Source organism: Equus przewalskii, chromosome 3 (genome assembly GCF_037783145.1).
Source record: "Equus przewalskii isolate Varuska chromosome 3, EquPr2, whole genome shotgun sequence".
Lineage (NCBI taxonomy): Eukaryota > Metazoa > Chordata > Mammalia > Perissodactyla > Equidae > Equus > Equus przewalskii.
This window is the reverse complement of record NC_091833.1, coordinates 118,193,035-118,422,541: the sequence shown is the minus strand read 5'-3', so window position 1 is coordinate 118,422,541 and position 229,507 is coordinate 118,193,035. Positions and strand designations below refer to the sequence as shown.

Sequence of the window (229,507 nt, the reverse complement as noted above, 5' to 3'; positions counted from 1 at the left end):
CCTGGTCCTGCTCTTGGGACGGGCTCCACCGTGACCCCCCACCTTCTGCAGCAGGTGGTGCCCCTGGAGGTGACCCAGCCTGGCCGGGCTTCTTGAAAGCCCCCAGCAGGGGCCTAGACAGGGAGACAAGCTTGGGCCTGGGAAGACCCAGTGAGTCTGCCCAAGGAGGATGGTGGATGGCTCCTTCCTCCTAGTGCCCGCTCAGTAACCCCGGGATGACCCTGAGTGAGCTGAGGCTGGCAAGGTCAAGGTGGGACCTGGCCCAGCCTTGGACAGGGCACCCCAGCCAATGATGCCCCTGGGGTCTGTGCCTGCCGCCAGGCACTAGGGCACCCGTGGCAGACATGACATCATCCTGCAGCCTCGTGCCCGCTGAGAATAGCAACAGTGGAGGCGCTCGCTAGGCCCACTGAGGCAGTGTGGGTAATCTCTCACCCAGGCTCACCCCTTCCCCAACCACCAATGGCCCCCAGCTCTGCTCCTGGTGGGGGAAGCAGAGCCATGCTCATGGGGGCCAGGGACTCCCTGGGCTGGACCCTCCAGCTGATCCTGGGGGTACTCTGGCTTCCTGATGCTTCCCCATGACCCCCACACTGCTAATGCCAGCAGCTGCCTCCCAGCCCGAGGCCCACCTGGCACAGCAGGCCCACAGGTCATGCTCTCTGACACATGGGATGGAACAGGCCAAGCCCACCTTGGACTTTCACCATCACCTTGGCAACTCAGAAAATCACACACACTCCAGGTACCAGCTCCCAGGATTCTGGGAGACACAGACTTCCACTCTCCACCCTCCATATACCCTATTCACCCACCCACCCACCCTCCATAGACTCCTCCAGCCACCCCTCCCCTGCTTGTCCGAGCCCCTATCTGCCCACCGGCCATCCCTGTCTCTTTACCCTGCAGCGTGCACTCAGCCATCTGTACACCATGGCCATCTGCAGACCTATGGACTCACCAGGCACCTGTGTCCACTTCTCTGGCCACCATCCCATCATTCTGCATCCTCCCATCCCGCCACTGGACCAGTCACCCATCGACGATTCCCCTGTTCCATCCGTCCATCCAACTAACATTTACTGGCTGTGCTCTCACCCTGGCCAGGGGAGACGGCCAAAGAATAAAGGGGTGGAGTGCCCACCAGCTCTGACGAATGTAAGGAGGTGTGATGTGACGGGGGGGCAGGGGGTGCCTTCATCCGAGGGACTGCAGGTGAGAGAGTAGGGGGCAGGCAGAAGGCATGAGGGGGAAGTGATGAGAAAGCCTCAGGACAGACCTGTGAGCGCCTGCTGTATACGGGGAGACTCAGAGCCTGAGGAAGAAACTGAGGGCCTGCCTTGGGACAGCTGGGTCTCGGGGTGAGGGAAGGGGACAGTGTTTCTCTCTGTCGAGAGGCCCTAGGGCAAGCCTGAGAGGGACCCCACAGCCTAGGTCTGCCTCCATCCCATGGGCTAAGGGGCTGCACGGAGGGGCCCCGCAGGAATGGGGGAGGGGCGGCACAGACACACACACCCTTGGCACTGCAGCCTGGGGTTCTGGGAAGGCCCAGACGGGACAGGCCTGAGCAGGTGTGGTGGAGGCAGGCGCAGGCTGACCTCCTTGAGCACATGCAAACCTCCGGCTCAGCCTGCTCCGCCCACCTCAACGGACACTGGACAACGGCTGACATCTTCATCCGAACCCTCAACTCCTCCCCTGTGGCTGACCCATCGGCCTCAGGCCCTTGTCCAGCTCTGCCATCACTGCCTGGCTGGAATCTGGCCACAGGGAGTGACAGGGTGGTCCCCACCAGCCCCGAGCTGGAGCTCACCCAGAGAGCTGCCTCTCATGCCTGGCAGCGAAGGTGAGATTCACTGTGAAGGTGCCCCCACAACACGGACATTGGTTCAGGAAAGCCCCCTCCCCTCAGGTGTCAGCCCCTGCTGATCTGGGTCCTTCCACGTCCTGGCACCAGGCTAGTGGGCTAGGAGAGGCCCAGTTGGCCAGCACGGTCTGCCGTCCCCTGGGTGCGCCCACCCTCTGGGCCAGCCATGTGCCCTCCTCAACTGGGGGTCTGCAGGCAGTGGGAGGGGACCACAGCACCCGAGGGTTATGACAGACCCTCTCATTGCCACCAGGCTGGCGAGGGTCTCAGTGGCCCCCGCGAGGTCTGGAGGTGTCTTGTCATTGCCACATGCCCTGGACCAACCTGGTACCTGGCCTGTAGGTAGAGTGTTGACCCTTTCCACACCTGAGAACACAGAGACCGGGCCACACCCGCTCTCAGCCCAGGGAGGGTCAATGGCTCCCCCGATAGCCACAGTCAATGCTGCCCTGGGTGAGGAGTGAGTCGAGGTGAAGGAAAGGCCCCCAGAAGTGGTGACCCTGAGTAGGGCGCTGGAGAATGAGTGGTGAGGACAGTAGGTCTGGCTGGGGAGAGCTAGGAGCCCCGACTGGAGTGGGGTGGACACCGGGGGTCCTCCCTATGTGCACCCGGGCTGGAGCTGTCGGTTCCTGTGACTGCAGGAGTACACGGGTGGCTGCTAAGCAGATATGTGGTGGAGTCTGAGACAGAGGCAGGGTGAAGAGCATCACTTCCTGGCCTTCCTATAGCCCAGGACCCAGGCCCAGCTGAGACAGAGCTGGGAAAAAAGGTTTACACCAAGGACAACCAAGAATGCCAGACCTTTGCCTGCTCTGGGACTTGGCCACGGCCCCTAGGAGAGTCAAGTGGGCTGGGAACTGGGGTTCTGGCAAGATCCTGGGGTCCAGCCGAATCCTACCCCGTTTCCCTCCCCTCAGTGAGCAAGAGGGAGCAGGCAAGAAGGCCCTTCCCTTACTCACCCTCTCTGGGCATCAGGTTCATGCCCCACTGCCCCCCAGGCCACAGAGCAGCTGCCTGGGGAGAAGAGGGCTCTGGGACCTTGAGATGGGCTCCTCTCAGCTGCTGGCCCTCCAGGGGATTCTGCAGGGGCTGCCAGACCTGCAGAGCCCACCAGCCTTTGCACCCCTGGGGAGGGCCAGTCCAGGTCCCCCCTCAAAGTTCTTGGTACCCAACCCCCCCCCACCATGCCTCAGCTGGGCTTGGCCCGGAGGTCCTGCCGCAGCCAGGGCCCTCCCTGCCCCCTTCCCTAGGAAGAGATAAGTGTGGCTGAGGCTGAGATAAACTTTGATGCCCCAGGCCCTGATTAATGGCAAATCCCAGGAAGTTCCCGCCCCATCCTGAAACCCCATCTGCAGCCTGGCTCAGCCAGACAGTGATCCCACCCATCCGGGGCAGGCCTGGCCCCAGAGGCCACCACCGCTGGCACACCCCAGCTGCCTCTCCCTGAGGCCTGGCCCTCCCTGCCCAGAGCGCTGCCTCAGGCCCACTCTAGGAATAAGAGGACTGAGGGTGAGGAGCTGACCCCCACCTCCCCCATGGGCCTTCCTCACTCTTTTGCTCTAACACAGGTGAAAGGCCCCCTGTGACACTCTCTCTTTGGAGGCCAAAGGGTGAAGCCAGGTTGTCCCCTTGGGGTTGAGCCACGGCCCCATAAATGCCCAGTGGAGCCAGCGGAGTCCATGGGGAGGGATCACTGAGGAGGTGTGTGTTTCTCATGGCTTCTTGTGTCCCCAGACACCCCCGTCCCAGCACTGGTGACCCCCTATGGTCCCCACCAGGATGGACTGTTCCTTCCAAGTGCTGGGGGTGCTGTCAGGGAAGGCCCATGTGGACCTGCCAGTGGGGACATGGGACAGGCAGAGACCAGTCCACCTAGGAGGAGGCCTCTGGGGGACCGGGGGGACATTGGGAACAGCAGGAAAGGCAGCTGGGGGCACAGGGTCCTCCTCACTTCCTTCCCTTGAGTGAGGTGGCCCACCTCCCACCCTGGCCTGGGGCCCCATGGCAGCACCCCAGCTCAGACAGGCGCTCAGGATCGGGTCCCTGAGGTGTATGGGGACAGTGCAGCTCTGGCACGGGGGTCTTCAAATGGTCCTCTAGCCTGTAGAAGACGTGGGTACACTGAGGCAAAGGGGCCTTGGCTATGGTCACCTGGAGGTCAGCAGCAGAACTGGGAGCATGTCATGGGCACCTAGGCAGTAGAGGCCACATGGCAGGGTGGGGTGGGCCAAGGCAGACACCCCTGAACCTGGTGGGGGGCCTCGTGCCTGGCCAGAGGGCAGGAGGCTGGTTGAACTATGGTGGCCACCGGGTGTGGGCAGGAGTGCGCCTCACTTGGCTGGGGGGCATGCGTGGCGCCGTTGGGCAGATGACTTAATCACAGGCGGGCTTTGTCCCCTGGCGCCCACCCCCCTGCCCGGATCCTCCGCCAGGCCAGCCGCACACCCCCACCCCCACCCAGCTCCTAGCAACCTGCAGCCGAGCGTGGGCAAATTCGAGCAGGGCTGGGGGCTCTCCGCCACAGGGCCTGGGAACTGCACAGGGGTGGCCGTGGGGTGCGGCTGGGCGGATCCGCCCCAGGCTGGGCTTGGGGGACGGCTGCCTGGCCTGGCCCGTGCCAGCCCCCGAGGAGGGCATCCTGGGAGTGGCTCTCAGGCTGGCATCCTGGCAGAGGAGGCGCCAGGGCCAGGGGTGGGGGCCGGGGGCTTTGTGTGCTTCGGGGCCCCTCTCTTCCTGGGCCCCCACCCAGCTGATCCTGTCAGAGCCTTAGAAAGTGGAACAAAGGCCCTGGAGGCCCTGAGGGGGCCAGGACGCAGGCAGGAGATGGGGTTTTAATGACCCAACTACAGCGGTGGGAGAGGAGGCAGCTCGTTAACCCTGTCGGGCCCTCGCTCTGAGGCCGCCCCTCTGCCAGCAGGCCCCCATCACTGACCCCATGAGACTGGGAACAAAGTGAAAATCTCATCTCCAAAGAGTCAGGCCTGGGAGCCTGGGTCCCTGATGCCCCAACCCAGGCAACCTGTGCCCCAGTCCCCTGCCCGAGGCGCTGGGTGAGACAGAGCCCTGGACGGCAGCCGGACACAAGGCGGGAACGCCCCGTCCATCCGTCATCACTTCCCCTCCACACTTGCGACTTTCCTGCTTCCTGACCTCTGACAAGGAACTGAACTCCGGCCAGGGTGTTACCTGCGGCGTGGGAGCCTGCCCTCCTCCTGACCGGAGCCCCTGCCAGGCGCAGCCCTGCCACCCCTCCCCGGTTCTCACACGGAACCTCTCCTCACACAGGCGGAGGGAAACTCGCAGCCCTGTGGGCCACAGAGCTGGCGGGCGGGATGGCCGAGACACCAGCTCCCCGCTCATTCCACACCATTCAGGGGCCTCCCTGCCCCTCCTGCCTCAGTTTCTCCACCTGTAAGATGGGCACGTGGGCAGGTAGGAGGCTAGGTATGGGGCGCTGTCTCTGAGGCTCCTTAGAGACTGATGGGGGTGTCTCCCCAGGACCCAGGGTTAGGGGTTCTGAGTAGAAAGAACACCGTGGGCACCCCGACAGCCCTGACTGTTGCCCCCCCCCCATTTGATTCTTTCTGCTCCCAGCCCCCTGAGGTTCTCAGCAGCACTGCTACCCCCCCACTCCCCACCCATCCCCTGCCTAGAGGGGCAGAGCTGGGCCTGGGCCTGTCACCAGCTGTGTCCTTGAATTTGTCGTGTGAACTTGGACTTGCCATGTGACCTTGACAAGGCCTGGGTGCCCAGAGTCTTACTTTTCTGGAGGAGAGGTGTCCAGGGACCTAGGGCAAAAGTGGGGCAGCAGACAGAAGTTTCCAGTCCAAGCCACACTGGACAATCCACAGAGAGCACCAAAGAGGGGAGCCAGGAGAAAGCAGCCCCTCCCAGGAGGTGGGCAGGCCAGGACTGGGGAGGGGGGGGGCAGGGGGCAGCGGCAGAGGGAGGAGGTGCCATCGAAGCACTGAGTTCCCAGCACTGCTCACAGCAGCCCCCTGCGGTGGGGACCAGATCAGGAAACAACGGAGGCCCAGACAGGGGGCCAGGCGCCAGGTCCCTGTGGACAAGAATCTGCTTCCTGGGCCTGAGCCCCCCACCCCCTGGGAGTGGACCCCTCTATCCCTCCCTGGGCCAGCACCCCGCATAGGACTGGGGTGAGGACATGGGGCTGCAATCACAGACTTCAGGAAATGGAGAGTGACGCAATTCCTGCTCCGCTGTTGGGCCGACTTCTCACGGTGGCTCAGGGTGGGGAGCCCAGCCCAACGCAGCCAGGGCACCGGGCAGAGGTCAGGGTTTCGCTGCAGGGCCTCTTCTGCTCTCGGGACCTCAGCCCCGGCAGACAGCCAGGCACTCAGCGGAGGAGAGTGGCCCACCCACATCTCCCCCGGACTCCTCCACCAAACAGACCATGGGGACCAGGTGGACACAGGAGACCAGTGAGGGGTGCCTGCCATGGCCCAGAAGAGTATAGACAAGGCTGGTCTGAGGGGAGGCCAAGGTCCAGTGGGATGCCCTAGTGGTTAGAGAGTGGGCAGGCTCAAAGAGGATGCTGGGGTCAGGCCTGAGAGCTGGGTCAGGTGTGGAGCTGCCAGTAGCTGAGCTGCGTGGGGTTAGGGGTTAGGAGCAGGGCATGACCCTGCCAAGCTCAGGATGCGCAATCAAGATGCCCATTAGCTGGGTCCAAGTGCAGGCACTGACTAGAGGGCACATCCGTCTGTGTCCACGTGTGTGCATGTGTGTGCATCTCTCTGTGTGTTCCTCTGTGCAGGTGACATGCGTGCATGCCCATGGGCCCATGTGTGCCGACCTGGAGTTGGGCCTGGGCCCCGAAAGGCCACCAGGGTGGGTTTGTGTGGCGGGTGCTGAGGTCGAGGCACTCATCATGCATCCGTGAGTCACACGTATTCCTTTCCGGGAGCACCTGAGTTCTGCCCACCACAGCTGCCCCCTCTTCAAGGCCCTGAGCTTCAGCCCGTCTCCAGGGTCTCCCAGGCCCTCTCGTAGGAGGCCGAGCCCTGGTTTGGGCACCCCCACACCTTCCTCCTTGGGGTGGGGATCCTGGATGGGCAGCGGCCCTGCCCGCCCTGGCCACTCCATGAGCACACCACGAATGAAGCCATTCCCTGGCCTTAGGCAAGCAGGCCCTGGACCCAAGAGCCTGCACACAGGACGACGCTGCCGGGACGTGATTGAATCCAGTCTCCTCCGGGCAACCGTCTTCCTGGGAGGGAACTTACGGCCGGCTGACCAGGACAGAAAAACGGAAACTCCCCCCACAGTGGTCCAGGTCTGCTCACCTGTGGAACGGGCGGCCGAGGGGGCATCGCTGTCCGGGAGGGGATAGTGGCCCGCCGGGTTAGGGGCGGTGGCCACACGCTGCCAAGGCACAAACAGCCCAGCTTGTTTTCACCCACGGGGTTCCACAGGGTTTCCAAACGTCTTAATAAGGAACGTGGCCTGGGCGGGAGTGTGGCGGCCGGGCCGTGAATGGCGCCTGTGAGCGCGGAAGAAAGGCTGTCCTCGGCGGCCGCTGGGGGGGCTGGGGATAAATGGCCCCAGTCATGCCGCCGGGCTGGCCCAGCGCGAGTGTGCTAAGTTGAAGCTATAAATTACCGGCCGCGGCCAGCGCCACCGCAGCGCGGGTGGGGCGGCGGGGAGGGGGCGCGGGGGCTCCGTAAATCGGCTCTTTCACCACTGGAGGCCGCGCACGAAAGAAAAACTTTGTTTTATTAAAGCAACATCAGGGTTGTGGCCGCCGGGCCGGGAGGCGCCGACAGGAGGACTGGGCACCGGGCAGGCGGGGGGTTCCCGCCACACCCCGGGGCCTCAGAGAAAGGCCCCTTCAGGAGGGACCAGCTCCAGCCAGTGGGGCTGAGGACTTGCTCTGCACCCAGCCCAGCAGACTCCTGCTGCATGCTCTCCCAGCGGCCTCGCTCTTGCTCCTCCAGACCCAAGAAATTGCCCAGGGTCCCTATGAGTCCCCTGAGCTAGCCTGTGCCCAGCCAGAGGGGTCTACTCAGAGCAGGGTTCCTGGGTGAGCCACTTCCATCCCCAAGAGCCACGTCTTCCCTTCAGCGTCTGGGCTGGGCCAAGGGCAGCCTGGGGGCCAGAGAAGGAGGGAGCAGGGGAGACCAGGCCCTGTGCTCAGGCCCCGCTCAACAGAGCAGCTCTCGGCTGTGAGGGCCACAATGAGGCCAGCCCTTGGGCACAGCCCCCCAGCCAAGGCTTCTGCCCACTCCTGCCTGCTCCATCTCCGGGTCAGGGAGGCCAGGGAGTTGCCTAGGGAAATAGTTAGACACTTTAAGTGGAAATGAATGGAAACTAGGGGTCTTCTCTCCATTCCTCCAGTGGCCACGAGGGCTCTGGAGTCCTATAGACCCTGGCCTGTGGAGTGGGTGGAGACCCAGGAGGCAGTGAGCGTGGGCTTCTCCTGCCACACATCACCCCCCCGAAGGAGGCCCCTGACGGCCCACAGCCCTGCCCCCTCAGCTTGCCTTTGCAGCGGCTCCCCCTGAGTGAGGTCCTCTGTCCCCCCAGCCTCTTCCAGAGCCTCCTCCAGAGCACCCCCAGCCCCACAAGCCACAGTAGGGGCTGCAGCCTGAGGCCCACCCTCCCTCCCTCCTGCCTGCACCTCTGCCGGGGGACAGGGCTGAGTTGCTTCTCCTGAACCCGGTCCCCTGGCAGGATGGGTGCCTGCTAGTGGGGTCTCAGGCACCGAGTCAGGCAAGCAAGGGCTTGTTTGTAGCAGAGGGTCATCTTGGCTCTCTGTCAAAGTTGCAGCCAGCTGTGGCCTGTGCCGTCTGGACTTTCAGACCCCTCAGCTGGGAACGGGGTCTGGCGGTCAGGGTTGGGGTTCACTCTGGGCCTCTCTGTGAGCTGAAGTCCACCTCCCTCCAGAGCCCTTCTACCTGCATCTCCCCACCAGGCTGCAGGGGCGTCCTCCTACTTCAGCCAGATGTCCACACTGTGCCCTAGCCCTGGACTGGGGCTGTCCCCTTCCAGGTCATATCTGGCTTCCCTGGCCCTTCCAGTCCCACAGCCAGGGCCCTCCTGTCCCCTGGCCCATACACTCAGGTGAGTGGAGGTTCCCAAGACCACAAAGAGCTGGACTGAGTCAGAGCCTGGTGGAAGGAGGGGCTGCCGGGACCAAAACAGATTGCTCAGGCAGCTCCTCCTCCCCAGGGTCCCCAGGCCAGGCAAAGCTCTAGGGACAACCTGGAGTCCCAAAGCCCAGGCCCACCTGCCTGGCCCGGTTCATGAGGCCACCTCCTCCGCTATCACCCCTCACACTCAGTCCAGGGAAGCCCGCCTTACTTGACCAGACCAGAGTGGGCACCGTGGCTCATACTGACCACAGCCCACCTCTGGGCCTTGACTCCCTACCCTCTCTCCTGGGAGAAGGTGGAGGAGAGGTGCCGTGCAGGCAAACCCCACGGTGGGCCTGGGTGTGGTCCCCACTCTGCAGCCCCGCTCAGTTGGGGCCTGGGCCAGCACGCAGCAGCCCTGGGCCTGTCTGAGCACGTGTGGTGTTCCCCGCTCACCAGAGCCTCCATTTATGCCCTGTGAGGATTCGGAAACCCAGACTCCCAGCTGAAGAAATGGGCTTCCCAGGGGTCACACAGCCATTTGCAGATGTCAGCCCCATGGGGCACCAATGACTCACATCTTCCCTCCAAGCTGAGGTGGGGATCCCATGAACGAGACTGACTGGAGCAAGGCCTGCCTCCCAGTGGGGACATTTAGATAGTGACGTGAGTAGGGGGGAGCTGGGCAGTAAGGGGGTCAGGGAGGGGGCCTCAAGGAGGGTACTCTTGGGTTCAGACCTGAATGATAAGAAGGAGCCAGGCCTGAGTGGCCCTGAGTTTCAGGGCACCTGGTGGCCCAGTGGCTGTAGCAGAAGGAGCCAGAGGGTGGGGGATGGGGGGATAGCAGCTGGGGCCGCAGAGCACGGGTGCGCCAGCCTCGTGGCCACTACAGGGACTTTGACTTAGACTCAGAGGTCACAGGAGCCACTGCGGATGAGAGTGGCACATGGATGGAGGGGGCAGGGTGGCAGGCGGAGCAGCTCAGGCCCTGCGGAGAGGCTGGGGGCTGAGCAGTCGTGGGGAGAGGTGGAATTCCAGGCCCTGGTCTGCGGGCCCTGGGCCCGCTCTTACCCTTCTGTCCCCTGACTCTGCCTGGGGTTCTTCCCTGATGTGGTGGGCAGAACCCAGGCCAGGCTAGGGTGCTAGGTCCTACGAGGGTGCCAGAAGGAATGGCCTGGGAGGCGGCCCTGCCCCCAGGGATCATCCAGCCCTGGCCCACCACCCAGGAGATGAAAAGCCTTGGCCCTGTCCTCTGCGGGCCCCACGGTGCCCTGTGAAGGCTGTGGGAATGCCCGCAGGGGAGGCTGGTGCTGGGCACTGGGAGGGGCTGCTGGTGCTGTGGCTGTGGCCCAAAGGGCCTCCTGGCTGAGCCCTGGCCACCCTTCGGAGGCCACACTGTCATGGCCTTGCCCAATCTGAGACTCTGGTGGGCACTGGGGAGCAGGACATACCATCCTCTTTGACCCAGCCACAAAGAGCAAGCCCTGTGAACAGTGCCTCAGTCTCCCTACCTGGACTGCTGATAGACACAGAGGTTCTGGGAATGTAGGGGGTGGGAGGGGGAGTAAGCCTACTCCCCAACCCCCCCTGAAAGCGCTGCCTTATTGATCACAGTGTCGCCTTATTGATCACAGTGTCGCCTTATTGATCCAGGAGAAGGCCAGCCTGGGAGGACCCTCTCTAACCTCCACTCTCAGGTCCACAGTCCAAGGACACATCCTGGGGCCATCACCACTGAGCAGTCAGCACAGAAGTCCAGCCAGAACTGGGGCACAGAGCCTGGTCCCTGCCCTCTTCAGGCCAGGCATCCCGACTGGGGAGAGAATGCCCTGCCCTGGGAGGGTGGGCAGCCTCCACCATCCCTCTGCTCTGGCTGGGGACCCCTGACGGTCTGACTGCGGCTGCCACCAGGGTTGGGGGACAGGCTCCCAAGGACCTGCGGGCAGTGGCAGGCGTTGTTGCTCCCCAGGGCTGGGCTGGGGCTGGAATGTTTGCATTCACTGTTTGCCCGCGGGGGTGCCCTCCCCAGCCTAGGGGCCCAGGCCCAGCTGAGTCTACAGCTCGAGTCAGCTGGGGAGGAGGAGGGACCCTCTGGCTCCGATGGGGAATTCCAGGGCCGGCTTTGACACAAAAGGGGCCTTCCTGCTTCAGGCCTGTCCCCTGAACTGGGAGACCCCAGCCCAAAGAGTCGCTCAGCCCGCTCCTCCCCCGCCGGGCCCTCCCGTCCCGGGGCTTCCCAGCCCGGCTCGGAGATTATGCAAATCCCCGGCGGCTCCTTAATTAAATCCCTAACGAGGCGCTGGGGCCGGGCCAGGGGTGGCGCTGAAAGCCGGGGTCACGCTCCGGAGGGGCCGGCCCGTCTGCGCCAGGAGGGCCCCGCGCGCCCCACCGGGCCTGGGAACCGCGCGGCCAGAGGGGCGGGCCGGCCCACGGCCCTGCAGTGCCCCCGCCCCCGCCCTGCCGGGCCTCAGTCTCCCCGCCGGACGCGACGCGCACCCCCGCTCCCGCGCCGAGATCGGGGTCCGGGCGGGAGGCCGCCGGGGCGGGGCGGGGCGGTCGGGGGCAGCGGCCCCCGCGCCCCGCGCGCCCCTTTCAGACGCCTGTTGTTGGGCCAACAGCCCGGGCCGCGGCCGCTGAAAGGCCGGGATTAGCGAACATTAGCGGCCCTTTGAGCGGCGCCCGGGGCGCCCCTTCCGCCGGCCCGCCCCGCCCAGGCCGGACCGCGGGCAGGAGGGGCGCCCGGGGAGCAGTGGGGGGACTGGACCGCGGGCGGGAGGGGGGCGCACCCGGAGTGGGGGCTGGACCGCAGGCGGGAGGGGAGGCCCGGGGTGGTGGGGGGGCGGACCGCAGGGTGGAGGGGGGCGCGACTGGGGTGGGGCCAGACCGTGGGCAGGAGGGGGCGCCTGGGGAGGAGGGGGGCAGACCAGGGGCGGGAAGGGGCGCCCGGCAGGGGGACAGGGGTGAGCAGGAATTCCCCTAGTCAGTGTCAGGCATCGGGTCGGAGTTTTGCCCTCGTTGGAGCCAGGCGGCGGCTGAGGCGGGAGGCCAGTGGGCCACAGCACGGTGGACCTGGATGCTCACCCTGCTTACCCGACCCAGAGTTGGGCAGGCTTGGAGAGGCCCACACCCCCTTATCCTCCACGGCTTCCTGGGGGTGACCTGGGGAGCGCCCCAGCCACCTTCTACTAGTCCAAGGTGGTCTCCAAATAGGAGGAGAGAGTGCTGCCCACTAGGCCAGGGTGGCCTGGCACAGAGTCTCTCAGTGGCCACCCAGCCCCATGGAACTGCTGCAGGGCAGTTCCCGCACTCACCTCTGGCCCTTGCTTCCAACCTTCTGCTGCCAACCCAAGCACTGCCTCCTCAGCAGCCTGCCTGGATTCTCCCTAGCTGAGCTCCAGGCCCCAGCTCCCCAAAACCCGCTCCCCTCCTGGAACTCCTGGCCCCGAGATCACATGAGTGGGTTAGCATCCCTCCCCTGGTGCCCAGCTGGGATCTCACCCTTTTCTCTCAAAATAATTCTTGGGCCCTGGGGCCAGTGACTCCCAAGGGCACCAGAGAGGACGCTGCAGAACAAAGAGGACGCTGTCCCCAGATGGAACTCAGGCATGGCACAGTTGCTGAGTGCTGCCTGCCTGCTGCACCCTGTCCCAAACACCTGACACAGATTAAATGACGAGGTGGTATTACCATTACCCCACTTTATAGATGGGGAAACTGAGATGGCGGGAAGCAGCCAAAGGTCACAGTGCCAGTGGGTGTGGAGTGAGGACTTGACCTTCAACTTTCACACCCACAGTCTCCGTTCTCACTCTCATCCAGCCACCTGCCTGTTTAGGGCAGCTATTGGTCCAGGAGCACTCAACATCTGCCTACATTACTGGGTCCTGGGGTGGGGGGGGGGGTGTCTCAGCCTGGACCATGCAGCACTGACCTGCCATCCCAGGGTGTGGTCTGGACTGGGCCTTTCCGCTCTGAGCTCTGTTCCTGCTCATTGCTGGAAGCCGGTTCAAACCCCACCTGCTGCCTGGGACCCGCATACAGGGACCCACGTGTATGTGCATGCACACACATGCACACGCATGCACACGCACCACAGCAAGCGCCCCCGCCCCAGGAAGAGTAAACATCTCCACCAGAGGAAGCAGCAGGCCCGTCTCCCAAGAGAAAAAATGTGGCTAAACCAGACCCAGGCGGCCTGTGGGCCCCACTCTTGCTACCACCCTGGAGTCACGATGGTCTCTCAAGTCTGGTGGTAAAACATTGACAGCTCCCCACTCCAGGGGCCTGGCACCCACATGGGCAGGTATTGTGGGGGAGCATGGGGCTGGGCGGGCCTGTAGGACCAGGCAGGTGGGCACCAATGTGGCAAGGCAGGTGTTGGTATTCGAGCATGTGCATGCAGCTGGGCCACTGTGCATCCCCCGCCCCCTGGCCCCTGTCTAGATGAGTGAGCCTTGGGACCTGTGGGGCCCCCGGGGCTGCCCCATCTAGCCCTGGGATCTTGCCTGACAGAAATCCAGGCTGCCCTGCCTATGGGCCCATAGCTTTGCTGCTTGTGCCTCCTTGTGCCCCTGCCCCCGAGGCCCTAGATGGCTCAAGACCAGCTGCAGGCAGGCGTGGGACCTGTGGGGCTTGAGAGGGCACCCCTACCTGTGGGAGGGCCAAGACAGGGTCTCCCTGGGTCCTGGGCCCCACTGGGATGACACAAGTCCCAGAGTCTCGCCTTGCTGGCTGCAGGAGATTTTGACCGACTGTGACCCTTTCGCCTCTGGAAAGGCAGGAGAGAGGCGGGCCCAGGCCCCCCAGGGGCCCCCACCCCCCTGGCCAGGACAAGGACAGGCCTGGCCAGATCCTATGACTCTGGAGAAACCACACGGAGCCTGGGGTTTGCAGCGAGAAACCCGATCAAGTAATGACAGGGTTGGTGTGGGGGTGACCAGCTGACGGAGCCGCCCCATCACGGGCCTATCAGCAACAGCAGACCCCCATACCCTCCGCTTCCCACTGACAGCAGACACCAGAGGCCAGGTTCCATGGCCTCCTGCACCGTCCCCCTCTGCCTTTGCCTTCATTGGGCCCCCCAGCATCTTACTCAGCCTAGCCACCTACCTCCTGGCCAGCCCCTACCAGGGCCTTCTGGAGCTTCTGGGACTGCTCTTCTGGAATCATCCCCAGGAGGGGTGTCAGAACGAGGGGAAGCTGTGCCCCCTGCATTGTTACCTGCATCCCTCCTTGTGCCAGGCTGGCCCCTCTGTCCCAGGCCTGAGTTGCCTCCAGGCCCCAAGGCTCTGAGGTGAGGGCCTGGAACAGTGAGGAACTCAGGCGAAGTCAAGAGGAACAAAGGATCCCAAGTGTCCTGCAACCACTCACCCACTGGGAGCCCAACCCGCAGACGGACTTGTGTACAGGGACCACACATGTCCCCATAGGGGCTCAGCCTGGGCCTCCCAGAGCCCCATTGGGCTGCCTCTCTGTTAGGGTCTGGTGCCCAGCTGCATGGCCAGGCCTTTGGACAGCTCCTGGGAGGCCCAAGGCAGAGGCAGGCCTGCGGAGGTCCCTGGAGGGTCCTGGACTGGCTGGCCACAGCCACACCCGCACTCAGAAGCCAGAATCCACTCATGAGCCTTACTTTACCCACCACCTTGAAACACCTTATGACAGGCCATGTCAGCCCAACTTTCAGGGGAAACTGAGGCAGGCTCCAGTGTGCAGCAACTGCCCTGGTCACCCTGGCGGGGAGGGTGAGGGTTGGCTGGGATGGGCAGTTGTGGCCTCCCAGGACTTGTGGGCGCGGGGCAGGCACTGCAGGTCCAGCCGGGGCGAGCGCCAGAGCCTCCGTCGGCTGCTGCGGCCCGGGCGGGCAGCTTTAATTACCGCTCGCTGGGCCCATTGAGCTGTGCTAATCTGGGGCCGCCGCCGCGGGCGGCGCAGGCGGGTGCCCCCTCCCCCTGCGCCCGGGCACGGGGTCCCCGGGTTCTCACGTCCCGCCGGCCCCAATTAAAGCGAGCTCGACAGGGCTGCTGCGGCGCTAATGAGCTCCGCGGGCTGCGGGCTCCACGCCAGGGGGGCAGGGCGGGGTGGAGGCGGAGTTGGCATGGGTGGGGTGACTTGGGACCATTCCTGAGGAGAGGCCCAAGGGACTCCCCTATCTGTGCCCACCTGCCGAGCGGAGCTCTGTGACCCCCCAGGAAGAAGTACCTGACCGTGGGAAACCTGCAGCTCCCGCCCCAGTGCAAAGCGCCCCCTTAGCCTGCAGGAAACGCTCTCAGAAGTCAGGAGGCCCACAGACAGAGCAGGGTCTGGGGTCCGGAAGGACAGGACGAGTGACCTGCCAGGGTCAGTCCTGCAGAGCTGGGCTTCCTCAAGTGGACAGCCGCCCTGAAGGCAACTGTGGGCCATGAGAGGTGCACATCCTGGCATTGGTCTGGGGCGGCACCTTGTGGGGCTTAGACCCAGGGGTGCCCCTTCCCACTTAGAGGAGTAGCCCGGGCCCAGGGGGATGGTGGTGAGGAATAAGGGATCCAAGGCCATGGCATTCTAGGCTCTTCAGCTCTGGGACCCAGCAGGGGGAGTGGCAGGACCAAAGGAATTTGCTAGAAACTTCTGAGGCTGTCCTGGGGTGCCCAGCTCAGACTGGGTATGGGACTGCAGGTCGGGAGCCCTCCTCCTCACCCCCAGCCCACCAGATGGGGGCTCTCAGTGCCAGGGCCTCGAAGGGCCTTCAGGTCTGCCTTGCAGTACAGCCCCCACTCCTATCCTCGTCCCCTCCAGTTCTGGACCCTGCCTGCGAGGCCCCAGCCTTTGAAGGGGGGTGAACAGGGGTCTTGGCAGGCAGAGGCCCCATCTTAGCCCACAGAGGCCCAGAGAGGAGTGGCAGGCAGTGTATGGGGGGTGGGCTGGGAGCACAGGCCTTGGTCCAGCTATGTGTATCGGGACCCTGACTCTGCCAACCCAACCACTTAGGGGGCCCCAGGGCCCAGAGCCTGATCAGCAAGTCCTAGCAAGGACTCTAGCCTGTCCTCCCCTCCCCCCATGCACACAGACACACAGCACATGCATATGTGGATGGGGCTCAGTGAATATTTGTCATGTCATGGAGGAGGTCAGTCATGGAGGAGGCTGAGTTTGTGCAGAGGGATCTGGAGGCCGTGCAATGACCTGGTTTACTGGGGGAGCCAGAGCCAGGCAGAGAGCCCAGGATGGGCTAGGGCACCAGGGGATTGGCCAAAGCCAGCTCCAAGCCACACAGAGATGTGGGCACCCAGACACACACATGCCCAAAGACCCAGCAACGGTGGGGGATCCAGGGACAAACCAGTAGGAAACCAAAGGTGTGGGAGGGAGGGTGTCACAGCCACTAAAAGATGCCTATGGTCCCCTGCTTGCAGCACCGGGCCAGGAGTCACCAGAGCCAGACTAGGAGCCGGGTCTGGGCTGGGCCCCGATCCTGTGCCCACCCAGGTGCCATGCTGTCACTGGGCCCGCCAACCTCAGCCTCTCTCCACCTCCTCCTCCGCCTCTTGGGCCACTTCATTGACAAGGGGTTTGGGGCCTGTCAGGTGTAGGGGTGGTTTGTGCTCTGGAGAGAAGGGGACCCCCGTTGGACCCCCAAGTTTGCTCCGCCCTCACCCCATACCCCTCCAGGCAGCCTCCCCTCCCTGCAGTTCCCTCAGGGCACTGGGTTTTGTGCTCTGGGGGCAGGGAGGTGCATGGGAGCCACTCACGAGCCAGGAACAGTTTGAGCCCTGAGAGAAGCTGATGGGAAAGGGGGCAGGCATCTCTCTTCCAACTGCCCCTCCCTTGGGCCCTGGCCCACCATGCCCACCTCCCTGCCCAGCCAGAGCCCGATGCCAGCCCTTGTTCCCTGGACAGCCGGTGAGCGCTGGAGGTGCTATCTGTGACAGCAGCAGAATGGGCCCGTCGCACCCAGGACAGGTGTCGGCGCCTGGGAAGGGGCCAACTGGAAACCCAACCCCACCCGCCACCCCCAACCCCCGCCGCAAACCTGGCAGGCTGTCCCCCAAGAGTAGAGATTAGCAGGACCCTGGTCCCGGCCCCTCCCAGGTCGATCTGCCCTAGATATAGGCAGGGGCTGGACCCAGGGGGACCCGGAGCCACTTCCAGAGTGAGGGAGGTGGGGAAGGGGAGGTGGGGGAGGGGAGGGGCTCTCGGGTCTTGGTCTCCCTCCTGCACAGTGGGGCCCACTCTCATCCCTGAGTTGACAGGGGCCCAATCTCAGATGGCAGCTCCCTTCCTGCTCAGATGGCAGCAAGATCTGGGTCAGGACGGGGGCCGGGAACAGCAGTGAACACCGGTGTGGGCTTACAGTTCTCACACCCGCCTCCCTCGGGCACCCCGGGCCCCCACTGTCCCCAGGGTTAACACGACGGGCCAGCTTACACACTGTCTGCCGAGCCTTTGCCCAGCTGTGGCCTCCTGCCGGAGCCCTCCAGTGTCTCGTAGCACCCCCGCTGCCCCCCCAGGCCCCTTCACTGGCCACGTGCTTCCTCATTCCTCAGACCCCGGCCCAGCTGTGGCCTGCCGTGGGAAGCCCCATTTGATCCCCCCAACTCCAAGCCCTGTTCTTCTTGGCCCAGCCTCACGACCCTGTGATGGGAGCTCCCAGGGAGGGTGGCTCCACCCCGGGGTTCCGTGTCTGGGGGTGTGCTGGGGGTGTGCGTCCCACCTGGAGCACTGTCTGCTCTGATCCCCATCCCCAGGCACAGCCCTCCCTGGGCCACGGGGTTGAGGCCCTCTGCTCGCCCTCTAGAACGGCTCTCAGCTCACCCTGAGTCCGAAGCCCTCCCGCGGCTGTCGGGTCCAGCCACCTTGCTGGTCACCTGGGTGGTGCTTCAGTGTCTTCCCTGCTTTCCTGTCTCCATGCTCCTCGCCCACCCACCTGGCTGTTTCCCTGCACCCTGCAGCTGTTGATGACCCACTTCTTCTGCCAAAGCCCTCTCTGGGGCTGTGTCCCAGCCACCACCCTGGACCCTGGTCCAGGCTGGGCCCCTCCCCACAGGTCTTGGCCCCAGCTGGGCCTTCTGCTTGGGGCACCTCTCCCTTGCCTCCTCTTCACCCCCGATTCTCAGGGATTCGTCCGGGAGCCCCAGCTGTCCACTCACCTGCTGCCCTTCATTCCCCCGACCCAGACCACACACGTAGTGGGGTCTTTAGGACACCCCCCCCCCCCAGGCTGACCAAAGGCCTCTCCTGGGCTTGGCCACCTCTCCCAGACCTGCCCCTTGGACCGAGAGCAGCCCCACGGCCGTTGAGCCCAGGCTGCTGGTCCCAGTGGCTATTGTTGACATTTCTAGGCCCCGGGGGCACTTGGACCCCAGAAAGAGGGGTAGTACAGGACCCACCTGAGCCCATAGTCAAGCTGCAGCATCCCCAAGAACCCCATCCCATCTGGGCTCTGTCCCTGGACACTAGCCTGAGGGTATCAAGGCCACACAGCGTTGGCTTTATGAAGGCACCTCCTGGACCAAGTCGGGGTGGGCGGCCGGCGGTGTTGAGGTGGGACTGTGGGCGCTGTGGAGGGTAGTGGTCATGGCAGGATGGGGCTGCCTGAGACCCTATGCAGGTCACCCAAGGGATAGTGCCTACCTTCCCCTCGTGTCCCCTACAGCCTGGGGTCTGAGACAGGGTCTTCTTGCTGTGCCCTGGTGGGCAGTCCAGGGCTGGGGCAGAGGCAGGGCTGATGATTCCAGGGCACACAGCCGCTGCACATCCAAAGTCAGATTAAAGCAGGTGTCCTCCAAGAGGGAGCACTGCTAGACCCTCAGGTCCAGGGGACACTGGTGCACAAGGGGTCGAGGTGGGTCTGCAGAGCCCCACGGCTCACCCCTTCGAGGTCCTTGGGTGATCTATCACCCTCAGCATCGGGGGAGGGGGTCCCTGGAGGGAGCTGACCTTTGCGACTTAACTGGGAGCTCCTAGCACCAGCAGGTCAGCCCGAGGGGGCCTGCGAGGCGGCCCTGTCCACAGAGAAAGGCCAGCTGGGATGCTAGGGTCCCTGAGCCTACCCGCTGGCCCTGGGCAGTGGGGCTCTTGCTATCCTCAGACCTCCCCTTCCATGGCTTCCTGCCCGGCCTGCCTGCCCTGGCTCCCGAGAACACAGTCGCGGTGGCTGAGGCCGCAGCTGGGAGTCCAGCCACCCTGAACCAGCCTGGCACAGCCAACCTGACATGGACAAGATTGACAAGTGGATGCTGGACAGACAGCCCAGGCCAGCTGCGGCTGCCCTCACACTCCACCAGGCCAGCCGGCTGACGCTGATGCCTCCTGACTCCCGGCCTCTCCGGCCCGTGAATGGGCGGTGTTTGTGTCTGGGGCGGGCGCCGGCGGGAGCAGCGCCCGGGATGAGGCGGCCAGTGCTGGGTCAGCGTTGCTGCCACCCAGGGCAGGCAGGGAGCCTCTCCCTCCCCTTCCTCACCCCCTTGGGCCAAGGGCCCAGGCCATTCCCAGGAGGACACATGCCACCCGCCTCAGCTCCTCAATTATGCTTCTTTGCCTGCTTCCCGCTCCAGCCATAGACGCCTCCACCAGGAAGCCCTCTGGGAAGAAGACGGCCTCTGCGTCCCAGCTCTGTCCAGTGGCCTCCAAGGTCCCCACCCAGCATCAGCCCTGAGCATGAGCAGGCATCGTGTGGGGGGTGAGTCCTGACCGCGAGGGACTTCGTTCCGTGGGGTGGCTGGGGAGGCCAGGAGTGAGGGGTCAGCCGGCCTAAACCTGGATCCCTCACCTTCTCCTAAACATGCCCCCACCTCTCTCACATCCACAGGTAAGCCGTTGGCAAGGCCACTTGGCTCTACCTTCAAGACATACCAGAGCCTAACGCGTCCCGCCGCCTGGTCCCCTCCCGCTGGGACCTGCGCCCACCTCCTCACCGGCCCCTCCTCTGCACACAACCTCTGGAAAACCTTAATCAGGTCATATCCCCGCCTTGGCCAGGCCCCCCGGGCTGCCGTCTCACTCCAATAAAACTCTTTATAGTAACCCATGGGCCGGCCTCCTCCCTCTTCCTCAATCTGCACCAGCCTCGGTCTCTCACTGTTCCTCAGACTTGCCAGCAGGCCCCAGCCTCAGGGTCCTTGCAGAGGCTGTTCCCTGGGCCTGAAGCGCTGTTCCTTGCACATCAGGATCAAGCTATCTAGTGGTCAGGGACCAGACTTTGGGCCATTTACTCAATGTCTCCTCTCCCCACCCTCAGCTCAGCTGCTACAAAGATGGAGTTGGTGCGCCTGGCTGGCCATGATGAGCGCAGTGGCCGTGGACGCTAGGATTTTGCTCTTCATTCTTCCCCCATGGGGCTTGTGGGGCTGGGGATTGGGGTCTGTGTCCCCTGCTCATGGGCGTCTATTGCTCCCAGAGGGCTCATGACGGCCTGGGGTGAGAATGCCTGGTGTCTCCCGCGGCGGGCTCCGTGCTGGCCGTGCGCCCCACCTCCGGCCTGGACCACTGCCCCCCCCCCCCACAAACACACACACTACACTTTCCTCAAACACAACTCCATTTCCATTTGTGCCACTGATTGTCTGCGCGGACAAAGGCCCCTTTCAGGGACGTCAGAGGTTCAGCAAATAAATAAATGAATGAAGTCTCGTTGGAGGAAGAGGTGGTGGGAAGGGGCTGTGGGGGCAGCCGGCGTCCTGTCAGCTGGCCCAGCCCTCGGAGGGCGCCCAGGCTGGGGACAAAGAGGACGGCCAGAGGTACCGGGGGACATGCCCACCCAGCACGGGGGTCTTGAGCTGTGTCTGGGAAGGTTTGCAGGTATCAGCCCTAGGAGTCAGGGGTGTCCCACACAGAGGGCTCCCCCAAAGACTCGGGGCTAGCCTGGCCTGGAGTCTGGTGTGTCCTGTGTCACAGCTTGGGTGCTCTTGGAAGGACAGGATTGGAGGCCCGAGGCCAAGGTGATGGGGGGTAGACTTGCATGTGGTCCCCTGTGTGTCCCAGCAAGCCAGCTGACATCCTTGACCTTCCTGGGGTCCCAGCTAGGACCCGGAGACAGCCCTGAGCCCAGAGGAGTGACCCTCCTGGCAGAGCTGAGCTCTGTGGTAGGCAGGCAGGATTTGGGGACCCCGACGTGCCACCTTCCAGGGCGGGAGGCCAGTGCTCTGCCTGATCTTGGGACCCCCGCTCTGCGAATCCAGAACTCGGGGGACACGTGACTGGGCACCAAGACGCTGGCCTGTAGGGGACTGTGGGCTACATTCATTCCCGCTCTGCTCAGAGGTCAGCCCTGCCCCCACCCCTGCCTCCTCTGCCACCACCACCAGACTCGAGGGTGCACAGAAACCTGCAGCGAGCCTTGAGAGTGTGGCCCTGAGCTGCTGCACCCTCCTGCCGGGGCCGCCGACACCCTGCGCTGGGAACCCAGGAAGGGTAAGGGCCACGCTTCCCAGAGGAGCCTGGCCTGGCCAGTCTGGGAGACAGCAGGCTGTGGGTGAGGCTCCCCAGGTAAAGTAGAGGCCACAGTCAGGTTCCAGCCCTGTAGCGCGTCCTGCTGTCCTGCTGTCCTGCCCTCCAGGAAAGACAGAACCGGAGCTGCAGTGGCTGTAGAGAGGGCTGGAGAGGTCCAGGAGGGCTGCATGGAGGAGAAGGCTGGGGGAAAGGCCTACAGGGGAGAAGGGGCCAGCCTGCTCCGTTGGCCACTGCTCCTGTCCAGCCTGGCGCAGGACCCGGGGCAGTGCTGACTCCTGGCCATTCTGGGGACAACAATGGCCGGCATTTAAATTCCAATTGAGTCGGCCTGAGTGGCCGCGGGCGTGAGAACAGGAGCCCCCACCCCCAGCCTGAGCCCCGCCCGCCACATTCCTGCCTCCCCGGAGATGGCCATGGCCGGGCCGTCGCCAGGGGGCCGGGAATGCGGCGCTCAATGGCCAGGGACAAGGGCCCATTGAGCAGTGACGGGCGGGATTGAGCCGTCAGCACCCCTCCACTCGGAACCCCCTCCTCCGTCCCACCTCCCTCCGGGTGTTACCAACGTCAGCGACTCAGCGGACCCTGCTCAGGCCTTCCTGAGCCTGGGTCCCCTCGACTGCCCACTGCCCCAATGGCCTTCACCCTCTCACCCCTCCCCCGAAGTCAGAGAGACGGTGTCTTAATCGGATTGTGTCACGCTCCTGCCTAGAGCCCTCGGGGGCTGCCCAATGCCCTCAGGAATCGAAAGCCACGCTCCTCCTCTGGCCACAGGGCAACTGACCGCTGACTCTCCTTGCCCACCCTGTGGCACCCAGAGGCCTTGTCTGACCATCCGGTCCGGTCACCTGCTCCCATCCTGTCTCACTGGTCTGCCTGTGTTCTTTCACCACATCCCCCCGCTGTCAGCCCCACAGAGGCAGGACCCTGTTCCCTGCCCTGTGTCCAGCGCCTGGCATTCAGGGGCACCCACACGTATTTCAGGAATCAAGGTTTTAATGCAAATGAGCATGGCATGGCCAGGACCCATTGGCCATGTTTCCCGGGACCGCAGACAGGGCACGTTGCCTTCATGGCAGCCCTATGAGAAGTGAGGATGACGGTGGCATGGTGGCAGCCCCTTCTCCTGGCCCCACGTGGGCCCCAAGGGCTGAGGCCTGTCTCATCAAGCAGCTCAAGTCCCCGAGAGCCTGTTCTCACCTCCTCCTTGGATCTGCCCTCTGCTCGTGGAGCCTGCCACAGGCCAGGCACCGGCCTGAGAAACGTCCACCCCCACCCAGACGGTGAGCAGCGCCCATCAGTGTCCACCCCCACCCAGATGGCATCACAGGACAAGAGCCTGGGCCTCGCTGCCCTCTGTGGCTGCCCACGGCCCCCTCCTCTCCTCAGGCCATGTCAGTGGCCTTGTCTCAGGCCAGGGCAAGAGGATGTCAGGCAGGGTGCCAGGGAACCTCAGCCCAGGATGGGGTAGTTCCAAGGGGCACAAAGCCCTGGTAGACAGGGCCCCCACCTGAGAAAGAACTCGGGGGACATAGGGAGGCTGGTGCAATGCCTGCAGGCTGCAGGGTGTCCCTGTGCCCCCACCTCCTTCCACCCTTCTTGGGAAGATGAGCTCACCCACCTGTCTCCTAGGTGCACTGGGGATGGGGGGCGCTGGCTGGGGGATGGAGGGGGGGCATCCTTGGCCGGGGTGGGCACAGCAGCCCATGTCCCCAGACCAGTATCAAGGAACCCCAGACAAGTAAGGTGTGATGGTGCTGGGAGTGGAGTTTGGGCTTCATGGGAGCCCCCAGGGAAGTGCAGATGTGGGGGCCCCAGGCAGGCATCTCCTCAGGCCCTGGCCACCCAGACCATGTGGACTGCCACCCCCAGGCCTCCCTAGAGCGGCCTGACCATATCAACCTCAACCTCAGGACCAGATCCAGGACCACACAGCGAAAGACAGGGAGCCCCCTCCCCTGCCACCAAGGACTGCCACACCAGGTCACTACGGGGCTCCCACAAAACGCATCCAGAACCCAGCCTGCACTCTACCCTCACTGTCCACACCCCAGAAACCCCCTCCAGCCTCCAGCCACTGCCCTCGCCCTGAGACCCCCGGTCAGAGCAGCCCCTCCTCGGCTCCAGGTCCCCCAGTGGCTGCCATCTTGCTGAGGAGAGGCCAACTCGCAGGCCGCCCGGGGTCCCCACTGCCCCGCCCCTGCCCCGTCCTGCTGGAGCCCTTGGCCCCAGGGTGCCTGGCCCTTTGGGCCATCCGTCCGCCTGGAGCTCTCCTCCGTCACGTCTGGGCATCAGTGGTCAGCATGGTGTGGCCACGTCCCCTGCATGCTGCCGCCAGAGCCGCACACTGTCCTCACCACCGAGGGGTTCGGCCTGCAATTTGTCCCTAGCTGTCTCTGCCCTGACTGTCCAGGCCTGGAGGGCAGGCCTTGGTCTGTGCTGCTCACGTGAGGCCCCCAGTGCCCAGGGCAGTGCCAGGTGCATGGAGGGTCTCGGGGACAGCGTGGGACGAACGGATGAATGAATGGCCAGCAAATGATCCCTAACTCACAAGTGTGGGGCGGAGGCAGGGAGTGGAGTGGAGCGGGTGGCCCCTACATGGCCTGTGAGGTCCCCAGGTGGCCCTTCGCTGTCCCCGTTGTCCAGAGAACACCGAGGCCTGTGAAGGCCACCCCCCACCCCGCTCCACACAGGCATCCCCGTAGTGGTCAGAGCCTCTCGAGCCAGGCTGCCCTGGCTGTCCTCACAGGTGTGGGGACCCCTCCCCAGCTTTGTTTTTGAGGGGAAGCCCTGGGCCAGCTGGCCCAGCAGAGTCAGGATGTAGAGCACGCAGGAGGCCAACCCCCAAGGAGCCACCGCCCAGGGGCCCCTGTGGCCTCGGTCCCCCCACCTCAGCCGGCCGGGCGGAGCAGCGGTGGCAGCCAGGCCTCGGCTGTTGAGGATATGCTGCAGAGCTCTGGACTGCCTTGGGGGCCCAGGGAGCCCCCATACCCCAAGGCCCATCTACCACTCCGCTGCCTCAGGGTCGAGCCAAGCTCCGCATTGCAATCTCTTGCTCCTCCTCACAAACCCGCAGGGTCATTTTGCCCCTCAGGGCCTGCGTCCAGGCTGTGCCTGGGGTTAGGAGGCCCCCCCCCGCCCCCCGCCGGGGGTAGGCTGCCCTGAGGGGCCCCTCCCCATGGCTGAGAGTGAACAGGACAGCTTTGCTGAGCCGGAGGCGCCTGAACAGCCCTGAGTGGGTGAGGTGGGTACCAGGGAGAGGGAGAGCTCCAGGGAGCAGGAGCAGACGTACAAAGGCCCCGAGGTGGAGGTGGACTGAGCGTATCTGAGGAGCAGCCAGCAGGAGCGTGGTCAGAGAGGTTGTCCTGTGAGCCCCCAGTTGTGCTCAGACTTGGGCAGGAGCCCAGGAGCCACAGGGGTCTGAGCAGAGACTGGCGTGGTCCACTGCGGGTCTCACCAGGACCCTCGGCTGCCTGGGGAGGAGGGACTGAGGGGCAGGGCCCGAGGGGAGGCATGTGGACGTCTGTGTCAGGTGGCTCTGGGAAGATACAATAGTCAGCAGGGCTGGACCCATCCAAGAGGTGCCACCCCACCCACGGCCCCACCGCATGTCCAGGCCTGGGCCAGCTCCTTGAGCCCCAGATGACCCTGCTCGGAGTCCCTCGGTTCCCCCTTGCCTGGAGTGAGGTCCAGGCCCAGAGCTGGTTATGACTGCACAGTGGCTCTGCCCCTCTGTTGTCAGGTCACTGAGGTGGAGCAACAGTGCACTGTAGGGCACATCAGCAATGTGGGGGCCATGGTCTCAGCCCTGGGAGGGGAAACATGGCCACAGAATTCCGAGGGGCCCTCCATCTTGCCAGCCGAACCCTCCTGCACTGCTCTTTTCCAGGCATGGGAGCCACAGCAGCATCTTCTTTCTCTCTTTGCCCTGGCTGCCAGGGAGCTCAGGATCAAACCAAGGGCTCAAGGGTAATAACAGTCCTTCCCCAAGTTCTGGAGTGTTTCTCTTTTCTTGGCCTAAATAAATCCAGTGTGAAAAGCTGTATTTTCTCAGCAGCTTAAAGCTCAAATCTGCACAGCAGACATGCCTGGTACCTCCTTCCCCGGGCTGCGCTTTCCTTCTGTCTCAGCCCCAAGGCCCAGACAGAGTGGGGGCCCAACCTTTCCCTGGCCTCAGCATAGCCTCTGCCCTAGCTGAGCCATCACCTGGCCCTGCACCCTGGCCCTGGTCAGGAGAGCCATCAAGAATGAGGCTGGAGGCAAGGCAGCCCTCAGCCTGGTTCGTGTTCATACAGAGCCAGTCTTCAGGCCCCAGGGAAGCCGCAGATCCCGTCCAGTCCCCAAGGGCATCAACACACACAGACACACAGGGCACCTGCCGCACAGGTGGCCTCCCTTGTCAAGGGCCTCAGGACCTACCTGAGCCCCGAGCTGCCTCCTAGGTGGAAGGGGTGTCCTGAGCAGGCGTGAGCTCCCTCTTCCTGAAGGGCTCGAGTTGAGGCTGCTGGTGTCCAAGACACTGACAGAGTTGCAATGGCAGGTGCTGGGCTTGGCAAAGTGCTACGCCCTGAGTGGGGAGTGGCAAGACGGCCAGACCCCGACACCTGGTGTCCCACGTGTCTAGCTGAGGTCTGCCTGCCTGGATGCTCCCAGAGGGCAGGGCCCTGGGTTTTGGGGAGATAGCTGGGGGCTTGGTGGGCCCAGGGCCTGGCAGGCATCCCGGGTAAAGATGGCAGTGCTCAGGCCACTGTCAATGGGCCGTTGTACTCCTCAAGGGCCTCTAATCCCGCCCACCTGGCAGGACAGATGTGTCCTTGCTGGCAGGCCCCAGCTCCAGCTGGCAGCAGCTGGCAGCCGCACACGGCCCGGATGTGGGGTGCCTTGACCAGGGACGGGTGTGCATCCTGGGGGCTCCAGAAGCCCCACGCAGGCAGTGAGTGAGCCCTGTGCTCTGCTACCCCGCCAGCCGTCCTCAAGCCACACTCACTGCCTGGGTGGGCAGGACAGGCAGGCGGCTGATTACAGCCGTGTCCAGCCCGAGCAGCCACTGACCTTTCCTAGGGGCACAGGGCCTTTCTCTTAGCGGCCAGAGTCCTCCTATCCCGCTTGAAACTACCCCCCAGCCCCAGATCACCTCCACGAATACTGCACGGGGCAGGGGCTCGGGAGGGCTCCCCGGCATCCTAGGCCCCCTCCTTCGACGAGCGGCCCCAGTGGTCCCAGACTGAGGACAGAGCCCTGGGGAGCAGCACTAGAACCTGGGGGTGGGGGGTAGGGTGGGGTGAGGTGGAGGGAGGACTGGCTGAGACCCCCATAGCAGAATAAATCCCCTTCCAGGGGCAGCCTTGGTGCTCTGAAAACATGGACCCAGATTTGGCCACGTTTCCGATCCATGAGTAGGGCAGTTGTGTGAAGAAGGATTCTGAGGCCAAGACCCCAGCCACAGTGGGAGAGACAATTCTGCAGTTGACTAGTGATGTCTGCCATGGGGGCAGGTTGGCACATGATGGCACGCATGCCATATAGTTGTCACCCCTGAAATGGTTTCTGACCTCCAGCTCTAACTTTCTAGGGTCACAAATATACACCCCTGAGACCTCAAAGACTCCACCCCAAGGGGCCTGTGCCCAGATTCTCCTTGGCCCAGGATCTCTGAGTCAGCTAAGCTGCTGGTGGAGGCTGCCTTCTTCTGGGTGAGCAGATCCTGGGCTGAGGGACCTCAGGAAGCGCCCGTCTGGGTGTCCCTGGTGGAGGACAGTGGGCAGGGTCTGACCTCATGGGGGTGATCCCTCCAGCAGGGAGAGAACAGGGCTGAACTGCAGGGGTGCTGGAAGGGTCTGAGGCCAGCCCCTCTCCTGCATGGCCCAGGCACCCCAATAGAGACCCTAGTCACTTTGCCCCCTCAAGTGGCATGTTTACTGTCCCCATTTTACAGATGTGCCTGAGATCACTCAGCAAGTGCCAGCAGAGCTGGGACCCCTACACCCAGTACCATCTGGGCTGGGACCACCTCTGAGACAGGAAGGGTGGGGCTGTGGATAGCCAGGGGTAGTGATGCTGAGGCCCCAGGGTGGGGCCTGGGGCCCCGAGATGTTCAGAGGCTGGGAGAGCGGAAGGGTCTGCAGCAGAGGGGCCTGCGGCTCATGGGCCTCGCTCCCACTTCTGAAGGTCATACTTGGGGTGGGGGGGGTGGCGGGGCAGGGCAGGCTGGGGGGGACCTGAGCAGAGAGGCCCTGGGGAGGGAGCTGGCCCCCATCGAGTCTCCACCTGCCTGACGAGCTGGATTTCTGGCGCTACCAGTTCTGTGAGCTCAACGGTAGCAAACAGCTGGGAATCCTTTAAGCTCTTTACAAGGAGAACATGGTCTCTGGGCCGTGTCTGTGTGCATAAGCGTGCACTCATGTGTGCATGCATGTGTGCACGCGTGCATGTGTGTGTGCATGCTCAAGCACATCTTAGGGGAAGGAGTGGGCATGCTACCCCAAGTCCGCCAGGTCCTGCAATGCTGGGCAGCACAGGGGCCTCCCAGGAGTCGGGGGCTGCAAAGCTTCAGGAAGCTTGGGCACGGCCAGCCTGGGAGCTGGGCGGGGTGGTGGGCCTGCCACGCACCTGTGAGCCCTGGCCGGGCTGCCTTGTCTCAGGGTTGGACTAAGGGCTTCCTGGCAGTGAGGGTGGATGGACAGGGGCAGGACAGGGTTAGGGCAGGGGTGGGGGCGTGGGAGGGAGGGGATCTTGGTTTTGGAGATTTGCTGCTTCCTCACCCCTCAGTGGGATGGACGCAGCAAGGGAGCGCAAAAGCAGGGCCAGATCAAGAACGGGGCCGGGGGGTGGGGTTGCCCCCCAGCCCAGCATGGTGTGAGGACAGCCCCACTCTCCTGGCCAGCTGTGGTGAGGTCTGTCCCCCAGCCACGCCCATGGACAGGGAGGGGAGCAGAGGAGGCACCTGGCAGAGGGTGGGGGGCAGCTGAAGCCCTTCCCCTCTGCGCCCCCCACCCTCGGTGAGGTGGGGCCTGGGACCAGGCTGGTCTGCTCCCTTCGCCTGCCTGGGGCTGGGCCTCAGGGTGTGGGGACCTGGACCTCGGCCCTGAGGTGCCTGTGACGTTGCACCCGCAGGCCCGCATCGCCAGGAGGATAAACGTTTAGCCCTAATGAACCCAACAGGGTGGGGCTGGCCCCAAGCCCAAAGGGGACAGGCCTCACTGAAGCCCTGGAGACCTCTCTGAGGCTGCCGTGGGCCTCAAGGCCACTGCAAGTCAGGCCACTGCAAGTTAGGTGCCTGGGAGGGCAGAGACACTTGTCCACAGGCATGCAGAGGGGGCAGCCCTTCTTGACTTGCTGTGTGCCCGGGGCAGGTTGCTGCACTCTCTGAATCGAAGCAGATTCCTCATCTGGCTACCTGAGATCATTCGTCTCCTCAGCCCCAAAAATCCAAGGAACCAGGGAAGAGAGTCCTTTCCTGAGCCACCGGGGATGACCAGCATCCCCAGGCTACCCAGCTTTTGTGGGCTAGCCTGGGAACTGGGCTAGGCTGGAGTCTGCACTGGCCAAAGGTTGCCCTCAGCCAGGTTAGGGGCCTGTGGAGCAGAGGGACGCTCAGAGCCCTGAGCAGAGGCTGTCAGCCGAAGCCTCTGACCCTGCTCATGCCCCCCCAAACACACACACACGTGAGCGTGCACACGCGTGCACCCAGGCGAGTGTGCTGGGATCTGAAGCCCCTGCCCTCGCCGGGGGCGTGCTCATGTGGGCATGTAGAGCCTGCCCAGCCTTGCTCTGATCTAGTTTTCCAGGCCCGGCCTGTCCTCCGTGCCCAGGCGGCAGGCGGCACTGTCAGGGGGAGCTCGCAGAGCTGCTCATCGGCAACTTGGGTACCCTGGGCTCACGATGGCTTGTTGGGGGCACCCGGCTGGCTTGATGTGCTGAGGGCTTTGGCACAGGCTGCACCCTGGGGACACCTGAGGCCAGCATCCACACACGTGCACGCAGACATGGGCTTGTGTGAGCATCCCTGTGTGTGTGCTCAAAGGGGCGTCCCTCTGAGGCTCTAGGCCCTCACTGAGGACCTGCTGGGGGTGGGCGTCCCTCCTAGGACTCAGGCTGCCACTGGGCCCCCCTGTATCCAACTTCTGCCATGGTTACCAGGCCGTCCTGCCCACTCCACCTTCTACCCGCAAGATGAACCAACATATCTTCCAAAGACCAAGCCCTGTGGCCCTCCACTACCCACCTGGCAGGGTGCTTCCCTGTCACCCCTCCTGGAGGCCAGTCGTGGTCCAGCTGGAGACCAGGATCCTGGGAGGTCGTCGATATGGGGCTGAGCCATGGAGCCACCACAGCTGGGAAGGCCTCAGAAGCTGTCTCAGAGGACAGGCTGGAGGCAGGGTCTGGATGGGGAGGCCGCAAGAGCACTGCAGAAGGAGGAGGGGTGGCTGTGTGGAGGGAGCCCTAGCCTGATAAGGCCCTTTGATCTTCACTGAGGCAACACAGACCTCCATCCTGAGATAACTGGCCTGGAAACTTCAGTGCTGCCCCAAGCCGCCCTCCCCAAGGGCGCTACCCTCGCCCACTCTAGCCCTGGGCAGACCTGGTGCGGAAGGTGACTGGTCCTCAGGGTACGCTCTGAAGCTGGGGCAGGGGTGACAGAGCCAAGACCCCACGGGGACCCCACAGAGAGGGCCTGGCACCAGGGAGGGGAGCCCAGTGTGCCCCCACTCCCAGGAACTCCCTGGTCCTCACCTTGATCCACAAGGCGGCCCTCAACCCCAGCCTCACTGTACCCAGCCCTCTCTGGCCCTGCTGGCCTGGGAGTGGACACCTCTTCCTGCCTCCCTATCTGGCTCCCACTAGCTTTCACCCTTTGCCTGGGGGCTTCTGTGAGGCCACTCCCTGGTTGCAGCCCATTGGGTGGCCCTGTCTGTCCTGGGTTACTGACCAGTGTGGGCACAGGTGTGGACATGGCTCTGTGTAGGGTGGGTGCATACTGCCTGGGCACCCTCTCCAGGACAGCTACCCTCTGCCCGAGTGGTAGTTGGTGTCCCCCACGCCCCAGGGAGCTATCCCAACCATGCCCTCAGTCCCTGCAGGGCAGGCCAGCTAGACAATGAAGCTGTCAGTGGTCATGGGAAGGCAGGCAGGCGTGGTGGGGGAGGCAGTCTTGGGAGGCCCGGCAAAGACATCTCTATTAGGGGGCCGCAGACTCTGCCCGGCCCCCGCCTCCGAGTGCTGGGAGGAATGGGCCAGCATGGGCAGAGGTAGCCATCAGGCTTGGGGCAGGCAGGGGGCTCACTGTCCATCAGGCCCCCCATCCCGCCCTGGACTCGGCTCACAGGAGGGAAGGCCCATTAGGCAGAGGGGCAAACTGAGGCTGGGAGCTGCATGGTGACTAGGCATCAAGTGCCCCAGTACCCCCCACCCCCGGCCCCAAAAGACCTCCTGAGGCACCTGCACCCCACTCCTCCCCCTGAGTGGGAATGCTCTGGAGAACCATTCTGCCCCAGCTCCTGGGCAGACCCTCAGCAAACAGTTTTTGGGATAGAACCCTTGTGAGGTGTTTCATGATGCTGTGCCTCAGTTTCACCATCTGTAAAACCATGCGAGCTGACCTCATTTGGCGTACCCCCCTTGGTGCCCACCTAGGTGTGCTCAGGCTGAGCTAGGGCTGCAGGATGGCGCACATAGTCCCACCCCTGGGCTGCCACAGATCAAGGTTTCAGGAAGCTCAGGGCCCAGGGGACCCACAGAAGCCCCAGTCTCACAGGATGATGGGACCAGAGCTGACTTCCTGCAGGAGCTCTGGCTTCGGCTGTGACCCTGCCTGCCCCACCCGAGTCAGGAGCTGGCAAGACCCCACATGAACTACAGCCCTTCTCCTTAGAGGCCCAGCAGCTGGTCTGGGGAGACACTTCCCATGGGCCAGCCACTCTGCATCTCTTCTTCCTGGGGGCTGGGGAGGGGCAGGGGCTGGGGTGTCATGGGGATCCTGGATCAGCAGAGCCCAGCTAACGCCTTCTCTCCCAGAATCCCCAGAGCCAGGCCCCCTTCTCCGGGAAGCCCAGGACACCCAGGGGCTCACCTGCTCCCTGCGCCCTCTCTGAGCCCTTTCCCCCCGCCCCAACCCCCACCCCCTGTCTGCCTCATTCTCCCAACCGCCGTCTGAGCAGGTGCTGTTAGAGCCCTTTACAGACGGGAGAGCGTGGCCCTGGGTGAGCTGCCGCTTGCCCAAGACCACAGAATGGGGCGCAGCGGTGCTGGGCTCTACCCCGGGCTCTGCCTCAGACACCAGGCTTTGACCTTTCACCCCAAGCCAAGCGCTGCTGCAGCCTCCAGCCCCACTTTCCAGTGTCACTGGCATCAGCTAGGGACCCGGACTGGACCGGCTGTCGGGGCAGCCAGGAGCAAGAGCTGTGTCCCCCATGCTGCGTTCTCTTGGGCAGAGGGGACACTGCCAGTGTATGTGTGGGGGGCGGGGGATCGTGGCTCATGGTGGGCCTGGCTAGGGGTGCACCCGGAGAAGAGGGCTCCTGACATGGCTGCCCGGTGAGCTGGTGGCCTCTGCCCAGGCTCAGTGAGTTCACTCTGCCAACAGCTGTCTCCTGCAATGAGCTCCGTGTAGCCCTGCACACCAGCATCCGGCGGCTGGGCCCGGGGCGGGGGCATGGTCCAGCCTTCCCTCCCACTTCGCCCCAGCCTGAGGCTGGGGGTCCGGCCTGCTCTCCGGGGCTCCCTAAGTCCTTCAGAGAATACCCCACCCTTCCCAAACTCAGCAGAAACCTCCCCAGGGCAGGGTAGCCGCATCTGGTCACTGTGTACCTGGGCAGACCATGCCACCTGAGGCTCGGTGCCTTGGTTTCCCCACCTCTCAAACAGGGCTGATGGGGCTGGTGAGGATCCGGCCCCCCGGGACTCTTTATCAGGAGCTGCCATCCCCACCAACCTCAGGCCTCCATTCCAAGTCCCACAGCATGTGGGCGTCCCCAGTCTGAGTCTTGGAGGGGATTCCCTGGCCCCGACCTGGGCTGGACAGTGTCTACAGCCTTCGGCAACAGAGGTTGTGGCCCCCACTGCCCACTGGGCCCAGCTGGCCACACTGAACTCGTGGGCTCCGGCTGGAAGTGTGGCTGAGGTTAGTCCACGGGTGACCTGTGCGGGGACCAGCAGGGTCAAAGGGCTGGGGATCAGGGCCCCGAGGGGCTGATCCCCAGGCAGACCTCGCACACAGAGCCTTCTCGGAGCAGGTGACACCCACCGGGAAGGGCCAGCAGGACCCAGAGAGAGGGGCATTCCGAGGAGGGCAGAGGCTGCCAGGCTGGAGGGAGGAGGGCGTGCCGTGGGGTTGGCCCTGCGGCCCGAGGCCTGGATTCCTAATGCAGCCAGAGCCTGTGAGCTGGAGTTGGGGCTTGTTTATTCTTGGCAGGAAGGCTGCTGCTGGGGGGTGGTGGAGGGGGTAGTGAAGTCTTTTCAAAAAATAATAATAATAAAAACGCTCATTTAGAAGGCTTCTAAGACGTGCTGAACTCCAAAAAGGGTCTTGGAAAAAATGCTGAGAAGGTTTAAGTGTAAATGGACCCAAAACACCATAATTAAATTTCCCTTAAATTTACCAGAGTTTGGGGTCAAAGAAAAAATAAAACTTAGGGAAAATACACTTGAGGTTTTAGGCGAATGCCAAGTGCTTAGGAAAATAGATTTCTGAGCTGCTCAGCGGCTACTGGCCTGGCCCCCGCCAGCCCCGGGAGCTGCAGAGGCCTTAACCCCTCCCTGGCCGGCTCTGGCCGCCTCTCCACTGCCCTCATTCCCCTGCCCACCCCCTTGAGGGCCTTCCCCACACCGTGGCTGGCCCTCCCTGGCCAGATCTGCCCCCCTGCCGGCTACCTCCTGCCCCTCTGCACTACAGAGCAGCCCTCCGTGCCAGGCTCTGGGTGGGGAGCTGGAGGCCCCTCACCCCCAGCCTGGGTTGGAGCCCAGGGAAAGCCTGAGCTTTCATCTCCTCCTCACTCCACCCCATGACACCACTTTCATGCCTCTACACACAGCCCTGCTCTCCTTTTTTTGCTCATCTGGGAGCAACCACATTTTCCAAACGTAAAGGCAGGATTTGAGGTCTACCGGTCTGAGTGAACCAAGGGGCAAAAAGGCCAGAATGTTTGGACTGAGGCTATCACAACACGTCCAAGAAGACAGCCTCCCAACAGCACATGATTCATGGTGTTGCCCTTTTTGCTCAGCCTGCCAGGAAGCTCAGAGCTAAAATTAAGGATCCTGTGTAGTAGCTAGTGTTGGCCAACAGATTTTGAAATATTTTCTCTTCCTCATGTTCTTTAAAATTCCATTTCTGTTATAACGAGCAAATCAATTGTGCTTTTTATTTTAATTCTCCTCAAGTTTTCTGAGAATAAATTAAAAAGGCAGAAATTACCCAGGATCCACAACAGCCACAGCCTTTCTCAAATCTGCTCTTTCTTCTTTGGAGGGAGGGGGTCAGCCAACCCAGCTCAGCGTGGGTAGCAGGGCCAACCCCCACCGCCATCCCATGGTGGCCTGCCCTTCCTGAGGCCCAGCCCTACCCTGCCAGCAGGAGAGGCAGCAGTGGTTTCCAGAGAAGGTGGGGATGCATGTTGGCAGATGGGGAGCTCCCAGGGAGAGATCGAGTGGCCTCCTGGGGGTCCCAAGAGCCCCCCAGAAGGGTGGACTGGCCTGAGAAGACTTGAAGCTACCGTGGGGCCTCAGTTTCCCCCATGTCTCCACTCAGCCTTGAGACAGGGAAGCCCCACCTCTGGGCCAGGCACTCCATCCCGGAGAGGGAGCTGAGTCGGAGGCTTTGGCTGGGGGTTCCACCTGCCCTGGGTTCCAGGCCCGGTCCTGGCCCTGATGGGCGCTCCTCAGGTACCAGGACAGCCACGGCCTGCCAGAAGTGCTGTGGATAGCCGGCGGGATGTGGATTCAAATCCACACCAGGAACGTCCCGACTGCTGAGCACACCTCACTGCCATGTGGCCAGCATCAGTCCAGGCCTGGCAGGGGGAGGTGAGGAGGGGTGGTTGCAGGGCCGGCTGCTGACAGCCTGCTGTGATCCAGTACGCAGGGCACACGGCAGCCAGCTCCCCTGCCACGGGCATCCCTCTTCTTGCTCAGCGCACAGGCCCCAGCAAGCCGGGCCGCCCAGCTCTGAGTCACCCACTGGGTTGGGCTGGGCCAGGCTGGGCTGGTCTGCCCATCAGCCCCCCGACTCTTGCCTTGCTCCCAGCCTTCCACACTCACCTTCACTCAGGACCCTGGAGGTGTGGGCCTTGGGAGACAGGGTGGGCATGGGGGGAGTGGGCAGGGAGATGTGAACACTGAAGGGGAGTCTGGCAGTGTGGAGAGCCCCACAGGCAGGGCTGGCCACCCCAGAGACCCCTCCATCACCACACTGACCATCAGCAGACTCTCCCCCCGCTGCCCCCCCCACCCACATATACCTTGCTCACCTGTCCAGGGGCCCATGGAGGGGACACCTCAGCGGAATGCCAGGTGGACTGAGCCAGGTAACACAGCAAAGGCTCTCAGTGGAGACACTCCATCAAGGGGGCTCTGATAACACAGTGGCTTCTAATGGCTAATTGATAGGAAGCATTGCCAAAATTGGAAACACGACGCAGAAGGCACCACGAACAGGCCTCGCCCTGATGTCAAGGGAAGGCCTGTGAAACACCTGTGCTCCATTCCAGCTGAACCCACTGACTTAGAGACAATAATTGTCAACAGTGACACTATTTTGTCAATAATAACAATAATGCCTTGAAGCAGTGCCCTCCTCTGGTGGTGGGGGTGGGGCAAGGTGGGCAGCGACTCCTTGGGTATTAGCAACAGGCAGTGCTCAGACCCTTTGGGAGGAATTTGGCAGAATCGGCCCAGAGCCATGAAAATGCTCCTGAGATTTGACCTAACTGCCACCAGACAGTGCCCCTGGACCACTTCAGACTGTGGGTGGCACCAAAGGAACCAGACACCATGGGGTGTGTGGTAGGCAGAATGGGGGTCCCCAAAAGACTGGTCCACATCCTGACCCCCAGAACCTGGGAAAGTGAACTCATTTGGAAAACGGGTCTTGGCAGATGCCATTAAGCTAAGCTCTTGAGACAAGATCACCCGGGATTATTGGGGTGGGATCTACATCCAGTGACAAGTGTCTTTATAAGAGACGGGAGGAGGAGAAGGCCACGTGCCGAGGGAGGCAGAGACTGGAGTGATACAGCCACAAGCCCAGGGACCTGTGCGGCTGCCAGAGGCGGGAAGGATGCTTCCCTAGAGCCTCCCGAGGGAGCGCGGCCCTGTGACGCCTCGATTTCAGGCTGCTGGCCTCCAGACTGTGAGGGAGTTTGTGGTAATCTGCTCCAGCAGCCCTAGGAAAGGAGGACAGGGTGTGAAACACCCAAGGGTCACCCCAGGCCTGTCACTGGAGGAAGAGGAGGGCTTACCCCTTGCCCTGCAGGCCCGAGGGAGAGGCAGCAGGACAGAAGTGGACAAACCCACAAAGAATTGGAAAGCAAGGGAGCCTGTGAAGCTGTGTGTGAGGTCAGGCTTGTGGGACGGACAGGAGAAGGGGCGGGGGGCATGTGGGGAACAGTTGGCACAGGCCCACAATCCCCCATGGGCACTTTTGCCAAGGAGACAGTCCTGGGGGTCACGAGGCAGAAAGCTGCTTGCTTGAAGACAGATGGATGCTCTTCTCTCGGAGACCAGGGAGCACAGGACGCCCTTCTTGGGGGTCCAGGCAGGGGCTGTGGGCACCATCCTGGGAGATGATTCACAGGAGACAATGCAGAGCCCTTCCTGGGCCTTAGAAGGGTCCCGTGGGAGACGATCCCTCAGGCAGCTCCTCCTCCCTGCCCCACCACAGGCTAACTCCTGCCACAAAGGAATCTGGAGGGCGGACCAATCCAGGCCCCCAAGAGAAAGGGGGCCAAGGGGGAGAGCAGTCTACACCCATCCTGACATATTAAGTAACTGATTAATAGATTAGAGCAGAATGTGCTGCTGTGGCCCCTGGGATGCTGTCCCAGCAGAGGACCTAGGTGGGGGCGGCCTGGGGCTGTGCCTTGGAGGGGTCTGGACAGCTCACTGGGGTTCAGCGGGCCCCTATCCAGTCTGGGGGACACAGGCTTGACGAGAGCAGGCACCAAGGGTGGCATATGGCAGAGGTGCTGATCTGTCAGGTGGGCACAGAGGGGCTACGTAAGGGCTCCCTGGGGGTGGGGTCCTTCCAGGGCCCTCAGGTCTGGCCTCAGAAGCTGGAGTCTCCAGGCTGGCTGCTCGCAACACAGGCTTCCCTGGAACTGGGGGAGGCTGGAGCAGCCAGGCACAGACGGGCTTTCACTGCCCATTTCCTGAGGAGCAAACCGAGTCCCAGAAGCCACAGCCAGCTGGGCCAGAGGCACTTGGCTGGGGCAGCCCAGAGCCTTGCCCAGGTGTCACCCTCTCCTCTCCCTGGCTCCTGTAGGCTCCCAGCCCCCCTGGGCTTGTGTGATAGTGGGAGAAGAGCCCTCTTCCTTGTGAAGGTGGACACAGAAGCCACTGCCACAGTGAGTCCTCCCTAGCTTGGATTGGTCCCACACCTTGGGCCAGCTCAGGCTCCCTCCTTGTCCTTCCTTAGAGCCCAAGCTTTGGCATCCCCTACCTGGGCCCCCAGCCCCTGCCCTCCATTCTGATGCCTGGCAAGCACCCAATCTCTAAATTTGTTTCCTCCTCGGGGAGTGGGGCAATGACCCCCTCCGGCAGAGAACTCAGGCCGTGCGCTTAATAAATGCAGCAGTGAGCACAGCTTCTGGGGTGCAGTCCCCTTGCACTTCAGCCCCAGGGAAACAGTCCTTCACCCCCAGGCCTTTGCACACGCAGTTCCCCCACGAGGATGCTGTCCTGTGCTCCTCCACCTCAGGATTGGCTGCTCACACCTCGCGGCTCAGCTTGAGCTGCTACTTCTCCGTGCAGACTCTCTGACATGCTTCACTCACCGAGACCACCCCTCTCTATGGCCCCGCGATCCCCGAACCTGAGCCCCTGATCAGCGGCGGGTGGTATCCCAGACTGCGCGCTGCGCAAACGGAGGCCTGCACACGGCCTCTCTGAGCGCCCGCCCGGCGCGGGGCCGCCCTCAGCGCGCTGCCCAGCGGTATGGCTGGGGGCCTCGCCCGCCCAGCCCCGGCTCCCACGCCCTCGGAGACCGCCCGGCGCCCCCGCCCGGCCCCGCCCCCTCTAATCCCCTCCGCGGGCGGGGGCGAGGCGAGTCGCGGCCCCGCCTCCGGACCGCCCCAGGGGAGGGGCGTGTCCCCGCGCCCCAGCGAGTCCGGGCGGGCGTGGCCGGGGCGGGGCGGGGCGGGGCGGGAGCGGGCCGGCCCCCACTGGCTGCAGCGCGCCGGGCCGCCGGGGCTCAGAGCGCGGCGGCGGCGGCGGCGCGGGCAGCTGGCGCCGCGCGGTCTTGCTCGGCCAGGCGCACGGGCGCACCGGCGAGCCGACGGCCGGAGGGACGGAGAGCAGGCGCTGGGCCGGCGGGCACTGAGCCGGAGTAAGAGCCGCGCTCAGCGAGTCGGGCGCCGGCGGCCGCCAGGTCGGTACGTGGGGGTCGGGCGGGCGCGGAGGGGTCCAGGCGGGCGCGCGGCGGGGCCGGAGCGCGCGGGGGGCTGGATCCCTAGCGGTCTCTGCGGCGGGGCCCGGCCGGGGCGCAGGCTTCCCGCTCTGGAAAGTTTGCCGCCGCCGCCGCCGCCCTGGGAGGGCTCTGCAGCAGCCAGGGAGGGAAGGGGGAGGGAGGGAGGGACCGCGGCGGGGAGGAGGCGGCCGGCGCCAGGCGGCCCGGGAGCCCAGGGCGGCGGCGGCGGGCGGGGCGGCCGGGGGTCGGAGGGGCCGGGGCGCCGGAGCCGGGCCACCGCCGCTTCCGCCCCTGCGCGCCCGGCCCGCCTGGGTAACGAGCTGCCTGCTTTCTCTCGCAGACTCCAGAGCGGCGCCCTCCTCCCGCCGGTGCCAGAACCGGGCCATGGGGGGCAGCATGCCCGCGCGCGCCGCCTGAGGACGCCGTGACCCACGCGCCCGCGATGGGCGCCCCGGCTTGCGCCCTCGCGCTCTGCGTGACTGTGGCGGTCGTGACCGGCGCCAGCTCGGGACCCCCGGGCATGGAGCAGCGCGTCATGCGGAGAGCGGCAGGTAAGGAAGGACTCGACGGGTACGCAGAGGAGCCTGCGGCTCCGCAGGCGGAGGCGTCGGGGCCCAGGAACAGGCGCCTGGGTGACTGGGGGGCTCCAGATCTGAGTGGGCCCGAGGGCGCGCCCTGGGCTGGCACCGCAGGAGCAGTATCTGGGTTTCTGCCGCCCTCCCTCCCTGGGGATCGCGGCCAGAGCTGGCGCGGCAGTTTGTGGGGCACCTGGAGCCGCAGGGCTACCACCCAAGTGCTAGGCTGCGGCGGGGAGCTGCGCGCGGCGGCGGTGTCCGCAGCCCCCGCCCCCGCAGTTCCCCAGTGGGGCGCAGCGTGCCCTTAGGCGCCGTTCGGAGGGCGCGAGGCTGCATCTCCACGATTCCCCTTGTTGCCCGGCTGGTTCTGCTCTGATGGAAAGTTCCTATTGTTGGTGCCGCTGCCCCAACCCCTCTTTGGGCCCCAGTTGATGGCCAGCTTCGGCCAAAGCTTGATGCCGGACTTTGGAGGGAGGTATGAGAGTGCGTCAGCCCGCGGCCCGGCCGCTGACCCCCAGTGGCCTGCGTGACGAGGTGACATCTTCCAGTGCCTCGGTTCCCCCACCCTGCTCTCACGCCCTGTGGATGAAGGTGTCTGCTCCCCGGGGGTGCGCGCCGAACGCCAGAGGGGCGCCGGGAGGTGAGAGGGCGGATCTTCGAGGGGGCGTGGAGCCGCGGATCTTAGCTGGCGGTCAGGGTCCGGCGGGACGTGGACGGTCTAGCAGAGGGCCGGCAGGCCGAGGGCAGGGGAGAGGCGCGAGGGTGTCTTTGCTCTGGGCCCCGCCCCGCACACGCGCCGCGGCCCTCGAGGTGCGGCGCGCGCGGCCCCCCGCCGGGTCCGGCCGAGTGCTCCCGCGCCGCCGCCCGTCACTCGGACTTCCAGGCTCCCGGCTGTCGGGCAGAGATGGGCGTCCTTGGCCCCTGGGGACAGCCAGCCCCGGGGCCCTGGGAGGCCCGGCGCGGGCGAGGGGGCTGCGCGCACCCCTAGCCCCGGCCCGGCGGCCGCGCCGAGGGAGGCCTTCGCCTGGTGAGCGCACGCCCCACCCGGGCGAGACCCGAACAGCCGCTCCTTTGTACCTCGGTGCGGCCACAGACCGAGCATTGATGGCGGCCGCCGCAGCAGCCTCGCGGGGAGGTGTGAGTTGAGCGGCTGCGGGCGCGCAGTGCCAGCGAGGCGGCGGCCACGGGCAGGACGCAGGCAGATGGCGGCCCGCCCCTCCCCGCGCCCCCGCGCCCCTTTCTCCGGCGGCTGCTGCAGCCTCCCGGAACAATGTCATTTTTTTATGAATGAAAGTGGGCCCGGCGCTTGAATGTGCGTGTCATTCAGCGGCGTGACAGAGGCCGTCGCGAGGTCAGCGCGCGCTTTTAGCGCCTGCTCGGGAGGCCCCCGCTTCCAGGAGTGCCGAATAGGCTGCCGCGGGGGGAGCCCCGCATTAGCATTCGCATTCAGATGAAGATATTACTCCCTACGGCCCGGGAATGTCAACTAGCCCCGGGGGAGGGGGCAGTGAGCGGGGCTCAGACTCTCTCCTGGACCCCCTGCGGCGCACGGGGCGGAGGCAGTGGCTCCCTCCATCCCCGGCTCCGGGACCTGACAGAGCCTGAGAGGCCGGGTCCTGGGGCGCAAAGCCTGTGGTGCCCCACCAGATACAGGCCTGGGGCAGAGCTGCTGGAGGACCCCAGGGTAGGGGGTAGGAGGCGCAGGGCCTTCTCCCTCGGCCAGAACTGGCCCCCGCCCCCTCCCCAGCCGCCTCTGCAGTAGAGCTGGTGAAACAGGTAGTGAGTTGATAGGTCAATAAACTTAATCCGGTTCCTTAAGGAGAGGGGCCAGGCAGTAAAAATACAAAGGCCTCGTGAAATTTACAGAGGTCCCGGCTGGCACTTTCCCGGGGAACATAAATTATGGAACTGGAGCTGGCTGGGGTCAAGGACTGCCTTGGCCACCCCAGGCCCCATCAGGGCAGCCTCCCTCTCCACGCGGGGCTGTGTTCTTGGGCAGGGGCTCTCACCACCAGGGAGGTTGATGGGGGCCACTCTGCCTGCAGTCTGACCTCACCCAGCCAGGAGGGGTCTCTGGGGTTTGCAGGGCATTTCCCAGGAAGGTGCTGGCTGCAACTTTCCCCACCCCCCTCCTCATCTGGGTGGACTTTGAGCCCCACGGGCCTCTGGGTGGTTCATTAACCTGGGCTGAGCCCAAGGCTGGACTTCTGGCCTCTGAGCCCCTGCGCTGAGCCAGCGAGTGCCCCCACCCCCCAGGGCCTCAGATCCCACATGGGGGGCCCAATCTGGGGCCTGGTGCACCCTATTTACAGCTGAACCCAGAGAGTAGTGAGAGTCTCCTTGGGGAAGTGGGACCAGAGTCTGCCCAGGCACGGGTTTTGGGTGCGTTTTAGGGGGCAGTGGGGCAAGCCTGAGTGATTTACAAGTGAATGAGCTGTGAGTGGAGGAGGGGGGCCTCCCTGACCCCAGGCCCTGCTTGGGGGCTCTGAGTGTCCTCCTCAAGCCTCAGTTTCCTTACCTGTCTGAGAGGATGGATAATGGACCGGTTTTGGGGAGGATTAGGCTGGGTAATCCTGGAGGCCCTCATTAGCCTGCCCGGCCTCCGGATCCCCCCCTTTTTTTTTCTAACTTTGTTATGGAATTTTTCAGAATGTTTGCAGGTGGGGAGGTGGGAAGACTAGACCTTCACCCATGACTTCAGGGTCCCTTTGGGGTGCCCCTCCTCTCTTGGGCTATTTTTGAAACATGTACCTGGCATCAGGGCCCCTGGTCGGGAGAGTAGTGGAGAGCTGCTCCCACACCCAGAACCAGATGCTTTGTTCCTCGTCTCACCCAAAAACCCTGGATCCCTCAGGGTGGCCGGCTCCAGCGAGTTCCTTTGAGTTGGGGCTGAATTTGATGCCTGTTCTCTGGGGTCACCCCTACGGCCCTTCTGATGAAGTGCTGCCCAACCCCTGTGCACCCCCATTGCACTGGGGGGACCTTACCTGTAGGAACCCCAAACCGGAACAAGTTTCCCCTGGTGGGGATGCAGCCCTCCTGAGCAGGCTGGCCCTGGCCGTGGCCTGGTGGACGTCAGTCCTGGGCAGTAGACCCGGGCAGGGAGCGTCATGTCCCCGTCCTTTCACATGTTCCAGTGCCTTAACTGTGGTGGTTTCCCTGGCCCGCCTGGCAGGATTTTTACCCTGCTCCACAGTGGAGGAAACTGAGGCACAGGCCAGTGAGTGGAGGGTCAGGAGGACTCTGTGACTGGGAGATGTGCCCACAGGCCCAGCTCGGCTCCTCCAGGACATAGCACTCCTTGGGCCGTGTGGACGGGCTGCTCTTGGCATGCGGTCCCTGATGGAGCTCAGTTCCATGTGGGGTGGGAGCACAGGCAGAGGCAGACATTCTGCCTGTGCTCACCCCGCCGTGGCACGCGGGCCCCCTCATGGCACGATGTCTGTGGGCCCTGTGCCTGTGTGGGTGGGCCCCCCTTTTGTTGATCAAGAAAGACCCCTTCCTGGGGCCACTTTAGGGGCCGGTACCAAGGGGCCCTCTCTCCAGGTAGAGCTAGACCCTGGCCTCTTAGTCCCCCGTGCCTGTCATCACAGGCCCTGACCATCATGAGATGTTCCCCTGCCTGAGGCCACCCACTCAGATGCTGCTGGGTCCCCCCGGGTCCCCCTGGATCAGGGTGGGTCTGGTGGATTAGACCTGCAGGTGGTGGAGACTGCTGCCAATCTCTTCCCTGGTCCAGGGTTCCCTGGCCTTTGCAGGCACCTAGTGGCAAGGGTGGTGGGCAGGTCAGGGGTCGGCCCTCGGTTGACTGCAGGGCCCTACCCGCTACCACCGCCGGCAGAGGGCTGGCCTGCGGGCTGCTCTGTGTCCCCCGTCCCCTGCTGGACCAGGCTGAAGTGAATACTTGTGCGGATGGCTTGATCTGCCGTCGCTGCCCAGACCAAACCGGAACCAACCGCTGTTGCCCTTGGGCTGGGGCCTGGCGCTGAGGCCGCCATGACCAGCCTGTTCTCAGCCTTCTGGGGGGCCTCAGTAGGCTTGCGGCACTGGGTGGTCCCCACAGGACACGGTGGCCAGGACTGGGGGTCTGGAGGTCAGGCCAGGAGCCTCTGGGGATGCAGACGCTGTGGACACTTTGCTGACCCTTCTGGTGGGCATGGGGCTTGTGGGGCCACCTGAGGTGGGTGGGCAGAATTAGGCCTGTCCAGGGAGCCAGGGGCTGGTGTGGCCAGAGTGGGCAGCTGGGCCCTCGAATCTAGGCCACGCGTCAGCAGAATGACAAGTAATGGAGCCACCGACCCAGCTGGGTCTGGGGAAGGAGGCCTGCGCGGCAGGACCACCCACCCCTGTCCTGGGCCCCAAGCCCAGGCTGCCCGCCTGCTCCGGGCATTGTCTGACCCTGGCAGGAAGGCCTCGGGGGAGGGTCAGCCCCGCCAGTGCTGTGTCCTTGGGTGTCAGGCCTTGTTGGCCCCTTGGGATCCGGGCAGCCCCTGGGCAGGGGGGCATCACCCTTGGCAAGGACCCTCCACCTCAACTTCTCAGCCCCTGCAGGGCAGGGTGGGTTGGGGCTCCTCAGCCTGGCTCTAAGGGCTCCCTCTCTGATCCGCTCGCCGGCCGAGTCTGGACGTCTTCCTCCCCCTAGCCTGTGTCCTCATCTGTAAAATGGGAGTCCCAGGCCCCCTCACCCTACTGGGCTGTGAGGCCCCGCTGGCCAGACCTGGTATTCTATCTGTTTGTGTTTCTGATCTCTTTCTTAGTGTGTGTTTCTTCTGACTTACTGCTGAGATGTAGTTCACACGCAAGACACTCCCGTCTGAGTCCAGGGACAGGGTGTTCCACGCCCCGTGAGCCCCCAGCCCGGGCTGGCCTGGCCTGTGTCGGCTTTGGGGAACCAGCCTGCAGCGAGTGCTGTTCTGGGAGGTTCTGCCACTGCTGCCTCCCGCAGCAGCTTCCTTCTTGTGTGGGGAATGTCTGTTCTCTGGTCCTGAACTGCTTTGGAAGCCAAGACGAGGGACAGGGGTGTGCCAAGTGGGACCCCCTTCTGGGGTACGTCATCGCCGCCACTGAGGCTCTGCTGTGGCAGCGGGTCTGCAAAGTATAGCCCACCCATGAGCTCAGAGTGGATTTTGCGTTTCTAAATGGTTGAAAAAATCAAAGGAAGAATAATGCTTTGTGACACTGAAATTTGGGTTTTCTGTGTCCACATGTGAAGTTTTGTTGGGGCACAGCCACACATGTTGATTTATGTCTTGTCTACGTAAGCACCACAATGCAGAGTTGTTCTAGGGACAGAGACCTGTTGGCCCCCAGCCCTTTGCGGGACAGCTTACAGGTCCGCAGGCTCTGCGGGCAGCTCCCTCCCTCATTTGGGGTCACCTTGGCCTCTACCCAGCCCCCTGGGCCCCTGCTGCAGCCTGTGCTGGCACGTCTGTAAAGGGGGATGCCGTGGGGCCTCCTGGGGGGTCAAGCACCCAGTGTTTCTGGTTCGGGGGCACTTGCCTCATGGTCACCCGTCTCCCCCACAGAGGGACCTGAATCTGGCCAGCAGGAGCAGTTGGTCTTTGGCAGTGGGGACACTGTGGAGCTGAGCTGCCACTTGCCTGCGGGTGGTCCCATGGGACCCACCGTCTGGGTCAAGGATGGTGTGGGGCTGATGCCATCGGACCGCATCCTGGTGGGGCCTCAGCGGCTGCAGGTGCTAAATGCCTCCCATGAGGACGCCGGGGCCTACAGCTGCCAGCAGCGGCTCACCCAGCATGTCCTGTGCCACTTCAGCGTGCGCGTGACAGGTGAGCGCCTGCCAGGGCCCACTAAGCTCCTTGTGTGGCTGAGCGCCTTGGGGCAGCATGGTTGCTGCACACCACCCCGAGTGTCTTGGTGGTCATTGGTAGAGTGGAGGGCACAGCCCAGGAGGTGCTCTCTGAGCGAGGGGGTTCCAGCCCCACCTGTGAGGGGCACGTGGGGCCCTCCTGGGCAGGCCAGAGACAGACCCGGGAGGAGAGGACACTGCCTCGCAGTTGAGAACTGCAGGCACCTGGAACTGGGCACCAGCTCTGCCTGTCACGGGGCCAGCTCCTCCTCCATGTTCCCTCTCGCCTGCACTGCAGATGCTCCGTCCTCGGGAGATGACGAAGATGGGGAGGACGAGGCCGAAGACACAGGTGAGATCAGGTGCCAGACACACAGGGCTGGCTGGGGTTGACGATCTGTCTTCCCAGCCAGTGGGTCTGCTTCCCGCATACCTCCCCAGGTATGGGGCCTCCTGCTCATTGGGCAAGTGAGAGACTGAGGCCAAGGGACACCTCCCCGTGGCCCAGTGAGTGTGGGATCCCCTCAGTGTGAGGTGGGGGTGGATACGCGGCCCTCAGCTCTGGGTGGCAAGCTGGTGGGGGAGGGAGACGCCATCTGCAGACGAGGAGGAGACTGAAGTGTGGGGCTCCAGGGTGGCGAGGAGGCCAGTGTGGCCAGGGCTGGAGGAGGGAAGCCTGTGAGTGAGGTGGTCCATCCAGGCGTGGGTACACCAGGGCAGGGGGGCTCAGGAGTCTGCAATGGCGCCAGTGGACTGCGGGGTTAGGGGCAGTCAGAGGCAACCGAGACAGTCCAGGTAGAGAGGGAGGTGGCTGTGGGCCACCAGGGACACCAGGTTTGGCCATAGTTACTGTAAAGGGAGTGCCAACAGCGTGTTCCGGTGACAGGCTTTGAGTGTGAGAGCAGCTGAGGTGATAGCACCCAGGTATTTTGGCCTGGAAAGCTGGCAGGTGGACTTTGCCCAGCTGTGGAGGTGGAGGGGCCAGTTAGGGAAGAGGTTTTGGAGGAGCCGAGTTTGAAATGCCAAGATAAGCGGTCTGTGTGGACAGAGCCTGGGGGTGCTGTGGGGTCTAGTGGGCAAGGAGGTGAGGAATCAGCCAGGGAGGCGGAGCTGGGAGGAAAGCTGGGAGAGGAGGGGTCCTGGGAGAGGCTCTAGGGGCTCGTGTGAGCGCCCCACCTCTGGGGTGGGCTCTAGGACCCACTGAGGCAGGAAAGGCTCCCACCTAAGGAGCTGTTGGGTTTCTCCTCTTTTCCCTTTTCCCTTTGGCTGCCAGGAAGTTTAGAGCCAAACTCCTGCCCGGCTGCCCCCATCCGCCGCCCCCTCTCACCGCCAGGCGCTCTTGGTGCCCCAGCCACCCTGGCCATCCCAGACAGGTGTTTGATGTTTCTTCCCTTGTGGGCTCAAGGACACTGAGGGTCCCTGGCAGGGCTGCCTTCCAGAAGGCCTGGTCTGCAGTGCTGAGTCATCGTGGTCTCCCAGGCTCGGGGTATAGCCCCTGCCACAGCCTGCTAGGCTCTCGGGGTTGCCTTGGGGCCTCTGCCCCCCAGCGTTCAGAACCCTAGGAGGCACCTCTTCCCAGCGTTTGTCCACACTGCTCCCCCCAGGCCTCAGTGCCCTCGTCTGTGAGATGGCTTCTGTATGGCGAGGGGGCTGCCTCCCTCCCTGTTCCGGGCCTCTGCTGCCTCCCTCCTGGGATATGCAGCCCCCACCCCAGCCTCAAAGAAGGAGAAAAACCAGTTGGACTGTGAGGGCGAGTGTGAGGACAGTCCTAGAAACCAGATGAGAGGGAACTGCCACGTCACCTGTCCCCACGTGCTGCCTGTCAGGCCTTGGAGCACTACAGAGGGTGGCTGGGGTCCTGTAGTTCTGGTGGGTGCCCGGCTGCCTCCAAGGCTCCTGGTTCTGTAGGTGGCTGGGCCTTGCCTCCTGGTTAACTGCTTGTCCATCCAGCTGGGCTTCGTGACCTGGGCTGACCTAGTCCCTCTGCCAGCTGGGTCTCCCCCTTGGTGGGCCTGCCCCAAGTGTGCCTCCCTGTGTGGGTGAGTGCTCCCGTGAGAGACATCCTGTGTCCTAAAGGCCCCTGTGCCAGGGTGTGGTGCCCTTGACCCTCTCGGCTGGAGTGTGTTTGGGAGAAGCAGACAGGGAGGGGAGGAGACATGTGATCTGGCTTTGAGAGTGCCAGGCGGTAGTGTCGAGGCTACTGGAAACCTTCTCCAGCCCAGGCAGGGGTCCTTGAAAGGGCAATCAATACTCCCTACTCAGGAGGGGAGACTGACGCCGGCGGGGTGGACAGTGGGACAGCTTTTGAAGCTTAAGTCAGGTAGGCCTTTCCTCCCCACCCTGGTTGTGGCATTCACGTGTTTCTCCGCCAGCAGGGGCCCCTTACTGGACGCGGCCCGAGCGGATGGACAAGAAGCTGCTGGCTGTGCCAGCTGCCAACACTGTTCGCTTCCGCTGTCCGGCTGCTGGCAACCCCACTCCGTCCATCTCCTGGCTGAAGAATGGCAAGGAGTTCCGAGGCGAGCATCGCATTGGGGGCATCAAGGTGGGCCTGGCTGTGGGTGGTGCCAGGGCCTCTGGGTGCCGGCTGGTGGAGGCTGCAGCCTGCTGTCCACTCACCCGGGTGTCCACCTGCAGCTGCGGCACCAGCAGTGGAGCCTGGTCATGGAGAGTGTGGTGCCCTCTGACCGCGGCAACTACACGTGTGTTGTGGAGAACAAGTTCGGCAGCATCCAGCAGACATACACTCTGGACGTGCTGGGTGAGGACCAGTGCTGGTGGGTGTGGGTGGGTGCATGCCAGGGCAGCCCCTAAGCCCCTGTCTGCCCCGCAGAGCGCTCCCCGCACCGGCCCATCCTGCAGGCGGGGCTGCCAGCCAACCAGACGGCAGTGCTGGGCAGTGACGTGGAGTTCCACTGCAAGGTGTACAGCGATGCGCAGCCCCACATCCAGTGGCTGAAGCACGTGGAGGTGAACGGCAGCAAAGTGGGACCCGATGGCACACCCTACGTCACCGTGCTCAAGGTGGGCACTGCCGCCGGCTGTGCACTCATGAGCTGTCGGGCCTGGCTCTGCTGGGCCCCCTTGGCCGGGGACTTGGGAGGGCGTCCCAGGCAGGAGGCCCGTTGGGTTAAAAGGGTGGTGGTTGGGGATCAGGCTTTGGACCTGCACGGGGTGGGGCGGGGAGTCAGGGCGGTTGGGCTTGGCCCTGCACGGGAGCGGGGTTGGCTTGGGAGGCCCTGCTTTGGGCCACAGGCAGGACACGACCCTGCAGTGAGTCCTCAGTTTCCCTGTCTGCTCTTAGGGTCAACCTCAGTCCTGGAGGCAGGCCTGCACATGGCCCCAGGGGTGGGCTCCAGCTCAAGGGCCCAGGGCAGGCAGGTGGCAGCTGAACCCTCCCAGCACGCCCTGGGCCTAAGAGGCCCGGCTTAGCCCGCCTGGGCGTTGTCAGTGTGTGCAGAGCGTGGCTGCCACCCCGCCTGCTTCCCTCCCTTGGCCCTCGGGGCAGGACAGCCTCAGCTTTGTTCCCACGGCCCCAGGGGTGGGGGGCCACCCGAGTCGGGATGGTTGCAACACTCGCAGCCCAAAGAGAAACATCTGTTTAGAGAAAAGATGGGCTGATGGGGGCAGGGAGCAGGCGCTCGGGCGGGGAGTGGGAGTCTGGACCCGACTTGGAGAGGCTGCTGTGGGCCCCGTTGGGGTGGGCAGGCTGAGCACCAGCCAGGGAGGACCTCTCTGAGGGGTGCCTGCCAGGGCTACCCTCTGGGCTGTGGGGGGCGGACGTGGAGAAGGCGTCTCCTCTGAAACCACAGCCCACTGCTGTGGCATGCCTCCATGCCTCCTCCAAGCAGCCTTCCCGGCTGTCATGACCTAGCTCCCCATCCATTCCTTGGGGGTCTCCTGCTTCTTGCCTCCAAGCCTCGGGATTGGGGGTTGCCCTTGTGTGAGGTCTGGACTGGGGCCGCTCCTGCACGGCCGCTCGTGCCTGGCTGGGCTGCCGCGGGCGCACCTGAGCCGGGTCTCTTGTCCCCGCAGTCCTGGATCAGTGAGAGTGTGGAGGCCGACGCGCGCCTCCGCCTGGCCAATGTGTCTGCGCGCGACGGGGGCGAGTACCTCTGTCGAGCCTCCAATTTCATAGGCGTGGCTGAGAAGGCCTTTTGGCTGCGTGTTCACGGGCCCCAAGCAGGTAACAACTCTGTCCCACGCCCGCCTGGCACGCCGAGCTCCAGCTCCGACGCCCTGGCCATGCGCCCGTCTGCACGCCCCTGTCCTGCTCGCTCCCTACCCACCGGCTCACACTTCAGACGTGGCTGCCTCTGCAACGCTGGCGCCTCTGGCCTCCGCTGAGACTGCTTGCTTCAACTCCTGCGGCCTGTGCTGACCCTGCTTGCACCCCCACGTGTGCCCCCTGAAGGCCCTCAGCCCCTACGGGGGCTGCACCCCTCTGTCTGTGAGCATCTGCCTTCACTTTCTCTGGCCTCTGGCTCTGCTGCCTGCTCGCTTCCTGTTGGTCGGTCTGTGTGTCTGTCCATCTGCCCACCCGCCTGCACCCCCTCCCTGTATTCAAGCTAACCCCGCATGCTGTGTTTGCGCGGCACGCTGCTGGCCACATGCCTGGCGCTCACCTGGGACAGAGGACTCTCCGGTGGAGGGACTGGCTTCGGGCTCGGTGTGGACGCACGAGGCGGAGGACCCTCGGCGCCGTGGCCGTGGCCGTGGCGGTGGTGGCGGCGTTTTCCTTGCAGCCTGGCTGGATCGTCGCCGTGTGGACTCTGGCTGTGGTGCCCATGGGAGGTGCTGGCGCTCGCCTATCGCGCTCTGTTCTCTCTTTGTAGACGGCGGGCGCTAACACCACCGACAAGGAGCTAGAGGTTCTGTCCTTACGCAATGTCACCTTTGAGGACGCGGGGGAGTACACGTGCCTGGCAGGCAATTCTATCGGGTTTTCCCATCACTCTGCGTGGCTGGTGGTGCTGCCAGGTACTGGCTCCTGCTGCTGCTTGCTCTGCACCTGTCTTCTCAGGGCTGCTGGCTTGGGACACACCAAAGCCGCCAGGGAAAGGCAGGGGACCCTGCGGCTCATGGCTGCCCTGCTCCACGGAGCCCTCGCACCAGGCCCTCTGCCTGGTATGGAAACAGAGTTGACACGACCTTGTCTTGGCCGAGAGGGGCATCCCTTGACCCCTTGTTCTCAGCCAGGTCCCCAGTAGCCTATGTGGCGGCTTTGGCATCTCCCTGGGTGGCGGGTGTGGGTGCTGCTGTCTCCGCTGGGCTCCTTCTCTCGTGGGTCTGCCCTTCCTGGCTCAGGCGTTTCTGACCGCAATATCCTCAATGAGTGCGGCATTGAGGCCTCGCAGCCCCACCAGTGGGGCTCAGCCCCCTTTCCCACCCCCACTGTGCCTGCGGCTCCAGCCTGGGGCGGCCTGTGGGGGCTCTCGTGAGGCTGGGCCAGGCCCCCAACGCCCGTGTCTTTGCAGCCGAGGAGGAGCTGGTGGAGGCTGGTGAGGCCGGCAGCGTGTATGCAGGTGTCCTCAGCTACGGGGTGGGCTTCCTCCTCTTCATCCTGGTGGTGGCCGCCGTGACGCTCTGCCGCCTGCGCAGCCCCCCCAAGAAAGGCCTGGGCTCGCCCACCGTGCACAAGGTCTCCCGCTTCCCGCTCAAGCGACAGGTAACAGAAAGTAGATACCAGGTTCCGAGCCACCTGTCTGCCCACCCCGGGCCTCCCAGACCTCCCCGTGACCCACTCTTCTGGGTTCCTGAGCTCAGGGACACCCTGTGGTGTCCAAGGCCTAGGGCCTGCCCCGGGACACGTTTCTGCAGTGGGCAGACCAACCTCTCCCATGTCTTCATGGTCACCACATGGAGCCTGGGTTACTTTGGAGCACAAAACATTTAAAAAGTCTTTAGTTGGCCCTGTGAGAAAATCAGACACCCCCTCCCAGGCAGGCCCAGCACAGCCATGGCCTTGCTGTCCTTGGGGGCCCCCCGCAAGCTTCGTGCAGCCCTGTGGCACCAACCTTCCCTTGCCGACCCAAGCAGGTGTCCTTGGAGTCCAACTCGTCCATGAACTCGAACACGCCCCTGGTGCGGATCGCCCGGCTGTCCTCGGGGGAGGGCCCCGTGCTGGCCAATGTCTCCGAGCTCGAGCTGCCCGCCGACCCCAAGTGGGAGCTGTCCCGGGCCCGGTCAGTGGTGGCACTGGGATGGTGTGTGCTGAGGTCTGGGCCGCATAGGGGTTAGGGTTTCCATGGTTGGGGAGAGGGGCTACCACTCAGTGATCTGATTCAATTCAGATCAGAGTCAGGTAGGAATCAAGGCCATTGGCGGTGTGGCAACTGTTGGATGTGCTGCTGGGGCCTGGTGGAGGAGGCTGGCCTGGGGACAGATGCTCCTCAGGTGGAGGTACTGGGTGAGGACCCACCCGTACAAAGTGCTGTGTCTAGAGGACACGGCACAGGGCAAGGGGCCAGAGGAGCAGTGTCCTTCATCCTCCTGAGCAGGCTTATAGGGGCAAGTGTGGGAGGGCTTCCTGGAAGTGATGGCACTGGGTCTCAAAGGCTGCCTGGGACAAGGCTGCGAGCGGGTGGGAGTGCTCATTGTCTCTGCTTCTGCCACCAGGCTGACCCTGGGCAAGCCTCTCGGGGAGGGCTGCTTTGGCCAGGTGGTCATGGCAGAGGCCATTGGCATTGACAAGGACCGGGCCGCCAAGCCCGTCACCGTGGCTGTGAAGATGCTGAAAGGTGAGGGAGGAGTGTGGCAGGGGGAGCCTGTGCCAGGCTGGGGCAGCGCCACCTGACGCACCCTCGTCCCCATGCAGACGATGCCACAGACAAAGACCTGTCGGACCTGGTGTCCGAGATGGAGATGATGAAGATGATTGGCAAGCACAAGAACATCATCAACCTGCTGGGGGCCTGCACACAGGGCGGTAGGCGCCACGGATGGGCGGGCCTCAGGACCGGAGGGCGGGTGGCCCCTTCTGGGCCGAGGCGTCCCTCTGAGCCAAGGCGTCCCCTCTGAGGCGCCTTTGCTTGCAGGGCCCCTGTACGTGCTGGTGGAGTATGCGGCCAAGGGCAACCTGAGGGAGTACCTGCGGGCGAGGAGGCCCCCGGGCATGGACTACTCCTTCGACACTTGCAAGCTGCCGGAGGAGCAGCTCACCTTCAAGGACCTGGTGTCTTGCGCCTACCAGGTGGCCCGGGGCATGGAGTACCTGGCCTCACAGAAGGTGAGAGGGCTGGGGAGGAGGGGACAGCTCGCCACCCATCACAGGCCACAGCAGGGATCCCTTGGCCTGCCAGGGCTCTAGGGGGCACAGGCCAGGGCGGGCCCTGGAGTAGGGGGTCCAGGCAGGGCCATGTGAGGAGCAGGGGAGCAGCTGGCAGGGGTCAGCCTCAGGCCTGGTCCTGCCCCCCAGTGCATTCACAGGGACCTGGCGGCCCGCAACGTGCTGGTGACTGAGGACAATGTGATGAAGATCGCGGACTTTGGCCTGGCCCGAGACGTGCACAACCTTGACTACTACAAAAAGACCACCAACGTGAGTCTGGCCTTAGGTTGGGGGTGAGGGGCGAGCTTGGGGGGCCTCCTGGCAGCCAACGTGCCCCTTCCTCCTCTCAGGGTCGGCTGCCTGTGAAGTGGATGGCACCCGAGGCCTTATTTGACCGAGTCTACACCCACCAGAGCGACGTGTATGTGGCCCCAGACCTGGGCTGGGGAGGGGAGCTGCGTGGAGCACAGGCTACTCCAAGGGAGGGGTCATGGGAGCTCCCGGGGGAGCCGGGACCCCAACAGGAGCCTGCACCTGGTCCATTCCCTTTGGGGTCCACGGGGTCTGTTCTGGGGCAGGTGGGCCCATGAGCTTCAGGGCAGGCTCATGGTGCGGTGCCCCCCACCCCACAGCTGGTCCTTTGGGGTCCTGCTCTGGGAGATCTTCACACTGGGGGGCTCGCCGTACCCTGGCATCCCAGTGGAGGAGCTCTTCAAGCTGCTGAAGGAAGGCCACCGCATGGACAAGCCGGCCAACTGCACACACGACCTGTGAGTGCACTATCGCGGCACCTGTCCACAGGGCAGGTCCCACCAGGGCCCCGAGCTCCCTGCTCCCAGTGCGCCTCAGCCCCCCGGGCAGGGTAAGGGGCCCGTGGCCCCCAAAGCCATTCCTGAGGGAGAGGTGTGGACGCTGGCACAGGCTTGGTGCGGGTGGGCTCTGGGCCAGGAGCCAGACCTGAGTGCTCTGCCCCCCAGGTACATGATCATGCGGGAGTGCTGGCACGCTGTGCCCTCCCAGAGGCCCACCTTCAAGCAGCTGGTGGAGGACCTGGACCGCATTCTCACTGTGACGTCCACCGACGTGAGTGCTGGCCCCCGCTCCATCTCGCTGTGGGATGGCCCACGGGGGGTGCCGCCTGAGCACAGCCCTGACGGCTGCCCGCCCGCCCGCAGGAGTACCTGGACCTGTCGGTGCCTTTCGAGCAGTACTCGCCGGGCAGCCAGGACACCCCCAGCTCCAGCTCCTCGGGGGACGACTCTGTGTTTGCCCACGACCTGCTGCCCCCAGCCCCACCCAGCAGCGGGGGCCCGCGGACATGAAGGGCCACAGGCCTGGGGGCTGAGCCCCCACCAATGTGAGAGCGGGCCCCCGCCCAGCATGCTGCTGCTGTTGGTGTGCCGCTGACCCCTGGGGCCCACGGGTCCAGGCCCGAGACCTGGGACGGATGGACGGATGGACGGACAACTTCACATCTGTGTGTGCGTGTGCTTGTATGTGAGAGTCTTGAAACCTCCCCCCCCTGCCCTGGTGCAGGGTTGCCCACCCTGCTGTACAGTGACCTCCTGGCCACCTGTGCAGGCAGCGCCAGGGGACTGAATGTAGAATGTAAAGGGGCTCCTCCCATGAGGCCCCTCAGGGCAGAGCTGGGCCCCTCCCAGGCGCCCTTGCCCTCCCAACTGCTGCCCCATAGGGTGTACCCGGGGTGGGGGGGTGGGGTCCTGCATCCAGGGTGGGCCTCCGCCCCTCCCAGTGCCCAAGCTGAGCCTCCGTGTGGCGCACCTCCTGCCCAAGTGGCACCTTGTGTCCGGGGGTGTGTTAGTGCACAGCCCCCCCTCCAGGCCTCCCCATTTCCCACCCTGCTCCTCAGAGACTGAAATTACGGGTACCTGAAGGCGGGAGCCTTTAACTTCTATCTGAAAGGTTTATTCCAGAAATGAGTGTACATTTATATAAATAGATACTGTGTGTATGATATACACATACATATATATATAAATATCTATATGGAAGAAGAAAGCCTGGTACAACTGAGGCACGGGACCCTGAGGGTGCAGGAGACAGGGGGTGGGTGCCCTGGTTGCGGGGAGGACCCCTGGGGAACTCACTGAGACCAACGCAAAAGCCAGCAGAGGATAGAGGGGCTTTTCCGGCACCACAGTTTTGTTTTAAAAATTGTACCTGGACCTGTATATTTGTAAAGCTATTTATGGACCCCCAGAACTCGCATCCCTACCCCATTCCTTCCCCGCTCGTAGTGTTTAGCCAGCCGTGTGGCAGAGGTTTGTTTTAACTTATTAACAGCCGAGAAGGTTTATCCTGAGAAAGTGTGGCGGCGCTGGGTGCGCCCAGCCCACACCCCGAGGCCAGAGCAGCAGCCCCCTCTCACCCTGAAGGGTCGTTAATAGTTTGAGGTGATTCCAGTGAAGATATTTTATTTCCTTTGGCCTTCTTTTGCAGGGGAATTAGATTTCTATGGGATTTTTCTTTAGGAGATTTATTTTTTTGGACTTCAAAGCCAGCTGGTATTTTCGTACAAGTTCTAATTGCCATGCGTTCAGGGCGGGGAGGCAGTTTCCAGTGGGGGCCAGTCCTGCATGCAGGTTCAGATGTTATTAGATGTTACAAGTTTATATATATCTATATATATAATTTATTGAGTTTTTACAAGATGTATTTGCTGTAGATTTAACACTTCTTACGCAATGCTTCTACACTTTTATAGCCTGGACTGCTACCTTTAAAGCTTGGGAGAGAAAGCTGAGAATTCATTTTTGTTACTTTTCATACTGTTAATGGCCCCCCTACCAAGTTCGGATGGCTGTCCTCTGCTTGTCAGCTGGCCGGCCAGGCAGTGGCTTGGGGCAGTCTCTGTTCTCAGGGCCCCCAGCCTTGTGGGGGCCAAAGGTGTTGGCCCAAACCAGGAGTGTGCTTTCCAAAAAATAAACAGGGACAACTGGCTCAGATCCCTGCTTCATGCTTTCTTGTCTCCTGCCCTTCTGGGACCCCAGGCAGCTCAGTGTCCTCACTGCCCGCCTGGGGCAGGTTCTCTCGTCTGCCCCTCCCCAGGACGAAGGGATCACAGCTGTTGCCAGGTGGCCCCCAGACTGGGACTGGCAGCTTGGGCCATGTGCGCTCCAAGGATTTCCTGCCCAGGTCTCTGGCTCAGATAGGATGAGTTCTGGGCAAAGCCAGGGTGAGGATGGGGGTGGTCCGATGTGTCCAGTTGCATGGGGGCCGAATGCTGGCAGGGCGGAATCTCAGGGTCACCAGTGGTCTTCATTGCCTCGGTCTGGCACCCCCAAAGGCAGGGAATGCAGGCAGTGTGGTGTCCATGGGAGGGTGCAATGAGACCATCATGGGGGTGGGTGGTGCAAGGAGGTCTCTGGCTGCCCCCAGCTCACAGAGTCTGGGTGGGGTCATGTCCAGGCACCTGCAGCTGGTTCTGAGGCCTCACCCAACCCCCTGGCGTCTGCCTATCCAGTTAGCTGGGGATGGGGAGGTTTCTAGGTGGGTCCCCTCACAGAGCTGCATGTAAGCAAAGTCCACCTGGTCCCCTGATTGAGCCAGACCAAGGGTCTACAATGCTGGCCACACTCTTGCTCCTGGCTGGCTGCCCTCCCCCGCCCAGGCCTGGCACCCTCCCTTGGATTCTGTCAGTGCCCCCTGCACTCCAACACTCCTGTAACTTGGCAGATGCTGCATGCTGATTCTTGGCTAGTTGGGGCAGTGAGGACCAAGTGACAGAATCTCGTCCCCTCTGCCCCCGAGTTCACAGCCTGAGGGAGTGAGGAAACAGGACAGGAGGACACAACAGGGCACCTGCTGGAGAGCAGACGAAGCTGCTAGGGTTTTAGTTCCGAATAACTGGTGCCATCCAATACCTTAACCCCACTCCGGGAAGCTCTCCTGGCACTGTGCACCAAGCTCCCAATCCCCGACCCTCACCAGCCTGCTAGAGACCCCGTGTTTGTGTCCAGCGGGCTGGGGACACGCGGCGGCAGTGATGAGGACAGCGAGGGAGGCCAGCGAGGGCCTAGGCCTGGAGGGTGGCCGGCAAGGCCACAGCCTGGCGGGGAACCTGGCGCGGGAACGAGGAAGCAGTGCCCAGGCCGGGAGGGTGGAATGCAGGCAGAGGCGCCCTCTAGCGCCGGCCAGGTGCGTCCCCGCCGCACCCCCCGTCCCTCTCCTGCCGGACCCGGCTGGACTCCGGGTGTGCGCTCGGGACTCCGAGGGGACTGGCAGCCGGGGGAGGGGCGGGCCCGGGCCAGCAGGTCGGGGCGCGACAGGCGGGAACGGGCAGCTCGGTACTCCGTGTCGCCCGCAGCCTCCCCGCCCTCACCTGCCTGTCCCCACCTCCTCCCGCAGCCCTGCCAGCCCTCTCTCGTCGTCTCTGAGCCCCAGAGCCGGTGGGGTCCGGCCAGGCCCGGGGCGGGCCACAGAGGGTTCTTAGGGAGAAGGGCGCCGTGGAACCCCTGCCCGCCGTCGGAGTGTCCCGAGCCCCGCCTTCTCGGACATCCAGGCCCATCTGGCCATCTACCTTCCCCTCGGGGCCTGGGTGGCTCACCTGTTTTGTGTGACTCCACATCCTTCCAGGCCTCCTGGCCGGCGGGGCCTTCGGAATCTTGTTCCCAACCTGCCAACGGCCGCCTCCTACCCAGCTGGGCTGGACCCCAACCCTGCGCCCGCGTCCTCTTCCCCAGGCGGTGGTGCGAATACACTAATACCAGGTCTGGGTCCCAGGGTCTTCAGGGGGCACGTCAACACATGTAAAGATGTGTGCATCCAGCCAGAGCGGAACGTCCCCAATCTCCCCCACCACAGTTGGCAGGTGTTTTATTTACTTTTGTGAGTAAGATTCGCCTTGAGCTAACAGTCTTCTACTTTCTATGTGGGATGCCTCCACAACATGGCTGATGAGTGGAGTAGGTCAGCACCCAGGATCGGAACCGGCCAACCCTGAGACACTGAAAGGGAGTGCACTGAACTTTAACCACTCGGCCACGGGGCGGCCCCTGGCAGATGTTTTAAATCAGGGTCCCATCAGGCTGTTTCTCTTTAGTGTCTAGTCTAGAACAGCCCCTGCCCATCCTCCCGCTGACTGTGGTTTTTGAGGGAGTCAGCTGTGTCCTGTGGGAGGCTCTGCCTTCCTTTCTGGACATGCTCGTGGCTCCTGTGGGGTCATCACTTTCCTGGCTGGGCGTCTGGGGCAGGAATGCTGCCGGAACTGGGGAGGAGGCTGGGAATGCCAGGGGCACATGGCCAGAGGCCCTCATAGCCAGCTCCCCATCCGGGGGTCACCCCACAACCCCCAGGCAGCCATTCCCCAGGGCCTGCAGTGCAGGGTGGGTGGATTCTAGTGTTTCTTCTGGTCCATCAGCTGGAATTCTCCCTAAAGAGCTTCCTGGGATGGACTTTCTTTCCTCCTGAGAAGACAGGGTAGTATCAAATTTTCCTTTCAATTACCTATTTTCACAGTAAGAAACTGGTGTAATCATTCCCATCAACAGGGGCAGACAAGACTTTGAGTATCACCATGGATGTGTGGATTTTTGTTTACAATCAATTCTCTCTGCACAGTTTTTGATATTCATTTTGTCCTCCCTTTGGCCGGGGGTGTCCCTTCAGGCTGCTGTGTCCCCTGGACGGTAGCTCCACCTCCACATGCAATCCCTTCCTTCACCCTCAGTCAGAGCCCTGGTGCCTTTACATGGCCTCCGGAACTGTGGAAGCGAGAAACATGCTGCAGCCCAAGCCTTGTGTCCTGGGGCATCCTCTGCAGTCCAGCTCAGGCCTCTTGCTGCCTGCAGGTCCACATGGACCCTGTTCCTGGCCACGTACTCCCACAGCCTCGCTGGAGGAGGGATCCACAGAGTGAACATATGTGGTCCACAGCCTGAGGGGTCTGGGTGCCTGCCAAGGGCATCAAGATGAACCCAGACAAGAGCTGCTGGTCTGGGGGCCAGGCAGGGGGAGGGCAAAGGCTGAGGCCCAGCAGCCTCCTGCCCACACCTGCACCCACAAAAACAGCATCTCTTCCATATGGTTCAGGAGTCATGTCTGAGCACTCAGGACCTGTGGGGCAGATGGGGACAGTGGCCAAGGCCAATCTCAGGGAGAGATGGAATGCAGGTAAGGGTGGCACCAGGGCAGGGTGTCTGGACTCAGCAGGAGTGGAAGAAGTCCCCACTGAGCCTGGTGCTGGCACAGGGGTGAGGCCACCTGAGACAGGCTGGACATCCTAGGTTCAGAGTGGGGTAGTCTGTCCACTGAGGGGCTGGGATGATGAGGAACAGGACATTGTGCCTGTCCTACTGCTGGGATCCTCTGCCTGGTGGCCCTCCAGGGCTTCTCTGCCCACCCTCCGAGCTGGGCCTTACCTCTCCACCCCAGGGTAGGGCATCTCCTGCTGGAAGCCAGCGATGTGGGCGGGGGAGGACAGGGGCAGCCTTGCTGCTGTGGTGGGCCAAGTGGGGGCTGTGGGCTGCCCACAAGCCCTCAGACTCTTTGAACCTTGCCCAGGTGTTGGGGAGCAGGCTGCGGCGTGGGGAGAGCCCCTGCCTCCTCTGGGACCCCCTCAGACAGCGGAGGGCACAGCCCTTGGGCAGCGTTGTCCCCACTCCCCGGGGCCCTCAGAGTCTTTCAGAACAGAACTGCACCCTTCTTTCTGAGTCTCCGTAAGGGTTACTGGCTCCTCCCTGGGACCCCTCGAGGCCGGAGGTGTCCCCTGAGGATTGTGGTGGGAGGACAGCATGGTCAGGCAGTGGCTGCCTCACCAACCTGGACAAACAAACCATGTGTGGCAGACAAGTCATCAAGACAGAGCTTTATTAACCCTTCCCCTTACAGCAAACTGCGTGTCTAGTCACTAGCACAGGCAACAGTCTGGGTGCACAGTCTGACGGCAGAGCAGGGCCCAATGTCACAGAAGATGGGGAACACCCGAGGCCACATTTGAGCTCCAGAAGGTGAGGCTCCTTCTGGAATTGGGCATCGCGGCAGCATGCCAACCCACAGCCCACTTGCCACCCGCTTCTACTGGGAGGCCAGAACCAGACACTGAGCCACACAGCTGTCACAAAGCAGACACTCAGACAACTGACATTTTCCATCTTGACTTCTGATGTTTCACATGGTTCAGAAATCTTACTTTGAGTTGTTACAAGGACAATAACTTGATATTTTAATAAAAATGCTTTCTAAAAAAGGTTTTTACACATGGCCGGCCCAGGACAGAGGGTCAGGCGGCAGCGTGCTGGGAGCCGGGCCCCCTGGAGGATACATAGAGACAGAGCTGGTGGCATGGGGTCTAGGAGGTGCCTGGCCAGCCCGAGCTCCACTGTGAGAACCACTGCCTGGAGGTTATGCCTCAACAATTACAAAGTGCCCTTCCTTTTTAAAAAGTCTGGATTTTGATATTCCAAAATGACTGTGGAAGCCACATGCCCGTTTCCTGAATCCCTACTAAAAACATGGATGTTTGGGTAGAGTGAGGGAGGAAACACTTGCTAGGAATCTGTTTCATTTTGAAGCAGGCGTAGACACCGCAGGCTTCTGGAAACAGAGGAGTGCCCCCAAGAACGCACAGGGAGGGAGCGCGCCGGCCAAGCCCTGATGCAGCACAGCCTCGTACAACCTCGTCACACAAAACCCTCACATCTCTAGACCCACCGTCTGTTACACCCGCACCCGGACCTTCATTTCAGCAGCAATAAATAAAGTCCAGGACAATAAAAACAAACCCAAAATGAAGGGGGAAGGCCTGTAGTAGAACATAGCCCACATTACACAAACTGAAGAGAGCGGGCAGTTCCCCAGCAGGGGGGCAGTGGGACTGCCTGCCCGCAGGAGCGGCTGCTCTGCCGTGACAGCAGCAGTGGGGACACCCAGGGCGCCTGGCAGAGGCAGCAAGGGTGAGAGCAGGAGCCGGCACAGCTGCCTGGGCCCCAAAGTCCGGCTCACAAGAAAGAAGATCACACGCGGGGCACACTGGCAACCGCAAAGCTCACAAGCAAGCACGCCTTCCCAGTCGAACAGGCCCCCAAAGCAAGTGCGAGACAATTCATAAATACCAATTAAGCATCTAGAACAGACTTCTCAAGTAAGTGAAATAAAAAACCTTTAGAACCCAACTGTTACTTTACAAAGGTTTACGTTTCAGAATATATAATCTTATTCCTATTTTGTCAAGTTTCTTCTTTAACGGCTGAGTAAAGGGTTTCAAGTAATTTAGAAGCTACTGCTTCTGAGTCCCACTCCTCCTCTCCAGGCTAACCTGGCCACTCTATTCCTATGTCTTCCAAAGCCTATGTTTGGATTCCCCTGAAAGAACACTCTTGCCAGCAACCAGACCCAGCCTTTGAAGGACGAGTCGGACAGGGCTGAGGCCACATGAGCCAGCCCCACCCACCCCACCTGCCCCATGGAGTGCCACCCCATCTGAGCTGCCAGGCGTTGAGATGCTGGACACTGAGCCCAGGGAAGTGCGCCACTGCACCCAGAGGTGCACCAGGCAAGCCCTAGGCTTCTAACCCAGGCCATGTGCTGCACAGGCCACTCCAGGCGTTGCCTTTCTGCAAGCCCCCAGGAGCTCAGCCAGCAGCATGCTTGTTCCAAAGGAGCCTGGGGCCGAGGGAATCAGTGTCGTGAGGACGTGGTGGCCCTGATGCTGCAGAGCCGCGACAGGGGCATGCACACTCAGAGTACCTGGAGCCTGCTGGGCTGCCCCAGGGCCGGGCCCATCACTGGACACAGTGAAATCAGTCCCAATCACCCACAGGGCAACAAGATGCTAACAACCCAAATTAGGAAACTTTCTAAAAGCCACAACAGCACACAATAAGTTACTCAATATCTCAATATGAAATGCTTAACTTCCAAGGGCTTCATTAGTTTCTCAGCTTAATTTACATTAGCTGCGACTCACGAGTTAGGCAGACTGTTGTGTGTGAAAATTCTGTAGGAGTTAATTGGTTAAAGGATTAGGAGAAAATCAAAGGTAAATCAAGAGCGATCTCTGAGACACACACAACAGGAACTTGCACGAGACACTCCTGTCAGAGAACCACGATTTTCCAGAGGCCACGGAGAGACGGACATACGTTCTCAATCACGACAGAGATGATCGGCAATGTGCACGAATTGATCCTATTTACACCGACATTCAGGAACCCAAGTCCACAGACTAACAGAGGTGTCTTCTCCAGAGCTGAGGAGGGCTGTCTGTTTCCATCTAACTCGCATCTGCAGGCCTTGGGCTCCATGGGCGACTGGCACACGCAGGGAGGCACCTTCCTGCCCCAGTCTGGCCCAAGCTGCCTCTGGAGCCAAGGGGCCTGTGGGTGGTCATGATCTCTGGGCCGCCGGCAGGCTGCCTGCTTGGCCACCACAACTGGGGCCACTGCAGCAGGGTGCCAGTGAGTCCAGACACGATTCCCTGGAGGGGCTCAGGGATTCCAGATGAAATGAAATCTTCGTGGAATGATGAAAATTAAAAATTACTTGATTATGGAAGTTTCTGATTTATTCCAGACAAAATAAATTTGTCACTAAGAATCACCTCAAAGCAATGACTCTCACGGTAGGACCGCAGCGGCCAGGGCAGTGGGATGGAGGCAGACACAGGGAGGGCCACCAAGGTGCCCGAGAGCAGGGCTGCCCTAATTCTTCCCCTCCGCAGCCTCCCTCTCAGCCTTCTCCTTGGCCTTCTCCTTCTCCTCCAACTTCTCTTCCTTCTCCAGCAAGGCCACAATCTCGGCCACCTGGCTGGTGGAGATGTGAATGTCTTCTTTGTCTACCAGCTCGATCACCTATGCGGGAAAAGAGACAAGGGATTCAGGGGAGACAGGACATGGCTCCTCCTCCGAGCCATCTCCTCAGCCACTAGGCTGGGATGGCCACCAGGCTGGGTCCTCCAGCTGCCCTGTTCTCAGAGTACCAGATTCCCCACCCAAGAGCCCCACCCTGGGGCTCCAAGGCCCAAGGCTAGGTTGCAAGCCACCGGAGAGAGGGGCTTGGAGAGTAGGAGGCATGTGGTCAGCCAAACCCAGGCAAGGATGCCAGGTGTGCTTCCCACGGGGCCCAGGGCTGCAGGAAGGAGGAGTGCGACGGAGGTGGGCCAGGTCCTTGCTCAGGGCTGGGGAGGGGGCCTGCTCTGGACAGAGGCACCCCCAGGGCAGCGGGCAGGGGTGTGTGGGGTGCAAACATCCGAGCTGCCATCCACACCAAGGAGGGGCCCCAGAGAAGGAACAGGTGAGGTGGGCATGGCCCTCCTAGCCTGTGCTGCTGGCAAGGTGACAATGCTCAGCATGTACATCTTGTAATACCCTGCTTTTCAACCAAACTGAAATAAGTTACCCAATATTCTTGGTAAATGTTGAAAAATCACCAATGGGTTGGATACATAGGGAGCCATTAGAACCACCTCTGAAGGCACACGGCTCAGAAACACCAGAGTTCACAGACGACCTCACGAAGGCAGAATCTCGCTCCAAGTCTCCTGGGCTGCCCAGGCTCTTGGCCCCAGGGACCCAAATGGCACCTTGGGGTCACCTCTCAGGACTTACAGGGCCCAACGCCCACCAGCTTGCCACTGGGGTCCCAAAGCTCAGCCCTGAGGATCACCCGGCACATCTCCTCCCCTGGGGGTCTGTGCACCCCAGCTGTCCCATGATCACTGTACTTCCCAGACCTGCCAGGGCCCTGCTAGAGCCCAGGAGAAGCCAAGAGTCCGGTCAAAAAGCAGCTGGCATGCTCCAGAGGGACACCCTTACCGCACTTTTCTTAACTTCGTGTGAAAAATAAGCTAAATGTTTAGAGTGAGGGCTGAAATCAGGCCATGGAGGGGCCTTGCAAGTGGAGACACATGTGGAAAATGCTCTGGGTAAGACCCCCACCAACCCCAGAGCAAGATGGGGGCAGGCCAGGCAGTCCTGACTCGGCTGCGACCCACCTTGACAAGGTCGTCGATGTCGACCTTGCCGTCCTTATTTTCATCTAGGGCTGAGGCCAAGCTGATGAGCTTGTTTTCAGGAATGTGCTTGATCTGCTTCATGGCGCTGATGAGCTCAGTGACGCTGATGACAGTCTCCCTGCGGGGGGGGAGGCGGGGGGAGAAGGGGGGAAAACTGCTTATGGCACAGCTGGCTGCAGCTGCAGCCTCACTGGGGCTCCCACAGTTAGCCCCAACCCAGGCAACCCCTCCCTCCAAGCTCCCTCGCCCCTTCCCTTGGGAATGCTCAGCCAACTCAAGACACAAAGACAGGAAGCCGCACACGGCGCAGGGTCTCGTGCGTGTGCAGTCCCCGACAAGCCCTGCCTCTAAACTGGAGAGCAGGACAAAAAGCCTCATGGTTACTGGGTGCTGTTCCTCAGGCCTGCCTGTGCTGTGGTCAGGGCCAGGGGACTGAGTCTGGCTGCGCTGACTTCTGACAAGTGAGCGCAGGTAGGCACAGCAGGTCAACACAGGAGGGGACATCTGGGGGTGAAGGACCTCCAATCTGAGGACAGCAGGGGCTCTGAAGCCAGTCTGCCTGCCCCCTGGAGATGTGGGCACAGCGCCTTGCCCATGGGAGCGTGCAATGTCAGCTACTACGGCCTGGTTGTGTCACTCGCCAGACAGCTACTCATGCAATACTCAGACATCTGGGACACACCAGTGCAGAGGCAGCCCTTGACCCCATATGGGGGTCATTATTGAGTGCCTGTGTGTAGGGGGGTTCAAGAGGAGGGAGGAGGCAGGAGAGAGCCTGATGATTCGAGGAAACAGGAGCCAAGTGTGGCTGAGGCTGCGGGGAGGGGAGAGTGCCATGGAAAGAGAGAGCAGGGAGAGGCCATGGGTTCACAGGGAAGCCATGATCCTGCATATATTCTGGAAGGACCAGCTTGACGACAGCCTGGAGAGGTGTGGGCCAGGGTGGACATGGAGAACCCAGCTAAGCCACAACTGTGGTCTTCCAGAGAGATGACAGCAGCCGAAGTGTGTGTGAGCATGTGTGAGTGCATGCACGTGTGTGTGAACACACACGTGTGCAGGGAAGAGATGGCTCTGAGAGCTACTTCAGTAAAACCATCACCAAGAAGTGGAGACTGATAAGGTGTGGCTGAGTTTCTGGCTGGAACCGTTGGGTGAAAGGTAAGGGGCAGTGGGGCACCAAAGCTGAGAAACGTGCTTCGGAATCAGAAAGACCCTGAGGGTCCATGTCCCACACTCACCCCACAGGCGAGCCCTCAGCAGCCGGGCCCAGCTTGCCGGCCTTCTGACCCGTCTCCAGCTGCGAGAGCAGGCTGTCAATCTGCCCGATCATCTGCTGCACTCTCTTCGTCAGCCTCTTGCTGGCTTTAGACTCTTCTACATACATTTCTTCTCCAGTCTTTGATAGTTCCTTCTTGATCTCTTGCAAGTCCTAACAAAATGATTTAGTTGTAAAAAGATAGCCTTTTTTTCTGAGGAAGGTTAGCCCTAACATCTGCCAATCCTCCTCTTTTTGCTGAGGATGAGTGGCCTTGAGCTAACATCCATGCCCACCTTCCTCTACTTTATACGTGGGACGCTTACCACAGCATGGCTTTTGCCAAGCGGTGCCATGTCCACACTCAGGATCTGAAACTGTGAACCCTGGGCCGCTGAGAAGCAGAAGGTGCACACTTAAGCGCTGCGTCACCGGGCCGGCCCCAAGTAAAAAGATAGTCTTAAAAAGCAAAGGGAACCTTATAATTAAGTTTACCTTGTACAGTAATTAAATTAACCAAACTAGCATCATGAGGGTAAGACGTTCCAGGTTGTGCATGAGGCAGAAACCCACTGATTCCAACCACAGAGTTGCAAACTCTTATTTGTATCTATTAGACAAATTTGTTCTCATTTTTGCAAACTCAAACATTGTTTTTGTAGCAAAGGAAATGGAATCTGTTCTGAACCTCAACTTTCATCATATTTGTTAAAAGCATAAATAAAGCAATGAACGAACCAGGAATGGTATATGCCGTCTTCAGTTCCAAGTCAGTTTTTCCGCATGAGCAAACACTATGGGAAGCATGAGAGGTGGGGTGGGGAGCACCAAGGCTGAGGGTTTCTACTAAGTACCTGATTTCTGACAGAGAACCCAGCAGCAAGAAGGCTGCCACGAGAAAGTTCAGAAAATGGCAATTTTTACCAATCTCAAAATTAGTCATCTTTTCCTAGTAGAGCTGTGAAAACATAGTTGTTTTGAAATCAGATTAGGAAGTGATAGCTATAAATTGAGGAGATGCTTTCCTTAAAAAAAAAGTACTACTATGTATAAAGAAGCCTCTTTCAGGGAATCACGAATGAAAATAAGATTTCATTTATCAAGTGACCAGACTATTAATCTGATACCTTTATGTGTTTAGAAATGAAAAGAGATGTATGCTTGTCATCTGCAAGGGTGAATGGCCAGATTCCAGGAGAAAACTGACCTGCTGGAATGGCTGTGGACAAGTTGTTGAATAAAATTTACTTAGAATCCAGTTTTCTCTCCAAATACCCTGTGTCCAGCTTATCAAATATTTGATGGAGGGGCTGGCCCGGTGGCACAGCGGTTAAATGCGCACGTTTCGCTTTGGCAGCCCGGGGTTCACCGGTTCAGATCCCAGGTGTGGACATGGCACCGCTTGGCAAGCCATGCTGTGGTAGGCGTCCCACATATAAAGTAGAGGAAGATGGGCACAGATGTGAGCTGAGGGCCAGTCTTCCTCAGCAAAAAGAGGAGGATTGGCAGATGTTAGCTCACGGCTAATCTTACTAAAAATATATATATATATATTTGACGGAGGTATTATTTTTCAGTCTTAATCTTTTTCAGTCTTAATCTTAGGAGCAAACCCCGCAACCTTGGTCACCTGAGCACAGCTGAGAGAAAAGGCTGTGGCACCTGCCCCCTCACTGCCCGCACCTGGCTGTAGTCCTGGACGTCCTCCTTCAGCAGCTCCAGCTCCTCCTTTTCCTTTGTCAGGGACTTCTTCTGCTCCTTCAGTTTTGAACAGGCATCGCTGAGTACGTTTATTTCCTCCTTAGTTATTTCCTCTGCCTGTAAAGAAAACAAGCAAACCCCAAAATACCCTGGGTGAAGGCTTTTTTCCCCAAAGACTGTACCACTTTTCTGTTCATGTCGTATGCTGACATTGCACTTGGTGCGAGGCCAACAGAGCCCGCACACAGTCGCTCTTCACTCTCCGCAGTGCCCTCCTACACCAGAGTGCACGTCTGTAAAGTGCGTATCTGACATACGTGTACACCCAGGAAACCACCATCGCCCGAGATCGGCCACCCCAAAAATCTCCTGGTGCTTGTGACCCCTCCCTCCATCCCTGTCCCCTTGCAAACACTGACCTGCCTTCCCTCACGACAGACTAGTCTGCTCTGCCAGAGCCTTACACAAATGCTACCAGGCAGCACAAGCTGTTTCACATCTGACTTCTCTCACTCCCCTCTTCTGAGAGCCACCCATGTTGCAGTGTGCTCCTTTTAACTGCTGAGTGGTATTCCACTGTGTGGACACACCAAACTTGCTCAGCCATTGTCTTGGCTATTCTAGGTCCTTTGAATTTTCATATAAATTTTAGAATAACTTTGTTAATTTCAACAAAAAAGCTTGCTGGGATTTTGATGGTCTTGAATCTACGGATCAATTGGAGAGAATGAACATCTTACCAACACTGAGTCCTCACATCCACGAGTGCAGTAAATCTCCCCATTTATTAGTTCTTTAACTCACCTCAGCAACGTTTTATAGCATTCAGGGTATAGGTCTTGTACATCTCCTCCTTCCAAATTTATCTCTAAGTAGTTCATTTTTGGATGCTATTGTAATGATATATTTTTTTAAATGTCAATTTGATTGTTCATTACTAATACAGAGAAGTACAACTGATTTTTAGATGCTCACGTCACTTGTGAACCAAGACAACTTTACTTCTTCTTTTCAGATCAATATGGCTTTTTTTTTTTTTTCTTGTCTAACTGTCCTGGGCAGAACCTCAGTACAATGCTGGACAGAAGTGCTGAGAGCAGACACTCCTGCTGGTATTTCTCCACCAGGGATGACGCCAGCTGCGGGGGTTTCTGTAGATGCTTCTTATCGGGTTGAGAATGGTCCCCCCTACTGGTTTGCTGAGATTTTTTTTTTAAATCAGGAACAGATGCTAGATTCCATCAAGTGGTTTCTCTGCATCTATTGAGATGCTCGTACATGGTTTTCCTCGAGTCTGTTAACATGGTCATTACACTGACAGATTTTTTGTATTCCCTGGACAAACCTCACGAGACCATCACGTATTATTCTTTTTATAGACTACCTGCATTTGATTTGCTAAAACTTTAAGAATTTTTACATCTGTGTTCATGAAAGACACTGCTGTACAGTTTTCTCACATCTGTCTGGTTTTGGCACCAGGTAATGCTCATCTCAAAACGAGATGGGAAATGTTCCTTCCTCTTCACCCTTCTGCTGTGAGTTTGTATAGCACTGGAAGAATTCCTCCCTGACATGTCTGGACTCACCAGTAACTTCGCCTGGAGTCACGTGGGCCTGGGGCTTTCTCTGTGGAAAGGTTTTTAGCTGCAAACTCAATTCCTTATATGAGGTAGAGCTATTCAGGTCTCCAGCCCCCAACACAGATGGGCAGCAGTGATAAAACCCAGCTCTGCACTGCAAGCGGGGACGAGGGCACTCGTTCTTCCCACTCTTTCTGGTATCTTTTCAAGGAACCAAAGTTCTTCATTGAAATCCTTGGCAATCCTTGGTTCCTAAGTTCTCCTAAGAGTTCTAATGTCCTTTCAGATCTAAGTCTGTAATCCACTGGAAATGGATTTCCATGAAGACATCCAACCTTCCTCTGTCTACCAACATGTACCCCTTCTTCCAGAATTGCACTTTGTGGGCCCGACCGGGCTCTACCTCTCCTCAGCTGTCCCTGCCCCAGTCCTGCACAGCCTTAAAAATGACCCTGGTACCTCAGTTCCTGACCCTTTCCTGGGATCACCCTACAAGCCCAGCTCAGCCAGGTTCCTGGGACCTTCTTCCTTCCTAGCCTCAATCCACCAGCAACAGCCAGTTGTTTCCATGTCTCCTGTGCCACATCTCAGGATAGCTCTGCTCTCCCCAAGGGCCTCAGGGCCATCAGCGGGGTGACGTAGAGAGCCGTCGGGCTTATCCCAAGCCACGCCAGTCTCCCAAAGGAGCCCCACAAGCCTCACACAGCTTGTCCCACCCACTGCCCCATCCTTCCCCACATGCCACCTCTGTAGTTCACAGCCATCTTTGGCAAAAGCCCCAGTTTTGATGCTTCATCCCTTCTCATCTTGCACAAACAGTCTGGATCTTCCCTGAGACCTCACTGTCCCTGGCACCCTCTCCAGTGGGGCCCTCCTGTCTCCACAGGCCCGGAGGGGGCTGCGGTCCTCCTGGCTCCTCCCTAAGTCCCCTGCAGTGGGGCTTTTCCTTCTGCCTTGTCCTACAACTGCTCCTGCCAAAGTCACTGATGGACCTCATGCTGCCTGTCGGGGGTCAATCCTCAGGCCTCATCCACCTGGCTCTTAGCACACTGGACAAAGTCCACCCTCCACCAGATGCAGCCCCCTCCACCTAGGCATTGACACACTCAATCTCACAGAGGGGACTTGTCTCCCCTCTGGCCTCTCAATGTGGAGGCTGCCCTCTTCCAGACCCTCCGTGACCTTGCTCAGAATCCACAGACATAAATCTGCTGCCCTGGTCCCTCTCCTACCCCAGCTGCCAAAGTGACATTGCCATCTGTCAGGAGGTTCTTCCTCCACCCAACACGCTCCCCAAAGCTACTCCACCACAGCACTCTCTGTACCAGGGCCCACCTGGGAGTTCAAGACAGGCCCAAAGCTCAGAGCCGTGCCTGGCTCACTCTTGTCACAACACATCGGCCTCCCAGGAACGCTGACAACCTGCAGCGTTGCCGTCCTTGCCCCTCAACCATTCACTGTCACTCTAAGCCAGGCTGTGGCCTCCTCGGCCCTGTTTCCTCAGGAGCCCCTGCACTGTTTCCTCAGCTGGCCCTTCCTTGCTCCAACACTGCTTCCCTCCAGGGCGGGCATGAGCGGCCGCGGTTACCTTCAAGCCTTCCAGGACCGGGGCAGTGTCCTTCAGGGCCTCCGACGGCAGGATCATATCGGGCACTTCTGGCTGCAGCTCGGCCACTGGCCTCCCAGGGGCAGCCTCTGCCACTACTTCCAGCTCCACTTCCTTCTGAAATGCAAGGCCACTGCTGGCTCAGCATCACCCGTCATACCAGCAGCCTTCCTGGGGCATCCACACTGGCACACATATGCCACGGGCCAGAGGGTACACTTTGAACAGGCGTGCTACGTGACAGCTGAGATGTGTAACACCCATCAACCAGCAGCAGGTGACCTGCCTTCTGGAAGGTTCACTGCAGGACTCTCCAATATACCAAACACAAAGCAGGTGTATTTAGTGTGACTAGGTGCACTGACACAACTCAAGTAGTTGCGCGCCAACGTTTACTGGTCACCTCAGGCCCATCTATAAAGTGATCACAGCATCTAACTTCATCTTCAGTCCTTTCCTGATGGCTCCACAAAGCTGCCCTGTGACTTGCAGAGAGAACATCTTGCAGGCACACGTGCCACGGGAGCTGGAGCATACCCAGAGCCTGGGCCAAGGGGAGGACCAAGGAGAAGGCGGCACCGCAGTGACCCTCTGCCCGTGGGCTGCACTGACTGGCACCTGGACCAAGGGACAGCTGGCCAACTCATTTCCTCAGGGTCCCCTCTGGCAGGCCCCCACTTCAGAGCTGCAGCCCCCACTCTCAGCATTCCTGCCTCCACTTCCACGACGGGGTTTCTTGAGAAGCTGGAGGGGGATGACCTTTGCTCTGTCCAACTCTCCCCACGGCGCCTACTCTCAGAGAGCTGGTCCAGGGGCCCCACTGGCCACTTACCGCCGCCTCAGAGAGCCTCTGCAGCTCCTTCTCCTGGTGCTCCTGACGGATCGCCGCTTCTTCCTGTAGCGTGGCCTCCAGCTTTGCCTTGTTGTCCACCTGCTCGCCCTCAACCTCAGCCACTTTCACCTGGGCTTCTTTCGCCTTCAGAGAGGGAACACCTGTGAGTGAGCCTGGGGAGGGGGTATGCCCAAATTCGAGAGGAAGTGCAGTAGGCATAGCTACTGCCAGAGAGGCCCACACAGCGCCTTGCGCCCTGGTCTGTATCTCTGCGTGTTGTCACCATCTGGGCTTCCAAAGGGAACACAGTGCACTGCTGGCACCCTAGACTGCTGGGAAACACTTGGGGACCTTAAGGTCACCACAGTGCAAGGCAGCCGAGGTTCACCTTGCACACGTGTCACAGGAGTCCTCCACATTCAGAGAAATGATCTGAATATGATCTGAATGATCAGAGGGCAGATCTGAGGACTCCCTTGATCGAGGAGGTGGATGTTTCCAAGGCCCCTCCCCCAAAAAGTGCAGGGCCCCTTACAGGGCAAGCTGCAGGAGGAGTCTCCTAGCAACACGCACCACAATCTCCGGGAGGGTCTGCAACGTGGACTTGAGCTGGTCGGCAGGCGAGAGGGTGTCTGGAAGGTACATGGCCCGGGACAGGATGAGCAGCGATGTTGGGATCTCTTGATGCAGGTGCAGCTCCAGCCACTGGAATTGGGAGTTCAAGACCAGACTTGTGGGCTGGCCTCATCACGCCCACATCTCCTGTGACCTGGCTGAGGGCTTTTGGCCCTGGAACTTTCCTCTCTATTCTGGTTGGTGGGGGTTTGGAGGGGGTGGTGGGGAGGAAAGTGGTGGCAACAACCACAACAGGAATTGAGTAGATGGATCCACTAAGTCACGGGAACAGGTTATCCCAAGAAAAAGACATCTCTAGTTCTAAAAGTCTATTTATTGCTGCATTTTATGTCTTAATGCCCACCTTAGTCAGCTGAGCAAGAGACACCCACAGGACCATTAATTAGCACCCTGGCAGTGAGGTTGCTGGGGCTCGGAAATCACCGAGTGAGACAACCAGATTCTGTTATCAGCGCTGTTCACTTAAAAACGGCATAAAAACTCCAAAGGTGGCTTTTGTGAGTTCACTCAACATTCAAGGTCTTGATGCCTACTGTGGGCCAGTCACTATTGTAGGCTATTTTAGTGACACAAAAACAAGGTTCAAACTGACAAAAAAGACCATGACAATATTTGTCATGAACTGGACGCAGGACAAAAGATGAGACAAGACGGAACTCTGAACAGGAAGCAAATGCAGAGTGAAGGTCTGATAATGAGAGAAGGAAGACACGTGAGCACTTGCACCGGGACCCCAACTCCCACAGTCTTGGGCGCAGCGGCCCACTCACACACCGAGCATGCTAGGGGGCTGGAAACAGCCAAGGCAGGCCCAGCACACAGGGCAGACACAGGCCAACGCACACTGCAGGCGAGGATCTGCTGGTGCCCATGCGGAGACACAGCCAGAGAAAAGGTGAGGGTGAGGGGCCTGCGTAACAAACACTGTGCCAAAAGAGGCGAAGAGGGCGCTGATACACTGTCATCTACACTTGGAGAACAACTGCTGGGGAAGGTGCTGGTGCCCATGTGGAGACACAGCCAGAGAAAAGGTGAGGGTGAGGGGCCTGCGTAACAAACACTGTGCCAAAAGAGGCGAAGAGGGCGCTGATACACTGTCATCTACACTTGGAGAACAACTGCTGGGGAAGGTGCTGGTGCCCATGTGGAGACACAGCCAGAGAAAAGGTGAGGGTGAGGGGCCTGCGTAACAAACACTGTGCCAAAAGAGGCGAAGAGGGCGCTGATACACTGTCATCTACACTTGGAGAACAACTGCTGGGGAAGGTGCTGGTGCCCATGTGGAGACACAGCCAGAGAAAAGGTGAGGGTGAGGGGCCTGCGTAACAAACACTGTGCCAAAAGAGGCGAAGAGGGCGCTGATACACTGTCATCTACACTTGGAGAACAACTGCTGGGGAAGGTGCTGGTGCCCATGTGGAGACACAGCCAGAGAAAAGGTGAGGGTGAGGGGCCTGCGTAACAAACACTGTGCCAAAAGAGGCGAAGAGGGCGCTGATACACTGTCATCTACACTTGGAGAACAACTGCTGGGGAAGGTGCTGGCAGCGCAGGTAGAGTCGGGAGGGGGAACAGCTGGCACCCTGCATGTTTTATGGCTTCTGTTGTGAAAGCTGAGTTGCTGTGAATATTGCCTATCCAACGTCTAATCTACTCAAACTGATGCTGTCGGGGCCAGCCTGTGGTGTTGCAGAGCTGGCCTCTAGACTCTGCCCGAGGCCCCTCCAAGCTGGAGGGTAGCATGCGCTAAAACCCAGTGGCTGAGAGCAGGGGCTCCGGAGGTCGGGTTGGCCTGGGTGCTATTTACCCAAACGTCTGTGGCCTCTAGGGAAAGACACATACTGAAATTTCAAGGAAGTTAATCCAGTCCTCATCTATCCACAGATGACCAGGAGAAGGGGACAGTAAGGACGTTAACATCAACCAACAGCAGGTGAGAAAAATCAGGGCAATACTCAGAAGTCACAAACACTGGGTGCGTGAGCATGCAACAGATCTACCCGTGTCCAGGCCCCCCCAACCAGGTGGGAGCTGAAGGCTAAAGAAGTGCCTCACAAGGCCTGGCTGCTGCCGAGAATCTGGGGAGCCTCCCTCGAGTTTCCCTACAAAGAGCCTGTGCTGGTCTGACAGAAGGGGAAGGCCCTCAGACACATACCTGCTTCAGCTGGTCCCTCAGACGGTCTTCCGTGACACCAAGGGCCCGCATACCTCGCGCTCGACAAGCCGACTGCAACTCCTTGACATTCAGGCTGTCTACCCCTTCCTCAGCAATCAGCTGTAAAAGAAAGTCAACTAATTATCGTTTTGAAAGGTTATTAGAGGTTTATGGCATTTACGCTAATACCCTTGGGAACTAAGTGTCTAATTATAAGTCACTTTCCTAATATGCTTTGCCAAGCATAAGACAAACCACCACCACCAAGGCCTCATTTCTGTGTTTGCAGTGATCAGAACTATCTGACAGAGGGCGAGGACCCCAGCAAAGTGCACAACAGCTAGGACCAACCCCAAGATGCGAAGAAGCCCACCTCCGCGAAAGCCCTGCCTAGGAGGGCCAGAGACGACACTCTCTCTACTTGAACCTTAAGCAAGGGGCTCAGGGTACAGGCCCTGGCTGCCTACATCCCTGCACTTCTCCCCATCCCATCAGCCCGTTGCCGACCCAAGCATTCTTGAGGTTCAGAAGATGGAAGAGGAAGGATGGAGCACAGGGGGTGATGCCAATGCTCTAAGGATGTCTCTTGGTCTCAGCCAAAGGCCCCCTCCCCTCCCCTCCTCCTCAGCCCAAGGTCATGGTGACCCAAGTGGGCAAAGCAAACAGGGGTCCCACAGAGAGAGGCTATGGACCACATCGAGGAGACCGTCTAAGGGCCGAGGGGTGTGGAGAGAGAAGAAACAAGAACCACAGTGGCACCTCGCCTGTGCTGGGTGGGGCTCACACCTGCCACCTCATCTGACCTCATGTAACCTCATGACGACCTGAGAGGTAGACAGTACCATTACCCTATGTCCTAATTAAGCTTTTTATTGTGAGACCATTGTAGATGGACAGCCAGTTGTAACCAACAAAGAGTTCCCAGGTTTCTCCCAACGGTAACATCTTCCAAACTATAGGACCAAATCCCAACCAGGATGCTGATACTGAGCCAGTTAAGGTGGAAGATGTCTCTACCCCCACAAAGACCTCACGTTGCCCTTTTACAGATACACCCACCAACTCCTAAACTCCTGGGAGCCACAACCCACTGCTTCACTTCTATAATTTTGTCATTTGAAGCATATTACATGAAGGGAATCTTAGGGTATTATATATTTTTATATATATATATGGGATTCCTCCTTTTACTTTTACCCATTTTTTGGGGGGATTCCTTGAAGACCCATGCAGGTTTTGTGTGTATTAATAATTCATTCCTTTTTATTACTAAGTAGCACTACAGGGTATGAATGTCCTGATTTAACCATTTGCTCCCTGAAGGACATCTGGGTGGTTTCCTGTTTTGGTTATCATGAAAAAGCTGCTTTTTGTTTCTTTTCTTTTTGCCGTCTCCCTGTGGGTTACAGGAATCCCATTTGACTGATTTCTAGTGCTTCTGAGTATGCCTCGTGGCATTTTCAGTGGTTGCTCCAGGTGTCACAGATACACATAACTCAGCACAGTCCATACGTGTTGTCACTGTCCCCATCCAGGCGAACTGTGGGAACCTCACCCCTAGACGTCCCTTTATCCTCTCCCTCCTGTAGTGTGCTCGTCTGAATGTCTCCTGCTTACACGGACAGCCACACCACACAGCACCCCAGTTTGTTTCAACCATCGTATTTTGTTTAGAAAACATAGGAGGAGAAGGAAAGTCTACTGGATTCTCCCATATTTTTACCATCTTCTTTCTTCCTGATGTTCCAAGGTTCCTTATGTCCTTCCTGTTAGAGAACCTCCTTTAGCTTCTTTTAGGACATGTCTGCTGGTGACAAATTCTCCTAGTTTTCCTTCATCTGAGAATGTCTTGATTTCCCCATCATTCCTATAGGATATTTTCACTGGATACAGGATTCCGTGTTGACAGTCCTTTTTTTCAGCACATGAAACATAGTGTTCCATTTCCTTCTGGCCTCCATAGCTTCTGATGAGAATCCACTGTCATTCGAGTTGTTTTCCCTGTAGGTAAGATGCCATTGTCTCTCACTGCTTTCAAAATTATTTCTTTGTCCTTAGTGTTCAGTAGTTTGACTATGATGTGCCTTGGTGTGAATTTCTTTGGGTTTATCCTGTCTGAGGTTCACTCAAATTTCTTAAACTTGTAGATTATGTCTTTTACTGAATTTGGAAATGTTTGGCCATTATTTCTTTGAGCACTTTTCCAGCTCTGCCCTTTCCTCTCCTTCTGGAACTCCCAGAACACGTATGTTAGCTTTTCTGCTATAGTCCCACTGGGCCCTGAGGCTCCACTTATTTTTTTCACTATTTTCTCTCTGTTGTTCAGATGAGTGATCTCTATTCTTTTGCCTTAAAAGTTCCTTGATCCTGTCTTCTGTCCTCTCCATTCTGCTGTAGAGTCCACTCGTTGAGTTTTTTTATTTTGGATTGTATTTTTCACCCCTAAATTTCTATTTGATTCTCCTTTATGTCTTTTTCTTTGCTGAGGCTATGTTTTCATGTGACTCAGTTGGTAACTGCCTGTTGAAGCACTTCTGCAATCACTGTTTGAGATCTCTGTCCACTTTCTCTAACCTCTCTGTTGTCTCAGTGCTGACACTGACTGGTTGCCGTTTTTCACTCACTTTGAGATCCTTCTGGTTCTTCGCATAAGGACTGATTTTCAATTGAAACCTGGACATTTTGGGTATTATGAGACTCTGGATCTTATTTCAGTCTTCTGTCTTAGTTGGCTCCCTCTGACACCACTCTGGCATGGGAGTAGGGGGTGGTGTTCTGCACAACTTTTACAGATTGTGTAACTGATCATCTGGCATCTACTGATCCAAACTAACGGCCAAAGTTGTTTACATCTCCCGTGCGACCTGGCTTTCATGGGCACATGAAAATCGTATTTCAAATCCTCCAACCACAAACCCTAACCTCAGTGTTTCGCTTCCTGCCCAATCAAAAACGTCTCTAGAGGGCCACCCCCACCACACTAATATTAAAGGCCAAGTCCCAGTTCCTCCCTCCCTCACTCTTGCTTCCTGTCCTCGGGTGTGTCGAGTTCTCATGTGGCCCTGAGTTGGTGCCGTGCCCCCATTTCTAGAGGAACTGTGAACGGTAAGCTCCTTTCAGTGGCACCGAGTGCTCCAGGCCATCACTTATACCCATAAATTACATTTTGGGTACATTTTGGAACAGGTGGGATGCTGCTTCATTACTGCCAGGTTCCCTATTCGGCCTCCACTGAGCCCTGGGGGAGACGTACTTCTTTTTCTGCTGGGAGGGAGGGGTAGGTGAGCATTCTGGATCCCCAGTAGGCCTCCACAAACCTCCCTAGCTTGGAGGGGCAGCAAAACCTCATTACTGGCCCACATGACCTCTGTTGATCCCAGTCCTGGGACTGTCACGTGGGAATAGAGGTCCAGGCCCCTCACTGGTCTCTACTGACAAAACAGGGGGAGGCAGCTCATTACTGCCTGCCAGGGATGTACAAGCCAGCCCCCTTGGCCTTCCCTGACACCATCCTAGGCATTACATCCTGGCAGGGACGGAGGTCTCAGCCTCCACCCATCACTGCATATGAGGGGAGCTCAGTGTTTCCCCTGGTCTCTGGCTGAAGTAGAGCAGTCACTGTCTGAAGTCCTGTGTCCTGCTAAGCAGCTCCTTTCCTGTTCTTTGACCAGAGAGTGCAGGCTTTCACTATGGCTTTTAAAGGCTGCCCTTGTCAGAGTTTCTAGGTTGCCAGCTTCTTCAGCCCCAAGGCTGGGCTCGATGAGGCACAAAGACCTACCATGTTGTTCCTGGGGTCCCAGGGTCTTCTCCCTACTTTTCAGTCTTCTTATGTTGCTTTTTACTTAATGTCCAGCAGAAAGTACATCCATTCCACCTTCTTGACAGTGGAGGTCTGGCAGCTATCCCATTTCATAGGAATCTGAGGCAGTGAGAGCAGTAAGACGACTCGTCCAAGGTCACAAAGCAAGTGAGTGGCCAGGACTCAACCCCAGGCAGCCTGCCCTCAAGCTGCCTCTCCCAAGGTGGGCAGCTGAAAGCGAGGGTAGGCACACTACCGGCTCTCCCCAAGTGAGGCAGCCTGTCGAGGACTGCCCACGTGAGCCCCTCACTCTCCAGCAGAGCAGATATCCTGAGCACCCTCCCACAGACACACCCTAGAGAGACAGGTTCTTTTCATTCTTATGAAAACACAGTCATCATTGGCTACTTCAAGATACAAGGAGAAGTCTTTTTCATCAGACCATTGCCCCTACTGAGAACTGGAAAAGCCAGATACAACACAACAAAACACAACACAACACAAACACACATTTGGAGGCATCGGAAAGTTAAGAGAAGCAGGGCTTGGGGATAGCAAGATTCTGCAGACCAGGATAGGTCAGGCAACCACAAGGTGTGAGGTGTCCATCAGTGAACCACCGGGGACTCAGTGGCATTTGCCAACTCTTGGGACAGGCTGAGAGTCCAGGATAAATGCTACTGCTAAGAGGCAGAGACTCTTGACAGGCTAAGAAGATAATAGCTAGAGGCAAGGGGCTGCTCGGACAAGCCTAAAGGCTTCAGTTCCAGGGAGAAGGAAGTGTAGGAAACAGCCTTGGTGTCAGGATCTCCAGCTGAGCAGGGCAGGGGTGAGGAGCTGGGCAGAAAGCCTCTAAGAAGGAGAGAACAGCCCTCCCGGGCTATAGTGTACAGGCATCACTGTGAGGAAGGGCCCACCCCAGTGGGGGAAGCAAACCAGAAATGACAGGCCCAGCCCTGACTTGTGGTTCGTGATCATGGGGGCGACCAGCCCCTCTACAGCAAAGCAGACTTGGACAGGCCCCTCCTGGAGGACAGCACCATCCAGAACTGCCATAATTTTTCATAGACCATCTATGTATTTGATAAAAACTAACTACTACAAACGAAATCAAGAAAGAAAACCAAAAAGACCTACAGATCACGCTGTTACTGGAACAACCAGATGTGAACTACCATTAGCATGTTCAAGAAAACAGAGAACACAATGGACACTTTTACCTGAGGACTGAATCTTTAGGGAAAAAACCCAAAGCAAGAATTTCTAGGATAGAAATCAAGAACTCAGAAGATGAGTTTAAGAGTAATTAGAGAAGAAGAGAGGATTAGTCGACCAAAAGTAGAGAAAGCCAAGAAGCACAGAAAAGAGCACATGTGCCATGCCAGACTTAGAGACAAGTCTAAGGGGGTGCAAACGTCAGCTCCAAGCAAGGGGAAGACGGGGTGGGGAGCAGGGTTTAATGAGATGACAGAAGCACTTTGATCATTAAAGAGGGTCATCACAAACACAGACACCCCTAGGCCCATTACTGCGAAACTGCTGAAGTCCAAATACAACGAAAATCTTAGACTCTGCAGAGAAAAGGCAGACATCTAAGGAACAGTAATAGGCCGGCCAGCTGAGATCCCACTCAGTGGCAGCTCTAACGTGAAGAAAGAAAAGAAATGCAATTCTAAAGCTCTATACTCAGCAAAAAATACCCTGCAAAATAAAGGGAAACACAGACACATTCACACAGACAGTGAGAGAATGCCTCACAGCAGATCCACAGCACAGAAGAGTTCCAGGGAAGTCCTCAAGTAGAGGAAATGGTCTGGACAGAAGTGCAGGGAGCAGGGAAGGCAACAGGAGGGTAGCTCTGCGGTACACACGAGTTGGCTCTCCCCGGGAGAGCACAGCAGGGGCGTCTCCAGGTGCCAGCAAGGCCTGGGGACAGGAAAAGCACTTATTCCAGTAGACTGTTAAGTGTTAAGGAAGCCTTTTCTAAACTCTAGGGAAACCATTAAAATAATAAGTAACAAGCTAATGGGGGGAGGGATGGAATAATAAAAAAATACTTGATTAATCCAAAGGAAAGCAAGAAAGGAAATTAAGTAGAACATAAAACAGGTGGGACAAACAGAAAAAGAATATAGACTACATACTTCAATTAAAAAACAGAGGTTGTCAGACCATATGAAAACAACAACAAACACATTGTAAATATAAGGACTCAGGAAGCTTGAAAGTAAAAAGATGGAAGAAGCTCAACCCAAAAGAAAGCTGATATAGCTATCAGAACACCAGACAGTGTAGATTTTAAGGCAAGAAGCATTACTACAGAAAAAGAAGGCATTTCAGGAATTCTCGAGAGAAGGCCACTTGGGGTACACAGAGTACAGTCACTCAGCTACGGGCAGGCCGGGTGGGAGGACATGGGGTCAGCACAGTGGGAGCACTCTGCTTGTGGGCCAGGGCTTGCTTATGACTTCCTGCCCTTTTACTCAGGAGCCCCAATTCTAAGTCACTATTTTTATGAAAATTATCAAAGATGTGGGGCAAAAATCCATGTTAAAAGATATTTACTACAGGTTGTTTAGGGTAGCAAAAGATTCGCTAAAGTAATGGTTAATAAGTTATGATGCATTCATATACTAAACATTAGGCAGTCATTAAAATTCATCTTTTCAGTGAATACTTAGTGCCATGGGAAGATCTCCTAATGTCAGGCCAGGTGTAAAATTGTATGGGCTGTATGATTCCAACATGTATTCCAGTAGAACACCCCTACCACACACACACATTCAGTGTGCGCACCGAGCACTCAGGAGGGCACAAAGGCACCAACTGTCCCTGACTCGGTCTGGGAACAACAGGACCCCTGGTGATTTTTCCTTCTTCTATTGTTTAGCATGGCCCAGAGCTTCCACAATCAGGCACCTGCTTTTGTAACCAGAAACCAAAGGTGAAACCCAGGGAAGCAGGGCCACGTTTGCAAGGCACTCACCTTGTCGTCGGCCTTGATGGACCGCAGCCTCATGGTGAGCTGGAAGCGCAGGAAGTTGTTGGTGCCGATGGACTGGAGCTCCAGCAGCTTACAGAGTGCCACCAGCTGTGGCCGTGTGAGGTTATCTAGGGTCAGCTCATCCTCAAACAATTTGGAAAAACGCATGATTTCTTCATTGCTGGGTCTCTCACCTGTCTCTCGGATCTGCAAGGAGCAACTGTAAGGGTTACCCACCTGGTAGGGTGTGTGTTCCTCAGCACCTCACATGGCCTCGGGCCACATGCCTCAAGCGAGGAAACAAAGGAACTGACTGAAGCACCCTGACCATCCATGCCCTCCCTTAGATCTACCTTCTCACCACGCTCCTCGTGGGGAGTTGCCTCTCAAAGACACAAACCACTGAGCACTGCCTGCACTGGGCTCCCTGTGAGTGATGCTTCTGTGCAGAATGCAGCACTAGCCCCTGGACCTTTCCTGCCCGTGCCAGTGGAGCCATGGCTGCCAACTGGAAAGAGGCCATAGGCTTCCTTATGCTGGGTGGGTGAGAGGCCCTGCCATTCTCTCCCCACGATGGATGTGGCTACGGAGCAGCCTCAGAGTCTGTCTCCACCCCACCCCCTGCCCGCCAATGCGGCCCCCAAACCTATCACAACTTCGAGGTCTTAGGTTCCTCATCTGCCAAACTGTACCTCCCCAGGGCAGCTGCAAAGTCTGGAGACATAAGCAGGCAATTGTGAATGTCAGCAAGGTTCAAGATCTCAGGCCAGCAGGCTCAACCTTTGTGCACAGGGGAACCTCCTGGCCAAACCCTATAGCACCAGCCAACACCCACCAGGGAGCTCTGCTCTTGTGTGTACAGTAAGAAAGAGGACAGAAAGGCAATGAGGAGTGCTCCCCAGATGAGGCAAGGAAGCCCTGAGGCTCTACCCAGCACTCCAGGACAAGGAGCTCTGGAGCGTCACGGCACCTTCTGGAAAAACACGGCGAAGTCTCTGGTGACATTCCCCTTGGCCGCCTTGTTCTTCAAGGCCATCTCCTCAATGGTGTCCTGAAGAAACTTGGCCAGCTCCAGCTTGACCCGCAGCTCCTTCTTCAGTCTCTCCTCCTGTGAGGTCAAAGAGAGGGCGCTGCACTCCTCCTCCCCACTCCCTGGACGGCACTGGTCAGAGTAGTTGCTTCCACTCCCTTCACTGGAACTTCAGCACGAAGTGCATTTTACAATCTCAACCCAGGACCCCTCACTGATGTTTCCTGAACAGCGATTACTCCCACCCAGGTGTGACACAGTCTGAAACTTTCTCTTCTGTTTCATGGTTTTAAAAAATATTTGTGTGGGGGCCAGCCCCGTGGCTGAGTGGTTAAGTTCATGTGCTCCAACTCAGTGACCCAGGGTTTCCTGGGTTCGGATCCTGGGCGTGGACATGGCACCGCTCATCAGGCCATGCTGAGGCAGCATCCTACATGCCACAACTAGAAGGACCCACAACTAAAATATGCAATTATGTACTGGGGGGATTTGGGGAGAAAAAGCAGAAAAAAAAAAGAAGAAAATTGGCAACAGTTGTTAGCTCAGGTGCCCAATCTTTAAAAAAAAAAAATTTGTGTGACCCACCCCCCCCCAGAGCAGGGGCCAACAAACGTTTTCCATAAAGGGCCAGTCAACAAAGCTTTTAGGCTTCATGGGCCATGTGGTATGAAACAACTCCTTAACTCTGCTGGGGCAGTCCAAAAGCTGCCAGACAATACATACACGACTGGGCGTGTGTCCCCAAGAGACCTCACTGCCCAAAACAGGTGGGGGCCAGCGTGGCCTGTGGGCTGCAGTCTGCCGATCCTGCCCTAGACAGATCCTACCCCACAAATGGGTCTCAACCTGTGGCTTGAAGAAAACTGGTCCAGAGAAACCATATTTTAAAACACATTTAAAGAGAAACAAATCTGAAACCCAGCATCTCTTAAATAATCATAGCACAGCATTAGTGAATTACGAAGAAAATAAAACACCTAACATCAGAAACGTCAATCACAAACAACGCAGCCATCGTAAGCACTTGAACATTGGCTATGAAAGGTGCTCGCTGCCCCTGACGCCCCAGCACCTTGATGGACTGGGTCTCAAACGTGGATGGCAACATGTTGGGGAAGAGCTTCACAGCCACAGGAAGCAGAAATTCCATGAATGGCACCACCACAAACACCAAGAAGGGGACCAGGCGGAAGAGGTCGGCACAAATCCGGAGAAACTGGAAAGAGAAGGAAGAGGTCAGAGGGTGATACTCGAGGATTTCCTATACAATCATTCAGAGATGCAATGACAGGCAACACCTCACAGGGATCAGCAAGAGTTCTAAGTTCCAAACAGCTTAGCAGGCAACTCTCAAAGGCCATTTCTTTCAGGAGTGTCCAAACCATGTGTGGATGGCCTTCAGAAAAGCTGGGTGGAAGCTAACACGGCGTAGAACTGCACCCATCACTGGATGCTGCCAGCAATCACCCCCCAGAGGCATTTACCAGGTGCCCACGGGTGGGTCTGTACTGCAGAAACAGCTTGAGACAGACACAGTGCTGCCCACTGGGCTTAGAGGCGAGCCAGGCAAGAGCAACAGGTTGAGGACTCATGTTGCTGGTGGCAGCAAAGGCCAGAGAAGGCTGTGGCCATACCACCCACCCTAAATACTCTGCAGAAAGGAGAGTGTTGGCTGTGCATTTCTCCTATGTTTCCTGAGATGGTTAGATTTACGACTATACCACATAGCAATGAGGAGAAAAGTATCTAAGTGTTTCATCAATATGAGTAAACTGCTGATGCCATTAAAGAAATGCACAACTTCAAATAATCAAAAATCCCTGGGACACTGAACAATCGCTGCTGAGTCTCCAGGCAGCTCAACTTTCTCTTCCAGCAATCAGTCACTACCTAGCACCCTACTACTTCCGCTCACAACTGTCTGGCTCCTAGGAACTGCTACTACATGCTTCTCCAGGTCATGAGCTGTATTTCCACTGCAATTAATTAGATGGTCTTTGAAGAGTGATGTCATTTCTAGAAATGGCCTTGTTTCAGGCTCATGTGATGTCTTTTCATTACTGGGTTCCCACTGGAGTGCCCCTTCTCGGGGCGAGGAGTCACGGGCCCCTCAACGCTGTCTGTCAGGATCACCCGGTCAGGGCAGCCTCTCCATGGCAGAGCTTGTTTCTCCACTTGTGATGCATAAGCGATCTGTGAGGAGGCTCTCAGAGACTGTGCAAAGATCCACCTTCCTCCCTAGACCACGACCATCCACAGTTCTTCCCAAATCTTCCTCTACTCTGATGGTCACAAAGGAGTGATTTGCTAACTCAAGCCTATCTCCCCATTCACCAACCTGGCTTTCTTGCACATTCATTTTTCTACGTATTATCAAAACCAACTCATAGATTCCTATATTTTTCATTTGTATACAATTCATTAGTTTTTATTTTTATGCTCAAATGGTCCCAGATTTGGCCATGGAAGGACCCTCCAAGTTGGTGCCTGTGTTTTTTGACATTCTTTTTTTAGCAGTTCTGTTGAGGTTTAATTGACTTACCGTAACATTCACCCATTGTAAGTGTAAAATTACAGTTACATGTAATGATTCTGAGTGATTTTTACCATGTGATCCTGTCTGCTATTCCCTTTACACTGTCACTTTAAAGCATTTCTGTGGGTAAGCCGGGTCTCCTGTATCAAGGGTGAGCATGTGGGGGACAGAAACACTCCTTCTCCCGAATACTGCAGGTCTACAGGGTCCAGAGTCAGAACACAAAACTACTTTCCAAATGCCTCTGTTCCACAGCAATCATCAGACATTTTCAGTCATTCTCTATACAACATGATTAGCAAGTATTTGACAATTACATCAGCTTAAATTTACATATCAAATTATCTTCCACTTGGGGCCAGCACCACGGCATAGCGGTTAAGTTCAGCTTGCTCTGCTTTGGTGGCCCAGAGTTTGTGGGTTCAGATCCTGGGCACGGACCTATACCACTTGTCAGCAAGGCTTTGACAGCATCCCACATATAAAACAGAGGAAGACTGGCACAAATGTTAGCTCAGGACTAACCTTCCTCAAGCAAAAAGAGGAAAATTGGCAACAGAGGTTAAATCTTCCTCAGGAAAAAAAATTATCTTCCACTTAAACAATACTTAAACAAATTTTACTTATAATTTCTTATGTGGTTTTTCTTTGCCTTTGTAAGCATTATAATTTTAAGAGTCATTTTTCTATAATTATCAGGACTGCTAAAATTTTGTTCACATTAAAATTATCTGTGAGGCCTTAAACCAAGGAAAAAAACAGCACAGCTCCAGAAACCCTCTTCCTAACACTGACAACAGGGATGTGCCGCCACTGCAACCCGGCATCCACACAGGGACCCGGCCCGGGGGCTTACTCAGCTATCCCAGCTCCTTTTTTCCCTTCAAGTCTCATTGTCTTCAATGAAGTAGCAAAAACACGTAACTTTCACAGCAGAATGGGATGGGGGAGGAGCAGAAGGGAATCCGGGTCATAAAGTATTAACTTGTAATCATCTAACCTACAATGTGCGTTGCATTCAATGTCCAACAAATGCTAATAGGATGATTCTGAAATTCTAATACAATTGTTCCTTCTTCAAATTATCAATCTGTTCCCTTCTAAAATAGCATCCCTTGGAAAAATGCCAACCAGTTAAAAAAAAAATCACCTGTGTTCTCAATGAAATTCTTGAGAACAAGTATAAAAACAAAAGCTGGAGTTACTCTCACATGTAACACCTAATTCCCAAGATGCATTAAAATAAAGCACTTCTTTTCTTACTAAGGAGTCCTCTGGTAGTCACCTTCGAGAGAAGGGACATTTCTGCATCTTTCCTTGTCGGGGGGAGGGTCTTAGGGCACTGAGAGTTTGAAGTGCTCCTTGTCCCCTGGGGACTGACCAAGAAAAAAAGAACAAAAATCGAAGAAAGAAAAGTTTATAGTGTTAACTGTCAGTTATTTCACGGACAAAACAAGTGAGACCCAGAAGCTCTGGGTACCTGGAAAAAAAAGGAAAAATCTTTTTTAAGAGCTGCCTACCAGAAGCTCTGAAAGCCCAAGAGCAAGTAAGCAGGCAGGTTCTGGAACTAATGACAGCATGAAACCTCAGGATCAGGAGCTCAGATCCCAAACAATAAACAAAAACAAACTCATACAGAAGGGAAGTGCGCAGCCCTGAAAACAGAGATCAGAAAGGAACGAGGTGGAAAAGGCAGTTCACCTGCAAAAGAAATACAATTGAGGGGCCGGCCCAGTGGCACAGCGGTTAAGTGCGCACGTTCTGCTTCGGCGCCTGGGGTTTGCTGGTTTGGATCCCAGGTGCGGACATGGCACCGTTTGGCAGGCCATGCTGTGGTAGGCGTCCCATATATAAAGTAGAGGAAAATGGGCATGGATGTTGGCTCAGGGCCAGTCTTCCTCAGCAAAAAGAGGAGGATTGGCAGAAGTTAACTCAGGGCTAATCTTCTTCAAAAAATGAAAATAAAAAGAAATGCAATTGGGCTGACACAGACCTCTCAACAGTAAAAGAAGCCAGAAGACAGTGGAACAACATCAAAACACGGAGAGAAGACAAATATGTGTATATTAAAAACCTCTGGCAGAAGAGACATCAAAATTTCAGTGTTGAATTTCAGTGGTGGCATTACAGCAGAAGTTCACTTTTCTATGGGTTTTTCCGATTTCTTATTTTTAAACCAAAAGCAGCAGGAAAAAAGCCATAAAAGCATTTTAAAGCCACTGAAAGGTGACCGACCAGGATCACGCACATGCCCATTACCTGCCTGCGCTCTCGGCGGCTCAGGGTGTGGCCGTTGAGGATACGCCACAGCATGCGTGCGGCGATCTTAGTGTCAATCCAGAGGAGGCGGAAGCCGTGGTAGTAGTGCTTCAGCTCATCTAGGACCCTCTGCCCCAGGGACTTCTTCACGGCCACCTCCGGCGGGGGGCTGTACACCGGGCCTCCCTCCTCCAGCTTCTTGTTCTTGTCCTTTAAGGACTTCAGGGACTTCTCCACCACGGAGTCATCGTTCAGCGGGGGCGAGGAGTGCCAGCAGCGCACAGGAAGGAACTGTGGCCCCGTGACAACCAGACCTGCCGAGGCAGGGGCCCATGGTGCTCGAGTCACCGTGCACGTGCGCTCAGGCCTCTGAGTCCAACAGCTGAGGGGATCGCCTCTGAAGGAAAGATACATGGGGTGGACGGGAGCGCAGCAGCCAAAGGGAACATTCCTGGAAAAAGGAAAACAGCAATGAGGGGCTGGTCACTTTCTATGACCTCCCAGCACCAAATACCAACAAGAGCAACAGAGACCACAGCCATATCACAACTATACACCCAATTTTCTCAGCACATAAAACAGACTCCTATTGCTTCCTGATGCCTGAAGAACACATCCAGGGGAGCCCTTCCCCTCCAGAGCTGGAGGTGAAGGAGCTGCTTGGAAAGGGCTCGTGCGAGAGACCAGGGAGAGTTGCCCCCATCTGAGAGCAGCACAGGATGACCAGTCCCCACAGCCTCGATGCAGGGCAGCACCAAGACGCTGAGCAGCTCAGGTGGGGGTTGGGGGGCTCAAAGGGGCAGGCCGGACACAAACACAACCAGCAAAAGCTTGACCCTCGGGCTAGAGAGATTCAACATCTGGGCAGGTCACACAGGCCAGCTCCCAAGAGGAGGAGATGTGCGGTGCTGCCTTGGGAATTTGGGGGCTGTGGCGTGGAGTTTGGAGGATCTCTCTTCTAACAGCTGACTTTCTACAAAGACCTGTGGTTCTTGGGTAAGTCCTGAAAATCAGCAAGGGCAACCTAGACCCATGTACCAGCTGACCAAAGGCATCTGTGCAAAATGGCAAACTCAACAAATAAAGCCCAAAGCCCATTTCCTCCCTCTCTTCCCCTCGCTGCTCCAGCACTGGTCTGTGCACCCTGACACACGGGCAGGCCCCTGGCCCAGAGCCTCTGCAGCCGTGCCCTGCCTGGACGCCCCGCAGGCTCCAGTGGCTTGGCCCTGGGCTCACTCAGGCCCCCTGACCGGCAGCATTGCCCTCCTAGCGTGTGCCACTCTCAAATCCACCAGGTACACTCCATCCCCCACTGGACCTCAGGCTCCATGAGGCCCAGCAGGAAGCCGGCGTGAGCTGCCTCCAAACCATAGCGAGAAGCTGCAAGGGCTTCTGTCACTGAGAACCTCAGAGCCTTCTCTGCCCACATTGCTTGAGGCCTACAGGGCTGCCTGGACTCCCAGCAGTCAGAGCAGGCCAGTCTACTCCTCTGGGCCCCACTCAGCTGCCACTTAGTGTCTACCCGCAAAATGGCCATGCGAGGAGAGCCACTGCAGTCTGAGTTTCTGGAGCATGAGCCGGGCCTCCAAAGCTCTTAGTGCCAGCCAGAGCCTGGCACAGCCCAGGGTTTGTGTGCGATGAAGAGACACTCTTCCGACTGCAGCACGGTGATGCAAACCCACTCACAATCCAATCCTGAAGCAATTTTCCCAGACGATTCCCTTTCAGTTTCACAATCTTCTACTCATCTCACCTGTCACATGAGAAACCTCTCCCCTGCTCATGCACAAACCTACCTCTGGGTGGCCGCAGAGTCCAACTTACTTCAGAGGCACGCCATTTATAACCAACACACCCCAGCTCCTTCCCACCTGCCCAATCATCTCTTTGTACCTGGTTTGCCACCAGCAGTGAGCTCTGGAGCAGACTGAGTCCAAATTCCAGCTCCACTACTTATTGCTGTGTGACCTTCGGCAAGTAACTTAACCTCTCTGTACTTTGGGAACATCCTTGGTAAATGTGTGTGCTCATATATTTGAAGTACCCAGAATGGTGTCTGGCGCACAGCAACACCTCCCACAGAAGTGGCATCTATTACCACTGTCCCATCAGAGCAGCTGAAAAGCCACCAGTCAGGGCTGGAAGAAAGCTGGGAAATGTGTGATTTTGCTGTTCCTTTTAAATAGGAGGAATACAGAAGGACAAGCAGGAATGTGCCTGTCTTAGCCCGCAGCCTAGAATGGGCAGGTGTAGCTGGTACAGGACACCCCCAGCCTCACACCAACTGACTCCCCGCTGACTTTTCTTCTGTCCTGAGCCCCTGCTCCCGGCTTCAAAGAGCAGGGTCAATCCTATCCCACGAGCTCCTTAGCCCCAGAGTCAACACCTGAGCCAGGAGGTTGGGGGGGGTCCCTCGAACCCACCCTGTCCTAAGTCACAGTAGCCAAGGGACAGGCCGCACAGAGCATGGCAGAGCCGCTGGCTCACAGTGCTGCTCGGCCACTTGCTGCTCCGAGACGCTGGCCATAGCCCATGCCTTTTGTGCCTCAGCCTCACCTCTCAACGTGGGCGATGACAGTGCCCACATAGAAATAAACCTTACCTCCTATCTTCACCAAGCTTAATTATCCAATTTCCCAACCCTCAATTAGCAAGGAAGTGAGCGGCTCCCATGAGAAGTTGTAACGTCAGCAGTCACAAGGGGCAGGCAACAGGCAAAGGCAGAGACACGTGAAAACAGACCAAGTAGAGAAGCAGCCGGCACACCCAGTCAAGGCCTGTGAGGCCCCAAGATCTGGCTGTCTTCAAGCACATTAGAGAGAGTATTATTACTAACCATCTAGCCAGAAAGGATTAGCTATTTTCAAAAAACATAAAATTGCATAATTTATTATTCAAAAAATTTCCATCAAAACAAAACTAACCTGGGCACTGCTGCCTTCCTGAGGGCGTCTGGGACAGACCCCGTCATTGAGGCCTACCGCACTCTGCCCTGACCTGCCAGAGCCCTTGGCTTCGGCAATGCTTCTGAAAAGCACCCAGTCGGTTCATCCATGCAGGGCCAGTGGGCCCAGCTTCCTACCATCCAGTAACTGATTTTCTCCTGCTTTTTCTTTGCCTTCCCTTTTTTTTTTTTTGATAAATCACCTTTAAAGTGGGGGGGAAAATGCTCTGGGTGAAAGCAACATAACAACAGAAACACATGGTCCCCAGAGGAAAGCCCCATTTGTTCATGTTAAAAAGCTTGAGATTTTCATTAAGTCACTCGTTTTACTTTAGGATGCTGACTCCTATGTCCATTTCAACCTGGACATTTGCTGTCACCTTCAAGAAGAAAAAAGCCAAGAAGTGTTTGGCAGAGGAACAGCGTTCACGGGTTCAGAGCATTTCCTGTGCCGGTATCAGCTACACAGCCACCTGATGGCAGGCACTGGGAGCGGGATGCAGGGACCCAGACATGCTCTCTGCCACAGCACTTCTTCACTCTTGCAAACAGCTGGGAAAATGCCACAGGCATAACACCTGTGGGCCACTAAACTCATGGTAACATGTCCCCTTCCCAAGTGAACAACTCGCCAAGACAATAGCCTCAGGCTGGGCCAGGGAAGATGCAACCCTTAACACGCCACCCTCAGTTCTCCAGGGACATGACGCCAGGAGGGGCAAAGTGACCCAGCAACAAGACAGGGAAGGATGGACAGACAATGGAGCAACAGGTACCACCACCAAGAGGGATGATTCCAGAAGTGCAAGACACCTCTCTGCCCAGAGACAAGAGGTGAAACCAAGCCTGCCTGCAGGACAAGTGCCCCTCAGCTGTGGAGCTGGAGACAACTGCCCCCAACACCTCAACACCTATTAGAGCCCTCGAGGCCGCATGACAGCCAGTGTGCCATGTGCCAAGAGCACCCCCGGGGGCCAGGGCCGTACCTGTCACCAACACACTGATATTTCTGCAGCAAATCTTATGAGTACTCACACTAACGGAGACTTAAGAAGAGAAACAGCCTCATGTCAGCTCAGGTTTTCCCACTGAATGAGGTTCAGCGTGTGCTCGGTTTCAGAGCTGCTGTGCTATGTTTAACTGCTTACGCAGAGTTTTGGGTCCTTTCTCTCTGCCTTTCTTTCTATGATAAAGGAGGTGAAGTGTGGCCAGATAATGTCCACGATGTTGCCTTGAATCAGAAACTCTCCATCCTTCAGGGGTCTGGACCATTTCAACTGAAGACTGAGATTGCAAAGTAACTGTTAAAAAAACTAATACAAATGGTTACCACTTGCAACTACTTAGCTCAAGATTTCTTATACTGCATGATCAAAAAAAATGTTTTTTGGATGCTGAGACTGATGTAAGACTTCAACTCTCATCTATAATCCCTAATTTGAAGCATATGAGTTCAGCAAAACAGCTTTACAGTTCTCATGGTTTAACTTTCTAAACAAAGTGTTTAACTTCATAAAAATTGTGAACTTATAAAAAATTTATATTAATAAAGCACAGCTTTTATGTTTTAATACAAATCTTAAATGCAAGGGCATTTGAATCTTAAAAGGTGCTCAACAAATTCAACATCCATTTCTAATAAAAACACTTTAAGATAAGAATAAACAGACATGGCAGAGTACTCAAAAACAGAAGCTAACAGCAGAGACTAGTTAAACACTAGATACTCTATTTTTTGCTGTTGTAATAATGCATGAATGACTACAGCTGTTCTGATAACATCTGGCTACTGAGATAAGAGCTGAAACCCCAACAGAAGCTTAGTGCACTGGGAAGGAAGAGACAAAAATTATTATCATGCACTAGGAAGATCCATAACCATTAATTAAAAATGTATTACAATATGAGCTAAAAAATAATCAATGGAGCTGTGTGAAGCGGCCAGGCACAAGAAAATATATAGAAATTAGTACCTTACATGCCAGTAATAATCCCTTAGAAAAGATAATGAAAAAGGAGGCTCATTAATGCCACCAAATAGAACACATCTGTGAACTGTCTTAAAGGCAATGCGTGTGGCCTATGTAAAGAAAATGACACACCTCTTTCTGAGAGAAAAGGTCATAATAAAGAAAACATCTGTAAAGACTACATTCGATATTAAAATATTCTCATATGATTTTATGGGTTTAACGGCATCCCAGTTACAATCCCCAAAATAACATTTTACACCTGAAGTAATTCAAAAGTTCATCTAGAAAGACTGTCCAAGAAGGCACGTGAGGCCTGGTCCCCCAGAGACGAGAGCCAGCTGGAGCACGCACTAGGGTAAACGACAGGCACAGAGCGCCGAGGCACGACAGCTGCTCCAGGACAGGGAGACAGGCACAGCCAGCCCTGCACGCTGCCAGGGTCACTGACCCGCAGCACCGGCCCCCACACGCCTGGGGTGGCTCACGCGGGTGAACGCGGTCCACACGGGGCTGCAGCAGGTCCACACCACAGTCCTCTCACCTCAGACTTGACACCAAAACCCAGACTTCCAACTTGTCTTGAAAAACCCCAAGAGCTGGCCCTGCGGAGCCACATCCCTCATTGCAACCATGATTGTACCCCCGGGTCACGGCCATGCTGTTTACAGGTACCTGCTGGGCCCCAGGTCCCTGAAATGCCACCCACAGATTAGAGAGTTCACTTTGGAATGAAATCTAGAACAGCACACTTCAGCAAGAGCAAAGATGTTCTACACTCATACGTCAATGGCTCCACATCATAAAAAGGATTTCATGACAACAAAGTCTTGTGACTCTCAGAAAAGAAACCTAATCAAAATCAAAGCCAAGAGCCAGGTGGGAGTGCTCTGGCAGCAAGTGGGCCCTGCAGGGGCTGCTGCTGGGAGGACTTTGTAAACAGACTTTACCGTGTCCCCACCAAACACTGCACGTGCATTGATTCCACTCCACGGAGACACTCACACATGTGTGAAAAGCCATGTGTGTCCAGCTGCACATTTTAGCACTTTATAAAAGATATAAAACTGAAAATATGTTTACACACCATTTCCTTTAACAACAACCAATTTTTCACATATGACTTATGTAGTTTTCATTTCGGGGAATTAAATCTTTCCCAAAAGCATCCTCCAGAAAAGTTTTATAGCCAGGATGAGGTGACAAATTAATCTCAAATGACTAAGAAAACCGAAAAGACCTCACAGCTCCATGGGAAGGGGTTGTGAGGGGCCAGACAGACAGCACTTGGGGATACGGTCCCGTACTCTTGAACAGAAAGAACTAGGGATGTTGGAAGGGAGAAGTGAGCTCCACTCTGGGTGTCTGGGGTAGGTGGAGCAAGGAGAGAGGTCTGGGCGTCCCACATCATAGGTGAGGGGTGTCAGGAGACTTTGGGGATGCTGGGCAGAGGGGATGGCAGGTGGGAGATCACAGCAGCTCCGAGGTAAGTTCAAGTCCGTGTGTGAGAGTGGACACAAAGTGTGGATGCCACTCCCTCCAGGAAGACCTCCACCCTTGCAGCAGTACCATGGACCTCCTACCACAGGGAAGGGCTAAGTCCACCACACTCTAGATACGTTCCCAGAACCAGGCAGGGGTGAGCCCCGTGGCCAGCACCAGATCAGCAAGATGCTCTGTGAAGGACGGAATGTGGTGCAAGGAAGGGTCTGTGTGTTCACTGATGGAGCCCAACATCGACAATGTTAGCTGGCACTTTCAACGTCTTTTTGCACAAGTGGAAAATGAAAATCCACTGAAAATTAACTGAGCATGGAAAAGATCTGTCACAAGAAATACATAATACTATATGTAGACTGTGGTTACCACTGCATGTTTTAAAAACCAGAATATAAGAAAAAAGACCAGAATAAAATACATCAAATTTTAATAATATTTGTAACAGGTACTGGGATTATGAGCGTTCATTTATTCTCCAAAGATTCACCACTATACATATATGGTCATATATTTCAAAAGGAAAAGAAAAAAGTTTAAAAAAAACAAAAACAAAGAACAGGAAAGTAGGAGATACTGTCTCCCCCAAAATCGGGAGTCACAATCACTTGAGCATTTTCAGGCTCCCACGTTCAAATAGATGGAAAGTGACATTTATTTACTTACACGCGGCTTATCAACCCCACGGTGTTGGCACAACTGAGACAAGCACGATCCCCCAGACTACCTATGACAAAAACAAAGAAAAAACAAGAAAATAAGTCTCAAGCCAGGCGCTTTATACTGATATCGTCTTTTAGAGTCTGAAAGAGTGCTGATTTCCTTTGTAGAGTAAGTTTCTGGAAGCCTGTTCTGAGTGTTGGAAGGTTTCAGACTGTTGCTAAGTGAAGGGTCTGCCTCAGTTAGCAATATAGTGTCTCAGGGTACCCCTTGGGAAGAAGGGGAGCCTGAGGTAGGGCTGGCTCCATGCACCCCAAGTGTGGGCACTGGACTGCATCAGCGGAGGGTCTGGGGAGCATGGGCCTGTGGATCTCCCTGGGTGAGACCACTCCCATTTGCTCCAGCTGGCTCTGGTGGGCAGAGGCCAGGGTGCATATAACCCCCAATGCACAGACAGCCCCACAGAGCAAGCAAGGGCCCCACCCCAATGACCCAATGCCCTCCCTGCCCACATGAGGGGGTGAAGGCAATGAGAATTACTGGAAAAATAAAGCCAAGAGTGAGCCATTTCTTGGATAAACAATATTAACAAGTGTATGCATATTTTTAGGTTTTTGATGTATTCTGACACTTTCCCTAACTCATTCTACTTTCCAAAAGCATAAATTCAGAGTTCACTCACATGACCAATATTCAGGCCTACTTGTGATCAAACTTGGTGCTGGGGCAGCTTGTGGAAGGGACAAGACAGATATTGGGGGTGGCGGGGCCACAGGTGCCATCCCAACAGGGTGTCAGGCAGCTTGAGGAACTAGGGGGGTGTCAGGCAGCAAGCCTGGAAAAGCAGGATGGCATCATATAAGACTCTTCAGGCAGCAGGAGTGCCCACAGCAGGTTTGAGTTGCTGAGAGCTCACTCTGGGAGCCCGTGTGAAAAGGGAGGAGAGAAGACGGACAGGGCAGGGGACAGGTGCCAACTCCTGGACACCCTTGGAGCAAGCCAGGCAGGGTAGACCCAAGCTGCTCCCAGTGGACCTTCTGGGGATAAGGACTTCCACTTGTCACTACGTAATTCAATAGGAGGCCAGTGTCATCATGGGTAACTCTCACATCCTGTGCAGAAGGCTATTCCCATCAAACACTAAATTTGAGATCTTGTAATACAGGTGACAGCCTGGTTTTAAGTTGGGAGCTGGGCTCCTGAGTGTTCAGTCACCATGGTTTATAAAGTAATCTTTTATGTTTCAAATGTCACATTCTCAGTTAAAATTAAAAAGCAACTGGCAAAGAGCACACCTGGCCCTTCTCACTCCAGCTGAGGACCTGCCCACATTGTCTCCCAAATAGAAGCCTTCCCCGACCTGTGCCTGTCCCCTCCACCCCTGCCCTGGGCCAGCCCCTCACCTCAAGAACTTTGATCAGAAATGGCTCCCTGCCCCATGTACTCCCCCCACCCCCAGCAAGCAGACAAGCTGTCACAGCTCCCAGAGCTCCCTGGCCTGCCCCCCATCTCTAGGCTGCGTGAACTCACATCCCCTCTGTTCTACATGCTCTCCTCACTCTGAAGGCTTCTGCCCCCAGACCTCCCAGGAAAGCCCCCGGCGGGGCTTCAGGCTCTGTCCTACCCCCTCCGCCAAACAGATGTGGGCCAAGGGCCACTCCCTCTTTCTGGAAGCCCTTTTTCTGGTCTTTTTTCCAACAACCAATTCATCTCCCCCATTGCGACACCAACTGGGTGTCCTACAATTCAATTCTGACTCTCTCGGGCATGAATGCAGACCCACAGGTTAAGAGCTCTGGCCCACAAGACTGAGACACCAGTTGCAAGTAGGGTCCCCAGGCTACCCACACTTTGGCCAACTACAAATTTGGGGGTTCCCATGACACCCTCAGTTTTGATAATTTCTGGAATAACACAGAACTCAGGAAAGTGCTCTACTTACTATTACAGTTTATCATAAAGGATACAGACGAACAGCCAGACGAAGAGGCACATAGCACGAGGTCCGGAAGAGTCCTGAGTGTAGGAGCCTCTGTCCCCGTGGGGTCGGCATGCGCCACCAACCCAGAAGTTCCCCAAGCCTCCCTGTTCAAGAGTTTTTATCTTCATTACCTAGGCGTGATTGAATATAACCTTGGCCACTGGCGAGCCAACTCAGTCTCCAGATGCCCTCCCCTCCCTGGAGGCTGAGCGTGGGGCTGGAAGGTCCAACCTTACAATCACAGGTTCTGCCTTAGCATGAACTCAGGTATGAGGAAAAGGGGCTCGTTGCAAAGAACAAAAGACATTCCTATCACTCGAGAAATAGGAAGGGTTTTTAGGAGCTCAGCCAAGAGCTGGGGACCAGGGACAGAGACCAAATACGTTTCTTTGTATCCCACACCTTTCTTTATCTAGCTTCCAGGAGACCACACTCTCCAGGTTCTCCCCCAAGCTGCTCCTGGCAGGTTCCTCTCTACCACTCCTCCAGATCCTCCCCAGGCACTCTGTACCTGAATACCTGCGGGTACATGAGACCCAGAGGTCCAATGGCACCTCACATTCAAGAGTTCCAAGAACTCCTGGACTCTCCCAGCCTGCTCCTCCTCAAGTCCTCCTGTCTGTCTGCTCTCACACCCGGTCCTTGATGAATCTGGTCAGCCCACCTCTACAGAGCTCTAGCCCACTCCTAAGTATGTGCCCCACAGAGCAACTTCCTCCTAAAGAGCACGGTGTGGAGAGGCGGAAAAGAGTAATCCAGAGCAGAGACCTGCAGTCACACCTCAGGCAGGTGAGCAAGGTCAACGTCGACTGTGATAAATCACATTGCAAGCAGGCACCCTAGACAGGATGTGATAAGGACACTTCATCTCTGTGGTCTTCCCTACAAAACCCATAACCATGAGAAAAACATCAGAGAAATCCCAGTAGAGGGGCATCCTACAACATATCTGACCAGTCCTCCTCAAAACTCTCAAGGGAAATCTGAGAAATTGTCACCACCAAGAGGGAACTAAAGTGAAATAGAGACTAAATGTAACGTGGTGTCCTGGATGGGGTCCAGGGACCTGGGACAAAAAAAGGACATCAGAATAAAGTGCATGCAGATAAAAGAAAAGTACATAACAGAAAAAGAGATCAGAGTGGTGTACGGGACAGAAAAAAGGAAATCCGAATACAGCATGGGCCTCAGCTAACAACATCAGGCAGCACTGGCTCACCGCCTGTGACAATGAGCCACACTTAAGCAAGATGTTAATAAAAGGGGAAACGTGCACTAGATAAGGGCCGCCGTGCCCAGCCAGCCAGGAGTGTCATTTCTGAGGGTTCAGGGACCTGCTCCCTACTGTCCCTGGGTCCTGCAGGCTCTGGATTCTCTGTTGGTCCTACAGCAAACCCACTCTCTGCCCTTTATGTCTGTGTAATAAAGAACAGTGATAACTTCAGGAAACATTTGTGTTCCTGGAATGATACAACCACAAAGCAAATTCAGTTAATTTCTCACCCATAAACATGCTACAGAAAAGTGAAGGGGCCAAAGTACTATTATCACCACCCTTAACAGGCAAGGGATACAGAGAGAGCTCTGACAGCAGAGGGAAAGGCTAAAAGCTGGACCGGACACCCAACAGTTGACACACAGTCAGTTCTTGCTGCTCAAATCCTTTTCCACAGCTCCAAAGGTCTAAGCAGCCAACCAGCCATTATTGCTAAAAATTAGAAGAATCATGGTTCTTAGAATGCCTTTGCAAACTGTAAAGCATCTTGAAGTATATCATTTTACTTGAATCTCTCAATCTCAAGGGCAAGTTTTATCTTTACTTGGATCTTAAAAATAAGGAACAAGCTCAGAAAGGTTAATCTAAAAAGAGAAAAATAGAGAGAGGGAGTGAGGGAGAGTGCCACAAGACTACTCGTGGACTCCTAAGGGCCCGAAGTTTATGTCACAGCTAGGGTCACCGACGCTCCAGGTACAACGGGATCTGCCCCAGGCCATGCACCGCAACACCTGGGGGCTCTCTATGGAGGCCCGATAACAGCATAAGGGAATCAGCCCCACAGACGTCTTGCCAGCCCGCAGGGCCTGCTCGCCAGCGTCTGCCAGCCCCCGGCCGTCTCATCTCAGGAGCCCTCGTGAGTGGGCGCCACGTCCCACCCACCTCAACCACGAGAGGAGCGCCGAGACCATCCTAGGGCGGACCGTCAGAACTTTCCCCGCTCACGACGCAGCGGCCAGCAGGCGGGCGACTAAGGTCACAGCGCGCGTGAGCCACGGGCGCCGCCCGCGCCGGCCGCCCCGCGCGCACTGCCCGCACGGCCCGGACGCTCACCACGCCCCGGCAGCGGGCCGGTCAGGGCGGGGTGCAGGGCAGGGCTGCCCAAGGTCCCTGCTGGGCGTTGCCCCGGCCCGGCGTGACCCCAGCCCCGGGCCGCGTCCGAGCACCCCGACCCGCCCCGGGGGCGCCGCAGGGCTGCCGGGCCGACGCCCTCTCCGCTCCGCCCGTCCTGGCCCCGGCTCCCTGTCCCCTGGGCCCTGCACCCCCGGCCCCTGTTGTCCCCACACCGACCCTGGCCACAGTCCTCCCCCGGCTCCAAGCCCCGACCCCGGCCCCGTCCCCCGGCCCTTCTCCCCTGGCCACCAGCCCACCTCCCCGGCGCCGGCCCCGCGCCGTCGGCAGAGCGCGGGCGGCTTACCCCTCGGGGCGGCGGCGCGGGGCGGCGGGAGGCGGGCGGGCCCACGGCCGCGGCAGCTCCTCAGTAAGATGGACGCCATGTGCCCGGCCGCGGAGACCGCTCCGACCTCCTGCTGCCTCCTCCTCCTCTGCGGCGGCCGCGGCTCCTCGCCGGTCCGGCGGCGCCTGGGCCCCCGCGTGGACGGTTGAGGGCGGCGGTTGGCTCCCAGCGACAGGCGCTCAACTCAAGGGCCCGGCACCGGCGGCGGCCATGCCCCGGCACGGACGTCCGGCGTTACAGGGCGGGGCGGCCGGGCCGCCGCTCCCATTGGGCCCCTCGGGCGCCCGCCGCCGGCCAGCTGAGGGGCGGGCACTGCGGCCGACTACCGGTCCCGGCGTGCCCCGCGGCGGCCTCGCCCGCCGGACTTGCGCGGCTGCGAACTACAAGTCCCGGCGAGCACCGGGCGACCTGACCCTGCGGCGTGCTGTATCCTGGTTTCCGTCGCACCTCCCGCCGCCCGACCCCGGCGCGACGGCCGCGCACGCTGAGGGAGCCGGCGGCGCATGCGTGGCGGGTCTTCGCGCGTCCGAGCGGCGGCTGCGGTATGCAACGGAGCGGGAGCAGGCCCGGCACCGATGGGCGGAAAACGGCTCCGGGGACGTTTTGGGGAGGGTCCCTCGGGGTCCAGGGCGGTGCCCCCAACACAGATCCTCCCTCGCCCGCGCCTCGCCCCCTCGCCCTCCTGCGCTGGCCTGCCCCACCCCCAGTCCGCGAGGGGGACGCGGGGACCCGGCTCGGGGCCTCCGGGATTCCCCCCTGGGCTGGGCCGAGCCCGCGGGTCCGCCCCGCCGAGCGCTCAAGCACCTGCTCGCAGAAGCCTCTCCCCCGAGCCGGGAGGGAGAAACCAGGCAGCCGTGACCTTTGAGCCCCTCCCTTCCCTTCTCTAAGATGGGGTCACATTCGCGACGGGCGTGGGAGGGTCGATGAAGTGATGCGGGGAGAGCAGGCTGGGGTAAAGGTGGGGATCGGCGGCTCCTGAGGTCCACTCCCACCAGCCTGCACCCCAACCCAGTGGCGCCAGGCCCTTCCCCGGCCTCGCCACGCCGCTTCCCACCTCCCAACCTTTGTTCCTCTCAGGCCTCTGCCTAGAAGGTCTTTTCCATCCTTTTCGCCCCATCTGCCTGTCTTGTTGACTGATGTAATCCCAGGGCACCTCTTGGTGAGGTTCCTGCAGCACACACTCAGTGCATATGTGTTCTCCGTGCAGGAGCAGGTGCAGGAGTTCCTGATCCCGTCAGGCTCCCCCATCACTCGACCCTCACCATCTGGAAGAAGTAGCCTGCCTGGAGTGGTTTTCCTGAACCCTGAACCAGAATTGCCAGTTGCTGGACCGGGATGGGCCTGGAGTCCCCATCTCAGGTGGGAGAAGGTGGCTCTGGTTAGTGCAGGGCCCTTTGGAGATGACATGAAGTGCCTGTATTGGGACTGGGCAGTGAGCGCATTAGACGTCAAATGTAGAGTTAATCTAAGCACACATATGCACATATGCATGAAATCCAGGCCTCCACTGCCGACAAATCATAAAGCCAGGCTTCTTTCTTACCTATCCCCTAGGAGTCAAAGGGGGTATAAGGAAAGACAGTCCTCGTTGCCCCAACCAGGTTAGGCCTGTACCAGGGCAGACAGGCAGTCAGGGTCAGACAGGACTGGGCTTTTAATGCCCAAAGTGTAGGAATATGTCCTAGTACTAGTAGCTGACATTGGCCCTGAGCTCCCAAGGACTGTCCCAAAGCCATCCAGGGGCAGGGAGGGAGGCCCCACAGAGCGGGCAAGAAAGCTGATCCCTGACAATGCTCACCGGAGATGGGGCTGAGCAGGAGGTGGTGATCAACTGAAAGGCAAGAGTGTCTTTGCAGGACTTTGAAGGACACCGGGAGGCCCCACCCGCCTTTGTATTGCCCAAGGAGCTGGGTGTGAGGAAGTGTACAACATTGCTCACCAGCCCTTGGGATGACTCACCCCTGGCCCAGCCAGGTGGGGTGGTGTAGGGGCACTAGCTGGTGTGCCCCCTTTAAAACCATGTGTCCTTGAGGCTCCTGTCTGGGCTATGTGCCAGCACTAACGATGATAACAGTCCTGGGCTTGGCCAACCCAGCTGCTTTCTCATGGAATAGTTAGCACAAAGACCCTCGAGGTCTGAGGAAACACAGAGGCCCTCCAGTTGGGCGGGGGGAGGGATGTCTCTGGTCCTGGGAATGCAGGTCATAGACGGATGATCCCCCTTGGCAAGCACACAGCCTTTGTTCCTCTGCCTACTTAAACAAGCTTCTCTTGGGGGGCAGTAGCCGTGCACAGATCTATGTCCAGCTGGCTGCCCCGGGACTCTCTCCCTGTACGTAAGTCCCAATAAATCTGCACGTCTTGCCTGCTGTCTCTGGGTCATTTCTTCCGTCTCTTGGTACGGTACCCTGCTGCCTTAGCCCAGCTGGGCATGTGGACCTACAAGTGGGAGAAAGGAGCCAACAATAGGATCTCCATAGAGGGGTTGGTGCTGTGTTGGGGACTTTTGGGCACCATGTGTGATGCTCTCTGCAGCCCAGGAAGGGTGGGGTGTTAGAAAAATTCATTTTTAAACTGTCAAAATAGCTTTATTGGGTTTTCTGATTATTTAAAGAACATGTGCTTGGTGTAGCCATTTCAAGTTTATAAAAATAAGTGTAAAGAAGCAAGTAGAAGTCCTGCATCTCGAATCCTTAATGCCAAATGAATGGCTGCCTTCCTGTCCTGCATCTCTTCGTGCAGCAGTCCAAGTGCACAGAATCATGGCGTAGCGGGTATGTTTTAATGTCATGGATTCTTTTTGCTGTTTTCTTTCTCTCTTTTCTCTTATTTTGGGGGATCCCTTTTCCTCTTCCCTATGCTCCCCACAAATCATACATAACCTTCCATAGTCGCTCTGCGTTTATACAAGTGGCAGAGTCAAGAGAAATAGGGTGGGATGTCCAGGCAGCAGGAGTGCCCCAGTTAGGGAGCTTAGAGAATCAGGTTAGGGATGAGGTTATGGGTGAGATTAGGGACTGGGTTAGGGGGTCAGGTTAGAGGTCAGGGTACCAGAGGAAAACTTGGCAGGGCTGTGTGGTGTACTCCGGCCATGCTCAGGTACAGGGCAGGCAGAGTTAGATCTGACCAGGGTGGGATTTTGCCCAGAAGTGTGATGAAAGAAGAGAGGAACAGTGGAGTCCAAGTGTGTGCAAGAGAGGAAAGGAGAAGGAGGTAGGGGCATCTTGGGACAGTGAAAGGTGGCACAATCACTGGCCTGTATGGCCTGCTGGGCCTGAAGGGAGTTTGGAGTCAGGTACCAGAGCAAGCAAGCTGGCAAGAGAGGGATGCTCACAGCAGGGGTGGTGGGTGGCTTGCACTTACTGGCCAGGCAAGGGCGAGGGTGTGAGCCCAGAAGACCCTAAGGTGAGGCTGGAGGGCAAGGTCCTCGCAGCAGATGGGCCAGGATGCCTTTGAGCACCTATGGGGGAAGGCGTGCTTTCCTCTAGCTGGAAGCAGCCTTAGCCAGGCATATGCAGCGGGAGGAGCCGGGGTTGGCCTCCAGCCCTCTCTCCCCGCATTGCGACAACCTGTGTGCCCGAGGTGGTGGCCCTGGGCTGGGACGCGAGAGGGATGTGCCTTTGGATCTTGAAAACCCAAGAATGGTGTCTGTGGGACTGAGGTTGAACCTACTGGCTCCCCACAGCAACACCCATTCTCTCTTTACCTTTTTATAACAGAACCCTGGTTTTACTGGGGTTACTGGAAAAAACACTCTATTCACTAGCCTCTCTTGGAGCTAAAACTGGGACTTAAGGGGAAAGGTCTTTACAGAAAAGATGGCCCCTTGACCCTTCTGTTTTCTTCTGCCTGCCAAGCACTGTGGGTGATGGAATGGAAAGAAAGGAGCCTGGACTGCCAACCTCGGACTTGTTTTACATAAGAGCAAGAAAACATCTCTCTTTTCTCAGCCATTGTTATTTGAAGGGGTTTCTGTATATAAAGCTGAACTTAATCATTACAAATTCAAGGACAGACCCTTAGAAGCTGGATTGCTGGGTCAGCATTACTGCAAATGTATATTTTTGTAAACCTGTAGAATTAAAATTTTAGTTTTAAAATTAAAATTGTTTTACTTTTACTTCAGTATATGTAAAGTGAAGGAAAGTGCCCAAGTCCTAAGTGTACGGTCTGAAGCATTTTTCCATTATGCACACACCGGTGCGGGCCCCACTGCAATCAAGGCAGGAGGCTGCCAGCTCCAGAAGCCTCCTCATGCCCCTGCTGACATCCCCCCTTCTCAGAGATGACCTCTACTCTGGCTTCTACCGCCAAGTCACGTTTGTCTGTTTTTCCCCTTTGAGAGTGTGCTTAAGTTCAACATTTGGAAACAGTTTTCCAAAGTGGTTCTACCAGCTTCCCCCACCGCCAGCAGAGTGGGAGTCACTGCATAGCCCCATTAATCCTTGCTTTTGTAGTTATTGTGATTGTAATTCTGGAAGATGTGGGGTATATTGTGGTTTCATTTTGCATTCTTTTCATGACTAAGAATTTTGAGGCACTTTTTTTTCCCCTGAGGAAGATTAGCCCTGAGCTAACATCTGTTGCCAGTCCTCATTTTGTGTGTGTGTGTGTGAGGAAGATTTGCCCTGAGCTGACATCTGTGCCAGTCTTCCTCTATTTTATACGTGGGTTGCCACCGTAGTATGGCTGACGAGTGGTGTAGGTTGGCGCCTGGGATCTGAACCCACAAACCTGGGCCGTGGAAGTGGAGCACACTGAACTTAACCACCAGGCCACGGGGCTGGCCCTTGAGGCACTTTTTCATATGATTTTGACCTTTTGGACCTCCTCTTTCATGAAGTACCTGTGTAAGGATAGTTTTTGTCTATTTCTTTATTGGGTTCTCTGCCTTTTTCTTATTGATTTGTAAGAATTCTTTGTATATTCTGGATATCGGACCTTAGTCAGATACATGTATTTCAAGTATTTTCTTCCGTTCAGTGGATTACTTTTTCAACTCTTAATGGTGTCTTTTGATGAATAGAAGTTCTTGATTTTAATGATTTAATCTCTTTTTTGGTGAGTGCTTTTTGTGATTGAAGAAATCTTTGCTACCCCAAAGTCACGAAGATATTCTGATATGTTTTATTCTAGAAACTTAATTGTTCTGTCTTTCACATTTAGGCTTATGACCATTTGGTATTGGTGTTTGTTTGTTTTGTAGGCTGTGAGGGTGAGATCGAGGATTATTTTCCCCTCTGGGTACAACATAGATCCAGTGCCATCTCTTGAAAAGACCACGTTCCTCCTCCTTCTGTAGGCAGAATAACGGCCTCCAAAAATGAACACATCCTCTCCTAGTTCCAGAACTTGTGAACATGTTGCTTCACAGAAAAAGGGATTTTGCAGAGGTGATTATATTAAGGATCTTGAGACAGGAGGTTTTCCTGGATTATCCAGCTGGGCCCAATGTAATCATAAGCATCCTTAGAAATGGGAGAGGGAGGCAGAAGTGAGGGACAGAGGGAGAACAGACTGCCGAGGAGGAGGTCAGAGCGATGCAGCAGGAGGGAGACTGGGGCAGCCATTGCTGGCTTCGAAGATGGAGGAATGGGCCTGAGCCAAGGAATGCAAGGGCCTGATGACACCTCAGTGTTAGCCCAGTGAGACCTGCATCTGATTTCTGACCTATATAACTTTAAGATGATGTGTTGTTTTAAGCCACTAAGTTTCTAAGAATTAGTTACAGAAGCAAATAACTAATATAACCCAGTGGATGACAGTGGCACTTTTGCTATAAATCTGGTGGCCATGTATGCATGCCACTCGATTCTGTTGCTTGGGCTTCCTGTTTATGCTTGAGCCAATACCAAGCAGTTTTAGTAACTGTAGCTTTATAACTTCTTTTGCTATATGGTGCTGTCAGACCTCCAGCTTGTTCTTCTTCAAGCTTGTTTTGGATGTTCTTGATGTCGTTTGATGAATGAAGTTCTTAATTTTAGTACAGTCAAATCTTTCCTTTGATAGCTAATGGGTTTTTTCTCCTGTCCTTTTAGAGAAATCTTCCCTGACCTAAGGTCAGAAGGGAATTCACTTGTATCTTCTACCTAAAGATTGAAATATTTTCTTTTACTATTTAAGACCTTCATCCATCTAGAGTTTCCAGGAACCTTTGAATGTAGTGTGAGATACAAGCCCAACTTCATTTTGTACCCTAGAGATAACATAGCCCTTTCCCAGGCCTCCTGATTGAACAGTCCTTCCTTCCGCCCAGTCTGCCCTGTCCCACCGTCCTATGTCAGAGTTCCAGCACATGGGAGTGTATTTCTGGACTCTCTCTTCTTTTCCCTTCTCTCTTGTTGACCAGCTGTTCCCTGTACCACCACCCAACTCACGGTTGTCCCAATTAGAGGCACTGTCGTCCTGAAGCTAACAAGGCCCCTGCACGAGACCCTGGCAAGTCAGTGTATTCACATGGGTATTTTCTTTTTGGTAAAGTTTGCAGAAGTGCGATATTTTGATTGCAATTGGTTAAGACCACTGTCTGTGTCTTTACCGCTTGTGCCTCTGGTTTGACTAAGAAGCGCCTACTTGTGGTTTGCATCCCAGCAGGCTGAATCCTGCTTGGGGTTTGCTGAGCTTCTTGGATGTGTAAGTCAATGTTTTTGTCAACTTTGGAAAATTTTTGGCCATTATTTTGGCAAGTACTTTTCTCTGTCCCAATCCTACCTTTTCCTCCTCAGGTTCCAGTCCATATTGTTAAACCCTTCACTATTGTCTGTCGCGTGCCTGAGATTACTTATTTTCTTCCTCATTTTCCTCTCTGTTCTTCAGATTGGATAATTACTGATAGTCTGTCTTTATGTCCACAGACTCTTTCTCATGTCACCTTCAGTCTTCTGTGAAGGGTGCCAACTGATTTTTTCGTTTCAGTTATGCACTCTCCATTTCTAGAATTTTCATTTGGTTCGAAACACCTTCCATTTTTCTGTTGAGATTCCTTTTCTCTTCACTCATTAAACTACATTTTCCTTTAATTATTGAGTATCTTGAAACAACTGCGTTAAAGTCTTTACCTGTCAAATCTAACACTGGATTCAGGATTGGTTTCTATTGATTGTTTCTTTCCTTGATCATGGCCACATTTTCTCTTTTCTTCGCATGCCTAGTGACTTTGTATTGTATATTGGTTGCTGTGGATGATATGTTGTAGAGTCTCTAGATTCTGTTATCTTCCACTGAAAATGACAATGTGCCCTTTCCAAGGCCAGACCACTAAAGACTCTGCAGCTTCTGGCGTCCTCCCCTTTGCATTCCCCCTCGGGGGGAAGCCAGTCCCCATGTTAGGAGGACACTCAAGCAGGCCATCGAGAGGCCCCCATGGGGAAGAAATGAGGCCGCCTGCCAATGACCAGCACCACCTGAGTAACCATTTTGGCGGCCCATCTGCAGCCCCAGTCAGGCCTTTAGATGCTGGCAGTCCTGGGCAACATCTTCTCTGAGACCTCATGGGAGACCTTGAGCCAGAACTGTCCAGCTCACCCACTCCTGAATTCCTGACCAAAGAAACTGCATGCGATAATCAATGTTTACTGTTGTTTTGAACCACTGAGTTTGGGGTAATGTGACACGCAGCAGTAGATAACTAAGACAGGATGTGTCTGGAGAATGTTTGCTCTAGGATGCAGCCCCAGGTCCCAGGGTCTGGATCCTGGTGTCCCAGCTGCATGCCAGGGACATTCACGGTCTTGAATGACGTCTCCACTCTGGCTGGGCCAGAGCTCCCATGGCAGTTGCTCTCTGGTAAATCTGGGGGCCTCATCCTAAGCATGTGCAGCCCAGTCCTCAGCCAAGGACAGTGGGACATCTGAGATTCCTCGACACACTTGTCTCTCCTCCAGTGCACTCCCCACAGATTCCAGCTACTATGTCACTGCCCCCTCAGCTCAGTGGGACAGCGTGTCCTGGTAGGACTCCATTGCCCTGTGCTGTGGTAGGAGACTGCCCGCAAACATAGAGCTGGGGTGGTCAGGGTGTACCTCATGAATTTCCCTTCCCTGGGAACGACAGTCAGCAGTCTCTGTTTCCTACCTGAGACTGGCTGCCTCATCTGTTCTGTCCACGTGCCAGCTGTTTACAGTGGGAGGGCCAGTCTGGTACAGCTTCTTCGTCAGAGCCCGCAGCGGAGGCCTCAATCAGATTTGCTTTTAAAAGAATCCTTCCACATTTGTGGGAAAACTAGTGAGTTCTGAGTCAAGTCTGGAATTTAGTTAATGGTAATGGACCGGCGTTGGCTTCTTAGATTGACAAAGCTATCATGGAAATGTAAGGTGTTGATACTAGGTGAAACCCGCGGGGGGAACTCTGTATTACCTTTGCATCTTTTCTGTAAATGTAAAATTATTCCAATAAAAAAATAATAGAAAGGATCCACCTGGTTGCAGGGGTGGTGGCGGAGAGGGCAGGCTTGGTGTCTCTGCAGCTGCCAGCCAGAGTGGCTCTGAGTGGCTGTTCCTGCTGTCTCTGGTCAGTCTCCCCACTCAGGTTGTGAAGCCAGTCACCAGTCCAGAACAGAAGCGGCCCAAAGCGCTCCCCAAGCTGTTTCCGACGCTTACATCTCGCTGCAGGCCCAGAGCTTAGGAAGAACTTTTATTTTCTTCTCTCTGCTGTTCTGGGTTTTAATTTCCTACAACTTTCATAATGAGAAAAAGAAGAGCTCCTTTAGTACAACACAATGTTTCTTTAACCAAAGGCTGAGTGAATAGGCAGTGGTGGCAGCGGGCCCTGCCCTGGGTGGTCCTCCATCTGGGGCAGGCCCCGCGGAGGATGGGGGAGAGAGGCCGCAGGAAGGGTGGGGCGGCATGGCGAAGGACGCCCATCTTCTCACCTTTGCCCTCGGTTCTCAGGCATCTCTTCCTTTCCTCCGAGGGACCCGGACCTGCAAAAAACAAACAGCTCCCGGCCCCGGGGCGTGGGGTCCGAGGCAGGAAAAGGAGCCGCGGGCGGTGGGCGGGGCCGGGCGGCGGGCGCATGGCCAATGAGGCGGGCGGGTCACTGTGGGGTGGGGCCCGGCGGCGGGAGCCCGGCTGGTGACCGGGCAGGTCCCTAACCCTGATGCCCCAGCAGCCAGGCCTGGCCTCCGCATCCCTCCACCAGGACGTGCGAGCGAGCCTGCCCAGCCGCACAGGCCCTGCCCGACTCCCGCCCCCGCCCCGGGCGTCCCCCGTGCGTTCTGGAGGGAGGGCAGCTGCGCAGGAGCGAGCACGCGCTCTCAGGGGAGGCGGGCTCCGACCCAACGCAGCCCTTCCTTCCTGCAGGTTGTACAACCGGTTAAGAGAGGTGTTGTAGGCTGAGTTGTGTCCCCCCAAAATATATGTTCAAATCCTAACGCCTGTGTCTGTGAATGAGACCTTATTTGGAAAAGGGTCTTTGCAGATGTAATGCAGTTAAGATGAGGTCATTAGGTGGGCGCCAACCCAACGACTGGTATCCTTCTAAGAGAAAACAGAGACAGGTGGAGACACGGGAGAAGGCCACGTGAAGATGGAGCCTGGGAGTGGAGTGATGCTGACACGAGCCAAAGAAAGGCGAGGACTGCTGGCCACTAGAAGCTGGAAGGGGCAAGGGAGGCAAGGAAAGATTCTCCCCAAGAGCCTTCGGAGGGAACTTCTGGAGAAAGTAGGATTCCAACTAAGACCTGCCATGGGAGGGGAAGAGAAGGGGGAAGTTCAGTTCGGTATCTGCCCAGGGTGGGTACCTGTGGCTGTCCAAGGGTCAAGTCCAGTGGGCAGTCAGCTTCACAGACTGGGAGCTCTGGGGAGAGGGCTGGGCTGGAGAGGCAAAGCTGGACATCCTCCCCACTCCTGAAAGTCCAACGGGAGGCTGGCTGAGGAGTGGGCTTTGTGTGAGGGGCACTGGGGAGCCATAGCAGGATTTTAAGCAGGTGGGTGACATGGTCAATTTTGTGATTTAGAAAAATTCCGCTGGCTGGGGGCAGAGATGGACTGGTGGGGGAGAAGGTGGGGTGGGGAACCAGTGAGGAGAAAGCTGCCTTCTAATTCCAAGTAGGAAGCTGAACTAAGGCCCTGGCAGTGGTGGGGCGGAGTGGCAGGCAGGAGAGGAGAGACTGGATTAGAGGAGGATTTAGGAAGTGGAATCTGGGGAGGGGTGTGTGGGGTGAGTCCTAAGCTGGCTCAGGTGGAATCTCCAGGCAGCAGCCTTTGCGGGGTAAGATGGGTCTGCAGTTGCCACCAGGACCAGACTCCTGGAGGTGACCACTGAGACTCTGTAGACAGGCTCCTCAGGCCTCTCAGGGGCTCACTGTAGGTCACCCCTGAAGTGGATGCAGAGAGAGGTAGACAGAGAGGGTGGGAGGCCTCCTGCTCAGGCCTCTCAGCTAGGAGTGGGGTGGGGTGCTCTTCTCAGCAGGGTTTCAGTCTCCACGTCCATGCCTGACAGGGAATCCTACTCAACTGATGGTTGGCCCATGTGACCCTGAGGGGCCTTGCAGTACTGCCCCCTGGCTCCTGGGGGCTGTCCCAGTGGACTGAAGTGGTCCTTGGGCTGGGCAGGAGCTGAGGGAGAGCCAGGCCTTGGGAAAAGCAAGCTTCCAGCCTGGAGAGCAGAGAGGTCAGGGCTGGCAAGGGGCTGCCAGGAAGGTCTGGGGGTGGGAGGCCCCCACCACTGCTCTGCCTGGGCTCTGGGCCTGCCCTGGGCCAAGGAGGGGACCTACCCTCCCACACCTCCTTGGAGGCAAGGGCCACCTGGGGCACAGGAGGAGGGGCAGCTTGAGACCACTGGTTTCCACTTGGAAGCCTTCTTTATTTGGCTAGGGATAGAGAAAGGCTGGGGTCAGAGTGCGTGCATCCCCATGGAAACAGCAATGAGCCTGGCCCCTGGGGGACTCTGACCCTCATGGGGGATTGGGAGGCCAAGACAGGGCTCAGGGGCTCATTTGCTTAAGGGGCCTGGGTCTTGCCTTTGGCGGCAGCTCTCACAGGGAGGTCCAGGCCATGAGCTGTAGGACCCGTGGAGGAGAGGAGCAGGGAGGCAGAGCAGGCTTCAGCCAGGGCCACACAGAGAAGGTGGAGGGGAGAGTGGACTGTGCCTCCTAGAGCTGTATGCCCGGAGTGGGCGGTTAATGGATGGCAGGCAGCCAGAGGTGGTGTGGCTGCAGACCTTGCTGCCAGGGGACTTCCAGTTCCCCCTGACCCCTTGTCCCATGGCTGCAGGGCTGGTCCCAGAGCCAGCAGGCAGGCCTGAGGTACCCTGATCCTAAATGCCTTGCCCAGCTGGACCTCGGCCTGAGAGGTTCTTGTTGGGGGGGGGGGCAGCAGGTGCGAGCCGAGATAGAGGGCAGCTGAACCCCAACAGGCTAAAGCAAGGAGCCCTTGCCCTCTGAAAAGCCTGTTGTCTGTGGTCACTACTTTATGTCAAGACTGGATTCCCAGTCCCTCCGTTGTAAGCAATCGTCCCACTCTGAGTACAGAGGGTTTTTTTTTTTTTTTTTTTTGAGGTGGATTGGCCCTGAGCTAACATCCATGACCATCCTCCTCTACTTCAGTGTGGGGTGCCTGCCACAGTGTGGCTTGATAAGCAGTGAGTAGGTCCGTGCCCGGGATCCGAACCCAGGGAACCCCGGCCCACAGAAGCGGAGCACGTGAACTTATGCTCCCCCACGGGCTGGCCCCTGTGTTTTCATTCAGAAAAATGACAAGAGTCTCAGAGAGACCAAAACAAGGTTCAGCCCCAGCTGCTGCCGTCACTTGAGTGCCTCCCACCCCTCTGGGCCCACCAGGCTTGGGGCTTGGCCTCTCATGGCTCTCGCCTGCCTGCCTGCAGCCTGCTCGCCAAGAACGCCTGTGTTCTCGGTCTGTGGTGCTGGGGAAACCTCCCAGGCTCTCAGAGCTTCCAAGCTGGGTGTGCACCGAAGTAGCTTCCCGAGGAACAGCTGCCCGCGTGCGGGCCTCAGGTGTGAGTGCCTGCGAGGGCCACGTGTGCCCACGAGGGCCTACCTGTTGGGGCTTCCTGCAGTCATGTGGAGTGTCTTTCTTCTTCCACTGACGGAGGGTGACAGGTCCTGGGGAATACGCTCTCCACGGGGCCAGTCCCCTGGTGTGTGTGTGGTGGGGGCTGTCCACCTGCCCAGGCTGGCTGACAAGGGCTCAGACCCTCTGTGAGACAGCCGGCCTGGGCCCAGGGAGGCCTGCACTGGGCGAGAAAAGACCAGCCAGCCCCGAATAACTTTTTTCAAGAAAATCCAAACACACACTTGCATGTTTTGAATAAATTTACAAATTGATTGCACTATTCTCGATGTAGAGTTTTTTTTCAGAAGAGAAGACTCAACTCCAAATCTCTGAACTCAAGTGAGATATGGTGGTATTTCCTGTACTGCAGGGGCTTAAAAGGCACTGGGGAGGCAGCCAGTCTTCAGGCTTGTGCCCCAGAGGGATCCAAGGGCCCAGAGAGGGCACCTATTCTCGCCACAGCCTGAGGATAGCCAAATGCAAATATGAATGGGCCACCGCCCAGCTAGACACCTTCCAGGGCTCCCAGTGGGCTGAGGTACATCCTGGCAGAGGCTGCTGGGAAAAGGATGTCTCTTCTGGTTGTGCAGGATGCCGAAGTGCAGCACGCAGCAGGACCTCACCATTTAGTTCTGGAATGGAATTGTCAACAATTCCCAATCCCTTTCAGCTGGGACACTGGGCAGGGCCTCCTCCAGGACCTGGCATGCCCTGGGCAGTCCCAGCTCTGATGTTGTGATGGGAAGCAGCTGAAGCTTGTGGCTGGTTGAGGCGGGGAAGTCTGACGTGCCAGCTTCCCTGAATTGAGTGCTGCCTACCCGAGTCCGGCACTGGCAGAACTGACCAGGTCTTGGTACTCCATGCCTTCAGTCATGGATGTGACTGTCCCAGGGAAGGGCGAGATCAGTAGTGAGGTGGCTCTCTGCAGCTGAGGCAGACCCTGCAGGAGCTGGCAGCTGGAGGCTGGTCAGGAAGACCCTCCTTGAAAGGGCATTCGAGTGGCACATTTCCACGCCACTAGCCCACTGTCCTCACCACAGCCGCAGTGACCTTCCCAAAGCTGGACTCTGACCACACGCTGGCACTCCTGCCCTGCCCCTCTACCCCACCCTAGCCTCACTGGTATGGCACGCCCCCCAGCAGTTTCAGGGACCCTGAGTCCTGGCTCTAACCACGGATACCCCACGGCACTCAGCTCCGGTCCAGACTCGAGCCCGGGAGGTGGGGGAACGGCTGAATTCATGCCCACAGATACTCTACAGAAAGACCCAACACCACCGTGGCGGCCAGTCTCTCTCGAGCCTGTTTTCCCCGTTTCCTGTAGTCGTGGCCACCTATGCCAAGTCTGTAATGCAGGTTCCAGGAGCGCAAGCATGCGGGGGGCCTCTGCACCCTTCTCTGCGGTACCCGGAGCCCCCTCCAGAGCGCTCCCCTGCAATTCCAGCTGGATTTCCGCGCGCGCGGGGGCAGGTGGAACTTGACCTCCGCCTTCCCCAATCGATCGGGGCGGCACGACCAAGCCCCGCGCCACCGCGCTTACTGCCCCGGGCGCCTCCTTTCCACCCCCGAAGCAGGGGCACGGACGACCCGCTGGGCGCCGGGTCCGCGACGAACGTGGGCTGACCCTGCGGCACCTCCCACACCGGCCGCGGACGGCTCCCGCGCGCGGCGCGTGTGGACGCCGGGCGGCGCGGAGAGAGCGGCGCCGCGGGCCCAGGTCCCCGCTCCTCGGCCGCGCGCCCCGGGCTCGCGGGCGGCGATTGGGCGCGTGGCCGTGACGTCACCGCGCGCTCGTGCGCTCCGGACTCCGGCTCCGGGCTCCGGGCTTTCGGTTTAGCCGCAGCCTGGCGCGCGCCCGGCCGAGTAGCGGGAGCGGGGCGCGCGCTCGGCGCTGGTCTGAGGCGGCTCGCGGGGTCCCGCGGCCCCGGCCCCCGCCTTGCGCCCCCCGCCCTGCGGCCCGCGGCCCCCGCCCGGCCGCCGCCCCTCGCCCCCCGCCCGGCCCCGGCCGCCGCCCCCGCCCGGCGCGGATTTGAAAAGCCCGGCCGCAGCCCGCGAGCGCGGCAGCCAATCAGCGGCGCGCACTTTCCCGCGGCTTCTGCGAGGCGGCGGCGGCCCGGCGGCGGCGGCGGCGGGCGGGAGGCGCGGGGGCGGGGTCGGCGCCGCGCGCGGAGAGCCTCGGCCTGGCCGCGCTGCGCCCGCCGCCGCCGCCGCCGCCGCCGCCGCCCCCTCCCCTCCCTCGGCCCTCCCTCCCCCGCGGCCCCGGCCCCCTCCCCGGTCCGCCGCCGCCGCCGGAGCCGCCGCGCCCGGAGAGCCGCCGCCGGAGGATGCGACGCACAACAGGTCATTGGAACCGCCGGCCCAACCGCCGCGGCCCTGAGGGGCTGAGGGGCTGAGGGGCTGAGGGGCCGAGGGGCTGCGGGGCTGAGGCGCCGAGGGGCTGCAGGGTCGGGAGGCCGAAGCGCCGAGGGGCTGCGGGGTCGGAAGACCGAGGCGCCGAGGGGCGGCGGGGCTGAGGGGCCGAGGCGCCGGAGGGCTGGGGAGGCCGGCGGGCGGGGGGCGGCCGCGGCTAACGGGGCCGGGCGGGCGGCGGGCGCGGCCATGTTGGGCCCGGCCGCCGGCGGCTGCACCTGTGCCGGCCTGCGGGCCGGGCGGCCTTTGTTCGCGGCGGCGGCGCCGGGCGGGCCGGGCCGGCCTTTGTGAGGCGCGGGCCGGGGCCGGGGCCGGCGGTGGGAGGGGCGGGCCGGCCGGGGGAGGCGCTTTTTGTCTGCGGAGGGTCCCTGGGTGACACTCGCGGCGCGGACGCCGGCCGTTGGTCAGCGCGGGCGCCGGGGAGCCGGCCGGGCCTTGGCAGGTGGAGGGGCCGCGGGGCCCCGCCCGGCCGCCGGCAGCCGTCGGCTCAGCCGCGCAGGAACGCGCCGCGACCGCACGGCCGGCTCCGCGCCGCCCGCAGGAAGGGCGGTTAAAATCTCGGCATTTAAAAAGAGCCGGTCTCGAGTTCGGGAGCCGAGAGCGTGGCCCCGCCGCCGGTTCGCGCCTGCTCCCTCGGCGCCCGGGACGGGCCAGCCGCGGGCTTGACATTCAAGTCGAAACTTAGTATCGCGGCGACCTTCCGAAGTTAATCATCTTCAGGCCGATAATTAGGGCTCCGGCGCGCGCGTGTGCGCGTGTGTGCGCGCGGTAGCAGGACCTGCGGGGAGCAGCCCGGCGCGAGGGGCGTGAGCTCGGAGCGGGTTAGGGAAGTTCCTGGCGCTGACAACCCACGCTCAGACTTGCAAGGCTTTGACTTTTAAATGAGTTAAACACCAAGACGTGTGTTCCTTAATCACTCGGCAAGTTAAGTCCCTCCCATTGGTGTCTCGCATCGATTATCTTGACTCTATTTTGTGTGTTTTTTAAGCAAGATGATCAAGGTAAAAAATAAGTCAGAAGCCATCCCGTTTGGGCAGCTGGGACTGTCTTTTATTTTCCCAAATGTTTTAAATGTCCTAGTTACGTATTTCAATGTGGTGAGAGCAACAATATTAGAAAAGCGCAACTCCAAACAATGACATGAAGGAAGCAAGTCGTGTTAGCACAGCCCTTTCCTTGTGTGCTTGGTGTGTGCTCCTACACCCCACAACGGGCCATAGTTCAAATCTAAACTGCCGGCTGGAAGTGGAGAGGACTCATGCCTTAAGCACGATTACTTTGAGTCATTTCCTTTCCTTTTCTTCCATTTTCTCAGACGCCCAGCAGCCTTCAGTTCTGGGCTGATGGCTGGTAAAGTGAGGGCGTACTGCAAGGTTGTGCGTTTGGGTAAGCTTTTGTGAAGAACTCTGCTGTATTCAGTACAAAAATCCTCCCCTCCTGACTGCATTACTACCAATCAGGTTGGCCTCTGATTCCAGAGGTAAACCTTCCAATTGAAGAGTATCAGATAAGTAACTTTATGAATTTTGGAGAACGATGGACAATTTATTCTTCTATGTGCACATATGTGATATATTCATATGTAGTGTGTAAACATAAATTGAAATGTGGGGAGACATACAGAGCAAAACAGTAAGGTAAACAGACTACCAGGTGTGGCTACTGGGCTTATGGTTTTCATGCAACCGATTTTTTCAGGACTGTTAGAACTGTACCTGCTTAAATGTGAGGAACTAGATGAAGAGGAAGTCAGAATTGCAAGAATTAGAAGTCAGGAATTAGAGACCCTGTGGCTTAGTTAAAGAAGAGTGGGTCGAGCCTTCCACCTATTTGGATCTCCTCGCCTATAAGTAGTCCAACTTTCAAAGGTTTACTCATATGGCAGAATGTAAACTAATTAGTTACTTACTTTTTTATGGTTTGATGCTTCAGTGTAAGATGTAAAAATAGGTGGAATTGGACTTACTAAGAAGTGCTGGTGAGAGGACAGAAAGCGCTGTAATAAAATGTGTGCTATAGAAGATATAGGATTCTTGTCACCAAGCACATATAAAAGGATGTGGTAAGGTAGTGCTGAAGTTCATAATCCAAATTTATTTTGCCATGCCCTTTCAATCTGGACAGATAACCTTTCTAAATAAATGCTTTAGTTAATCAGCAGGAACTGAAGGTATAAGACTGTACTCACATATTCTGGTATACATGTTTTCTTTTTTTGGAGGTGAACTGCTTGGTTATAGAATGTATGTAGTTTTGAATGTGCATCCTAGCCTCCTGAGCCTCACTCTTCTCTTTTACCAGACTGCAATAAATGTGTCTTTGTTCCCCAAATATGTAGTGCCCTGTCCTGACTTCAGGCCTTTGCATGAACTTTTGTTGGGTGTAGCCCACTGCTTGTCTTCCCTTTTTAAGCACAGAGTGTCCAACCTTTTAGTGGCCATATGTGAACTTTCTCGCCTGTTGGATGAACTCTCGGAGGTAGGAATCTCATAGCCTTGGGCACCCTGGCCTCTGATGGTGCCTCCTCATGGCAAGCACTTAGTAAATGCTGAATAAATGGGCGTATAACTTAGGATAAACAAACAGTCCATTTTAATTCCAGTATCTGGCCTGTCATGTTGGAGCAGAAAGGAACCGTCTAGAAGAAACGGAGTATGAGAAGTAAGGGGGTGCCCTAAGTTCGCCGTGCTTTCACTGGGGAGCTAAGACCGTTTTTGCCAGGTAGAGCTGTTTCCTTTCTTTTCCTCTTCTCATAGTAGCTAACTCAAATGTTAAATAAAAATTAATTATGAAGCATTGCAAGCATATAAGTACAATAAATAATAGAAGAGACCTGTACCTACCGCCAAGATGAAGCAGGCAGTGATGTTTCTACTGCACTTCTCTGTATCACTGGGCAAGGTAAAAAGAGTATAAAGTATACAAAATACAAAAGAGGTGACATGTAAGTTCTAGAGGATTAGGTTCATACTTTACAAACTATCTTTATATGATTTGTTAATTTCTTTTTCAAGAATGGTTATTTACAGTAAGCACTTGGGGAGAAAAAGACTTAAGTTGGTTACCCCAGGGATTTGTCAGCATTTTGCATTTGTGTGTTGGTTGCAGTATAGCTTTTGCAGGAGTTGATTGATTTGATGAAGTTTGGTTTGCTAGTTTAGAAAATCCAGACAGACCTCAAATTAATTTTGTTCTTGAGCCTGTGTTCCAAAAAGCAAATGGCCAAAGATGAGTTTTCAAAACATCTTAATTTCTGTAATACTTAAGGGTATATCTCAACAAAATATATGAGGATAGAAATTGCAGAGTGTTGGTTGAGCTGAATGCTGGCCTACAGCTCAAAATCCCCAGTAATGAGACTTCCTCAGTGAGTGTCTAGAGAAACAGTGTTTTATCTTACTGGAAGGAGTTGGGACCTCCATTTTTAAGTTGACTGGGTTGTCATTGAAAACGTTGATATGAATTAAGTTTATGTGTTTTTGCTGCTGTAGTACAGAGGCTGACAGATCAGAAAGTGTGTTTCTGACTTCAGTTTTAGTACCCTCAGTTAGCTCTCTATACCCTGCCTGGCCTTTCTGAAATGCCCATGTGATCATGTGAGGCCCCACTCTTCAAGGATCTCCACTGCCCTTGGGGTTCAAGACCAGTCTCTCGCCGGGCTTTCTGCCTCTCACTGCCCTTCTTATTTTGCTCTCACCTGATTTCTTCAGCCCATCTCTTGCTTCCATGCTTTTCCCTTGGGCGTTTGCATGGTCAGTTTTTGCCTCTCCTCTCCACCCCACTTCCATATACACACTGCACACACCCCAATGCATCTGTGGGCACAGCTGGCTTTTCCTGTTAATTCCCTCTACTTCAGCTCTCAGCTTGGAGCTCACTCCTAGAAAGCTACCCTTGGTTCCTTGCCTGTTTTGGGAGGCCCTCGTAGGTATGTCTTGAGCACTTTGTGCTTCAGCCCCCTTTCCCACTCTCCATTCTCATTCTGCTACAGCCATCCTGGCCTCTGTCCTGCCTCAAACACTGCAGCCATACTTGGCCTCGGGCTGATGCGCTTGCTGTTCCTTCTGACTGGAATGCTCTTCCCTGGACACCTGCGTGGCTTACTTCTTGTCTGCCTTTAAGTCTTTGCTCCAACTTCCCCATCTCAGGCACCTTTCCTGACCACTGATTTAAAATACTCTCTTGCCCATCTGGCACTCCCCATCTGCCTTAGCTTTTTCTCCATAGCACTTATCTTCAGATGTTATGTGTGTTTTACTTATTTTTTGTGTGTGTTCCTGACTAAGTTGAGATGACTGTAAGGGCGAGGATTTTTCTCCTTTTGGCTTTGATTGCTGTCATACCCTCAGTGCCTAGAATGGTACTTGAGTCACTGTCAGTCATTCATTCAGTGACTTTGAATGAACAGACCCTTAGCCCCTTGTATGACGTCGGGTGTATAATATATCTCAGAAGTTGTTTGGGTGAAGGGGAGTGGCATGAGCATGCTTGCCCTGGTGTGAGGTTGGAAAGATGGAGGGCCATGGGCAGGTGACAGAGGTCAGAAAGGAGGCTCGTGGACCAGTGCTAGAGAACAGTGGCCTTCCCAAGGCAGAGTAGGTAGGGGGAAGAGTGGACAGATGCAAGAGAGGGGGCCAAAGCGACACTGATGAACTAGGTCACAGCATGGGGCTCAGAGTAGGAGGAAAGAGTTGGCCCAGGTGATTCTAGTATTCACAATTTGATTTGAAAGATTGGATGAATGGGGCACCATTTTTATCTCACTGTGAACTAGTGTAAGGGAAGTTGGGCCTAGTTTCTGACCTACCTCTGTTCCTTCCAAAAAGCAGCTCTGGTCTCATCTACCAGCTGCAAATGTGTATCCCTGGTGCTTTACTTTTCACCCATAAGAGGAAGCCCTAGATCTTGAGCGTGATGTCTGATCCCTGTGTGTTTTTCTAGCATCCTTGCTGGCCAGTCCCTCGTGGCTGTTCTGAGATCTCATTGTCACGCTGCTGCAGCTCTAGTGGTGAACCATGCTCTATCCCATGGGTCTTTGCATGTGCTGTTGCTTCTCCCTAAGTTGACCTGTTTGGCGTTGCCGTGCTTCTCTTGTGGCCCAGCCTTCGTCTCTGTCTCCACCAGTGTTGCCAGCTCTGTGCCACCCTGTGCATTTGTTTTTTCTCTGCTCCCAAGTTTGTCGTTTCTTTGAGAATGCTAGGTCCTGTCTTGACAGCACATTGTGTGGGCTCTTTCTCCTCCCTCTTTTCCAGGTTGTGAATTTTTCAAGACGAAGACCCTCTCACTTGTCTTCTGGGCTTCAGGCAGTGCCCAAAGCCATTCAGTTAACAAGTTGAAATAGCTTTTGAGTCTTCTTTTTTTCTCTAAAGATTTTTATTTCATAAAAATGTGAATTCCTAGATTTTTAAAATTGAGATCTATGTTAGAAATAAGAGGCTTCTGTGTTGCTTCCCCCCAAAGATTTGAAGTTGGTGCCATCTGTGTAGAGCTTCTCCCTGTGAAGCTTTGAGCAGCAAATCTTCTTTACCTCATCTCATTGACTCCTCACAGCAGGAAACTGAATCCCAAAGATGTTAAGTAATGACCCAAAGTCACAAGGCTGTAAGTAATTAGAACTCCTGCAGGGCCTGACCTCTGCTTCTGTACTCTGGGAACTTACTGTTCTGCCTCTCAGGGGACATTTTAACGTGTCACTATCTATATGTGAATAGGAAGGGGGGCCATAATATTTTTGTTAGTGTGGCAGTGTACTTCTGTCAGACATTTCTTCATTCATTGAGTATCAGCTGTGTGCCTGTGATGAGCCAAAACCTATGTCCTTGGTTCCGTGGAGTTTCCAGACCTGTGAGGGGGATGAAACAGGGGAGAGACACTGGACAAAAAGATGACAGCTTTGAAAAACCTGTGAAATAGTCTTGCCAAATAATTGAACCTGAATCTGATCAAGTTTCTATGTCCTACAACCAATTTACAGGAAATACGTGGGGGAAGGGAACATGTTAAACTACAGTGCAGCATCACCATTGGTGGAACTCAGAATGTGGGAAACTAAAAGACCAGTAATCTGATCTCTTCGATAAGGGAAAAAAAAGAAGGGGGCTGTAGATGATAAGAGATTGGAGGCACATCAACTAATTGCACTATGTAGGGCTTATTTGCATCCAAGACAGGCCAATTAGTTAAAGACACGACTAAACACCACTTACAATATTTGAGACAATTAGAAATTGGAACAGTTGTTAGATTGGTTATTGAGGAATTTTTATTATTTCTTTAGCTACCATAGTGGTTTTGTTGTGTTTAAGAAAAGAATTTGTACCTTTTAGAGATGCATACAGGTATTTACTGGTGAAGTGATACACCATCTGGGATTTGCTTCACATTTCTGTGAAGAAGGAGCGGTGAGTGTGTGGCTGGATCGGGACTGGCCTAGGTTGATGGTGGTATGGGTATGTGGGGCTCCCCCTTTTCTATCTACCTATGTGTGTCTTCAGAATTCTCCATAAGAAAAAGAAAAAAAAAGGGTCATGAAGGAAAGATTGGTGTCTCTAGTAGCATCCATAGGGAGCTTATACCTAACTGGGGACTGAGTATCAGGAGACTTCCTGATGGGATTGACGCTGGAGCAGAGAGCAGAAGAGTGCTTGGTAGAGGGTGGGCATGAATATTCCACATGAGGGAACAACCTGTGCAAAGACTCCACGGTAGGAGTGGAAAGAAGGCTGGTTTGACTGGAGCAGAGGGTGAGGGTAACTGTGCAAAACAAGGCTGCAGAGGTGGTGGGGGGCAGGTTCTTTTAGGCTGTATTAAGGATTTACATCCTAAGAGCAATGTGAGGCCCTGGAAGTGTTTTAAGCAGGGGGAGTGGGTGTAATGTGAATCTATTTTCTTTGGGAAGTGCATTTCTGAGAGTCCTCTGCAGAGTTGGTGATGGGAGGGTTAGGGAAGAGTGAAGAGTGGGTACAGGAGACTAATCTGTGATTACCGCCTGTTCTGGTTAGAGTCTTTCCAATTATCCCTGCTTTGGGTACTCTAGGATGGAACAGCCCTGCCCCCTTGAAATTTGGTTTGGCCACATGATTTGCTTTGGACAGTGAAAAGTGACATGTAACTTCTGACTGGAAGCTCTAAGAGATGTCTGCTTTATCACACTCCCTTTTTCTGTCTCTAATTGTGGAAACACACAGATAGGTAGTATGAGCAAGACAGAAACCCAAAGATTTGGGCTTGTTACTGTACCATAACCTAGTTCAGTGGTTATCAAAGTCTGGTCACCAGACTGGCAGCGTCAATCACCTAGGAACTTCTTAGAAATGCAGATTATCAGGCCCTCCCTCGACCTACTGAGTCATAAGCTCTGGAGTGGGGCCCAGCAATCTGTGTTCTAACAAGCCCTTCATGTGATTCTGATGCTCTCGATGCTGAGAACTACTCCCTGCTAGTTTGCTCATTGATAAGCCAGTTAGGAGACCGTGGTGGTAGTCCTGGTGAAAGACTACCGTGGTGGTGGGCCAGCATTGAGATTGTGGGTGTGGAGAGAAGTAGATAGGCTTAGCTAGGAAGGATTCTGGAATAAAACTGTTGTTTGGGGTATGAGAGATGTTGGGGGAGAGGTGTCAGTGATGGCCCCTAAGTTTTTGTCTGACAAAACCAGATGGATGGAAGTGCCATTCACTGTCCAGACAAGATATTCTTTCGGTAAGCATTTACATTTACTTCAGTTTCAATTTTCAGAAACAAGGAGAAGCCTATAAGGAATTTTTAAAAATTTTATTCACTGCTTTGCTCAAACTGCTTTGCACAGTTTCTCTGTGAAGCCCATGTTGATCCCCCCATTTGAAATTGTACATTCTCCTGATCCCCTCTGGCTGATTATTTTCCACTGCAGTCATCACCTTGTTTATTGTCCCCCACCTGCCCTTCTTGGTTGAGTGGAAGCTCCATAAGGCAGGGTGCTTGTCTCTCGTTCATTTCTGTGTCTCTAGGACTGTGCTGCACCAGCAGGTACTCAGTGTACATGAGGTGAATGGATGACTGCCTGTCATATCAGCGCTGAACGCTATTACTGTAGCCAGACCAGAGAGCTGGCAGCACACTTCAGACTTGAGGATGGCGAGGAGGGAGTGTGGCCAGCTCAGAAGCCCTCAGGTTTTGGTCTGTGTGTGACCTGCATGTTGCTGAGCCCTATCTGGTGTCTGGGTGTTGAGGCCCCTTGCTTCTCATCTGTTCAAATTCTTTCACGTGAGAGTCTGAGATGGCAGTGTGAACTGACACGAGAGCTTAGAGAATGTCTGACTTCAGGCAACTTACTCTTCCTCAAGTGGGAGAGAAAAAGCATATTTCAGTGGAAGCACCACTACCCAGTTTAAAAGCTTACAAAAGAGACTGAGAAAGTTGTGTGTTAGGTTTTTATCCTTTTTATTCTGTATCTGAAAATTGTGTACTTTATTTGTGGAAGATGAGTCAGGATTATGTATCATGTTAACAGTTTCTTGGGTTCTTTTCTGTTGAGTTCTGAAATCTGCATTAAGAATTTATTTCTTTAAAATTCAACTGCTTGTAACTTTGAAAAAAATAATAGTGATTCTTGTGTGTCCAGTGTCTACCTTTTGGAGGCTAAGCTCGTGTGCTTTTCTCAGATACCAGTATGCTCTTGGCTGCTTTAGGGATCTCTGTGAATTAGCAGAGTATATCAGTAAAGGGCAGAAACAGGGCAGCACCAGTGCCCCACTGTCAGGCCCCTGCCGTGAGTCAGTGGAGTGTTATTGAGAGCTATCTACTGGTTCAGAAGAAATAGTAACAGAATAAATCTTAGGACATTACCCTCTCTGCTTCCTTTGGAGAGGGGCCCTGGTAATTTTTGTAGGTTGATAAACTTCTGTGATAGAGGAAATCTGTGTCTTAGTGGCCCATTAGAAGTGAAAAATGTGTTTTAATAGGACCTTGCCCTTGCTTTACATTTTGCCCCTCGAGGACTCCTTGGGGCTGAGCATAACACTGGTGCGTAAAGGGCACACACTGGGTGTTTGAGTAGAGCTGCTGGCCACTTGAGCCTGGCCACTGTTCTTGACTGTGTCCTCTTTGTGGGCTGTCCTTGTCTCATAGAAACCATTGTTGCCTCCCTTGGTCTCCACCGACTGCTTCTCTTGTTCTCTGCTATGGGCCAGAGATCTCGGAGCTGATTTTTCTTAGCTACCCAGATCCCGACACCCCTCAGCCCTTGTATCTCTTTGTGAGTTTCTGGTACAGGAATGATGGGCAGGGTATGATGCAGCCGAAACTGAGTTGTGAGTTCCAGCCTAGAGTTTATAAAAGTCTTATTTTCATGGGTGTGCAATTTTTTAACACATCATTGAGGCAAAAATAAAAAGCTTAATTATTATTAATAATAATTTTATAATCGGAAAATATGTTTTATGAAAAATTTGTATGATACAGAAAAGTAGAAGGAAACTTATAACTATAATCTCACCAACCAAAATGTTTGGGTATATTTCCAATTTGTCTTTTATCAAACTGAACCAGGTACTCTAAAGACAGTTTACTCTGAGGGTCATAACAAAATATAACAGTATTTTGCCTCGCTCTGCCTCCCTATTCCACCAAGGCAACTGCTTTACTCTTTCAGCTGTTTCTTGGGATATCTGTACATAAAAAAAAAAAACTTGCTTGCTTTGCTGAGTTGGGAACTTTCAGGTTTATATTTTATGTGTCACGTTCTATCTGCAGGAGATAAGAATTTAGCTTTCTTTCCCTCCTGACCTCCTACTTCCCCTTCTCCACTTCTTCCCAATATTGTGGTGTTTTGGTTATCTATTCCTACGTTATAAGCTATTCCAGAACTTAGTGGCTGAAAATACAACAACATTATTTATTTAGTTTTGCAATTTGGTTATGGTGTGTCAGGGTTAGCTTGTTTTTGCCCTAGGTGGTGTCAGCTTGTTTTATTTGTGTGGCTGGTGTGTTGTTATTGGCTATTGGCTGGAAAGGGGCTGTTGGACATGGGCCTTAATTCTCCCCAATATGGGCCTTCCCATGAGGCTGCTTGGGCTTCCTCATAGCCTTGTGGCAGGTTCCATGGAGGAGGAACTGAAACTTGCCGGTCCTTGTAAAGGCTAGGCTGGCTCTGGCTTGGCATCGCTTTTGCCATATTCTCTTGGTGAAAGCAATCACAGGCCCAGGCCAGACACAAGGGTGTGGAGAAATAGACTTTATCTCTTGGTGGGGGGCGGGGTGGCAAACAATTTTTGGCCATCTTTAATCCACCACAGTTTTATAATACTTTTTGGTTTAAGTGAATATTTGTCAGCTGTTAAGATCGGTCAGCTAAAGCACTGTGATGGGTAATATTTACTTTCTTGTATGGCTTTTTGTTTTCCTGGTGGAAATAATTATGTTCTTTTTCTATTTGCTTGGTTTTCCGTGCATCTATTACTAACCTAGCCCAGGTTTTCCAAATGAACTGTATAAAAAGCCTTTTGCAATGGTTAGTTACAGTTGACTGTCATTTCCTTGTTTTTTTCTTGGAGACCTTCCTCTGGGAGCTGGTTGTCTTCCTGCTCCAGACTGGACTCTTCCATAGGCCTGAGGCACAGCTGTACATTCTTACTCTCTGAGATGGACCACCTGTTTTTTGGGTCTCATGTCTTTTGTGATTTACCTTCATTTTTGGTGATATATCTTCTGGTAGTTATCTTAGAATGTGTGGGAGGCAACATTTTTTGAGACTTTGCATGCTACAATGATCTGTTCTGTGCTTATATTTGATTGATAGCTTGGCTGGGCATATAATTTAGATTGAAAATAATTTCTCTCAAAAACTTGAAGACATAGCTTCATTATTTTTGGGCTTTCCATGCGTGTTTTCTCTTTTTAAGAAACCTAACGTTATCAGGGTTTCTGATTCTTTGCATGTGACCCATTATGTCTGTGTCCTGTCCTCTCCCCCTCTCCCCCCGCCCCGGCCCCACCCCGTGTAGGTCTCTTTTGCATTTATTATGCTGGGCACTTGATGAGTCTTTTTGACCTTTTGATTCTGGGACATCTTGAGTTCTTTCTTTCTTTTTTTTTTTTTAAAGGAAGATTAGCCCTGAGCTAACTGCTGCCAATCCTCCTCTTTTTGCTGAGGAAGACTGGCCCTGAGCTCACATCTGTGCCCATCTTCCTCTGCTTTATATGTGGGACGCCTACCACAGCATGGCTTGCCAAGTGGTGCCATGTCAGCATCCGGGATCCAAACCGGCGAACCCCAGGTGGCAGAAGCGGAACGTGCGCACTTAACCGCTGCGCCACCAGGCTGGCCCCATGAATATTTTCATCTTCTCAGTAAGAAACCCCGTACCTATCGAGCAGGCACTCCCCATTCCCACTCATCCCCCAGCCCCTGGTACTTACCATCATACTTTCTGTCTCTGTGGATTTACCTGTTCTGGATGTTTCATTTAAACAGAGTCATACAATATGTGGCCTTTTGTGACTGGCCTCTTTCACTCAGCATAAATGTTTTCACGGTTCATCCATGTTGTAGCATGTCTCAGTGCTTCATTCCTTTTCATGGCTGAATATTCCGTTGTATGGATAGATCGCATTTCTTTTATCCATTTATCAGTTGTTGGACATTTGGGTTGTTTTTTGCTTTTATGAATAATGCTGCTGTGAAAATTCTTGTACAAGTTTTTATATAAACATATATTTTCAGTTCTCTCTTGAGGAGATACCTAGGAGTGGAATTGCTGGGTCACATGGCAACTCTTGTTTAACTTTTTGAGGAACCGCTGGCTTGTTTCCCGCAGCACCTGTACCATTTTATGTGCTCCACCCCAGCGGTGTATGAGGTCCAAAGGTGTGACATATTACACTGAGAATATATAGAGCAAAACTCAGTAACGGGACCAGGAGAGATAGCAACTTCTGTATCATCATAAGGTTAAGATTGGGGTTGCAGGGGAGAGAAGCAGCACAGATGAGTAGGCCCAAGGCTGACATTGAGCTTTGCCTGTGACTCTAAGCTTTTTTGCAGCCAAATGAAACAAGAAACAGTTCAGCTAGAAAGTCTTCATTGTCATAGATGCATTTCTGCAGAGAAGCAAAACTTTTGCTGGAAGTAAATTCTAAATTCTATGAAATAAAGCTTTTCATTAGAGAATTCTTTTGAAGTAGCGGAGTGGTCACTTCCCTCAGCTCCTGCTCTCTAGCAAACTGTACTGATTTTGTTGTTCTTTACATAGAGTTCTTTGATATAAGAATGAAGATCCTGTCATCATTCACTGAAGGCAGAACCAAAATATCTTCCAGATAGATTAGTGTGAAATGTTAGAAAACAAGGGAATGTTAGGGTGTATGTGTATGTAAACTATTTTTGCAAACTTTGATTTTCCATTTAAGTCTCTCTCCTTTCCTTGGAGGAATGACTTGGAGCTTGGTTCCTCTCCTGGCTTGGCTCTGGGGCATGTCCTGAAGGCCTTACTACTGTCCCAGCATCGAGATCTCTTCAAGGTGATTCTCTGCTCAGTTAGATTCACAGAATGAACAGAGTGGGCTGCGGCTGGACATCTGAACAACTGGAAGGGTGGTACAGTGAGGCCTGGTGTGGCTCTGGCATCGGAGCCTTGGGGAAAGGAGCTTTGGGGCTTGCTTAGCCCTGGTCTGGGAGGGACGTTCTTCCTGCCACCTTCTCACCCTCCATCCCATCTTTCTCTTTACTCTTTCCCTAACATATCATATCTATATTTTAAAATCTCTGTCTCTTCCCTCAGGAATATTAGCTCCACAAGAATAAGCTACGTGCTTTGTTTACTGCTCTGTTTCCAAGTGCTGGAACAGGGCCTGGTGCTCAGTGACTAGTTCTGACTGTTGATTGTTCCTTTTGTCCTTCCCTCCACGTTGGGGACCCCTCCTCTATTCCATGTGGCTCTGTAGGGGTCTGCTTAGCTTCCCCAGCCACTTAATCTGTCAGGTCATATTGTATATATTGTGTGAAATGTAAGGAATTAATTACATAATTCTTAAGAGCTTATTACAAAAAGCAGCAATCTGATGCTTAACTCTCCCCACCCCATTCCTGCTTCCTTGGAAAACCACTGATAACTCTGAGCTGTGAGTTTCTGGTTTAACTTCCATATTTTCAGTTTTTTATTTTTTTATTTTGATAACAAAGATTGGCCCTGAGCTAACATCTGTGCCAACCTTCCTTTGTTTTATGTGGTTTGTTGCCACAGTGTGGCTTGACAAGTGGTGCTAGGTCCGTGCCCGGGATCCGAACCTGCGAACCCTGGGCCACCGAAGTGGAGTGTGTGAACTTAACCACTACACTGCTGGGCTGGCCCCTCCATATTTTCAGTTTTTACTCTAAGTGTTTCAGTGTTGTCTTTCCTTTTTACAATGATTATATATTACATTTGTTATTTTAGGACATTTTAAAGGGAAGAATATTTATGAATAAGAGAAATTAAGTTATTAGTCTTCCTTTTTTTTTTTTTTAAAGATTTTATTTTATTTTTTCTCCCCAAAGCCCCCCAGTACACAGTTGTATATTCTTCGTTGTGGGTCCTTGTAGTTGTGGCATGTGGGACGCTGCCTCAGCGTGGTTTGATGAGCAGTGCCATGTCCGCGCCCAGGATTCGAACTGACGAAACACTGGGCCGCCTGCAGCGGAGCGCGCGAACTTAACCACTCGGCCACGGGGCCAGCCCCTAGTCTTCCTTTTACAATAGCACGTCTCTAACATAGATTTGATTCCTCCACATCAGCTTTCCCACCTTTGACATCTGTAACTCTTATTCCTCTGTTGTCTTTGTCCTTGTGGATTTATACTTTTTTTGAAATTCCTTTACTGTCATTTTAATTGGGGTTTCTGGAAGGAATGCAGATAAGTGAGAGAAGGGAAGCCTCATGTTCTTTTTATATATAAAAACTGTTTTAGAATGACCACTCTCCTCTTACTTTTTCATCCTTTTCTTTTAACTTTACATTCTTGCTGCAGTACCTCTTTTAGCATTTCTTTTGTGAAAAGAATATATATAAAACTCCCTTAGTCTTTGCATGTCTGAAAATATATTTTGCCTCACATTTGAAAGATAATTTAAATGGGAAGTTATTTTCCCTTAACACTTTTAGGAGACTCCATCATCTACTCCTATCTGTTGAGGCTAAATAATGGTCTGTGTTACCATTTCTCTTCTTGTACTGAAGTCTGGCAAATTAACTTGTTATTTATGGGTATTTAGGTTTTAAGATTTTCTTTTTATCCCTTCATGTTCTCTAGTTTCAGTATGATGTGTCTAGGTATTGATTTGTTTTTATATGTTTTGCTCAGAACTCTGGGTGCTCTTTTAATTCAAATAGTTGAATCTCCTCTCATCTCTGGAAAAATTTCCATTATTATCCTTTTGAAAATTGCTTTTCTCCCATCCTCCCTAGTCTCTCCTGAAACTCCATTGGAATGTAAGCTCCCTGAGGGCAGAGTATTTTTTTTTTTTTTGGTAGTAAAGTATACATAATATAAAATTTACCATTTTAGGGGCTGGCCCCGTGACTGAGTGGTTAGGTTCGCGTGCTCCACTGCAGGTGGTCCAGTGTTTCGTTGGTTCGAATCCTGGGCACGGACATGGCACTGCTCATCAAACCACGCTGAGGCAGCGTCCCACATGCCACACAACTAGAAGGACCCACAACGAAGAATATACAACTATGTACCGGAGGGGCTTTGGGGAGAAAAAGGAAAAAATAAAATCTTAAAAAAAAAAAAATTTACCATTTTAACCATTTTTAAGTGTACAGTTCAGTGGTAATAAGCACATTCACACTGTTGTGCACCCATCACCACCATCCATCTGCAGAACTTTTTCATCTTACAGAACTGAAACTCTGTACCCTTTAAACACTACCTCTCCATTCCCTTCTCCCCCATTCTCTTGGAACCATCATCCTACTTTCTGTCTCTATGAATTTGATTACTCTAGGTACTTCATATATAAGTGGAATCATACAGTATTGATCCTTTTGTGATTGCCTTCTTTGGCTTAGCATAATGTTTTCAAGGTTCATCCTTGTTGTAGCATGTGTCATAACTTCATTCCTTTTTAAGGCTGAATAACATTCCATTGTATGGATATACCACATTTTATCTATTCCTTTGTTGATTGGAAATAATGCTGCAAATACTGTTTGAGTCACTGCTTTAAATTCTTTTGGATGGGAAGACTTTATTTATTGTTTCTGGAGCAGTTTTAGATTCACTGCAAAATCAAGAGGAAGGTACAGAGATTTCCCCTATATCCCTTGCCCCTCACATGCATAGCCCCGCCCCCCCATTACCAACACTCCCCACCAGATGGTACATCTGTTACGATTGATGAACCTACATTGACACATCATAGTCACCCAAAGTCCGTAGTTTACATTAGGGTTCACTCTTGGTGTACATTCTATGGGTTTGGACAAACGTATAATGACATGTATTCACCATTGTACTATCATACAGAATGGTTGCACTGCCCCGAGAATCCTCTGTGTTCCACCTGCTCATCCCTTCCTCCCCCGAACCCCTGGCAACCACTGATCTTTTTATCTCCTGCATAGTTTTGCCTTTTCTAGAATGTCATAGAGTTGGAATCATACAGTGTGTAGCCTTTTCAGATTGGCTTCTTTCACTTAGTAATATGCATTTAAGGTTCCTCCATGTCTTTCTGTGGCTTGATAGCTCATTTCTTTTCAGTTCTGAATAATATTCCATTATTCCATTGTGTGGACATAAGTTTTCAACTCCCTTGGGTAAACACCAAGGAGTGAGATTGCTGGATCATATGGTAAATGTATGTTTAGTTTTGTAAGAAACCGCCAAACTGTCTTCTAAAGTGGCTGTACCATTTTGCATTCCCACCAACAGTGGATGGGAGTCTCTGTTGTTTCACATACTCTCCAGCATTTGGTGTTGTCAGTGTTCCAGATTTTGGTCATTCTGATAGATGTATAGTGGTATCTTGTTTTAATTTGCATTTCCTTGATGATATATGATGTGGAGCATCTTTTTGTATGCTTATTTGCCACCTGGATACTTTCTTTGGTGAGGTGTCTGTTAAGGTCTTCAGCTCATTTTTTTAGTTGTGTTGTTTATTTTCTTATTGTTGAGTTTTAAGAGTTCTTTGTATATGTTGCATATCAGTCCTTTATCAGATATGTCTTTTGCAGACCTTTTCTCCCGTGTGTGGCTTGTCTTTTCATTCTTTTGACGTTGTTCACAGAGCAGAATTTTTTTTTTTTTTTTTAGTTCTAATTGGCTTTATTCAGTGATTTATGAATAGGGCAGCATCCCATCTAGCAAACAGAGAGATACTCCCAGAAGATTTTTTCTTTTTAAATGAAGTCTTATCACTGATCTCTTTCATGGATTCTGCCTTTGGTGTTATATCTAAAAGGCCAGTGCTAAACCCAAGGTCATCTGGGTTTTCTCCTGTGTTAGCTTCTAGAAGTTTTATTGTTTTGCATTTTACATTTAGGTCTATGATCTATTTTGAGTTATTTTGTGAAGGGTGTAAAGTCTGTGTCTAGATTCATTTTTTTGTATGTGGGTGGATGTCCCATTGTTCTAGCACCATTTGTAGAAAAGGCTTTCTTTGCTCCATTGTCAGAGATCAGTTGAGTATGTTTATGAGTCTCTTTATTCTGTTCCACTGATCTCTTTGTCTGTTATTTTGCCAGTACAACACTGCCTTAATTACCATACCTTCATAGTAAGTCTTGAAGTCAGGTAGTGTCAGTCTTACAGGTTTGTTCTTTTCCTTCTATATTGTGTTGGCTCTTCTGAGTCTTTTGCTTCCCCACATAAACTTTAGAATCAGTTTGTTGATATGCATAAAATAACTTGCTGGGCTTTTGATTGAGATCGTATTTAACCTATAGATCAAGTTGGGAAGAACTGACATCCTGATAATACTGAATCTTCCTATTCATGAACATGGAATATCTTCCCATTTATTTAGTTCTTCTTTGGTTTTATTCATCAGAGTTTTATAGTTTTCCTCATATAGGTCTTATATATTTTGTTAGATTTATTCCTAAGTATTTCATTTTGGGGAGGGTGCTAGTATAAATGGTGTTTTTAATTTCAAATTCCACTTGTTCATTGCTAGTATATAAGGATGTGATTGGCTTTTGTGTATTAGCCTTGTATCCTGTAACCTTGTTATAATTATTTGTATCAGTTCCAAGAGTTCTTTATTATTTGTTTTCAGAGCGTTTTTTGATTCTTTCACATTTTCTGTGTAGATGATCATGTCGTCTGTGAACAAAAGACAGTTTTATTTTCTTCCTTCCCAATCTGTATATCTTTTATTTCCTTTTCTTGTCTTATTGCATTAACTAGGACAGCAGAATATTTTTTATCACATTTTGTTCAATGCTGTAACCCTAGCACCTAAAATTCAGTGTCTGGCACATCGTAAGCACTGTAAATTTTTGAAAGAATGAAACACGAACGTTATGTCTCTTAACCCCTCTTAAATTATATACTTTTTTTTTGAGGAAGATTAGCTCTGAGCTAACTACTGCCAATCCTCCTCTTTTTCCTGAGGAAGACTGGCCCTGAGCTCACATCCATGCCCATCTTCCTCTACTTTATACGTGGGACGCCTACCATAGCATGGCTTGCCAAGCGGTGCCATGTCCACACCTGGGATCCAAACCAGTGAATCCCAGGCCACCAAGAAGTGGAACATGCAAACTTAACAGCTGTGCCACCGGGCCGGCCCCTTAAATATTTTTTATCTATCAGCCGTATGTCTTGGTGATTTGTTTGGATTTGTCTTCTATTATGTATTTAGCTGTGTTCAGTCTGCTATATTCAGTGCAACTATTGAGTTTTTTATTTTAGTGCCTGTTTTTCTTTCCAAATCTGCGATTTTTGAAAAAAATATTTCTTATTCTGTGGAAGACCTTTGATATTACCCTATGCCTAGCTCATTGGGTATTACTCTCTGATGGTGGTGGTTTTGCATGCTGTGTAATCTTTGTCTCCTCGCTCACTTCTGCAGAGAGATCTTCCAGATGTGCTCTGGGCTGTAGAAGCTCCCCTGAGCGGTTTCCCAGCTGCCTTTGCAGGGCCCTGCCAGCTTCATGCATACTAGACCCATTTTTATGTAAGTTTCTTGGCTCAGAATTTGGGGCACCACAGCCTTCTGAGACAGATTTCTTGAGAGTGATTCTGTCTCCCCAATGGCTTCTAGTGGGTTTTTGCTGAGGGCTCAGTCCTGGGCTGGCCAGTGGCAAAGCTCAGATGATGATGGTGCTGTGACAGCAGACACTCTGGTCTGCTCTGGGTGATGCCTGCTCTTTCTCCTCAATGGCTATGACTACCCTGTGGGGCTGGTCCTCTGTCCTCAAGAACTGGAGTGTGGATGAGAGGCTGCAATCACTTGCCATAGTTAGTAAGTGATAGAGCCAGAATTCCAGCCCAGGCAGTGGCCTTCACACTCTGTGCTCCAAACCACTCTAGCCGGCCACTCTCCACACCCTTCTGACCTGCTCTGGGCTATCTGAAGGGAGCCTAGACCCTTGCTTTGTGCCTCAGCTCTGTATTCTGGCTGCCAAGCCCAGCCCTTGAAGCCTGGAGTCCTGCCCCATGGAACCTGAGCCCTATTAGGTTGATTGCTGTTCCCTCTTCATTTCTGGACCCAGAGATTTCCCTTTCTTGCTTTGAATTAGGTGAATTAACTTTTTTCTTTAACGAAATAATTTGGCTGTCTTCACTGGAAATCTCCTGTAATGTGTTAACATAGTGATATAATATTAATAGAGTTTCTGATGTTGAATCATCATTTTTGGATAAACCTTCTTAAGCTGTGGTGTCTTATGTTAATATTGTAATGACTAGGTTTGATTTACTTCTGTTTCGTAATTTTTCTTTTTACAATCATGCTCGACTGAATTTGGCCTGTAGATCTTTTTTGCATTCATTTGTCTGGTTTTCGTATGAGAGTCATGCCAGCCTTGTGTAAAGTTTTGGGAAACTTTCTATTATTTTCTATGTTCTGGAATAATTTAAACAATAGGAGTGATATATTTATGTAATGAGTAATACACAGCACTTGAAAAGACTGAGCTAGACTTGTATATCAACATGGGGAAGTAAAGATATGTTGATCAAATTACAGAGCAAAGGTACAGTACGATAGCATTTATTGAAATACAAACTCCATACGAGAGTTCTGTGTTAATGGATAGATACCATAGACTGGAAGGATGCATAGTAAATTCATGATGAGGATTGCCTTTGGGCGAGAGTAAATGAACTTATGTTTCCAGAATAAGTAGACTGCATGTTTGCTTTATTCATTCATTCTTCACCGCAGACCTGTGGAAGGCAGTACTTGGAGCCAGACTGCTTGTGTCTGGCTGCTGCCCCTCTGTCTTCTAGCTGTATGACTTGGATGTCACAGTCTCTGTAACTGTGAAATGGAATAATAATGCTGCCTTGCAGTGTTATGGGTGTGAAGAGCCAGAACCCGCCAAGAAGCTACTGAGGGCATTTTTTGGTGGTAGGCTGTCTGATTAGATGAGTCTGGCTTCTCACTCCTGGGAGCCCCTGAGGTTCTGGATGTGTTTCCGTTCCTAGTTCTCAGGTGTGGAGGAGTACCACAGAGTAAGCACTGAGTACATATCTGTAGTTGTTGTTATCCAGAGTTCTTTTTTCTTTCATGTAAAAAAGACTTGGGGCAAATGTGGCAGAATGCTAAAAATTGTCATTTTGGAGTGGTGGGTATATGTTTGTCCTCTTGTTCTTTTAAACCCCCCCCCCCCCCCAATATAAGAATGATTGGTTATTGAAGGGTGGTGCGACTCGCCAGTGAAGCTCTCTGGGCTTTTCTTCTGTGGTTATTGGGCTTTTCAGATTTTCTACCTCTTGGTTAGGTTTTATATTTTTCTTGAAATTCTGGACAAAGTGAAAGATTTTCTAACTTATTGGTATAACTTTGGAAAAATCAAAAACCCTAGAAAGATAAAATTAAGTGGTCAGTGACTTGCAGTGCTGTGAAGAAAGTAAAAGCTTGACCTCTCTGGAGGGGCCCTTGCCTTTAAGAGTTCTCATGGGTAGAATCCTGGGAAATAAGCAATCCACAGTCAGATTAGGAGGAAAAAAATGACAAAACACACAAAGAAACAAGCACCAGGAATGAAAATAAAAACAACAGTAGAAACAGACCTCCAAAGACCAGGTATTTAAAAATTATATTTAATATATTCAAGGATTTAAAAGAAACTTGAAAATAACAACAGAAACAAGCAATGTTGAAAAGTGTGGTTCACACACAGGTCGTGATTAATACCGACTTAGGCTTGGAGTTAAATCCTGGTCCCATGATTTCCTAGCCTTGTGACCTTGGGTATGTTCTAAGGGAAGCCAGAAATATGAATTTTTGTGTAAAATATCCCAAACTTTAATTCTTGGCAACTAAACTCTTATCTGTCTATTGGCTCTACTTCTTAGCATTATTTTCTTAGTGGTTGCTCTAGCTAGGATTGCAGTTTGCATCCTTAATTCATCACAGTCTGCTTAGAGTTAATATTGTTCCACTTCATATAAAATACAAGAATCTTGCAACTGTCTAGATTTGTTTGCTCCCTGTCCCATGCTACAGTTGTCATATGTATTATGTGTATTATTATACATGTTAAGTTATAATCCCTACAGTGTTATAAATTTTGCTTAGTTATGTGAATTTTAAAGAAACTAAGAAGAACAAATAGTCTTTTTGTGTGTGTGTGAGGAAGATTGGCCCTGAGCTAACATCTGTTGCTAATCTTCCTTTTTTTGCTTGAGGAAGATTGTCCCTGAGCTAACGTCTGTGACAGTCTTCCTCTATTTTGTATGTGGGACGCCACCACAGCATGGCTTGATGAGTGGTGTATAGGTCCATGCCCAGGATCCAAACCTGCAAACCCAGGCCGCCAAAGTGGAGCACACAAACTTAACCAGGCCAGCCCCCAAAATAGTCTTTTATATTTACTCATACATTCACCATTTTTGGTGCCCTTCATTTCTTCCTAAAGATCTGAGTTTCAGTCTGCTCTCATTTCCCTTTAACCTGAAGAGCTTCCTTTAGCATTTCTTGTAGTGTAGATCTGCTGGTAACAGCTTCTTGGTTTTTATTTCTCTTCAAATATATTTTGTCTTTATTCTTGAAGGATATTTTTTCTGGATATCAAATTCTAGGTGGACAGTTGGTTTTTTCCCCCGTTACTCAAAACATGTTCTTTCGCTGTCTTCTGGCCTGTTTCTTGTGGGAAATAAATGATCATACACATGATAGTTTTTTGTGTAATTGGTCTTTTTTTCTTCTCACTGCTTTTGAGATTTTCTCTTTATCTTTGTTTTTCAGCATTTTGACTGATGTGCACCTGGGTGGGGTTTTTTGGTTTTTTGGGTTTTTTTATTGAGTTCATAATGGTTTTACATCAGCGTGAGCTTTCAGTTGTACATTCTTTCTTTCTTTCTTTCTTCTTTTTTTTTTAAGATTTTATTTTTCCTTTTTCTCCCAAAGACCCCCAGTACATAGTTGTGTATTTTTAGTTGTGGGTCCTTCTACTTGTGGCATGTGGGTTGCTGCCTCAGCGTGGCTTGATGAGTGGCATCATGTCTGCGCCCAGGATTCTAACCAGTGAAACCCTGGGCTGCCAAAGTGGAGTGCGTGAACTTAACTACTTGACCACGGGGCCGGCCCCTGTACATTCTTTCTTTTTTATATTATTATTATTATTTTTTATTGAGTTAATGATAGGTTACAATCTTGTGAAATTTCAGTTGTACATTATTGTCTGTCAGTCGTGTTGTAGGTGCACCCCTTCACCCTTTGTGCCCACCCCCCACCCCACCTTTCCCCTGGTAGCCACTAATCTGTTCTCTCTGTCCACATGTATAAATTCCTCATATGAGTGGAGTCATACAGAGATTGTCCTTCTCTGTCTGGCTTATTTCACTTAACATAATTCCCTCAAGGTCCATCCATGTTGCAAATGGGACAATTTTGTTCTTTTTTATGCCTGAGTAGTATTCTGTTGTATATATATACCACATCTTCTTTATCCAATCATCAGTTGATGGGCACTTAGGTTGCTTCCACATCTTGGCTATTGTAAATAATGCTGCAATGAACATAGGGGTGCATGGAACTTTTGGAATTGCTGATTTCAGGTTCTTTGGATAGATACCCAGTAGTGAGATAGCTGGGTCATATGGTAGTTTTTAATTTTTTGAGGAATCTCCATACTGTTTTCCATAGTGGCTGTACCAGTTTGCATTCCCACCAGCAGTGTGTGAGGGTTCCCTTCTCTCCACACCCTCTCCAATATTTGTTATTTTTAGTCTTAGTGATTATAGCCATTTTAACAGGCATAAGGTGGTATCTTAGTGTAGTTTTGACTTGCATTTTCCTGATGATCAGTGATGTTGAACACCTTTTCATGTGTTTATTGGCTATCTGTATATCTTCTTTGGAAAAATGTCTGTTCATCTCCTCTGCTGGGTGGGTTTTTTTTGATATTTATCCTGCTTGGAGTTTGCTGAACTTCTTGAACTTGTAAATTTGTCTCACTAAATTTGGGAAAGTTTTCTGGCTTTTTTTTTTCCCCCAAACATTTTTTCTGTCCAATTCTTTCCCTCCTCTCCTTCTGGGTGGAAGTGGGAATCCAGGCGTTTTGATATGGTTCTATTGATTGCTGAAGCTCTGTTCTCTTTTTTTTTTTTTAAGATTTTTTTCTCTTTTTTAGGCAAGATAATTTTTACTGATCAATTTTCAAGTTTCCTGACTCTCATATCTATTATGCTATTAAGCCCATTCAATGATTTTTTTTTATTTCAGTTATATTTCTGTTATAGAATGTCCATTTGGCTTTTTTTCATTGTTTTTGTTTCTTTGTTGCTATTTCCAATTTATTATTTTGAATATTTTTTCCTTTCTGTCCTTGAGCATGGTTATAATAGAACTTTGAACTCCTTATCTGCTGAATTTCAGTATTTGGGCCATCTCAGGATTGGTTTCTCTTGTTTCCCTGTTTCTTCATGTGTTTAGTAATTTGGGGTTATATCCTGGATATTGTGAATGATATGCTTTAGACACTCTGGATTCTATGTTCCCCTTAAGAGTGGTCTTTATTTTTTATTTTTTTAAAGATTTTATTTTTTTCCTTTTTCTCCCCAAAGCCCCCCGGTACATAGTTGTATAGTCTTCGTTGTGGGTCCTTCTTGTTGTGGCATGTGGGACGCTGCCTCAGCGTGGTTTGATGAGCAGTGCCATGTCCGTGCCCAGGATTCGAACCAACGAAACACTGGGCCGCCTGCAACAGAGCACGCGAACGTAACCACTCGGCCATGGGGCTGGCCTCAAGAGTGGTCTTTATTTTTAATTGTGCTAAGATACATAGAAAATTTGCCATCTTAACCATTTTACATGTACAGTGCAGTGGTATTAAATACATTCATGTTGTTTTGCAGCCATCAGCACCATCTGTCCCCATAACTCTTTTCGTCTTGCAAATCTGAAATTCTTTACCTATTAAACAACAACTCCCTGTTCCCCCCTCCCCTACCCCCCAACAACCTCCATTCTGCTTTCTGTCTCTATGGATTTGACTCCTCTAGGACCTCATAGAAGTGGAATCACACAGAATCTGTCCTGTTGTGACTGGCTCATTTCACTCAGCATAATGTCCTCAAGGTTCATGCATCTTACAGCACGTGCAAGAATTTCCCTCTTTCTTTAAGGCTGGAATAACATTGCATGGTGTGGATGGACTACATTTTGGTAATCCATTCATCTGTTGATTGACATTTGGGTTGCTTCCACATTTCAGTTATTGTGAATAATACTGCTGTAAACATAGGTGTACAGATATGTCTCTGAGACCCTGATTTCAGTTCTTTTGGGTATTACCCAGAAGTGGAATTGCTGGCTCACGTGGTAAGTTTTAGTTTAATTTTTTGAGGAACCTTCATACCATTTTCCACAGTGGCTGCACCATTTTACACTCCCACCAACAGTGCACAAGAGTTCCAGTTTCTCCACATCCTCGTCAACACTTGTTGTTTTGTGTTTTTTTGATAGTAGCCATCCTCGTGGGTGTGAGGTGGTATCTCATTGTAGTTTTGGTCTTTAGAGTGGTGTTTTGAGTTGTTTTTGTATAGCAACTAGAGTCTCCTTTCAGTCATTTTACAAGCTAGGCTACTTGGATTCTGCCTCATACATGTGTCAGCCTCAAATTTGGGCTGAGCTTATATGCGGAATTCGGCCCTTCCCTTCCTGGCTCTCTCCTGTTAGAAGTGCTCCCTTTTGTACAGCTGTTGCGGTTCCCTCAGGCTCTCCTCAGGCACAAAACTAAGAACCCGGACATTGGCCCAGCACTGCTCCTTTCTTTAAGAGGTGACCTCCATTTATCTTCCTGCTTTTGGTCTCTCTCCAGTGCCGTCAGGTAGTTGATTTTTATATTTTTGTCCAATTAGTCTGACATGAGCTAGAATAGGAACCTACTCTGATTTACTTTTAAGAAAAATATTGTGTGAGTCACACACAACACCTTTATATGTGTTCAGGTGTTAAAAGATTGTCTTGGGCATGTGAAGCTAAACTGGAACTTGGAGTTGTTAAATTTGCTCTCTTTTCTTCTGTCCCTGCCTCAGCTGTCTGGCTTCCACCCCATTTGTTTCTGTGGAAACTGCAGATTGCAGTCATTGGCAGCCCCTTATTGCTGCACATTAGTTTCTCCACCTCAACACTACTGGCATTTTTGGCCAGATAGTTCTTTGTTGTAAGGGCTGTCCTGTGTGTTGAAGGATGTTTAGCAGCATCATGACCCCTCCCCAGTAGATGTCAGTAGCAGTCCCCAGGTGGTTGGTAACCAAAGATGTTTCCAGACAGTGTCAATGTCCCTGGGGAGCAAAATCATCCCCAGTTGAGAACTGCTCCTGTACATCGGTGGGCAGCTCCAGTCCTTACCCTCAACTTCTCCCCAGAGTCTGATGCTCTTGGTTGCCACCTTCTTGGGAGCGTGTCATTGGTGGCTGTCATTTTGCACTCTTGGCAGGTGTCTTCCCAGCTGGAATGGGTGCCTCCCTGTTTCTTATTTCTAGCCACCCTTTGGAGTTTTGGCACTTTCATTGGCTGTCCCTGACTGGGGACTGTAGCTGTACAGTGAAGACTCCACATCACCACATTGCAGCCAGAGAAGTCTTCCTAAAACCACCCCCCAGCTGCACTTGGGCCTCATGTGGCCGGCGTGCCATGTTGCAAGTAGTGCATGTTGTGGCTCAGCAGTGTTGCCCTCAACTAGTTCATCTTCAGGTGATGGCTAAATAAAATTTACCATTACTGCAGTGCTCCTTGTGATAAGCATGTAATTTGGGCCTGAGCCAGAAGGAGGAGGGGGATAGAGATTGGAGTACTAGCCTGAGCATAAACCAGAGCTGATGCAGGGTGCTTGCTCACTTTCTAACTTTTGGCTTTTTGGCAACGGCTCCCCCCACCCCCACAATAGTCTAGAACTAATACTGTGCCAAGCATTGAAAGATCTGGTTTTAAACTTTGCTGACCAGGTAACCTTGGGTGCATCGCTGAACCTCTGCCTGGGAGTCCTCCTCAGCTGTGACAAAAGGACTGTTTGTTTTGTTTTTAAAAAAGCTCTTGTCTTTTATCCTTTTGCACGGGACTGGCTTTGTGTTAGCTGCCTCTGGCACGTATACCTGTGACAGGTGGTAATCTCCGTTTGAAGAGTGATTAAGGAGATTGAGTGTTGCGTCCATGGCCACATTGCTTGTTAGTGGTGATGGCACGACTTAAGTTTCCTTGCCTGACTTGTGTTCTCCTTCTTAAAAATTATTCGTATTGCTTTCCTTTAGCTTTATCATTTTGTGATTCTGTCATTTTTGTAATATTAGAACTGCCTCCTGTGACCTAAATCATTATGTAAAACATCATAAATTGCCTCAAAAAAAACCCCCACAAAGCTGTAGGGGTGTTGGCATACTTATCTTGGGTTTTAAATATAATATGTTTCTTTTTCTTTTGTTTTTTTTAATATTGTAGTGTTCTAAGAACGGAAGCATCTGGGCTGAATGGAATTTAGCATCAAAAAAAATCCTCTTTCTGTTCAGAAAGTTGTAAAGTGCATAAAGATGAAGCAGGCACCAGAAATCCTTGGCAATACAAATGGAAAGACACAGAACTGTGAAGTGAATCGCGAATGTTCTGTATTCCTCAGCAAAGCCCAACTTTCTACCAGTCTACAGGAGGGGGTCATGCAGAAATTTAATGGTCACGATGCACTTCCTTTTATTCCAACTGAGAAGCTGAAAGATCTAACTTCTCGTGTGTTTAATGGAGAACCCGGTGCTCATGATGCCAGATTGCGTTTTGAGTCCCAGGAAATGAAAGGAATTGGGACACCACCTAACACTACCCCTATCAAAAATGGCTCTCCAGAAATTAAGCTGAAAATCACCAAAACATACATGAATGGGAAACCTCTCTTTGAATCTTCCATTTGTGGTGATGGTGCTGCTACTGTGTCCCAGTCAGAAGAAAATGGACAAAAACCAGAAAATAAGGCAAGAAGGAACAGGAAGAGAAGCATAAAATATGACTCCTTGCTGGAGCAGGGCCTTGTGGAAGCAGCTCTGGTGTCCAAGATCTCGGGTCCCTCAGATAAAAAGGTATTTATGAGGAGTTCTGTCAGGGATAGGGTGGGGTGCAGCAGTCAGTTCCTGTGAACAGAAGAACCATGTGAGGACACCTCCATATGCTGGGTGGCGAGGGTGGAGGTGGGAACAGGCTACTTGTGTCTGCTCTCCAACTCACCTTGTCTACACATGGTCGATGATGAAGCCTTGGCTGTGACTTGGGCTCCCAGCTCCAGGATACCCCGATGTTGCCTCCTTTAGGCCTCACAGCAGTTGCTGAGCCATTTGTGAAGCCTAGGGAGGTTAACTAAGTGTTAAAGACTGAAATGGCTAACAAGAGGTAAAACTAGTTTCTGAACCCAGTTCTGGCCAGTTCCAGAGCCCTTGACCTTCAGTCTATACTGTTTTCCTGGATCTCCTCTCCAAAGATGTCCTTTAGCCTGATTATGGTCAGTGGAGTTGCACTGGGATCTAGCATGAGGCTTCTTCAATCTGTACCATCTACTAAGGAGTGGGAAGTGGGAAGCAGGGCTATGCCGTGCAGAAGCGCTCCTGTCATCCTTCCCACATGGTTCACTGTCCCCTCGAGGAGGTTCACTGTCCAAAGGGTTTGTCTCCTTGAGGATTGGAGCTGTGTCTTACACCTTCATGTTCTTGGTTCCAGCACAGAGCCTGACACTTAACACTTGTGAATGAGCATTCACTCATCAAAGGCTGGGATGGAGAACCCTAACTTATGATGAAAGAACATGGTGGTTTATATCACCAGGCCTTAAAGTGACACTCAGGATGGCCCACCACTTAAATGGGTGTCAGCCATATAAAACAGCCAGGGAAGCTTGGCCTTGGCAGAAGGAACTAAGGAAGGTGCCACAGCCTCCCCTGTTCATCTAGGGGTTGACAGTCTAGATGAACAAGGTCTACAAGGCATCTGATATTCTTCGGGCTTTAGTTGAAGCTCCAGGTGCACTTGCAGGAGTGGGGAGAGGGAACTTAAAACAGTTTGGGTTGGTATCATCACCAGTGTTGGAATATTTAGTTTAAAATTATAGTTGAGGAATTTTATTTACGATTTCTACAGATAGGAGGGGAAAGATCCAAAATTTCCTGGAAATTGTTAAAATAATGAAGAACTGTGAGGGTTTTTTTTTTTTTTTGAGGAAGATCAGCCCTAAGCTAACATCTGCTGGGGATCCTTCTCTCTCTTTTTTTTTTTTTTTTTTTAAAGATTGGCACCTGAGCTAACACCTGTTGCAAATTTTTTTTTCTTCTGCTTTTTCTCCCCAAATCCCCCCATACATAGTTGTATATTTTAGTTGTGGGTCCTTCTAGTTGTGGCATATGGGACGCCGCCTCAGCATGGCCTGATGACCGGTGCCATGTCCACGCCCAGGATCTGAACCAGTGGAACCCTGGGCCACCAAAACAGAGCGCACAAACCCAACCACTTGGCCACGGGGCTGGCCCCCGATCCTCCTCTTTTTGCTGAGGAAGACTGGCCCTGAGCTAACATCTGTGCCCGTCTTCCTCTACTGTATGCATGAGGTGCCCGCCACAGCATGGCTTGACAAGTGGTGCATAGGTCCACACCTGGGATCTGGACCTACAAACCCCAGGCTGCTGAAGTGGAACATGCAAACTTAACCCCTGCACCACCAGGCCAGCCCCCTGCTTTGAGGGTTTAAAAAGATGCTTTTTGAGTGCTTAGGAGCTATTTGGCTATTTCTAATATAATTATAATGGCAATTTTTTAAAAGACTAGCTTGGTGACTTGGGCTGATTCACTGGTTTTTGAAGTGCCCATGGTTGTGGTGAACCTCATTCTTTCATGAGGAAGAGGCTGGTGCCAGTTATTCCTAGTTCTGCTGTGTGGGTTTGTTAAAACTTGGGGAAGTCACCTGAATTTTGTCTCCCTGTCTTCAGAATGAGGACAATAATACTCATTCTCAGGGGGTTGTCATGTGGCTTAGATGACAAATGTAAGCCTGGGATGCTTGTGGAATAATCTGAGACTTATCTTTTTTTGGCTGAGGAAGATTCGTCCTGAGCTAACATCTGTGCCAGTATTCCTCTATTTTGTATGTGGGTTGCTGCCACAGCATGGCTGCTGATGAGTGGTGTAGGTCTGTGTGTGGGAACCGAATCCAGGCTGCTGAAGCAGAGTGCACTGAACTTAACCACTAGGCCATGGAGCTGGCCCTGAGACCTATCATCTTTTGAAAGTGTGTAATGTGACAGCTCTGTGCTAGCCTGCACCATCATGTACTCTGATCTTTTTTTTTGAAGAAGAAGATTAGCCCTGAGCTAACATCTGCTGCCAATCCTCCTCTTTTTGCTGAGGAAGACTGGTCCTGAGCTAACATCCATGCCCATCTTCCTCTACTTTATATGTGGGACACCTACCACAGCATGGCTTGCCAAGCAGTGCCATGTCCGCACCCAGGATCCTAACCGGCAAGCCCTGGGCTGCCAAAGTGGAATGTGCAAACTTAACCAGTGCACCACCAGGCCAGTCCCCGTGTACACTGATCTTGGTAACAACCAGTGAGATTTCAAGGTTTGCAGATAGGGAAACTGAGGCCCAAAGTTGTTCAGCAATTTGCCCAAGTATGTGGAGCTCTTAGGAGGAGGCTCAGGAATTCACTCAGGAGGAGGTCAAGGGCCATGCTGACTGTGCTTTTCTGGAGAGCAGAACCAAGAGTGGTGTGGGCAGGAGGTTGCTGTTGTCAGGTCTTTAGCCTCCTGACTGACCTGTGTTCTAAGATGGAGAAACTGAGCCTTAGAAGGCCTCAGGACTCAGATCACAAGTGGTAGAACTGAGACTCACTCCCAGGCCCTCTTAATGTCCTTACCTTTTACACACTGGGTCCTTTCATGTTGGATGATGCATATGCTCCAGAGAATTGATATCAGTCAAACATGTGACTGAGGGGCAGGAGGGTCACAGTATGGATTCGGGATTCCTTGAGAATGTCTCCTCTGATCAGGTAAGTAAGGCATTGTTAAAGACCATCCACCAGGCCAAAGAAATAGATTTATGTAGAGAACTTCATAAGGTTGAGCACCTACTGTGTGCCAGGCACTGTGCTGACCCTGTAGCTGAGGGGAAGAGACAGTTTTGATAAAGTGATAGCAGGGTTATCATCTGAAAAACAGTGAGGAGAGCATGTTCCTTTTGTGGGGGGATGTGTTTTGAACTTCTATCCTGGTTAATCCTTGGATAGAAGGATGGATTTAGGGGTAGTTGTTGGATGTATTAGTATGTCTTGTGTTGTTCATTTTCAGATTCCAGCTAAGAAAGAGTCCTGTCCAAGTACCGGCAAAGACAAAGACCACCTGTTGAAATATAATGTTGGTGATTTGGTGTGGTCCAAAGTGTCCGGTTACCCTTGGTGGCCATGCATGGTTTCTGCCGATCCACTCCTTCACAGCTATACCAAACTTAAAGGTATTGCATTTTGGGCTGTTTTTTTTCTCTTCTGTACTTAATCTTTCTCATCTCCAAACTTTTTTTTTTTGTCAGGAATATTGGCCCTGAGCTAACATCTGTTGCCAGTCTTCCTCGTTTTTTTGCTTAAGGAAGATTGTCACTGAGCTAACATCTGTGCCAATCTTCCTCTATTTTATGTGGGATGCTGCCACAGTGTGGCTGGTCGGGCAGTGCTAGGTTTGTGCCTGGGATCCGAACCTGCGAACCCTGGCCACTTGAAGTGGAGCGTGCGACCTTAACCACTTTGCCACTAGGCTGGCCCCCTCCAAACTTCTTTCTTACTCTTACTTAAACAGGTCTCCTGTGGTTCTGGTTCTTTTTTTTTTTATTGTGTTAAAATACACATAACGCAAAATTTACCATCTTATACATAACATAAAATTTGCCATTTACCGACCTGTGTATCTGAAGGAGTCTTTTGAATGTCTCTTTGTTCCAGCTACTGGGATTAATTACCTCAACTTTAATTTCATTACATCTTCCCCTTGATTTAGAGTTAAATAATTCCTGTAGTCTACAACAGCCTTTCTGAATGACATTCAGACACACTACCATTTTTATCCATCACTCTCTTCCTGTTTCTTTACTCCTGGGCCCTTCACTCTGCTTAAGCACTTTTACTCTTGCTTAAGACACTGCAGTATTATTCTCCAAGTTGAGGCATGGGTTCTAGAGTCAGCCTGCATGCAGGAGTCCAACTCAACTGGTTGATCTGGTAGTGAACTACTTAATTTCTTTAAACCTTAGTTTCCCTATATATGAAAAAATGAGGCTGGTGATAACACCACTTGTTTGGAAAGGGCTTAACGCAGTGACTAGTGAGGGCTCAGATATTAGCGATTGTTGTCATCCTCTTTTTTTACTTTTAAAACCTGAATTTTTATTGTAACTGTCTCCTTTCCCCTGATCACCTCTAGGGCCCTTTCCTGAAAATATTCCTGTTTGACGAGTTATTTCCGCTGCGGGATCCTAGTGTTTGGCCATTTAATTTTAATAACTTTGTACCTATTTTTAGTGCCTTTATGTCACCACCTATTCCTCCAGTTTTCACAACAATGCCAAGTGGTTACACGTGGATTCTACCTTGTTTTTATGTGAAATATTTATTGTTTACTCTTTTTTTTTTTTTATTTAAAAACTTTTCAAGCCCACTGTTCAAAGTGGAGTAGTACAGTGGACACCCATCCACTCTCACCTAGATCTGTTGCCCTTAAACATTTTGTTTTACCTGCTCCACCTCTTTCTTTCTATATATAAACACACTCCCCTTTGCCACCTCATCTGAATGTAGGCTGTAGACGTCATGGCGCTTCACCCCTAAATATGTCAGCAGGATCTTCTAAGAACAAGGACAGCTTCCCAACCAACCCAGCACCCCAACCACATTTAAGAAAACATTACATTAGTAACATCCATCGTTAGTAATCCTTGCTCAGATTTCCCCAGTAATCTTCAGTGTTTCCCATACCTGCTTTTTTCCTCGCTCTGAGATTGATCAGGGTACCTGTGTTGTGGTAGGCTGTCATGTCTCTTCAGGCTCCTGCAGTCTAGAACAGCACTCCCTGCTCCCAGCCCCTTTCTTCTTGACTGCTCTGGTCTCTTGTGATCAGATTCAGGTCCTCAAGGCTAGGCAGGAGCACCATGGAGGTGTTATTGTGGGAAGGGGCTCACACTTGTCCCTTTACTGAAGGCCTTTGTGCAGGAAGAAGGGGTGCAACGCCAACAGTGCTTCTCTAGGAGTTGTTTTGGGATGCAGGGGAGGGAGCCCTTGTAATCACAAGCAAATCACTTTCAGAAAATTGATAATGTGTGTTTGAAAAGCAGTTCAGAAGGGAGACAGCCAGGGTGAACACTCTCCAGATGGAAGGAGATTCAGATGACCTTTGAAAAGAAAGGAGGTCAGAGGAGGCTGGGAGAAGAACATGAGGGTAACGGAAGGACACATGCACTAGTTGAATTGCATCAGGAGCTCCTGGTGTCAGATGTCCCACATCCCAGTAGGTGGTGGCCAACAGAACTCTCCAGTGGAAAGGCACGGTCTCTTTTTGTCATTAATGAATGATCTGTCGCCATGCTTGGAGACCAGGTTCCCTTATAACCTTTCCCTGTAGTTTTAGCACTCCTTGATGATCCATTGGCTTTATAAAATGGTAACTGTCCATTTTTATCAGACTTTCCGTGTTTAGTTAGCTGACAGTTTTCTGTGAAAGTGAGCTCCCTCCTAAAAGTAATTAGTTAGGTATTACAGTCCTTACTCTTTTTAATGTTCAGGTTGTCCCAAATTTGGCCAGTGGGAGTCCAATTAAGTCCTTTTCAGCTGTGTCCTTTTGACATGTCTCCATCAGCACTTCCTTACATGTGGCCCAGTGAGGTGTTCTAGGCTCATTTTGTACCTTATTTATCCCACTCCTGGAATTGGCCATTTCTTGGAGGAAACCTGGGGGCTTTTAGTAGAGTATGGTATGTAGAAGCCCAGATCCTGGGCACTGGTTGTGTTCATTGCTACAGGAAATGGAGAATCTACCAGAGATGTGTGAAGTAGGTCTCCAGGCAGTGCTGAGACCTGGCTCCAAGTGGAACTCTTGGGTCCATTTATAATTCCCTGACACTTGGTGTTCAGCACCCCCATGGTGGGAGTGAGATGGCGAATGAAGGGCATGCTTTAGGGGTTTAGGTGTCCTTGTTGGAGAAGGACAGGGACATGAAGAAGGGATGGCTTCTGGCATGGTGCTGGCTGAGCACGGGGTCTTGTGAAGCAGGCACTTTTTTTTCCTGTAAGATGGAACTCCCTCACCCTACCCCCTATTTCCACACCAAATTTCCTTTCTTTCTTTCCTTCTTTCCTTTGTTTGTTTGTTTGTTTCTCTCTCTCAATCTCTCTCTTTCTTTCTTTTTCTTCTTTTTATTGATCATGCTTGGGATTTATAGATATACTTGAATCTTGATCTTAGTAATGCACTTAAATTTTCAAAATTGAAATATAACGTACATGCAGAAGGGAACACAACTCATAAGCTGCAGCTCAATCTAGATTCTTTTGAAAGTTTAAATTTCCCTTGAAAATCTAAGTTAATGAAAGTCTTAATAGCATTTTTGTGATATATAGCAGCAGAACTTGTCTTGGCTGCTGCCTACCAGGGCATCTAGATGGACTGGCAACTTTGAGGCCTGACGCTTTAAGTCGAAAACAGAAGATAAATATATGTCTTAGATAGTATACTATGAAGAAAACTGGATTCTCTTGCATCTGAGAGCTTCACCATCTCCTGGCACACCTGGATCCTACTATTCTTCTCTTTAGATAACTGGGGTCTGGAATCAAGTAATTTTCTGTTGTGGAAGTTTTTGCTGTCGCTTTTTCTGTGTTATAGAAGGGAACCCTCATTGCTTTATTTCTAAATTCGAGAATTTTCTAAAAATATTACAGGTAATCTGGCTTTCTCATGTCTTGGGGTATTTTATAGTATAATCTCCTCACAGATTTTTTTCCTTTTTGCTTGTTCTATCAGCTACTAAGAGAGGTATTAAAACCTTGCACTTAGATAGTGGATGTGGCATTTTCTACTTGTAATTTTATTGGTTTCTGTTTTACCTATTTTGGGTCTCTGGTGCCCCCCAGGGACTGAACCAGGAAACTCAAGCATAGTGATGCTTGTCCTTTGTTTCCCAGGGAACTCTGTGGTCTCATGTCCTTATGACTTTGTCCCTGCGCTGTGCTTGTTTCTGTAGACACTTGGCCTTGTCTCCTTCTTTATGGCTTCTTTTCCTCCCTGGAGCCTCAGCTCTGGGCAGCCTTGTCTCTTTGTGAGGTCCATTCTGCGTGCCTGAATTGTGATTGTCAACTCAAAGGCTTCACAGAATCTGGAGAGAGACTCTGACTTAGTCTAGCCCAGAGGGTCAGGAGTCAGCTTGAGTCTGATGGGCCGTGATGGGGAGGAAAGGAACGTAGTGCAAAGTTAAGTACCTGGGCTGTTGGTGGAGGCCAGGTTCTCTTAGAAGGGGATGTGGGTCGGGGAGTCAGTACAAGTATTTCATACCAACTGTGGTTAATGAACATCAGAAATCAGCAGGGAAGGAAGGATTACTAATAAATGGTGCCGGGACAACTGATTAATTATGTGATAAAACAATGAGATATTCACCCTCAACTTAGATCAAAATAAAATTTATGTAGATTAAAGAAACCCATAAAAATAGGAGAAAATTGAGTTACATTGTTACCAAATTTCTGGGCAAGAAAGAACTTAGAAAATGTTACATTTATTTTACAAATTTGAGATTAGACTATAGTATTCTTCCCTGATTTTTTCTACCTCACATGTAGGGGGGATTTTTCTGTGTCGTTAACTATTTATAAAAAATCTAAGTTCATAGTATTTCATCACATGTACTGTAACAGATTTTCTTTTTCTTTTTTTTTTTTTTTGGGTGAGGAAAACAAAAGCCCTGAGCTAACATCTGTTTCCAATCTTCCTCTTTTTGCTTGGGGAAGATTGTTGCTGAACTAAGGTCTGTGGCAGTCTTCCTCCGTTTTGTACGTGGGATGCCACCACAGCATGGCTTGATGAATGGTGCATAGGTCTGCCCTGGGGATCCAAACCCGTGAACCCCAGGCCACTGAAACAGAGCATGTAAACTTAACCACTACTATACCACCACTGGGCCGGCCCCTGTAACAGATTTTCTTTATTATGCAAATGCTATGATATATATCTATATTCATTTTCGTGACCAAGGAAAGTTCTTTCAAAGTATTAAAGTAACGGAAGAAGTCACAAATCCTTTGATATATTTTTTAATCTTAGCTGTTTTAAAATCGAAGAATTATATATACTTATAAACACATCAAATTGTATGGAGAGGTTAATAGTGGAAAAATAGTCTTCTCCCCTACCCAGAGGTAACTACTGTAGTCCCCCCATATCCAAGGTTTCACTTTCCACAGTGCAATTTCAGTTATTAACGGTCAGCTGTGGTCTGAAAATACTAAATGGAAAATTCCAGAAATAAACAATTGACGAGTTTTAAATTGTGAGCCTTTCTCGGTAGCATGATGAAATCTTGCTTAGTCCATCCGGGACTTGAATCATCCCTTTGTCCAGTGGATGCATGCTGTATGTGCTACCTGCCCATTAGTCACTTAGTAGCCTTCTCAGTTATCATATCGATGGTAGCTGTATTGCAATTGTGTTCAAGTAACCCTTATCTTAATAATGCCCCAAAGCACTGGAGTAGTGATGCTGGCAATTAACGTATGCCGCAGAGAAGCTGTAAAGTGTTTCTTTTAAATGAAAAGGTGAAAGTTCTTGACTTAAGGAAAGAAAAAAAAAATGTATGCTGAGGTTGCTAAGATCGTCGGTAACTTTTATTATGGTGTATTGTTATAATTCTTTTTTATTATTATTTATTGTTATTAATCTCCTCCTGTGCCTAATTTATCAATTAAACTTTATCCTGGGTATATATGTATAGGAAAAAAAATGGTATATATAGGGATTGGTACTATCCACTTTTTCAGGCAGCCACTGAGCGTCTTGGAATGTATTTACCCACAGATAATGGGAGCACTACTGTATGTTTATCTCTTTGAATATTTTCTAGCTTTAACTACTATTTAACTCACTGTTTTGGGGGGTTTTTTGTGTGTGTGAGGAAGATTCGCTCTGAGCTAACATCTGTTGCCAATGTTCTTTTTTTTTGCTTGAGGAAGATTGTCTCTGAGCCAACATCTGTGCCACTCTTCCTTCATTTTGTATGTGGGATGCTGCCATAGCTTGGCTTGATGAGTGGTGTATAGGTCCATGCCCGGGATATGAACCTGCGAACCCTTAGCCACCAAAGTGGAATGCGCATACTTAACTACTACGCAACGGGGCTGGCCTCAACTCACTGTTTTTATTTCATCAAACAGAAGTGTTTACGTAATTTTGGCTATGTACATCATACAGTGGAAAACCAAGTTGTATTCTGTAATTGCATTTTCTTGCTTGTACAATCTTTTTTTCCCCCCACCGAGTTAATTATTGCCTTTCTTTCTAAATCATATACTTTGCTGTTCACACAGTCTTAATTTTTTCCAAGTATTCGTTTCTCTGTCCTCAAAACTCATCCTTATTATGTAGTTAGTTTCTCCTATTGGGGAAAAAAATGAAAAGCTGTGTTTGATTCCCATTTTCCTGTTCTGCTCCTTTTATCTCATCTGTTAATCGTCTTTCCTTGCTGCTCAGATTTCTTTTTTGGTGTAGGGGAATCCTTTTCTCTCATCTTTTCTTTCCCTGGAACTCTCTTCTAGAATCTTCCTTTTTCCTACTTCAGTCTGTATTACTGGCACTCTTAACCTTTTGCATAGCAATAATCTTAGATTTTCTTTAAGATGCTTTCCTGAGTTACATGCATTATCTTTTGTGGTTCCATACTGTGCTTTTTCTTGATGAGTTTTCCTTTTTTGCTGGAGTACATTTTTGGCATCTTAAGAAAGTGTGTATGGGAGGTAAATTTGAGTCACTGTGGTTCAGAGGACGCTACTTCTCTGTCCTCACACTTGATTGATGGTTTGGCTGGGTATAGAATTTATGTTGAAAATAATAATTCTCAGAATTTTGGAGATATTACTTAATTTCCTTCTAACATTTCCTTCTTTGAAGGTCCTGCTTCATTTCCTTCCAGAGTTCCTCTTGAAGTACTCTGCCATTCTCTTTCTCATTCTATTAACATGGAGACTGTCCTCTTCCCCCTCCCAGCAGCTTGCATGTCACAAAGATGTGCCCTGGTGTGGGTGGTGGATGAGGCATTTAGGGAGGTTTTAGTTCTGGGACATGTTCGTATGTTGTTAATTCCTTGAGGAGTTTCGCTGGTTCTCTTTAGAAGGACAGTTATTTGGGTATTGTACCTCCTGGATTGAAAGAAACCTATAGGTTTCTTAAGGGAGTAGATGTTTTTCATCTTAATCTTTTTCTTCTTTCTGGGAGATTTCTTAAGTTACCCTCCAAGCTTTCTTTTTGAACTTTATTTTCATAATTGTATTTTAAAATTTCTAATGGCTCTTTCTTTTTTCTTCTCTTTTCAGAGTTTTCCTTGTCAGGTGTCTTCTCTTCCTGGCGTTGTGTCTGTGGCCCTGCAGAGACTGTTGATTTCTGTGTATTTTGGAATTGTTCATGCCGGAGGCTTCCCTGGGTCCTGGGGGTCCTTGGTGCTGGGCTTGTGTCTGAGAGGGCAGCGCTCAGAGCTGTCTGTAGCCTGCGTGTGGGGAGACTGATACCTTATTTAGGAGAGTCTTGCTGGCCATTGGCCACTTAGTTGGAGGAATCTTCAAAAGACTCAGTAAAGAGATTTTTCCTCTGGGGTGTGTTGGTTCTCTAGGAAGTGTTCTTTGATTTCTTGTGGTCAGCGTTCTGTATGAGGGAACAGGGACTGGCAGTTGCCTGATGGAGAGTCCCGTTTCTCCCCTCACTTGGCACAGGGATCTGACCTTTTAACCGGCTTACTTGTTTGCAGCCTCACCTCTACCTCAGCTGAATCTGGTACCCCCCTCTCTTGGGTTTTGGGCCAAGTGTCTCTTTCCTCGCCTAGGTCCCTTCTGGCTGCACTGTAGGATGTGGCTTCTTCGTTTCTGCTAAGAGTGACCGCATGGACATCTGAGGGGTTACTCTGTGCCCTCATGGCTTCCCTGGAGGTGTGGAGGTCATTGGTGCCCTTATCCCCTCTCTGAGAACTGTCAGTGAGTGGCCAGCCTAAGGCTGCCCAACTAGTAGGTGGTGGGGCTTGAATTTGAACCCAGGCTGTCTGATACCCCTCTGTGCCCCTTCACTGCTGTCTAGTCCCCTCTTTGTTGAATGGCCCTTTTGCTGATGTCCTCTCTTGTCTTACTTATCTTTTTACATGGACCTTGGAAGGGAGGAATTAAAGGAGTGCATTTCATCAGCTTTCTTTCCCAGTCAATTTTGAGCCTTATCTGAGTCTTATCATAAATGCGTTTCCCTCTTTGGCATGGAGCATGGTGGGGATAAAAAGAGTAGGATTTATTCAGAGGTTAGCAGACTCAAACAGCACCAAGTAAAACAACTTTAAGACAGCTCCCAACTTCATATCAGTAATTATTAATAGATTTGTCTAATTTCATCCCGAATTCTAACTTTCAAGTTCTAACATTTTATTTTAAAAACTAGGTCAGAAAAAGAGTGCACGCCAGTATCACGTACAGTTCTTTGGTGATGCCCCAGAAAGAGCTTGGATATTTGAGAAGAGCCTTGTAACTTTTGAAGGAGAAGGACAGTTTGAAAAATTATGCCAGGAAAGTGCCAAGCAGGCACCCACGAAAGCTGAGAAAATTAAGGTGATAGATGTTCCTTAAGTACAATTTTAGACCAAAACTTTTATTTTTATTCGTAATTATTTATCTTGTTTTGAACTTTTGGTTCTTGAAATACTGTAGTGGCTTCTTATGTCTCTCATTGTTTACTTGTGCCCAAGTATGCTATGTTATAAAATATAGTAAGTTTCTTTAGAGACACAATGTATTCTTTTTACTCACTTGATAACTCCCAGAGATAATTTGTTTTATGATTTTTATTTTCCTTTATATATATAAAAATATGTATAATATTATATATAATATATCATATATTAGTATATTTGTATATTATGTTAGATAAATGTGATTGGAATTGATTTTTAGTTTAAAGAAACAGTAGAGTTATTATATTGGGCTAAATTCTGTCTGAAACATTTAAGTTAATTGGTTATTACAGTTTTTGATTCCTAAATTTGTGTGAAATTCTGAAAGTATCCTTCTTTAAAGTGGGTTAACTTTTATGTTTGTATAATGAAACTTAAGATGGCTTATGTTTTTCTTTTCAGCTGTTGAAACCTATTTCAGGGAAATTGAGGGCCCAGTGGGAAATGGGCATCGTTCAAGCGGAAGAAGCTGCAAGCATGTCCGTAGAGGAGCGGAAAGCCAAGTTCACCTTCCTCTACGTGGGGGACCAGCTTCGTCTCAACCCTCACGTAGCTAAGGAGGCAGGCATTGCTGTGGAGTCTCTGGGAGAAATGGTGGAATCCTCAGGAGTCACTGAAGAAGCTGCTTATAACTCCAAGCCCATGAGAGAAGAGGGCATTCCTATCAAGAGAAGGCGGAGAGCCAAGCTGCCTAGCTCTGCTGAAAACCAAGAAAGTGACCCTGGGACAGTAAAGACTACTCCTCAAAAGACAGCAGAGGGTGACTCTAAGAGGGGAGTAGGATCTCCTTCTGGGAGGAAGAAGGCCACAGCCTCCACTCCGCGGAGCAGGAAGGGAGATGCGGCATCCCAGTTTTTGGTCTTCTGTCAAAAGCACAGGGATGAGGTCGGTGCTGTGATAGGTTCTAAGTTGTTTTGTTTTCATTCTGGGGAGTTTCTGAATTTGAGGAACATCCATTCAGTGCAGAATCATCTGTTTCTTAGCATTATCAGCACAGTTTATAGTGAGAATTATGTAGGTTTTAGATTTAATAAGTAAAAATTGTTAGGGAGCAGCCAGTTTTAGCCCTTGGGGGCAACAATACTTGCCTTTTCACTCTGGGTTACTAAAGTGTTCCTCCCAGTGTGTATGAGAAGACACTGGACAGTGGAAAGTGGGTTTCATTGAGCTCCCTTTGCTGGAAGGTCAGCCTTATCCTTAACCTCTGGCTTTGGATTAGCATCTTCTCCAGGAGGCTGTTCTGAAGCTGCCAGTGTGGGGTAAACCCGTTTACAAAACCTAATGTATCCACCAGCACTGAATATGTTGAGTACTTATTTCCATGATATTTAAAAAGACAGTAATATGTTAATGATTAAAACATTTGAATAATTTTCTTAATCATTGTCATAGAATACATGATCTGTTAGTACATTGTAAAGACTTGATTCCATTGTGAAGCACTGAAGGGATTGGGCTCCCATTTTTGGTTACATTCACTATTACTTGAAGTGGGTTGGTAGGGCTTTTCTCAGGAGTGCTAGAATGGAGTGATGTTAGAAAATCTATTATTGTGATACACTATGTCGTAGATTAAATGATCATCTCAATAGATGGAGAAAAGGCATTTGAAAAACTTCATTGCTCTTTGATACAAAGTTAGCCAGCCAGCATTAGAAGGGAACTTCCTTAACCTATAGAATGGCATCTATCAAAAACTGAGCAAACATCATACTTAATGAAACTTTAGAAGAATTCTCTTTAAAATCATAGACAAGACAGGATGCCTTTCTGTCAACACTTATATTAAATATTGTAGTGAAAATACTCACCAGTACAGTAAGATAAGAAAAAGAGATAAAGAAGGATAATCATAGAGGAAGAAGGAAAGCCACCGCTGTCTGCAGAGGCCTGTGTAGGAAACTTGAGAAGATGCACAGAGAGTCTCTAGACTCAACAAGAGCTCGCCAGGACTGGTGGAGAGAAGATCACTATACAACACCAGCAACCAAGAGAAAGGTAGTATTAAAAAGATAGCATTTGGGGCCAGCCCAGTGGCATAGTGCTTAAGTTCGTGTGCTCTGCTTCAGCAGCCCAGGGTTTCCGAGTTGAGATCCTGGGCGCGGACCTACACACCGCTCATCAAGCCACACTGTGGTGGCATCCCACATACAAAATAGAGAAAGATTGACACAGGTGTTAGCTCAGGGACAATCTTCCTCACCAAAAGAAAAATAAATAAAAATTAAAGGGGTCGACCTTGTGGCTGAGTGGTTAAGTTCACATGCTCTGCTTCAGTGGCCCAGGGTCTCACCAATTCGGATCCTGGGCAGGGACATGGCACTGCTCATCAGGCCATGTTGAGGCAGCATCCCACATGCCACAACTAGAAGGACCCACAACTAAAAATACAACTATCTACTAGGGGGATTTGGGGAGAAAAAGCAAAAAAAAAAAAAAAAGATTGGCAAGTTGTTAGCTGAGGTGCCAATCTTTAAAAAAAAAAAAAAATTAAAAAGATATAATTTATGATAGTAACAAAAATAAAAGGTATTGAGGAATAAATATAACAGTTTGTATAACTTCACAGAAAAATAACTTGGGTATTTTAGCAGACTTAAATAAATGGAAATAGAGTATTTATATATAGGAAGGTTCAGTATTTTGAAGTTGAAGTTGTCAGTTTCCCCTATGTTAAACTATGAATTTAGTATAATTCTAATAAAATTTCCAACGAGAATGTTTGTGCATTTTTTAAGTGGTTGCTAACATAGCCACATTTGAAGAGAAGTTTGACCTGAGGACTTGCCCTCCCACATAGGAAGTTCTGTTGTTGAAAACAGTGACATTTGTGCTGGAGACGTTCAGGGCAGTGAGATTGCCCAGAACAGAGACGGGAAGCAGATGGGAAAGGGCTGCAGGCCAGCTGAGCGGGCTGGCTGCTCAGGACAGGCACGGGGACCTCACCAGTAATTTCAGGAGTCAGCCACTCCAGAAGAAGAACTTTGTCGCTCTGGAAGAGGGGAGCACTTCTTAAGCCAAACTGATCACAGACCATAAAGGAACTATGGTAAAATGAAAATTTTTGTACCAAGGACACCATGAACAAAATGACAAGCTATGTGTACAGAGCTCAAACAATTCCAGAGGAAAAAGGGGGAAAGCTATGAAAATGGCAATTTACAGAAGAGCCTGGATGGCTAATGAGTCCATGAAGAGATGCTGCTCACCCTCACCAGCAGCCAGGGAGCTGTGTGCCACAATCACAGTAAGGTAGTCCTTCGCAGTCACCAGGTAAGCAGGGCTTAAGGGCTTAAGAAGATGAGCAGCTGTGGGAATCCCCATCCAGGGCTGGTTGAAGATCATTTCTTAGACCTGGTTTCAAGAGAAATTTGGCAATATCTAGTGAAATTGAAGATGCACATTCTTTTTGTCTTATAATTTCACTCCTACGTATTTACCCTAGTGGAATTTTGCCCTTGCGCCCAAGGACACAGTACAGTCTTCAAAACTATAAAAAGTTATTAAATAAATGACAGACTGTGATGTTTCTGCAGTGTAACTCTGTACAGCAATTAAAGTGAACTCACTAGGTGTCCAAGAGGAAAACAAGTTACTAAAGATATCTAGCTCCTATAACTTATATGAAGTTTGAAAAGTACAACATACCCGCTATTTAGTTTGCCTTCCTGTCTACCTATATCCATCCAAAAAGAGTGAATCTGTAGCTGTGAAGGTACCTATCTCTGTCCAGGAGCTTTGAGGTCTACCCCAGGGAGATGTTGACACCTGGTGGAGGAGCTATGGCCACTGTTGGATTTGAAATGGTGCAGAGCACTGAGCAGTATGGACAGTTACTGCATTGGACCTGCCGTGGGTGAGAGTGTGAGTGGTAAGCTCTGAATGTACACCACCTGGATTTGACAGCTGGGTTCCCATCACACCTGGTGAGGAGCTGCACACTCTCAGACTTTGGAAGCAGGGCAAGGCTATGACAGATGAGAACTGCCCAGCCAGCCATACTCTGGCCTGTTCTAGTCTGTTTCTCTGTGGTCTCCCCATTTGTTTGAAATTATAGAAGTAAAGTGGGTACCTGAGAATTCAAACCACTTCCCAAAGACTACTTTTTTTGCTTTGGGGGACCCAGCTTGCTCTCAGACGACCCTTTTAGCACTAAGAAATGGACCAAGAACAAACAAGCCTATCACTCCAGAGACTGCTTGACAAGCTGTGCCCTGAAGGCCGGCACATGTTGAGTGCTCTGCACTCGGAGCATTGCTGTTGCCCTGGATCCTTTGAAGCTCACGCCACAGCTCGTCTGGCTCTGAGCATCCCTCCAGAGCCCATGCTGCACAGTTTTGCCACTGGCATCATACTAAATGCAAAAACCAAACTGAAGATGCACAATTAAAGTTCTGTTCTGCATTAGAGACAAACGCCCTGCCCTGTGCATACCTGGTCCCTGTGGGGAATGAGGCGCCTGAGCCCCTTCCCTCTCAGCTGGGTTTGGGTGCTGGTTGGTTTTAAGTAATTATGTGTTGTCAGATAAGTAGTGACTACTAGGATGTTCTTTAACTGTTTCATTTCCTTTGTTGTTATTACAAGTATGTTTGTGCTGGTTGCGTAACAGGTAATTCTAGACTTGAAGAGGAAGCTGCTCCCGATCCTACCCTGTAGGATAATCTGGGTCTTGCTAGGTGGTTTTTTCTTTTTTGGGGAGTGGTGGTGCACCCAAGGAGGGTTTTTGTTTGGTGGTTAATTGATTAATCAGTGGCCAGCCCTTGAGGGACAGAGTTGGATGGAGCCTTCCCTGTGCTTCCTGAACCCTCCTTTTCTAGGGTCGCTAGATGGAAAACTGTGGTTATTCAGGACATTTGGTTGACACTTGCAGACTTTTTTTTTTTAAGTTTTTATTTTTCCTTTTTCTCCCAAAGCCCCCCAGTACATAGTTGTGTATTTGTAGTTGTGGGTCCTTCTAGTTGTGGCATGTGGGATGCCGCCTCAGCATGGCTTGATGAGCGGTGCCATGTCTGCACCCAGGATTCGAACTGGAGAAACCCTGGGCCGCCGAAGCAGAACGCACGAACTTAACCACTCGGCCACGGGCCTGGCCCCCACTTGCTGACTTTTTTTAAGGTCAATTTCTAGCTTCCTTCTTGCAAATGAAGAAGAGTATTATGCTTCTTGAAATGGGCTGAGTTCTTCATTAACATGTTTTGCTGGTTAGTCTTTGTCAGGCTTAGTTTAGATGTACAGCTCATAAGTATATTTTGTGATATTCCTGGAATATAGCTAAAGGGGCTGGACTAGGGGCAGGTGAGGAGTGTTCTGGAAGACGAAGTCCACAGTGGGTATGGAGGCCCACTGCTGTGAACCTAAGTAGGGGAGAGGGTGGACAACCCTGGCAGTAGTCAGTGTAGTGCCCTTATTTTGGTTGCATGCGAGGAACTGAGAGCAGCTGGAGGAGGTTCCCCACCAGAAGAGTCGGAACAGTAAACTTGAACACAGGAAATGTTTACCAAAGACCCCAGAGTTAGTAGCAATTTCATTAGCAGATGTTTTCGGCCTCAGTTTCCAATTTTTAAAGAATCTTTTCAACCTTCCCTGACCCTAATTTTTATAGATCCGTTAGAGTTGAACCAATGCTTTGTGTCTCAGTTTTTTGTGTATTCATTTGTATCAGTTATCTATTGTTGCATAATAAGTTACCTCAAAACTTAGTGGCTTAAAACAACATGCATCGATTATCTTATAGTTTCTATGGGTCAGAAATTTGGGAGCAGTTTAGCCAGGTGGTTTTGCCTAAGGGTTTCTCGAGAGGTCACAGTTAAGATGTTGGCTGGGGCTGAATCATCCAAAGGCTTGGCCGGGGTGGGAGGATCTTCTTCCAAGGTGCTGCAGTCATATAGTGCCTGCAGGCTGCCTCAGTTCCTTGTCATGTGGCCCACTCCATGGGGCTGCTGGAGTGCCCTCACAACATGCAGGCTGCTTTCCCCCAGAGCAGGTGAGCCGAGGGCAGGGCAGATGTCTTTTATGGAGGTCATATGCCACTATGTCTACATCGTATCTTGGCCACACTGGAAGTGCTGTTCAGTAGGGAGGCATGAGTACTAGGTGTCGAGGCTCATGGGGGCCATCTTAGAGGACGGCAACTTCAGCATTCTTCTGAGAAGTCTAAAAAGTGACACAAAGCTCTCAAAAGATGTGTGAGGTGGCCTGTGGGATGAGGGAAGGGAGTGCAATCTCTGAGGAGTACATAGAGTCTTGGATTATACTGGTAATATTTTAGTCAGCTATGTGGGCTTATGGGTATTTGGTTTTCTGTATTTTTTGTATGTCTGAAATAGTTTATTAGAAATGTAAAAGTAGCCACTATTGAGCGTTTACCATATGTCGGATATGTTGCCAGTATGTTATCATGAAAAATTGTATTCATTTCTCATAATGGTCTTTTGAGGTTGGCATAAATTATCCCTGTCTTATAGCTGGCTAGAGTGAGCTCAAAGATGTAAAGCCACTCTCCTTGACCAGTGAGATGACACAAGCATGAAGTAGAATTGGGACCTGACCCTAATTGTGCATGCGTGTATATGCACATGTGTGTGTGTTTAGAACTTGTAACAGTTGTACAGTGCTGCGTCATTATGAAACCTGTAGACTTTGATGAGCAGCCATTGCTTTATTAACCTAAGATGATAATGCAGACACTTCCTCGGCCTCCTTGGAGTACACGGTATATGGTGAGGAGATGAAAAATGAATGGGTGATTCCCCCAGAAAGTGAGGACCATGGGGCAGGATGCTGGCTGCTGTTACTGTTTTGTCTCCTGTCCTTAGCACCAGCAGTGCTTGAATGAATGAATGAAAGCAACATTGTATCTGAAACTTAAAAGGATGCCTGAAAGTCAGCCTGGTGGAGGAGAATGTTTCAGGGAGAGTGTGTAACCTGTGGAAGTGGTAAGAGGTAGAGCCTGCTGTGTCCACAGCCTGCTGGGGACTGTCCATTGTGTAGCTTACATGCAGAGTTGCTGCAGGAGTGACAAAGTAGGAAGAGAATGGGCTCTGGGTGATGGGGGCCATAGAAAGCCTTGCCGAGTGGCAGGGATCTATCCAAGGTGTGGGCTGGGCTGTGGTCCCTCTGGTTGCAGGAGGGAGACCTTTTGGGATGGGAATGTCAGCAGATGGATGGACAGCCCCAAGAGCCATGGGACTGGTTGCTGAAACCATGGCAGTTTGGGTGGAGGTGGGCGGATATGAGGATGTTCTGGAGTGGAGCTGGCCAGCCTGACATGGATTTACGTGCAACAGGAAGGATGGCCTCAAGGGAGAGTCAAAGAGTCTTGTTTGATGAATCAGCTGTGAATGCTGTTATGATTCATCATGATTGAGGACATTGTAGTCTGGAGTGGGTGACTGAGGAGGGCAGCAGGTCCACAAATGAATGTGCTAATCTTGAGGAATCTCCAGGTAGAGAGTTCTACAAGGCAAGTGCCCTGTGAATCTGAAACTCAGCACAAAAACCTTTGCTGTGTGAAGGTCTGAGACCGTTGGTGCTTGAAGTGTTGGGGGCTGGTGAGCTCACCTCTAATGAAGAGTGGGGTGGCAGGCAGGCAGACAGGCAGGATAGAGCCCTATTGGGCCAAGAGGGGAGGGTGCCCCAATTTGAGAGGAGGAAGCAGGTGTGTGTGGGGCTGGATATGCCCAGGCAGCGGTGAGGTGGGAGTGGTGACAGTAAGAAACATGACGACTCACGAGGGATGCTGAGAAGAACACCCGATGGAGTGCAGGAGGTCAGATTTGGACTTCAGATTGCAGAAAATGTCCTTGTGATGGGAGGACAGAGCCGGGCTGGGTGTTTCTGTGAGGTGTCGCTCACCCTTGCCTGGAAAGGCATCTACCCTGAGCTCGAGGGTGGGCAGGAGTTGGTGATGTGCCGGTGTCCAGCAGGGCCAAGGAGGACATGGTGAGGTGCAGGGGACACAGGAGGCTATAAGAAGCTGTGATAACCACATTGTGCATAAGGGTTTGTGTTTTGGGGCAGAGGTTACCTATGTTGGCTGGGCAGGTGGTAGATCTAAGTGGTAATACTAACCAGCCGGCATTAACCCGTTGATTCCTTACCACTGCCAGGTGAAGTGTTACTGCCCCTGTGTCACAGAGAGAAGTGGAGACAGTACCTTAACTTACCCAAGTTCATGAAGCTGCTGAGTGGAGGAGCCAAGTTTGAACCTAGGGTCTGCTCAAAAGCAAGCTGGCTAGTGCTCTGAACCAGTTGGCAAACCTTTTTTGAAAGGACGTTGAGAACAATGAAGTCTCTGTTGCGATTCCTCAACTTTGCTGTTTTAGCATGAAAACAGCCATAGGAAACATGTAAATGAACGCCTGTCTCTGAGTTCCAATAAAACTTTATTTCTGGACTAGTATTTGAATTTCCTATAATTTTTATGTGCTATGAAATATTCTTGTTACTTTTAACCGTTTAAAAATGTAAAATCGATTCTTAGTTCATAAGCCATACAAACACAGGTGGTGGGTCAGATTTGGCCTGCAAGCCATAGTTTGTTGACCTCTGGACCTCTGCTGTTGATGGCTCTCAAACTCAGGTGCACATTAGAAACCCATGGGAAACCATTAAAGTACTGATGCCAGGCCCAGTGAATTGAATTGGTCTTGGGTGGGACCTGAACACCATGGGTTTGAAAACTCCCCTGGTTATTACAGTGTGCAGCCAAGGCTGAGGACCCGCTAGTCAGACTTTAATGTGAATGTGAATCACCTGGAGACCTTGTGAAAATGCAGGTTTCTGGTTGGCAGATCTGGGATAGGGCCTGAGAGTCTGCATTTCTAGCATGCTCCCAGGGTGCTGATGCTGGCAGCCCTGATAGTGGCTGGAGGGCCAGGGAACCTCTGTGTCTTGGCTGTGCAGAGTGATTGTCTTTGTGTGCTGGCCTGGACTATGACAGAGGTCAGGGGGCACTCCTTGGCATACCACCTTTGCCATCCTTCCAAGTGTGTACCTGAAAGAGGAGTGTGGGTGCTATGGCCAATGAGAAAACCAAGAGAAAACCAAGGCAAGACCTCACCTCCATGTTTAGAGGTAGTGTTTCTATAGGACTTTTCCTACTACTGATTTTTCAAGGATGCCTAGAAAATTGTAACTTACTGATAATTTAGTGATTTTGGAAAAGAGTATTTTTTTCTCTTACCATTTATCATTTCCTGCATCTACATAAATACAGTTTAGTTTTTTGTTTTTACCAGTGCTATATTCATTTATGAGTTTTCAGTGAGTTACAGCATCAGTTAAGCACTATTTTTCTTCTTCTTTTTTTTTTTTGAGGAAGATTAGCCCTGAGCTAACATCCGCTGCCAATCCTCCTCTTTTTGCTGAGGAAGACTGGCCCCGAGCTAACATCTGTGCTCATCTTCCTCTACTTTATATGTGTGACACCTATCACAGCATGGCTTGCCAACCGGTGCCATGTCCGCACCTGGGATCCGAACTGATGAACCCCGGGCTGCTGAAGTGGAATGTGCGCACTTAACTGCTGCGCCACCGGGCTGTCCCCTAGCACTATTTTTCTTTGAAGCTTTTACAGGACATAGTTCCATGATGTGGGAGTAAAAATGCAACATGCTGAGTTCTGTAGGTCTGTGCATTGGATTTTTAGTTCTAGGTTTTTGGCTTTCTTACCTCACCCTTTCCTATGTTCACAGGTTGTTGCTGAGCACCCAGATGCCTCCAGTGAGGAGATTGAAGAGTTGCTTGGATCCCAGTGGAACATGCTCAATGAGAAACAGAAAGCGCGCTATAACACAAAGTTTGCCCTAGTGGCCTCTTCCCAGTCTGAAGAAGACTCTGGTAAACGTAAAGCTGTGCTAGTGTACTCTGCCTAGGTGTGATGTGTGTAGTGTAGCAGACCGAGCTCCGGTCTTGGGACTGTAGGGAAGCGTGTCCGCTCTCCCCAGCTCTGAGCTGTGGTGCTTGTGCCAGCAACCAGAGTGCGTGTGGTCACAATAAAGCAACCTCTGCTGTCTGCATTTCCTCACTCGTTGTCATGAGAGCTGTTCCGTGTGATCCTCTGTCTGGCCTGCGGGTCCCTCGCTCTTCTGCCCAAGTGGAGTGGGCGCTCTAGTCTCTGCAGTCGATGGGGTGGTGTGAGGGAGGATGCCAGAAGGAAGGGAGCCCAGGCGGTCTCTAGTACTCCAGGCTTACGTGACGTGGTAGGGTCAGACTTCAGGCCTGTGTACCCGACTGAGGTTGTCCTCCTGGCTGAGGCTATGCCTGCACCTCACGAGGGGTTCACCTCTGCGGGCTGGAGGCTCTGGACCTGGGGAGGGGGCATTCCTGGCCTGTTTGCTTGAAAGCTCGCAGGGTGAGGAGGGTGACTGTGGACTGACCTTAAATGTGGGTGCCTTCTGGTTCTTCTTAGGCCTTCAGTTTAAAAAACAAAAAGTGCTACTTTGCTTTGGGCAATGGCAAGAGAAGGGAGACTTAACATTGTAAGCTTTGGAGAAAATGTGTAACAATGGTCAGATTTGTCGTCTGTGCGTGCTTGGACACACATTTTGTGGAAAACTGACATTTTTAATGTAAAAATAAGTGTGACATATTTGGGTATCGATTTAAAATACAAAAAAATTCTGTATCTCTCAAGGTTCATCATTGAAGAGTTTTGGAGAGGCCAAACGTAAAGTGTTTCAAGACTCACCTAAAAGGAGACCGAGACCCAGAAGTAATTGCAATTTGCATTATGTGTACTAGCTTGTGCTTCTAGATCAGCACTGTGTATATTTGACTGTAATTGCGCACGTACCGTATAACCTTTCTGTTTTGTTCACAGATGTTTCCATCTTGATTTTAGGGCTTTCTAGATCTTCACATCAACTATCTGATTATATTAATATTGAATTTTATTCAATTTGTTCAGTGTTCATTACAAATACTATGATTTAGAATAGTGAGGATGTTTAGGACTTGTGTATTTTCTTTAAAAGGCAAAAGTTCACCTGACTCTTCATCAGTACGCTAAATCTAGAAAAGTATCCCTTTTCAGTGACTGGCGTATTTAAGAATGAGAAAGGTTTTCCTGAAGCCAGATTCAACTTATCTTTGAAGAGTAAGTGTGAATTTGATTGTGTGTCACATTTTGTCATTTTGGACTGTCACTGAGTAATTAGTAGACAGGAGGACGACAGGGGTCAATTTCTGCCCTCAGTGTGTGTCAGGTGTGTGCTTCTCTCTGGATGCCCTTTAACTCTCCCTTTCAGGGCCCCCAGTGCTAACAGCCAAGATGATGGGCCATGTCTGTGGTGTCAGCTGTCCCCCTTGTCTCACTGTTAGGAGTTCAAACAGATGCCCATATTGCTCATTTCTGTGAAAAACGACTGTGGTCTCTCTCTAGTATAGGGGGAGGTCCTTATGTAAAGGGCTGTGACTTAACCTCACCTGTGGGAAGACGAGGCACTGGGTAACAGTTGCTGCAGGCAGGTGTCTGTAGCTTAGTGAACACATGCTGATGAGGGGCGAACCTGATTGAGGAGGTTCTGGCAAGTCAGGCTGTGCCCTGTAGTGGTTATACTCAGGCAATAGCTGAGCAGATCTCATTGCCCACCGCTCTGCAGGCCTCGTCCTGGTATTCCCTTGTGTCCAGCCCATGGTACCGTGGCCAGGAATGGAGCTTAGTGAAGGCCGGTCGCCAGGCTGGCTCATGTCAGTCTGAGACTGGTGTGAGGGCCAGTGCTTGGCTCTTCTCTAGCAATACCAGGCCTCGACCTGAGGCAGTGCCCTGTGTGCATGTCAGCCTTGGGTGGGATGACCTGCACCTTCTCCCAAGGCACTGCTGGACGCTACAGAGCTGAGCACTCCTGGCTGGTGTGCTCTGTCCCACCAAGTAGTAAGATTTGAGGATGACACTGTCCTCCCACAAGATGTTTGATGAACAGTCCAGGAATAAACCCTGAACCTCTCTGTACAGCAGTTATGCAAATGGAAATACTGGATTTGTATTCAAAATAAACATTGGCATGTTTAAATTAATCATCTCTCTAGAATTTGCACTCTTATCTTACGTCTTATTTTCCTAGGTCAGTACTGTTTGGACACCTTAAATCTTGGATTAGTTGATATTCCTGGGAACACCTAATACATGGCACAGTTAAGCAAACATGTAGAAAGCCTTTAATTTGCAGATACAAATGTAGTATTGCTACTCAAGATACTTCTTTAAGGAAATGTATAAAAAGTAGCAAGTTGTATATTTTTTCAAAGTTCAACTTAAATTCCACTAGTCTTTGAATATTAGTAAGTAAAGGATTTTTTAAAAATACTGGTCACATTTAAATTTAACACTATAGTACATTAAAATATAATTATGACAAATACCAATATAATAATCCCTAGATTAGATAAGGATTTCCAGTATTTGATGTTATAGGAAGTGGTCCCTTGCAATTTGCAAAATGCGGAGAGATTTGATCTATAATACCTATGCCCTGGAAATCAACAGGATTACAGGAAACCCATCGTGGGCTGGATTTGCACATTGAATGCCCTGGGTAGGTGCTCAGTGCTTTGGAGGGCGGCTTGTAGAGTGTTTTTCATGTAAGTTTCCCCCATCCCCATTCCAAGGTAACTTAAATGGGAAAAAAAGAAACCACACAAAGAGGACACAGGACCCAACAGAGGACGTTGAAGTTGAGGATGCACCCAGGAAAAGACTCAGGACCGACAAGCAGGGTCTTCGGAAGGTAATTGTGCCCGGGTTTTTCCTGGGTGGAGGGACGCGTGCTATGTGACTGTAATGGCCGTGTTTCCCTGCAGACAGGATGCAGGAGGCACTCCTGGTGGTTCTTCCTGGGTTGTGCTCAGTGGATACCATTCCAAATGTAGTAAGGCTGGCTTTTCTCTGAAACTCCTTTGAGAAGGCCACTGAAGAGAGCCAGTTTTTATCTGCTGGGGACTTTAACACAAACTTCTGATACTTGTCTATCAAAGAAAAACATCCAGTTTGAGTAATACTTCATGTTTAGATTCAACAAAGTTGTATACTAAAAATGACTCTTATCTGTAGGGCTTCTTATTCAGTGTGTAAATAATGAGTTGTCGTGAAAACATCAAAATTTATTAGAGATGTAGGTTGTACTTCAGTGAAAAGTTAAAAAAAATCCATTAAAGGCATTGAAAATAGATTTTATGCACTCATTCAATTTATTAGTAATTCATATTATTGTTTACTTAATGGGAATACTAAGCAGGCTGTGTAGGCCTGTTTATATAAAGGCAGCCCCAGAGCCTTAGCGTTCTAGCATATTCCAGCATATGTCAAGGGGCAGAGTTTGCCTGGTACCTGGAGGAAAGTGAAACTGACCAAGGTCCTTGTATCCAAAGGAGCAGTGGATTATTCTGTCTGGCGTATGGCACTCATGCATGTGGAAGATGTGAGCCCTAGCGTGTGCTTAATGACGGTGCACTTCTACTTATTTAAACCATCTCAGACATCGAGTTAACTTCTTCATGAACTGAGAGTTTAAATAGACTTTGTATCTTATATTCGAGTTTATATTTATTTAATAAAAGTTCTGACACAATAGTTGTACTCTGATTTATGATTTTGAGTAAAGGTTCATACTGTCTTTTACTCATCTGAATTAAGAAGTTGCTCTTTTTATTGTTTTGTTTTACTTTGAAGAAGGGAAAATAAATCTCATATATTGCTAAAGTGTAAATATGTGGCCACCATATTATCTTATTTCTTTAAGGCCATATTTGCAGTTAAGGGGAGCAGGCAGGCCAGGCTCTGCCCCATTTTCCTGGCCGACAAAGCATTCTTTCACGGCACCTGTCAGGTCAAGTTGTTAGTGATCAAGTGTCCAGCAATGAGCTAGGTAAAATTCACTTTGAGTCACTAATGTTTGAAGTTACCTGGAAGCACATCTTTATATCTCCTCTGGCCTCCTACTACTAAAACAGTCCTTTACTGGCAATCATACTGACATTGGTTGCTTTGAAATATTTTTATAAACAATTTACCTAAAAAAAATGTGTGGCCCTAGACATTTGAAACAACAACATTCACATTAAGTAGCTAGGTAAAAATGTTTTTATTAACAGCTCAGGAAATAACATGATAAAAAGAGTAGAAGTGGCTCCTCTGGTTTGGTTTTTATAAACCTGAGTAAGCCATATAATGTATAATTCCTAATATGCATCGAGCACTTTTCTGTGCCAGGTACCATTCCAGGTGCTGTGCACCTGCTACCTTGTCCACAGTCCTGTGACTGCCCCTGCTGGAGTCCTGTTCTACCTGCCCTGTCCTGGGCAGGTGTGGGGTGTGGGCTTTGAGTGCAGGAACTTGGGCTCCTGGGGTGGCAGATTGAATGAGGTAGCACTGCCACAGTGCTATTGAGAGCTTATTTTCAACTATGTTATTCAAATTCTGAGCTCTAGACAAAATGTTCATGATCTCCGCCCCCCCCCCTCTTTTTTTTGCTGTTTTTCTCAGTTGTGAAATGTGGTTAATTGATGGTCTTTGGGAGTTTTATCTAGAGCTTGTCTGAGAATTGGAAATCCTCAGTATAGTGAGTTAGAGTGGTGATCTTGGCACTAACTTAATGAAGCTCCACTTGAACTGGACTGAGCAACCTCAAGAGTAGAAGGATCCATTTCCTCTAATTCACGCTCCACTTTGAATTCAGAGAAAAGTTTAGGTAGCATATTGAATACAACTCATTTAAGGTATCTCAACAACGTGACTTAAGTCAGGTTTGGTATGGCACCGTCAGCCGCCCCAGCAGATGCTAGAGTGGGGTTGGGGGTGGGCAGGGGAGAATGGGTTGCAACTGTAGAAGACAGGTAAGGTTGGGCAGCCGCGATGACTTGGGAACGCGTTTCCAAAGGAAGAAGTTCTGTCGTGCGACTTTTCAGCAAGCCTTGTTAGTTCACATCAGATTTTTTTCCTTTCTTTCTTTTTCCCTCGTTCTCCTCTTCTTTTTTTTTTTTAATAACAGAGAGAGATGATCACTGACAAAACAGCCCGAACAAGCTCTTGCAAGGCCATAGAGGCAGCCTCCTCGCTGAAGAGCCAGGCAGGTAATGTGGCCCGTGCTCCTTCCTTCTCAGCTCCTTCCAGGTGCTCTGGGCTGGGCTGGGGTTGAGCAGGAAGGCCTGAGCCTGTCCTCACGGAGCCTCCTTTCCAGTGGAGGTGGGGGTAGAGCTGAGAGTGTCATGGGGAGGCTGGGCTGGGATCCAGGGAGACTTCAGAGGAATTGACAGTTATGCTAGAACCTAAAGGAGGAGGTGGAAAGGAGGTGCTCATGCAATTAAATAAACATCTTTAATGTGTAAATTGTTTTAATGATTCAGCTAAATTTTATTGAAGTTACTTTTCTACTGATTTCTACTTGGCTTTATTGTTTTCAGTTTAAAATTATACTAGCGAAGTGATTTAAATCAGAAATATCCAGGTTTCTTACTTGATGGCACCAATTTGTTGCTATAAATTCCACCAATTTTCAGTATCTGATTCTTTGTGTATATTAGCTAAAAGTAAAAATAATGGCTAGTTTTCTGTTTGACGTGTTGAAGAAACTAGTTTAAATGTTTGTGAAAAATAACTGTCAAAGCAATGGAAAGGAGAGTCAGGCTGTCTTTTAACTTTCATCAATTATCTGTTTGATGTATCTGTCTGGTAGTTTGTTAAAAGAAAGCTTACCATCTCCAACTCTTAATGAGAAAGGAAAAAAATATTCAGGGGAGAATGAGTACATGAAGATTGCAAATGGCTCTATTTTCCTTGTTTTGCATGAGGTGTGTACGGGTTTTTAAAAATCAATTAAACAGGGGCTGGCCCAGTGGCGCAGCGGTTAAGTTCACACGTTCCACTTCTCAGCAGCCTGGGGTTCGCCAGTTCGGATCCCGGGTGCGGACATGGCACCGCTTGGCAAAAGCCATGTTGTGGTAGGCATCCCACGTATAAAGTAGAGGAAGATGGGCACAGATGTTAGCTCAGGGCCAGTCTTCCTCAGAAAAAGAGGAGGATCGGCAGTAGTTAGCTCAGGGCTAATCTTCCTCAAAAAAAAAAAAAAAAATCAAACAAACTTAAAAAGACATTTGTGAGGATTATGAACACTGAGTGGATATTTGATGATATAAAGGGATTGTTACATTTAAGTATGATAGTAGTATTATGGTTATATGTAAAACCTTATGTTTTAGAGATATGTACTGAACTTTTTATGAGTGAAATGATATTTGTGATTTGCTTCAGAAGAACCTGGCAGGGGGAGGGGACCCAGGTATGGATGGAACCGTGGCGGCCCTATGCTAATGGTTTTGGGGACCAGGCAGCGAGGGCATTGGAGTTCATTGTATAGTTTGTCTGCCTTTGTTTACATTCAGATTTTTCCACAATGAGGAGCTAAGCCCTTAGTATGACAAAGGAGCCCAGGAGGTTCATCTTTAGAACTTCATTTATTAGAGGAGTAATTTTAAAACAGTAAAGACATTGAGGGTTTAAGATTTCAAATTTACTTTGTAAACCAAAATTATTTTACAGCAACGAAACATCTGTCTGACGCATGCAAACCACTGAAGAAACGAAATCGGGCTTCTGCAGCAGCGTCTTCAGCTCTTGCGTTTAGCAAAAGTTCATCTCCTTCTGCATCCTTAACTGAGAATGAGGTAAAATAATAATAATAATAATGATAACCATGGCGTTCGTATGAAGGCCACTTAGTTACCCATGTTGAAGCGTGAGTAAAGGTCAGACTTAATAAGCATAACATTGGTGTTCTCCAGAAATGTAGGTGAGTTTTAGGTTCTCTCAACTATGTAAAAGTCATGAAATGGAAAAAATCACTATTTTAGTCTATATGAGCACTTCAAATATAAATATACACACATGCACACAGTGTATGTATAAATGTACGTGGATATACTTTATTATTGACGCATTTAATTGTTCTCGAAATCTGTCTTAAAAATGCTGTGTTCTATTTAGCTCTCATGTTGTAATTTTTCACACGAAACTAAGTCCGCTTTGGTCTTCATATGACACACTGTGTCATTTGAGCTGACTCTGGTCATTGTGCACTCACCCTAGGTGGGATGAAGGGTGGCTCACATGCTATACCGGAGTCCTGTGGCTTCTGGACCTAGGCTCACGGAGGAACCTCCTTATATGTTCCGTGGCTTTGATCTTTTAAATTCTGGCATATTCTTAGATACTTGAGTGTTGAAGTGAGTCAGAACTACCATGGTAAAATGACTCCTATTTTCTGGACTTGCAAAATATATAATAACAAAATAATAGCTATTTGAGGCTATTACCATCATTGTTTGAAGACATCTAGACTTCATCATCAAATCTAAAGTCTTTGCCATTCCTAAAAACAAAACAAACATGAGCCTCAGAATGCAGGGAGGACACTTTTTTGTCCAGAGGGAGTTTTGTTTTCCTGATTTCAGTGATTGCCCAAGAAACTTATTTTCAGGTTTTAATTCCTAGTTATTTTGTTCCCTGTGATTCTCTTTTTCTCTTTGGCAACATGAGTCCTGTTTTTAGAATATTTATGAGGAGATGCTAACGTTGGGCTTTTTTGCAACAGGGTAGTAAGGCAGGGAGTGGATAGACTCCTCACCCTGTTGGGTCAGCAGGTGGCACTTCTGACCTCGTCTCTGCCATGATCCCTGGTGAGGACTGGGCCTTCTCCTGCTCTCTCAGCCTCAGTTGCTTCCTCCTGTTAGACGAGAGATGGGCCTTCCAGTGTGAGGTGTCTTCCCTCGCTGAAGCCCAGGGACCAGGCAATCTGATGAGGTGTGGAGTGCTCTGCAGCTCGTTGCTCAGAATCTTCAGTGATCTTGCAAATACAGAGCCCTCCTCTGAGTAGGGTTTTCTTCAGGGACTTGAGCCAGCTCAGTAGTGGTGAGGAGCTGCTCACATGTGCGGGACTGGGGCTTTCTTATAGTTTGGTATGCGAGGGTAACTAAATGTTTCTTACATTTGGGCACACCCAAAAAATGCAGTAAGAATTCTTCACTAAACTTCTAGAAGCTTATTGAAACGTGAAAAGGCAAATTCTATTACAAAATATTTTTCCTCTTTTTCTTGTCCAAGTGCAGATTAGTATCCTAAAAAATTAAATGAAAGGTGGTCTGCAATTCTAAAGAAGAAGAATACTAAAAATAAGATGTTTCAATTCCACAGACCCTTTTGCTTAAGTTGGCTTTTTTGTTTAAAAACATTTTTAATGAGTTTTTCTTGCATCATATTTTGGTCCACTTATTTGGTTGAGTTTTTACTTATACTGTTGTCAGATAGAATTGAAAGAAAAACGCTGAGGCTGCTGAAATCTTGTCTGTTGTTCCTGATCCTAAGTCGTGTGTGTTAAAGGCTTGGATTTAGAGTAGCACCTGAGGGCACAGCTGGCAGGGCAGATATGGAAATACATTGGGTAGACATGCCTAATAGCCTGAGACTCATTTTGACCAGGGTGAGTTTAATCCTTCTGGCTTAGACATTTGTTCTGAACTTAGGAAGACTCAGATGAAGCGTTTTATAATATTAGAGTTAATTGATTTTTGATTCTTTATAACTTCAGAAATGGATAGATTATTAAATACGTTTATATTATATATTAACTACATTAAAATCATATACCTTCCTGCATTTTGAAGGTGATACATAGATCCTTTAGATCACTTAGTGTGCATTCTGTTCCTTATAAAAAAGATTTAAATTACTAGGCTTTTTCCATCAGGCCACTTTTGTGTGGCTTATATAAATCTTCCACTAGAGTTCATTTTTTACAGAATTATACCGTTTGTTAAAACCACTTTAGGTGAACCAAAAGGCTTACTTATTATGTATTAACTACTGAATGACAGTATGCGTTTACAGTGTATACCATGCTGAATCCCTTTCAGCGTGAGGTAAAGTGTAGTGTTATAAAGTTCATCCTGTAAACCACAGGGTTTGATTCTGATGGAAGTTAGGCAACCATGGGAGTTGCTGTTTGGGGGTTCATGCTGGCCCCTAATTTGGGTCACATGCCCTTTGCATGTTTGTATTGCCTTCCTTCCTTACCCTTGATTGAAATAAGGAATTTTCACTTGGTTGGTATTTTAAGACATTTTTGATCATGTGGTGGCTTAAATTCTTCTCAAAAAAAGTATATGTGATAAATAAAATTTATATTAGTATAATTATTACGTAATACTACATCACCCTAATGAAGAGGATGGATTAAAATTACCCACTTGCATGACAGAGGCCTGTGAAGGAATTACTGTGATTTAAGTGTTTTGTAACTTCATTTCTTATTCCCTTAGTAGAGCAAATTCTTATTTTTTTCGCCTTCACTGGTAACAGCTTTTATGGGAGCCCACATCAGTCAAGTTGGATTTGAACTCAGCTGCCCTGTACTGCACTTAAAATGATGTAATATTCCAAGATGTCTGCTGCAGGTGGTATCATCGTACACACTAAGTGACATTCCTATCACAATCATTTTATGGAAGATGTGTGATAATCTGTTTTTACTGGTATTAATAAACACATACAATGAAGAAAACAGATAACAAATTTTAAGACCAAGGTAAGATACCTAATCAAGGCCATTTAACCAATCACATTCATCTCATAGTAGAAACACGTTCATATTCTAGTGATCAATGTAGATTTCAAATTGAAAGGATGCCCTTCAATCAGGGGCTGTCCTGGACCTTTGACAAGGATGCCCTACTGAAGGGGTTAGTCTTGTTAAAGGTCATATTTCTCCTATAGTTCATAACTTACTGAATTTTTATTGAAAAATGTCAGCATCTGTACCTTCAAAACCAGAACAAATAGCACACATTAAAAGGAGTCCTTGTCACCTATTCTCATTGCCAATGGAATGTATTCAGTACTGTAGATATGAAACTAATTTCCAACATAAAAGGCAGGAAGAGTTTTGATTCTGTCCTTTTTTACTAAACAGTTTTACTATGACACTAGATATAGTAAATTTGTAGGAAAAAATATAATTTACAGTATCATTGTGAACCATTTAACTCTACTATTTTGATTCAAAGACTAATATCTAGGGGATACCATAATCAGGTTATTTACACCAACCACTTCATCAGTTCTTTTGTAGAACATCAGCCATCATGTTAAATGTCTCAATCTGGGTGACCTTCTGGGGTTGTGCCCCAGGGTGTCCGCATGTTTGCATGATGAGGAAAAGGCCTCACGTGCCCTTCAGCTCATAGAGGCAGAAGGAGTGCTATTCATGTTACCATGTTAATAGCACTTGGTTCATTCCCAGCAGACTCTCCAGATGTGTTTTACCTTTAATGAAAGTTTCTGACTAATACTTGTGTTCTAAACCATTAAGTAATGTAACGCATGTAAGACACTTAGGGTGCCTGGCGCCTTGCAAGGACTCAGTGGTTCGCTATTGTGACAATAATGGTTATAACAATAAAATTAATAAAATCACCATCATTCCCTTTTTATCCAAAAGTATAAATTTTGCTTTGGCATGAAAAGCAATCCTCTTGACTGCATTATGCACGTGGGGATAAAATAAACCAAGAAGTGGCAAACACTGGGTTTGAGTGACATTTGAGGGTACTGGACTGTGACTGAGGGCTGGTGGGGTGGCTCTGCTCAAAAATAATTGGATCTATGGCTTCAAAGACGGTCTAAGTCATGCTGTTCCTAAAGGACATGAAAAAGCTCATGAATAATGTAGGATTCTCAAAAAAAAAACAGTCACTAAATTAAAGACTGTGAAAAAAGGTGATACAAAAATGGCCCTAGTTCAAGAAATGTTCACCCAAAGTAACGACTCTAGCTTGAAAGGCCTTTGACAGGAATTGAGAGACTTTATTTGAAATTATAGTCATGATTTTGAGCAGATGGCCAGCCAGCTACTGCTATGTGATAGCTACATTAGAAGTCAGCCAACGAATAGGTGCTTTCCTCTCTATGATGAAAGTGAGAACTGTTAAAATGACTGGATGGTATGCCTACAAGAGCAGTATAAAATTAGTATCAGCTGAGTACATAGGGGTGGATGGGGGGACAAGGATGGGCATTATGTAGTGTTTCGCAACTGGAGGAGGCATCGTCCTCCTGGGGATTTTGGGAAGGTGACCAGGCAGGCAGAAGCAGGTGTACTTAGCATCCTGCAGTGAGAGGGACAGACCCACATATGGCAAGATTGTCCTATTCCAAATGCCAGTAGTGGTCTTGCTGAGGGATGCTGGTGGAGGAGTGGAGTTCATGAGAGGCTCCACCCATGGCTTCCTGAAGGAGGTGAGTGGAAAGGACTACTGTTTTGAAAAAGCTCAGGGATGAGCAATAGTTTGTCTGCAAGAGTACGAAAATTCATTATGCTACTAATTTAACATGGAATTCCTTCATTTCCTGAAGAAGTCAAGATAACTCCAGTACATTCTAGTCTTAAGTCATTTGAACTGCCTGTTATTGAGATGAATTTTGCTTATGCTGTACATAGAATCGTTGTAATGATCACATTGACTTGCTTCAAACCATCTTCCATATACGACATTTGTGCCTGGTAAGGGGAGGTAACTATGAGAAGGAGCTCTCTAGGATAAAAGATGAGGCATTTGCAAGAGGTGAAAACTTGTCTGAATATACACAAGTTACGTTGTAGCTGTTCTAAAAATGAAAGTACTCCACTGTAATAGAGTAGCACCTTAAGTAAGTGCGTGTGTTGGCAGTAGGTGTGTCGTTTAAACTGCCCACCTGCTATAGATAGATTCCTGTCTCCCCTGTGGCCTTTCTTCAGAGTTAATACAAAAGTTAAGTGTCGGTTCTTCAGTTGTGATGAATTTAGGTGTGGTTGCATCTCAGTACTCGCTTTAGTATCCATTATATTTCCCAACTCAAAATAACCCCAGTATTTTTAAGAGGATGTTTCTAAAAACCAACAAGAAACCTAAGTGAAGTTTCAGGACAAGGAAGCAAAGCTTATGAACATAAAGCAAAGGGTGGCTCTGTGCAGTGTGTGGAGGGGTCCATCTGTCCCACCTCCTCCAAGGAAGGTTAGCCTACTTCAAAGACAATCTCTGTAAGGTCATCCCCGGCTTTAGATGTACCTGGTTCTGTGGTTTTCATTGAAAGTTCACACAGGTGCACAGGAAGATTTAAAATGGAGTACTCAGGGATTGGAGATTTGGACAAGGGTACGGCCATTTCAAGAGGTTTATGTAGTTGGGGATGTTAACAGCTGAATACACTAGAAGAAAGAATGAGGAAAACTCTTGAGACCAAACTTGTCAGTAACAAGTTTGTTACTCTCATAGTCTCTTTGGCCCTGACCTGCTTGCCCAAGATTTGTGACCAAAGGTGTGTGAGAATGGCTAGACTTGAGGGCAAAGCAGAGCCGATGTTTGCCCAATGGCAGGTGACTCTAATACTTGCTGAGAATCTGTCTTTGAAATTTTCTGAAAAAGAAGAAAAGTAAGACTGTAAATTATCTAGTTCCCAAAGCAAAAAATATATCCATGTAAGGGTATAAAATTAAAGTGATTAAAAAATGCCCTTGAGATTGTTCTTGGCCCAAAGCCTGATGTGAGTGGACATTGGGTTTGCTGTGGCAGACTCTGAGTTGTGATTTTGTTCATCATTTCAATAGCAGTATAAGGGTTTTTAAATAAAGTCCTCCGTTCATCTGATCCAGTCCAGTAGAAAGAAGAGTGCTTGGCAAGTGATGCTTTGGTAACTTACATAAACACAGCGTGTGGGCCTGAGGTGTGCGAGAAGACCGGTCGAAAGCTGAGGCTTCCCTCATGTCTGAAAGCGTAGATGAAAAATATAATCGCTGTATCTTTGGCAAGTTTACTTGATTTCTTGTTCATTTGATTTCTAACTTAACATGCTTCTCAAACATATCTAGCCTCTTTAAATTCATTTTTAAGGTTGTTCTGGTTAGGTAGACGTTTGTACATAGACTGGATGAGAGCCCTTTTGACTTAGTGTGAAACTGTAGCATTTTATGCTTTTAAAATGAATAGTTACTGTCCGTGACAATCAATTGACTGTCCTTAGCAGGTGGAAAATTACATGCATTGTATCCATCTTATTCTATGTACCATCTGGGTAAGGGGCATGCTCCCTTTGGGGCGTTTTCACCAGCGAGGGCGTCCCTCCAACAGCCAGCGGCACTCAGTGTCAGTTTAAGAACCCACCAGACCTCGTCATCTTAGATGCTCTTGTAACTACATAGTTGCATGTTAGATCCACATTTATAATTTTTTCTGGCCTCATGTAGTTGGGTTTTTGCATATAATTCTTTGGCATATATGTTGAAACATGCTAACCATTCAGGCATGTTGGTATCTTCAAGAAATGACTAGGGTGGGGGTGGGAGTGGCCTGGCCCAGCAGGAGGGCGTTTGCTTAGCTGCAGATACTAACTGAAGCGACTGTAGGAGTTTTGTTACTGTGTTCAAGTCTGCGACAGGCAGAGCACAGTCTGTTGCCTGCTGCCGGCCAGCCTTGGCCCGCCACAGCCCATTCTCTACGGGATGGCCACTGCCGAGGACACAGTTTGGACAAAGTTGGGTTGTTAGGACATTTCAGAAACTCATTTTACCTGTGATGAGAACTGGCCTTGAATCTGGAGCAGCAGCCGCATGGTTCTCGCTGGCACCTTCTGGGGCTGTTGGACTACACAGAAGCTGCCGAGGTCAGAAGGTGGGTGTGAGCACAGCGATGCTGTGTGAACTGGAGATTTGTGTGTTCTCAACAACTCAGACCTAGCCCTAGGATTTAGGGGCAGCTAGGAAAGTTCTAGTCTGTGTCATCTAGAAGGGTCACTTTAGTAAAAGTTATGAATTGTAGTATTTTAGGTGTTGAATTACTAATTTAAAAATTATTTTAATTCCACTCCATTATTTCACTGTGATGCCTGCTTGGAAGACCTGTTCGAGATTAGTCTTTGATTTTAAGCTCATTAAATCTGCTGAGCACAGGATTCTTATCATTTGTAAATCCAAAATACTATGTGAAAGTACTTCTAGTTATCTATTTCTTCCTTTACAAAAGAGTAACTTAAACATGAAAATATGTTGGTTTATAGAAATATTTATTGTTCAAGGTCTGTAACTGTATTTCAAAAATGATGTAGTTTTCAACTTGTGAAGGGATTTGTTTTGTCAAAAAATTAAAAATTCACTATGTATAACATCATCTGAGGCGTAGGGGACTGCTTTCCAGTCACAGCAAGGAGCACCTGCCTGGGATTTGCATAAGTCACCCTAAATGGTTACATCGTTTCTAGAAGTTGGTTCAAATGTGTTCACTAGGTTACATTATGTTCATTAATATCATCTTGAAAAATCCCTGTAATATATATGAAGGAGATTGCATTCCCTGCCCATAAAATAATGTATTTCTAAGGCAAACAGGCAATTTGATACTATCGATACTGAGTAGAGAGTAGAAAAAGTATTTTCAGACTCAAGAAAACTTTGAAAAGTCAGGAACTAAGCTGCTTGGAAATCAGTGCTGCAAGCGTGGCTTTGTTGGATTCGGGAAGCAACGGGAAAGTTCTTGACAGAGTCTGTGTCCGTTCAGTTACTACATTTTTCTTTTTCCAAATGCATCCTATTGGATATGGAGTAGACCGTAGATGTCGTAGACTGAGATTTGGGACTGTGTTGGGACTGTACAGGTGAATGTGTCACTTTCACACACGGCATCTCCGAGTAAGTACCGTCACCTGGTGCACATGGAGGTGGAGCCTGCAGCTGGAGTAAGGCGTGCTGGTGTGGTGCCCTGCCTACTTTGCTCTTCTTGCAAAACCACTCCGCTTGGGTGGTTTGCCCAGCGGAGAGCCGTTGGATCCCCCCGACTGTGTGCTAGTTGTCTGTCAGTTGCTGGGAAGGGGTTTGGTGGGGTGAAAGTCGGAATCTCCTGCAATCTGTGTCATGGACTGTAATATTGTAAGGTCTGTATTCTGTATGTGTATCTTAGACCCCAATCAGGAAACGAGCCTCATGTGTGTCTTTAACATTTATATTTCCATTCAAAATATGTATTCAGTGTTTATTTCCTCAAAATAGACTTTGTTAATTTAGGAAATATCTCCAAGTGGAAACGTGCTAACTTTTCTGTAAATCTTAAATAAAAGGTGCTGTTCCTTCCTTTGACCCAGGACTGGTCTGTGTTTTCTGTCTTTCTCTCCATGCATTTTCTCCCTTTTTTTTTTTTTAGCTTTAAAATTTGTTCCAGCCACGCTGAAGGAAGAACATGGGTTGGTGGGCAGGACACTGGGCTCTCTCCCCTTGAGCCCGTGATGAGGGCTCTCTTTGGGCTTCGGTTCCTCCTCAGATGGTCGGCCTTGGGCAGCCATGTGGGTTACTCTCTGAGTGGGGCCAGGGCCCGGGCGTGCAGCTGGTCTTCCGGATGCCCCGGGCTCCCCTGGCGCCCACTGCAGTCATGCCTCCAAGTCTTCAGCTCCATTTGTGACCCCTTCTCTGATGGACATGTTAAATTTGGGGTTTGAACTCAGAGCATTTTTTCAAGTTGCCTTCTTTCTGGATGTAAATGTTAAAGTAGCAGGAGGCGAGCTGATAGGGAGGGGCTGTGGACCACGGTGGCTCCATCTGGGCAGCCTCATAGTAACAAAACCTTACAATGTGAGACCCCTGTAATTTAGTGTTCATTCACACTGTTTCCATCTTCCCGGCAAAGGTGAGGAAATCAGGTTTAAAAGGCTGCTTTCTCTTGATACTGTGTTGTGGGATGTGTCACACATAGAGTAGTGAAGCTGGAACAGTGGGCCCACACACCTGTCACCCTGCCACAGACTCCAGTCAGAGCCAACAAATCACTCAAAAGAAGTCAACCCTCTGAAACCAATTTTAAGTGAGCAAAACACCCTGTGTTTATTGGGTTTTTTCCTTCTACTTCCTGTAATTTCAGTGAGCTAAATCTGGAAAAAGCTTGTTGATAAGGCTACAGAATTGGGTGGATTGCCTGGTGGGGTTTGGTTTTTGTTTTTGTTTTTTTTAAATGTGGCCCAATTTCAGTTTCTAGCTTTGTGTTCGCTGGCAAATAGCAAGCTTATAACATGATTACTTGTGATTATTGAGGTGTACAGGAAATGTAGTTTATACTTTTGCTCTGTTGAAAAATTTTCAACATTTATTTACCTAACATCAGATAAATACTAAATGTGTTTTTAGTATTTTTTTTGAAAAACATCTGAATTTGATATACAAGGAAGATTTCTAATTAAAGATTTATTGATTTCTATTTAAAGATTGATTATTGCTGGTCAAGTAAAGGGAAAATGCTGTGTACAACGATGAGGCAGAGCTTTTAGCCCAGTCTTAATGATCTCTGATGAATGAAGGCGAGATGGATGAAATACGATCTGTGAGTCATTTCATTTGCTCACAGATTCCCTGTCTTTCTCCCAGGCCTTTTGCTTAGCCTCACGTTTAAAAGAGTCGTCTCATTTGACCTTGCCTTCTCCCACCTTACCCCTCTGGTGGGGAAAATAGGCGATGGGAGGACCAGGAGAAAGGATGGTCAGTTAGTTACAGGTGCGACGACAAGTCTGGAAAACTGTTTCCTGACCTTTGGGTGAGCACTCTTGTATATGCACCTGCTTCTGAAATTGTTCAGTCTCTACCACAGCAGAAGTGAGTTGAGCAAGATGAGGTGTAAAGGCTTACGTTTTGACATCGCACTTTGGTTCTTTCAAAAATTCATTTGGTATTAACATGTTTCTCTTACCTTAAAATAGTTGGACCTTAACAGATCGGGTAAGAAAGGTCAAGATTCTTGGTCCCAAAGCCTGTCTTAGGTCACCTGTTAGAGCAAATTGGGTTTTCATAAGTTACTTCATTTTTAAGGAATATTAAGAGAACGTTAAATCTTATGCCTCTTATATACATATATAGACTAAATACTAAGCAGAATAAAGTCCAGTTTTGAATTTCTGCACAGCTTATTGACAAGTTGTATTGTCACAAAAACCAGTTGATGTACATTTGCAATAAATAACTGGCACTACTCGGCGAGTGTTCAGAAAACGTGTGCGCGCGCGCGCGTGTGTGTGTGTGTGTGTGTGTGTGTGAGTGGGGGGGTGGCGTGTCTCTGAAGTCATGTGACCACCGCTGCTCTCTGCGACTAGTGAACTGTCGTCCACCTCCTTCATCTCTAGGTATCAGATGGCCAGGGAGACGAGCCCTTGGAGTCCCCATATGAAAGTGCAGACGAAACGCAAACTGAAGTGTCCGTCTCGTCTAAAAAGTCTGAAAGAGGAGTAACTGCCAAGAAGGAGTACGTGTGTCAGGTGAGGAGTATGTGTGTCAAGAGAAGAGTACGCATGTCAGGTGAGGGGTAGGTGTGTCAAGTGAGGGAAGGAGCCATTTGATCCATCGTTTACAGTACTCACCTGGGTCCCAGTAGATAGGAGTGAGTCTTGATGCATTTTCTCTTCCCTGCAAACCCCCTCTGCCCCCAACCCCATCATCACTCACTAATTTTTGTTTTGAAGGTGTTAAGCTGCCAGCTGTATCCTGGGGTTAAGTGCCCCAGTAGCATCATCCATTCATGTGTAGGATCTCATGTATAAATTATATATAACATACACACAGATGTGCATATATAGTTTTTGAAGTGTGTAAAAACTGTGTATGGGCCAGCCCTGGTGGCCTAGTGGTTAAGTTCTTTGCACTCTGCTTTGGCAGCCTGGGTTCAGTTCCTGGGCATGGACCTATACCGCTCTGTTAGCCTCCATGTTGTTCTGATGTCCCACATACTAAAAAGTAGAGAAAGATTGGCATGGATGTTAGTTCAGGGCAAATCTTTCTCAGCAATAAAAACTCCCACAAAAAACGTTGTGTGGTTGGAAGAGGCCGGTGCTGTGATGATGTTTCACTGCCGGCATGCACACCAGGTAGGCAGGCTGGGCCCACTGGAGAGGCCCGGGTCAGTGTCCCTCTGCCACAGTGACCTGGGGCTGGTCACTTAGCTTCTCTGCGCCCCGGCCCCTCTGTGGGATGGAGATGAAGTCATAGCTGCCAGAGGCTGTGGGGAAGCCCCCTCTGTCAATACATGAGAAATGCTGGTCAGCTCTGTACCTCTCAACTGCGTTAGGATGAGTTTGATTTCTGATGAAAATGTGCATGAGTTCTCTTGATTTTCAAATCTGATTTTAATCCTCTTGAGTGTGTCCTTTAGCGTTTTGATCCTGTTTGTTTCCTTTGCTGTTGCTGAGGGATATCTTTCTGTATCCTGTCGCCGGGTTTTAATCTGATACCGGATGTGTTGTGGGTTCTGCTCAGGCCAGCTTCTCACATGCATGTTTAACTCTTCCTCTGAGTAGCACAGGGGTGTAGAGGGGCTGTGCTGGGTGTTGCTTCACTGCTGTCCCCTCTCCGCCCACAGCTGTGTGAGAAGACCGGCAGCCTCGTGCTCTGCGAAGGCCCCTGTTGCGGAGCTTTCCACCTTGCTTGCCTTGGGCTTTCCCGGAGACCAGAAGGGAGGTTCACCTGCAGCGAGTGTGCTTCAGGCAAGTTTTGTTGTAGCTTTTAATTCATGCGAGGCTTGTTCCCAAGGACAGATAGTTCTGTGACGTCCCCTCCAGCCTCGGAGTCTCCCTCCTAGGCTCCCTTCACAAAGAGTGCTCTGGTCCGCCTTTACAGGTGCATCCTGACGCATTTATTTCCTTTGGAGACCTGACACCAGCAGACAACAAGTCACTGCCCACCCCCTCACTGCCTGTCTCTGTGCTTAACCTCCCATGGGTGCTTGCAGCCCTGCCCCGGCAGACATGCTCACCCCTTCTTGGCCCCCACGGTTTGCTCTCTGATTTCAATTTTATGCCCTCCCCTTGGTACCTTCCATCAGGTGGTCAGTGTTATTACCTTAATGAAGAAGTGTCATTCAGAGTTTAGTTCAGCATAAGGGGATGGGAGAGTGGTGAGATCATAGGCCACAGGTTCTGCCATGCCCCTTCCCGTGGGCAGTGTGAGCCTTGCTCTGTCTGTGGGGTGGCTGTCATGGGGTGCCCTGGCATCAGAGGTTCCAGCATTATCAGTACAGGTAACCTAGTTGGTCACAGAACCCCGAAGTTCACAAGAATGTGGAGTCTTTGTGGAGATGCAGTGTGAATCTGAGCTTCAGTGTTAGCAGAAAGAATGGCTCCGTGCTTGTCCCTGCGTGATCATTGCTTTTGTTCTGCCATACTGGGTTTCAGCAGAACAGTCTGGGGGATAATGGGAAGACAGGCTGCACAGCTGTGGTCACTGTCTACCTCCTATCCACTGGCCGGGCCTGAGGGTCTCCTGGCTCTCCTCGGAAAATGTCCTGGGTCAGGAAGATACCTGGAGTTCCCCTAAGTCAAGACCATTCAACACAACACCACCTGACTTCTGCGGGCACCTGCCTGCCTATAATTTTAAGTGATTCTTCATTGTAGTTGGCTAACTGATCTCAAGAGTGAGAGTTAAAACCTTTCTTTAAAGGAGTCCCTTCCTTCAAGCTTCTTGTTGAGTGGGTGTCCCCACTTAGGCTGCCTAGAGAGACTTTCCTGTCTTCCAGGTGAAGCTGGAGCTCAGATCGCAGCCAGGTAACCCTCGAGGGCTGGATTATTTCTGAAGCATGCTTGGACTAGTCAGTAAGGTTGGAAATATGGCCAGATGCTTTAGCAACACAGGCTACCTCCCACAGAGAGGCGCTTGATCCAAGTGGCCTAGGATCTACAATTTATTTTTTGTTCTTTGCATTTCTCTCTCTGCCCATCTTTCACCGTTTGTTAGGGATTCACACGTGTTTCGTGTGTAAGGAGAACAAGACAGATGTTAAGCGCTGTGTCGTATCTCAGTGTGGAAAATTTTACCATGAAGCTTGTGTGAGAAAATACCCTCTGACTGTGTTTGAAAGTCGAGGCTTTCGCTGCCCTCTCCACAGCTGTGTGAGCTGCCATGCTTCGAACCCTTCAAACCCAAGACCGTCGAAAGGTACAGATGCACCTTTAGAGCTTCAGTGTTGGTTCACTATGGTCACATAGGTGCATGGAAGGTGGGCAGGGTGGCTATTGGGCTTGTCACCAAGGATGTTTAGTTTTTATTTGGAATAACAGTTGTTTTTCTGTTACTGACTCCACACAGGTTGGGTTAGGGTTTTTCTTAACAAAGGGCCTGCCCCCCACCATTCTCCCTTCTTCCTGCCCTGTTATTTTAAAGACTCTTAATTTTAGGACAGAGGACCTTTGAACCATTTTGATAGATTCTGTTTGTTCTGGTTTTAGTGGTCTTTCATATATGAAAAAAGTATTTTAAAAGCAAATCATATCTGCACTATTTCGTGTTTTTAGCTGTGAGGATGGGAGGTTATCTCTACTTCTTGACACTAGTGACTCTCAACCAGGGGCAAGTTTGCCCTCCAGGGGACATTTGGCCACGTCTGGGGATGTTTTCGGGGCATCTACTGGATAGAGACCAGGGATGCTGCTAAACATGCTCCAGTGCACAGGGTGGTCCCCCATGGGCCTCACATGCCATGGTGTCCAGGCTGAGCAACCCTAGTCGACCTTGTTTAAGAATATGGCATTTTAAATGCTTGACCCTTTTCCCAAACGTGGTTTTGAAGGACCTTTGCCTTGAGGAAATGTGTTTTCATGACGTCTATTAAATATTCTTACCTTCCCCATCCTAGTTCTTTTCTTTGTCAAATACGTCATTTATTTCAGCATTAGCTTTCTAAATTCATGGAGGTGTGGTTGTTTCTGGTTGCCCTGTTCACTGTGTTGGGGTCTCCAGCGTATGTCTCTTTGCCTTCAGGTAAAATGATGCGCTGTGTTCGCTGCCCCGTTGCCTATCATGGAGGGGACGCTTGTCTGGCAGCAGGCTGCTCGGTGATCGCTTCCAACAGCATAATCTGCACGGGCCACTTCACTGCTCGGAAGGGGAAAAGGCATCATGCTCACGTCAATGTGAGCTGGTGCTTTGTGTGCTCCAAAGGTGAGGGCGGGACGGCAAGTTTGCGCACCAAACGTTGCCACCTGGTGTTCGAAATTGTCATTCCGTTGGATCATTTGAATGGTTCAAGGGTGCTGCTTCTCACGGCTTCTCTACATACACAGCTCTTCTGGACATTCTCAAGAGCCATGTGTGGGGGGCGAGCTCTGTGCTTAGCCAGCTGTGTGTATTGATATTCATAATCTTTCCTGTGTTTTCACATGTATTATTATAACATATTTCCAAATTAACCATCATAATTTCAGACTTATGGGAAATTATTTGTGGTGAAATATAAAATTTGCTTTTGTGTTTATATACAGATTACTGTTTTTAAACTAACATCTAAGAGATGTGTAGTATCTGTAGATTGTGAAGAGGCAAATCTGGGCTGAGCCATATGAGACAAACCTAAGCTGGCCCGCCCTCCTTTGCAGGGGGAAGCCTTCTGTGCTGCGAGTCCTGCCCAGCAGCCTTCCACCCTGACTGCCTGAACATCGAGATGCCCGACGGCAGCTGGTTCTGCAATGACTGCAGGGCCGGCAAGAAGCTCCACTTCCAAGATATTATTTGGGTTAAACTTGGGAACTACAGGTGTGATACATAGAATCCTCTGCTTTTATGTCTTTCCTTGTTCAAATGTGTTCGTTTTACTTTACAGTGCTTAAAGTGTTGAAATTATTGTCACTCTCTCTGAAGAGTCTGTGAATCCTGTTTTTAATATTTATAATAGATGGTGGCCGGCAGAAGTTTGCCATCCCAAAAATGTTCCCCCAAATATTCAGAAAATGAAGCACGAGATTGGAGAATTCCCTGTGTTTTTCTTTGGGTCTAAAGATTATTACTGGACACATCAGGCGCGAGTGTTCCCGTACATGGAGGGGGACCGGGGCAGCCGCTACCAGGGGGTCAGAGGGATCGGAAGAGTCTTCAAAAACGGTACGGAGATTTCCAGGGAGTGAAACACTGATCTCGGGTGCTTTTTCCTAATCCTAATTTCTGCTTTTTGAAAGTTTGATTTCTGTAGAAAACACTAGACTAAGCATTCTAGCTGTACTTTAAATTAGAAAAAAGTAGGATTGCAAACTGATTGTTGAGGCATAGGATAACATACACTGTTTAATAACTTTTGTAACATTGGCTTCTGATTAATTTCACTAAAATGCATTAAAGTTATTTTTGAGAAATTATTTTAGTACTAATTTGCAGAAATTCCTTATAGCTTGCTTTTCCGTAAGATGGAGAGTGGAGGAACTTTCCTGCAGTCTAGACCTTACGCTCCTGCTTGCAGTGGCTCACAAGCAGACACTGCGACCTGTCAGCAGACACTGGGCATCAGGGGCTTCATAAGGTGCCAGGTGTGGGCAGGTAGACAGGATGCCCTGCCCCCGATTCCACAGCTGGGGTGGGAGACAGCAATGACCATGCAGTGTTGTTCAAGTGACAAGACAGGATGGGAATGCGGCCACTTGACTGGAGGAAGTGGTGTTTACACTGGGCTGGGAGTGAGTGAGGACAGCAGGGGAAGATCGCAGCGTGTGCACACAGCTGGTTCAGGGAGAGCCAGGAACATGTCGTGGTCGGTGGTGCCGAGGAGGCTTGATGAGCTGCAAAGAGGGTGCAGGCTGCACTGAGCAGTGGGAGCCTTCTCCTCTCCTTCAGATCCTCAGCACACAGTAGGCATTCAGAGGTCTGAATGAGAATGGGTAGGCATCAGAAGATTTTCAAAAATTGTATTAAGAGAGATGTTGAAATTGAGTGGTAGCTGAATGTGTTCAGTGTTAAGTCAGCTGGTAAGTGGTAAAGTCAAGATTTCACGATCTCCTGACTCTTCATGCAGGAGTCCTGTGGAACTAGACCTATTAAGTGACCTGACTGGTGACTGCCTGACACAAGGCAAGCCCCCAGCACACCCAGAGCTGAGGTGGGGCTGTCTTCCCTGGGCACATCTTAGTAGCTCATGGTTCCTCTGTTCTTGCTTCAGCCTGTTGCTTACTCCTCAGAGCCCTTTTTCTCCTTGAGAGGAACAAAATTGCATTTTTGTTTTCTGTCTTCAGACAGTGAGTCCTAAGTACTAATACCTGGTACTTTGTCATTAGATCACAGCAGAGGGTGGTGAGCTGTAGAACGGAAACCTGCCCCTGGGGGCCCTTCCTTGTAGTGAGGTGGCGCAAAGCACCACCCAGGGTTCTTAAGCCAGTGGCGTCCTCCAAGCACTCTTCTGCTTAAAACATTTTGCAACATTTAAAAACTCCTGCCCTTTTAAAGTTTTCCATAATCTCTAGTTTTATGGAAACTGGAAACTACACTTAGCAGTGAAATGAAAGCTTTGAGCAAACCATTAAAATACAGAGCTTAAAGGGTAGGTGTATTTACATACTGAAATCTTTTAATCCTATTTCATTGACTCTTTAGCGCTACAAGAAGCCGAAGCTCGTTTTCGTGAAATCAAACTCCAAAGGGAAGCCAGAGAGACACAGGAGAATGAGCGCAAGCCCCCGCCCTACAAGCATATTAAGGTGACGTCAGAGCAGCAGGCTCTGGGAGGCTGCTCAGAGGGCCATGTCCGTGCGCATGCAGATGATTAAGTAATTGCTGAGGGGGTTGTAAGTGGTTCTCAGGCATGCAGACTCTTCATTCCCAGGCTGTGGCGGGTGAGAGGGTCATCATGAGCGAGCTGTCTGTAGCCGCAGGGTGGACAGTGGCATGAGAAGTCATAGGCAGATAGCAGATGCTGTCGCCATCAAGCGTGTGTCCTTTTACACGAGGGTAACTGGGTACAGGGCAGAGGGTTTCTGCATGGGAGGTCTCGGTTTTGCTTTAGAGTATGAGGCTCAGCCTGATAGCCAGCATGAGGCTGGAAGGACAGGGGGTCCAGGCTGCCTGGAGCAGGAGGGGCTGAGGGACCAGCTGAAGTCCTGGACCATGCCATCACCAAGCACTGCAGACAAGCTCAGATGAGAGGTGGTCATCCTGGGCCAGTGCTCAGCCGAATCGTGGCTTGTTCAGCTGGAGCCCCTGAGATAAAATGATCTTCCTGCCTCAGAGGGTGTGGAGAGCAAGGAAGGCCTGGGGGTGTTCCTGAATATAGTCCCTGTGTTTACTCCAGTGACCCCAGGAGCCCCAGCAGGAAGCTGGTGTCCACACGTCTCCACAGTGTGGGAGGAAGCGTAGCCAGGGCATGGCTCTGAGATAGAGCAGTGCCCTCCTCACAGCTGTTTGCACTCGGTGAGCTGGTGCCACCTATATCCTATTGTCCAGGGCCTGGCTGCCTCTTAACACACGTGTGCTGGTCATCTTCTTGCTGGTCAAGGGCTCAGTCTTGCTCCTAAAATCTGGGCTGTAATCAATATCTTTGTTTGTAAAGGATGCATTCTCTACACCAATCTGCATTTAGAATTATCTTTGGGATAAGGTCCCAGAAACAGAATACTGGGTCAAAGAGCATGAAACTTTTAGATTGTTGAGGTCAATTTCCAGATTGTTTTCCAAAGTGTTGCATAGTTTGTCACACCACAGCAGTGAAAAGGGTGTCTTTCACCACATTTTCCCTAGAATTATTCCTTTCTGCTTCAGTGTCTTTTCAGTTCCCTCTGCTGCTTCATTGTTTGGTTGTTCTTGTTCCATTAATAATAAAGCGTGAGTTCATGAGGGCAGAGACTGTGCCCTGGTGCTCACCACCAGCTCCCTGGGTGCCTCTGTGGGTGCTCGGTAAGCAGGGATCTGATGTGTGTGTGGAGTGCTGAGAAGAGAGCGGGTCTCACCAGGTGTTTGCTGGGTGCCCTGCATTATGCTGAGCAGTCGCATGTGTTTCTCTTACCATGACAACAGCCCGACTGGATAAATGTCAGCTCTCTTTCATAAAGGAGGAACACAAATGCTAAGATTAAAGAACGGGGGTGTTGGGATGGGAGCTGCACTGCAGCTCGCCTTCTAAAGCTCCTGGGTCAGGGATGGGCCTGTCTGCCGCCTGTGCTATGAGGAGCACCTGCTGAGATCTGGGCAAGAGGCCGTTGTGATGAGTGTGTAGGCTGTGGGACCCTCCTGCGTGACCCCGCTGGGTTCTGAAGCTTAAAGACCACCAGGAGGCTGGGCGTGGCGTGGCAGGAGTGATGTGCAGGGCAATCAGGAAGCTCTCTGTTTGATGTGTGGGCTAAGGCAGCTTACTTTTTCCCTGTAGGTGAATAAGCCTTACGGGAAAGTCCAGATCTATACAGCTGATATTTCCGAAATCCCGAAGTGCAACTGTAAGCCCACAGATGAGAATCCCTGTGGCTTTGATTCGGAGTGTTTGAACAGGATGCTGATGTTTGAGTGCCACCCGCAGGTGTGTCCTGCAGGAGAGTACTGCCAGAACCAGTGTTTCACCAAGCGCCAGTACCCTGAGACCAAGATCATCAAGACAGACGGCAAAGGATGGGGCCTGGTCGCCAAGAGGGACATTAGAAAGGTGTGTACCATGCCCCTGTCTCCCCGGCTTTTAAGAAATTATGGTTCAGCTGGTTACTTAGATGTAGATTTGCTTATTGTGCTGTTGTACTCATGTAAGAATGGTATTTAAAATTTTTTTTTGACTTACTACAATTGAATATTGTAAAGTGTTACAAGAAAGATACCCATCAAAGTAAAATTCATAAATTCCCTTAAAACATGCCTTAGTCAGAATTGCGATGGTTGTTCTTATGAAGTGAAAGATCTGTGAACTAACCACTTTTCAGAGATGAGCAGCCAGGATGCTCAGGAGGGATCACTGAGCAGATGTGAAGAGGCAGCTCTTGTTAGAGGCAGATCCAGGACAGAGCAGGACCAAGTTGCTGGTAAATGCCGGAGACCACGCACAGTCTGCCTCCATTCTCAGACTGAATTACCATGTGCATCCAGTGCGGAAAGAGACAAATGGAATTGCTTATCTTATCGCAGCTCTGCCACGCTTGGGCGTGGCCTAGGGGTGGGCGGCCTCAGACCCCAGGTCTCTTCTAGGGCTGATCCCCAGCAGCAGCGAAAAGGCTGCTTTGAAACATGCAAAACCTCAGCAGCTTCATTCCCCCACCTGCCTTGATTGCTGATTCATCTAGACTCTTGCAGTGTAGCCTGTCAAATTCTTTCTAAACTTTTTCTGTACTAGGGAAATAGACCTATAATGGGGAGTGATGTGGAAGCTTGTAGGGTGTCATTACAGTGTCTCCAGAGACAAGATATTGTAGGAAGCAAGGGTTAGAATGTTGTTACTTAGATAATTTCTTCATCGACAACCTTCAGAAAATATGTAGAAAGTCATTTGAATTTACTTTACCTTATAGGGACTTTGCAAGACCCTGCTCCTGATGGTATCACAATGTGCATGGTGCCCTGCTCTGGTTGTTCCTGGTGTGGACTCTTGAGCTCTGGTACTGAGAATTGGCCAGTCTGTTCTTTATTATCATCACACTCTTCTGATTTCTAGGGAGAATTTGTGAATGAGTATGTTGGTGAGCTGATAGACGAAGAGGAGTGTATGGCAAGAATCAAATATGCACATGAGAACGACATCACTCACTTTTACATGCTCACTATAGACAAGGTAATGCTAACTATATTTTCATTGCTAATCTTTGCAGTGTCCTGAACCTGGTACCCTGATGGTTTATCTGTAGCACTGGGCCTTGCATTGTGGTGATATTGTCATTTCATCTATGTAGTTGCTTTGTTTCAAACATCTGCACGTTTTCTTCTGAAGTGCACAGTATCTTGAAGTGTGTGAAGGCCAGAGCTGATAGCCTCTCAGTGTGAGAGCATCCTGGGAGCTTTATGGGTCCCACTGATGCATGAAGGATATACTAAACAGTCATACTAACAGTCAAGGAAAAGAAGAGAAAAGCACAAATTAGGAGAATTATACATATTTTCAGTTACATAGTGGAGTTTTTTTGGTTGTTCATTGCTTGTCTGAAGCCCAGATTTATAAACACTTTGGAACATAAGTCTCCTACGGGAGATCATTCTTCTCAGAAGAAGGACAGATAAGACGATTTGTTTACGAGTGGGGATGGATAAAAGAAGGTGTATCTGGGACGCTGTCAGGTCCATGACTGATGCCTGACAACGACAGGCCCTTTCTGGGGCGCTTCCTTTAGTTACCACAAGTACCCCAGGGCAGCAAATTTACACTTCCTCTGCCATCCGCTTTCCTTTTTTGGGGGGGTGGTGAGGGAGGTTATTTTATTAGAAATTGAAACCCCAGGCCGGTGCCTTACCATGTTTTGGCGTTTAAATTTAAACCACTTGTGTGTTGTAAAAAATGCCAAGTTGATCATTTAACACACAGATGGGTCCCTGAAATGGTAATTCACCTAGGGCACCTGGCTGAAGCAAAGATAAAGCCCATGACACATGAGAGATGCTTAAAACATGTATTTCCTATAAAAACAAAAAAATAAAAGAATAAGCCCTACCTAAATGTTTACAAAGCACAGTAGAACAAGATCTCCGTAAGCAGACCCTTCACACAGAAGGCTTAGCTTTTGGTGAGAACCTGAGATAATAAGACTGTCTGAAAGAAAATATTAAATAAGTGTGTTAGAAATGGTTAAAACCATAAGAGGAGATTTAGAGAAAAGAACAAGACATTGAGGGATAAATCACAGCTGATTTGAACAATTAAAATGGAGTTAACATATGGTCATTGAAATTAACCCAGTAGATGGGTTAAGAGATATTAGATAGCTAAGAGAAAATTGCTGAAGTAGAAGACTGCATCAAAGAAATTATCTAGATTGCAGCACAGAAAGATAAAAAGATGAAAACTCTGTAAAAGAGATTAAGAGACATGGAAGATAGAAATGTTAAGTAGATGTTCCAGAAGGAAAGACAGGAGAACTGGGGAAGAGGTAATGTGAAAAAAGAATTTTCTGGAATCTTGGTGACATGTATCATCTTACTGATGAAACTGACAAAGTTTTGAGCAGGAGAAATAAAAATAAATCTGTACCTAGATATGTTGTTAAAAAAAACCAAACCTGTAGGATAACGAAGACTACGAGGATTAAAAGCAACAGAGAGAAAAAAGTAGAGTACATTCCAGGGAACAACAGTTAGATGGTCAGACTTCTCAAAGTGTGGTAGAAGCCAGAAGACACTTCCATTTCCTAAGGGAAAATAACCCTTGACCTTGCATTCAGTGCCCTGCTAAACTAGCACTTCAGTTAAAGACTGAGAGAGCTGACCATCAACATAATTTGGCTAAAGGAAATAACAAAAGAGGTACTTTAGGAAGACGAAAATTGAACTTCAGAAGTTGAGGTGCAAAAAGGAATCGTGAACAAACAAGTTCACAGATATGTGGGTACATCGAAGTAAGTTTGGTTGTATAACATAATGAAGGATGATTGGCAGGAGGAGAGAGTATGGCCGTAAGGGAGTGTTAAGTGCTGATGGTCACAGAGGGTATCAGAAGTGGTGGGATGAAGCCAGTGGGAGCTGCTTGTTTTGTGTGGATAGAGGGGAAACAGTGTATTAACTTTATACTTTGTCAAGTATCCATGTTAAAACCACACAGGAAATTCCCAAGTGAGTAGAAATGGAAGTTGTAACTTCCACATAATTAGAGTGAAAAAAGACATAAAGAAAAGTTAGTCAATCCAGTAGAAGCCAGACAGCAAGGGTAGCTGAACTGGGAACTCGGAGAATTTGGGAATGAAATAAAAGGAAAAGACAAAACCATTTCTGAAGCAAAGCTTAAACCACAAGGAGCATGTAAGAGAACAGAAAGCAGAGGAGCAGACACGGGTAGAAATGAGGGCTGAACAAAGTGCAGTGGGAAGGAAGACTAGAGGGAAAAGCATAACACAGGGAGCAGGCCGAGGAGAGTTTCTATGCATGAGTATAAGCCAGAGACACACCAGACAGCAGGTGGGAGAACATGAGAGAACCAAAGGAAGAAATTGCTAAAGGCTGAATTTCAGATAGTCAGTGTAATTCCACTGAAGCTCCAGTACAAATAACAGACAGGGTTGAGGATGACGGAATGAAATACATACTCAAATTGTTATCCCTAACAGAAACAAAAATGGGGAGAGAATAGAGAGGAGGATAAATTCACCTCTGATATCTAACAGTCAGAGTTGATAAAACCCAGTAATAGTAATTTAAGCATATTTAAGAATAAAGGCAAGCATTAAGATAATTAAGCTACTGATTAAACTGGGGTTGTAAGGATGGGGGAGGTGAGGGAAGGAGGAATCAGCTAATTTTATTGTTGGCCAGAGTCGTGGGTCACTGGATACTGCTGCTTAATGAGGAGACTGAAGATGTTATATACAGGTGTAAATGCTAGGGTGTTCTTTTTTTTTTTTTTTTTCGCTTTATCTCCCCAAACCACCCCCTGTACATAGTTGTATATCTTAGTTGCCGGTCCTTCTAGTTGTGGGATGTGGGACGCCACCTCAGTGTGGCGCACGAACTTAACCACTCAGCCATGGAGCCGGCCCCTAGGGTGTTCTATAAAGGACAAGCAGTAGGAAAAAAATTACAAGTTCCCAACAGGAAAATCAAGATTTAAAAAATCCCACTACTTCATAGTGAAAGGCTTAAAACCCATATAAACAAACAAAATAGACCCATATGTTAGAATTTGCCCAACATATCAGTCAATATCTGTAAAAAGGGATTGGATTAACTCATCTATTAAAAGAAGAGATTTCCAGACTGGTTCATAAAGCACAGCCTAATCCTCTGTTGTATGTAAGGAACAAAGAGACTCTGAAAGGTTAAAATTGTGTGCAGACGTATGCCAGGTGAAGTTAAATTTTTAGAAAAATTTGGTTGTTTTCAGACAAGGTGGAATTCAGACCCCACCACATTCAGTGGGTACAAAGGAAGGAATTTATCATGCTAAAGCAGCTACCAGGGCCGAGATCCGTTCTGTGGAGTGTGCCCCAGATAACACCACAGCAGCTTTCCCAAAGCAGCAGTTAGGGGAGGCGCAGGGGAGAGACAAATGAGGACAGTGTACTGTGGATCTTCTCTTAGTAAGAGGCAGAGATCCTGGGCAGACTGTTGGCATGAATTAAGCACTGACTAAAAAGGAACAACAAAATTAATAAGGAATTAAAGACAAAGCAGAAATTTAGAAGTTAGAAAACAGAAACAGTAGGAAGTAATAAGTAAATCACTTTTTACAAACACAAAATGGCAGCATATATTTTTCAAAGACATACACATATTCAAAGGTAAATCCCAGGCCCAGTGCAATAGACTTTGGGTGCGAATGTGACAGGGAAGAAGGGAGTTGGGGTTGGGGCTCACAAGAGTGAGCATGATCAGCTGTGGGTGTACCTGAGGAGTATAAAAAGAAGTCGCTTGTGACCAAGTGGAGTTCATCCCAGGATTGCAAGGATGGTTTAACACACCAGTAATTAGTTAAAGGAGGAAAACTGAAAAATCATTTGAGAAAATTTGAAACTATTTTTGATGAAAATTCCTCACGAAATTAGGAATAGAAGGAAACTTCCTTAGTTTGATAAAGGCTGTCAGAAGTCGCCACAAACTTCATGCCTAAGATGAAAGAAACATTCGTGCTAGATTCAGAAACAAGACAGGGTGCTCTTGCTGCTGTTCCTCCTAATCCTGGAGGTGCTGGAGGGACAGTGAGGAGAACAGCAGAGAGGAGGCACGTGAGAGGCAGCTAAGCTGAGTTACAACAACACAGGGAAGTCGAGTGCACAGGTTTCCTCTCTGCCCTCCTCCCACATATGCAAAACCACAAAAACAGTGAAAATGCATATGCATAAATGGAGCAAGTTTTTGTGGAAAAAACTTTTGATAGTTTTACTTCAGGACATATAGGATGATATGAATGGACGATAACACATACCAGTTTTTGGTGGGGAGATGAAGTAAAGACATAAATCTTCCCAAACATAAGTTCATTGTAATCTCAAAAATATTAACAATTTTTAAATAAACCTTGACAGGCAATTCCAAAGCCCATATAGAGTGATAAATCTGCAAGACTAGCTGCTGCTGTACCTTAAATGACTGTGAGGGGTGGACGTGTTCTGGGAGGCGTCAGGGCACTCTCTGTGGCAGTCCTGTGAAAATTGGCCCAAGCGGGGCAGCAGATGACAGGGCGTTGGGCGGGGACGGAGGCCAGGGCCACGTGTCTGCTGATGGCGCCTGCGTGCCTGGGGCAGCAGCGAAGGCCCTCCTTCACAGCAGGCACTGATGTCCCCCCATCTCTGCACTTTCCAAACAGATTCCAGATGAATTTAAGAGGTAGGGAAATAGGGGAGATGTCTTTTGTAATTTAGAGGCAGGGAAGGGCTGTGTTACGCTAAAACTCTGAATACATATAGCAACAGATTGATCAAATAGTTGCATAAAACTGAGAAAGTTTTGAGTGAAGAAAGGCATTATAAAGTTAAAACTCAACTGTTATCTTATGAGAAGGATTTTGACACAGTTAACCAGGGTCTAGTTTTCAGAGTATATATAGAGAATATCTGCAAATCGATAAAAAGATAAATAAAACAGAACAAAGACATAGCGGGCCATCCCTAGATGAAAAAATATACATGCCCAGCACAAAGGAAAGGATGCTGAGCCTCACTAATCATCCGGGAAGTGCAGATTAAAACACTTCGGGCCCGTCAGGATATTGAAGTTGTTGAGGGCTGCTGCTGTCCTCATTCCAGGGTGCGTTCTAGAGAAGTATTTGTGCGAATGTCAACATATGTACATGAGGGTGTTGATTGCAGCATTGTCACAGTAAAAAAGGGAAACAGCTTAAAACTTCACCCATAGCGGCGCAGATGAGCATCACTACGTCTATGTTAAGGAATATCATGCAGCTGCTAAGAGGAACAGAGTTAGGTTGTTTGACAACACTTAGTCTAGGGGAAAAGCACACTGCAGAGCAAGCATGTTCTGATCCCACTTCTCTTTTTAAAGGAACAACTGGCAGGGGTGTAGATTAAGTTGGGATGTGAGTGTGGGGAAGAGATGCGTCAGGGCCAGGCTGTCCTGGGGAGTTGTGTCACAGGGCAGGGTGCTGGCCCACATGGGCAGCACTCCTGGGGCCACGGGAGACCTATCTCCTGGGTGTCTGTGTTTCCATGTTGATTTACCCCTACTCACAGACCTCACTTTGTGCTAACTTGTGACTGTGATACTTGATGTGGCCTAATTTTAAGTACCCTCCTGCTCCCCCACATTTCTTACCTCGGTTGCTCCTATCACAGAGCAGGGACCCCTCCCGGTTGTGTGGCTAGTCTGGAGACTTAGGGTGAAGAAGCCTGAAGCTCTGCTCTGATCTGTCTGCCACTTCGCTGTGAATGGGTGATGGTGTCCTCTCTGGATTTTGCCATGTAAACACGCTTGTGTGGATGAGCACTTGCTTTTCAGTGGGTTGAGCCCCAGGAACTCGAGGGCAGGAGCACAGTGGGCTTCTATTTGTGATTTACATCGCTTTTGCCAGACTGCTGTCTCAAAGTTGCCCCTGCCAGCCAGGGGGCGGCCCGTCCCATCTTGGCCAACAGTCAGTGCCAGGATGTGAAGTCAGACTTCAGTGTCATTTGATTTGTGTTTCCTCAACTGCTTGGGAGTTTGGACTTCTTCACTTCTGCTTGTCTGTCTGGATTTGCTCTCTGGGAAAGTTTGTTTATGTCTTTCCCATTTTGTAGTTGAGTTAGTCTTGTTCTTGTCTCTTAGTGTGAGTTTTCTGTAGGCTCTTGGTGTTGACCTTCAGTATCTATTTCTTCTGGCTCCGTTGTCTGTCATCTGATGGACAGTGTTGGGGAGTGCCAGCTCACTGCCTGTGCTCACCAGGGCTCGGTCCTTTCCAGGTGGACCTGACCTGCCCTCCATGAGCGAGAGAAACAGTACTGGTTTGGGGGTCTCCTGTCCGAGTGGACACGGGAGACCATGGTTTTCAGTACAACATTAGTTGTCCAGCATATCTTATGATGGTGACAATTCCTTTTAAATAAGAGTGTCATGGCTAAGAACTGACCACATCTATACATGTACTTGAAACTTGAGTTGTACCTTACAGGACCGGATAATTGATGCTGGCCCCAAAGGAAACTATTCCCGATTTATGAATCATAGCTGCCAGCCCAACTGTGAGACCCTCAAGTGGACAGTGAACGGTGACACTCGCGTGGGCCTGTTTGCTGTCTGTGACATTCCTGCAGGTACAGTGCCTGGGGGCTCTGCAGAGGGGCTCCTGGCTGTGCCGGCAGGCAGAGTGGCCACTGCCTGATGCTGCGTGTGGCCAGACTGGAGAGGTTCTGGGGTGGGGGTGGTGATTTTGAAGTTTTGTTTTGAATGTCTATTTTATGAAGCAAAATTGAAAAGTCACGGTGTTCCAGTGTAGCTGTGGAAATAGCAGCATATTTTGTAGACCTAATCAGAGCTTCTTGACATTATTTAAAAGAAGGTCAGTGTTTCCAGTGTGGTGTCTCCTCTCACCCAGGGACGGAGCTGACTTTTAACTACAACCTTGATTGTTTGGGTAATGAAAAAACAGTCTGTCGGTGCGGAGCCTCCAACTGCAGCGGGTTCCTCGGGGATAGACCAAAGGTAAAGTCCTCGCTCCATGTGTTTCCTCACTGATGTCAGCGTTTCAGACGTCTGTAAACACATCCCTTTCGTGAAAAGTGGCTGCTTCCAAGTTGACTTGTTGCTGAGTGGGAGTGGGGACTCTGCAGGGTCGGGGTGAGGATGGCAGAGGAGGGTGCATGTGAGGCCCCGGGCAGCTCCAGCCTTTCTCTTAATGTGGGAGATCTGTTGTTCAAGTTCCTCTCTGTATCAGTGTGCCAGGGCTGCTCCGTGGAGCAAAGTGCCACAGACTGGGGACACAGACCTTTAGTCTCTTACAGTTGAGGAGACCAGAAATCCTGAATCAAAGTGCTGTCAGGGCTGTACTCCCTCTGAAGCCTCTTGGGGAGAATGTGTCCCATGACTCTCCTAGTTTCTGCTGGTTTCCAGTGATACTTGGCCTGCAGGTCCTCACTCCAGTCTCTGCCTTCATCTCCACGCGGTCTTCTCTGTGTGTCTGTGTCTCTTGTCCTCTTCTTATAAGGACACCAGTCATGGGATTAAGGGCACACACTACTCCATTGTGACCTTATCCTAACTTAATTACATTTGCAACAACCCTATTTCCAAATAAGGTCACATTCCAAGGTTCTGGGAAGGACATGGATTTGGGGGACACTGTTCCACCCAGTACACTTTCCCAAGCTCCCTGTGCTGTGTAAACCCTGGGCCTGGAAACACTGGCCAGTCACAGGCATCCAATCCTGGAGCTGGAATGTCCATGTCAGTGTCTGCTACTTCACCCTAGGGACTAATTTTGCTTCTCACATTTGTTCTCATTCATAGTGAAATTTTTAATAGAAAACCAAGGATGCACCACGTAGGGGGCAGGAGCCACTCCTTGGCCCTGTGTGTCGGATCAGCAGATCTGGGAGGCATGGCCCTGCTGGAGCCAAGAGGCATTATTGTAGGAGGCTTGTGCTTGTTTCGAGTTCAACTTTCCTACATCCAGTAAAAGAAGTGGAAGAATCTATTTGAGGAGCAGTCCTGTTGGCATGCATCTTTTTCCCTATTCACTGTAGAGAACTCCTCTATTCTTTTGATGTTAGAACATCTCCAAAGATTTCTAAAATTCCTGTATTGTAACTTTGGCTTTGATCTCTCTCTTTATAGTTTGCTTTTTATTATTGCCTTAGTCTATGTAATTCTTTTAAGTGAACTGTGTATTTAATTCTTAATTCTAGACCTCAACATCCCTTTCTTCAGAGGAGAAGGGCAAAAAGACCAAGAAAAAAACCCGGAGGCGTAGAACAAAAGGTGAAGGAAAGAAGAAGTCTGAGGATGAGTGCTTCCGCTGTGGCGACGGGGGCCAGCTGGTGCTGTGTGACCGCAAGTTCTGCACCAAGGCCTACCACCTGTCATGCCTGGGCCTGGGCAAGCGGCCCTTCGGTGGGTGAACAGGCTCCACTGTGGCCTTCTGGGGTTCTGAGGCTGCACCACGGGCTTTCCCTGTCCATTGCTCTCCCCACGGGGCCTTCCTCTCCTGCCCAGGCCGCACCCAGGCACAGAGTCCTTGGTAATTCAGGAAGTGCCCCAGCCCAGGGTGGCAGAGGCTTTCTTTGTTCAACTAGATCTGCACGTTGAGTAAAGATCTGCTGAGTGAATGACTAGGGAGTCTGCTCAGATCACCCAGAGGAGGGGCTCAGGCAGCAGCCCTTACAGGCCCAGCTGGAGAGGCAGCTCTGTAAGTTGGTGCCTGGTCAGTGCTGAAGCCTGAAATGAGCCAAGCCAGGGCTGGTGGCACAGGAGGAAGGAGGTGGCCCTGGGAGCAGAGCTCTCCTCAGAAGGGAAGGGTCTGTCGCCTTCCTGGCTGACCAGACCCAGGAAGGAGGAGTGCAGGGAGCCAGCCTGGACAGGTGGAGCTGCTCTCCTCAGAGATGGCACTTGTGTGTCAGGAGGAGCTGCTTGATGACACTGGAGCTGCACCCCTGCCTCTCCATTTGGAAGACAAGGGAGTGGTCTCTACCTTCTGCCACCACCACATTTCAGAGAGATGGGCATCAGTGTGAAAATATTAACTATAATCTCAGAAGAAAAATTGAGAGGCCCTTACCCAGACAAAAAACCCAAAAAGCTATAAAAAGAAAAGCCAAACATGTTTGACTAAAAAAACAAAACAAAAACATTTTGGCAAAAGATGACAAAGTTAACAAATATTAAGGTATTTGCAGCGAATATGATAGTTATCCCTAACCTAACAAAGAGCTTCTACAAATTAATGCCAGAAAGATCAATACGCCATGGAAAACTGGCTACAGCAGGCTACAAATAGGCAGGTCACAGAAGAGAAGCCAGAGCGATCAGTGGACGTGCACAGAACTTAGCCTTGTTCGGGGCAGAAGGCACAGCACGCGGCCCCACGGCCACTCTGTGCTGGCAGGCGCCATAACCTGGGCTTCAGAGGTGGCTGGGCGGAGCCTGTTCACACAGTGGCGCTCTCCACCAGGCCCGCCCAGCCAGCCAGGCCTGAGCACCAATATTAACTTCTCTAGACGTTTTAAGAGTTGGATGGAAAGCAGTTTCTTGTTTAATTTGTATTCATCTGAGTAGACAGAGTTTTAAAATTTGTTTTCAACCATGAAAATGTTAAAAGTTGTGATTCCATCACTTCTGTCTGGTAATATTTTGTGTTTCTTTCCAGGGAAATGGGAATGTCCTTGGCATCATTGTGACGTGTGTGGCAAGCCTTCTACTTCATTTTGCCACTTTTGTCCCAATTCGTTTTGCAAGGAACACCAAGATGGGACAGCCTTCAGCTCTACCCAGGATGGGCGGTCATACTGCTGTGAGCATGACTTGGGGGCAGAGTCAGTTAGAAGTGCCAAGACTGAGAAACCCTTTCCAGAACCCATGAAGTCAAAGGGGAAGAGGAAGAAAAGGAGGTGTTGGCGGAGGGTCACCGAAGGCAAATAGCGCCAGGTGGTGGCTTGGCCAGATCCAGAGGCGACGTTGGGCGGCCAGCCCGCCTTGTGGGTAGAGGGCCGAGTGTGGGACTGGCCCAAAGGACCCAGCTCGAAGCCACCACAGACAGAGTATAGGCCTCCTAGGGAGGGAGCGTCTTCCCCACCACTGAGCCATCCTCAGCAGCGCCTGCTGCCTCTGCACTGACGACCTGTCTGAGCCACATGGTTCGGAAGGTTCCAGGACAAACAAGCCTTACTACACAGCATTACAGCTACACTTGAATTTCTAAGAATGTCAAGGTTCCCTCCCACTCTATTTTTTTAGGATAAAGTTATGATTGAAATTTAATTGGCATATGAAATGTTTTTATCTCACCCGAAATGTATAGAGTAGTATTTTTTCTAAAGGATCACTATTATCTCTTTAATCTTAACAACGTTACTCAGCCTGCTTACCTGTTGTCATCACTCAGGAGAGACCAGGGTGGGGCCTGGGCAAGGACTCAGACCCTGAATTCCTTGGAAACCATAATTTTGATCATTATTTTGCTCTTATGAAACAGCTGTATGATTTTTTTTATACTAATGTGAAATTTTTCCTCAAAATGCTTCTCTTCCATCCTAGTGAGAAGGCGGCCCTGGGCAGTGTGATAGTGATAGTGTTGTTGTAAGAGCTCCCCAGTAGGTTTTTTCTCCTTGTGGCTTTGAACTAAGTGCCGCTCTTGTGTGGGCCTTTAAAGGGTAGGGTCGTGTGGAGCAGCCTTTCCCAACGAGGCTTGGTCCGGCGCTTCTCACCTGGGCCTGTCTCCTGAACACACTAGGTTCTTACCAACATTTGGGGAAAGACTTTGTATATTTTTTTCCATTTGGCTTTCCTTTATCAGTTTCTGGCTTTATTCTCAATATATTTTTGCTAAACTTGTTTCACAAATTACCACCGACTGAAATGTGTATTTACTGATGCGACCCTGAGTTCTCACAGCAAAAGGAATGAACTCGGTAGGGGTGTGGCCCCTGTGGTTAGTTTGTTTCAAGTGGTAACTTAGGGACGTGGTTTTGAACGCTGTGTTCTGCCCTCCCTGTAGCAGCGCAGGCGACGCTCCAGCAGCAGGGCACTGCTAGGGGCTCCCCCTCGGGACCCAGCGCACGTGGGAAACAGCATTTCCAGAAAATGTTCTTTTCAGGGTCTGAGGAGAGACCCAGAGTTTAGAACTATTGCCATATGAAGTTACTGCCATTTCATCACACTTTGTGGGTCTGTTCATGGGAAACGTGACTTGTGCTGGTCAGATGTGCTCAGCACCCCCGAGAAGCACTTGTCCTGGGGCTTGAGGGGTGCCGGGCACCACTGCCTGACGGGCATGTGGGCATCTGGTCTTGTGACAGCCAGGCCGACCCATTCCCCTGTGAGATTTCCGTTAACTTTTAGTTATTAAAAGGCCCAGCCCATAAAGTGAGGAACTTCTGGGAAGTACTAAGTTCTCTGTGGAAGACTGGATCCTTCTTTCTTGGAGTTTCTCGAGCATCCTGAGAAAAGGGGAGCATCCTTCCAGGCACCCGTGTGCCCTCAGAGGGGCCTGCCCATCTCCACATGTGTGATAAGAGGGAAGGGAACACTCAGCAGCAGGTGCTTTTTTCTGGCTTTTTCTTCAAACAACCTAAGAACATCTATTCTGCAGAAAAGTTTACACAACTATTCTTGAAAACTGCTACTGAGGTCTTCTGTTCATTTCTATTGTTTTTGCCTTATAGAATTGCAGGAGGTACTTGGACCCAAGACCCCTGTTCACTACTTCTTGTGCTTTTGTGATACGAGCTCTTGGGGGCTGTGGTCTCTGCCAGGCTGTGACCTGGGGACGAATCTGCTTCAGGTGTGAGGCTCCCTGGGGCCTGAGGGGTCCACGTGTCCCCTGAGCACTGACGAGTAGGAGAGTTTTACTGACTGTGGCCGTCCCTTTGGCCCTTCTATCATGATTCTGGAAAACATAACCACACACAGGACCAAAGGAGAAACGAGAGCTCTGTCATCAGGTGGCTGTCCTTACACGTGGGGCTCAGCCATCCCTGGGAACGCACCTGCTGGTAAGACATGGGAAGTGTGGAGAATTTCAGTTTAGAACTCTGATTTCTATCAAACTGTCTTAAAGTACTGGATTGATTTATGCTCCTTACGCCCTAAACTTGAGAGGGTGTTCCAGTGACGGGACCGGGCTGTGTTCCCACACCTGTGTTTTGGGTCTGGGCCCAAGGGGCACCTGAGGCCAGGCACAGGCACAGCTGCTGTGGGTCTGGCCCTGCTCTGTAGAGTAAAGGGCCTGGGCACTGGCCGATGTTGTCACTTGTCCTTTCCTACCAGCTGAGGGACTTCTGCATAAGTCAGAACATCAGAATTGGTTTTGCAGTGCACTTTGGGGAGATTAACTTATTTTTGTATTGACAGTAGTAAAATCTAGTGATTTCTGAGTCACTTTGAGATTATTTCCAAATTATCTTATGATCTTTCTGAAGGAAATACTGGAAAAATTATTTTAAATATGGTTGCCCTCTTTCCCAAAACTGTTAAACTAATGAGCAAATAACACTAACTTTGAAATCTCTAGCAAACTAGTAATGAATCTGAGTACAACAAGGCTTTGGAGTAGCAGCCGACCTTGGAGGGCCTTCCTTCCCGTCGGGGCCGACAGGGTACATGGCCATCACTGCGGCCTTTACCTGGGGAATCTGAGAGCTGCTTTGGGAGGGATTTGGTCTTTCTGAACATCAGTTTCAGTCCTTTGTCACTAATGTGAAGCAGAAACAAAACAAAAACTGTCTGAACACCTCAGGATTCCTCGGCCTCGGGAACTGACCAGGATCTACACCTAATCTGTGCCCACACACGTGTGAAGCTGTCTCTGCCTGTGCCAGCAATGGCCTCTGGGAACGTGGGTGGCTCTCACGTTGTGCAGGTCACAGGGATGTGTCTAATTCAGCAGTTATAAAATGCGGCCACTGTAGGGAAACACGTCTGGCACCCACAGCAGTGGAAAGCACCAGTCTGTCCTGTCCTCCGAGGATCTGTGTGGACACCAGCCTTGCCCTCGTTTCTCGGGCCCCACACACACTCAGGTCTGCGCTTCTGACGCCTTCCAAGTATTTATCTTGACACATAAACCTTAATGTGTATAGTGCCCATCTTCCAGAACTACCTTATTTTCAGGAATTAAATATAAGCCTGGTATAATGAAAGTTAATGCAGATGACTGTCAGTTGCCAAATTCTTGATCCTATGAGAAGTGTAGTGTTTGATGAATGTTAGTCAATAGAGTAAAATGCTGTGTCTGTGGGCGTCATGGTGTCCACCGTACCCTGGTGAGATGTGAAATGCCCTGTCAGAAATTAAATATAAATTTAAATGTCCTTATTGGTGTCTGAGCTTCATACCATATGAGGTCAGGCTCCGTTTAGGAATATTGGGTGCTATCACCAGTTTTGACAGACTTAAAAACTTGAAATTCACTTCTAGGGGGAATATACTGAAATGTAGATTTGAGAACTGCCAGTTGGGAGATAATAGCATTTAAAGTGAGAAGTTGTGTTTGGAAAATTGTGTATGAATATTTTTGTATTAAAAAAATTTTAAAGGCTTTTTTCTTAAACTTATTTTATATGGGATTGCATTTTGAAGTTTTGGGCTTTTTTCCACTTTTCCAGTTACTTTGAATTGTCTGTCATTCTACAGCATCTGGCACAGTCCTCCGACGCCCCCTCACTCAGGGAAGGGCTCCTGTCCTCAGCTGTCATCCTGCTTTTGACTTGCTGGGAAGAGGCTAACGTGCCCATGGGAAGTATAACAAATATCGGAAACAGAAGTGTAGTTCTGATTTTGGAAAAATGCTTTTCTTTCTTTTAAAGATAATTTGGTTCCCACAGCCCCCTTGAAGGTGAAACGGGCAGGAGAGGGGAGCTGCTAACTCATCCAGCCCTGTAGCTGCTGAGCTCCTGGCCCTCAGTCTGCTCAAGAACCAGCCTTTGATGTGCCCCCTCTCCCCATCTGTCATTGGGAATGACCTTTGTGCTGACCCCACAGTGTCACCTGTCCTGAGAGAGGCTGGGGCCCTGGAGCAGAGAGGATGAGCTGGCCCAAAACACAGCTCTGGGGCTTTCTTTAGAAAAGCTAAACTTTAATTACTCAGGTAGTTTTTACAATGAAAACAGGTACCTGAAGACTGGTCTTAAATGCTCACAACTGTACAAAAGACAATACAAACCCTGCGGGCGACGAGTGGCCAGACATCTCCTGCTCCCAGGCCTTGGTGGACCGGCCCCACCCTGCTCTCAGCCTCACTGGGTGCCACCTTTGGTCCCCGCAACCTCGTGGGGGTGGAGAGAGCGCTACACTAGCAAGGAAAAGCCCTCCCTCATGGTCAGTAGAATTTAGGAAAAAAATAAAAAAAGATAAAAGTCTAACAGGCAGAGCTGTCGCTAAAATTAGGCAGTTATAACTTTTTTGGTTAACTTTTAACATTCAAAAATGGAATATTGAATCCAAAAAAGTGTCTTAAATCACACAAAAGGTAACCCATATTAAAATTTAAAAAGTAAGTCCAAAACACCCCAGAGAAATGAATCTAAAGCTTCGGCAGGCTGGGGCTCGGCAGCACGTCAAGGCCGGTCCCTCGGCAAAGCCAGCGGTGTTGTCCCGGAGCCTGAGTCGAGGCCAGCAGGGGGCGGCCTCTAGGACACGTTGGCCATGGGCTTGTACTTCTTGAAGCGCGTCCACTGGCCTGTGGCGTAGTTCATCTCGAAGACCGTGTCCACCAGCATGGTGGTGCTGCCCTGGCCATCTGACTTGGGCAGGTCCTCAGTGTGCTCACTGAGCTTGATCTGGATCACGTCGCCCTGCTCCTGGCACGGGTTCTCTGCAGACAGCAGGGGCTGCTGGGCAGGGTGCCTGGGGCCAAGGAGCCCAGCCCCCACCCCAATGGGGCCCACACCCCTCCACCCGACTAGGGCAGGCCATGTTGACCCACCTCGGGAGCCAGCCATGAAGCCCAGGATGAGGGCCTTCTCGGGCCGTGTGACTTTGTTGGCCGTCTTGAACATCTCCTGAGCGGCAAACATCTGCTCTCTCTGCAAGTGTGGAGAAGGGGTGTGGGTGCCTGGGCCCCGCCAGCCGCCCCCCTGCCACCTGGAGGCCCATGCCAGGCACAGCTGGCATCCCCACTGCAGGTGTTGGCCGGTGAGGCTGCAACATCTACCTGGTGGCCTGTGGTCCCACCAAGGCACACATACCGTGAGAGACAGGTTCTTCTTGGGCTGCTGCTGGGTAGGGGGCTGGGTCTGTGGAGCCACCATGGCCACTGGCGGCGTCTGGGCAGTGGGGGTGACGGCCGGGGGTGTGGTAGGCGTCAGCGGTGAGGAGGGTGCTGTGGGAGTGGGCGCGGGTGCAGCCGGGCTCAGGCTACTGTTGTACATGGGTGCCCTCTGTTTGAACTGCGCTGGCAGCGCAGGGCTCGGGGCACTGGGCTCCTCAGGTGGCCGGCTGGCCTGCAGGCTGGCTTCCCGGGAAGATGGGGCTGCAAGCAGAGTGAAGCCTGGTGAGGGTGCCAGTAGGGCTAGGGACCTCCACCCTCCCACCCCTCCCAGAGAAAGTGGACAGACTGCTCCAACTCCCCAGGCCCTGACTGCTGACCCCGTCCTGCCCTGGGGCCCACATAGCGCCTGAATTCCACGTGCTTGCCTTGAGACTGGCTCTGTGCATGCCGGCAAGAGGCCCTCTGGCCACAGCTGGGGCAGGAGCCATGGATAGCACCTCCAGCCAGGTGATGGGCACAAGCCCCCAAGAGTCCACCCTCTAGCCAGAGCTCTCAAGCCTTTCCAGACCAGCAGATAAGATTTCCAAGCTCTGGTCAGCTCCTGGCCTGGTAGGCCAGGTTCCCCACCCTGGGCACTGGTGAGAAGACCAGCAAGGCCGCCTGACCCCAAGGCCCACTCTGGCTGCCTTCCTCCACGGGGCCAGGTTCCTGGCAGGCAATCCTGAGCCCAAGGGAGCAAAAGCCTCAGAACGAAAACCACTACCTACCTTTTCTTCAGATACCTTCTTTCTGATATGCTGAGACTCTTAGGGGACCCTGAGGTGCTGTAACCTTGGCAACCCCCTCCTGCTCCCAAACGGGGACTCACTCCTGTTGGGCTGTACAAGGAGCAGCTGTCTGCTTCTCCCAAGGAAGGGCAAAGCAGGTGAAAACTTTGGGTTTATTTCTTGAAACTTGTGCTGGCCAGGAGGGTCTCCCAACCCCAGGCAGCACCAGCAGGACTGAAGGAGAAGGACGTAGGACAGATGTCCTGACACCTGAGGAAGCACCATGTGAGCAAGTCCTGGGAAGATGCTGCTCCCTCCCTGGTGGGCACTGGGGAGGGCCTCAGGAAGGCTGACCGCGGCACAGGGTGCCTGTCCTGGCTGAGCTGAGGGCTCTGAGGCCCTGCTGCCCGCTCACCTGGTGGAGTCTCGGAGCTGGGGATGTAGGATGAGGCTGGGACCACGCTGGGCGTAGCGGGCAGGTAGCTCGTGGACGGCAGCGCGGGTTCATTGTTCAAAGACCCGAGTTTCTGGAAGACAGTTTATGGGGCCCTCCCAGAAAAGGCTCGGGTCTCAGTGCGTGTTTTCCCCAGACGCTGCACTGTGCTGGCTCCTCCGTGGGCCTGGGCGCCTCACCCGCAAGTGGACACGAACCTCTACCTCCATGGGAGGGCCCCCTCGACCCTAGAGCAGGACCCTGGCAAGGGACTGGGCAAGGGGACATCTCCAGATCACAAGCCCTTGTGCTTGGCAGGACTGGAGCCCAGACCAGGCCCTTCCCTGTACTGCCCCGACCTGGAGCTGCCTCGGAGAGGAGGAGGGGGCTGGGCTGCTCCTGTTTGGTCAAGGAGCCTCCCAAACCAGCAAAGAAGAAAGTTCAACAATGTTTTTTCTTACCACAAAAGCACATGATAAAAGGAAGACATGCTCACTATAAGAAAATGAGAAAAAAAAAACTATGCAATAGGAAGGAAGTAACCCATTACACAGAAATGACCAATGGTGACAAGGCCTTCTCCAGGCCCTGCCTGTGGACCTATCGCCACAAGCCGCACATGCACAGTCTGCGCAGATGAGACTCCAAGAAGTGAGCTGCGCTTGGCTGTCCAACCTCCTCCACGGCAGGCAGGACCGATCCCCACGGGCAGAGGTCTTGTGCGCAGTGAAGCAAACTGCCTCGAGGCGCCACGTCTGGCAACCCCAGCCCGCCAGTGCTCACCCTCCCCAGCCCACCCTCACGCCCGCAAGGCAAGCATCACCGCCTCCGCTGGACAGAGGGGAAACCAAGGTGCAGTGGAGAAGAGGCTCGCCAAGGAGCCCCTCGAGCAGCACATGTGGCACATGCGTGTTCCAAAGCGGGCTGCCAGGCCCATGTCAGGGGCTCTGGCTGGCACTGCCTCATGTACATGTCCACACACATACATACCTGTACAAATACATATGTATATATACACACACACAAATTCTCTGACAGGACACATTTTAGTGCTAACAATCAGAACAAGAGAGCACCCACTCTGGCTGCGTGAGGTGCTGGAGGGAGACACTGGCAGTCATGGGAGGTGCTGCGGCTGCACTGAAACCCTACCTGTGTGGACACCAGGCCGGCTGCGTAGTCTGGGGTGGCATTCTCAACGACTGTCTCTTCCTTGGCTGGCTTTTCCACCACTTCTGCATCTGTTGACAAAGCAGAGTCCTCGTCAGTGCCCACCTGGTTCAGAAGGTGCATGTGTCACCCACGTGGGCTCAGGACAGTCCTGAAACACTACACCAAGCGTGCACTTCAAACACGAGTCTCCAGGCGAAGAAAATGAGCCCTTAGGAAATGAGTTAGAGATGATCTTGTTGAGACGTGAAAGGCATCAGTAAGACAAGAAATGCAGGCTTCCAGGAGAAAAGGAAGAGGAACGGTCAGGAAGCGTGGCCCTTTCCCTGTGCCTGGCAGCCCTCGCTGAGCCTCCCAGCAGCACAGCGCCTCTCCCTCCGCAGACCCTGACAGGAAGCCCGATTACGCACCCAACGTCTTCCTCCTTCTCTTCGCCTCTCGGCCAGCACCGACCATATCCAGCTCAGAAATGTCAAGCAGCTGCCAAAACAGACAGAAACCCACCCTAAGTACAGTGTAAGGAACACCAAGGCCAGGCTTGTCGGGGCCATGACACCAGAGGGGACATGCCCACCTTCACTCCCCTCTCCTTCCGCAGAGGCGTCCTTGAAGGTGGTATGGGGGTCCGATTCCCGGCAGGGCTGAAGACACTGGGGGTGGTGGGACTTCTGAAGGGCGCCTGCTTTGGGATGCCTTTGAGTGGGGCTGCAGAGAAGACAGTCAGGGGTCAGTGGCGATGACCAGCAGGGATGGCCCAGGACAGGGCTGCCCCAGGGGAGGATGGTGGGGAACGGCTTGTCTCTCGCCACTTGTATGTTCTACGCTTTTCCATCACGAGCAGAGGCTGTGCCGCCAGCGTGCTCTGGAGGAAGGAGACGCCTGCCTGCTTGCCTCACCCACTGGCACCCCTCAGCAGGCTGAGCCCCGTTCCCATGGATTCCCTGCGTCTCTATGAGGGCAGGTGGGGGTGACGTCCCCAGGATGCCTGCAACTCCTGTCCTCGCCCTGGAGTGAGGGTCGGCCCTTCCCCTGCAGTGAAGCGCTCGGCGTCGAGCTGGCCTGCCCAGAAGAGTGAGGCTGTGGGAAGCAGTGATATCACAGCCAGCTTATGACATTTTTGCCAAAAACACTGAACCAAAACAAAGTATATCTGCAACCACCTGCCCTAACACAGAGTCTTTATCAGCACAGACAGCACTCAACCTCCACTTCTTTCTTGTGCCTCCTGGTGAATGGATTTGTTACTGGCTAGATGCCCACACACTCTGCAGCCAGAATCACCCTCCCCATCTCCCCAGACCTGGTCCCACATCTGTCAAGAAGTCACTCGACACTGGGGGACGGAAAGGGATCTGGCTCATTCCCCAGCCAGCAGGCACCTCCCCATTACTGGCACCAGGACCCGTCTCAGTGCTCAGCATGCAGACACAAGGGGCCACTCGCTCTCAGATCCCACACAATGACCCAGGCGCACTGCACAAGTGGCTCCTTCTCAGGATGGCCAACAGGACCAGGGCAGAGAAGCACCCACTACACTACACCGTCCAGAAGCTGGGTCAAGGACATGCTGACTGCCGCCCCTGTCCTCAGGGTGCCTCACTGGGGCTTGGAAAGGAAGGTGAGGGAAACTTTCTCAGGAGGATGAACATGCGGGGGCAGGCAAGGACAGAGAGGGGCCCATGTCAACCTGATGTGCTTCCAAGGCACTGGGGCAAAAGCCTGCCCTGAGGTGATGGGGCCAGGGGACTACCCCCACACAGTGACAAGTCAGCCAGCACCAAGAGGGCAGTTCCTACACGAAAACTTCAGGACCGTGGCTCAGCATGTGACAGACGGCAAGTGAACCGACAGGACTGGGCCCCAGAGGCTTTCTTTTTGCCTCCAATGGGCATGCACGTCTGCTTTGTTTTCATGTGACCTGCCTTCTCCACTGTGCGGCCAGCCCTCGGCCCTGGGGAGTGAGCAGTGCCAGGGCAGGGAGGGAAAGGGCGCCCCGGAGAACGGCTGTGCTGCCCTCTGGCCCTTTGAGTTGTTTGTCTAGTGCCTTCAGGAGGCGAGCTCCAGGGCAACCCATTTTCTCATCATAAATATCTGTTCTGCTTATGTGCACACGGGGCTTTCTGTTCCCAACCCTGGAGCAAGGATGAAGGTGCAGGCCTAAGAACGTGGCTCTGGGCTGACTGGCTAAGTCAGTCTTGAAGCTCACGTGAGGAGCCGCACCCCCACCCACAGGCGGCATCACTTTTGCTCCCCACCACGGAGAAGCTCGGAGCACAACAGCAGCACCTGGGGCCAGCGCGGCCGAGTAGGACCTTGGGCACTAGGATGGGAGCAAGCGCAGCTGTGTGGCTGCCACACCCACCTACAGCTGCCACAGACAAGAGAGAAGCAAAAACTTGTATTTTCCTCAAATTCTGGTCTTCGTCATCTTAGCGTGTCCATGCATATCCTTCCAGGTCCTTCTGTGAGTGTAAAAGCTTCTGAAATTAACACTGAGCTCTCTCCTCGCATCACAAATGCTCACCAAGAGACCTGGAAGGCAGCTGTAGGGCCTGTTGCCGATGAGATGCCAACATTGCAATGACGTTGCTAACAAGAAAAAACAGTACCTTTTAGCTGAAACCTTCCTATCTGACAAGTAACAGACAGCTCTGACCCATAAGCAAGCCCGAAGCAGGAGGAATCCTGAGGCTCTCAAGCCTGCACACACAGCAGTACGCATGGGCCACAAGGGCAGGACGAGTGCAGCCTTACTTGTAGTGTCCATCTTCCGGAGCAGCCCCCGGCCCTTGGCGTGGAAGGGCACCCCTGCACTCCTCTTCAGCTGCTGGGCAGTCTCGGTGGCTGTAAGAAGGATGCGTGTGTCAGTCCTCATCAGAGTGACAATGCACCTTTCACTGCATGTGGATTATGCCTCAATCAATCTGAGTGACAAAGAAGTATGTTTTTTAGGTATTCACACACAAACACAGAGGTCTGTTTTTCTAACTATTCACTGGTTCATTGAGAAGGCCTACAGGAGCTGAAATGTTACAGCTACACTTTCTGTGTAGAAAACTACTTTCAAGTAAGTAGAGCTGTGGGGCTGTACTTCCCAGGAGACGACGGGCAAGCCCGGCACAGAAAGCAGCAGCAGGACTCCAGAGGGGTCTGAGAAGGGCTTACTCTCCCCATAGCCTGCTGGAGGGAGGCCTCGTAGGGGCCCCGTGTGAGGCCTAGAATCAGGCCATGGGGCCTCCCGGGCAGCCCAAGTGGAGTGTCCTCACCTATCGACATCAGGCACAGCCTAGCATTTCCCATCACAGATGCATAAACATGAGGAAGGAAACGAGATTTTCCTGACACGGCTTAGAGAGGGACAGAGCCCTCATGCCCAGCACCAGGTTCTGCCTCAGGAAGGCAGGTGCAACTGCTGACTGCATGGAGCGGACTGAGGAGCCGAGCAAAGACCACGAAAGGCTGCCCAGTGGGCCTGAGGTCTGGGCTGTGTCTGGCCAGCTCCGTGAAGCTACAGAGTAGTGCCAGCCCCAGGACGTTGCCCATTCTGAACCATGAGTCACGATGGCTACTGTGTTTTATTCATATTTTTTGAAAACAGGGCATTTATGTAGTAGTGCCCCTTATCCATGGTTTTGCCTTCTGCCATTTCAGTTACCCAAGATCAACTGTGGTCCAAAAATATTAAATGGGAAATTTCAGAAATAAACAATTCTAAGTTTTAAACTGCATGCCATTCTGAGTAGGGATGTGAATCATCCCTTTGTCCAGCGTATCCACACTGTACACGCTACTGGCCATGAGTCACTCAGGAGCCGTCTCGGTTATCAGATCGACTGTCACGCTATCACGGTGCTTGTGTTCAAGTAACTCATATTTTACCTAATAATGGCCCAAAGCGCAAGAGTCATGACGCTGGCAATTCAGATGTGCTGAAGAGAAGCTGCAGAGGGCTGCCTTTAAACACAGGACATGTGGGGTTTGGTACTATCTGGTTTTAAGCATCCACTGGGGGTCTTGGAACATATCCCCCCACAGATAAGGGGGGACTACAGCATGTTATTAACATCAATTCCATAGCCACTCAAAATACAACAGCTTACTGAAATCTGTTCGCTATTTTGGTTGAAGGAATCAATTTCCTTGCCTTTTTCCCAGCAAGTATCTACCATACACGTTTTATAAGCCTCTCTCTAGAAAACATTGATAAAATGACCAAACATCTTAAGGTCAAATTGAGATCATTTGCCATGAAAGAACAAGGTCAAGTCACAGGAGGAAGGACCCAGCCTTTCGAAAGCCTTTTGAGGCTGCCTGTCCCACCACGCGTGAGACTCAACACAGACTTCATTTTTTAACAAAGACTACAGACACTTTAACCTGGAAATTCTGAAGTTTCTAAAGCAGATTTTTAGAATGGACTGTTTAGGATAGCAATAAATAAATTTCTAAAAAAATAAACCCCACTATGTTCAACTCTGTCCTGAAAAGACAGTTTTAGGTACCATAAAATCTAAAAGAAATCTAAAAACAAAAACTACAGAAATAAGACGAAAGCATGATTTGCTCCACAGTCAGTTTTCCCAAATCTGCTGGACCTCCAAGGCAGAGGGCCCCTCAGCCAGGCGCGCCCACCCTCCAGACCTGCAGGAAGACGGCAGCCACTTACATTTCTGCAGGAGCTCTGCCCTCAGCGTGGCGCTCTTCGGCTTCCTTTTTAACTGAAAATGTTTTACTGGGGGAGTGAGGGGTCCGGCGAGAGTCGTCAGAGCATTTTTATTCAAGTACTGGCACTCCAGCGGCAACATGGCCGACGCTTCGCACTCATTCACTGCTCAGAACCAACACAACACGTTAGGAGGTACGTTTCCCTTACACAGGCACGATTTTCACAGTTAATAGGAAAAGACAACCGAAAACGCAGTTTCCTATTTACAGTTGTAGAGCTTCTGCTTCGTTTTCAAAACAGAAAACAAGTATCCACAAAAATGACTCCCCAGTTTCGGCTCTGCCATCACCGTCATCACCCAGCAATCAAGGCCATCACTGTGGGCTGAGGGTCCAGGACTAGCAGCCCATCCAGCTGCAGGGAGCCAGCAGAATGCCCAGGGAGCTTTTTAAAGGCACAGCACCTGGGCCCTACTGAGAACTGCTGGGCGCAAGGGCGTGAGGGAGGAGGGTCAGGAATGTCTCAGCTTGAAAGTTGTAAGCCTTAGGCACCACAGACACACGTCAGTACAGCTATTATATGCATTTCCAGAGCATCAGAAGGTTTTGCCAAAATATGCCTTAAGCAGCAGGAAGAGAAAAAAAGGTCTGTGGCCAGCAAGTCTTCCCTCCTCCAGTCCCCATGGTCCCGGTCAGTGGCCTCTCCTGCACCCTGCTGAATCCTGGCCCTCAGAGGCGCCCAGGCACGCTTCCTAGGCCTGTCTGTCCATCCAGCAGTTAGGGCTCAAGAGAAAACGCTGGGGCAAGCAGCTCCTGCTGCCTCGAACAGTTGATGAGCTAACCTGGAGGGAAAGCACAGCTGAACCCACCCCTGCTCCTCCTGCCCGCCCCGTGCCACCCCCTCTGGGGGAGGCGAAGAAGCCAATCTGGAGCGGAAGACAGAGCAGGCCTTTCCCGCCACCCAAGAAACGTCAGCCAGGTGGGCGCGGACCTCTTCTGGATCCCCATCAAGCTAACCACCAGGACAGAGACATCTTGGGTTTGCTTCCCAACACTCTGAAGTACCTATTCGTGCATGTGCAGTTACAAATCAACTGAAAACCTACAGAGTAAGAGTGAGTGGTCACCTCGTAGGTAAGAAGAGGGTCGGGAGTGACTCGAGGGGACTGTCAGGCCACCAACCCTGCCAGGAGCATAGGGGCACAAGTTCCATCTTCAAGGGGCTGCCAGTTCCAATTCTCCTGACCAGGAGAGGAGCAGACCTCCTCATCTCACTGTGTGCTTTCAGCCCATTCACAAACAGTTTTCAGTTCATGTTTGAACAGCTGAACTGCTGATATTTTCAACGCATGTTTCCAGCATCTGCTTTGCCGGGAATGTTCTAGGCTCTGGACACACACCCTGCGTAGGCAGAGCCATGTCCTCACGGAGCTGAGCAGGGAGATGTGTGAGCGTGAAAACAAGAAGTAATTTCAGACAAAGCAAGTGCAGTGAGGAGGGGGCCTATGGGCTGCTGTAGGCTTTTCCTTCAAAGATTGACAAAAAGCCAGATGGCAGCATATGGGGTGGGGGGTGTATACAGGTAACATTTTAGGAACCACAGTACACAAAGTGACACAGTCAAATTCATTTTAGAAAACATGTTTTCAGGAAGACCCAGTTCCCTCCTCTGAGCATAAACCAAACACGTATATGACGTACCCTTTTCTCTAAGTTCTCCTAAAATATCTTGAACGTTGGGATTCTGCTCTTCAAGATCCAGATTAAGAGAACCGGTATCAGGAAAGGACTTCAGAATGTCAGCTACCATGAGAACCCAGGGGTCCGAGTCCAGAGTGGCCAGCTGGATGATCTCTGTCAGGGCGCCCTTCATCTGCCGAGAAAGGAGAGATGATCGTCTTGAGCAGGATGCCAACAGCCCGCTGGGCAGTCACATGGCTACCCCCCAACCCCAACCTGCCTGTCCTGGGAACCCATCGCCCGCTCCTCTGAGCAGCACTGCCACCTTGCATGTGAATGTAGGACTGGAGCTGAACAGAAGGGAGCATCTGTGCACTTGTGCTTTCAAACACAGAGAGGAGCCCAAAGCAGCGTCCAACCTCTACAGCAACTGTCCCCATGCCCGGCCCCACCCTCATGGAAACCTGTAGGCTCCCTTCTTCTGCGCCCCCTACCCCAGGACCATCCCGCTTCCCTGGGCTGCCACCAGGCTCCCCCAGGCCATGATGGTTGCAATGCCCACTCGCATCTAGTGCCCCCACCTCAGCCTGTTGCCTGCCCTCCCCTGGGGCGGCCGCACCTCCCTGCAGTGCCCCAGACAGTTCCTGGCAGCAGTTAGTCTCCTGCTGTACCGATAGAACAGGAAACAGGAAGGCCATCCAGGACGAGCTGGCACATTCCAGTCCCTGCTTCCTTTGAGTGCATGTTGCTAAGGGTGTAAGCCAGGCCGCCACTGTCCCCCGTTGAGGAAACCTGCTGATGGAAGCGTCCTGCACAGTGACAGGGGAACGCCAAGGCAGGTGGGTGACCTTGACATGCTCAGCAGCACAAAAGGCTGGGGTGTCGGCCACGTTTGCTGCTCAGGAAAGGGCATGTGCCTGGGCAGGCAGAGAAGGTGACCTGCCAGCCCTGCATTTGCGGAGACCTCCCACAGCACAGAGGATTGCCCGCAGGGGGCTGGAGTCAGCAGGCACTGGGATTCGGGATGGAAGGCAACCAGGAGAACAGGAGCCTCCTGGAGACCCTCAACAGGAGGAGCTGGGGTCCTGCATTCCCCACGGCTGGGCGACAGGCTTACGTTATCCTCTCTGGATGGCACAAGAAAGAGAAGAACCTGCAGCAGACTGGCCCGCCAGAGGACTAGGGTGACGAGGGGCCCCCACCTGTGCCTCTTCAATGCCTGGGAGGCTGAGTTCTCCACCCCGTGCTATTCTGCCCACCCTAGAGCCCCGCCTCCCAGGGATTGCTGTGGCCAGCGGTGTACCCTCCACGCCTAGGCACTGAAAGCCAGCAGGTGTCTGCCCCACTCCTGTTTGCCACATTTCCCCTGACAGGTGCAAATGGTGTGGAGCAGAGCAGGCGGTCACCAACCCACAAGGGGCGCGGGGTGCAAGAAGGTGGTCACTCCTTGTTTAAGCCTGTGTGCTACTGTGGTGTCCAAACCATGAGACGCCCAGGCCAGAACCCGAACACAGTCCTCCTTCCCCCTCCTCCCCTGCCCAATCCCTGTCCTCAGAAGACCTGCAGCCATCCACCTGCCACCTCCAAACCCCGACTGCCATCAGCTCGCACCCAGCCTCCACTTTCACCTTTGTCAGATCCATTCTCCTCACTGCGGTGCTGCGGATCTTTCAAAAATACAAACTGGATCCCTTTCATGCTTAGGCTTAAATCTCACTATGCCCTCAGGAAACAGGGCAACCTACCTCAAGAGGTCACAGACGTGGGGTGTGCCTGCAGCCTCACCCCCATCACGCAGTCTTTCAGGAATGGCCAGGCGGTAGGGGTCCAGTGTCCCTGCCCAAATAGAACTCCTTTCCATTCCTCAGACACACAGTCCCTCACTCCTGGGCCCACAGGGGCATACCTGCCATCCTCACCAGCACCACAGCCGTCCCCAACTCACCGTACCAAGGCCCAGTGCGTTTCCCACCCCTCCAAGGAAAGCACACGTGCCATCGAGGTTAAACCTTCAAGGTCCTGGTGTTTGTTACTCATACTGGGCACCTCTGGTTGGCCACATGCAGGGTCAGGTGCCAGCGGACCTGATTCTAAAAGACCACCTCTTGACATACATGGAATTATGTTCTTTTGGTATGTGGCAAAAACGGCAAACATTTACTTAACATTTGTGGCGAGGGACTTTTCGTTGTTGTTATAGAATAATGGCCCTGTCTACCACTGTCCCTCCCTTTTATTTAGCTAAACTATAAGCTCTGTTCTACATTAAAAACAAAAAGGCGTGAAATGAAAAATTTAACAATTTTACCTGTCACTTACTACAATGAGCTAAGGATAAACACATGTCCCTGGCAAGCTAAAATTACTTTAAAAAAAAAAAAAAAAAGGCTCCTGTCTAAATCTGTTTCAGGCGGCTCTGTAAAGACAGCAGGTCCCACCCTCAGCAATCACTCGAAAGCATCAAGAACAGGAAGCAAAGACAGACTCTGAGTTTGAGTTTCCTGTCTGAGGAAACTCGGAATCTCCGTCTCCCAGATAACAACACAGGAGAGGAGAGGAGAGGCTGCAGACACAGAGTGGGCCACGAGGGCGGGCACCACCTCACGTGCCCGTGAAGACCAGAATCAAACAGATGGGCAATGACAAATGTTGGCAAAGGGGTAGAGCATCTGCAACCCTCCGACACTGCTGGGGGGGATGTAAAATGGTGCAGCCACTGGGGAAACGTTCTGTCGCTTCCTCAAAAAGATAAGCACAGAGTTACCACATGACCCAGCAACTCCTCTCCTGGGTATAGACCCAAAAGAACGGAAAACATTTGTCTACCTGAAACCTTGTACATGAATGGCTTTGTTCATAACAGCCAAAAAGTGAAAACCCCAAGTCTATCACCTGATGAATGCATGAATACAATGTGGTTTATCTATACAAGGGAACATTATGTGGCAATACAAAGACATACTGGCACATACTACGACATGGACTACCCCTGAAAACATTATGCTAAGTGAGAGAAGCCAGTCACAAAAGAGCACACAGTGTATGATTCTGTTTCCACGAAATATCCAGAATAGATAAATCCACAGATACAGAAAATGGAATAGTTGTTTCCAGGGGCTGGGGGAGGAGGGAAAGGAAAGTGACTGCTAATAGGGACAGGGTTTCCTTTTTTTTGAATTATTGCTTTTTTTAAAAAAGACTGGCACCTGAGCTAACAACTTTTGTCAATCTTCTTTTCCCCAAAGCCCCCTAGTACATAGTCGTATATTCTAGTTGTAGGTCCTTCTAGTTGTGCTATGTGGGACGCCGCCTCAGCGTGGCCTGATGAGCGGTGCTGGGTCCATGCCCAGGATCCAAACCGGCGAAACCCTAGGCCACCAAAGTGGAGTGCGTGGACTTAACCACTCAGCCATGGGGTCAGCCCCCAGGGTTTCCTTTTGAGATGATGAAAATGTTCTGATATTAGATAGTGGTGATAGCTGCACACAGTGAAAATGTACCAAAACCACTGAATTGTACACTTTAAAAGAATGAATCCTATGTGAATACCTCAATTTGAAAAACTGTATGAGGGAACAGACAGGTGGGAAGTACCTGAGAGGGCAGGGAGGCACGCTCAGCCAGAGTCTGCGGAAGTCTCCAAAGCTGGCCTCACACCCGGGGCTGCCTAGAACAAAGGGGCCCTGTCCGTGCCTAGAGGCAGGCGTGTCCCTGGCCCTGGTTGGGCACCATGTCCCCAGATGTCAGAAGTGCAAGTGCCCAAGAACCACAGCTGAGCCGTCTCTGGAGCAGGCAGCCTGGCAGCGGGCTGGCAGGGCAGGGACTGCAGCGGACAGTCCTGCTGAGCCAACCTGCGTCGGTGTAGACAAGGAAAGGCCTGTGTCCAAGGGACAGTCTCTGTCACGTGGAATAAAGCTCTGGCTCTCCCTGACACGAAGTTCTTGGAAAGAGCTGGGCTAGGAGGCATCTGCTTCAGTCAAGAGGAGTTAGAATCCTAAAGAAACTAGCAGAAGAGCAGCCAAAGAGTCAAACAAAAAGAAGAAAGGACAGCAAAAATGAATATTTACCAGATGAATGCTTCTACAGAACAAACGACACTTGTGACCGATTACAGTTTTAAGAATTTTTAAAAGTCTCTAAAATAAGGACATAAAGCAGAGAAATGAGTTCAAGACACAGCAAGACAACAGGAGGTGAAAAAAGCAACAGAAAAGACCATACCTAGAAATACACCTAAGATGTCATGAAATCTCTAAGAACATGTTACAATCATAAGGAGCCCTAAGAGGGCTTAAACAGATGACAAGTATGCTGCTCTCAACACTATAAAGACAGACATCCTCCCTCAGTCAGCCTCTAATTTTGGTGTGACCCTACTCAAATTCCAGAAAGATTTTCTCCACAGCATCTGACAATCTGATTCTAAACTTCCTACCAAAAAAATCAACAAAAATAAGAAAATTTAAAAAGACGAGAGAGATTAATCTTACCAGCTATTAAGATGTATTATAAATGCTGTATGACCAAATACGTTCTGTACCTCTCACTTTATTCCCAAATGTTGGCAAATGGATCTGATTTCAATTTGAAAAATAAGACCATAAAAGCACTAGAAGAAACCATAGAAGTCTTTCTTTTTGATGACTGCTAAGTGAGGCAAGCCTAAGTATGATTCTAAACCAAGGAGCCATAAAAGAATTTGTAAGTATTTTTTTACATGGAAAAACACACAGAAAACTCCAACCTCCATAAATGAAATCAAAAGAGAAATGACAAACTGAGAAAAAAATACTTGCAACTCCTATCACAGGCAATTAAAAAAAAGATACATGTATATAAAAGTACATATGCACACAGACATACAGAGGTTGATCCCATAAGTCAATAAGAGAAAGTTTGTCATTAGAAAAATGATTCAAAACTCTTAAAAATGCAAAGGATACTCAGCCTCATTCGACATAAGAGAAATGAAAAATTTAAAACTTGGATGAGACACACTTCCCACGTGTGAGACTGGCGGGGCAGAGCAGGGTGACTACTGTTGGCCGAGGACAAGTGGGACAGCGAAGCGCTCTGCAGTACATGCTCCTTAGTCCAACTGCCCAGAGCCAAGCTCTGAACCTGTCACTGCTTCCCGGGAAAGCGTGGGCACATTCCGCTCCGTCCCTGGGCCACGATCTCCCCCTCTGCACTAAGTTAAGAGCATCAGCTGGAACACTCATCTGCAGCCTCAGCACCAGGAGCAGCGTCTGGCAGGGGCGAACCCTCCCAAGCAGCAGGTGAGCGTACACTGACAACAGAAACTTAAATGGCCATTATCTCTACAACGTTTATTTTAGCAACATTCATCACCATTTATAACATATATGCTTTTTGGCTGGAGCAATTAGCACTTCTAAGAATAAATCCTCTTGCTATCTTGCACACCTGTGCAAAATGACACGTGCGCTGATAGAACTCACTGTAGCAAAAGACAGGAAACAGCTCCACACCTACCAACGGGAGACCAACTAGATAAAGGAGGTGCTGCAAAACAGGACACAGGACGAGGCTGCCACATACACAACGACAGGGAAGCACCACCTTGACAGGCTTGTGATTAACGCAAACTGCTAGTAACTCACCCATTCCAGACGCTCAGAGCCTCCCAAAGAGCCAGGCAAGGTGGGGTGTTAGCGAGACACAGAAATCTCTAAATGAGCAAGACACAGGACTTGGCCTCAAAAAAAGCTCACAAAAAAATTCATTTATGTTTCACAAAAACGTACTGTTATAGGTTGAACTGTGCCCCTTCAAAAAGAAATGTGGGATTCCCAACCCCCAGGACCTCAGAATATGACCTTATTTGGAGATAGGCCCTTTACAGAGGGGATCAAGTTAAAATGAGGTCATTCGGGTGGGTCCTGATCCCACGTGACTGGTGTTCTTAATAAAAAGGGGAATCTCCGACACAGAGACACTCACACATAGAGGGAAGACGGCCCAGTGACTGGAGTGACGCCTCTATAAGCCAAAGAACACCTGAGGCCACAAGAGAAAGGCACGGGCTTGACTTCTGGCCGCTCAGAGCTGTGAGGTGACACATTTCTGCTGTTCTAAGACATCCAGCTTGTGGTACTTTGTTACAACAGCCCTGGCAAATCAACCCAACTACCATGAGGCAAACTGGACAATATTTTACAAAAATATTAAAGAAAAAAAAGGCAGGGAGGTTAAAAACAAAAAAGACCGAATATTTGTGTGGCCCCCTCAAATTTATATGCTGAAACCCTAAATCCCAAAGTGATGATATTTGGAGGTGATTAGGTCATAACAGCGGGACCTTCATGAATGGGCTTAGTGTCCTTCTAAGAGGGACCCCAGACCTCTCTCTCTTCATGTGGGCACACAACAAGAAGCCTGCCTGCTGTCACAAGCCAGAAGAGGGCCTCACAAGACACTGGATCGGCCAGCTTTAGACTGGGACCTAGACTGGAACTTTGATCTTGGACTTCCCATCACCCAGAATTGTAAGAAAATAAACATCTGTTGTCTAAACCACCCACTTTATGGTATTTTGTTACGGCAGCCCAAGCAGACTAAGACACCCACCTTTAGATTAAATGAAATCGTCAACAAGAATCCTACCTTCAGCCAAGTTCTTGTGGGATGCCCTTGCTGTGTCTCTAGGGGGAGACAGATGTGTCAATGAGTAAGGGGGCTTCAGGTTCTTGCCAAGGGGGCAACCTGGCGTGGGCTGCTGGAACATCATGCATGCACACACATACAGGGCACCAAAAATCCATGAGAAAAGGAGAGACAGTGTGCATCTAAATACGTGGTTGGGAACCCTGGGCTCAGAACACAGAGAAAAATAAAACTGGCTCCCAATCTAACAGCACATCCGAGGGTGTACTCCTGATGCATCAGAGACCTATCTGTGAATGGGAGAACTACAAAATGAAGAGAAACAAAAGAAGCACATCTAATGACTTTCAAACAAAACTCCAAAACCACAAACTATAAGCCAAAAAATTTACTACTGTGAATTAAAATAAAATATTTCTGCTCAGTGAAGGGCAAACGGAAAAGTTAATAGGCAGGTAACAGAATGGCAGATGCAATCTGTAATGTTCAAGACCAGCAGTGCTTAATATCCAAAATGTACAAAGAGCCCCTGCAAATCAACAAGAGGACAGCAACTCCAACACAAACATAGGCAGATGCTACTAATAGGCAATGTACGAAGAGGAGATCTGAGAAGGCAACGAACACAGGGACAAATGCCCCAAAGCAGCAGAGAAACCCAAATGAACACGAGGTAGCACTTTCCAGGCACGTGATCTGCAAAAACAAAAACGTGGACAAAGCCAAGCGCTGGGTGGGGGAGGGGTGGTACAGGCCCCCTCAGGCCCTGCAGGTGGGAGTGTGGACATCACAGCATCACCGCTTAAGCAAACACATTCTATGACCCAACAATTCCACCCCTGGGCAGAGATTCCAAATAAATCTTCACGGCAGTCCACGGGAAGAGGCTTTGTGTCATGACATTACTCGCCGCGCAGAGCTGGAGGCAGCCTGCCATGCAGAGCTCAGGAGTGGTGTGCACAAGGACACCGACAGCGGGCGCAGCTGCACAGCCCAGGAGTTGGCTTATTTTTCTGTAAAGGGCCAGACAGTGACTATTTTAGGCTTTGTGGGCCACATAAAGTCTCTATCTCATTTCTTTCTTTCTTTTTTTTTTTTTTAACAACTCTTAAATGTTTCAAACATCCTTAGCTCACAGATCTTATAAAAACAGGCCACAGGCTTTCAGTGTGCCGACCTTTGGATTAGACGAACTGCAACATGGTGAGTATTAAAAATAACGTTTTGCTAAAAACAACTGAGGTACGTAAGACAGCAGAACTTACATCAGTTAAAACATGCTCCAAATGATTTAAATCAATGTTTTATCAGAGAAGACTTATGATGGCAAGACAGACAAGAAAAGATGCTCAACATCACTAGTCATATGGAAATGCAAATTAAACTCTACTAGAATGTTTGACGTTAAAAAGACTGTAACAAATGTTGACAAGGACAAGCAGAACGCTCACGCACTCCTGGCGGGAAAGTGAAATGATTCGACCACCTTGGAGAGCAGTTTGGCAGTTTCTTTACAAGTTAAACACAAACCTACCACAGGACCTGGCCATCCCTTCCCTGGTGTCTCCTCTAGAGGAACAACAGTCCACACAGGGACATACCCCTCTATGTAGCATGTCCGCACAGAGGAACACCATCAGCAGTAAAGGCTGTAAACTATTAATACACATGGCGCATGGGTGAAGCTCAAAATAATGATGCTGAGTGAAAGACGCCAGATCAAAAAAGCACCCTAGGGGCTGGCCCAGTGGCTCAGCGGTTAAGTGCGCATGTTCTGCTTCGGTGGCCTGGGGTTCGCCAGTTCGGATCTCGGGTGCAGCCATGGCACTGCTTGGCAAGCCATGCTGTGGTAGGCGTCCCACACATAAAGTAGAGGAAGATGGGCACAGATGTGAGCTCAGGGCCAGTCTTCCTCAGCAAAAAGAGGAGGATTGGCAGTAGTTAGCTCAGGACTAATGTTCCTCAAAAAAAAAAAAAAAAAAAAAAACACTATATGATTCCATTTATGTAATATTCTAGAAAATGCAAACTAATCTATCGTGACAGAAAATACTTCAGTGGTTACCTTAGCAGGGGGAAGGGGATGGGAGGAAGGATTACGAAGAGGCAGGAGGAGAATTAGGGTGTGATCTGTTCGTTATCTTCATTGCAGTGGTTTTACAGGTGTGCACATGTCACATTGTGTACACTTTAAATACAGGCAGTTTTTGGCAATTATTCCTAAAGCAAAAAAAAGTCCCTACAATACACACTTTTAAAGAACACCTACAAAAAGACGTGTATTCGACAGAACAGAATGGTTGCTACCTATGGGGAAAGTGGGAGTGGGATGCGGAGATAAAGGATAAGTAAAACAGAAGAGACCTCGTAGAAAGGAAAAGGAAATTGGTAAATAAGTTTAACAACAGAAGAAGGAAGAGATGGAACAATAAGTCAGACACTATCCCGACTGTTACCTAAGAGAGGGAGGAAATTATTAGAAAATACGAAGAGGCTACACAGAAAACAGAGGGAAGTCTCAGACACACCTAACTGGAGATTCAGAGAGAAAAGGAAGGAAAAGTGGGGCAAAAGCAGTATTTGAAGAGATAATTGCTGAGAATTTTCTAGAACAGATGAAAGAGAACCATAATTTCGGGAAGCCCAACAAATTCTGTAGGATAAACTTTAAAACTTTTTCAACAAAACATGTCATAGGAAACTGCAGAACTACAAAGTGAAGCCACTGTCCTAGGCCAGTAGTCTTGAGACCAGGGGCAAAGCTACGGTCTGACAACATCAGGTTCTTGACTCATTGTGACGACAGTCATACACAAGAGGCACCATGGGCGCCTGATCACAGAAAGGAAACAAGAGAGGTATCGAATTCTGGGGGAACGGTGGAGTTTAGGCAAAACTTCAATGAAATGGTGAGTCTGTGTGTAAAAGGTCAGTGTCAAAACTGTGACGTGGACCTGGATCCAGTTTCCTTGGAAACAACAAAGGTAAGAGACGTGGGTGAGAGGTTCAGACAACTCTTATCTGCACCTGGGCTGGAAATTGAAGCTGCTTCGCTGTGTCAAAGTGTCTTAGATCCTCCAAGCACAAGTGGGATGTTTCATTCTTACTGGTATGATTTCAAACAGCAGAGTTTCCAAGAACCTGTGATTTTAGACAACAGAGTTTCTCAGTGAATAAGACAGCCATAGTGGCTAAAAGGCTGCAGTGTTCTTGGGAGGAACACTGTTTCTTGCTCACTTTGCAGCTGGCCTTATCTATTTGTTATTCCAGCTGGTAAGTACATAATTATCCCAGTCACTGATTAGTGGAATTTCCAAGATTTCCCACGGTAGTCTCGTGAGTTGGATAATTTTATATATTAAACAGTTATCTCAGTCACCTCTGCTCTCCCTAAAACTTCCTTTGGTGCCAACGTCAAGGACCAGAGGGATCACTGGTTTTATCCAGTAGCAGCATTTATTATTTCCTCAAAGCCCTTTCAAATATAGCCAAAACCTTATCAAGTCAGTATTTACATTTTATGACACTTTGTTGTTAGCAAAACACCTCATATACATTGTCTCCTGAAAGTCTGCTTTGATTTTCAAGACATCATTCTGACTTCCCTAACTAGATAATAAATTCTTAGAGAGCAGGGGTCCTAACTCACTTCTGTACCCCTCTCACTGAATTAACTAAAATACTGGATCATTGAAACCTCTTTTCCTCTTCCCTGTTATTCGCTAAGAGCTGTTGTTTACTTAGCTTCTACGAGAAATAAATACATCACAAAACAAGTGTACTGTTTCAGGATTTCATTTGGAAACACAAGTTGCAGCAGATGTTGTATATGATGGTTAATTTTATGTGTCAACCTGACTGGGCCAGTGGGTGCCAGACATCTGGTCAAATCTTATTCTGGGTGTGTCTGTAAGGATGTTTCTAGATGAGAGTGAGTAAAGCAGATTGTCCTTCCTAATACGGGTGGGCCTCATCCTATCAACTGAAGACCTGAACAGAACAAAAGAGCTGAGTAACACGGAACTCCTCCTGCTTGAATGCTTGAGCTGGCACACTGGTTTTTTCCCAGTCTTCGGATTTGGACTGAAATATCAGTCCTTGAGTCTCCAGCCTACCGGCTTTTGGAACGGAACTATGCATCAGCTCTCCTGGATCTCAAGTCTGTTGGCTGCAAATCCTGGGACTTCTCAGATTCCATAATCATATGAGCCAATTCCTTTTAATACAAAGCAATCTCTCTTTCTCTCTCTATATGGCATACACAGGTATATACAGGGTACATACCCCGCCTCCCATTCTATTTCTCTGGAGAACCATGTGTAATACAGAGCGGAACACATAGAGCCAGTCATCTAGTCCCCCTGTATCCATGGTTCCGTGTAGAAAAGTTTAATCTTCAGAATGCTATCTGTAAGGGATCAAATTCTTAAATAACCAAAGAAAGATAACTAAGCTAAGTGACTTAGGATGTTTTAGAAAGTTTTTTTCAATATCAAGAATATAAATAAAAGTGCTTTTTAGAAAAGTAAATTACTCAGAATGGCCTAGTCCTTTTGCACTCTAGCTAACTGAGCGCTTTACTATAATTTTTTGTAAATATGGACAACCCCAAGAACAAACTATACACACACACACACACACACACACACACACACACACACACACACACCCCTAACAAAGAAAGCAAGCTGGTATGCCTATATTAATGTTGAACAAAAATAGACTTTAAGGACAAAATATTACCAGATACAGAGACCTCTGGATAAAGATCCATGGTTCGGTCACAAGGCAACTGTAACAATTCTAAACTAATATGCACCTAATAACACAGCCTCAAAATTTTAGTATAAAGCAAAAGTTGATAAAATTATACAGAGGAATAGACGAATCCATAACCATAATGGCGATCAATATACCCCCTTCTCACTAATTGATAAAATAATTTTTTAAAAATCAGAAAGAATATAGTAGACCATGATTAAACAAATTTGACCTAATGAACATATACTGGGCAACAAATCTCAAAACTAGAGAATAAATATGCTTCTCAAGCTCACTTGCAATGTTTACAAAAACTGGCCATACGTTTTGCCATTAAGTAAATCTTAAGTTGTAAACAACTGAAATAATATAGACTATATTCTCTAACAAGCACTCAATAGCTAGAAATCACTAATAAAAACATAACTAAAACCTCTCCCCTTCCAACATATGGAAATTAAGAAACATTTCTAAGTTACATAGGGGTTAGTGCAGAAATCCTCTTAGAAATTACAAAATATTGTCACTTGGTAATGAAAACACTACCAAAACTTGCAGGATGCAACTAAAGCTGTGATTAGAAGAACATTTATGGCTTTATGTATCTATTTTAGAAAAGAAAAAAGGCTGGGAAACGACATCAGCATCCATCTTAAGAGATTAGAAAAAGAACAACAAAATAAACAAAGTAGAAGGAAGAAAATAATGAAAGTGCAAAATTAGTGAAACAGAAAACAAACACATTACAGAAAATATTGACAAAGCCAAAGGTCGGTACTTTGAAAAGTCTTATAAAATTGACAAACATCTGGTAAGATGAATCAAGAAAGAAAAAAGAAAAAGGGATCACTGCCAATGCTTCTGATACTAAAAAGACAGTAGGATATTATTAACTACTTTATGACAATAAATTTGAAGTTTCAGTAGAAATAGTCAAACCCCTAGAAAAATACATCAAAACTTCATTGAAGAAGAACATAAAACAAAAAATCAATACTCAAAATCTTCCCACAAAGAAAATTCAGGTTCCCCAGATGGCATTAATTACTAAGTTCTACCAAACAGTTAGGAAGAAACAACCCCACTGTTAAACAACCTTTCCAAAGAAGAGGAAAACAGAGCATGAGCCACAGCTCCTTTTATAAGGGTAGCACAACTTCAACACTAAGATCTGACAGACAGACTTGGAAAGTAAAATTATACATTAATCTCATCCATGAACAGAGATACAAAATTTCTACACAAAATATCAGGACAACATAATCCAACAATATAAAGTGACCAAGTCAGGTTTACCTCGGGAATGCAGGTTGGTTTACAATTAATGCTATTCTATTAAGGTGGTGAGTTACACATTAATAGATATTTAAGCATTTGATAAAATTAAAAATTAATTTCTGTTCACCCCTACTAGAATGGCTATATATAAAGGACACATAGGGGCTGGCCCCGAGGCCGAGTGGTTGCGTTCACGCACTCTGCTTTGGCAGTCCAGGGTTTCACAGGTTCGGATCCTGGGTGCGGACCTGGCACCGCTCATCAAGCCATGCTGAGGTGGCGCCCCACACAGCACAACCAGAAGGACCCACAACTAAAAATACATACAACTACGCACTGTGGGGCTTTGGGAGAAGAAGGAAAAATAAAATCTTTAAAAAAAGAAGGACACATAATAACAAGAGTTGGCAAGGATGTGATAAACTGAAACATTCAAAAATCACCAGTGTAAAATGTAAAAATGCTGCAGCCACTCAAAACAGTTTGGCAGTTCCCCAAAATGTTAGAGAGTTACCGTATGACCCAAGCAATTCCTTTCCTAGGTATATACCTAAGAATTGAACACATATGTTCATAAAAACGTGTAATGAGGGGCCGGCGTGGTGGCGCAGCGGTTAAGTGTGCATGTTCTGCTTCTCGGCGGCCCGGGGTTTGCAGGTTCAGATCCTGGGTGTGGATATGGCACCGCTTGGCAAAAAGCCATGCTGTGGTAGGCATCCCACATATAAAGCAGAGGAAGATGGGCAGGGATATTAGCTCAGGGCCCGTGTTCCTCAGCAAAAAGAGGAGGACTGGCAGTAGTTAGCTCAGGTGTAATCTTCCTAAAAAAAAACCCAAAAAACAAAAACGTGTAATGAATTTTCACAGCAGCATTATTCATAATAGCCAAAAAGTGGAAACAACCCCCAAATCCACCAACTGACAAATAATTTATGAATAAAATGTGATCAACACAATGGAATATCATTCAGTCACAAAAAGGAATAAAGTACCGATATAAGCCACAAGATGAATAAACCTTGAAAATATTATGCTAAGTGAAAGAAGCCAGTCACAAAAAATCACATATTGTATGATTCCATATATATAACATGTCCAGAATAGGCAAATCCATAGACAGAAAATAGATTGGTTGTTGCCTAGGGCCGGGGGGGCGGGGTACTGCTAATGAGAGCAGGGTTTATTTTTGGGCTGATGAAAATGTTCTAAAATTGACTAGGATGATGGTTGCACAACTCAGTGAATATACTAAAACCAGTGAATTGTGCATTTTAAGTAGGTGAATTTTATGGTATGTGAATTATATCTCAATAGAGCTGTTAAAAAATTCATGATTAAAATAATTTTTTTAAAAGTCTTCTGGCGATAGAAGAGAATTTCTTTAACCAGATTAAAGGTATCTACCAAAAAAACCCAGGAAACAATATTTATTGGCAAAACATTCAAAAGTTCTCCCTGTGTCATCAGAAACAAGACAATGTACTAAAATATCCTGGTGAGTACCACAGGCAAGAAAAAGAAATAAACACTAACTGGAAGACAGAAGAAAATAATAGTAACCGCAAAAAAAATAAAGAAGAGTCTACAGCAAAATTATTGCATTATTGAGACTTTGGCACAGATACTATTCCCAAACTCATCTAAAAAGAAAATAAAATTTTAACAGATAACATTTACAACGTGAAAAAATATGAAATATCTAGGAATATATCTAATACAAGATGGAAGGCCTCTATGGAGAAAATCATAAAACTTTATAACAAATATCAAGGAAGAGCTAAATAGAGAGATACACCTATATTCACAATTTATAAGATTTAATATTAAGATGTTTTCATCTTAATGAACTATAAATTCAACTCGGTCTTGATCGAAATCCCAACTAGTTCTGTGTGTGTGTGTGTAACTTGAGGAGTGAAGATGAAATATACATGGAAGTGCAAAGGGACAAGGACAGCTAAAGCCGCTCCTGAAGAGTAAACCAGGAGGGTCCGATCCATCAGCTCTCAAGACTTACTGTATATAAAGTGGCATTAATGGGACTCAGCGGGTTATCAGTACAGTGATATATAAACAGCCTAAAGGAACAGAGTGGTGCCCTGAAGCAAATCCACAGCCGAAGTGACAGTGCAGATCAGTGGTGATGGATTAATTGGATATTCATGTGGAAAATAATAAAACTGGACCCCAGCTTCACATAATTATCAATTCTAGGTAGACTAAAGACTCAAATGTGAAAAAGTAAAACTGTACAGCTCTGACAAGACAACAGGGAGTCCCCCCACTCCCCGAGGCAGGGAAGCATATTCTAAACAAGACAAAACTGACCCCAGCGGTAAGCAGAAGAGAGGTACACCCGTCTAGCTACAGCTAAGAGCTTCTGTGCATCCAAAGATTCCATGAAGAAAGCTAAATTAAGCCACAAGTGGAAGATATTTGTTATATATACAAGTGAAAAAGGAAGACAGCTATCCAACATTTATCTAAAAAAGAAAAAATTCCTACAAAGCAATGAAAAAGAAAAGAATCAGGAAAAAAACCAAAAGATTTGAACAGACAATTCACAAAAAACAAAAACAGTGAATAGACACATGAGAAGATGCTCGATCACATTAGTATTAAGGCAGATGCAAATTAAAACCACCAGACACCACCTTTACACAGCCTCCAGGCTGGCCAGCTTTGGTAAGGTGTTGATACGACCGACCGATGTGAAAAACAAGCTGACAAAATGCCATGACCCCCACAACGCCACTCCTAGATGTTAAAGGCACCTGAAAAAAAAAACGTTGGTAACAGCATTACTCACAACAGCAAAAAGCTGGCCACAACCCAACTATCTCCCTATGACAAAACGGATAAAGTGCTGCCTGCTCAGAGGATGGAACACTACTCAGAATGAAAATCAAACCACAGTCAGCGGCAACTTGGACGAATCTGTCAAGACGTCAACCAAAAGAAGACACACCCACACCACGCACACAAAATACACAAAATACACCATAACATGAAGTTCAAATCGGGCAAAACCAAACTCCACTGTTGAGAAATGCATACATAACTGATACAATTACAAAGAACGGTAAATAAATAAAGACCTCCCAAGGTGGGGGAGGAGAGGGGGAGAGGGTTGTGACCAAGAAAGGTGCGGGAGGCTTCTGAGGAGCGAGCAGGGTGCTGCTGCTTCACCTGCGTGAGAACCACAGACGTGTCACTATACAGTCCCTTTGCCATATTATTCGTTAAACCAACAAATGTGCACTTTTGTATGCGTTATATCTCACAACAAAAAACAATTATAAGCTATAACAATATAATAGTAATTGCAACAGTACGTAATTGAGGATGTTTAAACAACTATGCTGCCTCAATATTTTGAAAAACTACTTAATATTGCACGAAAAGCGATACAAAATACCCTTAAGGACAAAAACAGAAAACAGATCTCACATGCCCACTAATGAGAATGATGCAAAAACATCAGCACGTTCAAAGAACCCAAAAAACAGACCTAAATATGTGAATACTTTGTAAGATAAAAATAAAATTAAGGTCGACAGTAACTGAAAACTTATACTAAGCCTAGAAAACCTGGGAGGGCCTTAAGCAGCAGGCGACTCCGGGCAGCACTGCCCTCAGGCCGCTGCCACTAACCCAGTTAAATCAGGACCGCATTTCCTACATTCGACCCCAAACTCCCGGCTCCGGAATTGGAGGCGCTAGCCACTGCTTGCTCCCGAAAATCCGCGTCTGCGTGGGCGCCGCGCGGGAGCCGGCCAGCGCCCGGCGCTAACAGGTGCGGCCGGCAGCCGGGGGCTCGCGGCCCGTCCCGAGCCGCCCTCTGGCCGCGGGCTCCGCCTGCTCCGCCAGGAGCGCGGGGCCGGACCCACGGCCCGCAATGGGCCGCCCGCTCCCCGCGGAATTCGGGGCCAAGGCGCCCTGGGGGTCGGGGGCAGAGGACCGGCGCAGGGAAGAGCCGGGGGGAGCGAGGCCGGGGAGGGGGCGGCGGAGGCGGGACGGCGGGGGAGCGAGGCCGGGGAGGGGGCGGCGGAGGCGGGACGGCGGGTGAGCGAGGCCGGGGAGGGGGCGGCGGAGGCGGGACGGCGGGGGAGCGAGGCCGGGGAGGGGGCGGGGGAGGCCGGGATGTCGGGGGAGCGAGGCCGGGGAGGGGGCGGCGGAGGCGGGACGGCGGGGGAGCGAGGCCGGGGAGGGGCGGGGAGGAGGGGGTTGCGAGGGCCCGGGTCTCGGTCCCCGGAGGCCGGCCCCGCGCCCCTCCGCTCGCCTCACCTCGTCCACCGTGCGGCGCGGGAGGTGCAGCGTCCCGAGCAGCAGCTTGAGCTTCACGGCCGACGAGAGGCCGTGGAAGCAGAGGCGAATGTTGTCGATGACCGCGGCCGTGAGCAGGGACGCGATGCTGGGCGGCGCCCACAGCTCGTCCGTGGCTCCCAGCTTGTTGTGTAGCCACAAGCCGGTGTCGCTCTCCCGCATGGACGCCATCTTGGGGGGGGAGAGCCGGCCTCCGCCAAGCCGGCATCTTATGAAGACACCTACGCGCCCGCGGTGAGGACCCCCGACATGGCGGCGCCCGCTGGGGCGGGCGCGGTGACGTCACCGGAGGGGCGAGGCCTCGGCGAGACGCGTCGTGGCGACGCGGAGGAAGGCCCGCCGGCCGCCGTAGCGTACCGTCCGGAGAGCCGGCCGCGGAAGATGACGCCAGGAGTGGGCCGTCGCGCCCTTGTGGCGAGCGGGCGTGGCGGCCGGCTGCTCACGGCCCAGGCTCGCTGAAGGCCGGGCGGCGGCCCCCGGGCGTTGGAGCTGGAAGTCGCCGGACGGGCGAGAAGGCGCTTGCCTGGTTGGCCGACGCCCGGGCGCGCTGCCCGCTTCGGGCCTCCACGCACACGGCGGCCGCGCCGGTGTCCCGCGCGGCGCCCCCTGGGCGGCCAGGAGGCGGGCTCGCGTCTGCTTCCCCTCGGCGGGCCCCGGAGCGGGAGCGCGCAGGCTGACGGCCGTGCGGAAACAAAACGGCCTGCCTGCCTTCAGCGGTCCGAGTGCGCTGAGCCCCCGCCGGTGCTCTGTGCCGGGTGCCGGGGAACGAGAGTGAGCAGGGCAGGCCCAGAGCTTTGCTTGTGTTCGTCCCGCGGTCCGGAGGCAGGGGGCAGTGTCCGACGGTGAAGGTGGCGTGGGGGTGACGGGAGGGCGGTTCTGAGGCGCCTTACGCGAAAGGGACCTGGGCAAGCTTTCTCAAGCCTGGCCGGCGTCTCTGGTCCCCGGTGCTGCTGCGTTTGCCGTGCCACTGTCCCAAGAAGGGACTGAGGGTCAGCTGCGGGTGGCCTTCCTGGGGCCTGTCTGTTGTAGCTGCGTGGGAGACCCGCCATGTGCCTTGTGCCGCTGCGGCTTTACCGGCTCCGCTTCACTGCGTCGCAGAGGCAGCTTGAACGCAGCCAGGGTGGGAGTGTTTACCCCGTGAACATCAGCAAATGCTATAAATCAGCGCTTGACTGACTTTCGTTGATTGTTTAGACTTAAGAAAGTGATACAGGGTCGTACATTGTTTGACATTGAACTAAAAAGGATCTTTTCAAATACCGTGTCCTCTCAGACAAGGGAAACAAAAAATAAACAAGTGGGAATTCATCGTTCCCACTCCTGCAAAGCAAAAGAACTAGAATCAAAACAAGGAGACAACCCACCAATCGGGAGAAAATATTTGCAAATTATATATCTGACAAGGGGTTAATTTCCATAATGTATAAGGAACTCACACAACTGAATAATAATAAAACAACCCAATCCGAAAATGGGCAGAGGAGATGAACAGACATTTTTCCAAAAAGATATACAGATGGCCAATAAACACATGAAAAGATGTTCAACATGACTAATCCTCAGGGAAATGCAGATCAAAACTACACTAAGATACCACCTTATGCCTGTTAAAATGGCTATCATCACTAAGACTAAAAATAAATGTTGGGGGCTGGCCCCTGTGGCTGAATGGTTAAGTTCTCTCGCTCTGCTTCGGCAGCCCAGGGTTTCATGGGTTCGGATCCTGGGCTCGGACATAGCACTGCTCATGAGGCCACATTGAGGTGGCATCCCACATGCCACAACTAGAAGGACCCACAACTAAAAATATACAATTATGTGCCAGGGGGCTTGGGGGAGACAAAGGAAAAATAAAATTTTTAAAAACAAAACAAATGTTGGAGAGGGTGTGGAGAGAAGGGAACCCTCACACACTGCTGGTGGGAATACAAACTGGTGCAGCCACTATGGAAAACAGTATGGAGATTCCTCAAAAAACTAAAAATAGAAATACCATATGACCCAGCTATCCCGTTACTGGGTATCTACCTAAACTTGAAATCAACAATCCAAAGTAACATATGCATCCCTATGTTCACTGCAGCATTATTCACAATAGCCAAGACATGGAAGCAATCAAGTGCCCATCGGCCAATGATTGGATAAAGAAGATGTGGTATATATACACAATGGAATACTACTCAGCCATACAAAAAGACAAATTCATCCCATTTGCAACAACATGGATGGACCTGGAGGGA

The 229,507-nt window shown here is 51.4% G+C and overlaps 4 protein-coding genes, 5 long non-coding RNA genes and 1 other non-coding gene across 43 annotated transcripts; 6 read left to right on the top strand and 4 right to left on the bottom strand.

Moving 5' to 3' along the window:
• Positions 1–5,014: 5,014 nt before the first annotated feature.
• Positions 5,015–19,960, top strand: LOC139082154 (uncharacterized). Its single transcript, XR_011537881.1, has 3 exons — positions 5,015–5,299; positions 19,488–19,612; positions 19,742–19,960. It is a non-coding gene; the product is annotated as an uncharacterized lncRNA (long non-coding RNA).
• Positions 19,961–37,750: 17,790 nt separating this feature from the next.
• On the top strand, positions 37,751–54,616 carry FGFR3 (fibroblast growth factor receptor 3). 8 transcript variants are annotated; one of them, XM_070613464.1, is made up of 18 exons: positions 37,751–37,957; positions 38,337–38,547; positions 44,097–44,360; positions 44,679–44,732; positions 46,756–46,925; positions 47,018–47,141; positions 47,214–47,404; positions 49,216–49,360; positions 49,858–50,048; positions 50,417–50,565; positions 50,999–51,120; positions 51,198–51,308; positions 51,418–51,608; positions 51,798–51,920; positions 52,001–52,071; positions 52,283–52,420; positions 52,628–52,733; positions 52,826–54,616. In XM_070613464.1, exons 2-18 carry the CDS (start codon positions 38,439–38,441, stop codon positions 52,970–52,972), a joined length of 2,406 nt encoding a protein of 801 aa, XP_070469565.1. In that variant the 5' UTR covers positions 37,751–37,957; positions 38,337–38,438; the 3' UTR covers positions 52,973–54,616. The 8 variants fall into 8 exon arrangements, with proteins under 8 accessions (XP_070469565.1, XP_070469561.1, XP_070469560.1 ...); XM_070613460.1 differs by lacking the exon at positions 49,216–49,360 and adding an exon at positions 48,416–48,566 and having other exon boundaries at positions 50,420–50,565; XM_070613459.1 differs by lacking the exon at positions 49,216–49,360 and adding an exon at positions 48,416–48,566.
• A 3,845-nt stretch (positions 54,617–58,461) lies between these two features.
• Positions 58,462–97,126, bottom strand: LETM1 (leucine zipper and EF-hand containing transmembrane protein 1). 9 transcript variants are annotated; one of them, XM_070613469.1, is made up of 16 exons: positions 96,699–96,748; positions 94,821–94,934; positions 94,014–94,183; positions 92,078–92,138; positions 85,001–85,451; positions 81,278–81,421; positions 80,146–80,283; positions 79,179–79,382; positions 72,394–72,513; positions 70,176–70,307; positions 69,603–69,746; positions 68,753–68,887; positions 65,564–65,698; positions 63,864–64,054; positions 62,602–62,740; positions 58,462–61,459 (listed from the first exon to the last, which is right to left on the bottom strand). In XM_070613469.1, the coding sequence occupies exons 3-16, from the start codon at positions 94,027–94,029 to the stop codon at positions 61,310–61,312; spliced, it is 2,160 nt and encodes a 719-aa protein (XP_070469570.1). In that variant the 5' UTR covers positions 94,030–94,183; positions 94,821–94,934; positions 96,699–96,748; the 3' UTR covers positions 58,462–61,309. The 9 variants fall into 9 exon arrangements, with proteins under 9 accessions (XP_070469570.1, XP_070469569.1, XP_070469572.1 ...); XM_070613468.1 differs by lacking the exon at positions 94,821–94,934 and having other exon boundaries at positions 96,699–96,758; XM_070613471.1 differs by lacking the exon at positions 94,821–94,934 and having other exon boundaries at positions 68,753–68,884; positions 96,699–96,755.
• LOC139082413 (uncharacterized) lies at positions 75,407–80,462 on the top strand. The gene is made up of 2 exons (XR_011538386.1): positions 75,407–75,498; positions 79,083–80,462. It is a non-coding gene; the product is annotated as an uncharacterized lncRNA (long non-coding RNA).
• Positions 97,127–97,187: 61 nt separating the features above from the next.
• Positions 97,188–99,153, top strand: LOC139082411 (uncharacterized). Its single transcript, XR_011538384.1, has 2 exons — positions 97,188–97,326; positions 97,992–99,153. It is a non-coding gene; the product is annotated as an uncharacterized lncRNA (long non-coding RNA).
• Positions 99,154–103,247: 4,094 nt separating this feature from the next.
• LOC139082412 (uncharacterized) lies at positions 103,248–106,000 on the bottom strand. The gene is made up of 2 exons (XR_011538385.1): positions 105,654–106,000; positions 103,248–105,458 (listed from the first exon to the last, which is right to left on the bottom strand). It is a non-coding gene; the product is annotated as an uncharacterized lncRNA (long non-coding RNA).
• A 4,996-nt stretch (positions 106,001–110,996) lies between these two features.
• On the top strand, positions 110,997–199,889 carry NSD2 (nuclear receptor binding SET domain protein 2). Of its 10 annotated transcripts, none has more exons than XM_070615220.1 (24): positions 111,031–111,135; positions 113,807–113,925; positions 137,274–137,899; positions 141,152–141,314; positions 149,522–149,688; positions 150,213–150,695; positions 159,506–159,650; positions 160,447–160,524; positions 162,420–162,538; positions 164,798–164,879; positions 166,345–166,469; positions 176,983–177,114; positions 178,212–178,335; positions 179,585–179,785; positions 180,608–180,787; positions 181,222–181,378; positions 181,518–181,723; positions 183,200–183,303; positions 184,965–185,234; positions 186,228–186,344; positions 192,813–192,954; positions 193,236–193,342; positions 194,545–194,749; positions 196,002–199,889. In XM_070615220.1, exons 3-24 carry the CDS (start codon positions 137,303–137,305, stop codon positions 196,271–196,273), a joined length of 4,176 nt encoding a protein of 1,391 aa, XP_070471321.1. In that variant the 5' UTR covers positions 111,031–111,135; positions 113,807–113,925; positions 137,274–137,302; the 3' UTR covers positions 196,274–199,889. The 10 variants fall into 10 exon arrangements, with proteins under 10 accessions (XP_070471319.1, XP_070471326.1, XP_070471328.1 ...); XM_070615219.1 differs by lacking the exon at positions 111,031–111,135 and adding an exon at positions 111,558–112,205; XM_070615218.1 differs by lacking the exon at positions 113,807–113,925 and having other exon boundaries at positions 110,997–111,135.
• Positions 176,548–193,837, bottom strand: LOC139082613 (uncharacterized). The gene is made up of 3 exons (XR_011538823.1): positions 191,981–193,837; positions 186,078–186,223; positions 176,548–176,627 (listed from the first exon to the last, which is right to left on the bottom strand). It is a non-coding gene; the product is annotated as an uncharacterized lncRNA (long non-coding RNA).
• LOC139082709 (small Cajal body-specific RNA 23) lies at positions 192,576–192,700 on the top strand. Its single transcript, XR_011538914.1, has one exon. It is a non-coding gene; the product is annotated as a small Cajal body-specific RNA 23 (non-coding RNA).
• Positions 199,890–200,405: 516 nt separating the features above from the next.
• NELFA (negative elongation factor complex member A) lies at positions 200,406–228,374 on the bottom strand. Of its 10 annotated transcripts, XM_070615241.1 has the most exons (13): positions 212,221–213,312; positions 212,021–212,111; positions 210,947–211,084; positions 210,297–210,468; positions 208,597–208,758; positions 206,685–206,774; positions 204,505–204,635; positions 204,341–204,410; positions 203,913–204,001; positions 202,743–202,854; positions 201,538–201,821; positions 201,276–201,375; positions 200,406–201,164 (listed from the first exon to the last, which is right to left on the bottom strand). In XM_070615241.1, exons 3-13 carry the CDS (start codon positions 210,971–210,973, stop codon positions 200,980–200,982), a joined length of 1,422 nt encoding a protein of 473 aa, XP_070471342.1. In that variant the 5' UTR covers positions 210,974–211,084; positions 212,021–212,111; positions 212,221–213,312; the 3' UTR covers positions 200,406–200,979. The 10 variants fall into 10 exon arrangements, with proteins under 10 accessions (XP_070471342.1, XP_070471343.1, XP_070471346.1 ...); XM_070615242.1 differs by lacking the exons at positions 212,021–212,111; positions 212,221–213,312 and adding an exon at positions 226,596–226,859 and having other exon boundaries at positions 210,947–211,067; XM_070615245.1 differs by lacking the exons at positions 210,947–211,084; positions 212,221–213,312 and adding an exon at positions 226,596–226,784.
• Between the last annotated feature and the right edge of the window lie 1,133 nt (positions 228,375–229,507).

Bases quoted from the DNA above. Each gene is read 5' to 3' on its own strand.
- FGFR3 (XM_070613457.1), top strand. From the start codon at position 38,439: ATGGGCGCCCCGGCTTGCGCCCTCGCGCTCTGCGTGACTGTGGCGGTC. The intron at 38,548-44,096 runs GTAAGGAAGGAC...TCTCCCCCACAG, and splicing joins CGTCATGCGGAGAGCGGCAG to AGGGACCTGAATCTGGCCAG. The intron at 48,567-49,857 runs GTAACAACTCTG...GTGTCTTTGCAG, and splicing joins TGTTCACGGGCCCCAAGCAG to CCGAGGAGGAGCTGGTGGAG.
- LETM1 (XM_070613466.1), bottom strand. From the start codon at position 96,824: ATGGCGTCCATCTTACTGAGGAGCTGCCGCGGCCGTGGGCCCGCCCGC. The intron at 70,308-72,393 runs GTATGTGTCTGA...TCCCAATTCCAG, and splicing joins TGAGGGACCAGCTGAAGCAG to TGGCTGGAGCTGCACCTGCA. The intron at 69,747-70,175 runs GTGCGTGTTGCT...CCCTCTCTGAAG, and splicing joins AGACCCTCCCGGAGATTGTG to GCGAAAGAAGCCCAGGTGAA.
- NSD2 (XM_070615218.1), top strand. From the start codon at position 137,303: ATGGAATTTAGCATCAAAAAAAATCCTCTTTCTGTTCAGAAAGTTGTA. The intron at 137,900-141,151 runs GTATTTATGAGG...GTTCATTTTCAG, and splicing joins CGGGTCCCTCAGATAAAAAG to ATTCCAGCTAAGAAAGAGTC. The intron at 159,651-160,446 runs GTAAACGTAAAG...GTATCTCTCAAG, and splicing joins CCAGTCTGAAGAAGACTCTG to GTTCATCATTGAAGAGTTTT.
- NELFA (XM_070615237.1), bottom strand. From the start codon at position 212,136: ATGGAAAGGAGTTCTATTTGGGCAGGGACACTGGACCCCTACCGCCTG. The intron at 211,068-212,020 runs GTAGGTTGCCCT...TTCCATCAGCAG, and splicing joins CACGTCTGTGACCTCTTGAG to GTTTCCTCAACGGGGGACAG. The intron at 204,411-204,504 runs GTGGGCATGTCC...CTGTTTTGGCAG, and splicing joins GGAAGGAGAGGGGAGTGAAG to CTGCTTGACATTTCTGAGCT.